General features: G+C 48.2%; 1 protein-coding gene and 1 long non-coding RNA gene across 3 annotated transcripts; both read right to left on the bottom strand.

Annotated features, from left to right (window-relative positions):
* Positions 1-163077: 163077 nt before the first annotated feature.
* Positions 163078-168980, bottom strand: LOC122710061. Its single transcript, XR_006345806.1, has 4 exons — positions 168867-168980; positions 168406-168499; positions 164214-164288; positions 163078-163119 (listed from the first exon to the last, which is right to left on the bottom strand). It is a non-coding gene; the product is annotated as an uncharacterized LOC122710061 (long non-coding RNA).
* Positions 168981-182484: 13504 nt separating this feature from the next.
* Positions 182485-285755, bottom strand: GFRA2 (GDNF family receptor alpha 2). 2 transcript variants are annotated; one of them, XM_043870518.1, is made up of 9 exons: positions 284996-285755; positions 279635-279949; positions 271940-272023; positions 247823-248177; positions 198200-198309; positions 197413-197553; positions 195319-195491; positions 184600-184653; positions 182485-183896 (listed from the first exon to the last, which is right to left on the bottom strand). In XM_043870518.1, the coding sequence occupies exons 1-9, from the start codon at positions 285030-285032 to the stop codon at positions 183774-183776; spliced, it is 1392 nt and encodes a 463-aa protein (XP_043726453.1). In that variant the 5' UTR covers positions 285033-285755; the 3' UTR covers positions 182485-183773. The 2 variants fall into 2 exon arrangements, with proteins under 2 accessions (XP_043726453.1, XP_043726454.1); XM_043870519.1 differs by having other exon boundaries at positions 279635-279908; positions 284996-285754.
* Positions 285756-288358: the final 2603 nt, after the last annotated feature.

Genomic DNA, 288358 nt, shown 5'->3' with positions numbered 1-288358 from the left:
GACTCTGAGTGCCTGACATCTTCTAACTGATGTAGCTGGACTCACTCCAGTAAAATCATGCTGGTGGCATTCCCAGCTTCAGATCTTCAAATAAAATCTTTTCAGATAAACAGCAAACACGTCCATTGTACAAATGTGTCCCCAGTATTGCATGGAATACATTTAAACTAAACGTGCATTTGAGTTTTATCTGAAACTCATATTTAACAGAGCATTGTGTGTCTTTATTTGCTAAACGTGGCAACGCTGCCTGCTGTGAATGTGGTGAGGGGCTCTGAGACCACCAGAAAGCCTGCAAGGATGTTTGAGCCGACATGACCCAGAGGCAGGACTTCATAAAAAAACTCAGCTCCATGGTTTCCCTAATGGAGGCTGAAGGGAAGTTCTGAAATTAGGAGCATCCCCGATTGAGGCTGTTCTGTGCTTGTGCCTGACAATTTAAAAATAAGTCAGAGGAACAAAATAAGCAGGAAGAGTGGGAACCTTTTATTTGAACTGCTTTCCCCTTTTTCCACAGTAGAAACTGTGTCCTTAGGCTACATTTCTTTGTTGTCACCCTAAAGTTAAAACCACTTCCTTTGCTCCCCATGAGGAATAATGAAGAAAAGGAGGGTGCCCTGGACAATGAAAAGGGCTTAAGGTTTACTGAGATAAAGCGTGTTAGTCACTCAGTCTTGTCCAATTCTTTGCAATCCCATGGACTGTAGTCTGCCAGGCTCCTCTGTCTGTGGAATTCTCCAGGCGAGAATATTGGAGTGAATTGCCATTCCCTTCTTCAGGAGATCTTCCCAATCCAGGAATCGAACCCAGGTTTCCAGCACTGCAGGCAGATTCTTTACCTTCTGAGCCACGAAGGTAACTTCTAGTTAAATCTGGAGAGGACTGTTCTTCCTCTCTTACGGTTAAGCCTGTGTGGATCTCAGATTCCCAGTGACAGCACGTATTTCTGTGGGCATGTCTTGCCTGAGGGGTCTTTGAAGAGTCCTCTTTCTTGAGGTTTTGGAGGGAATAATTTAACTCTGACATCAGTTGCAATCCTATTTTCTGGGCAGGGTGTGCTGGTATGAGGACACTGCCTGCTGGATTTGCATCCCTGCATTCCATATTCTGACCATGACTTGGACATGTAATTTAACCTCTCTGGGCATCACATTCTCTCTCTGCAAAACACAGCAGTCTCTCAGTTAGTCTTCCACCCCTTTTCATTCTTCCCAGTCATTACTCCTTCCAGACCCTCCCTTCCCCAACAGGAAGCACGTTTTCCCAACCCCGCTTGCCTGCTCCCCCACCGCTCGATCCTTTCTGAACCCTTTCTCTGTAGCTTCTCCACTCATGCCCTTCTCTCACTGCTACTGTCCACTGGTCAGGCTGAGAACATTCCAACTCTTCCTGCCCAGGGATATCAGCTCATTGCTGGATGCGGGGAGTGGCAGGTACCTGCAATTAGGAATGCCCGGAGGGTCTTGCAACACACCCAGTGCTGGATCCAGAGGAAAACCCAGAGAAAGAAAGGATGTATCTCGTGAAAACTTTTTACATGACATGAGTGAGTGAGCAGGACACTTCCAGCCACCATTAGAGTGCAATGGAGCAATTCCAAAGTTGATGTGTTTCAGCAGTTTTTATCTGCAAAACCACTCTTCCTGAGGGAAGCCATAATCTTGCCCTGCATATGTGTGTGTGTGACTGCACATGCGTGTGCAGGTATACATGTTTCAGAAACTCCAAGTGTCTTCAGAATCCTCATTCAGATCTAGTAATTCCAGAGTCCTGAGCTCCAAGTCATATCACAGAGTTCCCTGATCATTGCTTCCCAGAAAGTCGCAGAATATCCAATCTCTTTCCCAGGACGCTGCTCCCAGAATTAGCCCTCTGGTCAAGCTCTGGGAGGGATGTGTTGCACCCCCAATGTTCAAAGCATTCTGGTAAGAGCTGTACCATCCTGCTGGTGGTTTAGTCACTAAGTCATGTCCAACTCTTGCAACTCCATGAACTATAGCCTGCCAGGTTCCTCTGTCCATGGGATTTTCCAGGTAAGAATACTGGAATGGGTTGCCATGTCCTTCTCCAGGGGATCGTCCCAAACAAGGGATCGAACCTAAGTCTCCTGCACTGCAGGCAGACTCTTTACTGACTGAGCTATCCTGCTATTTTAAGTAGAAATGATCTCCCTTCCCACTACCACCCCATCATCATTTTGTAAAGAGGACAGCCCCAGAGAACACTTTCATTATCTAATCATCTTAACTTGCATAATTATTTCCCTAAAAGGACAATTAGCAGATACACCTCTGGGATTTAAAATATATAGATAGCACAGCCTAATACAAAAAGTGTATCACAGAAGGGAGAAGAAACTGAAACACATAAGAAAAGAGAAATGAAAAGATGAGGGAGAAGCCAGAGGAGGGAAAGTAAAAGGAGCATCGCAGGAGAAAGGGGAAATGAACAGAACGGAGAAGGGCAGAGAGAGGACCAGGAAGGGGTAAGGAGAGAGAGGGAGGTACCGGCAGGAAAAGTGGTAAAGCTGGTGAAAATGAGTGTCAGCACCCCTCCATCCCAGCAGCCTGCATGCTTCTCCTTCTGCCCATAAGCTTGCCAGAGAACCCATCAAAAGTCACTGCAGCCAGAATCCCCAACCCAGAGTATTTCTCTTGGTCCACTTCCAGTGTGGCTGCCCAGGTTCTGCCCCATTACCTAAACCCAGGGCCACCTCACTGTCTCATCCTCCAGGCTGACTATGTGTCTACTGACTAGCATGCTGCTTCCTAGGCATCACCCTTGGCTCCAGGGAGAGAACTTGTAGAGAAGTGACTCCCGGTCTGGTGCCCAGGCCACACTTCTGGATGAATGCTATGCCTCAGGCTGAGCCCTGCCCTGGGATGCTTCTTGTCTGGCAGGGAGCATCAGACATCAGACCCCTCTCATCCCCCTCTTCTGCCATTCCTAGAGAGTATGAGGGTGCCATCAGGAACAAACTTGGAGAACCAGAGATTCTGTGACAGCATTAAAGTTTCTCATCTCCTGCAGGTTTCACGCGGCAGGTATGATGAGGAACAAGCCCGGAGTCTGACAGGTGGGGCTGCAGAGTCCCAGCACCAAGTAGTTCCCAAACCCTCCAGACCTCAGATGTAAGCTAGGAGGTGGGAAAGAAGCAGGAATCCGAAATACAGAACAGGGAACTTTAAACAGATGCCGATAAGGCTGACAAACTTGATTCTGTCCCCCCTCAATTCCCCTGTACCTTCCTTGCTCTTCAAGATGGGTTAGAAACAACACCATTGCTTCTGGCCCCAAGTTCCTGTATATCCATTACACCTTGTCCATGCCTTTGTACCCAGTTCTTCTCTAAGGTAACCTTCTTTACATTATTCCCATCTGAGTGGGCCAGCTGTTTCCTCTTGGCCCAAATGATACAGTGTTAATAAGTGTTAAGAGGGGAGAGGAGTTCTGTGGCCAAATAAGGCTGGAGAAGTCTGGTTAAGTGTAACCAGGGAAAGAACAAGATGGTGGAGGAGTAGGTGGACGTGGAACACATCTTTCTCCATGGATACATCCGGAACACACCTTCAGACACAGACGTACATCCGGAACACACCTTCAGACACAGACGTGCACACAGAACACCAGCCAAGAGCAGACAGGAGTACCTGACCAGTGGGAGAAATATACAGACCCATGCAAAACTCAGCAGGATGAAGGAACGAGGGGGAAAAACAGGAGTGTTAGTACGACTGGGCCTGCCCTTGGCAGGTGAGGGAGCTGAAGCAGGGGTCTGATCCCCACATCGGGGCAATTGTCTGAGTCAGAGGAGAAACAGCTGAACTGTGGCAGCCTAAATGGAATGAGAATCAGACAGTCCTTGCTGCAGCTGTACACACCGCGGACAGGGTGCAGGTCTCCTGGAAAGCACAACAGCTGGAAGCTGGAGCAATCCCAGGGTGAGGGCTGCTGTTGACTGTGGAGAGATGGATCGAGGGGATGTGAGGGAGGAGACTGTGATGGGAAATGCCTGTGGAGGAAAGCCGGGCAGCCATGGAAGCAAGGCGATACTGCTGAGTCACACATAGGGGTGGAGCCAGCACCATAGCCTCTCTCTCCACACACACCAGCATCGTCAGCTGAACAATGGAGAGGCTGACCCATCAAACGCCTGACGCGCTAAACTACAGAGTAGGACCCCAGGCAAGGGAGCCCTCTAAGTGCCTGAATGGGCAGAGCTACAGAGAAAGACTGGCCAAAGAGACCTTCTGAGTGCCAGCCACAAGAGGCTTGAAAAAAGACTCTGATAGGGCTGTAACTCCTGCGGTGGAGGCAGTCCATGTCCCTGCACACTTGGCACCGCCAGGGTACCCGCAAGCCAAGCAGCTGTGCCACCTTCATGCCCAACTCTCACTGGGGCAGAGCTGCCACAGGCAAAAAAAGGTCTTGCATCTATGTACGCAGGGTCACTTCAGTCCTCTCCAACTCTGCGACCCTGTAGGCTATGGCCTGCCAGGCTTCTCTGTCAGAAAGGGGGTTCTCCAGGCAAGAATACTGGAGCATATTGGCCTACACTGGTTGCCATACCCTTCTAGAGCACTATATTTCCTGCTGCCCTACCCACCAACTCCCCTGAGTACCTGGTGCTGCCAGAACCCCTGTGACCCAGCAGCTGTACCACCTCCACACCTGGCCCTCACGGGGCAGACTCAAGTCCTCCAGGGAAGCCTCAGGAATAAACCCCAATGGACGACCCACATGCAGAGGTGGAAGTAAAACAATTGAAACCCAGGGGCAGTGTGACTAAGAAAGAAGACCAAAAACCTTCCCACCAGCTGCACAAGCTGCAGATTAAATCCACATCATCAATTAGGCAGACTCTGTGTCTATGGAATATATAAAAGGTCATTAAGAGCTCCCACAAAAGAATACTAGCTATCAGCTAGTTCTGAGAGCTATGGACATTGAAGGCAAGAACACACAGAAGCAGGGCAAGATTAAAATCTGAGCTGCCCCCACAGCAGGTCCAGAGATCAGCACAGTGTTGGAGGGCATCCTAGAGAGGTGAGGTGGACTGTGATGCCCAGTGAAGGAAAGAACTCTGACAGCAGTGATTCAAGAAAAACATTTATTATTCTTATGTTTTGCCTTGTTCTGTAGATTTTTTTTTATTTTTTATCCTTTTTTCCTTATTTTTCCTCCTCTGTTGTAGCTGTCAATTTTATTAGCACTATGAAATCCAATTAAGCTTTTGAGCTTTTTTTTTTTTCTTTTTCTTTTCAGTCATATTTTTATTGCTGTTATAAACCTCTACCTCTATGTTGGGCTTTTGCAGTTCTGTGAAGTTTTCCTTTTTTTCTCTCTCTTTTTTTAATTTTTTAAACCTATTATAATTTTTTCTACATTTATTCTTTTCTTTGCTTCTCCTATTGTTCTTTTGCCCTTGTAGTTAATTTTTAGCATGTATAAATCTTCTTTATCTACCTCTACTTAACATTGCATATCTATTTTTCTTTCCTTTCTTTCTTTCCTTTGCTCTCAACATACTTGCTAGCTTTATTTTCATTGCTTTATTCCCCAATTGACACCTTGCTTTAGCTTTGTTTTCCAGTTTGTGCTTTAGCTAGTTTTGTTCTGGTAGGTATAATTTTTGGTTTCCTTTGTTCACCGGGTCAATCTATTGTACCTTATTTTTGTTGGACTTTTTTTATTTTGCTTATGGGTGTATATGTATATGTGTCTATTCAGTCACACTTTATTGTTGTTATAAACCTCTGCCTCAACATTGGGCTTTTGCAGTTCTGTGGAGTTTTCCTTTTTTCTTTCTTCTTCCTTTTTTTTTTTTTTTTCCCTCTCTTTTTATAATATTAATTTTTTTAAACCTATTGCATTTTTTCTACATTTATTCCTTTGTTTGCCTTTCCTACTATTATTTTCCTTTTGTGGTTAATCTTTAATGTAAATAAATCTCCATCGTCTACCACTAGTTAACTTTGCATATCTATACTTTCTTTCCTTTCCTCTCAACATATTTGTCAGTTTTGTTTTCATTGCTTTATTCCTCACTTGGCACCTTGCTTTAGTTTTGTTTTCCAGTTTGTGCTTTAGTTAGCTTTGTTCTTAACTGGCAAATGTAATTTTTTATTTCCTTTGTTCACTGGGTCAATCTATTATACTTTATTTTTGTTGGACTGTTTTGACTTTGCTCATGGATGTATATGTATATATGTATATTCCATTATTTTAATTATTGTTTCCCTAATTTTGTAACTGCCATTTGTCTGGGGTTCATCTTTGATTTCTCGTTTTTGATATTTGTTTTAATCTCACTTAATGCCATAACAAACCACTTGTGGAATCTTTATTCCTGACCAGAGATCAAGGCCTGAGCCTTTGGAGTGTGAGCACTGACTCCAAGACCCTAGACTACCAGAGAATTAACCCTCAGTTCAGTTCAGTCGCTCAGTCGTGTCTGACTCTTTGCAACCCCAAGAATCGCAGCACGCCAGGCCTCCCTGTCCATCCCCAACTCCTGGTATTTACTCAAACTCATGTCCATTGAGTCGGTGATGCCATCCAGCCATCTCATCCTCTGTCGTCCCCTTCTCCTCCTGCCCCCAATCCCTCCCAGCATCGGGTACTTTTCCAATGAGTCAACTCTTTGCATGAGGTGGCCAAAGTATTGGAGTTTCAGCTTCAGCATCAGTCCTTCCAATGAACACCCAGGACTGATCTCCTTTAGGGTGGACTGGTTGGATCTTCTTGCAGTCCAAGTGACTCTCAAGAGTCTTCTCCAACAGTTCAAAAGCATCAATTCTTCGGCGCTTAGCTTTCTTCACAGTCCAACTTTCACATCCATACACGACCACTGGAAAAACCATAGCCTTGACTACATGGACCTCTGTTGGCAAAGTAAGGTCTCTGCTTTTTAATATGCTATCTAGATTGGTCATAATTTTCTGTCCAAGGAGTAAGCGTCTTTTAATTTCATGGCTGCAATCACCATCTGCAGTGATTTTGGAGCCCAAAAAAATAAAGTCTGACACTGTTTCCACTGTTTCCCCATTTATTTCCCATGAAGTGATGAGACCGGATGCCATGATCTTAGTTTTCTGAATGTTAAGCTTTAAGCCAACTTCTTCACTCTCCTCTTTCACTTTCATCAAGAGGCTTTTTAGTTCCTCTTCACTTTCTGCCATAAGGGTGGTGTCATCTGCATATCTGAGTTTATTGATACTTCTCCTGGCAATCTTGATTCCAGCCTGTGCTTCTTCCAGCCCAGCATTTCTCATGATGTACTCTGCATACAAGTTAAATAAGCAAGGTGACAATATACAGATCAATGCAAAGAAATAGAGGAAAACAACAGAATGGGAAAGACTAGAGATCTCTTCAAGAAAATTAGAGATACCAAGGGAACATTTCAGGCAAAGATGGGCTCAATGAATGACAGAAATGGTATGGACTTAACATAAGCAGAAGATATTAAGAAGAGGTGGCAAGAATGCACAGAAGAACTGTACAAAAAAGATCTTCATAACCCAGATAATCACGATGGTGTGATCGCTCACCTAGAGCCAGACATCCTGGAATGTGAAGTCAGGTGGGCCTTAGAAAGCATCACTGCAAACAAAGCTAGTGGAGGTGATGGAATTCCAGTTGAGCTATTTCAAATCCTGAAAGATGATGCTGTGAAAGTTCTGCACTCAATATGCCAGCAAATTTAGAAAACTCAGCAGTGGCCACAGGACTGGAAAAGGTCAATTTTCAATCCAATCCCAAAGAAAGGCAATCCCAAAGAATGCTCAAACTACTGCACAATTGCACTCATCTCACACGCTAGTAAAGTAATGCTCAAAATTCCCCAAGCCAGGCTTCAACAATACTTGAACCGTGTACTTCCAGCTGTTCAAGCTGGTTTTAGAAAAGGCAGAGGAACCAGAGATCAAATTGCCAACATCCGCTGGGTCATTGAAAAAGCAAGAGAGTTCCAGGAAAACATCTATTTCTGCTTTATTGACTATGCCAAAGCCTTTGACTGTGTGGATCACAATAAACTGTGGAAAATTCTGAAAGAGATAAGCATATGAGACCACCTGACCTACCTCTTGAGAAACCTACATGCAGGTCAGGAAGCAACAGTTAGAACTGGACATGGAACAACAGACTGGTTCCAAATAGGAAAAGAAGTACATCAAGGCTGTATATTGTCACCCTGCTTATTTAACTTATATGCAGAGTACATCATAAGAACTAACCCTAGGGAACATCAAATAATGAGAACTCACACAAAGGAGACCACTTGAATGCAAGACCAGGCATCACCCAACCACCAGTAGCACCCTGTGTAGGACGCCTCATCTAAACAACAAACAAAACAAAAATACAAACCCTATCATCAGCCGACAGGATTACCACCTCACTCAGCCTTGCCCATCAGAGGAAAAACAAACAACAGCTCAGCACAAATCTCACCCTATATGAAGCTTACACAAAGCGCTGGGCCAACCTTAGGAGGGCAGGAACTAAAAGGAAGAAAAAACTCAACCTTGAAACCTTGGAAAAGGAGACTTCAAAGAGAATAAGTTTTTAAAAACTTATGAAAAGGCAGAGAATTACTATGCAAATGAAGGAATAAACTAGAAACACAGAAGTCCAAATACATGAAGAGGCAATAGGCCAACTACCTGAAAAAGCATTCAAAATAATGATAGTGAAGATTATCAAAAACCTTGAAAACAAAATGGAGAAAATGCAAGAATCAATTAACAAAGACCTAGAAGAATTAAAGAATAAACATACAGAGACAAACAACACAATTACTGAAAGTAAAAATACTCCAGAACGAATCAATAGCAGAGTATCTGAAGCAGAAGAACAAACAAGTGAGCTGGAAAATAAGATGGTGGAAATAACCTCTGAATAGCAGAATAAAGTTAAAAGGATGAAAAGAACTGAGGGTAGTCTCAGAGACCTCTCAGACAATACAAAATGCACCAGCATTAGAATTATAGGCATCCCAGAAGAAGAAGAGAAAAAGAAAGGGTATGAAAAAATTTTTGAAGAGATTATAGTTGAAAATTTCCCCAACATGAAAAAGGAAATAGTCAATCAAGTCTAAGAGGCACAAAGAGTCCTACACAGGATAAACCCAAGGAGAAACACACCAAGACACATACTAATCAAACTAACAAAGACTAAACACAAAGAAAGAATATTAAAAGCAGCAAGGACAAAGCAACAAGTAACATAAAAGGGAAAACCCATATGTGTAACAGCTGATCTTTCAGCAGAAATTCTGCAGGCCAGAGGGAATGGCAGGATATATTTAAAATACTGAAAGGGAACAATCTACAACCAAGATTACTGTACCTGGAAAGGATCTCATTCAAAATTGATGGAGAAATCAAAAGCTTTTCAGACAAGCATAAGTTACCACCAAACCAGCTTTACAACAAATGTTAAAGGGACTTATACAGTCAAGAAATACAAGAGAAGAAAAAGGAGCTACAACATCAACTCCAAACAATTAAGAAAATGGCAATAGGAACATATATATCAATAATTACTTTAAATGTAAATGGATTAAAAGCTCCAACAAGAAGACACAGACTGGCTGAATGGATACAAAAATAAGATCCATATATATGCTATTTACAGGAAACCCATATAGACTGAAAGTGAGAGGATGGAAAAATATATTCCATGCAAATAGGAAGCAAAAGAAAGCTGGAGTAGCAATCATCATATAAGACAAAATAGACCCTAAAATAAAGATTACAAGAGATAAGGAAGAACACTACATAATGATCAAGGGATCAATCCAAGAGGAAGACATAGCAATTGTAAATATCTATGCACCCAACATAGGAGCACATCAATATATAAGACAAACACTAACAGACATAAAAGAAGAAACTGACAGTAACACAGTAATAGTAGGAGACTTTAACACCCCACTCACACCAATGGACAGCTCATCAAAACAGAAAATTAAAAAGGAAACACAAGTCTTAAGTGATACATTAGATGACATGAATCTCTTTGACATCTTCAGGACATTCCATCCAAATGCAGAAGAATACACCTTCTTCTCAAGTGCACATGGAACATTCTCCAGGATAGACCACATCTTGGGTTACAAATCAAACCTCAGTAAATTTAAGAAAATTGAAATCATTATCAAGCATCTTCTCTGACCACAATGCTGTGAGACTAGATATCAATTACAAGAAAAAACTGTAAGAAACACAAACACATGGAGATGAAACATGTTTCTAAATAACCAACAGGTTACTGAAGAAATCAAAAGGAAAATCAAAAAATTTCTAGAAACAAATGACAATGAAAACACAACTCAAAACCTATGGGATGCAGCAAAAGTCATTCTAAGAGGGAAATTTTTAGCAATACAATCCTACCTCAAGAAACAAGGAAAATATCAAACAGACAACCTAACTTTACACCTAAAATAACTGCAGAAAGAAGAACAAAAACAACCCAAAATTAGTAGAAGGAAACAAATCATAAAGATCTGAGAAGAAATAAATGAAAAAGAAATGAAAGAAACAATAGTAAAGATTAATAAAACTAAAAGCTGGTTCTTTGAGAAGATAAACAAAATTGACAAATCTTTAGCCAGCTCCTCAAGAAAAAAAGAGAGAAGAATCAAATCAACAAAATTAAAAATGAAAAAGGAGAGGTTACAACAGACAATGCAGAAATACAAAGGATTATAACAGACTAGTATGCAAAACTACATGGCAATAAAATGGATAACCTGGAAGAAATGGACAGATTCTTAGAAAAGTTCAATATTCCAAGACTGAAACAGGAAGAAATAGAAATTATGAACAACCCAATTACAAGCACTGAAATTGAAGCTGTGATCAAAAATCTCCCAAAAGAACAAAAGCCCAAGACTGATGGCTTCACAGGAGAATTCTGTCAAACATTTAGAGAAGAGCTAATGCCTGTCCTTCTAAAACTCTTTCAAAAATTGCAGAGAAAGGAACACTTCCAAACTCATTCTATGAGGCCATTATCACCCTGTTACCAAAACCAGACAAAGACAATACAAGAAAAGAAAACTACAAGCCAATATCACTGATGAACATAAAGGCAAAAATCCTCAACAAAATTTTAGCAAACAGAATTCAGCCATACATCAAAAAGCTCATATGCCATGATCAACTTGGGTTTATTCCAGGGATGCAAGGAGTCTTCAATATATGCAAATCAATCAATGTGATATGCCATATTAACAAACTGAAAGATAAAAGCCATATGATCATCTCAATAGATGCAGAAAAAGACTTTGACAAAATTCAGCACCCACTTATGATTAAAACTCTTCAAAAAATGGGCATAGAAGGAACCTACCTCAACACAGTAAAGGCCATATATGATAAGTCTACAGCAATTATTCTCAATGGTGAAAAACTGAAAGCTTTCCCCCTAAGATCAGGAACCAAGATAAGGGTGTCCACTTTCACCACTGTTATTCAACATAGTTCTGAAAGTCCTAGCTACAGCAATCAGAGAAGAAAAAGAAATAAAAGGAATCCAGATCAGAAAAGGAGAAGTAAAATTCTTACTGTTTTAAGATGGTATGATACTGTACATAGAAAATCCTAAAGATAGTATCAGAAAATTACTAAGAGCTAATCAGTGAATTTAGCAAAGTTTCAGGATACAAAATCAATACACAGAAATCACTTGCACTTCTATATACTAACAATGAAAACTCAGAAACAGAAATTAAGGAGTCAATCCCATTCACCACTGCAACAAAAAGAATTAAATATCTAGGAAAAAACTTACCTGAGGAGACAAAAGAACTGCACACAGAAAATTATGACACTGATGAAAGAAATCAAAGATGACATAAACAGATGGAGTGATAGTCCATGTTCCTGGGTAGGATGAATCAATATTGTGAAAATGACTATACTACCAAATGCAATCTACAGATTCAATGTGATTCCTATCAAATTACTAAGGGCACTTTTCACAGAACTGGAACAAAAAATTTCACAATTCACTTGGAAACACAAAAGACCCCAAATAGCCAAAGCAGTCTTGGGAAAGAAGAATGGAGCTGGAGGAATCAACCTTCCTGAGTTCAGATTATACTACAAAGCTAGAGTCATCAAGAGAATATGGTACTGACCCAAACACAGAATTATAGACCAATGGGAAAAGATAGAAATCCCAGAAATAAACCCAAGCACCTATGGGTACCTTATTTTTGACAAAGGAGAATATACAATGGGGCAAAGACAACCTCTTCAATAAATGGTGCTGGGAAAACTGGACAGCTACATGTAAAAGAATGAAATTAGAACACTTCCTAACACCATACACAAAGATAAACTCAAAATGGATTAAAGACCAGAAACTATAAAACTCTTAGAGGAAAACATAGGCAGAACACTCAGTGACATAAATCAAAGCAAGATCCTCTATGACCCAGAGTACAGTAATGGAAATAAAAACAAAAGTAACCAAGTGAGACCTGATTAAACTTAAAATCTTTTGAACAGCAGAAAAAACTATAAGCAAGGTGAAAAGACAACCCTTAGAATGGGAGAAAATAATAGCAAATGAAACAACTGACAAAGGATTAATTTCCAAAATATACAAGCAGCTGGTATAACTCAATACCAGAAAAGCAAACAACCCAATCAAAAGGTGGGAAAAAGACCTAAACAGACATTTCTCCAAAGAAGACATACTGATGGCTAACAAACATGAAAAGATGCTCAGCATCGCTCATTACTAGAGAAATGCAAATCAAAACCACAATGAGCTATCACCTAACACGGGTCAGAATGGCCCTCAGAAAAAAGTCTACAAACAATAAATGCTGGAGAGGGTGTGGAGAAAAGGGAACACTCTTGCACTGTTGGTGGGAATGTAAATTGACACAGCCACTATGGAAGACGGTATGGAGATTCCTTAAAAAACCTAGGAATAAAACCACCATATGACCCAGCAACCCCACTCCTAGGCATATACTCTGAGGAAACCAAAATTGAAAGAGACACATGTATCCCATTGTTCATTGCAGCACTATTTACAATAGCTAGAACATGGAAGCAACCTAGATGTCCATTGACAGAAGAATGGATGAGAAGTTGTGGTACATATACATAATGGACTATTACTCAGCCATAAAAAGGAACACATTTGAGCCAGTTCTGATGAGGTGGATGAACCTAGAACCTATTATACAGGGTGAAGTGAGAAAGAGAAAGATAAATATCATATTCTAACACACATATACTGAACCTAGAAAAGTGGTACTGAAGAATTTATTTACAGGGCAACAATGGAGAAACAGACATAGAGAATAGATTAATGGACATGAGGAGAGGGTGAGCTGTATGGAAAGAGTAACATGGAAACTTACATTACCATATGTAAAATAGATAACCAACGGGAATTTGCTGTCTGGCTCAGGAAACTCAAACAGGGACTCTGTATCAATCTAGAGGGGTGGGATGGGGAGGAGATGGGAGGGAGGTTCAGAAGGGAGGGGATAGATATACACCTATGGCTGATTTATGTTGAAGTTTGACAGAAAACAACAAAAGTCTGTAAAGTAATTATCCTTCAATAAAAGAATAAAAAGAAAGAAAAAATGTAACCCAAATTTCCAACTGCAAATGATAACCATATAATGTGCTAAGATATCAGTGTGATTTCCATTCTCATTACTGTCGGAGACTCAAAAGGATTAGAGTGCCTCCTTGCCCCCATGAAGATGGCTAACTTTATTCTGAGTCTGATCTCCAGTTCCTCACAGTGGGGTTAACAGCAGATTATATCTCAGAGCCAAAATAATAGACACTGAGACTGAGAGAGTCACTTCCTACGCAGGTTGATAAGAAGTCTGGGGGTCCCCAAAGAGAGAGAGGTTTGGAATTCTCAAGGAGGAGGAAAGGACAAACTTTTTTTCCCTCTACATTCCTTAGGATTATATAACAATAATGTATCCTGCTTGATGACAGTTTTTGGAAAAACCTTCCAGCTAATCCTGTTATCTTAAAATGTAAATTATGGGAGTGGGTCTAGTAAGGTCTTTACAACCTCCAGACATTTTTGATTCACTGTAATAAGTAATTAAAAAGTATATAACTCCATTGCTAACACTAGCGAGGGTGCACTATTCCTGCCCGCTTCTGATGTCTATGTCAGAAGCTTTCTCTATCTCTTTTATACTTTAATAAAACTTTATTACACAAAAGCTCTGAGCAACCAAGCCTCGTCTCTAGCCCCAGATTGAATTCTTCTCCTCCGGAGGCCAAGAATCCCAATGTCTTTCATGGTTCAGCAACAACCTTTCAATACCAAATACCTGGATCCCAACTGAGATGTAACTTAAGAAGTGGAGACCAATAAAAGGGGAAGGGTAGGGTTCCCAGGCCCACAGTGAAGAAAATAAAAAACAAAGATAAAAAATAAGAAATAAAGTTAGAAGATAATCCAAGTTCAATAATTATCTATACAGATATTTCAGACAAAAGATATTTTTGTCTGACAAAAAATATTTGTCTGACAAAAGATATTTCAGACAAACAGATATTTCAGGTTAAAAAAAAAACATAGAGAAGAAAATCATCAAATACATGATACAAAAATGTTTCCCATGAACTGAAATATATGAGTCCCCTGATTGAAATGGTTCTCTGATTGCCCAACAAAACAAATGAATAAAGACCTCACATCTAGGCTGCTTATCACGAGATTTTAGAACATCACAGGTAAAGATCATGCCTTAAATGCTTGCAAAGAAGAAAACTGTCACATCTAGAGACATGAAATATGAATGACAACTGACCCCTCAAAAACCACACGGGACACTAGAAGACAAAATTCTGAAGGAAATTTTATTTTCAGTCTAGAATCAATTGAGCTATATTTCAAGTATGAGGATAGAATAAAGATATTTTTAGACCTACAAGACACCTTCAGGCATTCCAGGAAACACTTAGCAGGTAGTAGAAGGTATAAGGAAGAAAGCCAAAAAGAGAAGAACATGGATCCCAGGAAACAGGGCTCCAGACAAGAGTAAATCCTAGGAAGACAGAGAAGGTGAGTCCCAGACAACAACTTTGTAACAGTCCCAGAGAGTAGCTGATCCAGATGGCGATAGAGTTCTAGCTTCAAGGCAGAATGGCATTTTTTAAAGAGTCATCAAGCTGTTGCAAACCTGATGTGAGCGTGCAAGAAAGAAAATGCAGTTATAGTACACTGCTCGGCTCAGCCAGCAGTGCACTGACTCAGGTCTGTAGCCATGTAAACACTGAGTATTGGCTCAAACGAAATTTGTGATCTGATTGCATTGTTAGGATAGCAGAAATGGTGTTTAGAGAACTGAAGTGTCATTCCCCACAAGAAGAATGTGCACTCCTAACCTCCAAGAGAGGAGCAAAGTAGGCATTTCCCCTCAAAATATGTCTAATTACTGAAAACTTTTGTAGTCAGGAATCCTGTGAGGCTGGCGTTCCATGGAATATCAGTGAAGGATTTTGTCCACCATCTCTGATTCCCCCAACTCAGGAGCTTGCAATGTGGTAAGGGGACCCAGAACTCTAGTGTCATAGTACTTGGACATGGCACAACTTAACTCTACCTCTGAAACCTCAACATTGTCCTCTCAGACCACACTTCCCATCTGGCCAAGTAATTCCATGATTTATATTGTTCACTTAACACTTGTTCCGATTGTTAAAGTTAAGCCTGTTTGTATCTTTTTAAAGTGTATAATGGTACTGTAACACTGCTATTGTAATCAGTGTCCATTGAACGTCCTTTTAAGATGATGTGGCAGTTTATTTTTAAGATAGATTTATAAATTTGTGGTTACAAAATGCAAATTATTATATCCTTTGCAACTGATAAACCAACGATGAAAAGTTACATGTCAATTTAAAAATACATGAAGGAGTATTTTTAAAAGCAACTTTCCTGCTCTCTGAATTCTATTATAACTGCTTTTCAAACTCAGTGATACCTGGTTCTTCAGAATTACATCTTCTCCCAGTATCTTCTCTTGTCTTTCCTACACTCAACTTAGGTCAAGAGTTTCAGCTCTCCTTCCAGCAGGCTCCTTGTTTTTTTTCTCACAGTCTCATCCTTCTCACAGTGTCATCACACCTGCCCTACACACTCTTTTCCCTGCACATCCGAGTGTCTGTGCTAGAAAAATGGTAAAACCAGAAGGGCTGGACACGTGGCGGTGTTTTCCAGGCTCAAGTGATCCAGAGCACACACAGGAGCCTTTCATCTGTCCGTGTCAGCATCCTTCCCCATTCACAGTCTTCCTGATCTCCATAAGCCTATAGCCTCTTCCTTCCTCTTTACTCCTCCTCCTACTTCATAGTGGAAAAGGCATCTGCCTTTAGGTTCACAGCCAATCCCTCCACCTGTGCCCTTGGTCCCATCTATTCCTACTTCAATCGATGGCACTCATTTATTTACGTCCTGAGCTGCTCCCCACCACTTGCCCCTTCACCTCAAGCCTTATAAATCTATGTCTCTTGTAATTATTACCTTTTCTTGCTCCCATTTTATTCTGAGCTTTTAAGGGAAAAAAGTCTGCCCTATGTCTCCACTTTGCTTTCTTGTGTTCACTTTTTAATGTAAAATGCTGCAACAGTTTTCTGCCTTCTTCATGCCAGGGAAGTTGTTCTTACTAAGGACACCTCCCAACTGCCAAGTGAAATGGATGCTTCTTAGCTCTTGAGTGCTAAGTCTGACTCTTTGTGACCCCATGGGCTGTAGCCCACCAGGCGCCTCTGTCCATGGGATTCTCCAGGCAAGATTACTGGAGTGGTTGCCATGCTTTTCTCCAGAGGATCTTCCAACCCAGGGATCAAACCCAGGTCTCCTGTGTCTCCTGAGTGGGCAGGAGAGTTCTTAACCACTAGCACCACCTGGGAAGCCTCTTAAATAACTCTATTCTTTGGTGTATTTGGTATTCTTGACCAAGAATTCCTTTTTTTTTCTACGGCCACTCCCTTCCCTGGTTTTTACTCCTTCCTCATTGACAACTCATTCACTCACCCAGAAAACATTTCTTGAGCACCTCTTCCATGCATGGCTGAACATAGGAGCTCATGATCTGGTGGACAAAGGCAGTCGGGAATACCAGAGTGCTTGGGAAAGTGCTACAGGGACAGGGACAGAAGTTTAGGTGTCAGAGAAGGCAAAAAATAAGGAACCGTCATGACACTTAGGAGGGAGGACTTCAGAGAGGAGCTGAAAGATGATCATTTGCCAAAAAGATAGGGGAGAGTGACATCCCAGCAGAGGAGCTGAAGGACAGACTGGAGGCCTGCAGTGGCCTGGATGCACCCCGCCCTCCCTTCCCCACCCCTGGTTACGTGGAGTGGTTGGGGCATGGGAACAGGGGCTGTGCATCACTAGGCCCTCTTCCTCTGCTTGCTCCCTAAAGTCTCCATCACCATGGTCACCCCCTCATCTTTGTCTTCTTTCCGTCTCAGAGCCTCTCCTTGAGTGGTCTCCAGTCCACCCCCACCTATATGCACAAAATAAAACCTCATCCTCCTCTTATATCCTGTTGTGGTTGATAGTGTACTCATTCCCCCGGGATCAAAGATGGAACCCTGGAGGTCATTCTTGACTCCCAGCTGTCCTTCCCTCCACCAGAAATACCAGGGTCCCATCGACACTACCCCTCTATCCCTCTGCCTTCTATTCCCCATAGCCACTGCCATGGCCAACCTCTCAGCTCCTCCAAAGAGCTATTCTGAAGCCCCCTCATTGGTCACCCTGCCTCAAATCTCATACTCCCTCTTCATGTGGGTCACTAGATGATCTTTCTAAAGCAGACAGGATGGTGACCCATCCCCCCACTTCCAGAGACACCCCCCCCCAACAATAGTAGATAAAACACACTCCCTCTTAGGGAGCTGGCCAGGATCCCAGTCCAAAGACTTGTTCCAATGCTCTAATGATACTTTAAGGGCTTTCCTGGTAGCTCAGCTGATAAAAAAAATCTACCTGCAATCCAGGACATCAGGGTTTGATTCCTGGGTCAGGAAGATACCTTGGAGAAAGGATAGGCTACCCACTCCAGTATTCTTGGACTTCCCTGGTGGCTCAGACAATAAAGAATTCACCTGCAATGTGGGACACCTAGGTTCAATCCCTGGGTCAGGAAGATTCCCTGGAGGAAGGCATGGCCATCCACTACAGTATTCTTGCCTGGAGAATTCCACAGACAGAGGAGTCTAGTGGGCTACGGTCCATGATGTCGCAAAGAGTCGGACACAATTGAGTGGCTAAGCACAGCACAATGATTCTTCAAATAACCTAGCTACTCAACTACTCAACTTCTTCCCCAAAGTGTTCAAGTAAAATCAGTGCCTCGGAAAGACTGCACTGTATTTATTTCCCTTGGGGCTTTAGTTACCCTTAACTGTGCTGCCTTGAGCCACCATCTATATCCCTTCCCTGACTAAGGAGCAGCAAAGCCAGCCCCCTAGCTTGGCATGTAAACCTGTCGTGGCCTGGCCCCTGCCTGGCTTTCCAGGATGAACTTTCACCTCTCCACAACTCACATTCTTTCCCAGCTGTACCCTCTGTGCATCCTCAAATACCACACAGGGCCTGTGTAGAAAACAATTTAGCTCATTGTACTCAGGTCCAAAAACTGTCTTCAACCAGATGGCTCCTCTTAGTCTTACTCCTACACTGCAGTGGACTTCTAGAAAACTCATCATGTTGTATTGTTATTTTAATCAAAAAATTAAATATAATATACACATGTATTATTTGGGGCTTCCAGGTGGTGCTAGTGATAAAGAACCCGCTTGCCAACACAGAAGGCTTAAAAGTTTGACCCCTGGGTTGAGAAGATCCCCAGGAGAAGGAAATAGCAACCCACTCCAGAATTCTTGTCTGGGAAATCCCACTGACAGAGGAGCCTAGCGGGGTACAGTCCATGGGGTCACAAAGAGTCAGACACAACTGAGTGATTAACACTTTATATAGTAAACATGTTCACTATTTTAAAAACAAGCAATAGATAACTAATAAGAACTCGTGTACAGCACAGAGAACTTTACTTCATATTCTATAATAATCTAGATGGATAATGAATGGATTTTATATATATATATAACATTCACTTTGTTGTAAACTAACCAACAATGTAAATCAAATACATGTCAATAAAAATTTTTTTTAAATATAAAGAATTCAACATTTATCAAACTCCCACCACTACCTAGAAATAGCCAATGTTAACATGTAAACCTCACTTCAGATATCTTTGTATGCATGGAACTTTGTGGTGGCTTATATGTGTCTCGGAGAAAGCAATGGCACCCCACTCCAGTACTCTTGCCTGGAATATCCCATGGATGGAGGAGCCTGGTGGGCTGCGGTCCGTGGGGTCGCTAAGAGTCGGACACGACTGAGCAACTTCACTTTCACTTTTCACTTTCACGCATTGGAGAAGGAAATGGCAACCCACTCCAGTGTTCTTGCCTGGAGAATCCCAGGGATGGGGGAGCCTGGTGGGCTGCCGTCTATGGGGTCACACAGAGTCGGACACGACTAAAGTGACTTAGCAGCAGCAGCAGCAGCATATGTGTCTCTCTGGCACACCATCAGAGTTTCTCCAGGGTCCCAGCACCTGTAAATGCCTGGCCGTGATGGGAAAGGAAGGAGCTCCGCAGCTCATGTCCTCTGGGAACAGGAGTCCACCCCTCCTGCATGAGCCTCCCCCTTCACTGACCAGTGGTTTTAGCTCCAAGCCCCAGGCTCACCCAGTCTCCCAGCCCCTCCCACCCCCATCACCCACCTTCACCCCCTGTTCTCCAACCTCTGCTCCGGAGGAGAGATTTGTCAGGTGAGCCTCTGGCGGCCCTTCTAATTACAGGGGAATTGACAGGATGGGTTGGAGAAATGTGTATTTTTAGCCGTGGTGAAGAGAAAGGAGATCAAGAGAGGAGATTTTCTGTGAGAACTTTCTCAGTTCTCTCTCCTGAACTCAGCGGGTTCCCTGGGTCTTGAATTTGCAAAATATCGGAATGAGAGAGAGCAAGAGAGAGCTATGGGAAGGGCTGATGCGAGAGGAGGAAAATGGTTAACACGGCTGTCAGAACATTGGTTTGGGAGAGGTTTACAAAACAGTGAAATGTGTTTACTGTTCAATGTTGGAAAGCTAACAAGAAATAGATACAGAAGCACTGTGACGCTAACAGCCTTTGACACTGGTGATGGCCCTTTGGTTGGAACAAATTCACCCAGTGCCGGAACAGATTATTTCACGTGTCCATTGTCTTGAGAGCCACACTTTGCAAATATTCTAATTCCCAAGTTGGCTCATCTGTCCACTTATTGATTTATTTGAAGACAGATTGGAGTGGAGAAGCAGCTGGCAGCAAGGATCCTGCAAGGATGGAGGGGCTGAAGGAAGGGAGGATGAAGTGGCTGGTGATGATCGTGCCCAGCTCCAGGCCCTCGGGCCGTCTGGGGGTGGAGACCCATTCTGACCTGCCCCTGCGACATCTTTTAATCTTCCCAGTGACACAGGGAGATTGAAAGAATTCCCCGCACTCTACAGAAACAGAGGCTGATGCAGCCGTTGAGTGACAGAGGTAGCATTTTGACTGAAAGCCCATGCACCCCTCACTGCCTGACTTTCTGAAGGAGTCTTTTGGGCCTAGAAAAGAGAACAATAGTCTCAAAGGCCTGTTGCTGAATCATCTAACTTCAGAGAAAACAAAACAGAACTGTAGTTCCACCCTGATGCTCCAGGCCGGTTGCATCTATCTGGGACTCATCAACCCCTGTCCAGAAACCTTCCACCCCCTACACCTGCCCAGAAGACTTACCGCCCCCTGTCCGGAAACTTTCCACCTCCTACACCTGCCCAGAAGACTTATCACCCCCTGCCCAACTACAAATGTCATCTCAACAAAAGAATACTCAAAATATCCCGCCTGATTAATGTTTCCTTTATCGCTTCCACAAACCTCCCTATAAGTATGAAGCCTCCCTGATCCCTCTCAGCGCTCAGCCTGGTCGTTAGGCCAACTGTCGCCCCTCCTTGCCTGAATAAAGTCGCCCCTACTTCTGTTGAGGTCGTCTTTCCTTTTCTGCCTCGTCTGAACTGTACCTTCCACTTTCACTGTGTTCAGCTCCTTGAGAAAGGAAATCAAAACCTCTACATGCTGGTGACCTGAGCCAACCTCTCACTACACGTGGGCCTGCAGAACTCCTCTGCAGACACATTTTGCCCTTGACCAGCTTTCTTACTAACCGAGCTACGGAGGAAGCCCCCATGGACAGAGGAGCCAGGCGGGTCAGAGTCCATGGGGTCACAAAGAGTCAGACACGATTGAGAAGCTAAGCACAGCACAGTTTTCTTACAGGTACAGAGTCCAAATTCAGGAATACAGGGATGAGACTGACTCTGCCTCTTGAAATCAGTGCTTATTTACCTTTTCTTAGCAACTAATATTTTAAAAATACATCGGTTTCAAATATATCTTTGAAAATAGGTAGCATTGCTATAGGGCCTTCCTGGGGGCTCAGTGAAGAACCTGCCTGTAATGCAGAAGACACAGGTTTGCACCCCGGATGTGGGAGACCCCCTAGAGAAGGGAATGGCTACCCACTGCCCTACTTTTGCCTGGAGAATTCTATGGACAGAGGAGCCTGGTGGGATACAGTCCATGGGGTCGCAGAGTCAGATACGACTGAGTGACTAACACTACTACTACTAGCATTAATATAGTTCAGGAATGCCAATTCCCATGGACTGGTTGCAGCTGCCTGAGTTAAACTCTGAGCTGAGATGGGTTCTCAGGTCAAGTACAGGTTCAGTGGGAAAGAGTCCAGAGGTCAATGCATAGAAACTACCATGCATACAACTGAGCCACATCTTAAGCACATTTAATTCATTCAAATGCAACCACTTAGGCTCTATACAAATGCAAAAGAGAAAGAAAGAGGAGCTTTAAAAGCAAGGGTGACTTAACCCATCTTTACACTGAGTGAACACACGCCCACCTGAGGGGGTGATTGGCTCTGAACCCCCTCCTGCATCTCCTGGTGTATCTCACAACACTCAGTGGGATTCTGGTGAAATGCCAAGTACTTGCGTATGGTAGACTCACAAATGCAAACCAAATTCACACCGTCCTGTTCAAACACGAGGAAATTCTTATAAGGCTTGCTGTTTCTAACACAGAATCTTTCTCAGGGATTTTCCAGGCTGGTTTTGTTCCTATGCAGTTTCAAAAGGAACCCCTTACTCACATGAGACATAAATGGATAGCCCTTGCCGTCCTGGTGGAGTGAAGGCGCGCTGGTCTGGGATTTACAGCTGCTGGGTGTACCACTTACTACTTTTCCAGTCACTTAACAGTGTCCCAAACTTCTCTGCAGGCCTCACTGGAGATAAAAATCAGTACCGTGAGGAATCCCCCAGAGCCAAGAGCTGAGAAAATGCCTCAGCTCTATTGTCCTTCCAAGCTCCTAAATGTATTTTTCCACTCCTCCTGCTAGCTGAGTCAACTTGGGCAAGTGAGCACCTTTGCACTGTTTCCTTATCTCTAAAGCAGGGCCAAAAATCCATTCAAGGTTGGTTTCAAAGAAAACCCAATAAAATGATATAAAGAAATATATTTTGAATTTTAAAAGGCACTCTAAGAAGGCATTTTTGCTTGGCTTGTTGGTGGGTTTCTGTCTGTGTTTCTAGGCTGCTGGTGTTATGTACCAGAATTGCACAAACCTGATTCTGTCACTAGTCTACTTAAAATCCTTCTGCTGGAGACTGCACATATGTGCCTCTACAGAATTCACATGAAGCCCTAAGTCCCAATGTGATGGTATTTGGAGGTGGTGACTTTTGGGAGTGGGGGTGGAAATCAGAGCTAAATGAAGTCATAAGGATGGGGTCCCCGTGATGGGATTAGTGTCTTTGTAGAAAAAAGAAGAGACTTGATCTCTCTCTCTCTCTCTCTCTCTTTCTTTTACTCTCTCTCTCTGCTCCCAGTGCACACACCAAAAAAAGGCCATGTGAGGCCAGAACCAGGAAGAGGGCCCTCACAGAGCCCAACTGTGCAGGCACCCTGAGCTTGGACTTCAGCCTCCACCACTGTTGGAAATAAATGTTTGTTGTTCAAGCCACCCAGTCCATGGGATTTGTCACAGCAGCGGGAGCTGATTAAGGTGTCTCCTCTGACTACCCGTGCCCGCGGGTTAGAGACCACACTCTGGCCTCGCATACAATGCCCTTCCTCAGCTGTTCTCCATGTGTCTTTCCAGGCTTACCACCAATCCCCACCCCCATTCCCACAAGCACACGCCTAGCTCCAGTTTCCTCAATAAGCCATATTCTAAATAACTCTTACCATTGTGCATCTGTTGGCAAATGATTTGGACTTCAAGAATCAATGCAAATATCATTTCTCTGTGAGGCTGAATCAATCACTCTGCTGTCTGTTCTTGTGCCCATTTCTACTGTAATGCTCATCACACCAAATTTTCTCTGGGTACTTAAATACCTTTGTCTCCCAGTTGACTGTGGGAGGCATGAAAAGCTATCACTCCTTTAATTCATGTCAATCCTTAGACAAGAGCTCAGTAAATTGATGGGTGGATAAATGAATGAGTAAAGTAAGGAAGGGTCCATTATTATGTGTTATGTGTACATTATTATTTTGTATTATTATCATTATTATGTATTATGAGTTTATGACTATCTTCAGGCAGGTTTGAAAGAGAGGAAAATATTGTTAATATCAATTTGACATGGAGATTCTACTATTTTCCACTGAGAGTAGATGGTTTAGATATGATAAAGGAATGAAAGGTCTCATTTTCTCCATCCACCCAACCTGTCTGCTGAGTCTCCTCCAAGTACGCAATGCAAAGAACAGGCTTGGAAAACCCCTCTGGAACTCCTTTGCAAAGAGAATTAAGGGTAAAAACAGAACTCACCATATTGATCAAGTTGAAGCAACAAATACTTCTGATTTTGTACCCTTTGAAAACCACCCGTTGAACTTACCACTAACATGGTACCCAACACAAGATCTTCCCATTTTAAAATACCTACAAAGATCCTGACAAAATGAAATCTATAACAAAGGAAACTAAGAGAACTTTACAGGAAAGTAAGTAGATGTATATTAGGGGGGAAAAAACCTAGCCAAGTTTTGCCCTATGAAATATCAAAGTTCTGTGTCATATGAAGCAAAGACTCTTTTTAAAAAATTTAGGATGACATTTCATGCTTTCCCCACTCTCTAACCTCTGACTCCAAAATTCAGAAACCCAGGTCTATGCCAAGCATAAGTATGAGGAACCATCCCTTGGTACTGATGAGTTTTATCTGGAGAACTGTTGCTCAATCTCTTGCTCCCCTCTACTGGCCCCCAATTTAATCTCTGCATCTTTTTACATCTCTTCAGTAACAACCCTTAGAAATCAGCTGTCAGAAGTAGAGGGCAGCTAGGAAATGTATTTCTTCAGGTATTCCATCCACTCAGCTTATCAGAGAACAAGACGGTAGAAGCAGAAGAAGATGCCTTCTAGGTAAATTATTACTGGAGTTTCACACTTAGACTAGAAGTTGCATGCACAAAACCAGTCAACAGCTTCAGGTTTGGGAAAGTCAGTATTAGAGATTTTGCCTCAAATGAACAAAGAACATGGAAAATGATATGCACAAATGTCCAACAAAAGAATACAGGTTTTAATTTTTGAATATGAATAAAATATTCAGTGCAAGAAAATCACTTAACAAGAGAAATTGGACATCATCTAAGACCCAGAGGAAGAACATACCTCTAAAGAGATGATCACCTCTAGGCACCAGAAAAAAAATTCTGTAAATTTGTATCCTCAATAGAATGCAACAAGTCATTGCTTCTTATGGAACAGAATGAAAAGAGCTGAGATTTAAAAGGTAATGGACTGGAAAGGGGAAATAGATAAAATATGGAAATAATTACAAATCTCCTAGCATCCTAATAAACTAGACCTGAATGGATTATAGAAGTCATCTTTTAAAGCATTTTTTAGTTTTCAAGAAAGGAAACCTACAAAAGAGAGATGGAGAAAGAGAAAATAGCTTGAGGCAAGGAACATAAAGCCAGGATTGTTGCATATCTAAATTCTTGCATCTGCATTAGAATCAAGAGACTAAACTTGTGAGCCTATGCTAGTTGAGAGAAATGAATGTGAACATCTTTTATTAAACTGAGGTCCTTCAAAGAGGCTGAAGTGGTCCTAGGTCAGTAATGTTGCTCGCTTCCCAATAGAAGTAAACACACATCCTCTCTGAATGAAAATAACCCCACCAGAGGTTCTCAGCATTCCCACATGTTAGGATCAACCAAAGATTAAGCTCATAATAAAAAGTGTTATCCAATTCCACAAGGAAATAAGCTACCATGATTAAAAATAAGTAGAAATAAAATACAACACATTGCAAAATCTACTTGAAGAAAACTAAAAAAAACTCTAATGAAATAAAAAAAAAAAGAACTAACCGAATAGAGAGATATTCCATGTTCATGGACAGGAAGACTTAATATTGTCAAGATGTCAATTCCTTCCAACTTGATGTATAGATTCAGAACAATTCCAATCAAGATTTCAGCAAGTAGTTTTGTAAATGTCAATGAATTAATTCTAAGGAGACTGATACCACTCGACTACAAAACAACATAAAACTACATCAAGAAAGTGTGTTATTGGTGAGAGAATAGACAAATAGACCTATGCAACAAAATAGAGAGTCCAAAAGCAGACACACACAAACATAGTCAACTGATCTTTAACAAAGGAGTAAAAGCAATACATTGCTAGAATAACTGGACATTCAAGAGAAAAGAAGAATCTAAACACAGACCTTATACCATTCACAGAAATTAACTTAAAATAGATCATAACCTTTCATGTAAAATGCAAAACTATAAAACTCCTAGAAGATAACATATGAGAAAATTTAGATGACTTTGGAAATAGAAACGCCTTTTTAGATGTATCACCAAAGGCAAGATCCATGAGAGTAAGAATCTATAAGCTTAACGTCATTAAGATGAAAAAATTCTGCTTTACAAAAAGCAAGAGAATGAGCAGACAAGTCACAGACTGGGAGACAATACTTGCAAAAGACACATTGATAAAAGACTGTTATCTAAACTATATAAACAATTCTTAAAACTCAACAAGAAGAAAACAAACAACTTGAATGAAAAAAATGCAAGTCACACTGTAAAATGCTATTTTATAAAGCCATTAAACACTATCTTTTTTTAAGATACATACTTCTGGTAAGGGCTTCCCTCATAGCTCAGTTGGTAAAGAATCCACCTGCAATGCAGGAGACCCCAGTTCTATTCCTGGGTCAGGAAGATCCGCTGGAGGAGGGATAGGCTACCCACTCCAGTATTCTTGGGCTTCCCTTGTGGCTCAGCTGGTAAAGAATCCACCTGCAATGTGGGAGACCTGGGTTTGATCCCTGGGTTGGGAAGATCCCCTGGAGAAGGGAAAGGCTACCCACTCCAGTACACTGGCCTGGAGAATTCCATGGACTCTACAGTCCATGGGGTCCCAAAGAGTCAGACACGACTGAGCGACTTTCACTTCTGATAAACTATTTCTTAAAAATGAAGAAATAACAAATACAAGTTAAATATGGGGTTTATCAGTGGGGTTGAAGCAAGCAGAGGAATACCTTTAATGCTATGGTTAATATTCCAGTTCTAAACTGGATGATAGAGTCAGTTGTGAGTTATCATATTAATATCATAATTCATGACTTACAGAATTTACATGTTAGTTTTTACATATACATTATAATGTATATGCTACATAAAATTCTAAAATGAAAAAGAAATTGCAAGAAATTTTCAAATACAACATCAGAGTTAAACAAAGACAGAAAGCAATAAAGAGCAGTCCTGACTATGCTAAAACAAAATCAATGCTATGAAATATACATTTCAGAAGCCTTTTCTAATAAATGGAAAAGCCCAAAGAAAAAAATACAAAGAAAGAACACAATATGGATATGGAAGATAGTGAATAGAAATAAACATAACTGGAGTTGCTGACGGAAAAACAAATAAACAAAAAATAAGCAAATGAAAAAGTAGTAACACAGAGACAAAATTAAAGAAAACTTTCCTGAAATGAAAACAACTGGATTTGCCAGACCAAAAGGAGTCACTTACAATGAAGTAAAAAGAGAGGGAGAGAAATGCTTCAGTGAAAATGTTTAATAAAATAAAACAAAGCCTCATAAAAACTTAGTCAAGGAAAATAAAAAAGCTTTCTTAAAAAAGATAGCAAATTAACCTCAGAATATGCCTCCTAAATTTAAATGCCAAAGAAAATGAAATCATAGTGACAGAGTTTTGAGAGAAAAGAGTTAGTACCTGAAAATTCCATGCTAATTAAGTTGTTACTTACCTGTGATGGCAACAGAATACATTCTTAAATACACAACAAAACAAAGGAATCAACAATGAAGAAGGCATGCTTTAAATGAGTGGTAAATATTGAAATCATTAAGACACAGATTCAAAGGAAAACATCTGCTCCCAATGTAATTATAAAACAAAAGGAAATGTCAAAAATAATTATCAAAAGAAGATACATAATGTAAGATGATAGTAAATCACAATAATTAATCCAAACATTACAGAATAAATTGATGCATTTTCTTGGTAAGAGAATAATTGATGGAGAAAGCAAAATATGGTAGTTTCTTAGCATATTATCTCAGAAGATACTAGAAATATTTATAATGTTATATATTTAGATAATATTAGATAACTGTTACTTGACTGACATTGATGATTAGAGGAGACAAGTATTTATTCTTAGTCAAAATAATCATTAGAGAAGAAAATAAAAGAAGGGCTAAATCAATTATTAAAAATAAAGCAAAGAATATATATTTTTAAATACAAAAGTGGCCGATAAAAACAAAATGCAAAAGTAGAACCAAACTTATCTGTGAGAGTGATAAATAGCAATAGGATAAGCCCATCTGCTGAAAGCAAAAGACACCCAGATCTTATTTTTAAAAGAATCCAATTATAAATTATCTCCAGGATATACATTTACAATGACCCAAAAAGGTTAAAAATAAAAAGATGAACAGAGATGTACCTGGCTAAGGCAAATAAAAAGAAAGCAGAGGCCATAAGATTAATATTAAAATAGAACTCAAAGCAATATGCAATTAACAAGATAAAGGGGACAACATTTGATGATAAAAAACAAAATCCATGAGGCAGATGAAATAATATAAATGGCCATTTTGAATAACATAATATCAAAGTTTAAACTATTTAAATTACAAGAAGTTGGCAGAAATATATTAGTAGCATGATATTTCTTAATATTCACCTTGATAGATATTTCTGGGCCTTGATAGAACAAACATGAAACATAAGAATCTAAAGAATGTAATCGATAAAAACCCAATTTAAATTCTTCAGTAAACCTGGCACTTTATGGAGGATATACCTTCTTTCGTGGTGTCCATGAACGCTTACAAAAGCTGATGGTATCAGTTCAGTTCACTTCAGTGGCTCAGTCGTGTCTGACTCTTTGTAACCCCACGGACCGCAGCACACCAGGCTTCCCTGTCCATCACCAACTCCCGGAGTTTACTCAAACTCATGTCCATTAAGTCGGTGATGCCATCCAACCATCTCATCCTCTGTCACACCCTTCTCCCCCTGCCTTCAATCTTTCCCAGCATCAGTGTCTTTTCCAATGAATCAGTTCTTCACATCAGGTGGCCAAAATATTGGAGTTTCAACTTCAGCATCAGTCCTTCCAATGAATATTCAAGACTGATTTCCTTTAGGATGGACTGATTGGATCTCCTTGCAGTCCAAGGGACTCTCAAGAGTCTTCTCCAACACCACAGTTCAAAAGCATCATTCTTCGGCTCTCAGCTTTCTTTATAGTCCAACTCTCACATTCATATGTGACTCCTGGAAAAACCATAGGGTTAGCTAGATGGACTTTTGTTGGCAAAGTAATGTCTCTGCTTTTTAATATGCTGTGTAGGTTGGTCATAGGTTTTCTTCCAAGGAGCAAGCATCTTTTAATTTCATGGCTGCAGTCACCATCTGCAGTGATTTTGGAGCCCCCCAAAAATAAAGTCTGCCACTGTTTCCCCATCTGTTTGCCATGAAGTGATGGGACCAGATGCCATGATCTTAGTTTTCTGAATGTTGAGTTTTAAGCCAATGTTTTCACTCTCCTCTTTCACTTTCATCAAGAGGCTCTTCAGTTCTTCTTCACTTTCTGCCATAAGGGTGGTGTCATCTGCATATCTAAAGCTATTGATATTTCTCCCTGCAATCATGATTCCTGCTTGTGCTTCATCAAGCCTGGCATTTTGCATGACGTACTCTGCATAGAAGTTAAATAAGCAGGGTGACAATATACAGCCTTGATGCACTCCTTTCCCGATTTGGAACCAGTCTGTTGTTCCATGTCCAGTTCTAACTGTTGCTTCCTGACCTGCGCACAGATTTCTCAAGAGGCAGGTCAGCTGGTCTGATATTCCAATCTCTTTTAGAATTTTCCAGAGTTTGTTGTGGTCCACACAGTCAAAGGCTTTGGCATAGTTAATAAATCAGAAGTATTTTCTTTTATGCATTTTTTTATGTATACATGTTTTTTTAATATATTTATGTTTTTTAAGTATTTATGTTTTTCTGGAACTCTCTTGCTTTTTCCATGATCCAACGGATGTTAGCAATTTGATCTCTGGATCCTCTGCCTTTTCTAAATCCAGCTTGAACATCTGGAAGCTCACGGTTCACAGATTGTTGAAGCCTGGCTTGAAGAATTTTGAGCATTACTTTATTAGCATGTGAGATGAGCGCAGTTGTGTGGTAGTTTGAGCATTCTTTGGCATTGCCTTTCTTTGGGATTGGAATGAAGACTGATCTTTTCCAGTCCTGTGGCCACTGCTGAGTTTTCCAAATTTGCCAGTATATTGAGTGCAGCACTTTCACAGCATCATCTTTTAGGATTTGAAACAGCTCAACTGGAATTCCATCACCTCCACTAGCTTTGTTTGTAATGATGCTTCCTAAGGCCCACCTGACTTTGCATTACAGGATGTCTGGCTCTAGGTTGGTGATCACACCATCATGATTATCTGGGTGGTGAAGATATTTTTTGTATAGTTCTTCTGTGTATTCTTGCCACCTCTTCTTAATATTTTCTGCTTCTGTTAGGTCCATACCATTCTGCCGTTTACTGAGCCCATCTTTGCATGAAATGTTCCCTTGGTATCTCTAATTTTCTTGAAGAGATCTCTAGTCTTTCCCATTCTATTGTTTTCTTCTATTTCTTTGCATTGATCACTGAGGAAAACGTTCTTATCTCTCCTTGCTATTCTTTGGAACTCTGCATTCAAATGAGTATATCATTCCTTTTCTCCTTTGCCTTTCACTTCTCTTCTATTCAAAGCTATTTGTAAGGCCTCCTCAGACAACCATTTCGCTTTTTTTGCATTTCTTTTTCTTGGGGATAGTCTTGACCCCGGTCTCCTGTACAACGTCACAAACCTCTGTCCCTAGTTCTTCAGGCACTCTGTCTATCAGATCTAGTCCCTTAAATCTATTTCTCACTTCCATTGTATAGTCATAAGGGATTCATTGGAAATTGTAAAATGCTCTCCCAGATAGTTATGTAGCTAAGGATGATATCAAAGATACACTTGGAGAAAGCTTGGATAAAAGAAGAGACAGACTGTGTTCTTGTAAAAAAGGTTATACATGATAAAGAGCACAATTCTCCATAAAATTTAATTCATAAGTTCAATGTCTTGCCAACCAAAATTCCAGTGATTTTTTCTTTTTAATCTGGAGAAACAATCCTAGAAAGTATATAATGGATTAATTGAGAGCTTCATTTTTATAAGAAATAATTTTGAAAAATAAAATGGAAGGGAACCAGCTCTATAAATTATTAAAAATAAGTGATAAAACTAAAAACATTTAAAGAAGGTACTTATACAAGAGAAAATTTTATCTAAAGGCCTAAGAATATGTAAAATATATTTACATAACTCTTCAAATCAATGGGGAATGAGAAATATTATTAACAAATGGTGCTAGAAAAATTGATTAACAGGGACAGGAATAAGAAACTCACATCCCATTGTCAAAATATTATACCTTGGTGACAAAAGCATGCAAGTTGAAAAAATAAGGAACTATTTAATAATTAGGGCAACCTGCCTTGGGGACAATTTGATAATACATATCACAAGTTTTAAATATGCATCACCTTTTACTCGGAAATTCAACTTTAATTATTGAGAATTTGCACAACGGAAAATAACAGAGATATGAATAAAATTAAACTGATAAAAGATGTTAACTAGAATCTTAATAACATTATCAGAAAAAAATTTTTATTCATTTATTTAGCTGTGCCAAATCTTAGTTGCAGTATGTGGGATCTAGTTCCCTGACCAGGGATCGAACTCAGGGCACCTGCATTGGGAGTACGGAGTCTTAGCCCCTGAACCACCAGGGAAATTCCTATCAGAAAATTTTAAATTGTGCAATATAAAGGAACTATTTAATTGAGTACTATAGACACAGTCATTAAAAACATTATAAATATTTAATAACCTGAGAAAATATTTATAATCTGGAGAAAGCTATATTGCATTATTGCTTTTATGTAGACCCTATACAACTTTCTAGTAGCCAATTATACCCTCTGAGATAAGAATAGCATTTATAATCTGAATGTTTTTCTTTTTCTTACCTTATTGCACTTAGGCCCTCTGTACAAGGTTGAACAGAACTACTGAAAGGTAACATCATTGCCTTGTGCTCGACCTTAGGAGGAGAGCATCTAGTATTTCACCACTAGTATGAATTAGCTATAGAAATTTTGGAAATGACCTTTACCAGGTAGAATAAGGAATAAGTTCCTTTCTAATCCTAGCTTTTTTTTTTTAAGAAATAGTACTAGATTTTATCTAATTTTTTTTCTGCATGTATTGAGATAATCGGGTGATTTTGCCTTTCAATCTGTTAGTATTATGAATTACACTGATTATTTTTTAATGTGAAACCAACCTGTGTTCTTGGAATAAACCCTACTTCACCATAATGTACTATTCTCTCTCCAAGTAGTAAGCTGGGGAAATACTGGAAATTACATTGTTTTTCATCTCTTAGGCATCAGTGTCCTTTGTTGCCTGAAGTCCAAAGACTTGAAACTGTGGTTTCATACACACACACGTATGTATGGATGTGTATGTATATGTACATGTGTATGTGTGTGTGTGTATACATATATACACATGTGTGAGTGGATAGATAGATATACATACTGCATTTGTTTCACATAGGAGGATAAGTCAGAGCTTACCCTGTTTCTCTATCTTGCCAGGAGCAGAGAAACTGATTGATATCATTTATTTTATTCTTCAAGAGATATAAGCTCTTTAGAAGCCAGTTCTAAAGAATTTTTGCCAAATCAATTTTACGTCTGAGTCTCTGAGAAAGACACAGACAAGAGCTATTCTGAATGAAAAAGCAAGTTTTCTAGTATGTTAATTAGGACTACTTGAAACAAAAGAGGACAAATCAAATATAAAAATTAACAAAGTCTGTGTAGAAAAGACATTACCCAAAAAAGCTAATATTTGAGAGAAATAAGTTAGACAGAGAAAGACAAATACTGTATGATCTAACTTATATGGAAACCTTTAAAAAATGAACTCATAGATACAGAGAACAGACTACTGAATCCCAGAGTTGGGGTGAGGGGGTGAACGGGTGAAGGGGATCAAAAGGTACAAACTTCTGGCTATAATATAGAAAAGCTCGGGGGATGTAATGTACAACATGGTGACTATAGTTAACAATATTGTATTCATATTTGAGAGTTGACAAGACAATAGACCTTAAAAGTTCTCACCACAAGAGAAAAATCTGATAACAGTATGAGGTGACAGAGGTGACAGTAAGTTTACTAAACTTACTGTGGATCATTTTGCAGCATATACATATATCAAATCATTGTGTTGTACACCTTAGTCCAATACAATGCCATGTGCCAGTCATATCTTAATAAAACTGGGGGGAGGGACTTCCCTGGCAGTCCAGTGGTTAAGACTCTGAGATTCCAATGCAAGGGGTATGGGTTCAATTCCTGGTCAGGAAACGAAGATCCCACATTCTGTGCAGTGTAGTCAAAAAAAAAGAAAAAACAGAAGCACAAGATATGAAGTCCAAGAGTACTATACAAGAGCATAGAGAAAAGAGTGAGAACTTATCAAATATAATCTTAAAAAACGTGGGGAGAAATTACCTCCAGGAGAAAGACAAAGCTCTGCAATAGCAGTTTTGCTATCTTCAATTAAAGAGTTGTTTGCTGTTACAAAAAGAAAGAGAGAGAGAGAAAGAAAGAGAGGGAGGGAAGAACAAACAAATGAAGGCATGAAGAGACATAAAATGAAACATCGAAAGCTTAAAACAAAGGCTTGGAAAAAAGATACACTGAAAAAATAATAAATGAAGTTGATGAAGCTGTATTTTTAAGTATCAAACATTTAATGAGGCAAAGAGAGACATCATTTGATATTTTTTAAATGAGCAATTTCCAAGATGATCATAAACAAAATAGCCTGGAATACATAAAGGAAACAGAATTACAAGCATAAATTGACAAATTCATGATTACAGTCAGAGATTTTACATCTCTTCCTCTCAGAAATTGATAGGATAATCAATTATTAAGGTATAGATTCTTAAAACATGGAGAAAGAATCTTATACCCAACAGAGTAACTATTTTTTCAAGTATGTATAAAGATTTACAACAAAATGACCACATATTAAACCAGAAAAGATATCTGATCACTCCCAAGAAAAGTAAATAGCCAGATGTTAAAATGGGAGGAAGTATTTGCTGTCTATAGAACTGAAGAAATAATCTATAACTACGGTTTCGCTGTCCAATAATTAAGCAACAAATTAATTAAAATAAATTATGCCATATGACCCAGCAATCCCACTTCTGGGCATACACACTGAGGAAACCAGATCTGAAAGAGACACGTGCACCCCAATGTTCATCGCAGCACTGTTTATAATAGCCAGGACATGGAAGCAACCTAGATGCCCATCAGCAGATGAATGGATAAGGAAGCTGTGGTACATATACACCATGGAATATTACTCAGCCGTCAAAAAGAATTCATTTGAACCAGTCCTAATGAGATGGATGAAACTGGAGCCCCTTATACAGAGTGAAGTAAGCCAGAAAGATAAAGAACATTACAGCATACTAACACATATATATGGAATTTAGAAAGATGGTAACGATAACCCTATATGCAAAACAGAAAAAGAGACACAGAAATACAGAACAGACTTTTGAACTCTGTGGGAGAAGGTGAGGGTGGGATGTTTCAAAAGAACAGCATGTATACTATCTATGGTGAAACAGATCACCAGCCCAGGTGGGATGCATGAGACAAGTGCTCGGGCCTGGTACACTGGGAAGACCCTGAGGAATCGGGTGGAGAGGGAGGTGGGAGGGGGGATCGGGATGGGGAATAAGTGTAAATCTATGGCTGATTCATATCAATGTATGACAAAACCCACTGAAATGTTGTGAAGTAATTAGCCTCCAACTAATAAAAAAAGAAAAAAAAAAGAAAAAAAAATAATAAAAAAATAAAATAAAATAAATAATTTCACTGGGTTATTTTTATTCTTTTAATGTGGCTACTGGAAAGTTGTGTGGCTTGGCCTATATTTCAATTAAACAATGTTGACCCAGAATATACAAGGAACTCATGAAAATCAACAAGGAACAAATAGCAACAGTAACCTCAACAGACAAATGGGCAAGAGATACAAACAAGTTATTTACAGAGGAAAAATTCAAAATAATCCATATGAAGATCTGCTCAAAATAATTAAGATTGTTGTTAGGAGTGTTGCAATTGGAAGAGAACACAATAAGGTATTTTGAAGTTCTCAATATATTGTCCCATAATTTGATTATGGTATGTTTGTGAAGATTTATCAAGCAATAAATTTATGATTTGTACAAAGGTGTCCTTCGCATATTTTTAAACACCTACTCAACTACATGACAAAATGATTTTCAATGATGTTGTTGGAATACATACATACATATGTTTGCCAAACAATTTCCTAAGTGACTTGACTATGTTAAACATCTTTATTATAGCATATATATTATATGTTATACTAATATTATTAAGTATATAAATAATTATAAATATATATATAATTTAAAATAAATATTTTAAAAATAAATAAAATATATTAATATTAATTGATTATATAATTTACATTAATATATAGTAATTATATATACTATATTAATATATATTACTTGTATATAATTAATATTAATATATATTATATTAGTATTACATATTATAGCATATTTTTTATTTTAAACTTCTTATTTTCTATTAGGGTATAATCGATTAACAATATTGTGATTTCAGGTGAACAGTGAAGGGACTCAGCCATACATATACATGGATCATTCTCCCCCAAACTCCCCTCCCATCCAGGCTGCCACATAATTTGCACATGAGTTCCATGTGCTGTCCAGTAGGTCCTTGTTGATTAACCATTTTAAATACAGCAGCGTGTATGTCCATCCCAAACTCCCTAACTATCCCTTCCCCCGTCCTTCCCACTTGCAATCATAAATTCATATTTTAAGTCTGTTTTGTTAGTTCATCTGTATCATTCTTTTTAGATTTCACATATAAGGATGTCATCCAATATTTCTCCTTTCCTGTCTAAGTTACTTCACTCAGTATCACAATCTGTAGGTCCATCCATGTTGCTGCAAATGACATTATTTTATTCTTTTTAATGACTGAAAAACATTCCTTTGTGTACATATACCACATCTTCTTTATCCTTTCCTCTGTCAACAGATATTTAGGTTGCTTCCATGAAACATCTTTTTAATAAATGTATTTGATGCTTTATCATCCAGAAAAAATAGTAATTAAGAATAAGAGAAATCCAAATCAAAGCAGCATTGAAAAATACATATTGACAAAAATATAAAAATGAATAATGTCAAGAGTTGTTAAGGATTTGGAGCTACAGGAATAGTTGAGCTATTTCAAATCCTGAAAGATGATGCTGTGAAAGTGCTGCACTCAATATGCCAGCAAATTTGAAAATTCAACAGTGGCCACAGGACTGGAAACGGTCAGTTTTCATTCCAACCCCTAAGAAAAGCAATGCCAAAGAATGCTCAAACTACCACACAATTACACTCATCTCACACGCTAGTAAAGTAAGGCTCAAAATTCTCCAACCCAGGCTTCAGCAATACATGAACTGTGAAATTCCAGATGTTCAAGCTGGATTTAGAAAAGGCAGAGAAACCAGAGATCAAATTGCCAACATCCGTTGGGTCATTGAAAAAGCAGGAGAGTTCCAGAAAAACATCTACTTCTGCTTTATTGACTATGCCAAAGCCTTTGACTGTGTGGACCACAACAAACTGTGGAAAATTCTCCAAGAGATGGCAATACCAGACCACCTTACCTGCCTCTTAAGAAATCTGTGTGCAGTTCAGGAAGCAATGGTTAGAACTGGACATGGAACAACAGACTGGTTCCAAATCGGGAAAGGAGTACATCACGGCTGTATATTGTCACCCTGCTTGTTTAACTTCTATGCAGAGTACATCATGCAAAACGCCAGGCTTGATGAAGCACAAGCAGGAATCATGATTGCAGGGAGAAATATCAATAACTTTAGATATGCAGATAATACCACCCTTATAGCAGAAAGCAAAGAAGAACCAAAGAGCCTCTTGATGAAAGTGAAAGAGGAGAGTGAAAACGTAGGCTTAAAACTCAACATTCAGAAAACTAAGATCATGGCATCTGGTCCCATCACTTCATGGCAAACAGATGGGGAAACAGTGGCAGACTTTATTTTGGGGGGCTCCAAAATCACTGCAGATGGTGACTGCAGCCATGAAATTAAAAGATGCTTGCTCCTTGGAAGAAAACCTATGACCAACCTACACAGCATATTAAAAAGCAGAGACATTACTTTGCCAACAAAGGTCCATCTAGTCAAAGTTATGGTTTCTCCAGTAGTCATGTATGAATGTGAGAGTTGGACTATAAGGAAAACTGAGTGCTGAAGAATTGATGCTTTTGAACTGTGATGTTGGAGAAGACTCCTGAGAGTCGCTTGGACTGCAAGGAGATCCAACCAGTCCATCCTAAAGGGAATCAGTCTTGAATATTCATTGGAAGGACTGATGCTGAAGCTGAAACTCCAATACTTTGGCCACCTGATGCGAAGAACTGATTCATTGGAAAAGACACTGATGCTGGGAAAGATTGAAGGTGGAAGAAGGGGACGACACAGGATGAGATGGTTGGATGGCATCACCGACTCAATGGACATGAGTTTGAGTAAACTCCAGGAGTTGGTGATGGACAGGGAAGCTTGGCATGTTGCAGTCCATGGGGTTACAAAGAATCAGACACGACTGAGCAACTGTATTGAACTGATATGTATGATGCTATCTATATGATACACACACAAATACACATGCATATAAAACAATGCCCTCCTCCTTTTCTGGCCACACCACAGAATATGCAAGTTCTTAGTTCTCTGACCAATGATCAAACCCACGTCCCTGCAATGGAAACACAGAAGCTTAGCCAGTAGACTACCTGGAAAGTCCCAAAACAATACCGATTTTGTAGGAACATAGTCTAACATAGAGTTATACATTCAACCCATTAGAATAGAGTTGTCTCTGGGGTGGAGGGTATGGGAAGTGGATCATAAGAAGAGAATTAAGGGATAATGATAATAAATAAGTGAAAGTTTGCATACATACAGCAGAGAGCTTCTGTGATGATAAACCTTGAACCAGGGACATAAGGAACTCATTCTTCAACTTTGATGGGAAAAATGGTGCAAATTGTTGCATCTATCCCAGAACAAGTACTAAATTTGACCACCTAATATTTCAGAGTTTCCTGTCATCCAAGACAAGAAGGAAACACACAAAATTACAAATCTGGGTTATGTCAAGAGAAACACCACTATTTGAGAGATGAGACAAATTTTGTCCTAGCACTAAACTCCCAACATAAAATCTACCTTAGAATTAGCACTAAAGATTTTTACACTGTGCTCAATGAAGCCCTTTAACAAGAGATCATGCAGGGGAATGTAAGGGTAAGAAAAAGTCTACAGAAGGAAAAGCTGGGTGAGAGGGAAGACACGGCTCTACAGCCCTTCCACTTCAACCATGTTCATCTATTATAAGCATGAAGTTTCCACATAAGCTTGTCTTTGAAGAAAGGATTTTGTGATTAAAAAGAAAAAAGTCAGGGCCACTCTCCTAGAACTTTATATAAGATATTGAACAATACAGAAAGAGTATCCTCAACAGTGGTTATACAAAAGTTGCAGAGTAGTCTTTATATCACTGTTTCTTTTATCAACACTAGATGAAAACTGAAGGCATAATATTAGATCACCATTCTCTGAAAAGCCACTTCTATGGGAAGCTAAAGTAATGTATTATGAGTGTGTGTCTTCCTGGTAACAGAAATCACTAAAGCAAGAATGAGCTTAGAGAATCCAGAAGAATTGATGGTTACTGTCCTTTGGGCTAACTCTCCAAGGTCCCTGTCAGGCTGCTCTCAGGAGATTTAACAGGTTAAGTACTCCAAGTTAACAGATATGTTCAATTATTGAGTGAAAGGGAGCCATTGATTTTAAGAAAAATTGAAGTGTTATTAAACACAAAGAGCCCAATTTGTATTCTTCTCCAAATAGAATGTCCCCTAGCTCCTCTCCAATGTGTCAATGTGCATGGGCATATACAAAAGAACACACACACACACGTGCATGGAAGTGGGTTGCAAAATCACTTAGGCATGTGTGTTCAGTCGCTTTGGTTATGTTCAGCTCTTTGCAACACTATGGACGGCAGCCCACCAGGCTCTTCCATGGGATTCTCCAGGCAAGAATACTGGAGTCAGTTGCCATGCCCTCCTCCAGGGGATCTTCCTGACCCAGGGAGTTGAATCCACATCTTCCGCATTGCAGGCAGATTCTTTACCCACTGAACCACCCGGGAAACCCTAGAATCATTTATAGGTAGGGCCAGATTTCCACAGAGAACAGCTTGCCATCTGCATAAATACTTGAAGAGTGGCTCAATAGTCCTACACAGCCATTCCAGGAAAGGGAAAATTTGGTGGGGTTGCCTTCACAATTTTAAGATCAGTTATAACCATCTACTTGACTATTAAAGACCCTAAATATTGTTCTAATTCTTCTTGTAGACCATCAGAGGGCAAAACATCAGAACCTAACACGGGATCGGGGACCCTGGACTGGATTCAGGGGTAAACAAAATTGGCTTACAGGCTGCCAAGCACAGACTCAGGAAGTTTAGTGGCGTGGCTAATATTGAACATCCATGCCAATGACAATCATAAACTCTAGACAATATTAAAAATAACACACAACTATTTGAAAGGCTACAGAGTGGCCTATAGGGAGAATCTAGAGGGGTAAGACTTAATGAAGGGGAGGTCTTTCCTCTTACTAAGCCTTCTGTAACGAACTCAGTGGTTTAAACCACAGAAATTTATTGACTCACAATTCTGAAGGTTGGAAGTCTTAGTGTGGGGCAAGATTGGGGACCTCTAAGAGCTGTGAGAAAGAATCTATTTGATGCCCCTCTCCTAGCTTCTGAGGTTATTGGCCATCACTGACGTCCCACGGCATGTAGAACATCATCCCCATCTCCATCTTCATGCTCACGTGGCGCTCTCCCTACGTGTGTGGGCCTGTGTCCAAGTGTCCCATGGTTAGGACTCACCCTAATGACCCCATTTCAACTTGATTATCTCTGCAAAGACCTTATATCCAAATGAGGTCGCATTCTGAAGTCCTGGGGGTTAGGACTTCAACAGACGAATTTGACAGGACACAATTAAACCCATAGCAGTAAGAAAACTGGACGATAATGGCATTTACCTGACTTTTCATCTCCAGGTACACCTGGGTCCACATGGCACATGGGAAATAGATTTTGAGCAGAAAGCAGTCATCTTATTGGGCTGCAAAGTCAGAGATTGGAGAGTAGGGTTGTCATAGTGGCTAGAACTTGAGGAGGGAAATTCCAGAAGAGAATGGGCTACCAAAGAAGGGTGAGGCACAGAATATGCATAAAATCTGCCTCCAAAATCTTAGCTGAATGTTGAGTAAGGCTCTAATAAATCTAGTGAAAGCTATGACTTGTAGGGTAAAAGAGGTAAGAAGAGTCAGTTCAGGTTGCTATAAAAAAAAAAAGTACAATGGTGTAGGTGGCTTCAACAAGAGACATGTATTGCTCACAGTTCTGACAGCTGGGAAGTCTACGATGGAGGTGCTGGCAGATTAAGTTTCTGGCGAGAGCCTACTTCCTGGTTTGCAGATGGCTACCTTCTTGATGTCCTCCATGGAAGAGAGAGAAAGAGTTCTGGTTTCTTCCTCTTCTTATAAGGACACTAATCCCATTTGTGAGTACCTCACTGGCTCAGACGGTAAAGAATCTGCCTGCCAATGCAGGACATGCAAGAGATGCAGGTTCGATCCCCAGGTCAGGAAGATCCCCTGGAGAAGGAAATGGCAACCCACTCCAGTATTCTTGCCTGGAGAATACCATGGACAGAGGAGCCTGGCAGGCTACAGTCCATGGGACCACAAAGAGTTGGATACGACTGAACTATTAACACCCTCGTGATCTCATTTAAACCCAATTATCTCCCAAAGGTTCCACCTCCAAATACCATGACATCAAGCCTTAGGACTTCAACATATGATTTTGGAGGAGGTATAAGCATTCAGTCCACAGCAGAGATATTGCAATGGCTACCTCATGTTGAAGAGACAGGTCTAGTACAGACTTAGTATAGAGGTCTCTGGCAAACCCCAAAATCCTTGCTATGGCAAGCCACCTAATGCAAAGAGCCAACTCATTGGAAAATACTTTGATGCTGGAAAAGATTAAAGGCAAAAGGAGAAGAGGGCATCAGAGGTTGAGATAGTTAGATAGCATCACCAACCCAATGGACATGAATTTGAGCAAATTCCAGGAGATATTGAGCAATAGGGGAGCCTGTCATGCTGTAGTTTTGGGGTCACAAAGAGTTGGACACAACTTGGCAACTGAACAACAACAACAAGGGTGATACTTTCAAAGCAGAGACTGTATCTGAGCCCCAAACTCAGGGAAAAACTGAAACAGAGCCATCCTAGAAGAGCCTAAAATAAAGTCTCCACAAACTGAGGTGCTCTGTCAGTGATCAACTGCTTTATAGAACAAAACACTCTTCAGTGTAGGAAAACAGAAACCAGAATCTCTAGAGTATATCATCCATAATGTCCAAAAGATAATCAAATGTTGTTGGGCATGCAAAAAAGTAGAAAAATGTGACAAATAATCAATATATAAAGTAGCCGATAGAAACAGACCCCCAGACAACATAGATATTGGAAAGATCTCTTAAGTAACTAGGGGAAAAGGAAAGGTTTTTAAATGAGGCATTTGATTTGGATGTAAAATTTAGGGAACTTCCCCCAAAAGTTCAATTGTCAAAATAATATAATGCAGTATTTTAAAAAATCAAAATCAATGCAGATGTTAACAAACATCAAAAATTTAAATAAAGGTAGAATCAATAGCAATGCCAAACTAAGCTTCATTGAAACATGGCAAAAAAGGGAAAATCAAAAATATTGATCCTGTCTTTATTTTTAATTTTTTTGTCAGGAAAAAAATGATAAAATATCAGGCTAAGTTTTTCCAAATCTAGATAAAATGACACCAAAGAGCCATGAAGCCCAGACAAGTCCCCATAGGACAGATACAAAGAAAACGTCTCTGAGGGGTATCATCATCAAATTGCTGAAAAAGAAAGAAAGAAATCACAAAAGCAATCTGAAAAATACACATAGCAACAGGGCACCAACAACTAGAAATAGTGGCTGACTGATCAGAAAACAATGGAAAATGGAAAGTAACATAAGAGTATCTTTAAAGTGCTTAAAAAATAAAAATTTAAAAATAAAAATATGTTATATCCAGTGAAAACATGGATATGTTTTCATATCCATGAAAGTTTTGAAAGACTGAAGGCAAAATGAAGATATTTTAGATCATTGAAAGCATAGAGTATTCGTTACTAGCAGACCCATGCCACCAAAAAAACAAACAAAAATAATTGCTAAAGGAGGTTGTTCAGTCTGAAAGCAATGACCCCAAATGGAACTGTGGCTCTATAGGAAGGAAGAAGAGCACTGAAAATGGTAAATACATCAGTAAATTTCTCTATTTTTTTCTTAGAGTTTTTCAAAGAAAATTGACTACAGCAAGTAGTAATAATGTAATATAGGGCTTATAAAATATGTAGAATTATGCATATGAAACAATAGAACAAAAGATTTTAAGGATGCATGTAATTACATTTTCTGTAGATTCTTACATTAAACAAAGCATGGTAAAATATTAATTTCAGGTGTATGTGATTAAATTAAGGATCAATATTACAATCCCTAGGCAAAAGACTTTTTTAAAAAATGCACAGACGTATCAGCTATAAAGCAAATAAAGACAGATTAAAACAGTCGCATAAATCCTTGAGACTCTTCATTTTTTTCACTCTTTTCTCTCTGCTGTTCAGATCCGATAAGCGCGGTGTTTCTGCCTTCCGGTGACACTATTCTAGGAGGCGGGGAGGCACTGCCCTTTACGGACAGGTGGGCGTAGCCTGCTTGGACCCTCAGGGGGGAAGGGTCTTGTTACCGCTGGGCAGGGCTGGGAGTTCTGGGTCTCCACTAGGGCCCCGGTTAAACCACCTGGCAGGGAGGATGGGGGATTCTTCATACGTCGTCACAAGCGGCTCTTAATCCAGGCTTAGACCACTGGGCCGCACTCCCCAGTTTCACATGCAGTTCTTCGGAACACCGTGGACTGTAGCTGGTCAGGCTTGTCTGTCCATGGGAGTTCCCAGGCAGGAAAACTGGCGTGGGTAGCCATTCCCTTCTCCAGGTGATCTTCCCCACCAGGGACTAAACCTGGGTCTCCTACGTTACAGATGGATTCCTTACCATCTGAACCACCAGGGACGCCCTGGATGGGAGGCGAAGCCTCCTTGATGGTCTCTGGGTGATCTCTCCCGAGGGCCGACGGCTTGGTGCCTGCAGTCCTCTCGGTTCATTGGCCGGTACCTCCCACCCCGGCCATGGCACGCGCAACTCATTACCGCCTTGCAAGAGTCAGAATCTTGGATCCCCGCCGGCCGTAGCTGGTGGCACAGGGCTATAGTCTCTTCCCTGGAGGTTGTTTGGAGCACAGTCGTTAGAGTCTAAATGTTTTCTGTCTTGCTTGGCACCCTTTTCCTGGTCCTCCGGCTAGAGAGCAGGCTTGAGGCGGGGGTGGGTATTTTTTCTCTCTGCGTCTGTTAACATGCCTGGGTTGCCTGTTTCTTTAGCTCCAAATCTGGATATAAAAGATAAGAAGACCGAGAGAACTCACCACTGGATCTTTTCTCGGGTCCCAAAAGCCCTTATAGCGTGCCTTCTTTCCTCAACCTTTCCAAGTCTCCTTCTGCTTGTTTTACATATAAGGTCCAGGATCTTTTCATTGTACTTAGCAGGAGGAATAGGGAAAACTACACCTATTCCATCTTCCCAAGGTGGTAGTGCTGAATTGCTTTTCTCTTTTACACTGTTTTCTCTTCCAGTGGAATCCTTTGAGGACAAGATGAGAACTTCCTTCATTTTGGTTTCTTCAGCACCCGGCCATGATTGTGCTCAAGAATGAATGTCTGAATGAATGTAGTGCCTTCCGGCCCATAAAGAACCCTCTGCAGGAGCCAGCTTTTCCCACTCTGCTTTCCAGCATTTTCCATGCTGAGACTGTGGGTATTTCTTCCCTCTGAGCATGCGGCCGGGACCCAGAAATTCCACATTCTGTGTCTAGGGCTTACTCTCTGCTTTGACTGTGTGCTATCTTAACGGCCCACCGCAGGAAAACAGACCAGAGAGGGGAAAGAACAAAGGCCAGTTCTAAAGTTCTAAAGTGTCAGGAGACATGCCCTTCGGCAGAAAGCTCCCAGAGAAGAAAACACCAGAAAGCCTTGGGAGGGATCTTGCCCAGATGTTTCCATTTCATCTCTCCATGTTCTGCTGCTTCCGAAGCTGCTGGGTTAGAGTCAGCGAGAACAAAGCAGGGGAGCTTGGGGGATTTCTCAAATTGAAAGAAAATCACATCTCATTAAAATGTGCGCACACACTCACAAACCCATCGAGGACGCGAGTTCCGGGTTACATGAATTCCCACACCGCTGGGTAATTTATTCAGTTCCTATTCCCACGCTATTGAGACACACCGAAGTACAAACCAGCAAACATAAATAATGAACAGCCTTCGTGCCTTAATCAATCATAAACACCGTGTTAAGTCCCTCAGGAGAGACTTGTAATGAAATCCTCCATTCGTGGTTTGGGGTGCCCCTTTCTCATCCGGGAGCCTTGTGGGCCAGCATCTCCCCCTCTGTGATGTTCCTGGAAGGGATAAATCCCAGTCTGGGCCAGTCAGTCTCACACACTCCCATCCTTCAGAACAAGTATGATTAAATCAGCCCTATACAATAGAAACAAAATTTAAACCACATAGGAAATAAGAAATTTTCTAGTAGTCACATTACAAAAAGTAAAAAGAAATAGATGAAATTATTTTTCATAATACATATTATACTCATAATGAAAATACTATTATTTCAATATGCAAACAATATTTTAAAAAATTATTACTGAGATGTTTACAACTTTTAGGTTAAATCTTTGAGGTATAGTGTGTATTTTATATTTATGGGGCATCTCAGTTTGGACCAGCAAGGTTCAAGTGTCAACAACTAGAGGTGGCTGGTGGTGGTGGTGGTTTAGTCGCTAAGTCCTGTCCGACTCTTGCGACTTCATGGTGGTGGTTTAGTCGCTAAGTCCTGTCCGACTCTTGCGACTTCATGGACTGTAGCTTGCCAGGCTCCTCTGTCCGTGGGGTTCTCCAGGCAAGAATATTGGAGTGGGTTGCCATTTCCTTGACTACCATATTGGATGTATGCATGCATACATGCTAAGTTGCTTCAGTCATGTCTGACTCTTCGCAACCCTATGGACTGTAACCCAGCAGGCTCCTCTGTCCATGGGATTTCCCAGGCAAGAATCCTGGAATGGGTTGCCATGCCCTCTTCCAGGGGATCTTCCTGATCCAGGACTCAAACTTGCATCTCTTACATCTCTTGTGTTGTTTACCAGGCAGGCAGGTTCTTTACCACCTGGGATGGCCCACCATATTGGGTAGTACAGATCTAAACCATGAGTGAATAAATAAATGAGTGGCTGAGTGAAAGAATAAAGTTCGTGAATGAATGTAAGACTAATCACTGGTTGGCCCCTCGTGCCCATCACATATGCTGACTGGAAGACAGTGGGCAGGAACTCAACATCTCATCATCATCACCAGTGTGAATATTCCTGCCTTAAGCTTACACACCAGTTCACTCTTTCCAGACTTATTTCCCGTGCACACTTTGGCCCTCCCAACAGCCCTGGGAAGGTGGTAGGAATCTGTAGGAATGATAGGATCCCAGGCCTGATAGGCAGCCCCACTCCCATCCTGCCACCCTATCAGCTGCAGACAGACAGACAATGCCCCAGAACTACCACCATGAGAAATCCTGGGCTGAGGAAGCTCACTCTTCTCACATCTCCTTGGCAGGAGTCCCTTACCTCCCCTGACTGCCTTTATGCTGCTGCCATGTCTTGCTCCTCCCTTGGAGAGTGGTACCTGCCATGTTTTATCCAAAGGCAGCCAGACCCATGGGTGTTCTCTGGAGGAACTGCCCTCCTGGAGCCGGTAATAAAGCCCAGCCTTGTACTGTAGACTGTACTATACAGTTCACCAGGAACTCACACAATCCCTAATCTCTCTCTTTTCAGAACCAGCCCAGCCCAGCCATGCCTCAGCCTGGAAGGACAATTCCAGGATGAGGGTCTCAGAGCCCAGTGTGGACTCAGGCAGGATGTTTTACCCAGAGCACAGGCAAGGGCCACTGAGTGAGTGTACACACACAAAAGTCATGTTTGTAAAGAATCAGAAGGAGGCCAAGGTGGCCAGATTATTACAATCAGAGGGGAATGTGGAACCAGATGAGATTAGAGAGGGACACAGGACCCAGTCAGACATATTGGCCTAGAAAGTGAAATTAACCCTCAAATTTCTATAGAGACAGAAAAGAGATGAGTGGTTGGTTGTCTGAGGGCAGGGCTGGGAGAGGAAGAATGGGGAGTGATTGGTTAAAAGGTGTGAGGTTTTCTTTTTAAGTGATGAAAAAGTCTCAGAGCTAGCTCATGGTGACGGTCACACAATATTGTGAATGTACTAAGTACCACTGAATTGTACACTTCAACAATAAGAAAGAATTAGTGTTAGAACTCAAATTCAAAGCTTGTCATCAAGACGAGCTCTCCTTCCCCATTGACTAAGCCTACACAGCCCAGTAGACACTTTTTCTGTGGCTCAAGGACATCTTTCTGCTTGTGTGCTGAGTTGCTTCAGTAGTGTCTGACTCTTTGAGATCCTATAGACTGTAGCCCATCAGACTCCTCTGTCCATAGGATTCTCCAGGAAAGAATACTGGAGTGGGTTGTGATGTCCTGCTCCAGGAGATCTTCCCAACCCAGGGATGGAACCCACATCTCTTGAGTCTCCTGCATTGGCAAGTGGGCTCTTTACCACTAGTGCCACCTGGGGAGTCCAAGCACATCCTCAGAGAGAGGCAAAATCAGGCAAACCTTTAACACCCTGCCACACCCACAGATAGGCACACTCAATCAACAGCAGAGCAACCCAGCAGAGCAGACTGGGCATTACCCACTGTCAAGTCTGGAAGATTTGATGCCTTCTGTCTGACAGGAGAGCACAGAGCCCACTCAGGGGATGAATGTGATATAAAGGGTGGCATCCTAAAGTCCTAAACTCCATTCCTCAGCTCGTTAGGGAACTTCAATCTTTGAAATTTGTAAACCTTTCTTGAAGTTATTTATATGCTCAGCTAGTGCAGTACCTCTTGGGGATAAAGAGTTGCATAAATTTATACTACTCACTGGGCAAAGCCGAATTCCCTTTAGTTCTCCTAAAATTATCTCCTGTCAAGTTTTATGAGGATGGAGGAGAAGGAGGAATTTAGGTCTAAGATGTCAGGATTCCAACACATACTCTCTCTTTCATGATCAGCTTACCTTTCATCTCATCCTCTCTCAGACTTGATCTTTTCAGACTTAAAAACTCTAATTGCTCCCCCGTCTCTCTTGATCATTTTAGTTGCCTTTTCTATAGCTTTTACCTATTTGTCTTTCCTCTCTCTCTCTCTCTCTCAGAAGGGAGTGATGAGAATCTCCTGCACTATCAAGAGACACTGAAGCAGCAGCATCTACCATTACTGAATCTGCTAAATGCCTGGCCCATCAGATGCATCTGTGCATTTAAAAGTGAAGGAAGTCAGAAAGAGAAAAACAAATACTGTATATTAACCCACATAAGCGGAATCTGAAAAAACTGGCATAGACAATCTCATTTACAAAGCAGAAACAGAGACACAGACATAAAGAACAAATGTGTGCATACCAAAGGGGAAGGGGCTGGGATGAATTGGGAGATTGGGACTGACCTCCGTACACTGCTGTGCTGCGCTCAGTCGCTCAGCTGTGTCTGACCCTTTGTGGCCCCAGGGACCGTAGCCCGCCAGGCTCCTCTGTCCATGGGGATTCTCCAGGCAAGAATATTGGAGTGGGTTGCCATGCCCTCCTCCAAGGGATCGTCCCAACTCAGGGATCAAACTCAGGTCTCCTGCATTGGAGGTGGATTCTCTACTGACTGAACCACCAGGGAAGCCCAAGAATACTGCAGTGGGTAACCTACCCCTTCTCCAGGGGATCTTCCTGACCCAGGAATCAAACTGGGGTCTCCTGCATTGCAGGCTGACTCTTTACCAGCTGAGCTACCAGGGAAGCCCATATATACACTATTATGTATAAAATAAATAACTAATGAGCACCTACCACATAGCACCAGGAGCTCTACTCAGTGATCTGCGGTGACCTAAATGGGAAGGAAATTCAAAAAGGAGCGGATATATCACATACATATGGGGCTTCCCAGTGGTGCTAGTGGTAAAGAACCTGCCTGTCAATGCAAGAGACATAAGACATGAGGGTTCAATTCCTGGGTCGGGAAGATCCCCTGAAGGAGGGCATGGCAACCCCCACTCCAGTATTCTTGCCTGGAGAATCCCATGGACAGAGGAGCCTGGTGGACTACAGTCTATGGGGTCACAAGGAATAGGACCCAACTGAGCAACTTAGCACACACACATGCGTATGCACACATATAGCTGATTCACTCTGCTATACAACAGAATCTAACACAACATTGTAAAGCAACTATTCACCAATAATATTTTTAATTATAAAAAAATAAATAAAATTCACACCCTTCTCATAGGCTTACAGGTCTATGGGGCCCTGCTCAAGCCAGCCACTGCCTTCCTATCCAGCCTCATCTCATATCACTCTGCTTCTTGCACAGAAAGCTCCGGATACTCTGGCTTCTTTCAAATGCATCAAGGTTCTTTGAACCTCAGAGTTCTTATACCTGCTCCCCATTTAACAGAAGAGACACTCTGCCTACTATGGGGAAAGCACTCCATATGTATTTGTTGAGTGATGATGACTGAAAGTTTAAGAACTTTCTAGGCTCTGGAAATTCAGAGATGAACAAAATGCCATCTTATCTCAAGGGAATCTCAACCTCCTGGGAAAGACAGAAAAGTAAAGCAGTGAGTCACACCCGCAAACTGCAACTGCATCTGTGCTATGGCGGGGACACAGCAGAGTTAGGGAACACAGAGGGGTTCACATGATGGGTATCAAGAAAGGCTTCCTGGAGGAGGTGGCATTTAACATGAGCTTGGAAGGATGAGGAAGAACAGTCCAGTGGTGGAAGGGGAACCCTTTCCAGGCAGAACAAACCACATGAGTAGAGTCTTTGAGGAGAGGGCTCTGTGAGTAACCGGAAACAGGGTGATAGCAGATGACAATCTAGGAGACATGAAATGAAGGATCTCAAGTAGTCAAGTCTTTTCAGAACCTCCCCAGAGCCCGACACCAAAACATGTCCAAATAGGGACAGGGAACAGCCCTCTAAGAGCATGGAAACTCCAAATGGAGCTGCTGCCATCAATACTGCAGACTCAGGACTTCCCTGGTGGTCCAGTGGTTAAAGAATCTGACTGTCAATGCAGGAGACATGAGGTCGATCCCTAATCAGGAGATATCCCACATGCCCCGGGGCAACTAAGTCCTTCTGCCACAACAAGAGAAGCCCCTACACTGAGGAGCCTGAGCACTGCAAGAAAATAGTAGCCCCTGCTCACTGCAACTAGAGAGAAAGCCCTCGCACAGCAACGAAGACCCAGCACAGCCAAAAATAATTAATTTTAAATAAAAAAATTTTTTTAAATTCTACAGACTTACTCAGTTTCTTTCATCTCCTTCCTGTGGAGCAGATACTCCTTGGTGACTCAGATTCTAAAGGCTGTCGATATTCAACACCCATTCGCGGGAGACCCACGACATGCAGGCATGACACCGGGAGTGGAGAAGATGCAAAGGTTATCCCAGGCATTCAATTTTTATGCACACACTGATGTTCTCACCCTCATGCACACACACTCACACCAGGAGAGCCATCCCTCACCCTTTAGTCCAAGAGCAACTGGCAGCACCCTGCTAAGGACCGTCCCTCCTCTGAGTCTCCCACTCACGCCAGGACCTCCTTGAAGATGCCTAGGAGTCTACTGACCAGAGAAAAAGTTTCCATGATGACATGACAGGGGAGGTTCAAACAAACCCACATGGGAGATTTAGCATCTTGCCTAGAAGTCTCGGACAAGGTGATGCCCATGGGCAAGGGATCCCTTTTGCTTAAGTCTAGGTCCAGCTCTCCAACCAGCTGGAGCTCCTAGGAAGCAAAGCCTCTTTGTCCTGAATCCCACTTGGAGACATCCACCTGGGTGTTTTGGACTTTCAAGACTTTGTGTAGGTATGTCCCCTCTGCCTTTCTTGTGTATCTTCCTGGAAACCTCCTGCTGGCATCTTGAACATCTAACTCATGGTCACCATCACTGTGAAGCCTTCCTGGATCTCCCCAGCGGTGCCACAGCACACCTGGTCATCTGGAGGGGCTGATGCCACCCCCACTGGATGGTGACCTCCCCAAAGACAGGGACCATGTCATTCATCTCTCTCCCCACAATATTAAACTTCATGCAGGCACATGGTAAAAGCTTGGTTGAGATGAATAAATCAGAGAAACTGAGGGGGTTTGTTCTTTGTGTAAAATAGATATTAATAGCTAGTGGGAAGCTGCTATATAACACAGGGAGCTCAGTTCAGGGCTCTGTGATGACCTAGAGGGGTGGGATGGAGGGGTGGAGGGGGATACTCAAGAAGGAGGGGGATATATGTGTACACATAGCTGATTCAGGGATTCCCAGGGGGCTCAGTGGTAAAGAATCCGCCCGCCAATGCAGAAGACACAAGAAACACGAGGTTGATCCCTGTTTCAGGAAGATCCCCTGGATTAAGAAATGGCAACCCACTTCAGTATTTTTGCCTGGAAAATTCCATGGACAGAGGAACCCGGCTGGCTACAGTCCATGAGGTTGCAAAAAGTTGGACAGAACTGAGCACTCACACAAGCATATAGCTGAATCACACTGTCGTACAGCCGAAACTGACATTGTAGAACAATTAAAATTCCAGTAAAAAGAGGGGAGGCAAGTTCCTCTCTGGCTGATGAAAAAGTCGCTGGATTACAAGGCCAGCTTCCCAGCTGCCCTCATGCCTGAGGATACCAGTGAGCACTTGGGTTGATGGCTCTGCTAGAGGACATGACTCCTGAAGACTGTACTTGCTGGTGGGTTGCTTTGCTGACACAGTCAGCACAGTCCCACCTTCCTTCGGCAGCTGTGAGACCCTGAACTTAGCTATGTTGGCTCAGACCTGAAGCGTCCAGCTATCACCCTCTGCAGCAATAGCCTCAGGGGCTAGTGTAGACAAAGAAGCACGCAGAGCAATTCTGAGCATCCTTCCAGACCGCCTGGCCTCTGCAAGTGATGCCACCAAGAGCCCCAACTCCTGCTTCAGACTGCAGATCAGCTCCAAGCCAATGCCCCATCTGGCTGCACAGGACAGAGGCGGGTCCCAGACAGGATGCTGTAAGCCCCTTTCCCCTACTCCTCCCCTCAAGGTAAGACGCTCTAGAGGTGATTCAACAGACAATCATAGAACTACTCTCCAGGCTAAAAGAGGGTCAGAGATTGGGACCACGAGACTTGAAAAAGCACACAGCAGCAAGATCTCTAGGTTTTATTTGTCCATCTAATATGTGCCAGACTGGGCATGGAAGAGTCCACAGCCCAGAACCCCTAGGTACAGACAGAGAATTCAAGAGAAAGAAAAGGAAGCCTGCTCTCTCTGGCAAAGGAGCTGGAAAGGCAGAAGACTAGCAATGTCTTGGCAAGGAAATCCTTACCCAGTGGCACAGTCTGCCCACAGCAGCACCACCTTGGCAGGCCGACCCATTCCCACCTCATGAGGCAAACTGGAAAAGTGTCCTCTTGTCCCACCACATCCACCCTCTCATCTCATGAAGACGCTGGGGTCCATCCCCTGGCAGGCCCACCCTCCACCTCTGGGAGCTGCCTCTGGGAACCCCACACCTTGCACTCCTCTCAGATCAGAACCCAGGCTGTCTGCCCCCATCACACCTGCTCACCAGGCCCCCACCTGTCCCAGCTACCACGCTGAGCCCTTCAGGGCACCCACACTGTAGCTGCCATGCACCCTTCAACATTCTTTTATTTCCAGGTTACACTTTCTTGCAAGGATCCCTGAGCTGCAGAATTTAATGAAACATTCCAGAGTCTTCCTCGCCAGAATAAGTATATGCCCCCAGCAACAACAGGGCCAGAGGTTCTTGATAATAGCCCCTACACTCCCAAAGGACTTCCCTAGTGGCTCAGGCAGTAAAAAATCCGCTTGCAATGTAGGGGACCTGGGTTCGATCCCTGTGTCAGGAAGATCCCTTGGATAAGGGAATGGCTACCCACTCCAGTATTCTAGCCTGCAGAATTCCATGGACAGAGGAGCATGGCGGGCTACAAACCAGGGGGTCACAAAGAGTCAGACACAAGTGAGCGACTTTAACTTTCATTTTTTCACTTTTCACGTTCTCTAAACACTCAGGGGCCCCAAGCCTCAAATCTGCCTGAGTCCTTTTCCATGGTCCTAAAACCAGGTTCTTTCACGAGGCATCAGTTTACCCTGTTAATTTCTCCTCTTCCCAAAACCCATTTTCAATTTAGCAGACATGTCTCGGGCTTCACTTGTAGCTCAGCTGGTAAAGAATCCACCTGCAATGCAGGAGACCCCAATTCGATTCCTAGGTTGGGTAGTTCCCCTGGAGAAAGGATAGGCTATCCATTCCAGTATTCTTGCCTGGAGAATTCCATGGACAGAGGAGCCTGGCAGTCTACAGTCCTTAGGGTCACAGAGTCAGACACAACTGAAGCAACTTAGCCCAGAGAACAGGGTGGCACTGGCCCAGGCTAGCAGGCAGAGAGCTAGGGGGTGGGGAATGCCTTCCCCAAGAGCCATAGTGGAGATTTGCTCCAGTTCACAAGCCTAGAGTCATCAACTTCATTTTGAGTGATTTAATTATGGTTAATTAAGTGGATTAACTGCTTTGTACTATAGAGCAGAAATAAATACCTCTTTCCCTTAGGTCTTAACACTGTTGTTTCAACCCCAAGTTCACAAGTGTGCTAGACATGTGTGTTCTAACCAGCTCATCTCAGGTGGCTAAAACTAGATAGAGCAAGACCAAGAAATCTGGGGAGACTGCTGCTGTCCTTGAATGGTGGTGGGTGGACCACACTTTCAGGGACCTCACCACTGACCTCGCCATTGATGGATCCCTCTCAAAGGTTCTAGGCTACTTACACATATATTAATATCATCAGCTTATAGGTTTCATAAGTATCACTGAACCCTGTGTGACATATAAGCTCTTTTTTTGGTCCTACAGCTCTAAGGCAATGTCTCTCAAAGTATGATCCACAGACAGCCTGCAACAAAATCACCCCAGGTTGCCTGTTAAAAGGAAGATTTCTGGGTTCCACTGAGAACTTCTGATTCAGGGTCTTAGGAAGTGTGGCCAGGAAGACACATTTTAAATGAGCCCCTTGATATTTCTATTACTCCACATTTTTAGTAATTTTTAAATTTATGTTCTCCTTACCAGATCACGATGATAATAATGATAATGTTGACAATGATGGCGATGGTGGCGGTGATAACAATGGTAATGATGACGGTAGTGATGGTGATGATGGAAGACACAATAAGATTCCTTTACTTCTTTTTGGTGTGTTACTATCATAAAGCTCTTTCACTTTCATAGTTATTTCATGTAACTCTCACCAGGACTGGATTGCTGCAGTCTCATTTACAAATGATGAAGGAGCTTAGGTTTAGAGAGAAGTTAAAAGACTTCCCAAGCTCCTCAAAGTATCTGCTCTGAGCCATTTCCTTTTCCAGAGGAGACAGTCTTACATGAGTCAATTCTCTCTGAGCCTGTCCCCAGACACTACAACCTGGAAGTTGATTGAGCAGAACTGATCGGGTCTCAGCTTAAGACCAGACAATCACTCAACTCAGGAGCTAATCACAGGACCTTGAGTCATGTTCTGTGCAGCCAGAAAGACTCCAACTACCTGAGCCAACTACTCCTTATCTGGTTAAGCCCTACAAACCTCCTTACCTTTCACACCCATCAGAAATACCAGTCAGAAGACCTGGTATTAGATTGTTGTGACTGTACCTCTGCTAACTAAATGGGTATCCCTAGATCCTAAAAGAAATCTCATCCCCTATAGAATGACAAGTCATAATAAGATTAAATGAAAATTATGCTTGTGAAAGTGAAAGAAGAGTGAAAGTGTTAGTCATTTAGTTGTGTCTAACTTTTTGCAACCCCATGGACCATAGCCTGCCAGACTCCTCTGTCCATGGAATCCTCCATGCAAGAATACTGGAGTGGGTTGCCGTTTCCTTCTCCAGGAGATCTTCCCAACCTAGGGATCAAACTTGAGTCTCTTGCACTGCAGGCGGATTCTTTACCATCTGAGCCATGCATAGCAGATTATGCTTGTAAAGATGCTCTGTAATTGGAAAGTTTATAAGTATTATCTCATATGACTGTTAAAATCATTATCATCTTTTGGTCTCAAATTCAGACCTCCTTCCCTCTCCTCCCTGCCAACTCTCCTCACCCACCCCTGAACCAGCCACCAGCATGGCTACATAAGCCCCCAACATCCCAGCAAAGAGTGGTTAGCAGTAATTCAAGGGTTGCTTTTCCCTCCACAATTTGTAGCAGTTCAGAAAGGCAAGTCACAGCCACCAACTGTGTACAGAAAAGACGGCATGTCACCCAAGGGATCATTACCTCCTTGGAAGTCAAGCAACATAGATTAGAATGGAAATTATTTGGGATCTTCATCAGTTGGCTGAAATTGTTCAAAGCTCAGCAATTCACTGAGGTTTGCTACCAGATCATTAATTTTAGTGGTGAGTGTCTGTGTGTCTGTGTGTCTGTGTGTGTGTGTGAGCAAACTTGAGTGTATGAAGGCATGAGTGTGCATGTGTATGAGTGTCCATGTGTATACTCCATATTTGATTAAGGCTCAAACAGAAAAGAAAAACAGAGGCCACCTCAAGTTCTCAGAAAGCTGACATTGCACCAAAGATCTGGGTATGGGGGCTTCCAATTTCATTCAGTCTTGAAAAGTCCTCCCAGGGCCACAAAGCGATCCCTTCCAGACAGAAGGGTATGGAGGGAGAGGTTCTCAGTATGAGACTGCTGGGAAATTCTTCCCAGAATACAAAAAGCACTACAGCCAAGAACAGGGTAACTAGAAACCCAAGGACATCTTTAGAACCAGGCATCCTGAAGCCAATGTGCCCACCCCTGGTTCAAACTGTGCCTCATCTCCACCTGATCTGGGATCCAGGTTGCCCAGTCTCATCTGCTGGACTCCTGGGAACCAGGGCAAGAGTGTCAAATCAAGAGCAGGAATAAAAGCTGAGCTTTATCAAGCACTTACTATGTGCCAATGGAGAAGGAGATCGCAACTCACCCCAGTATTCTTGCCTGAGAAAAATCCCATGGGTACAGGAGCCTGGCAGGCTACAGTCCACAGGGTGGAAAAGAATCATGTCTGATTAAGCCCTGAGCACACTGCCGTGGGCCAGGCTCTATGTTAAGTGCCAACTGGAGATGTTGGCAGGAGATGCATGTTTCACGTCCATCACTTCATTTGACCCCACAAAACCCCCTCTGAACTGGGTTCTGTTATCATCCTCAGTTAATAGGTGAGCACACTGAAGCTCACCATGGGTAAGTGACTTATGCAAGGTCACAAAACCCACCACAGGGGCAGGCTGGATTCCATCCCCCATCTTACTGTAAAACCTGGCACATAATTGAATTTTGTCAGTGCAAACCATTACTCAGGGCCTGGCCCAAGGAGAGTGTAGATCTATAGTGCTGTTAGAAATCGAAAGCTCTGTGGCTAGATTATCCGATTCAACACCCAGCGCTGCTGCTCACCAGCTCTGCTTTAGCCTTTCTGTGGCTCAGTTTTCCTGTTTATAAAATGGGTACACTCCACTTCACAGAGCTTTAAGAGGTGTTTACATGAAGTCATGTAGGTAAAGTCATCTGAGGTCCTGGCACATGTAAATATTCAAAGGTATGTATTTGAAATAGAGGGATTTAAAGAGGCTGAGAAGCCAAAAAGGAATAATGGGACAATCCAGATATTAGCAACCACAAGAAGCCACTAGCCTTCTGGGCTGGTGGGACAAAGGCAGAGGGGCGTTAAAGAAATCAGACTAACGTATACATTGCAGGGGGTAAATAGCTAGCTAGTGGGAAGTTGCTATATAACCCAGAGAGCTCAGCCAGTTCTCAGTAACAACCTACAGGGGTGGGATGGGGTGGACTGGTGAGAGAGATGTTCAAGAGTGAGGGACATTGTATACCTGTGGCTGATTCACATTGTTATATGGCAGAAATCACATTATAAAGCAATTTTCCCCCAATTAGGACTTCCCAGGTGACTCAAGTGGTAAAGAATCTGCCTGCAACGCAGGAGACACATGTTCAATCTCTGGGTCAGGAAGACACCCTGGAGGAGGAAATGGCAACCCACTCCAGTAAGCTTGCCTGGGAAATCCCATGAACAGAGGAACCTGGTGGGCAATACTCCATGGAGTCACGAAGAGTCAGACACGACTTAGCAACTAACACTTTCACTTCACTTCAGGGGTCAGGATCATTTAGCTTTATAAGTTCCTGGGGTCAGGTTAAAGTTCTGTGGATTCCTAGAGGTGCAGACTAGAGCCCTCAGAGGCTTCCAGGGTCTCCTTTCCCAAGGAGATGGGAGGAAAGAGCAGGAAGAGAGAAAGGGGAGCAAGGGCGCAAGCTCAGAGGAGAGGAGGAGGGATGGGAGAGAAGAGAGTGCGCAGGTCCCGGAGGCTTGGGAGCTGCCGTAAGTAGGCCATAGGGTCTGGGCTGAGAATGTGTGATTAGTACCGCTATTCATTTCATCAGCTCAAAATAGGTTCTCTCCTCAGAGACCATCATCCCCAGGTCAGCCGAAGCCTCCGATTAGCCAAGGCCGCCACTGGGCTGCGACATGAGAGTAAACAACCCTCCAGAGGCTGGGAGGGCCCGACATGGACCCCAGGAATCTGTGCTCCTGGAGGTCATTCCCCAGCCTCCCAGCCCCCCAGGCACGGGGGCACACTGTACTCATTGTTACTACTCACCATGACAAGGTGAGTTCAAGCCCCTTCACAGACAGCGGAGCCCAGTCAGCGTGGCAGTAATTGGCAGGGCCTGGGGCCAGCCCCGGGGGAGACAGTGATCTGGGAGAATATCCTGTCTTCTGGATGTCATCCTCACTTATCCTCAGGGTGCTGGGCCCCCCAGTCTCTCAGGGAGCTGTAGCACACTCCCTCCCAAGACAGGACCTGTCATGATTAAAACCAAACAGCCCCTCCATCCAGACCCCTGTCGTCTCTCAGCCAGGCCCCCTCTGCTGCCGGACCAGACCACCACTTTCTGTCCTCCTGTGAAGACTCTCGTTCAACACAGGTATTGGGAAGCAGGGGCCGGTGAGCACACAGACCCAGAGTTACAGCAGCAGTTAATTGCCCGGTGGTGGCAGGCCGACGCAGGGACGTGTCTGCCTCACAGGCTGCCTGGGTTCTCTGCTGATCACTAGGAGGAGGCCAGCTTCAGCATCTTCATCCCACAGGGACACATGGAGGATGACAAGTCGGCCTGGGCTGAGCACGATGAAGCTTCGAATACAGCGGCGGCAGCTCAGTGGCCTGAGGGCACGCTCCTCCTCGCCCCTTGCAGCCCTCACCGGCTGGCACAGCTAATTGGCAGCTATGGGAAGCCAGTTGAGATGCCATTTCCCAGGACAGGTCCCGTTACCCAGCAGCCCCGATCGCCCTCTCGCCTCAGCCCTGTCCTGCCGGGTCTCCTGGGCCCACTTCCGGGTCTCCTGGGCCCACTTCCGGGTCCATCTCCCGCACAGAGCCTGCACAAGCCGGGTCGGGGGGTCACTTACAGATGGGAGAAGGGCTGTGCCCGAAACACAGGCAGCGAGGAGCCATTTCTGTGCTGGAGCTACAGCAGACGACGTCAGATGAGCTCCAGGCGAGGCCCGAGGGTCCCAACCGGCCGTGCCCCAAAGAGGGGATGAGTGCCAGCCCCAACCTTCTCTGGGGGATGAGGGGCTGGGTGGCGCCTTCAGTGGGCAGATGGAGAACAGGATATGAGACGTGCTGCAGGTCGGTGGTCCCAGAGGAGCTGTCCAGAGGCAGGTCACAAATTCCAGTGGGGCCAGGCCAAGCCCGCAGGGACTGAAGACAGTCGCTGCAAGAGGCAGTTTGGAGTGAGGCCCCAGACCAGGCCCAGAGAGCCAAAGAGCAGACTGAAGGGCTGCTTCCCCAGCTGGTTCTGTAGCCCCAAGGAAGGCGCACTCTGAACCTTTAAAGGACACTGGAGAGGACCCAGAGGAGCCCAGCATGGCAAACCAGAAAATGGCCAACCAGGCAGACTGGGCCTGGCTGTGGGCAAGATCCAGTGCTCTCCACCCGCATCCCCCAGCCCAGGGAGCACAGTCAGACAGCAGCCTGCCCACCTGGCCCGGGAGCCTCCATCAGCCTCTGCCCAGGGCTGGCGCAGCTGCTCCCTGGCCCAGCCCAGCACAGCCCAAGCCCAGGAATGTGCTGGCCACCCTCCAGGCGACACGCAAGCCCTTGTGCTTGGGATGCCCGTAGGCTGCCGGTCCCTCTGGGCAAGCCTCCTCCCCTCAGGGCTGAGAGTGGGGCCCAGGATTTTGTCTTGGCTGGGGTAACGTGATGTCCGCCCTTGGGAGCATTGTTGAGGAGGCTGGCCAGGTGGGGGTCAGCTGCCCACAACCAGCCGCTTTGGGCAGAGAGTGTGAGGCAACTCTGTAAACCCACCGCACACTGCACAGGCGGGGTGCCCGGAGATGCCCATAACCCCACGGGGTGACACAGCTCCCCAGTCTACCCCACAGCCACAGCACCCAACAGGCAACGCACATCCTGCTGATGCGTCTTAATTTCTAGCTATTCCATCTTGATCATGTTAGGGATTTGGGTTCACATAGGAACTCTAAGGGGGCTTCCCAGGTGGCTCAGTGGTAAAGAATCCACATGCTAATGTAGGAGATACAGGAGATGCAGGAGACTCAGATTTGATCCCTGGGTCAGAAAGATCCCCTGGAAGAGAAAATGGCACTCACACCAGTATCCTTGCCTAGAGAATCCCATGGACAGAGGAGCCTGGTGGGCTACAGTCCATAGGGCCACGAAGAGTCAAACAGGACTGAGCATAGACTCTTATATTGATCTTCCAAGCGTTTCAAGCAGCAAGGTGGCAGTAGCATGGAGGAAGGAGTTATTTTCATTAAATTTTATTTTTTAAATTATGCAATAGTGAATACTTGTGAGAGACTTTATGTAAAAATCCTAAGAACCAGAACATCATCAGGACCACAGTAATAGACCCCTCTGCTCCTCCACTCCCCACTGCCTCCCCATCCAGGTAGAGTTTCATGAGCTGGGATAGGCTGGAACACATTGAGGGCCTATGAGGAAGGAAATAATAAAGTGGGGAGGGCCTCAGGGGATTGCATGTTGGGAAAAGTGGACCGGGAAGGCTACAAGCACAGGAGAGGTGAGTGGACAGCATCATCATTCCTTGCCCTGAGCCCGGAGGAGAGGAGGTGAGAGCTGATGTCAACTTAAACAAGTTGAAAGTTGTTGAGGGCGGTTTTGTCCCATAACCCTCATCTTCTCTTCAACAGAATAATAATAACAATGAGGCCAGTAATGAGGTGAGGAAGGACCTTGAGGAGAGTGAACTGATCAGAGCACATAAAAGCTATTGCCAAGCAGGACAGAAGGCCTGCGCAGTGGATCTGTAGTGGCTACATCCTCTTCCTAATTATGTAATTCACTCCAAGAGCTCTCAGCCAGCCAGGTGAGGAAGGTTGGATTCATCCAAGGTTCCAAAGTCATCCAACATTCAGGCTGTTGATCAGAATTGGTGCTGATTAGAACTGGGTTACACAGATACACCCCTAGGATCTTGGCCACCCAGAGGAGAATATGACACAAGAAAGGGGATGGGAGGTAGCCTGGGGGCAGGGGGAAGGATCAAGGGACTGTACCTCGGGTCGGATGACACAGTCAATACCTTCGGTAGGTGTCAAAGGAGCCCCGGAAAGTGCTCACAGGGTTTGCATCTGACTTTGACACCTATCGGCTGTGTGGCCTTAGGCAGATTTTTTAACATCTCGAAAGCCCCGAGAACTTATTCATAATGATTCCTCTCTCTGGGGTGCAGGGAGGGTGTCACAAGGCTCAAAGGAAAGAACAGAGCAAGTTCATCGTATGATTGTAAGCTTGTGCAGATGTCAGCCTTGATAAATCAGGCAGAGAGGTCACGGAAGTCTTCCGGTTTCAGGCAGGATGGGGGCTCAGCAAGTCTTTCCTCCCCATCATCCGTGTGGCTGCTTTTTCCTCACTTTGCCCTTGTCCTCCCAGAAACTCATTTGGCTGGTTCCTGACCATTCTCTAAGACCCACTGGAGTCAATTTGAATTCTAATCGGATCCTCCAAGGTGCCCCTCCAGCCTCAGCTGGGTGTCATCTATGAAATTAATGAGCGTGCTCTCTGCTTCATCATGTAGTTCATTGCTGGAAACATTAAATAGCCAAGGGCTCCAGATTTCAAATCGCTCCAAATGGCCTCTCACACTCTCCGAGGTTTTGCGTGTGTGTGTGTATGTGTGTGTGTGTGTGTGCATGCGTATATGTGTTTCAAGACAGACAGTGGGAAGGCAGACTCTCTTCCTCCTAGAATTTAACCATCACTCCCACTCCAACCTCCATTCTCATCCAGAGAGGTGAGAATCAAGGCACAAAAAGGACACCAGACATTTTGCAATAAAACTTAAGTACCCCTGCACTTTCCTGGGGAGCCCTGCACCTCTATGCCCTAAGACTTTCTTTAGGGGACCCTGGAACCACAGCCTTGACCCTAACTCCTATCCAGTGCTCTTCTTCTAGGGACCTCTGAGTCATGATTCTCTCCATTCATAATATTTAGCACAGAAACAATAATCTACTGCTGATAGAGGATTCTTCAGGCACTAGCCGGAAATATCTTGAAATGCAACCATTATCTTACAAGTCAGTCCTGAGATACAGGCCCTGGAAAGTGAAAGGGTTAAGTCTCTCAGTCGTGTCCTACTCTTTGCGACCCCACAGACTGTAGCCTGCCAAGCTCCTCTGGCCATGGAATTCTCCAGGCAAGAATACTAGAGTGGGTAGCCATTTCCTTCTCTAAGGGATCTTCCCAAACCAGGGATCGAACCAGGCTCCCCTGCAAAGCAGGCCAATTCTTTACTGTCTAAGCCACCAAGGAAGCCTCCAGACCCTGGAGGCTGGAGGCTGCATGCTTCTTCCACCTGCTGCCATGCCTCTTCCCTTCATGTCTGCCTGGTTCTCAGAGACAGCACCCAGCATTCATTCAGTTGTATTCACTACCAATGCAGTGCCAGCCTCAGGCACTGGCACACAGCCATGAATGAAACAAACACTTCTTGTGTTAGGTATGCTTCAGTCCAAGCTCTCTTCTATTCCCTATCTCCCTCTGATCTCCCAAAAGAGCTGGTCTCCACATACCACCCAGATCTTAGCTGGCAAATCCTCTGCTGACTTCTTGCCCTACATTATTAGGAAAATCCCCTTTCACTGCTCATCTTCTGCTTCAGTTCCAGCTCCCCAAGGTCTTCTACATCATCTTTGTCACCTCCCTTGCCCTTTTCTATTTTTCACCATCTCTGTATCTTGTGTCTAAGTAGGCATTGTTTCTCTCTGTTATAGCTCCCATCCTGTTTTCACCTGAGCCATGACCAGCCCTCCTTCTCTCTTTCGCTTTATGTCTCTCTCTTGCCTTTGTTGTTGCCGTTCAGTCACTGAGTCATGTCCAATTCTTTGCAACCCCATGGACTGCAGCATTCCAGGCTTCCCTGTCCTTCACCATCTCCCGGAGCTCTCTCAAACTCATGTCCATCGAGTTGGTGATGCCATCTAACCATCTCATCCTCGATCACCCCCTTCTCCTCCTGCCCTCAATCTTTCCCAGCATCAGGGTCTTTTCCAATGAGTCAACTCATTGCATCAGGTGGCCAAAGTATTAGAGCTTCAGCATCAATCCTTCCAATGAATATTCAGGGTTGATTTCCTTTAAGATTGACTGGCTTGACCTCCTTGCTGTCCAAGGAACTCTCAAGAGTCTTTTCCAGCATCACAGTTTGAAAGCATCAATTCTTTGACTCTCAGCCTTCTTTATGGTCCAACACTCTCATCCATACGTGACTACTGAAAAAACCATAGCTTTGACTATACTTCCAGCTAATGAGTCAGCCAACAAGAATTTACATCTACAAAGCAACTCCTTTGTAACTCTACTCTCTGGCCCCCAAAGGGGTCTGGCTTTGGAGCTTCTATAATGGGGACAGCTCTACATCAAATGCTGGCACCTAAGTGTCTCATATCTCAGGGTTTTCCTGGGGGACGTTGGGAAAGATTCCTTTGTCAGGGATCAGACCCAGTGCCCGTGAGGCCCACTGGCACATCAGTCCTTCAACAATGATGACGGCGGCCATACCTGACTCGGTACTATTCACCAGAAATCCAGAAATGATTAAGATGCACCACAGTGCGTGAAACTGACATGGAAGCAGGGAGAATGGGAACAAAGGCCGCAGGCAAAGCACAGAGGAAAAGAAATGTTTCTCTTTTCCTGAGGAGATCAGGAATATTTCATAGAGGTGACATGCCGGGTCAAGAAAAAAGCAAGTCAAGAAAGTATACGCAATGACATTGTCTTTAACTTGGAAATCCGTCAGCTCTGCAGAGAACTATTTCCTGCCTACCCTAGTGAGCACACAGAAGAGCTGAAACTCATGTGTGTCCACATGCATCCAACCACTCATAGTTACACGTGTGCCAGTGTCGTCAGACCTGGAAGGAGGGGGCGGTGATATGTTTCCTTGTTTCCTAGACTTTTTGAAATTAATTTTTATTGGAGTAGAGTTGTTTCACAATGTTATGTTAGTTTCAGGCATACAGCAAAGTGAACTGGCAATTGTGTGCACGTATATTCCCTCTTTTCTTTATTTCCTTCCTTTTTAGGCGCTATCGAACATTAAGCAGAGCCCCTGTGCTTATAGAGGAAGGAGCTCAAAGGGCAAGTGAAGGTCGCCCAGTCGTGTCCAACTCACTATACAGTCCATGGAATTCTCCAGGCCAGAATACTGGAGTGGGTAGCCTTCCCCCTCTCCAGGGGGTCTTCCCAACCCAGGGGCTGAAGCCAGGTCTCCCGCATTGCGGGAGGATTCTTCACCAGCTGAGCCACAAGGGAAACCCAAGAATACTGGAGTGGGTAGCCTATCCCTTGTCCAGCAGATGTTCCCGACCCAGGAATTGAACCAGATCTCCTGCATTGCAGGTGGATTCTTTACCAACTGAGCTATCTGGGAAGCCCTCAAAGGGCAAAGGTCAACCTCAAAGCCCCCTGGTGGCCCCACCTTCACAGTTCTTCTGTAGTTGATCCCATCTACCCAGTCATAATGGGGACCTTGTCAACCCTACGTTCCAAGCACCTCTTGCATCTGTGTATTTCCCCCACTCCACGGCCACTTCCTAAATCAGACCCTCCTTGTCTCTCACCCCAGTTACTGCAGCAGCCTCCTAACTTGTCTCCCTGTCTCCATTCTGACCATCTTCCACACTCCTCCCTTTGAAGCCATGAGGTCCTTTCTGACACACCGATCGTGTCCCTTCTCCTCAGAGGCTGCCCCTTGCCCTCTGCCTAAGAAGGCGTCTCATGCCCCCCGTATGGCCGCTGCTGATTTCTCCAGCTTGAGGTTCGATGCCCCAGCCAGGCTGCATGGTTCTCTCCTACTTCCATCTCTCACATGCCCTTACAACTTCCTGAAATGCCTTTGTCCTTCCCACCCGCCATCTCCTCTTTGCATGGCTGATCCATAGCATAGTCAACCTTGAGGTCTCAGCCTAAGCTTCCGGTCCCCTTTCCTGGCCCCAGTCTGGGGTAGGTACCCACCCTCATTATCACACGGTAACGTGACTATCCATCTGTGCACCTGATTCCCATGGGACTCTCAGCTCAGAGAAGGCAGAAACGGTGTTGTGTTGTAGCCCGTTGTATCTGTGGCTCTATATCAGTTCTTGTTGAGTTAGAGGTGTTCAATATTTATTGAACAGCTGAATATGCCAGGACTCCTTAGTAAGGCTCCACCTCCAGCACTGACTTTCCAACTGAAATGAAGCATTTCAGTGGTTTCTCCTAAAAAATAATAGAGTCCCAAACTAGCAGAGGTGGAGAGGGCCTTGGAAGTCAGTAAGTTCAAATCTCAGGGGTCACCTGAAGGAATTGAGACCCAGAGAGCAAGGGGTCCCTTGAGGCTAAAAGGAGAATTACCATAATGGTTACTCTATATTGTATGTGGTCATTAGTGGTGCCAGCCCACATCCCACACAAAGTAGCCCCTCAAAGAGCCCTGTTACCAATAACAAAGCATTTGCTTACCCTCACCACATTTCTTGTTGACTCCTACAAAACATTGGTTGGGCAGGTGACCCCAGTGCCCCCATTTTATTGATTAAGATATGAGGCTCTAAGAGTCCAAGCTGCAAGTCCCAGGGATGGAGGAAGGTTCCTCTGTATCCAGACTCCATCACCTCTCATCACACAGCATCTGGCCCTTTGCCTTTTCCCCACAATAGGGTTGGATGCCAGCAAGGATTGGGATGAGGCAATCGACTCCCTGTTGCCCACAGACCCCCAGGAGGCAAGACCCCAGATGAATCCATGCTGTGTCCAGAACTGCCAGAGTAAATGGGCAGGTAGCAAGCAGCTCTCAAACTTGCCAGGTGCTTGATTTTATTTAAGAAAATTATTTTTCATTCAGTCTCATGGGCAATGGACTATGCCCTGCCTTTTTTTTTTTTTTTTTATGCCCTGCCTTTTTAAAATGCGATGGGCTAGGTGGAGCTGACCTGACACATCCCTCCCGTTTCCCCATGCACACTTAAACATTCTGCCAAAACTAATATCTTTATTCCTAAAACCTTCCATTCACGCAGGGCAGGCACTGCCTGCCTGTGCTGTACAGAGCGCGCACTTCAGCCTTTATATTACCCAGAGGAATGAGCTGCTATTATGAAATCATTAAATTAATAACTTGGTAATATAGGCAGATATATAAAACAATCTGTTCATAGAACAAAAGAAATTACTACGTTCCAAACATTCATAATTTAATTTAACAGCAAATTAAAGTAGCATACATAATTTTAGCCTCAAAATGTCAATAGAATTATGTAAATACAGCACCGAGTTCCACTGCTGTGTGTGTGTGTGTGTGCATGTGTGTACTTGTGGGTAAAAAAGGAGGGCGGGGTGCAGAGCTGACATTTGCCTCCAGTAGGCCTCTCTTCTTCACAACAGAGAAGCAATTGACAGAAATAGATGAAGTGCCCAGCTTTTAATTAAGAATTTATTAAACATGCAAAGAGCTGTAGAGGCAAAAAGCTAGCAAGGCGCTCTGCTGGCTGCCAGGACTGGGTGCTGAGCAAACAGTAAGAGCCGAAGGGTCCAGAGGGGCTGTGCCAGGGCTCTCTGGGGAAAGGATAGCATCAGAGGCCAGCAGGCATCTTCAAGAGAAGATGGATCTTATGAAAACAGAGATGAAACAGTGGAATAAGGAGATGCTGACCTATGTGGAATTCTTTGGGAAATCCTGGGGGCTCAGTGGTAAAGAATCTGCCTGCCAATGCAGGAAACGTGGGTTCAATCCCTGGGTCAGGAAGATCCCCTGCAGGAGGAAGTGACAACCCACTCCAGTATTCTTGCCTGGAGAATCCCATGGACAGAAGAGCCTGGCAGGCTTCAGTCCATGGGGTCACAAAGAGTCAGACACAACTTAGTGATTGAGCAAGGACATTTGGCAGGAGCTGCCTCCCACCTGGGGCAGCTTTGAGAGAGGTAAGAGCAGAGTAAGCTGAATGAGTCCAGGCTCGTTCTGGTCAGTTCCACAAAACACCTGCCTTGCATGAACCAAAGGAACGTGAGCCAATAGAATGCAATGTCAGAGATGGTGAAACCCTCCACTGCAGAATTCTTGACTTCCCAGGAGCCCTGGAGCGACTCCTATTAGAGCTGAGTGAGGTGAATGAAGTCACGTCTGAATTTTGTGAACCCATGGACTGTCCCCCACCAGGCTCTTCTTTCCATGGAATTCTTCAGGCAAAAATCCTGGAATGGGTTGCCATTCCCTTCTCCAGGGAATCTTGCAACCCAGGGATCAAACCCAGGTCTCCTGCATTGCAGGCAGATTCTTTACCATCTGAGCCACCAGGGAAGCTGTTAGAACTGGAAGAGCACAAAAAGCTTCCTCTGTGAGCTGAGTTTGCCTTCATCCCAAGCCCTTCTTACCTCTGGGGTATTATGTCTTTTCCTGCTCTCATGAATTGTTTTCAGGGGATAATGGCTATCTAGTCTGATGGATTTTCAACACAGGAAGGGACTAGTGAGTCTATAGAGCCCAGCTGCTCCTCAAGAAAAAAAAAAAAAAATATATATATATATATATACACACACACACACACACACACCCAGAATTTGGCACACAAGTTCAGGAGCCTCATATATCCCGCAGATGAATCCAATGTTAAGAATCTGGTCTAGCTGAAGACCTGAAGCATGGAACTTTATTTACAAAGAGCAACATACATCTAGAGCCGATATTTCACAGTACAGATTTTCAGTTAAAAATGAAAGAGTTTCAGAGAGGGATGGTGGCCAAGATTGCACACCAGTGTGAATGTATTTAATGCCACTAAACTGTGTTTTAAAATGATTAAAATAGTAAATTTGTTATGTATATGATACCATAATAAAAAAAATAATGTGGGTAAGTTCATCTTCCTAAAAATGCAGACTCTGTTAAAACATGATCAGCTTACAAGAGATACTCTCTAAAGCCCTCTCAGTCCCACTTCTGCCTCCCCTGTGAGTACATCACCACTATTCACCCTGAAACCAGCTTCTCCTGGGTGCCTCACCTCAGTCCACATGCACATATATGCCCCCAGACCAGCTTAGAAACCTGCTGTCTTCCCCTTCCCTTCCCTCCCATAAACCTCCAGATCCAACAGGCAAATGTCTCAAATTCACCTTCCCCTTGGGCTTCCCTAGTGGCTCAGATGGTAAAGAATCTGCCTGCAAACTGACAAAGAATTAATCTCCAAAATATTCAAGCAGCTCATGCTGCTCAATACCAGAAAAACAAACAATCCAATCAAAAAGTGGGCAAAAGAACTAAACAGACAGTTCTCCAAAGAAGACATGAAAGTGAAAGAAAGTGAAAGTGAAGTCGCTTAGTCACGTCAGACTCTTTGTGACCCCATGGACTGTAGCCTACCAGGATCCTCAGTCCATGGAATTTTCCAGGCAAAAGTACTGGAGTGGGTTGCCATTTCCTTCTCCAGGGGATCTTCCCTGCCCAGGGATTGAACCTGGGTCTCCCGCGTTGCGGTCAGACGCTTTACTGTCTGAGCCACCAGGGAAGCCCCAAAGAAGACATACAGATGGCTAATAAACACATGAAAAGATGCTCAACATCACTCATTATTAGAGAAACGCAAATCAAAACCGCAATGAGGCATCATCTCACACCAGTCAGAATGACCGTCATCAAAAAGTCTACAAACTGGAGAGGGTGTAGAGAAAAGGAAATGCTCTCACGTTGTTGGTGGGAATGCAAACTGGTAGGGTCATTATGGACAGCAGTAGAGCAGTATGGAGATTCCTTAAAACCTGGGAATAGAACTGCCATACAACCCAGCAATCCCACTGCTGGACATACACCTTGAGGAAACAGGTACACGCTGGACATTTACCTTGAGGAAACCAGAACTGAAAGACTCATGTACCTCAATGTTCATTGAAGCACTATTTACAATAGCTATGACATGGAAGCAACTGAGATGTCCATCAGCAGGCGAACGGATATGGAAGTTGTGGTACATATACACAAGGGAATATGACTCAGCTATAAAAAGGAATGCATTTGAGTCAGTTCTAACGAGGTGGATGAACCTAGAACCTATTATACAGAGTGAAATAAGTCAGAGAAACACCAATACAGTATATTAATGCATATATATGGAATTTAGAAAGACAGTAACAACAATCCTATATGCAAGGCAGCAAAAGAGACTCAGATGTGAAAAACAGACTTTCGGACTCTGGGGGAGAAGTCAAGAGTGGGATGATTTGAGAGAATAGCAATGAAACATGTATATTACCATATGTAAAATAGATGACCAGTGCAAGTTTGATGCATGAGGCAGGGCACCCAAAGCTGGTGCTCTGGGACAACCCAGAGGAATGGGGTGGGGAGGGTGCTTGGAGGGGGGTTCAGGAAGCGGGGCACATGTGCACCCATGGCTGATTCATGTCAATGCATGTCAAAAGCCATCACAATAGTGTAAAGTAATTATTCTAAAGTTAAAATAAATTAATTAATTTTTTAAAGAAAGAATCTGCCTGCAATGGGGGAGACCTAAGACACCTAGGTTGGATCCCTGGGTTAAGAAGATTCCCTGGAAGAGGGTATGGCAACCCACTCCAGTATGCTTGCCTGGAGAATCCCATGGACAGAGGAGCCTGGCAGGCTACAGTCTATAGGGTCTCAAAGAGTCGGACACGACTGAGCGACTAATACTAAATAACACTAACCTTTCTCTCCATTGTCCCAGACACTGCTTTATTTCCACTTCACAAAAGGGTAGCCCACTGTCTCTCATATTGACAATTTCATCAGCCTCTAAGCAAGTTCTGCACCATTCAGGTCTCATGCAACCTTCCTCTCATCAAAGTGGTCTTCCTTACCCAGGTCCAATTGGACTTGTTCACAGGTAGGTAGGCACTGGCAAACTGCAAGCATTATCTCATGGATGCCTCATCCTTGACAGATGCACTTCCATTGCCCCATTTACAAAAGAGGAAAGTGAGGACTGGAGAGCTTCAACCATTATGTCAAGGTTATGCAGTCAATACGTGTCAAAGCCAGGAGTCCTACATGGGCAATCAAACACCAGTTAATAATAAGAGCCAGCACCAACTCAGGGCTAACTATGGTTCAGAATGGTTCTAAATGCTTTGTACCTAAAAGTTCATATAAACCTCATAATTCCATGAAAAAAAAATCTGATTATCATCTCCATTTTATAGGTGACAATTCAAGGTAGAAAGAGTTAAGTGACTTACCCAGATTAACCCAGCTAGCAAAGAATGGGACAGACATTCAAGTCCTCTGCAGTCTGGTTCCTCAAAGTACCTACCACAGGCAGTTCCTCCAGGGTTAGACCATGCCCCTCCTCCAAAGCGCGCAGAATAAACTCACCCACTGTAACATGAGAACCAACGCCCAGCCCCCACTGACCACAGTCTAGGATCCAGACACCCTGCTTGCGATCAGTACACTCTGTGGCAGCCAAATCAAACTAGTCATGCCCCCCAAACACTTCATGCTGCTGCTGCTGCTGCTGCCAAGTCGCTTCAGTCGTGCCCGACTCTGTGGGACCCCATAGACGGCAGCCCACCAGGCTCCCCCATCCCTGGAATTCTCCAGGCAAGAACACTGGAGTGGGTTGCCATTTCCTTCTCCAAGGCATGCATGCATGCTAAGTTGCTTCAGTCATGTCCGACTCTATGCGACCCCATGGACAGCAGCGCACCAGGCTCCCTTGTCCACGGGACTCTGCAGGCAAGAATACTGGAGTGCGTTGCCATTTCCTTCTCCACAAACACTTCATATTAACCCTTAATCCTACGGTGTACTTCAGAACCTCTCTATCCATAAATACCAGGTTAATCTTTACAAAATTCAGCTGACCGTCATAAACTCTGGACCATGAAATCCAGGACCTATTTATAATTCATTCATTCAATCAAGTGGATCAAACACTTTGGCCAATCTCTGTGCCAGGTGTTGGGGATACCTTGATACATGGAACAGACTCGGGTTCCATTGTTAAAACAGTGGCAAACACGTATCATCGTTTGATCCTCTTCAACAGATCCTTGGATTATCACGAGCAATTCATCTGTTTGTCTCTGTTGCTACATGGTGGGCTCTCAGAAGTCAAAATGACACCTTATCAAACTCTGTGCCCCTTCCATGTACCTTGATCATGGTAAATAAACTCAGAAAATGTATTTGATGAATCAATGTTTGGATGACTCAATCGGCCCCACTGAAACTACAAGTCTAATGATGTAGAATGTATCCTCCCATAATGAGTCATGAGCTGGCGGAGCTGAGTGTCTTCATCTGTAGGACTGGCCTCTGGATGATCTGCTTGACTGACTCTCTTACTGTTACTGCTATTCATGGGCACAGCAGTAAGCATTTTGCAAAATATTTTCATATCCATTTTCTTACTTGATTCTCCATGGCAGGGAAAGATAATCTCTTGCATTGGCTTGAAATTAATTTTCTATATGTTCATAAGCATATTTTGATTGCTCCTAATGAAGTTGTCAAACTAAAGAAGACTCTAGAATTAAATGTAATGTCCCTAGAGTAAATATCTGAAGGGAGAATGCCTGGGCTTATAGAGACTTGGGAATGAACCCTTATCTTTTCAATAGAGGCATCAACAAAGGGGGCCATGGTCAGGTTTAAGGGAAATAAGGTTACAAAAGACACAGAACTTAGTACAGAGAAAAGTCTCCACAAATATGATAAAGGCAAAGTGTTCTTTGCTAATAAGAGTAGCAAAATAAGAATTAGTCAGGTGGCTCAGCAGTAAAGAGTCCGCCGGCCAATGCAGGAGACCCCAGAGACATGAGTCTGATACCTGGGCCGGGAGGATCATCTGGAGGAGGAAATGACAACCCACTCCAATGTTCTTGCTGGGAAAATCCCATGGAAAGAGGAACCTGGCAGGCAACAGTCCATAGGGTGACAGAGTCAGACACGACTGAGCACGTACAGGCTTAGTTGCTCCAAGACATGTGGGATCTTCCTGGATCAGGGATGGAACCTGTCTCCTGCATTGGCAGGCAGATTCTTTACCCCTGAGCCACCAGGGAAGCCCCCCAAATTAAGCTCATTTCTAAGCCCTTAGTCTTTCCTGAAAGCATAGTTCCTTTTGGAATTTTGCCTAGTCCTCCCTCAGTTCCTAATTCAAGCCCTAGAGAAAATGTTCCACACTTAAAAACCTTCCCCTTTCTGGCTCTGAGTGGTTCATTCAAAAGTTCCAGTTCAACATTCATATTTGAAAGACATGATGTTTTCCATTGGTTTGGAATTAATTTGCTGTAATTCACACCAGTGTATTTTGATTGCTTTTGATTAAGTTTAACAAACTAAAGAAGTGTGATGAAATTAAACATCAAAGTAAACAATCCCTTTTCTAAGGCTCCTTGTGCATAATTATCAGCCTTGTCATTCTTGCTAAATATATCCATTATGTGACAGTCCTTATGCCTGGGTACTTGTAATTAATACAGAATCCCAAAACCGATTCTAGAGAAATACTCTAAAAAAATCCAGGGAAGCTCATTTGCATAACTTCTAAAATATTTGAATGAATTGTTTTGAAACTGGAATGAAAAGAAGGGGGCTTTTACAGGTCAGGGTTTCTTTGTAAAAATAAATAAATAAAAGAGGCTGCACATTTAATATTGGGTTTGTTGTAAAGAAAAATAGGTCTTTGGTGAAAAGTATGAATAAACAGGTAAATGACTCTTTGGAGCTGTCACTTTGCAGAAAGCCTCGCCAAAATTAATGGCTAATAATTAACCACCCAAGCAACTAATGTGTTTAAAAAAGTTCACTGGCAGCTTTGTAATGTTGCTGAAAATGATGAAAATTAGAGTTAATATCATTTTATTAAAATGTGGGAAAATAACTTAAATATGTGTATAAGGAGGGGAAGAAAGACCTCTCAATGGCTTCATGTACTTCCTTTCATCCAGGGTAAAAAATTCCAGCCCTGGAACAGAGCTGCACTCTGCAAAACTCTCTCTGCTGCTTTGAAGCACAGTGAATCTGGATACAGGATACATCCTCCTGAAGCCTCAGTGTCCTCATGGAAAAATAGGGCCCACCAGCTTTGCAGCCAGAGCACTTAAAGGAGGGGACCTGAGTGCTCAGCTAGCCTCTCTTCTCTGTGGGTCTCAATTCCTCTGACTGCAACTCTTCTCCATACACATCAATTATTAATGGTAATAATAACCAGAAGAAGAATATTTGTCAAGAATTTATCAGACGCTATGCTAAGCATTTTTCTTGCATTAGCACTTCTAATCATAACAATGACCCTATGAGAAGGTTATCTCAGGAGACAGTATCATCTTTTTCTAAAAGTTTAAACAACTTTTCTAATGAGGAAACTAAATCTTGGGGGGAGCAGTCAACTATGACGCAAAGTTGGTTTCTGAACTCAGGGGCCTGTGTCTTTAACTGTTGCATTATATGGTGGCCCCTGGGATGGGATTTCCAAGCTGGAGGTGCATGGGCAAGCTTCGGGAGGAAATATAATCTCTGAAAATATTCCAGAAATAGTTGTATATGTGAACGCATTTCATGAAAGTTTCCCAAACTTTCACTTAGTTCTCAGAGGAGGCCCTTACCTGCAAAAGACTAATGTTAAGCATTTTACACTGAGCCAAACTCAATAGCCTAGACTGTTTTGCTATCTGAAGTGTGGTCCGGGGACAAGTAGCATCAGCATCACCTGGTAGCTTGCAAGAAAATGCAAATTGTGGGCCCTGTTCCAGACATACTAAATCAGAATCTGGCTCTTAGCAAGATCCCCAGGAGATTTCTGTGTCCCCCAAAACAGCCTGCAAGAGCAAGGAAGGTCTTCCTGTATGAGGCAATGCATGAAATAAGCCCCACATAAGGTCCTCCCTAGTGGCTCAGTGGTAAAGAACCCACATGCCCGTGCGAGAGACTTGGATTCAGTCCCTACTCTGGGAAAATCCCACATGCCATAGAGCAACTAAGCCCATGTAACACCACTACTGAGCCTACTCCACAGCCCAGGAACTGCAGCTACTGAAGCCCTCATGCCCTAGAGCCCTTGGCTCCGCAATCAGAGAAGCTTGTGAACCACAACTAGAGAGTAGCTACCGCTCATTATAACTAGAGAAAAGTCCAAGCAGCAATGAAAACCCAGCAATAAAAGGATTTATTTCAAGTTCCATTAAGGAAAAAAAGCTCCAGATGATGACTAATCATCAGCCAAGGGACAATGGAGGTGGATAAAGACATTTCAAACAGAAGGATATGTCCAAATGAACATATGAAGGATGAGGGCTGCAAGCTCAGAGGATGGGCCAGGGAGCCACAGCAGGTTAAATGGCTGGTGAATATGGTATGAGGCCTGGGGTTCCAGAAGAACAAGGTAGATAGGAAGGTTGGTGCAAGCTGCAAGCTCAGTCACTTAAGTCATGTCTAACTCCTGGTCTGTAGCCGGCCAAGCTCCTCTGTCCATGGGGATTCTCCAGGCAAGAAGACTGGAATGGGTTTCCATGCCCTCCTCCAGGGGATCTTCCTGACCCAGGGATCAAACCCACATTTCTTATGTCTCCTGCACTAGCAGCCAGGTTTGTTACCACTAGCACCACCTTGGGAAGCCCATGTTGTTTGGAACATACACAGAGGAGAGGGGAGTGGCCGCTTATGAAGGAGCGTTAGGCAGTCAGATGCGTATTTTAAAAAATCACCCAGGTGACAGAATGGGGACTGAACACAGCCCACCCTCAAGGTGCTAGGAGCAATTGCCCCTCCCACCCTCTCATTGCTCCTCCAGCACTGGTTCGCTCTCCTCTCACACCGAACCTAGCCACACCATGCCCTGCTACTGCTCCCAAACATCTGTGGCTTGAGTCCCTCTGAACTGGGACCGAACAGGTGACAAAGAACATCACTGACAATACAGTTAGATGCCAGCTCCCCGAGAATAGGCCTGCGACTGTCTCCTTGACCACCAGTCCCCAGTTCTAGAAGAGGACCTGGCCCTGAGTCAGTGCTCAGTGAGGATTTGTTGAAGGAAAGCGTAATAATGAGATTAAGCTGGGTTTTTACCCCAGGAGCACTTAATCTTCCACAGACCTAGGGGATATTAAAAGTGCATGGTGAAAGGGACCTTGTCCAGCTCCTGAATGTAGGAGTGCCTAGAAAATGCAACAGAAGCTTGTGGCAATGCATTTGGCCAGTTAACAGTGTCTGTGAACTTGAGACTGAAGGAGAATTGGGATCTGGTGTCGCCCTTGGGCCCTCAGAGGCTGCAGCTGGGGGCCACAAGGGTCCATAGGCCATTTTCCTTTTATTCCACAGCTTGTTCCCTGAGTCCCCTCACATTTGTACACCACAAGAGAAGCATTTATTAAGCACCTGCCATCCACTAGAAAATATAGAGCGACGGGAAGTATAAAAGGAAGGAAGTGGGAGGCCCACGCCTGGTGGTATAGACGTGGAGAAAGAGAGGCATGTGGCGCCCATCCCCAGAAGATTCTCAGCATGAACATCTTTGTCTAACAGTTCACCTTAGCCTCCTTTGGGGCTGGCTTCACAGAGATCAACTCAGCCTTGGGGACCGGGGGGATGGGGGGATGGGGGGATGGTGAACATGAGGTTGGTTGTCCTCAGCCTTCATTCTAAGGCTCAGATATGCCCTGGGAGTGGGTCCCAGCCAAGCTCTGGTGTCCCCAGCACAGTACCCTGTATGTAGGGGCGCCCTTCTCCAACTCGCAGAAAGGTGTCATGCAGGCTAATGGCGCACCTTTCACATCCAAGCCAGGGCTTCCTTAAATACCAGCTCTGGGCTCAGCCTGGGGAGTGAAATGAAAAAGCAGAAATTTCACTGTGTGAGGGCCTAGAAGTGCCCGCGCACCGTGCTTCAAGTTACACAGGCATAAATTATCCAGTTTCACTCTCCCAACCTGGTGTACTCAGATCTGTTGACAGATGAAAACTGGGGCTCCGAGCAAGAGGTAGATTTGATCCCCGAGTATTGAGTGGGTGACAGGTGCAATTGGACTCACTTGTCTCTGTCTGGCTCAAAGCCCAGCCGCCTCCTCCCCCACCCAGCCCACTGAGCCCTGGATGCCCAGCCCTCCCCTCACGCTGCCATTTCCTATTTCCTCTTTTATAGTAAACACTAAACGAGAAAGTAAAATCAATGAGAAATAATAAGCATTAAAAAAACGACTCCATAAAAAGACGAAAACAGTAAAAACAAAAAGACTTAAGAACAGTAAAAACAAAAGTATGGCTTTAAAAAAATAGTGGGTGAAATCAGCACAGGGGACCAACCAAGGAGCTTAATCCCAATGTTATCATCTCAAACAAAACTGTTTGAGGCAAACCAGAGGCAAACCAAAGGCCCAGTGCAGGGAACACAAGTTTTAAAAGATGGGGGAGGATTTGGAGGTTGGACTCCAGTCCCTACACTCCTCTCATCTTGGTTGGCAAAGTCAGCATTCATTGCAGTGGTGTAGAAAGTCTTCCTGGAGAAGGTGGCATTTAGCTGACCTTTGATATTGGGCTACCATTTGAGAGGGCACTCCTTCCAGGAGAGGAGAACTTTCAAAACAAAGTCATAAGAGCAGATGCTAACTATTGTATATAAAATGGATAAACAACAAGGCCCTACTGTACAGTCCAGGGAATTATATTCAGTCTCCTGTGATAAACTATCATGGAGTTTCTCAGTTGGCTCAATGGTAAAGAATCCACCTGCCAATGGAGGAGAAGCAGTTTCAATCCCTGGGTCAGGACGATCTTCTGGAGAAGGAAATGGCCACCCACTCCAGTATTCTTGCCTGGAAAATCCCACGGACAAAGGAGCCTGGTGAGATACAGTACAGGGGGTCAGAAAAAAGTCAGACATGACTAAGTGACTAAATAACAACAATAAACTATAATGGAAAAGAATATTTTAAAAAGAATGTTTGTATGTGTATGAAAGAGATGGGAATACCAGACCACCTGACCTGCCTTTTGAGAAACCTGTATGCAGGTCAGGACACAACAGTTAGAACTGGACATGGAACAACAGACTGGTTCCAAATAGGAAAAGGAGTACATCAAGGCTGGATATTGTCACCCTGCTTATTTAACTTATATGCAGAGTGTATCATGAGGAACGCTGGGCTGGAAGAAGCACAAGCTGGAATCAAGATTGCTGGGAGAAATATCAATAACCTCAGATATGCAGAGGACACCACCCTTATGGCAGTAAGTGAAGAAGAACTAAAGAGCCTCTTGATGAAAGTGAAAGAGGAGAGTGAAAAAGTTGGCTTAAAGCTCAACATTCAGAAAATGAAGATCATGGCATCTGGTCCCATCACCTCATGGCAAATAGATGGGGAGACAGTGGAAACAGTGGCTGACTTTATTTTGGGGGGCTCCAACATCACTGCAGATGGTGACTTCAGCCATAAAATTAAAAGATGTTTACTCCTTGGAAGGAACGTTATGACCAACCTTGACAGCATATTAAAAAGCAGAGACATTACTTTGCCAACAAAGGTCCATCTAGTCAAGGCTGTGGTTTTTCCAGTGGTCATGTATGGATGTGAGAGTTGGACTATAAAGAAAGCTGAGCACTGAAGAATTGATGCTTTTGAACTGTGGTGTTGGAGAAGACTCCTGAGAGTCCCTTGGACTGCAAGGAGATCCAACCAGTCCATCCTAAGGGAAATCAGTCCTGGGTGCTCATTGGAAGGACTGATGCTGAAGCTGAAACTCCAATACTTTGGCCACCTGATGTGAAGAGCTGACTCACTTGAAAAGACCCTGATGCTGACAAAGATTGAAGGCGGGAGGGGAAGAGGACAACAGAGGATGAGATGGTTGGATGGCATCACCAACTCAACGGGTATGAGTCTGAGTAAACTCCAGGAGTTGGTGATGGACCGGGAGGCCCGGCGTGCTGCAGGCCATGGAGTCGCAGAGAGTCAGACATGACTGAGCGACTGAACTGAACTGAACTGAACTGTGTGTGTAACTGAGTCACTCTGCTGCACAGCAGACTGTCACAACATTGTAAAACAACTATACTTCAATTAAAAAAATGAAATTAACTTTTTTACAAAAATCATAGAGACAATAGGGTGCAGAAGTATGGAGGAATGGGGTGGCAGTCTGGCTGACTGGTGCAAGCTCTTGCCCTAAGGGAGAGGTAGTGCAAAGGAGCCAAAAGTTGGTTTGGGGCCAGCCAGGGAGAACCTGAAGCCTCAGTCCAGTAGTGTGGACCAAGATCAAGTGACTCTGCCCCCTGAAACAAGGAGAGAGGACCAAAAGGTCCCTGCAGGAAGATTCAAGGTCACCTGTGGCTCTGTCCCAGCTGGGGTGGGAGAGCTGAAGGGCAGCATCACTGACTCAAGGTCGCAAACCACGTGAGAGACTCGGGCAGGGCCAGGCCCCGAGGGAGCTGAGTCCTTTGCTGAATAAGGACTTGGCCCAGTTTCGCTTCCCGAAGTGACTGTGTGTCAGGAGGATGTAAAGGTTCCTTTACACAACAGCAATTCCTCTTGGCAGGATGTGAGAAGCCTGGCGGGGCTGCTGACCGACCAGGGGGTGGGCAGTTAGAGTCGGGGAGAAGAGGGGAGGAATGCAGAGGAGGGGCAGGACAGAAGGGAGAAACGTCCCCCATAACTGAGCGGGCTGTTAGCAAGTCAAGGTTCTGGGATAAAGTGCAAAGTCCAGCTCCTGCCACCATGCCCCTTCCCCTTCCTCCCATCACGCTCACATACCTCGCCCCTCCCGCATCACCAACACATACCTGCAAACACACTCGTTCGTGCACTCACAAACTCACACCCTCACACTCACGAAGACAGTCACACACTCCCCTCCTCTCACACGGACTCATACTCAGGTTACATGCTCACACGCAGGCATAATGAGCTAAACGTCAGGTCAGATTACTGAAGTTTTCATCCACCTCAGCAAAATTAGTTTAAAAAGGGCAGTGCAGAGAATTTTTTCCCAATGCCATATTTATTCAATTTAAAGGACTACATATCATTCTGAGATTATGTCCCTTCTCTCTTCTTTGCCGCAGCAGATGTTAAAATATCCTCTCTTTTAGGAAAGGGTTGTAATGACAGATGGCAAGGTGTTTTCCTTCATGTCATTTCTTGCATGTGTGTGTGTGTGTGCGCTTAGTCATATCTGACTCTTGCAACCTCCTGGACTGTAGCCCACCAGGCTCCTCTGTCCATGGGGTTTTCCAGACAAGAATACTGGAGTGGGTTGCCACTGCCTTCTCCAGGGGATCTTCCAGATCTAGGAATCAAACCCACATCTCCTGCATTTACAGGCAGATTCTTTACTACTGAGATACCTGGGAAGCTCCTTTAAAGAGATGTGCCATGTGTGTGGTTAGTCGCTCAGTCATGGCCGACTCTTTGCGACCCCATGGACTGCAGCATACCAGGCTCCTCTATCCATGGGGATTCTCCAGGCAAGAGTACTGGAGTGGGTTGCCATGCCCTTCTCCAGGGAGCTTCCCAATCCAGGGATCGAACCCAGCAATCGAACCCAGGTCTCCTGCTTTACAGGCAGATTATTTACCATTTGAGTGACCAGGGAAGCCCCCCCAAAAATACAGAACTCTTCACAAATTTGTGTGTCAGTATTTAAAGAGATACTTAAGTTAAAATGAGGTCAGTAAGGTGGACCCTCATCCCGTATGGCTGGTGGCCTGCTAAGTAAAAGAGATTAGGACACAAACATACCCAGAGGAAGATGACATGAAGACAGTGGAAGAAGAAACGTCTGTCCACAAGCTGAGGACAGAGGTCTGAAAAGAAACTAATCCTGCTGACTTCTTGATCTTGGACTACCAGCCTCCGGGACTATGTTTAACCCCCGAGTCTGGGGTGCTTTGTCATGACAGCCGAACTAACCCACCATGCCTCATAGTGCTTTACCTCCTTTTCCCTCATTCGAGCCTCATTAGAGCTCCGTGATGGGCAGGACAAGGATAGTTGTTCCCATCTGAAAGTTGAGAAAGTGGAGGCTCAAAGCAGGTAAGTGCCTGGGAGGACGCTGGACCCTCCACAGTCTGGATCCAGGGCCCCTCTGGCTTCACCACGCTTCTGTCTGCTCACCTGCGCAATACAACGGCTCAGGCTGCCTCTCTAGCCTTAGCCGGGCCTTGGGAGGTGGCTTCGGACTGTCTCACTCCCTCTATGCTCCACCCTCCCCCACCCTCCAGCATCCCCGCAGGCCTCCTGCCCCCATCCTGCCCCATGACTCTGGGCTGCCTGTCCCAGGCAGCATTCAGATGCCATCATTTCACAGGACGTCCAGGTCCACCTCTCCCTGCAGGATCAGTCTGCACACGGCTTGGTTGGCAGCTGAACTGAGGTTAATCACAGGCTGAGTGTGCATCCCACTGAGGTGCGGGGTGTTGATGGCTTGGTGAGGGGATGAGGGCGGTAGAAAAGCTCAGTTAGTGAAATGAATACCTGGAACCAGCCCTGGGGGTTGGAAAAGGAGAGCGGGAAGAGGGAGAAGCAGGTGGAGAGAGGGAGCGGGGGAGAAATTCAAATCTAAAAGGAAAGAAAAGAGGAGATGGAAGGAGAGGAGAGGAAGGTGTGAAGGAGAACAGAAGAGGCTGAGTAGTCCCTCCTGTGGACCATGGACCCAGCCAGAGCAAGCAAAATCCTTGGCTTCTTTATTCAGTTTTGTGGCTATCATTTCAGTCTGTGCATGCAAAACCCCTTTCTGGACTCACGGGAAGTCGCAAACCACCAGAGAGGGGACCACTCTGTCAGCCCTCACCTTCGCTTCTCTTAGTATCCCTTCCCTTCCATCTGTATCCTTTCTGCACCTCACTCGTTTTCATGCTCCCCTTCCCCAACACTCCTTACAGCCCCCACGCTTCTCCTCAGCAGAACAAACTCACATTTTCTCCTATCGATTTGCTCTCTCTCAGTATAAAGTGTACAGAACAAGCAAGGCACACAGTGTTCTTTCTGTTGGGCAGCCATGGGGCTTGATGAATGGGCAAAGTGGATGCTGGAGGCTGTAGAAGAGTTCAGAGCAGCACACGCATATCTTCACTATAATGCAAACGGTTGCACTCAATCGTGCATTTACACAGGCTGGGGCAATTTATAGACATGTGTGTCCACAGACTGTAACTCACAGCAGCCTTGGCCCTTCAGCCTGCCATCTGTGGGGACCTCACAGAAATGGTACAAACAGTTCTCCAAACAATTCTGAAAGTTTTCTCTGTTCTTCTGGGCAGAAAACACTCAGAGGCATGCTATAACCAGCTACCATTTATTGAGCATCTATTATGTGCTGGAGATTCATGTACATTATCTCTGATCTTTCTGACAAAGCTCTGAATAGCCATTTGTATCCCTATTTCACAAATAAGGAAACTGAAGTTCAGCAAGGGGAACTTCTAGAAGAAGTATCCACCAGTTCTACAGAAGGTCAAGGGTGGGTCTGAAGTCAAGGCCGGCTCTCTTTCTGATACACCACAGAAGAGAATTCATATCACCTTCAGTGTACCTCCCAGCAACAGCCAGCTTGGTCTGTTCACTGCCATGAAATTCAACCCACTCCAGTACACTTGCCTGGAGAGTCACATGGACGGAGGAGCCTGGTAGGCTACAGTCTATGGGGTCGCGAAGAGTCGGACATGACTGAGCAACTTCACTTTCACTTTTCACGTTCATGCATTGGAGAAGGAAATGGCAACCCACTCCAGTATTCTTGCCTGGAGAATCCCAGGGACGGGGGAGCCTGGTGGGCTGTCATCTATGGGGTCGCACAGAGTCAGACACGACTGAAGCGACTTAGCAGCAGCAGCAGCAGCCTCCATACAGGCCTCCCAGGTAGCTCAGATAAAGAGTTAGACATGACTGAGCGACTTTCACTTTCTTTTCACTTTTCAGGCTCCATACATCTTTCTATTCTCAAAACCCAACACATTTTTCAGGCACAAAAGGAATTCAATAAATGGTTTTGGATAATGAGGAAGCCACAGAGGCAAACAAAATCCGGACTAACCAGAATCCTGCCAAAGGGAATGCTTGCAGAACTGAAACATAATTTGGGGTCTTTGATTTCATGTGAAATAGGCAAATTACAGCAAAATAGACCTCCTTGTCTCTGTAGCTTTATGAAGAGCCCTCCTCATTTTAGGTCAGAGGACTGGACAGCCAGCGGAGTGGGTTGAAGTATAATATAAATGCAAGCTCGCAGTGGGCTCGGTAGTGTCTTGGCTCCACACTCTGTAAGTCCATCAGCTATCTTGCTCAGAGAGAACCGATAAACACAAGATTGACCCCAAGGCCCAAGAAAACTCCTAACATTTGATGGAATCAAGAGACATGATGCGGTCTTTCTTTAAGAGTACTGCATTAGGTATTGAATGAAATCTATAATTATACTAAGAGTCCCAACACATACATCACAGTGTATGAACCAAGGCAGGAAAACAGAGACTACAAAAAAACTGTCCATAGTCAGGGTGGAAAAGTACAGTCTGTTGAGTTAACTCTCAGTTAACTTGACAATTCAATTACTCAGGCTAACCAGTCTCAGTTAATCAAGGTTACAACACAATTGGGATTGACTCTGCAGATTACTTATACTCTGATGACTGAAATGTTCCATAAATATGTCCTTCCTAGATGTAAAATAGATGTGTAGCTTTCAGTCCTCATCAACTTCACGCCACCAGCTCCTTGTATTAGCAACTCCTCTCATTGCCCAGTACACCTCTTTCTGAGTGTATTTCTGAGCATGAGGAGTTGGGGGCAGTGAGAAGAAAGAAGGTTAGAGAGTCAGCCAGGCCTGACTGAGCTCAACCTTGGCCATCTGCTTACTACCAGCTGTACAACACTGGGAAAGTTGATTTGCTCTTAGGGCCTCAGTTTCCTCATCTTTAAAGGGGATAAAACAACATCTATGCCCTGGAGTTTGTTATTTATTCATATATATCCTCACTTTCCCATCTCTTTCAGAATTTTCCACAGTTTACTGTGATCCACACAGTCAAAGGCTTTGGCATAGTCAATAAAGCAGAAATAGATGTTTTTCTGGAACTCTCTTGCTTTTTCAGTCATCCAGCAGATGTTGGCAATTTGATCTCTGGTTCCTCTGCCATTTCTAAAACCAGCTTGAACAGCTGGAAGTTCATGGTTCACGGACTGTTGAAACCTGGCTTGGAGAATTTTGAGCATTACTTTACTAGCGTGTGAGATGAGTACAATTGTACAGTACTTTGAGCATTCTTTGGCATTGCCTTTCTTTGGGATTGGAATGAAAACTGACGTTTTCCAGTCCCGTGGCCACTACTGAGTTTTCCAAATTTGCTGGCATATTGAGTGCAGCACTTTCACATCATTTTTAGGACTTGAAATAGCTCAACTGGAATTCCATCACCTCCACTAGCTTTGTTCATAGTGATGCTTCCTAAGACCCGCTTGACTTCACATTCCAGGATGTCTGGCTCTAGGTAAGTGATCACACCATGGTGATCATCTGGATCATGAAGATTTTTTTTGTACAGTTCTTCTGTGTATTCTTGCCACCTCTTCTTAATATCTTCTGCTTCTGTTAGGGTCATATCATTTCTGTTGTTCATTGAGCCCATCTTTGCATGAAATGTTCCCTTGGTATCTCTAATTTTCTTGAAGAGATTTCTAATCTTTCCCATTCTATTGTTTCCCTCTATTTCTTTGCACTGATCACTGAGGAAGGCTTTCTTATCTCTCCTGGCTATTCTTTGGAACTCTGCATTCCAATGAGTACATCTTTCCCCTTCTCCTTTGCTTTTTGCTTCTCTTCTTTTCACAGCTATTTGTAAGGCCTCCTCAGACAGCCATTTTGCTTTTTGCATTTCTTTTTCTTGGGGATGGTCTTGATCCTGGTCTCCTGTACAATGTCAGGAACCTCTGTCCATAGTTCATCAGGCACTCTATCAGATCTAGTCCCTTGAATCTATTTCTCACTTCCACTGTATAATCATTAGGGATTTGATTTAGGTCATACCTGAATGGTCTAGTGGTTTTCCCTACTTTATTCAACTTCAGTCTGAATTTGGCAATAAAGAGTTCATGATCTGAGCCACAGTCAACTCCCAGTCTTGTTTTTGCTGACTGTATAGAGCTTCTCCATCTTTGGCTGCAAAGAATATAATCAATCTGACTTCAGTGTTGACCATCTGGTGATGTCCATGGGTAGAGTCTTCCCTTGTGTTGTTGGAAGAGGGTGTTTGCTATGACCAGTGCATTCTCTTGGCAAAACTCTATTAGCCTTTGCCCTGCTTCATTCCGTACTCCAAGGCCAAATTTGCCTGTTTCTCCAGGTGTTTCTTGACTTCCTACTTTTGCATTCCAGTCCCCTATAATGAAAAGGACATCTTTTGGGGATGTTAGTTCTAGAAGGTCTTGTAGGTCTTCATAGAACTGTTCAACTTCAGCTTCTTCAGCATTACTGGTTGGGGCATAGACTTGGATTACCATGATATTGAATGGTTTGCCTTGGAAACGAATAGAGATCATTCTGTCATTTTTGAGATTGCATCCCAGTACTGCATTTCAGACTCTCTTGTTGACCATGATGGCTACTCCATTTCTTCTAAGGGATTCTTGCCCATAGTAGTAGATATAATTGTCATCTGAGTTAAATTCACCCATTCCAGTCCATTTTAGTTTGCTGATTCCTAAAATGTCAATGTTCACTCTTGCCATCTCCTGTTTGACCACTTCCAATTTGCCTTAATTCATGGACCTAACTTTCCAGGTTCCTATTCAATATTGCTCTTTACAGCATTGGACCTTGCTTCAATCACCAGTCACATCCACAATTGGGTGTTGTTTTTGCTTTAGCTTTATCTCTTCATTCTTTCTGGATTTATTTCTCCACTGATCTCCAGTAGCATATTAGGCACCTATGGACCTGGGGAGTTCATCTTTCAGTGTCCTATCTTTTTGCCTTTTCACACTGTTCATGGGGTTCTCAAGGCAAGAATACTGAAGTGGTTTGCCATTCCCTTCTCTAGTGGACCGCATTTTGTCAGAACTCTCCACTATGACCCGTCCATCTTGGGTGGCCCTACACGGTATGGCTCATAGTTTCATTGAGTTAGACAAGGATGTGATCCATGTGATTAGGTCCACTTGACCTGCCTCCTGAGAAATCTGTATGCAAGTCAGGACACAACAGTTAGAACTGGACATGGAACAACAGACTGGCTCCAAATAGGAAAAGGAGTATACGTCAAGGCTGGATATTGTCACCCTGCTTATTTAACTTATATGCAGAGTACATCATGAGAAACGCTGGGCTGAAAGAAGCACAAGATGGAATCAAGATTGCCGGGAGCAATATCAATAACCTCAGATATGCAGAAGACACCACCCTTATGGCAGAAAGTGAAGAAAAACTAAAGAGCCTCTTGATGAAAGTGAAAGAGGAGAGTGAAAAAGTTGGCTTAAAGCTCAACATTCAGAAAACAAAGATCATGGCATCCAGTCCCATCACTTCATGGCAAATAGATGGGGAAACAGTGTCAGACTTTATTTTGGGGGGCTCCAAAATCACTGCAGATGGTGACTGCAGCCACAAAATTAAAAGACACTTACTCCTTGGAAGGTAAGTTATGACCATCCTAGACAGCTTACTGAAAAGCAGAGACATTACTTTGCCAACAAAGGTCCGTCTAGTCAAGGCTATGGTTTATCCAGTGGTCATGTATGGATGTGAGAGTTGGACTATAAGGAAAGCTGAGCACCAAAGAATCGATGCTTTTGAACTATGGTGTTGGAGAAGACTCTTGAGAGTCCCTTGGACTGAAGGGAGATCCAATTAGTCCATCCTAAAGGAAATCAGTCCTGAATATTCATTGGAAGGCCTGATGCTAAAGCTGAAACTCCAATACTTTGGCCACCTGATGAGAAGAGCTGACTCATTGGAAAATTCCCGGATGCCGGGAAAGCATGGAAGCAGGAGGAGAAGGGGACGACAGAGGATGAGATGGTTGGTGGCATCACTGACTCAATGGGTATGAGTTTGTGTAAATTCTGGGAGTTGGTGATGGACAGGGAGGCCTGGCATGCTGCAATCCATGGGGCTGCAGAGAGTCAGACACGACTGAGCAACTGAACTGAACTGATCCTCACTTTGCTCCAGGTAAGTTTGAAGAGGGCTTATGAGATCACATTAAGACAAAAAGATAAAGGTTGAAACTCAGGCAAAAAAGGAAAGGAATTAAGGTAGAAATAAAGCAGAAGCCATAAATGAGGCTGGAAAAATGAAGACGGTAAAGATCTAAGAGCTGGCCACACATATAACCTCAGGTGTTATAGAAGCTAATGTGGAAAGGGAAGGTTGGTCATTTATGTGGTTCAGAGTGTTTCTAAGAGAAACACCAGGAGACCAGAGTTATAGTCATACTTGGGGCTTCCCAGGTGGCGCCAGAGGTAAAGGGCCCACCTGACAATGTGGGAGACATAAGAGACGTGGATTTGATCCCTGGGTTGGAAGGTGCCCTGAAGGAGGAAATGGAAACCCACTCCAGTATTTTTACCTGGAGAATCTCATGGACACAGGAGCCTCATGAGCTACAGTCCACAGGGTCTGACATGACTAAAGAGACTTAACATGCTTGCATGCATGCATAGCCGTACTTGAACTAGCACAGGGAAGGTGGTATCTGTGGAAGCCTCTAAAGGAGGACCCTACAAGATGCAATGAGCAATGCCTTTATAGTAAACACCACTGAGATTTTCTAACCACCCCCAATATGGATTAGGAGCAGAGCACTCCTCAAAGGCCCATCTAGTGAAAACAATAGGATTCAGGGGAGAGAATATAGGAAAAACAGAATAATGAGATCTCATTCCCAGACTCTAGTGATAGGACTTGACCTAGGATAGATGTCAGACCCTTTAGACTTTAGACTCCAGACCAGGTTTTCACTTGAACAATCTCCTTACATGTTGTTTTTCTTAGCAGAAATTTTTTAAGTCAATATTGAGAGACAATGAACTCAGGACTGTCCACCCTGAAAAGCACCCAGAGTGTGGCTAGTCCCAGCTACCATTTCAAACCCATGCACCTTAATCAACAACAGAGCCAAAAGTGGGGCTGAAGAGCCCCTCAAGAAGAATGACTGAGGAGAAGCCATTCTTTCTCCAACTGGAGGAGCCAACAGACAGGCAAAACTGAGATCCTTCTTGATAAAGAGTCTTGGGCCAGTCCCAACACACAGATGAATGAGTGGGCAAGTCCACACCATGGAGAATAGACATAAGAATTTTAGCCTGGAATTTTTTTTTTTTAATATCAATAATTACTTTATTTTTTTCCCTTTTTTTTTTTTATTAGTTGGAGGTTAATTACTTCACAACATTTCAGTGGGTTTTGTCATACATTGGTATGAATCAGCCATAGAGTTACACGTATTCCCCATCCCAATCCCCCCTCCCACCTCCCTCTCCACCCGATTCCTCTGGGTCTTCCCAGTGCACCATAGCCTGGAATTTTTTATGTTGATCTGCACAGGAGCACCACGTATGGGCTTTCATAGCAAATCCTTACCCATGCTAGGCTACTCTGGGAACTGTATAGGTATAGGGAAAAGGCCCTACTGCTAGTTGCAGATGTACAAAGTAGGCACAGGACCACATACTGCAGCTTTAGCTTCAGCACCAGTCCTTCCAATGAATATTCAGGGTTGATTTCCTTTAGGATTGGCTGGTTTGATCTCCTTGCTGTCCAAGGGACTCTCAAGAGTCTTCTCCAGCACCACAGTTCTAAAGTATAAGAAACAACTAGAAACGATGGGCTTCAAAACACTTTCTGATTTTACTGCTCCATCGACTAACCCTGACTGCTATTATGAAATTGCAATACTGAGTCCATGCATGCATGCTAAGTCAATTCAGTCATGTCTGACTCTTTGTGACTTTATGGACTGTAGCCCACCAGGCTTCTCTGTCCATGGGATTCTCCAGACAAGAATACCCGAATGGGTTACCATGCCCTCTTCCAAAGGATTTTCCTGACCCAGGGATCGAAACCACATCCTTTATGTCTCCCTATGTTGGCAGATGGGTTCTTGACCACTAGAACCACCTGGGAAGCCCACTGAGTACATATAGGCATCAGTAACTGTGGGTCTTTGATGAGCTTGTGTATTAGTTCATAATCAATATAAAGGCTAGAAAAGAGTCAACCAAAACCACACATGATTTAATACTGTTCCTAGTGGACTTTACCGCCGGATGGTAACTGGTTAAAGACATTGTCTATGGTTGAAAAGTCTTATCCAAAAGTCTATTTGTTTCTCACATAAAGCATTGATCTGAAAAACCCAGGCTTCGGTGAGTTCATCAAAGAGACAGTTTCTATGGAATGTTCCTAAACCTGTAAGTGTGTGTTCAGGAGAAGCAGAGAGAGATCTCCTTTTTTAAGATAGGATAAACTTGTCACCTTTGTCCAGCCAGTCAGTCACTGATCATAGACTCAATAAAGCTGAGCAAGTTATTAGGGCAGAGAACCCACTATTCAGAGTCATTAATAGCTCTTAGCACAAAGGATCTTTCTCTGGCATGGTATTCAACTACAGTTTTTAATACAATGAGCTACTATCCTACACAATGTGAGGGGCTTCACCAAGAGTAACTTGGGATCTGTTAACATTGAGGTGGATGGCTTTTAGAGCTGGGAGAACAAGCCTCCAAGACAGTTGGAATCTGAGCCCCACAGTCTTAATCCCCATGGTGCGCCTCATGTAATCATCCTAAAGTCTGCTTTCATTACCAGATCTATCAATCATATTCAGGTCATCTCACTAAGTTTTATTCCACCTAAGTATTTTCCAGGTAATGTAAAATTTAAAACAGACTTTAAAGTCCCAGTTGGACACTTGATATTTTGTTTGCACCAGTCTTCACTGATCCAGTTAATTTTGTGTGTGTTCGCTTTTTGGTTCTGGGAGGGGGTTTGCTTTGTCTTGGTCTTGATCATTAAGTTGTTCTTATCAAACTAGGAGCCAGGAGGGTAAGGCCCAATTTTGCTGGAACACTTAGCAACTAAACTCAATTTTAAGTTTTCTACACTCTGCCAATAAATGAAATCTCTACCTTAAAAAACCTGGAGAGAAAATATGTTGAGATCCCCGAAAGTTCTTTTGCCCACCCACTTCAGCCCCCTAACTTTTCCAGGACAAATTTGTTGACCCATGGATTGGGACAGTCATGCCTACTATTTAAACAGGAGGAAAATAAATAAACAAACAAGAGGGATATATTCCCTTTCTACCCAATCTAGATTATCCATCCTTTGGTTAATTTTTGTTAACCCAAGCTGGGCTGACTTCACAAAGAGTCAGTATTGCCAGAGGTGGCCCAGTAGAGAAGAGATGCCACTAAAACTTCACCCAGATGTATTCCACAAGCTACCGTTCCACACCATGGGTTCTACTCATTAATGAGTTTGTAGAGAAGGACAACTGTTTGTAAATTGGTCACATGGAGATGTAATCTGCCCATCCCCCAGTGGCTCCCAGTGGAGCCCAGGCAAAGCTGCTGCCAATTCAGTTACTCAAGACTCCTCTTCTACCAACAACCAGCTCTAGCAGGAGCGCAAACAAATAGAGTTCAAAACACCGTTTTTACAAAGCCATATGTCCAAACATACCTGACAAGGGAATCTGAGTGTTAAGACAAATCACATCCAGCTTGCCAGGGAACAAGATCAACTCTAGAAGAAAAATGTCCCTGTCATTTAGCTGGGAGATCTGACAGCCAATCCCCTGAGCTTGACAGAGATAAGAGTGGCCAGTCCACTTTACTTCTGCCAAAGTTATTTTTTGCCCTGATGGCTGGAGAGATAAAAGACCTAAAGCCATAAACATGAATAGGTGAATTTGTAAAACCGAGTTTCTCTTGAAATAGAAAACATTATTACAAAAAAAAAAACAAAAAACAAAAACACTTCAAAACAGGAAAAACCTCCAAGCTGTTATCTTTGGTGCCCCACATGGCCATGTTCCTAGAATGGAACTGAAGTCACTATAGAGCTCTCCCCAGGATGGGTTCTGGGTCTAAAAAGTGCTGGCATGGATTTTTCTGATGGGCTGGGAACCTTCCAAGGTATCTTCTTTCTATGTAATAACAAGCTTCCTATTTGCAGGCAAAGACCAATCCCAGCTGAAGGAGAGAGGGGCTTCTGAGGGGCTGAGATCCCCCTAGCAGCATTAACTGGGTAAATGAGCAGAGGCTGATGCTCATAAGTTGCTACCAGGAGAAGAACCAAGTATTTTTCCAGGAGAGCTGAGGAGTGGTAGTGAGACCATCCCTCAATCACAGATGAGCTAAGGAAGGGTTACCTAATAGTGTTTGATATCTTCCTTGGAGGCTCAATTGGTAAAGAATCCACCTGCAACTCAAAAGAATGCCTGCAATGCAGGAGACCCACATTTGATCCCTGGGTCGGGAAGATCCCCTGGAGAAGGAAATGGGAATTCACTCCAGTATTCTTGCCTGGGAAATCCCATGGACAGAGGAGCCTGGTGGGCTGCAGTCCATGGGGTCATAACAGTCAGACATGACTTAGCAACTAAACCATATAGAGAAGGGTTACATAATAGTATCTGAGGGCAGCAGAGGGAAGATGATCCCACCAGTTGAGGTAAGGATACAAACCACAGGAGGAGAGAGGCGCCCCAGTAGGGAACCTCATGGAGGCCTGATGGGGATTTGGAGCATGATCAATGTGAATTAGAAGCTCACGGTAGATGGAGCTACTTTCTAGTGACTGTCATATACTGTTGAGTGGGACCAAAGAGTCCTATAGTTCACCCTCGGAGCTAACCTCAGGCTTCAAGGGCACGGAGCGTTGTGCCTATGATCTAACAGAGGAAGAATACATCCTCCGAAGGGCTGCATGGAGCCGCAAAACTAGGGGGCCTCTAACTCCTTTTTAGAGCCACAATCAGGGTGACTTTGGACCCAGTGACATGGCAAGAGCGTCAGGAAGAATCACACAACAGGATGGCCTTCTCACTGCCTGCCAAAAAAGGAAACAGAAAAACTGGGCAATGTATTGGAGTGGGTCTCAGGGGTATCTACTGGAAACATCAACATCATGTGATTCTTCATCAAGGCCAGGCAAGGAAAGCAGCAGGCCTGTGACTCCTGAGACACGACTTCTCGCCAATCCTCCTGAGACGCAACACACTGATGGGTGTGTGTCTTGGTCGGCTTGGGCTGCCGAAACAATCGTACACAGAGGAGGTTAAATGAGAGAGATTTATTTTCTCATAGTCCTGAAGGCTGAAAACCGGAGATCAGGGTGCCAGCATGGTTGAGTCCCTGAGAGAGCCCTCTTTCTGGCTTGCAGGTGGTGTTGATCTTGCCACATGCTCATATTGAGGAAAGAGAAACAGAACTCTGTTATCTCTTCTTAAAAGGATACTAATTCCATCATGAGGGCCCCACTTTTATGACCTCATATAACTCTAATTATCTCCCAAAGGTCCAGGCTCCAAATACCATCACACTACCAGGGAACACATTTCAGTCCAGAGTAATATATTTTGCCATAAACCCAATCATTCTCTTTTATGAATCCACATTAGCAAGCAATACTGTTTGAACATGTCAGCCTTGATATTAGCATAGTGAGGGTATGGTTTGGTGGAAGCTATTGAAAGATATAATAGACAAAATGATTGGATAGAATAAATGCTTATGAAATATTAGTCCCTCACTCCAACTCCTTTTCCCTTTTCTTCCAGAAAAGAATTTCTAAACCCTCTCCTCTGATTGTAAAGTTCAAATGTCTTCCATTTCCTCTGCTCTAAACCAATTAAAACAGTCTGGTTTCTGGAAACTTCAAAGAGGACAGGTCACTAGCTCATGAAATATTTTTCTGGCACCATGGAAAGAATGGAAACTGAGAAAGAACAAGAGATATTCTCCATCCACAAGATATGCAGAGACCCCAGTCATTACCAACACGTATTTCTTTTAATTTTTTTTCATTAAACTTTTTATTTTGTATTGGAGTGTGGCTGATTAACAATGCTGTGATACTTTCAGATAAACAGCAAAGGGGCTTGGCCATATATTGATACAGGTATCCACTCTCTCCCAAACTCCCCTTCCATCCAGGTTGCCACGTAACACTAAGCAGAGTTCCATGTTCTGTACAGCAGAACCCTGTAGGTTATCCATTTTAAATATAGCAGTCCAGTATATATTTCTTGAAAACAACACCGTGCTAGATGCGGAAGAATAGAATGAGGAAGGTCCTCAAAGAGTTCACATTACCTTAATAGGGAACACTAAAATTATAACTCATGTGGTTCTGATTGTAAGTGCTAAAATGGCTTGGAGGAGGGAGAGATCTGGGTTAGCCAGAATAATCAGAGAAGAATTTATGGCGAAGGTCATATGGGAGTTGGAGCTTGAAAGACAAGTAAATATTTCAGAAAGGAGAGAGAAGAGTTCTGTCAGACAGAAACCAGCACCCAGAAGCACATAGGCACAGACCTGACAGGATAGGGAACATGATCTCTGTGGCTGGAATGGTGGCTAGGTGCTAAGATGTATTCATTCATTGACTCATCCTTTCTTTCATTAATAAACATTGATTGATCATCTGTTATACATAGTCACTTCAGTCATGTCCAACTCTTTGTGACCCTATGGGCTATAGCCCACCAGGCTCCTCTATTCATGAGCTTTCCCTGGGCAAGAATACTGGAGTGGGTTGCCATTTCCTTCTCCAGTGGATCTTACCAACCCTGGAATCAAAACCAGCTTCTCTTATGTCTCCTGCATTGGCAGGTGGGGTTCTTTACCACTAGCACCACCTGGGAAGCCCAATCACCTGTTATGTCATAGGAAATATTCTTGTTAAAGAGAACTAGATAATGAACAACAACAAAATTTCCTTCACTCATGTGGCTTTTATAGGAAAGAAAAACAAATAAATATATATTCCAGGTGGTGATAAAAACTATGGAAAAATAAAGGAAGATTAAGTAAAAGGAATTTCCAGTCAAGTAAAAGGAATCATTAACATTCTGCCTAAAACATTCAAAATATTAACAAAATATACAATGTGATTTTTTTCCACTTTTAGATTTGTAATTGGAAGCTAATTGCTTTACAATGTTGTATTGGTTTCTGCTGTACACCAACATGAATCAACCTCATGTATACACATGTCCCTCTCTCTTGAGCCTCCCTCCTACACACCCCCTCCACCTTTCTAGGTCATCGCAGAGCGCCAGGCTGAGCTCCCTGTGTTATATAGCAACTTCCCAAAGAGGTGTCTATTCTACTTGTGGTAATGTGTATGTTTCAATGCTACCCTCTCAATTCTTCCCACCCTCTCTTTCCCCTGCTGTGTCCACAAGGTCCATTTTCTATGTCTGCATCTCTATTCCTGCCCTGCAAATAGGCTCATCAGTACCGTTTTTCTAGATTCCATATATGTGTACTATGCAATGATTTTTATTTTTGCAATTATCTTTAAGACACTGAACCTCAGACAACAATTGACTGTGATTCTTGAGAGGCAAGAAGTAAATAAAGTGAACTCTACAATATTCCCAGGTAGGTAATTCTACTAATAAGCATACAAAATGTAAATGGTCTAAATACTCCAAATAGAAGACATGAATTGTCAGATAGGGAAGAAAGCAAAACGCAACTGTATGCTACCAACCTATAAGAAGCACAAATATGATAAAAGCAAAAGATGGGAAAAGATATACCTTGCAAACACTAACCAAAAGAATGCTGGAGTGGTTATAGTAACAGCAGACAGAGTAGACTACAGAGTAAAGAGTATAAGCAGAGGTTAAGAAAGACACCTCGCGATGACAAAATCACCAGTTCACCAACAGGACAAAACAATCATCAAAAGCTGTGTGTCCTGTGTGTGCTGTATCACTCAGTCATGTCCAGCTCTATGACCCCATGGACTGTAGCCCACCAGGCTCTTCTGTCCATGGGGATTTCCCAGGCAAGAATATGGAGTGGGTTGCCATGCCCTCCTCCAGGGGGTCTTCCCAACTCAGGGATCGAACCCAGGTCTCCCACATTGCAGGTGGATTCCTTACCATCTAACTGGATTCCTTACCATCTAAGCCCAAGTGAGAGTGTTAGTAGCTCAGTCATTTCCGACTCTTTGCAACCCCAAGGACTGTAGCCCGCCAGGCTCCTCTGTCCATAGAAGTCTCCAGGCAAGAATACTGGACTGGAGTGGGTTGCCATTCCCTTCTCCAGGGGATCTTCCTGACCCAGGAATCAAACCCGGGTCTCCTGCACTGCAGGCAGATTCTTCACCGTCTGAGCCACCAGGACATCCAATAATAAAGTCTTCAAAATACTTGAAGCAAAAACTGATAAAACTATAAGGAGACAACTTTAGTCAAGAATTTCAATACTTCTCTCTCAATAATTAATAGAACAAGTAGATAAGAAAGCAATAAGGACATAGAAAATTTAAGCAACAGTATCAATGAACTTGACCCAATTAATATTTATAGAAAATGCCACACAGCAAATATAGAATACATGTTCCCTTCCAGTGTGCACAGAATATTTCCTAAAATAGACCATATTCTAGACCACAAATTTAAAGTTTTAATAAATTTAAAAAGATTCAAGTAATACAAAGCATATTTTCTGACTACAATGGAATTAAATTAGAAATCAACAACAAAGATCGCTGGCAAGTCCTGAGACAAGTGCTAACACACTTCTAAACAACTCACACTCCAAGGAATAAATCAAAGTGGAAAACAGAAAGCATTTTGAACTGAATGAAAATGAAAACACAACATAGTAAAATTTGTAGTATGGAATTAAAACAATACTATAGGGAAATGTGTAGCACTAAACACAATTTCGGCAGGAAAAAAAAGGTCTATCAACCTCAGTTTCCACAGTAAGAAACTAGAACAAGATAAACAAACTAAACCCAAAATAAGTAGAAGGAAATAATTGATAAAGATCAGACCAAAAATCAATGAAATAAAAAACAGTAAAGCAATATATTAAAAAAATCAATGAAACCATGAGAGGGCTCCTTGACAAGATTAGTAAAATTGATGATTTTCCAGCAGGCTAATGAGGAAGACAAAAAGAAGAGATAAATTACTGATATCAGGAATAAGAAAGCTAACATCAACACAGATTTTACAGATATTAAGATGGTGATAAGAAAATACTATTTTAAAAACTTTATGTCAGTAAATTAAACAGCTTAAATGAAATGGGTATATTTCTTGAACTATAGAAACTATTAATCCCAAAACTCAATCACAAAGAAATTGAAAACTTGAATAACCCTGTATCTATTTAAAAAGTTCTTTCCACAAAGAAAATTCCAAACCCAGATGGTTTCACTGACAAATTCGATCCAAATTTTAAGGAAAAAATAATATCAATTTTGCATGAACTCTTAGAAAACTGAAGAAGAGACATACTTCCCAACTCATTCTCTGCAGTCTTTATTACCCTGATACCAAACCATTACAATACCAATACATTACAATAAAACTATAGACCAATATCCAAAACAGCGGATGTCCATATGCAAAAATAATAACAAAAAATTCCAACCTACATGTTATTGAATAAGATAATAAATGAATGTTCTTTTAAGTCACTAAGTTTGTGATAGTTTATTATGCAGAACCAGAAAACTTATACAATGAAGAAAAGTTTTGAACAGACACTTGGCCAGCTAAGACATATGGGTGGCAAACAAGCACATGAAAAAAATGTTAGACATAATTAGTAATTCAGTTCAGTTCAGTCGCTCAGTCGTGTCTGACTCTTTGGGACCCCATGAACCGCAGCACTCCAGGCCTCCCTGTCCATCACCAACTCCCGGAGTTTATCCAAACTCATGTCCATCGAATCAGTAATGCCATCCAGCCATCTCATCCTGTCATCCCCTTCTCCTCCTGCCCCCAATCCTTCCCAGCATCAGGGTCTTTTCCAATGAGTCAACTCTTCACATGAGGTGGCCAAAGTAAGAAATTAAAATTAAAACCTCAATGAGCTACCACAACACAGCTTTTAGATTTACTGAGTATTGGCAAGGATGAAGAGGAACTGGAATTCATATATAATACTGGTTTATCTGTAAAGTGGTACAGATATTTCAGATAATAATTTGACAGTTTCTTAAAAATTAAACATATGCCTACCATATAACTTAATCATTAAGTTTTAAGGTATTTACCCAAAAGAAAGGAAAAAATGTGTTCACCCAAGCCTTTTACATGAATGTCCACCATATCTTTTAAAGAATCCACTGGCCAAGCAGGAGACGTGGGTTTGATCTCTTGTTGGGAAAGATCCCCTGGAGAAGGAAATGGCAATCAACTCCAGTATTCTTGCCTGGGAAATCCCATGGACAGAGGATTCTGACAGGCTACAGTCCATGGGGTTGCAAAGTCAGACACGACATAGTGACTAAACAGCAGCAGCCACCATATCTTTATTTGTAATAACCAACAATTAGAAATATTCCATGTAGCAATAGGTGAATGGATCAACACACAATGAAATAATACTCAGCAATAAAAAGAAATGATACTCAGTATGATATGGATGAATCTCAAAATAAATGTGTTGAGTGAAAGAAGCCAGATTACAAAAGAATACATACCATATGACTCCATTTATATGAATTCTAGAAAATGCAAGCTAATCTGTAGCAACAGAAGGCAGATCAGCAATTGCTTATGTGTGAGGAGAGGCAGGAAGAGATTACAAAGCAACAAAAGTAGACATTTGGGAGTAATGGATGGTTCATTATCTTGATTGTGTTGATGGTTTCCCTGATGGATATGTCAAAACTTATAAAAATGATGTACTTTAAATATGCATGTGTGCCAATTATACCTCAATAAAGCTGTTAAAGTTTAAAAATAAAAAGTAGAATTAGTGGATAGAGAATGACAAAGGTGTGTGTTAGGTAGGATGTTCACAGAAGGCTCTCTGAGGAAGTGTCATTTGTGTAGAGGCTTGAATGAAGTAAGGAAGTGAACAGAATGACAGTGGGCAGAAGAGCATCCCAGGCAGACAGAATAGCAGGTGCAAAGGCCCTGGGGTGAGATCATCTCAGCACATCAGAGAATAATGTGGCTAGGACCAAGTGCGCAAAGGACAGCAGTGAGATCAGAGAGTAGAAAAGTTCCAGATCATGTAGCACTTATCTGAGTAAAATTAGAATGTACTGGATTGTTTTGCACTGATGTGTAACATGATCTAACAATGTTTTTAAATTATCATTCTACACAGAGAACAGGCTGTGGTTGCCAAGAAGGAGGGGAATAGAGGAGGGGTTTGGGGGAGTTTGGGACTTGCAGATGCAAACTACTATACATAGAATGAATAAACAACAAGGTCTTATGGTATAGCACAAGGAATTATATTCAATATCTAGTGATAAGCCATAATGGAAAAGAATATAGAAAAAGATTTTATACATATAGACATATACGGATGACTCACTTTGCTGTACAGTAGAAATTAACACAACACTGTAAATCAACTATACTCCAAAAAATTAAAAATAAAGTAAAGCTATCATTCTAAACCATAATTATCCTAAGATAGAGGATGAGATGGTTGGATGGCATCCCCAACTCAAAGGACATGAGTTTGAGCAAATTTTAGGAAACAGTGAAGGACAGAAAAGCCTGGCATGCTGCAGTCCAAGAGGTCGCAAAGAGTCAGACATGAACTAGCTACTGAACCATAACAAACTATAAGAAGAACAGAAGCAAAGAGATGAGTTAGTGGACTCTTCCAAGAGTTAGGAAGAGGTCATGGTTACTTGCTCCAGGATGGCTGTGGGGGAGGAAGGAAGAAGGAATTGGGGTGGGATTATTTCAAACACAGGGAGAACTTCCTTGTTCTACTGATGGATTAGATAGAGAGAATGAGAGGAGGAGAGACATCAAAGATGAGTCTAAGGTGTTTGGTCTGAAAATCTGGTTAAGGTCACTCTCACATTACTGAAATGAGGATGTGATTACCAGTTTCGAAGATGTGTTCAGCTTAGGATATGTTAAATTCAGGAAGCCTATGAGACAACCAAGCAGCAGTATTGAGCAAGTTGAATATATCTGTCTGTAATCAGGGGAATGACGTTGGAGCTGGGATTGGAGATATAAATATTAGTAGAAACATAGAGAAGAACTAAGTTCTGGGGAACTTCAATAGTAAAAGGTTAGGAAGAGGAAAATCCAGCACAGATGACTGGTAAAGAAAACAGTGAGTGTGAGCCAAGAGGAAAAAGTGTTGCAAGAAATACAGTGATCAGCTGTGACAAATGCTGCTGACAGGTCAACATGAGGACTCTGCATTGACCATTGAATTTAGCAATAAGCAACGTTGGCAAGAGCTTCCCTGGTGGCTCAGAAGATAAAGAATCTGCCTGCAATGCAGGAGACCCAGGTTTGGGAAGAACCCTGGGTTGGAAAGATTCCCTGGAGAAGGGAATGGCTGCCCCCTCCAATACTCTTGCTTGGAGAATTCTGTGGATAGAAGCTACAGTCCATGGGGTCACAAAGAGTAAGACACAACTGAGCAACTAACACTTTCACTCATTTTCAACCTTGGCAAAAGCTATTTCAGCTAGGTGGTAGAAATGAAGACTTGATTGGAATGGGCTTATGGGAGAATGAGTGGTGAGAAAGTGGAAAAAAAGCAAGTTACTGAGAAGTTTCACTGTCAAAGCCAGCAGAGAAGTTGAACAGCAGCTGAAGAGGGATGTGGGGGTCAAAGGAGACTTTTTTAAAAATTGAAGATATTATAACATGTTTGTATTCTGATGAGAACACTCCAGTACAGGGCAGAGAGGTAAAAATTAATGATGCGGGAGAAAGAGAGGACAATTGCAGGAAAAAGTCCTTGAGCTGTGGGAACAGTACAAGATAAAGATGAGGAGATGAGAAGAAATGAGCTTTGCCAGGTTTGTGCCAAAATCTACCATTCCAGATCCAAGACCAGGACCTAAAATCGATGAGTGCCTGTATCTTAGGCATTCCTGGTTATTCTTCTCAGCCATCCTAGGAGGCAGTTATGTTTAGCCTCATTATGGTCATGGCAATTGAGGCTCAGAGAGATGTGATAACCCTTTGCATCACCCACAGCCAATCACGGTTACAGGGAGCCTGCAGCAGAATGAGCACAAGAAGGCTGCTCCCTCCCCCTCCACACTTCCAAACCTGCTCATCATGACAACATCCACTGAGCCTGGGTCTGAGGCCAAGACTGTGCAAAGCACACTTTTACTCTCCCCAAACTGAGCTGCACTTCGGCTACACAGGGTAACGTGGACCTTTGTCTTTTTTATCTCTCTTTTTCCCCAGAGGTACAAAATGTGAATACTAAAGCCAAAATAGATTTCAGAAAACACCCAGCCCACTCCATCCCATTTTTTAGAAACTGAGGCACCAGGTCACAGAGCCCATGGTCAAAGACAAACAGAGCAAATTGTCAACTTATTGCTCATGAGCCATCAAACATTATTCCTCCCTTGTCCCCAGAGAGGTGAGTGCACACGCCCATGTATACAAAATCGATTTGAAGATGCAAATTGGCTACATTCAATTTCATCCAACTGTCTTCAAAATTTAAGAGCTCTGCTGACATGCACAGAGCAAAGAGTAAATTGTCCTCCTGAGAGAAATAGTCTTGGAAACATCCTCCTGTGTCCCTGTCCAAGGTGCTGGGCCAGCAGAGGCCATGAGGAAGGAGAATGTGTCTGCCAAGTCCAAATGTAGCTGGGGTTTGGAGCAGAGGCAGATAAAAAGACCATGTGAAATCCTTCTGACTTGGAAATGAATTGACACCTTCACCTGGGGCTCCCAGTGAAGCAGTATCCCAAGATAAACCCATGTTATGTGGGAGATGCCTTAACTTCCCCACTTCCTCTGGTTTTAGAGAGAAGATGGAAGAAGTACAATTTGTTTTTTTTTTTTTTTTTGGGTTTTGTCATACATTGATATGAATCAGCCATAGATTTACACTTATTCCCCATCCCGATCCCCCCTCCCACCTCCCTCTCCACCCGATTACAATTTGTAAACGGCACTGTGACCCAGGGACATTCCCTGAGTGTCAAGGCCTCCAGCACAGGAAACCAGTTGCCCCAAGACCTGACCCTCTGACTTGGCAAATGGATTCACACAAAGGTAGATCAATCAGAGCGTCACAGATTGATTAGATCAGTGGTTTTCCAGCACTCTTTTAGAAGAAGAAATACTGTTTCAAACACAAGCTGACCCAGAAGACAGCAAACAAAATTGACCGTACTTGAGATGTGAGTGGAGGCGTAACAGCCCACCCTTTGGTGGATTCCAGAGCCTGGAGGCACCTCTATCACATGTAGGGTTTTCAGAGAAAGAGTTAAAAATCACTGGATTAAGTGAACTCCCTAAATGTCTGAAGAGTTCTGCTCCACCTCACTCTTCAGCAGATTAACAGCCCTGCCCAGTCTTGGTCCTTAATGAATCACAAAACATATGCCCCACCCAACCCCAAGGGTTGGTCCACCCCCGCCCCTTGATAGCAAGCCCTCTGCCCCAGTTGCAAAAATCTTTGGTCACTGACAGACCTGGACTGTGCCAAGTTTTCTGATCACAGTGTGCTCTTTCTTGCAGCCCACTTGCTGCTTCTTAATGACCAATATGGGTTGGCTGTCATCTCAAGTCCCCAGCCTGCCTGGTATACACTGAGGAATGACCTCAAGCCACTGCCTCTCTTAATGGACTTTTTGGACTTTGAAGATACCTCTCAGTAAAAGATGCTGTCAATGACCTCCCCAGATCCCCATTTTGGTGACATCCTGCTGCCAGCATATATCTCTCTCTGCATGAGAGCTTTCCTTCATCCTGCAAATCCACAGGACAGTCCGGAAGTTCTGAGTCAATATGCCCAGGAGAAGCCATCAGCCAACGATCCTTGGGCAAGAGAACTCAGAGGAATGCCCTCATCTGTTTCCAGGTTTCCTAGTAGAATTGAGCCCAGGTCCCCACAGTAGTGGGAATAAAGCTAGTGGCGCAGATGGTAAAGAATCTGCCTGCAATGCAGGAGACCAGGGTTCCATCCCTGGGTCAGGAAGATCCCCTGGAGAAGGAAATGGCAACCCCCTCCAGCATTCTTGCCTGGAGAATTCCATGGACAGAGGAGCCTGGCGGGCTACAGTCCACGGGGTCACAAAGAGTTGGACATGACTTAGCAACTAAACAACAACAACAAAGTAGAGTCATTAGGATCTCCAAGCGAAGCCTTTGCTACACATGTGCGGGCATGCACGCACACACGGGCGCGCGCACACACACACACACACACACGCACGTGCACACACACACACACACACGTGCACACACACACACACACACACACACACACACAGTGCCAAGAGAGTAAAACTGCAGTGATATCCACACCTTAGATGAAACGACAGACTAGCATCACCCTCAAAGACTTAAATGGTACAAGGCAGTGGTTCCCCATCATAGCCCCTTATATTCATCAGCAAAATCTGATCATGCAAGATCATGAATATGACAATGGACCATCATAAAAATAAGAGTGGTAGCCTTGATTGCAATTTTTTTGCCAGATACCTTTGGCAGAACAGGTCCACACAGCTGTCAATCCTTGTATGTGATTCTCGATCAGGTGAATGTATTCTTTTCAATCCCCTTCTAAAAGAATCAGAACAAGTTTGCATTCACTTGGAATGCAGAGCTTATGTTTTAGTGGTCTTGCCCCAGATCCACTTAGCTCTTCTGCTCTCTGTCACCATCTAATTCAGAGGAAGTTTGGCTTTCTAAACATGCCACAAAACATCAAACTGACCCATTATACTGATAGAGCATCATAACAGGTCTGGTGAGCAGGAAGCAGCAAATACTCAGAAGCCCTGCTAAGATGTGTGTACTGGGGATGGGATACGAGCCCTACAAAGACCCAGAGACCTGCCACATCCATGAAGTTTTTAAAGGTCCAGTAATCTGGGATATACTGAGGTAGTTCCTCCTAAGAAAAGGAGTGCCTTCCCAGGTGGCACAGGTGATAAAGAACCCACCTGCCAATGGAGGAGACATAAGAGAAGCCGATTAGATTCCTGGGTTGGGAAGAGCCCCTGAAGAAGGAAATGGCAACCCACTCCAATATTCTTGCATGGAGAATCCCGTGGGCAGAGGAGCCTGGTGGGCTACAGTCCATGGAGTTGCAAAGAGTCAGACACGACTGAAGCACAAAACAGCACAAAAAAAGGAGAAACCGAAGGAGGAAACAGACAGAACAGGCTCCACCTTAAAAGCAGGACTCCATCCTGGGCCGGACTGTGGACTTTGAGCTATTTGCCCAGTATCTATGGAAACGACACACCAACTGAAAAACCAGGCCCCTGGAAGGAAGAGCCCCAAGGCTCTCCATTGCCTAAAAGAATAGCCTAATTATCTGTGTAACCGAACAGAATCCTATGTTCTATTATGCTTATTGGGGTATGACCACAAGCCTATTGATAATTGTCCACTGTTAACTACCTAGGCTTAAGGCAAATGAATCATGGGTTAACTTTGGTTGTATCTTTCTTTTTCCTTTGTTCAGACTAGTTTCAGGAAACCTTATACACTTAGAGTATATAAGGTTTTCACAAAAACTGGTTGGGGTCCTCAGCTAAGAGGAGACTCTGCCTTGGGCCCTCCAGTGTAATAAACTGCACTCCACTATCTGCACTGTCCTTCTGAGTGAGTTTGTTTCCCGGAACGCATGGCTACAACAAAATCAATGGATCTTGACCGTCCCACTTTTAAGAGAATCTTACGAAAAGACCTGGCAGTTTCCACGAGACAGTATCTAGGATAGATAATGTTGTTTGGAGTCTCTGGCAAGATTAAACAAGGAAGTCACAGGACAGAAATCTAGGATTCAAGCAAGGATGTGCTGTGTGCGGCAAAATGCTCTTCTCATCATCCAAAATGCAGCTTTGTAACCGAGCAGGACCCTAAGGGGTCCACCCGGGAGGACCTTCCCCCATATTCTCTGCTTTAGCTCCTCTCCAGGAAGTACATACATAATAGTATTTGATGCAAATTTCCTGAGTTGTTTCAGATATCTGAACCACCCCACCCCACCCCCCACGCCAAATGGAGGAACTGCTTGCTGACTAGCACATAGCCCCAGGCCAGGGCTCCTGGAGCCTAAGGAAGGGTAATGTTAACCCACCCTGCTGCCTCACCATCAACCAACCAGAGAACTGGGCACAAGCTGATCAGAGAACTGGGCACTAGTCAGCAGTGACTCCCCTCCCTCACCTGCCCTTTAAAACTGCTTTGCTGAAATGTTTGGGGAACAGGAGGCTTCTCAGGGCTTAAGCCACTGGTCTCCTCACATTGCCTTGCAATAAACTTTTCTCTGCTCCAAACTCTGATGTTTCAGTTTATTTGGCCTCACTGTACGTTAGGCCTACAAACTTGTGTTAACAGTTTTGAGCATACCATTGGGCTCTGAGATTGAAAACCTGACCATGGGACTGAGGTAGGAGGTAGACAGGCTCCAGGTTTGTTCAGTCACTCAGTCGTGTCCGACTCTTTGAGGGCCCATGGACTGCAGCACACCAGGCTTCCCTGTCCATCACCAACTCCCAGAGCTTGCTCAAACTCATGTCCATCAAGTCGGTGATGCCATCCAACCATCTCATCCTCTGTCGTCCCCTTCTCCCACCTTCAATCTTTCCCAGCATCAGGGTCTTTTCCGATGAGTCAGTTCTTTGCATCAGATGGCCAAAGTATTGGAGTTTCAGCTTCAGCATCAGTCCTTCCAATGAATATTCAGGACTGATTTCCTTTAGGATGGACTGGTTGGATCTCCTTGCAGCCCAAGGGATTCTCAAGAGTCTTCTCCAACACCACAGTTCAAAAAGCACTAATTCTTCGGTGTTCAGCTTTCTTTATAGTCCAACTCTCACATCCATACATGACTACTGGCTTCAGGTTGGACCTTTTCAATCAGCCAGCCTCCTCTTTGCACTTCCTGAGGCAAGAGATAGGTGAGCTCCAGTTGAGAAATTTATAACCAGTCCACTGTTTGCTCTAGGAAATGGAAGTAACAACAGAAACAGGGTAAATAGCCAGTCTTTGTCTCCTGTAAATGTCTCAAGGGAATAATCATGGCAAGGACAACAAAAAGACTTGTCTGAGTAAAGAATAAGGCAGACACCACACATGCACTATGACGATAGCTTACAAACAGCTATGAAAAGAAGAGAAGTGAAAGGCAAAGGAGAAAAGGAAAGATATTCCCATTTGAATGCAGAATTCCAAAGAATAGCAAGGAGAGATAAGAAAGCCTTCCTCAGTGATCAATGCAAACAAATAGAGGAAAGCAATAGAATGGGAAAGACTAGAGATCTCTTCAAGAAAATTAGAGATACCAAGGGAACATTTCAGGCAAAGATGGGCTCAATGAACGACAGAAATGGTATGGACCTAATAGAAGAAGAAGATATAAGAAGGTGGCAAGAGTACACAGAAGAACTATACAAAAAAGATCTTCACGACCCAGGTAATGACGATGGTGTGATCGCTCACCTAGAGCCAGACATCCTGGAATGTGAAGTCAAGTGGGCCCTAAGAAGCATCACTACAAACAAAGCTAGCGGAGGTGATGGAATTCCAGTTGGGCTATTTCAAATCCTAAAAGATGATGCTGTGAAAGTGCTGCACTTAATATCCCAGCAAATTTGAAAACTCAGCAGTGGCCACAGGACTGGAAAAGGTCCATTTTCATTCCAATCCCTAAGAAAAGCAATGCCAAAGAATGCTCAAACTACTGCACAATTGCATTCATCTCACATGCTAGTAAAGTAAGGCTCAAAATTCTCCAAGCCAAGCTTCAGCAATATGTGAACCATGAAATTCCAGATGTTCAAGCTGGATTTAGAAAAGGCAGAGAAACCAGAGATCAAATTGCCAACATCCGTTGTATCATTGAAAAAGCAGGAGAGTTCCAGAAAAACATCTACTTCTGCTTTATTGACTATACCAAAGCCTTTGATTGTGTGGACCACAACAAACTGGAAAATTCTTCAAGAGATGGCAATACCAGACCACCTTACCTGCCTCTTGAGAAATCTGTGTGCAGGTCAAGAAGCAACAGTTAGAACTGGACATAGAACAACAGACTGGTTCCAAATCGGGAAAGGAGTATGTCAAGGCTAGATATTGTTACCCTGCCTATTTAACTTATATGCAGAGTACATCATGAGAAATGCTGGGCTGGAGGAAGCACAACCTGGAATCAAGATTGCTGGGAGAAATATTAATAACCTCAGATATGCAGAAGACACCACCCTTATGGCAGAAGGTGAAGAAGAACTAAAGAGCCTCTTGATGAAAGTGAAAGAGGAGAGTGAAAAAGTTGGCTTAAAACTCAACATTCAGAAAACTAAGATCATGGCATCTGGTCCCATCACTTCGTGGCAAATAAATGGAAAAACAGCGGAAACAGTGGCTGACTTTATTTTTCTGGGCTCCAAAATCACTGCAGATGGTGATTGCAGCCATGAAATTAAAAGATGCTTGCTCCTTGGAAGAAAACCTATGACCAAACTAGGTAGCTTATTAAAAAACAGAGACATTACTTTGCCAACAAAGGTCCATCTAGTCAAAGCTGTGGTTTTTCCATTAGTCATGTATGGATGTGAGAGTTGGACTATAAAGAAAGCTGAGCACTGAAGAATTGATGCTTTTGAACTGTGGTGTTGGAGAAGACTCTTGAGAGTCCTTTGGACTGCAAGGAGATCCAACCAGTCCATCCTAAAGGAAATCAGTCCTGAATATTCATTGGAAGGACTGATGCTGAAGCTGAAACTCCAATACTTTAACCACCTGATGCAAGGAACTGACTCATCAGAAAAGACCCTGATGCTGGGAAAGATTGAAGGCAGAAGGAGAAGGGGATGACAGAGGGTGAGATGGTTGAATGACATCACAGATTCAACGGACATGAGTTTGAGTAAGTTCCAGGAGTTGGTGATGGACAGGGAAGCCTGGTGTGTTGCAGTCCACGGGGTAGCAAAGTGTCGGACACCAGTGAGTGACTGAACTGAACTGAACTGTACACAGGCTCCTTGGAGTCAAAAGTTAAGGGATAACTCCAGGTTGTAGTGAGTCTTGCTCCTGCCAGAAGCCTTCACTGTGACATCCATCTTAGCTGAGCAGTGTGTGCACACCTCAGGGGAAGGTTCCAGGGTAGGTCAGGTGTGGAAAAAGAAACCAGATAATTGGTGCGAAGACAAGGACCCGGAAGAACTGACCTACATTAATGACTTAACCACCTCTTTACTGTGCTCCTTCTCTCTAGGGGGGATGCCCACACGCTTTCTCTGGGGTTCCTTATGCCGGTGAACCAGCAGGCAAAGAAAGAAGTTAAGGAAGTGGAAGGGGAAATTGATGCTGATTATCATGAGGAGTTAACGTTTCTGCTACACAGAAAGGCAGAAAGGGCGATGTGTGGAACTCAGCCAACACACTGGGGGTGTGCACCTTGATAACCATTAGTGGGCAATTGTGGCCACCAATGGCCTGACAAAGTCCCAGTGCCCCGGGGGCCCAGTTTCTCAGGGATGATGGCTTGGTCCCAGAACAGCAAAAAACGCTGATGAGCACAAGAATTTAGAACTGGTGGTAGAAATAGCAATACGAAGAAAATCAAGTACAACCTCAGAACCAACTGCGGCAGTAAAACTTCAGTTTGTTTCACTAACCCTCAAGCTGTCTTTTTCTCTCTTTTCTTTTCTTCTTTTTTTTAAGAACGCATGATCGGTCACCATTTGGAAGCAGCAGTGAAGACACAGTAAACTTCACTGGGGCAGCAGTGGGTCTGGGCTTCCCTGGTGGCTCAGTGGTAAAGAATCCATCTGCAATTCAGGAGACATGGGTTCAATCCCTGGGTCAGGAAGATTGCCTGGAGAAGGAAATGGCAACCCACTCCAGTATTCTTGCCTGGGGAAATCCCATGGACGGAGGAGCCTGGTAGACTACAGCCCATGGGGTTGCAAAGGGTCAGACATGCCTGAGCGACAACTATAAACAAGCCATGGACCAGAGAAGATGCTATCCATTCCCTGCCTGAATCCCCTAAGCACTACTGTTCCAGTCCAAGCCGACAGCATCTCACTGCACTGACAGCTCTCCTCTCAAACCCCTCAGAAGTCCTGGGCGATCAACGCAACCAGAAGCAGCATCTGCCAGTACCGCAGGGCTGGAAGTGTTGAAGGCCTCATTCTCTGTTTCTCTACCCCTCTGGTGGGATAACTCTGTGTTTTATACTGTCTTCCAGAGTTCCCCAGGGGCTGAGTGGCAGTTTCCAAAGGATGTCACCTACTTAACAGCATATCTTTATTGGCTTTCTTCCCTCCCATTCCCTCATCTGTTTCCAGGACCAAACTCCTAAATAAACTACTTACATGCAACTTCTAGGCTTAGAGCTTGCTTTTGAAGAAACCCAACCTAAGACATTTCCCCAAGCGGCTCTAATTTCAGTTTCTCCCCTGGATTCATCTTCTTGGGACTCTGCATGTTTAGCTCAAGTTCCAGGCTCCCTCAGAGATGACAACTTCTGCCCCTGATAGAGGCAACTCCTGGGGTCCTCTCCTTTTAGGTCACTTCCCAGACCCCATTACAGTCAAGTCCTCCTGCTTCTTGGCAAGAAAGCCTCCTGCATCACTGCCGTGTCCGGCCAACATCACCCAGGAGGCACAGGAAGCCTGGGGTAGCCAACATCTTATATCCAGACTTAGAAGTTGCTTGAGTTTCAAGTCTGGGAATTCTCTGATGCATTTTAGGGAAAATGGTGCAATCTGCCAAAGAGGTAGACTTTCCCTGGAAAAGGACATGCATGGTGGAGTGTGTGACTTCAGAAATTCCTCTCATCCGTGGCCATGCTCATTTTTCCAGGAGTAGGGTGCTGTCCTGCTGCCCCCCTCAAACCAACAGCACCCATGAGATCAGTCACTAATTCCTCGCAAACTCCTCCTGACAGTTTAATCCCCTCAAAAGCACTCACTGTTCCCTTGGGGAAGGGACCAGAGTTACAAATTTTCAATGGGGACATTTCAGGCTTTGCAACACTGGCCAGGTTGATATTCCGGGCTCTCGGGGCTTCTCAGTGTCCCTGAAATCACAGCACAGAGACAGTCACTCAGTCCCCTAAAGCCCTCAAGAGAGAGAGCTTCTGAGAACTCTTGCCTCGTGAGTTTCAGCAATGGGTGACGATAATTCTACCCTAAACCCCAACAGCCAGGGAAGGGGATGGAGGGAAACCCTGAAGGAAATGGAGGACAAAAGAAGGCATCAAAGAGGATCAGATGAAATAGCAGGCATCAAGGTAGGGGCTCAGGAGAAGAGGAGGATGGGGGAAAAAAACTACACTCCCTCAGACACACAAAACACAGATACTCACAGTCAAAGAGGAAACAGCACCAAAGACCACGAATGAAATTTAAAGTTGTTATGGCAACTGGAACAAGTGGGTGGGCACTTGTGCCTACTGAATTTACAAAATTAAAGGAAGCATTGCATTTGCTAACTAATTAAATAATGCCTTCTAAACATTTCTAATCTCCCCACAATCAGACACAGAGGAGGAACGGGAACAGAGAGAGGTGGAGTTCTTAATAATTTACCTGAGGGTCTGAGAACGGCCTCATGAGGTGGCTCTGGCTGAGGAAGCGGAGGGATGTGGGGAGTGGATTTGGGAGAGGTACCCGCAGAATGAGGACCCTGTTTCCTAACTCCAGGCCAAAGCTAGTACCAGGGAGAGTAAGCCAACGCATGAATGAAGCTATCACTTGGAGCGCCACAGAAGGAAGATGAGAAAAAGCAGGACAAGTCATTCTGCAGTCCCTTCCCCCAACCCCTGTCCAGGATGACAGCAGAAGGAGGCTGGGTGACTTGGGATCCCAGAGAATCTGCAGGGACCAGAGTCCTAGCCCTCTGCCAAGGCACTGTGAAACTCAAAGACACCAGTCACTAGACGGAGGAGACATTTTTCCTCTGGGGGTAAGGGGTGGATTGGTTTATTTTTTTAAAAAAAGGAAAAGAAATCTCTGCAGGAATCAGATGTGCCATCTTAGCAGCTGTTCCCTGGGGAAATAAATTACACATAGCACTGTACACAAACACAGCTCCGAACGCAGACCCAGCTGGCAGCGCGGTGCCACTGCTCTCCCTGGGGAAATAAATCCCAATGTCTGTATATCTCTATCTATAGACACATACACAGAAAAGGTCACACCATGTCTCCTTTGGTGCTCCTTTCACTTGAAATTAAACAATAATTGTTTTGGTGTTTAGTCTCCAGCAAGGGAACGGAGCGGATGAATTGGAAATCAACCATGAAGCAGCTAACTTAGACACACAGGAGGGGCAGGCCTTCTTGTTCTGCCCTTGGGCAACCTAAGAGAGGGCGTGGGACACCAGGATGCAGGGATGTGTGTGACGTGAGCATCCGAGGAGGCCCTGCCTGATGCGGAGAACCCAGCCAGGACCTGGGGATGTGTGGGTTGTCGCTCAGTCATCTGGGGCTGCACTGATGCTTTCCTGTGTCAGTGATGGCGGCCGTGATGCTGGTGCATATGCCCAGGAGAGGACCCTCCACAGCTGTGACCAGCCCAGCTTACAGCTAAGTGTAAGTTCCGATGACTTTGAAAGATTTGGAGGCAGAAGTATCAGGGAGCAGGACCCTATGAGGCATTCCCAGAACAGATCCCACCCCGTGTCCTCTGCCTGCATCTTGTCTGTACAGCTTTAGCCAAAGAATTCATTTAATCAGAAAAGTGACAAAATGCAGACGTAAAGGAACCCAGTCAAAGAACGCAATAATAGTTTAGCCACTAAACAAAGTTAAGAACTTTTAATTCCTCCTCACAGACTACAGATAATATTCTGAGCCATATTCTTTGAGTTGTCTTGCAGATACTGAAACCCCCATCAGATGAAAAAAGTTAACTACATGATGACCAGATTATAACCATAACACAAACTGCTCCATTGTACACAATTCCGAGAACTGGCCTCAAGGAAATGAGGCCACCCTGGAACTGGAGATAAGCTGCGCTTAAAACAGTCAAGATGACGCTGATCAGACCACGGCATGACCGATTTCAAGGTGAGTGTCAGAGTTGACTGTTCTATTCTGTGCATAGACCCTGCCCTCCCACCCCAGGCACCCCTGAAATTCTCCTTTAAAAACTCTTCTGTTGCTGGGAGTGCAAACTAGCACAGCCACTATGGAGAACAGTGTGGAGATTCCTGAAAAAACTGGAAATAGAACTGCCATATGACCCAGCAATCCCACTGCTGGGCATACACACTGAGGAAACCAGATCTGTAAGAGACACATGTACCCCAATGTTCATCACAGCACTGTTTATAATAGCCAGGACATGGAAGCAACCTAGATGCCCATCAGCAGACGAATGGATAAGAAAGCTGTGGTCCATATACACAATGGAATATTACTCAGCCATTAAAAAGAATGCATTTGAATCAGTTCTAATGAGGTGGATGAACCTGGAGTCCATTATACAGAGCAGAAAGAAAAACACCAATCCAGTATACTAACGCATATATATGGAATTTAGAAAGATGGTAACGATAACCCTATATGTAAGACAGAAAAAGAGACACAGATGTATAGAACAGTCTTTTGGACTCTGTGGGAGAAGGCGAGGGTGGGATGATCTGAGAGAATAGCATTGAAACATGTATATTATCAATTGTGAAACAGATCGCCAGTCCAGGTTTGATCCATGAGACAAGTGCTCATGGCGCACTAGGATGACCCAGAGGGATGGGATGGGGAGGGAGGTGGGAGAGGAGTTCAGGATGGGGAACACATGTAAATCCATGGCTGATTCATATCAATGTATGGCAAAAACCACTATAATATTGTAAAGTAATTAGCCTCCAACTAATATAAATAAATGGAAAAAAAAAACAAAAAAAACTCTTGCTCCCTCATCAACAAGGTGGAGTTGGCCATTTGAGACATGAGTCCACCTTCTCCCTGGGATTGCTGGCTTCCTCTATAAAGCTCTTTCTTTTCACCCAACACTTGTCTCTCAGTATTGGATTGTTGAGTGATGAGCATCTGAACCTGAGTTTGGTAACAGAAGTAGTGTCATTTTACAGAGAAAAAGCCAAAAGCAGGAGCTGGTAACAAAGGTAAATGCAAGCTCCATGAGGGCAGTGGTTTTGCCTGAGTTCACTGTTGTGAACAATGCTTGGAAAGGAGGAAAGGGGGGAGGGAGGGAACCACTAGGTGCCGTGTTCCTCTGTCCCCTCGTCTCTCAGCTGCCCATCTGCCTTCAAGGGCGTGGGCGCCAGGGCGTGGCAGCACTAACGGGTCAAGTTCAGAGTGGGGCTGGAAGGGTGGTGCTGGTGGCATCCGAACCACATGGCCTGATTCCATCTAGTCAGAGGCTCTTTGCTCTCCTGCTCACAGAACTGCATCCTTCCAGACCCCTCTGCATGCCCTTCTCCCAGCACCCCAACCCATGCGGACCCCTCCCCTCTCTGACTCCTCCCAAATTCATCTGCCTGCCCTGTCAGGCGAGGTGACAAGGTGCATGTCACCTCAGCCTATCCCATACAAGTCACACCCTGTGCTTGTTCACTACTTGTGGGTGTGCGTACACAGCCATCCACCCTGTCTCTCCAGCAAGAGGGTGGGCTATGTGCATGGGTCACTGATGAATTCTTGACAGGTTGATGGATGGACCTATAGGTGAACTAACAGAGGCAATGGGATTTCCTGGAAGACAGGAGTCAGACCCCAGGACAAGCTGGTGGGGACACCGATTCTGGGATTCTGTTCCTGCAATGGATGCAGGCTCCAACTGATGCTTTAAACAACCTTTGGCCCATCCAGAGGAGTAGTATGGTTTTAAAGACCCAATACTCATTTCTGCTTCAGCTCAGAGGTCCCCTGTATATATCTGCCCTCTACGACACCTCTCTTTCCGGCCGTATCTCCCAGTACCTCTTCTCACAAAGCCCTCTGGCTTAAGAGGGTAAGCCTCGCTTAGACCTGGGAATCTCCTGGGATGAGGCCTCCTGTGGATGTTTCCATGGCTCCAGATACTGACATTGAGGCAAGAGCATCAATGTACCCTTATCCTGGAATCTGGATTCAGGTAGGCTGGGACCACAGAGCCCCCATCTGCCGTGGTCTCAGGGGCAGAAAGAATACCACCAGGACAGAGATTCCTCAGAATCAGGCAACTGGAGACACAGCCAAACCTTCAGAGCCCAGATCCAAACTGAGAGGCCCCTGCAGGCCCTGAAGGCCTGTTGGCCTTGGCCTTCTTTGTCAGAACGGGGCTGAGCGGCACAGCATCTTAGGAAGGAGGGGGTGCGTATGCCCTTTCGCTGGCAGTTTGTTCCGGTAAAACTAGGCCCTGTCCTTCGCAATCAGCTTCTGGACCGTGAGTCCCCAAGGAGAGAGGAGGGAGCAGTCAAGGCACAAGAGAAGATGTCAGTTCCCATCGAGGTCTGGCATGTGAGTGGGGAGGGGCGCCTGGTACACACTCTGAGCTCCAGCATCCTCGCCTCCCTTCCCTTCGAGCCTCGTCTGAGGCGGCAGACAGGGGACTGCACGCAGCGGCAGGGGACAGTGGCCAGTCAGCTGCACACTGGTGGCGAGGCAGGGGTCGTGCCCAAGGCTGCACCTCACAACAGAACCAGAAGAGACGCTGCACCAGGCTCCGGTCAGTGGAGAACAAGAGGGACCCAGGCCCTGCCCCTAGGGAGCCCAGCCCTCAGGCCCCGCCCTCAAGGGGTTCATGCTCTAGAAACAGGCACTGGTGATTCTCCGCGATGAGTGCTTTGCTGTAGAAGGACGACGGGGTGCTGAGAGCCGTGGGGAGAGGGGAGAGGAAAAGCTCCTAGGACAGGGATGCTCCCAGATGGAGGGGGCAGTGAGGCACACAGCAATGTGGTATGGGTGCCACAGGTGTGAGCTTGGGAGTGGGACACGCCTGGATCCAAACTGGCTCTACATTTGCTGGCTGTGTGACCTCAGGTGAGTAACTTGACTTCTCTGTGTCTCAGTTTCCTTCCATAAAATGGAGATGGGAAAGATCAAAGTTCCTGTCTCCCAGGGCTGTTGTGAGAATCAAATGAGAAAATGAATACAGGGAAGCCTTCGGCAGAGTCAGCTGTTGATGATGTCAGCTTTCACCTTTGCTCTTATTGACATACAGTTGCTATTACAGTTGGTAATAATAATATCGACAAAAACGGCGGCTATTGCTCTTGTTGCTGCTACTGTTGGCATCTGCAAGGTCTCCCAGCAGCCACCTGGCTGCTGCCGGCCGGAGCAGCCTGGGCAGGTAGGAGGAGGTAGGTGAGAGCATAAGTGAGCGGCCCTGCTGCAGAGCTCTTGGAGCACCAGAGAAGTTCCCTGGATGGGACACTGTGAAGTCAGACACAACGGTTGATCAGTGTCATCTTGACTAAGTAGAGTTAATCTCCAGTCCCAGGGTGGCCTCATCCCCTTGGGGCCAGTTCTCGGAATTGTGCAAGATGGAGCAGCTATGTCACGGCTATAGTCAGGGCAACATGTAGTTAACTTTTGTCACCTGGTTCCCACCAGGTTTCATTATCTACACGACACCTCCAAGGATACGGCTCAGATGGAGGGATATAGAAGGATATCTATAGCCTATGAGGAGGAACCAAAAGTCCTTGACTTTTTTTAGTGGCTAAACTATTATTATTTTGTCTTCTTTGACTGCATTCCTCTGCTTCTGCATTTTCTCCAGATCAGAGTCCCATCAGCCCCAGGATGGTGGTCCAGAATGAATTAAATCACCCCCACCCCCTGATCAGGATCAGTCTAGCAAACACTGCCCTCCAAGGGGTCCAGAGACCTAACCGTGGGAGAAGGAAGGGCACAGAGACAGGGCCCGTGAGGAACAGGAGTCCAGCAGGACTGACCTGGATGGTGATGAACAGGAGTCCAAGAGGACTGGCCTGGACAGAGGCAGTGGGAGCTTCTAGACACTAGTTCTGCACCACTGTATCGGCAGGGACCATCCATTGTAATGCTCTTAATCTGGTCCCTGTTTGGAGCAATTCCAAAATCTGATGAATGCCCTGGATCTCCTCTCCTAGGAGAATGCACATGTGCTTCTATAGGAAAGTTCAGGGATTGAAGGACTCCCATGAGGTCATGAACACTAGAATAAGAATTGCTCCAGATATAGTCCAGAGGGGGCCAGGGGATACCCACAGAAATGCCCACCTGTGTTGTCAGTAATGAGAATGTAAGTGCCTCGCTAGATCCCCACTTTGCATTATCCCCTGCTGTTTTTTCAAGAGGGACACCTAGACAGCAGACATTGTCCGGAGTTCCCTGAGATACAGATGGCTCCCTAGAGTTTGATGGCACCCACATGGCCCAAAGCCCAAGTTCATTTGGTGTCCCACTACCATTTCCTGTGATGTCAGGCCAGGGAAAGGCACCGCAGGGGATACAGGATCAGACTAATCCTCAGGGAGCTCGTAGCCCTGGGGAGGAGGTCAGCATGAACACAGCTAACCCCAAGTCTGGGCACGGAATAGCAGGGACTGTGGAGGGACCAGCAGAGTCCCTGGGAGAAGGGAATCATTGCCTCTGAGGCCCCCAGGGGTGGGGAGAGAAGACTTCAGGGAAGAGGCAGAGAGAAAAGGTATTGTTGAAGATACAGCAGAATGGCTAGAATTCCTATAACATTTTGCAAAGAGATGGGGGATAATAACCACATTTTATAATTTCTCAGTTGAATGTTTTTGACATCATGTAATCTTGCTGACACTGGAGGGACTGTCCCTCCCTTCTAGCCAATTCCTGGGGATAGGAAACCACCCAGTCCAGGGCTCACACCCCCAAACTCCTCCTTATATTAAGTTCTTAAACAGCTAGGATCCCAATCCGCCTGCCCTAATCACCCCAGAGACAGATAGATACCAGATTACCAGAAAACATGGGAGAGTCCCTATGCTCCAGAGCCTGCTGACATTACTCAATTATCCAATCTTAAACCTGATTACCTGGCTCTGCCTATTACTTCCTGCATGTGTGCATGCTCAGTCGCTTCTGTCATGACTGACTCTTCGATTCCATGGGCTTTAGCTCACCAGGCTCCTCTGTCTATGGGATTCTCCAGGCAAGAATACTGGAGTGGGTTGCCACGCCCTCCTCCAGGGGATCTTCCCAACCCACGGTTGAACCTACTTCTCTTATATCTCCTGCATTGGCAGGCGGGTTCTTTACCACTAGCACCACCTGGGAAGCCTTAATGCAGAAACCACTTGAAGACTCTTGCCCTGTTATTCCATCCTCCCCCGCCTCCCTCTGCCTCCTGATCAACCCTGGTCTTCCCCGTGTGTTTTCCCAGCATGGCCTGTCTCCTGTTTCCAGCAATCTGTGAGTATGAAAACACATTTCCTCACTGCAGCCCTTGCTATATATGTGTCTTACCTCACCTGCCTCAAACAAATCCTGGGCATCCTTAATACACAAGGTTGCTTCCCCTAGAGGGAGGGCAGGCTGGCTGAGCTTGACCCCCAGGAATCAGTAAATAATGGAGTGATGCAGAGAATTTTCTCATGAGACCAACTGAGTGAAGAAGAGGACACTATAAGAAGAATAAGCCTGGACCTGCCTACCTTTCATGTCAGAGCTGATCAGTGCCCCAAAGAGCTACCGAAAACCTCTGGAAGCTGTGTGACTTCACTGAGTTTAGGAACCTTCATCTCAGAAAAAGCCCTAAACAACAAGCCCTCTGGGTGTATTTAAAGACAGCCGAGAAGGACTAAAAGATTCTACTTGGGAATCTTCCTAGGAGGACACCCATAGCTCCCTCCACGCGTAAACGGGTCCCTCGATGCCTATGACGGCATCTGTTGCTAACGGAGCGTGTGAGGGTGAATCCCAGAGAACTGAGTTGGGGGGTGGGGGGTGGTTGGCCACCAGAGAATAAAAGAGCACACCAAGCCAGTCCCCAGGGCCTGGGAAGGAGAGGGTTTTACCACTTTCCCTGGCAGGAGGCCAGGGTGTGTTTTTCCTGAAATCTCTGCAGGGCCCTAAGAGGCTGTGGGGGTGATGAGCAGAAGAAGAGGGCTCTGGGTACATGCAGGGAGGCAGCCAGGGCGAGGTGGAGGGTGGGGGCAGGATTCAGCACCTACCAGAGCCAGACTCCACCAGCCAGGGCCGCAGGCAGGGAAGAAAGGCCCCGTCTCTCTGGCCGTGCACCGCAGCCAAGACAGGCTCAAAGGACAATCCCATGAGGTCAGTAGATAGAACCAAGAGAGCCGCAGGGCAAAGGGGGAACACTGGGCCAGTCATGTCTCTCCGGGGTCAAAGCCACAGTGCCGTTCCCTCCCCCCCAAGCCCCACAGCCAGGAAGAATGGGCCCCTTTGAGCCCCACTGAAGGTCACAGGGGCACCTCTTCCAAGGCGCTCTTCATATGTGGGGCTTGGACCAAAGACTTCCTGCTGCCCAGAACCCCCTGGCTAACAGGGCCCATTGTTGGAGTGGGGGTGAGCAGGGCTGGAGGCTGGGGGGTGGAGGGTGGCTCTCAAGAGCCCGGCAGTTTGATGGCGTGCACCCTGCATCCAGCGACCACAGCCTACCTTGGGCAGTGTTCTCGGACTCCTTCATGGGGCTCCAAGCAGCAGGTTTCCTCTATCATCAGCCGGAGGACACCCACAGGAGTGCTCACCTGTGGTCGGCAAGAAGTCCAGCGCTGCCTTGCTGGGTCCCTGACTCCATGTCTCCTGCCAAGTCCTCATTTCAGGTCCTCCATAACCCCAGGAGGTACATGTGCAGAGCTGCGGGGCTGTCCCACCCCAGGCGCTCCCACGCTTTGCATCTTGCGTCTCTCTGAGTGAGGACACCCAGGTGGCATAGTTGGTAAAGAATTCACCTGCCAGAGCCAGAGACGCAAGAGATACAGTTTTCATCCTTTGGCCGGGAAGATCCCCTGGAAGAAGAAATGGCGACCCACTCCGATATTGTTGCCTGAGAATCCCATGGACAGAGGGGCTGCAGGGCTACAGACCATGGGGTCACAGAGTCAGACACAACTGAGCACACATTTACACACTTCTGTCTGCGGCACTGCTGTCCCAGAATTCCGTCCTGCTCTGACCCCTAACTCCCCCGACCTTCCGCCCTCAGCCATCCATCATCCAGTTCAAAGCTGATCCCCAGCTGCCGGCCTCCCAAGCCAGGCTGGGCTTTGTCTCATGCGTGCCTTTTGGCCTCTTCCCAGTAGAGTGCCATCCATCGTATTCACATAGAGTAACTTTCTCTCCATCTTTTGTCCCAATTTTAATATTAATAGCATCCCCTTTCACCCTTAGAAGTGCTCCATTTTAGAAGATAAATGATACAGCCAGCCTCCCTCTCAGGCATCCTTCAGCTGCTCCCACTACCCGCCCCCCCCACCGCCCCCACCCAGAGCAATCCTGAAACCTCAGGCCTAGATGACACCTCTCCTGATCACATGTGTGGCACTCCCGTCCCACCTGCCGCATCATCAGGATGGGAGCCAGCTGACCGGCGTTATCCCATTGTGTGAATGAGGACAATGAGATGGGAGAGAGAGAGTGAGCTACCCAAATCACTGGATGGTTAGCAGCAGATCTCAGGCTACATGAGGGCTCCAGGCCAGGTTTCCCACTAAATAGCAAAAGCCATCTTCGTGACCACAGCTCCTGCTGCCGCTGCGGCTGCTGCTGCTAAGTCACATCAGTCGTGTCTGACTCTGTGCGACCGCATAGACGGCAGCCCACCAGGCTCCCCCCCCTCTGGGATTCTCCAGGCAAGAATACTGGAGTGGGTTGCCATTTCCTTCTCCAATGCATGAAAGTGAAAAGTCAAAGTGAAGTTGCTCAGTCGTGTCTGACTCTGTGCGACCCCATGGACAGCAGCCCATCAGGCTCCCCCGTCCCTGGGATTCTCCAGGCAAGAACACTGGAGTGGGTTGCCATTCCTTCTCCACAGCCTCTGCCACATCTCAGTTGCAGTCTGGGCTACCCACTCGGGATTTTGCCTTTGCTGTCGGGCATTGTTCTGAAGTTGCTTCATGGATGATGGGCTGTCTTGTGCCAGACTGTAAGTCACAGAGCCCAGGAACTGTGTCTTTTCCTTTTCTTGGTCTGGGTACAGAGGACACACTCAAGAATCAGCTCAAATGTTGCTGAGTCCTGCAGCTTTCAGGCGTCCCTCTGGTGATTGGGCAGCCTTGTTCAAACAGGTGACTCAGTGGTGCCTACTTGGGGGAACACTGTCTCTAAACGGCCTTGCAGTTCTTTTGTCAGATCCTGTCTAGGCTGCCCAGGGCCAAGGCCATGGGTGGAGAGGACCCCTCACTGCTCTACAGAACTGACAGCCCACCACAGAGATGCTCCTCCAGGGAGATGGACATCCCTGGCCAGGGCACGCAGCTGCCTCAGCGAAAGGTGCTAGGCCTCCATTCTGGGTATGTGTGTGCATGCTTAGGCACTCAGTCAAGTCCAACTCTTTGTGATGCTATAGACTGTAGCCCACCAGGCTTCTCTGTCCATGGGATTCACCAGGCAAAAATATTGCAGTGGGTTGCCATTTCCTCCTCCAGGGTATCTTCCTGACCCAGGGAACAAATCTGCGTCTTCTGAATTGACAGGCGGATTCTTTCCCACTAGCACCGCTGGGGAAGCCCGCATTCCATGGTCCCAAACCCAGGCCACAACTGGACCACTGCTTTCAACTTGCAAAGTCAGGTCATTCACCATCCTGTAACCCTCCCAGCTCTCTCTGTTTGATCCCCATTGGGTATGTGGCCTCAGAAACTCTCTTCCCGTCTCTGAGCCTCTGTTTCCTCATCTATAAAATAAGAGGGGTGGCCCAAGCCAGTGCTGCCCAATAGAAATATAATGTGAGAGGCATATTTAATTTTAAAATTTCTAGTAGCTACATTGAAATATTAAAAAGAAATGTATGAAATTAATTCTAAGAAGTTATATCATTAAATGCAATTTAGATGTGTAGTAAATATAACAATTTTTAATGAGAACATTTTGCTTTTTTTTTTACAAAGTTTAAAACCTGGAATGTATTTTATGCCCACGGCACGTGTCAGCCACACTCACATGCTCAGTGCATGTGGAATGTGGAATGGGTCGGGGACCCAACCTCTGATTCTGCATCTCTATGTACATATGTGTCAAGTGGCCACCATATTGGACAACACAGGATGAGAAGATCCTAACATCCCTTATCATTCAGGTGACTTCTAACCTCATGATAACTCCTCTGTGTGTACCTGCCACTAGACCCTCCATCACCAGCTCTGGCTACCTGTTCACCAGGAGAAGCAATGCCACTTCCTGCCCTGCCAAGCTCCCCAGACAGTGCTTCATCACCCAGGGCTGACCTTGGTGCTCCCTGGATATGACATTTGGCTTGCCCGCACTTCCAAACCACAGAGGATCTTGGTCCAGTGCCTACTTCTGTCCAATGTGTGAGTTTTGATTTCCAAACCCAGGAATTTTTGAGGCAGCCACTAGGCTCACAAACCTACGGAAAAGACTGAAGAGAATTGGAAGCCCCCCATACACGGCAGTCTCTCCCGAGCATCTGTGAGCATTTGCATCATGCCCAGCATGAGGCCAGCACTGTGCCAAGTCTGGGGACACCAAAAAAGCTAGATGATAGTCAAGTCTTCCCTTTAGACCCTGACCCTAACGTGCATGCGGTAAACAGCTGAAGGATGACATAAAACGATATATACTAAAGTGTTAAACTGGATCCGTACCATCAGAAGTCATATTAGTTGGGGGTCTCAGCAGGAAACAGATGGCACACTCAAGCTGGATAGTTGAGGAGAGTTTAATGAGAGTACTGTTTTAAAATATGTGGGAAGAAATTAGGAAAAACCACAAGGGATAACATATATCACTTCCCTAGACCTGAAGAAGTTAGGGAAGGAGACCCTGAGAAAGCAGAGAGGACCACTGTGTGAGCAGGTCCTCTTAACAAAATCTGCAGCAACTGGAGGCAGCCCTGTAGGGAATCATACTCCTAGCTCACCCGCTCCCACTCCTGCATCTTCTGTTGGTTCATCCCATTGTCTAAACCCAACCTGAAGCCAAAGGGAAGGGGATCCAGGTAGGTCACCCTCCCAGCACAGAGCAGGGTAGGGTAGAGACGGAAAGACCAGTAAAGGGTTTCCAGCCAGGGGACCAGGATGCAAGCATCACAGATGGTAAGTGTAAGTCGTAGGGCTAGGGGCCAGTTCTGAGGGAGACGGGGATAAGCCTGGGTCCTAGCAGAAGAGTGGGCTTTGGGAAGCCAAGGGAGGAGAACCTCTGGCTTAGACGGCAGAATCAAGGGCAGATGCACTGAGCAAACTCAAACAGCTGGAAGGGAGTTGTCCCCCAGGGTCAGGATAAATTTCTACAGGGACCTAAAAGTACTCCTTCCCTCACCAGCTCCAAGATCACAAAATCCCAGGCTTCCTACCTGGAAGGGCAAACTTGAACAAGGCCCCACACAGAGGGCAAGGCCTTAGTAGGGTGGAGAAAACGGATAACAGCTGATGTTTGATACTCCCGTGGAGAGGTCTGAGGTAAAGCAGGCGATGCGCTTCATGGTCTAACACCGAAGGGTAATGGTTCTAGTCTCTAGATGAAACCTGAGACAGTAACGGTCTAACAGGAATGGGAGTAACAACTAGAATAGTCCTGAGTATGGTACCTGAGTATGCATGAGGTCTTCACGTAGATTGTCTTAACAGTGATAAGAGGGAACCGAAGGAAGTTGGAGAGACAAGTAACAAGCACAATGAATACCAAATACATGCTAGACATTGTATACGTGGCATCATACACTATGTGTGATCACTGTTCCATTCTTCCCACTATACACAGAAGGATACTAAGGATCAAAGGGGTCAAGCAACTTGTCCAAGACTGGAAAGTCATGAAGTGGAATGGGACCGAGACCCAAACTCTGATTCCACATCTCTGTGTACTTACCACACTCATAAAATAAAGAGAGGGCCATGCAAGTCAGCATCAGATAGGCTCTGGACACTCATTGCTTTGCAAGAGGTCAGAGCACTGAGCGATTAGGACACCACTGTTACAAGTGTCAGGACAGAATCTGGGCTACAGACAGTGAGCGCTGGAACTCAGAGAGTGGTAGCCTGAAAGAGCAGGTGAGAGGATAGCGCAGGGTGGGTGCAGGACGTGAGCTGGGATCTCTGTGCACCCAACTCAGGTCTCCATGGAGACCAAACTCCCTCCTCTGGGAGCTGTGACCCACCCTCTTCCTAGTGCTCACAATCCAAATTTCCATACCATGCAGTCAGACAGCCCAAAAGCAAAATTTCAAGTGTACTAGGAGACGAATTGGGTTTAAATTTAAAGCTTGTGTGCCCTGACGGTCAACCGAGTGAAATGATGAGTCAGCTCCAAGTTACTACCCCAGCCACCAAGTGTGGAGCGAGGCCGGGACATACATGTTTTACCAAAGTTCATGACAACATTTTTACCTTAGTTATAAAAGAGAATGCTTTTTAGGTTGAACTTTCCTATTTGTAACCTCTTTGGTTTGAAAATGCAGGTCATCATTTCCTATCTGGGCTTCATCTACGAGAGAAAAGAACCAGATGGGAAAGAGCGAGCTGGTGTTCCTGGTGGATTCGTGACTGAATTACCAAATATGGTTGGTCTGAGCCCATCTGATTTGGTATTTAAGTAGGTTTGGGGATTGGTGATGGCAGCAAGGGAAAAGAGAATAAATGGGTCAAAGGACAGCTTCTATAAGGCACTAAGAAGGTGCAGTCAACTCGTGGCTTTGGATGGGCTGGGAAAGACATCTTCCTTGCCTCTGAATCACCTGGAGAGCCCTGAAATAGTACCAGTGCCTGGACCCTATCCACAGAGATTCCAGCTTTGTGATCTGAGATGGGGCTAGAAATTAATAGGGTTTTTTCCTCCTTTTTTAAAAAAAATCAAAGTATAGTTGATGCACAGTATTATATAAGTTATGGTTGTAAAATACAGTGATTCACAATTTTTAAAGGTTATACTCCAATTACAGTTATTATAAAACATTGGCTATATTCCCTGTGCTATATAATATATTCTTGTAGTTTATTTTATACCTAATAGTCTGTACCTCTTAATCCTTTAACCTTATACTGCCCCTCCCTACTTCCCTCTCCCCATAGGTAACTGCTAGCCTGTTCTCTATATCTGTGAGTCTGTTTCTTTTTTGTTATAATCACTAGCTTGTTGTATTTTATAGATTCCACATATAAGTTATATCATACAATATTTGTCTTCCTCTGACTTATTTCACTTTAGCATAATACCCTCCAAATCCATCCATGTTGTTCCAAATAGCACAATTTCATTTTTATGGTGAGTGGCATTCCAAAGTGTGTGTATATATATATATCACAGTTTCTTATATAGAAATATATATATAATACATATATGTATACCACAGTTGCTTTATCCATTCGTCTGTTGATGGACACTTAGGTTGCTTCCATATCTTGGCAATTGTAAATAATGCTGCTATGAATATTGGAGTGCATGCATCTTTTTGAATTAGTGTTTTGGGGTCTTTGCAGTATGTTCCCAGCAGTGGAACTGCTGTGTCATAAAGCGGTTCTAGTTTTAGTTTTCTGGGAAGCCTCCATGCTGTTCCCACCATGGCTGCACTGATTTACATGCCCACCAACAGTGTATCTGCTCAGTCACTCAATCGTGTCTGACTCTGTGTGACCCCACGGACTGTAGCCCACCAGGAGCCTCTGTCCATGGGATTCTCCAGGTAAGAATACTGGAGTGGGTTGCCACTTCCTTCTCTAGGGAACAGTGTATGAGGGCTCCCTTTTCTCCACATCCTCACCAGCTTTTGTTATTTGTGTTCTTTTTGATAATAACCATTTTGACAGGTGGGAGATGATATCTCACATGGTTTTGATTTGCATTTCCTGATGGTTAGTGATGTTGAACATCTTTTTCTGTGCCTGGAAATTAATGCTTCTTAAAGTCACTTCAAGTGCAGCCAGAGTTGAAAAACACTGATATAAATCTAACTCCATCCTCTCTGAAGCCCCGCCTCCTTTTTCCTTACTCCCCAGTTTCTGGGGCATCAGCAGGAGGCAGTCTGTGATAAAGCAACCCTCAGGATCGCTGCTGTCTGAGCGGTAGGGTGACCAGCTGTCCCAGTTTTAAAACTGAACGTTCAGCATCCTAGGAAACCCCTCAGTGCCAGCAAACTTGGAGGCTGGTCACCCTACTTCCAGGGTTGCTAGTCTCCCTGACCCTAACATCTCCCAACTCACCTACCCAGAGTAGGAAACTGCCTTCCTCCTTGATCTTCCTGCTCATCTAAGGCCTCACAGACCGTCTTGAGGACCCTAGGGCCCACCAGTCCCCATTTGGCCTCCACGTCTAGTCCTGGATCCCCGGAGCTGCCCAGTTCTCCTGCTACCCCAGCCTCAGGTGTCCCACACGTTTGAGAAGGGACCAGGATATGCTGAGGCCATCTGTTTGGCGGTCCCTGGGTTGATTTGCCCCACATCTGAAACTGCACCACCGGTGCTAATATGTTCCTGCCTGCAATCCTGGGGTTCTAAATCCAGGAGCCATTTACTAAGCAATGTTCATATTTATTTGTGAAATTATATGGAGTTTTATAGCACACTTACAAAGATGAATAAATCCCTGCTCGTGTGGCCCAATTTGTTGTTCTAACCTGACACTTTCGTGTCATAATCACCTTTCTTTCAGCTGGTTATGGCCAAGGCTGTTAGGGATTTATTAGAAGCATTTTATAATGTGCTTTACAAGATGTTGTTGGAGGCTGTGGCTTTGTTTATGGGAGAGAGAGGGAGGGATGGAGGAAAGCGGGGTGGAGAGAGGAGCCCAGATAACTTGGTGCCTCTGGAAGCACCATCCAGGGATGAATTTAATGGGAACTTTCCTTCCGCCCCAATTCCTAGTCCCAGATGCTGCTCACCCACCATTTGAAAAACTTTGATCTCTCACTTCTTCAATATTATTGATTTTCAGAGATGGGAAAAAAAGAAAACACAGAAGACACAGACATCAAGGAGATTTTAATATCAGACTGGGGATGACGGGACCCTCCTTTATAGCCTCTGAAATATCAGAGAGCTTTACTAGAAGTGACCTTTCCACCTTCCAGCTTTCTCTACCGAAGAAGGGAAAGGAGAAGCAGGCTGGAAATCACCTTTGCCATCGCTTTCCAAGCCCTATCTGAGGGCTGCAAATGGCTCTCCTGCCGAACTGCTCATCCTTTTCTAGGGAGGCTTATGCTGAAGATGGTGAGGGGACTTCAAACGGCCATCCCAGATCCACTTGATAAATTATCTACCAAGAGCCTTTAACTGAGGAGCTGAGATGTGCAAGTCGCGGTAGGCAGCTTCCGGGAGCTCACCTGAAGAGCAAGAAAGGGGTGTTTGCAAGCTATATACAGCTCCACATGTCCGTGCTTTCATGCAGACATTTGAAAAAGTCTCCAGGAGTGGGCCTTCCCTGGTGGTCCAGTGGTTACGGCTCAGTGCTTCCACTGCAGGGGGCATGGGTTCAATCCCTGGTTGGGGAAATAAGATCCCCTCCTTTGGCCCAGAGTAGGGCCAAAGTAAATAAATAAAAACTAGGACCTATCACAAAATAAATAAAAGCTAGGACCTATCACAGGATAAATAAAAACTATGACCAAACTGTGCTCTATAATGATCTATATGGGAAAAGAATTAAAAAAAAAAAAAAAAAGAGACCAGATATGTGTGTGACTGATTCACGTATCTATACAGCAGAAAGTAACACGACATTGTAAATCAAGTATACGCCAGTAGAATTTAAAAAAAGAAGAAGAAGCTCCAACCAGCTAAAGTGGGAATGACAGTTTCGTGGGTCATAAGAAATCAGAAGGGTTTCATACACCTTTGAGCTAGAAAAATAAAACTCTCTACGGATGGACAGGCTTTCCATCAAAGAATGCCTCATGCAGATGACTGTACAAAGGCTTAGAGGTCATCACTCTCTCCCCACCCTGCTGTTCAGCTCTGCCAAGTACCAGAGGCTCTACTAAGGCTGGAAGACCATGGCAAGCAAGGCAGGTAACAGCAAGAGTCCAGGGGCATTTCCCTGGGACCTGGAGTCCACCAGGCAAAGACCAGAGAAGATTACAGTGAGTCTAAAGTCCATCTGATGAGCAGAATTGGGCTCATCACAGCAGCACGGTGGCTCAAAACAAGACCGAAGAGGTGACCAAGAGCCAGGTAACTTTGGTAAAGTGTGCATACTTTATTCCAAGTAAAAAGGGAGGTGTCTCATTTTGCATTTTTCAAAGATCCTTGACCCAGTGTCAGTGAGCACCCAGAGCACCCAGACCTTTCTTTCTGATACAATTCTCCAATCAAAGCACTCCAGGACTCCTGGAGAAATTGCTGGTTCTTGTGCAGGGTCAAGGAGCGTACAGAGGAGCCGATAGCATCTTGTAGATACAGGAAGTAAAAACTGCTCAAAAAACAAAGAGATGAGAGCATGTCAAATGGGCAAAGGAGTCGACCTGAAGGAGCTCCCAAAGTCCAAAGCTAGAACAACATGAGACCCAAGTGAACAACATCGTGTTGGATGATAATGCAAAGTGTGAAGTAAGCTCCCATAACTCCATACTGACATATATAAATGATGGATTAATAAGGGAATGAATGAATGAATGAGAAAAGACAAGTCTCTCATACAAAACCCCACATAATTATGTAGATTATCTCACCCCCAAGAGAGGCAATTCAATTCCCTCCTCCCCTGCCCCTTGAATGTGAGCTGTTCTTAGTGACTCCCTTCCAGGGAGTAGAATTCAGAAAGTGAGGAGAAAAAAGCAAGAGTCCAGTAGACAAACCTGGCAAACACTGCCTCAGGTGACCAGGGTCCTTGTCAATAGTGACGCATTGCATTGCTAACATGTACCTTTGATGTGGGGTGATGGGAAGGGCACTTCACCCCTGTGGTCTTACTCCCTAAAACTATGACTCCAGCCTATATTGTTGTTATTTAGTAGCTCAGTCATGCCCAACTCTTTGTGACCCCACGGACTGTAGCCTGCCAGGCTCCTCTGTCCATGGGATTTCCCAGGCAAAGTGTAAGTGGAATTTCCCACCAGTTGGGTCTGGGTTATCTGGGGCTATAGGGCAGCCAGAGCTGTGGGGTCATTTTGAGTGGGTTGCTCCAAGCTGTGCTCCCTCACTCTTGGGGAGAGAGCCTTATAGGATGATGAAGATTAAATGCAATGACCCTGGTCATCAGAGTACAGTGCCTCGTACACGGATAAGCATCCATCATGTGCAGTGTTATCCAGGAAGCTGTTAGATAGCCACTCATCGCAGAGCACAGGAAAGGGACGCAACTAGAGACAGCGGACTTGGGAAAGCACGAGGTGCTCTCCATGGGGACCAGGAGGGTCATCAGAGTGGGCAGAGCCAGGGCCATCAGGAACCTTCCAGAGGACTCAGCTCCGGGGTCACCACTTCCAGGAAGCCAGGTATATATATAAATGCCCCTTCTTGGTGTCTGCACTGCCAGGAGACATGAGCCTTCAGGGCAATTCCAAAGCGCTGAACTGTCTGCTGATCTGATTTCCCCAGAACCTGTGAGAGGGGTGGGAATTTGCAGCAGCCTTGGGGTTTCATAAGATAGTGAGATCCTTCCAAGCAGGTAGATGAAGCTTCGTGTTTTTTCTGCAGGTCAGTGGTTTTTTAATAATTCTCTACAGACCTGAAACACCCAAGAAAACTCTTCAAGGGCAAACACGGGGCCTCATTCATCTCTGTGTGCCAAGAACCTGAGGCTGGGTTGTGTTATTAGTTCAAAGGAAGGTAGGGAGAGAGAGAGAGAGGCAGGGAGAGAAGGGGAGAGGCAGGGAAGAGAGAAGTGGGGAGGGGGAGGGAGAAAGGAGGGAAGGAGATGGGAAGAGAATGAATGAATGAGGGGAAAGAGTGTCTGGGTTTTTCAATCCTGAAGGAAGTATTTCATGTCCCCCCAACTGTTAAAAATAAACTGCTGAGTGCCTGGTCCCTCCAGTTATTTTCATCAGAGGGGGAACCAAGATTTAAGTCCCCCGCCAGGCTACCAGGCCAGCCTTGTACCTATTCCAACCTCCAGACTCTCAGAGACCAGGACCCCCACAGAAGCCAAAGGAAATTCCTCTCCGCTTCCCCACCTACAGCAGCACCATCCCCCAAGGTCAGCCAGCAGCCATGGCCCTTCCCTCTGGGCCCTGGAAGGAGCCTGGAGCTTCTACGATCCACCACGGTTTATTCTCTTTGTGTATTTATATTGGGCTTATCGTTATTATCATTACGGCAATTTTTAATTTCCTCATCCTCTCTTTGGAAATGATGCCACGGGAAAATAGTTTGATTTTAATCAGATGGCTGGGTCTGTGGAGAACCAGAACAAGTCCCTGAACCCTGCAAAGACAGATCATCCCTCAGCCTGACTGAAGATTCTGCCTCCTCCCGTATCCCTGAAGCTGTTCCTGTGTGTGCTAAGTCGTGTCCAACTCTCTGCGACCCCATAGACTGCAGCCCGCCAGGCTCCACTGTCCATGGGATTTCCCAGGCAAGAATACTGGAGTGGGTTGCCATGCCCTCCTCCAGAGGACCTTCCCCACCCAGGAGATCGAACCCACATCTCCTGCATTGCAGGCAGACTTTTTACCACTGAGCCAGGGGGGAGGCTGTCCCTGGCTTTCCCCAGGCGTCCTATCACAAGATAGCTGGTCATGAGCAGGGCTACATTTCAGGCTTTTCTAAAGAGCCCCCACATCCATTTTCAGAGCCCTCCTTGCTCAAATCTCATGATAGAAAGGAAGCCAATGCTCTGAGCCCCATTTAACAGATGAGCAAACTGAGGCATCAGAGAGGACTCTGCTTCCCAGGTTCATGCTTGAGAAACACTCTGTCTCTCCTCCTGCACTTTCACTCACTCTGACTTCTCCCCCTTTCTTGTCTCCCCACCCAAAGAGGCTCCCAGGAACCTCCATTCCAACCCTGGCAGGTCCTAATCTGGTGACCCCAAACCTGTTGAAAAATATGCACAGAACCGGGTGTGTAAAAAGGACTCTCCAAAGAGACTCAAAAGGGCTAAGAACCATCCTTCCATTCCCTACTTAGAAGTTGTGACATCAGCCCAAAGGGACAGTCCCCAAAGAGGGACCAGCACCACCAAGACCCCAGGCAGGGCTCCTTTGGGGGTTGCAAAGCAGGACCTGCCCCAGTGGTAGCTGTATTAAAATGTACCTGTGGGATTTTTTAAATTTTTTTATTTATTTTTATTTTTGGCTAAGCTAGGTCTTCATTGCTTGCATGCAGGCTTTCTCGAGTTGCAGCAAGCAGGTGCTACTCTTTACTTGCGTCACACAGGCTTCTCACTGCAGTGGCCTCTTGTTGCGAAGCACAGGCTTTAGTTGCCGGGGCTAAGTAGTTGTGGTGAACAGGCTTAGTTGCTCCGAGGCATGTGAAATTTTCCCGGACCAGGTATGGAGCCCATGTCCCCTGCATTGATAGGCAGATTCTGAACCGCTGGACCACCAGGGGATTTTAACTTCTCGAGGAGACTGGGTGATGCACAGAGAGCTTAATTCTGTGGAAAGATTTCGCTGTTGCTCACAGTTTCCCCAGAAATGAGAGGCATGGCACGCGTGCAAGACCACTCAGGGAAGCACCAGAGTTGTTCAGGAGGGAAAGCCCAGGACACTGTCCCCACTGTGTATTTCATGGAGGCGGCCAGGCGGGCCAGGAGTGACTGCTGACGACTGGCTAGCTTGCACAATGCCAGCATGTGCTGAGTTATAGTGTGGTCTCTTGTTGTCTGGTACCCGGCCCTGGACTGAGGACAGGGGCATATTGGCTCAGTGGGTGAAAGCTAGATAAAAAAGGTGGTTGTGGTATGAACTTGGGCTTGGTTGGTTTGTGCATGAAAGGTGCATTCAGAGGCACATTGTTCTATTATCTCTAGGAATCAGCCGGCCCTGGGAGGGGCGGTCTCCCCCCAGCATCATAAAATACAGAAAATTAAAAACATGATTCATAAAGTAGTAGAGGGAGGATGGGATACAGGAAAGAACGTCCTGACACTCATATGCCCACAACCTCCACAAATAGGCAAAATAAACCACCACACGGGGCTCCAGCTGTCAGGCCAGGGGAGCTCCACCTTTGCCCTCTCCCCAAGCAGGGAGCCACCCTTTCCATGTCATTTTCGCTTCCCTTGTACGTTAAGTCGCTCAGTCGTGTCCAACTCTGTGCGACCCCGTGGACTATCTCCAGCCAAGCTCCTCTGGCCATGGGATTTCCCAGGCAAGAATACTGGAGTGGGTTGCCATTGCTTCCTCCAGGGGATCTTCCCCACCCAGGAATCAAACCCAGGTCTGCAGCATTGCAGGCAGATTCTTTACCGACTGAGCCACCAGGGAAGCTGTTGTTACCATTTTACCTTGATTTTACCCAGATTCGTGTGGAAGAGGCAAGGGGGACATGCAGAGCAAGATATGGGGAGATGCATGCAATGGGTCCTGCCTTTTCCATGAACCTTTCAAAAGCCGAAAGTCCCCAGTAACAGGTCACCCCCACCCCACCCACTCCGAGACACCACGTGTGCGGGAGGACACACAGTCTGCGTGGTGGGGCCAGAGCCCGCCACCGTCTCCCCCACAGAAGCCCCATGACGTCTAGGAGACGCAACGGTGAACCAGCTCCTGGGTCTGCCTCACTCCATCCGGCACCTCCCGCTCAGCCGCCTGGGCGGGCAGGGTGGGGACAGCCACGCACATGCCAGGAGACAGCCAACCCGCCTTCCCTGAGGGCTGCAGCCACTCACACTGTCTGTGGCTCCAGGGGTCCCAGAGTGCCTGTGTGATTTCGTCTCCCCACTCCCAGGCTCCTAATGCACACAGTCCTCCCTTAACTCTTTCCTTTAGCCTCAGGTCTTGTTCAAACGCCCGCCTCACTGTATTCCTGATAAAACGAGGTTCCTTTCTTCATGCTGAGAAGGTGTAATGCGTGTGTGCGTACTAAGTTACTCAGTCGTGTCTGACTTTTTGCGACTCCGTGGACGGTAGCCCGCCAGGCTCCTCTGTCCATGGGATTTTTCAGGCAAGACTACTGGAGTGGGTTGCCATTTTCTCCTCCAGGAGATCTTCCCAATGCAGGGATGGAACCTGCATCTCTTACATCTCCTGATTTGGCAAGCCAGTTCTTTAAGACTAATACCACCTGGGAAGCCCATGAGAAAGTGTAAACTTCAAAGTAAAGCAAACTAGGGTGCAAATCTCATCTCCACAGTACCTTAGCAGGTTAGTACATGTCTCTGAGCCTCAACTTCCTCACCTGTAAAATGGGAATCCTAAGATCCTCCTTGTAGGATTGTGGGCAATCAAATGAGACAGCATGCAATAGCTGACCACAGAACAGATACCTCAGAAGAAGGTAACGGCATCCTTTATGTTTCTAAGCCAGTTGAAGCACAGGTGCTGAGGGCCTTCAGAGTTGGGGGAGAGTGTGGCCAGATTTCTATGGGAAGCAAGGGCTGCCCAGGGGCAAAAGGCCTGGATGGGAAGGTTGGGGGCCATATTCCCCTCCCCAGTTTGGCTGAAGATGTTCCCACTTCTGATCTCATCCAAGGAGACCTTCCCCCAGCGGGCTGGCCCACTCACATGCATGGGTTTGCCCTCCAACAACGCAGCTGGCCCAGACCCCAAAGGGAGCCCAAGACATTAGCTAGCCATGCTGGCATCCAGACCATAGGGGCAAAGTATATGTGTGCAACACAATCCAATGGGGTAATAATTAATCATCATCTTTGGCTGGCAGGTCGTACATCAGTAATGCAGAATGGATGATATAATTGCACGGTGTGCCTAATTATAGACTACAGAGAGGATAATAATAGGAGTAATTAACCTGGAAAACACTGAACACAAAGGGGATGTGCTGAGAGCCTGAAGGAGAGGGGCACTGCTGGCCTAAGTCACCGACAAGGAGCCTCCTGGCAGTGGGTTGCAGGGACTCTCATACACGGATAACACTCTGCTCTCAGTAGGTCCACGGAGCAGCTGTTCTGGCCTCCTGGCTGAAAACGCCAGCTGCTCGGGTGTCCCTGAGGTGGAGGCTGTCTTGTAAAGGATCCCGTTGGAAGTGGCAGCAGGACTGGAGACCTGCCGATGCATGAGCATCCCTTTGTGTCACCAGCATCTTTCTCGATGCCTCCACCAAGGTCAGGGCTTCCCAGGCGGTTCCAGTGGTAAAGAACCCACCTGCCAATGCAGAAGATGTGAGAGATACAGGTTCAATCCCTAGGTTCGGAAGATCCTCTGGAGGAGAGCATGACAACCCACTCCAGTGTTCTCTCCTGGAGAATCCCACAGATAGAAGAGCCTGGCGGGCTGCAATCCATAGGGTCACAAAGAGTCAGACATGACTGAAATGACTTAGCACACACGTACCACCAAGGCCAGAGACCTGGGACCATGCTCCATATTGTGGCGATGAAAGAGCCAGCTACCTGGTGAATACAGTTAAATCCCTGCACGGGCTCCAGAATGAAGCTCTCCCCTACCCCGCCATGGCAGGCGCTCTCCCTGGCCCCGGCTGGGTGGCACGCACTGTCATGGCACCTGCTGCCCTGGCTGGCCATACGGGACCCTTTCAAGTGCACACCTTCCAGTGTGGCCACCCGGGACCTCCACTCTCTTCCAGGGTCTTCATCACTCTAGCATCCCCAGCAACAGGCAGCAAAAGGAGCCCAACGTCCAGACGGGCCCCGTGATGAGGAGTCACCGGTTTCCTCTTCGTTGGGGACCCTCCTGCTAGTCCTCCTTAGCACCCTCTGCAGGAAGCGTCCCTCTGGCCAAAGGGCAGATTTCTCACAGCTGCCTCAGCACGCATCCCAGGCCACTTCCGGTCAGTCAGCCACATTTCCCTGTTAGAGGCCATGCCCTAAGTGTAGAGACATCTCCTGCATCTTCTGTTTCTCAAAGAGTTTGGGGCACAGCATAGGTTTTCATTAAAACTTTATCAAATGACTGAATGATTTACAAAATGCCCTTCCTGGATCCCCCACTACATACCGAACTTGGTCACTTTCCTTTAATCCTCGCAACAACTCTCCAAGGTATGTATTATTATGCCTCTTCAGGAATTTATTGTTAGGCCTTATCTAAGGAACCACAAAGCAGAGAAATTAATTTGTAGGAAACCTGGGTTCAATCCCTGAGTCACAAAGATCCGTGGAGAAAGAACTGGCAACCCACTCCGGTATCCTTCCCTGGGAAGTCCCATGGACAGAGGATCCTGGCAGGATACCGTCCATGGTTCACAAAGAGTGGGACACAACTGAGTGACTAACACACACACACACACAAGGAACCGTGAAGCAGAGGAACTAATTTGTTTAAGGTAATATAGCTGGAAAATAGCGAGACTGGAATTTGAGCTGGGCTCTTCCCATTCCCCCAGCATCTTTTTCCACTGCGCCCTGTTGTGGCAAAGATAGTTGAACTGGCCATTTCAGCTTCCATAGACAAGGGATGTGGTGTCTGATGACAGCCACATCAGCAACAGATACTACTATACCCCAAACGTGCGAGCCCTGGAGAACATTTAAAAAGTGTTTGCAGGTGGCCTCTTTTCAACAAGTTCAAACAGCACCCCAGTATGTGTTTGGGTTGAGACAGTGCTAGCTGCTATAACAGACATCTTAGGGGCTTCACTCTTTTTCTGTTAAAGTCCAGTTGGCACTGCCCAGTCATTTAGGGACTCAGGCTGACACAGGGGCCTCCATCTCCAATGAGGGGTCCTGATTGTTCAGGTAGCCAAAGAGAGAAAGGGAGAGATGGGGGGCGTCACATGGGAGGGTTTGGGGATCTGGGAGTGGAAAGACTTTGCCACAGAGCCCCTCTGCCAGTGGGGACCCGCAGCCTACTGACCACCAGTCAGTGAACACTGGGCTGCTCCTGGGGATACTTGGGGCCCCTCTCCCAGCATCTCTTGAATTAGAACCTACTGCCAATTGTACTTACTACTATTGACAGTGCAACTACATTAAAGATTAGGCCAAGTAATAAACTGTAGGTATAAAAAGGACATTGGTGACTCTAAGTGGAGCACATTGAACACTTTTGGGGGGACGTGATGAGACATAGCACTGCAAGTATTGTTAAATAAGATGCACTGAGACCCCTAACAGGGACTGGGGTTGGGGAACAGATTGGGAAGTGGTAGGAAGAATAATACCAAAAATCTAAAATTCTGCACTCATGTTGTTTTGCATGGGGCTTGGAGTTTTTTTAAAAACCCAAGTTAGACTTCTTAGGTGATGTATCATAGATGTGGTTAATGCAAGAAAGATGAGGGGGAACTCCAGTTAGCAGACCCATATTCAAAGACTGGCCTTTGACCCTTCATTGAAGGCAAATGAGTGCACATTTATATACTTCAAATTAAAATGCCTAAGAGACATACATATCATTTTATTTTCCTTTATCTTTTTCTTTCTTTTTTTTCTACACTGTTTCAGCAATCTTTTGGGGTCTTTTTAAGGGTGCTTTTTTAAAAACTTTTTATTTTGTATTGGAGTATAACTGATTATTGTCACCCTGCTTATTTAACTTATATGCAGAGTACATCATGAGAAACCCTGGTCTGGATGAAGCACAAGCTGGAATCAAGGTTGCCGGGAGAAATATCAATAACTTAGATATGCAGATGACACCACCCTTATGGCAGAAAGAAAAGAACTAAAGAGCCTCTTGATGAAAGTGAAAGAGGAGAGTGAAAAAGTTGGCTTAAAGCTCAACATTCAGAAAACAAAGATCATGGCATCCGGTCCCATCACTTCATGGCAAATAGATGGGGAGACAGTGGAAACAGTGTCAGACTTTATTTTTCTGGGCTCCAAAATCACTGAAGATGGTGATTGCAGCCATGAAATTAAAAGATGTTTACTCCTTGGAAGGAACGTTATGACCAACCTTGACAGCATATTAAAAAGCAGAGACATTACTTTGCCAACAAACGTCCGCTAGTCAAGGCTGTGGTTTTTCCAGTGGTTATGTATGGATGTGAGAGTTGGACTATAAAGAAAGCTGAGCACCGAAAAATTGATGCTTTTGAACTGTGGTGTTGGAGAAGACTCTTGAGAGTCCCTTGAACTGCAAGGAGATCCAACCAGTCCATCCTAAAGGAGATCAGTTCTGAATACTCATTGGAAGGACTGATGCTGAAGCTGAAACTCCAATACTTTGGCCACCTGATGCAAAGAGCTGACTCATTGGAAAAGACCCTGAGGCTGGGAAAGATTGAGGGCAGGAGGAGAAGGGGACAACAGAGGATGAGATGGTTGGATGGCATCACCGACTCAATGGATATGGGTTTGGGTGGACTCTGGGAGCTGGTGATGGACAGGGAGGCCTGGTGTGCTGCAGTTCATGAGGCTGCAAAGAGTCAGACACGACTGAGCGACTGAATTGAACTGATAATTGGTTAACAATGTTGTGATAGTTTCAGGTGGACTGAAAAGTGACTCAGCCATACATACACATGTATCCATTCTTCCCCAAACTCCTCTCCCATCCAGGCTGCCACATGACATTGAGCAGAGTTATCTATGCTACACAGTAGGTCCTTGTTGGTTATCCATTTTAAACATAGCAGTGTGTACATGTCCATCCCAAACTCTCTAATTATCCCTTCCCCATCCTTCCCCCCAACAATCATAAGCTTGCTCTCTAAGTCCCTGAGTCTGTTTCTGTTTCAGCAGTCTTTCTGGATTGACGTGCCAGTGCCTGTCACGTGAGCGCATGCTCTGTCCTTGGAAGAACAGGCTCCCATGGGAAAACATGGACCCAGAGAAGCCCATCCCACCATCCTATCTCCAACATCTGTAATGTCCAGCAGTCAGGGAGCCCAGTAACCACGCCCCGAGGCCCAGCCAATGGTGACAACTAAGGGTCCACCTTGGGGCCCTCTTGACACATTACTTTCCTGTAGGAGCCACAAGTTTTCAAAGCAAAGCCTCCTTCTCAAACAGTTTATACACTAATCCAAGGCCTTACCCCCCACTTAAGATCAGTGAATGCCCTTGGCATCCTGCCTGGTGCAGCCTCGGGGGCACACTCTGCTGCCTTCCACTCTGCCTGCTGGCTCCATGCCAGGCCCATGCACAGAAGCACACACACCTGCTCTTCCATTTACTCACTTGTTCCACAAGCTACTAGAATCAGGGCTTACCTGTGAAATGATGAAGACAGTCTCTGCCCACTGTCAAGTAGAGGAGTCAGAAGAAGGTTATAAATGCAATGTCATCAGGGCTGGAATAGATGATACGTGAACAGAGAGGAGAGAATAACTCAGGTATTGATTTGTTAATGCTAAGCTCATAGTTGTGATCAGTCATGTGTGTGCACTCAGTAACACAAACACACACACTGTTTCCCTGACCTGTAGCAGCTCTCAACAGCCTACAGTGTGCTCAAGAGCAGAGAACTCTAATATTCCAAAAGAAAGTGAACTTGGAATTACCTGGTGGTCCAGCAGTTAGGATTCTGCACTTTCACTGGTGAGGGCCTGGGTTCAATCCCTGGTGAGGGAACTAAGATCCCATAAACCACACAACATGGCCAAAAAAAAATTTTGTGAACATGAAAACTCTACAGCTGGGTTTGGAAATGCTTCCCTCTGGCACTGTCCGCAATTACTGGGAGGCAGGCAGAGCTGTGTCATCAAGGCCAAGAAGCAGTCCCTTCCCCCCTCTGGAGAGACTCGTCTGGAACATGTGCAGAGGACAGCAGGGAATCTCCAGGAGTTCCAGCCAACACCTCTGCACAGCCAGCTCCCCAACGAACCCCAGTCTGACCAGGGCCCTCCTCTGCCGGACACATGGCAGTGATTCTCTCGTCTGCAGGGCTGATGAAGTCTTCACCCCTTAGTTAGTGCAAACAGGGCTTCACGATTTGTCAGCTACTTCATCTAATCTCCCAGCATTTTGAACTCTAATTCCAATCCACTTTTACACACACAAATGCTTCCCTGGGGGCTCAGGCTTAGAGTTTGCCTGCAATAAAGAAGACCTGGATTTGATCCCTGGTTGAGAAGATCCCCTGGAGGAGGAAATGGCAACCCACTCTAGTATTCTTGCCTGAAGAATCCCATGGACAGAGGAGCCAGGCAGGCTACAGTTCATGGGGTCACAAAGGGGTCAGACACGACTGAGTACTGAGCACACGCACGCACAGTTTATTAACAATGCAGCTTCATTTCTGGTGTATAGCAAAGTGAATATTTTATATAAATATGTATATATGTGTGTGTCTTATATATATATATGTGTGTGTCTTATATATATATATGTGTGTGTGTCTTATATATATATGTGTGTGTGTGTCTTATATATATATGTGTGTGTGTGTCTTATATATATATGTGTGTGTGTGTGTCTTATATATATGTGTGTGTGTGTGTCTCATATATATATGTGTGTGTGTGTCTTATATATATATATATGTGTGTGTGTGTGTGTGTGTGTCTTATATATATGTATGTGTGTGTGTGTCTCATATATATGTGTGTGTGTGTGTCTTTTATATATATGTGTGTGTGTCTTATATATATATGTGTGTGTGTGTGTGTCTTATATATATATGTGTGTGTGTGTGTGTGTCTTATATATATATATATGTGTGTGTGTGTGTGTGTGTGTGTGTCTTATATATATGTATGTGTGTGTGTGTCTCATATATATGTGTGTGTGTGTGTCTTTTATATATATGTGTGTGTGTCTTATATATATGTGTGTGTGTGTGTGTCTTATATATATATGTGTGTGTGTGTGTGTCTTATATATATATATATGTGGTGTGTGTGTGTGTGTGTCTTATATATATGTATGTGTGTGTGTGTCTCATATATGTGTGTGTATGTGTGTCTTTTATATATGTGTGTGTGTGTCTTATATATATATGTGTGTGTGTGTGTCTTATATATATATATATGTGTGTGTGTGTGTCTTATATATATGTGTGTGTGTGTGTGTGTGTCTTTTATATATATATATATATATATATATATATTCTTTTTCAGATTCTTTTCCCACTGAAGTTGTTACGGAGTACTGAGCAGAGTTCCCTGTGCTATACAGTTGGTCCTTGTTGGTTATCCATTTTAAACATACCAGTGAGCACACGCCAATCCCAAACTCCCGTCTATTCCTCCAACTCTTCTGGCAGGGCTTCCTGAAGCCCCAGCCCCTCCACGTGCTCCAATCAGATCTCTGCCTATGCCCCCTTGTTACTCACCATATTATATGAACGTCTATTTATACACTCCTAGAGGACTTGGTCCCTCTGGACCCCCCAGCAACACATAGCCCACCCCCAGCTCATGATCAGGGCTTAATAAATATCTGTCATCTGAGGCAGACGGCTTAAGGTGACCTCCACGCCATGTCCTCCACGGCATGAAATCTGCTACACGGAAGGGCAGATTGTAATGAATACCACTGGGGAGCATCCCCTCTGGGTTGAGAGTGAAAGCAAGAGTTTGGGCACCCCCAGCAAATGCATCCTGACCTACTGACCTGACCACACCGGTTGCTCGGTAAGCAGGGCTCAGAGAAAAGGCTGGGGTCAGGTTAGCACAGCCTGATGGTGGACTCTCGCCATGGCCTCCGTCCTGTCGGCCTCTTTCCTCGTTACTCACTCTCAGTCTTGAATCGCTTCCCAAGCAGCGAGCAGCACATGTGCTGTCCAGCCCACAGCCACTCAGCCTCTGTGCAAGTGCGTCTCATTGTATATAATAAATCAGGAAGACTTCTGTGAGTTGAGCAAGTGGAAATCAATTTGCCCAGGCCTGATGCCCCCTGGAGAAAGGAAGACACAGAGCCTCCAACCTCAGAACAGAGGACCAGGGCTGCCCAGTTACCCACAAGGCAGGCTGCCCAGCACTGACCAGTTCCCACTTCTGTACTATTCCCATATCCCGTACCAACTCGGAATAATCTCAGAACTCCTGACTCAGAGTCAGCCGATGCATCAGTCAAAAAGAGGATCATTCATCATGAAGTGTTAAAAATAAAAGAGGGCCTAGGGATCGTTTAGCAAAACCTTGGCATTTCACCACAAAGAACTGTAAGGGGATGTCTGCAGTGAATCCCAATCTATCTGCGGAACGAGAAGAAGGTAAGAGAAGTCTGCCTATGGCCAACTCATATGGACATATGGCAAAAATCGTCACAATGTTGTAAAGTAATTATCCTCCAACTAAAATAAATAAATAAATTTTAAAAAGAAACTGAAAACAAAAAATATAAGAGAAGTCTATTCATCTGAGGAGCTTATAGAGGAGTGTGAAAGCTATGTGTTATCACAGAGCCAAATAAGCAGGGTTTCAAATTCCAGTTTTGTCACCTACTAGTTAGTTGTATGGCCTTGAGCAAATTAAAGAACATTCTCCAAGCATCTGTTTCTTTTTTGGAGGGGTGGGGGGAGGGGGTTTCTTGACTTAATGAATTTAACTTTGTGTTGTGATAAAATACACAACAGAAAAATACACATGTCGTGAGAGTACAGTTCACTGAATTTGGAGCATCTGTTTCTTTACCCATAAAATGAAAAGAATAATACCTATTTCCCAGAGCCATAGTTAATTGAGATATTGTATGTTAATTGAGATATCAATTAATAGTTATTTGAGGTATCACATGCCTCATATATATAGAAGGTGCTCAATAACAGTTTCTTTACATGAACCAAAGAATAGAACGAGGACGTAATTAAAGGCTAAACTGTGATGTGCCCTCTAAATACTGTTAAAGGTTCAAAACAGAGGAAACACCCATTTGGGGCTTTATCTAGAGCAAATAATGGATTTACAGAGTGGTTCACACTGGTCCCCTCTGGAGTTATTTCACACCCATTAAAAACATCCAAAGCTCCCCTGGGCCCTACAATCAAACAAACTGTCCCGCAGCTCACCCCCTCTCACCCTGTTATAGGTTGAATAGTATCCCCTCAAAATCCATATGCTGAAGTTCTAAACTCCCAGTATTTCAGAATGTGATCTTATTGGGGAATAAAGTCTTTCCGTATAGAATGAAGATGAGGTCATACTGGAGTAATCCAGTATTACCTACCAGTGTCCTTTAAAAAGGCAAAAAAATGGACAAAGACACTCACAGAGGCAAAACGCCCTGTGAAGGTCAGAGTTATGCTGCCACAGGCTGAGAAGTGGCCTGCAGCTGGGAGAGAATGGAAGCTTGGAATGGGTGCCTCCCCAGGGCCTTCAGAGGGAGCACGGCCCTACCAACACCTTGTTCTCAGACTCCCAGCCTCCAAAACTGTGAGGCTAATTTCTGTTGGGTTAAGCCAATCAGGTTTTAGTACTTGGTTATGACAGCGCTAAGAAATCGATGTTCAGGTCATGCCTACCATCACCATTGCGATCCTGCCACGAGGGGCACTAAACTCAAGCCAATGTGGAACCTGAGGGAACTTAAACTTACTCTCTCAGCTCAGGACGACAAACTGAGAAAGCTCCCAGCCCTCCAAGAGCTCTGGTCTTCTCTTCCCATCTGCCAGGAGGAGGGTTGGAAACAGCCTGCATTTCAGGTCCATGATTGCTGGAGACAGATGCAAAGGTAGCCATGGCAACAGGTAGCAGAATGGCTCAGGTGGACAACATCCTCAAGGTCTCCAGTTCTGTCTGGTTCTAAAACCCGCTACAGCCTCCCTTCCCATGGCTCTCGGGCCTCTGCTTAAGAACAGAGAAGTCTGGGAAGTATATAAGTTCAGGATTCCTTTAAAAAAAAAAAAAAAAAAACAGTTGCTCAGTGCAAAATCATTACTACAAATAAGCTAAATCCAACTCTTTCTTCCTATAACTTCCATCCTTTAGCCTAATATCTCTGTCCTCTGGGGTCATATGGAAAAGAAAAGGAAAAACCCAACCCCACATTGTCTTGGCAGCTCTTTTGGCACTTGAAGACTTTGACCAAGTGCCTCCCCATTCTCTCTTTTCTTCGTAAAACATCTCTGTCTGCTCACCATCTCCTTCCTATAAGACAGGTGCTGTGTGTTCACACATCGTGGGAGTCCATGTGTCCTGATCACTGTTTCTTTCAGTTTGGGGCTTTACAGTTGGGTTTGTCACGTCATGTGACCCTCCCCATCTATTTTTCCAGCCATGATGCTCCTCTGATGAGAGGCTACTACAAGCTGGGCCAGGGGATGGGTGTATCAAGAGGATTAAGACATGGTGTCATCCAGACTGCAAGCTCTTAGCAAGCAGGGTGACCCCGACTATCCACACAGAAAGAACACTTAACTCAAACCAGCAATAAGTGCAAGTTTAAGAGAGAAGAAAATAAAGTACCCTCCAATATTGATGTCAGACTCCCAGAAAGCTCAGTTAAGCATAAGATGATTGTCCCCAAAAGAGGAAGAAAGAGAAATCCGAACTGACCTGAAAACAACCCCTGACCTCATTTGAAGGCTCCTTTATTTTTAATCCAATACCCAGGAACCCTTCTCAGGGTGTAAATTCCCTGAAAAGCCAAATCTTTCCAGGACATGAAACTGTTGGCTGCCCTTTTGAGGGCTGAGAGCAAAGAGCTCCAAAATTTATGCACTACATTAAGCGAGATGCCTGGTATCCAACTAGGTTAAATTGCTTTCTATATTTAAATTGCCTGCTAGCTGGTTAGATGTGGGAGCCACAGCTGTGAAATGGATAGTTCCAGCCAGTAAATAGAAAGGAATAAATCCTAATGGATTAATCTGTTATAATTAGACAATTCTGTATGACTTTGACATGGACCTGACTCTTCTGAGAAAGAGGAGAGGGGGAGGGGTGAGCCTCAGGTGTGTGGGACAGGAGGCAAGAGAAGACCAGGAAGAGGGAAGGGGATGTCTGAGGAGCAGATGAAGATTGTCAACCATAGCCAGGAACACCTAAGAGCTGAGATGGGTGGACAGAAGTTATGAGTAAAGTATCTCTCTCCACGAAAGAAATTCACATCTAGCCCAGAGGGTTAAATTATAAGAAAGGAAATATAATTTATTCTTTCACAACACAGGTTTGAACTTCACAGGTCCACTTATACGCCAATTTTTTTTTCAATAAATATATTGTCCGTGCTAGGTTCTGCAGCTGCTAGCGCTTCCCTGTCCAAGGGTGCTTCCGCATCCGAGGGTTCAACCAACAGCAGATCACGTGTCACTGTGTTTACACTCCGAGGTTGGTTGAATCTGCAGATACTGGAGGGCAGACTATGGGACTTGAGTATCCATGGATTGTGGTATCCATGGAGCACCCCCCCTCCCCCACAGCCAATTCCCCCGGGGATACTGAGGGGCCATTGTACACAATAGTGAACTCCTTCCTCTCTCCTCCCTGTCCCTCCCTTTTACCTATAAAAGTTCTTTCCTTCTGCTTCTCAAAGGGACAAAGCCTTTGGGGAAGCTTCCTTTGGCGTCAGAAGAGTGATGAGATCTCTCGGGCGGTTGAGTCAGAGCACTTCTTTCAGTTCTTTTCCTCCTCCTCCAACTCTGTCTTCTTACCAAGACCAGGAATCCGTGAAGAGAGTAAAGGCCCAGCAGTGAGAGGCTCCCAGTCACCATCTCCAGGTGGCCTGGGGTGAGGGTGAGGAGCTGAGATCCAGGGTGAGGCAGACTGGAGGATGGAGCTGGTAGTGGGACAAGGTCACAGCTTTCAAGTCCTGGAAACCACTCTGAGCCCTAGAGCAGGATGGTGAGGCTGTCCAGGGCATAGCCCACCAGGCTCCTCTGTCCGCGGGATTCTCCAGGCAAGAATACTGGAATGGGTTGCCATTCCCTTCTCCAGGGAATCTTCCGACCTGGGGATCGAACCCACCTCTCCTGTGTTGCAGGCAGATTCTTTAGCATCTGAGCTACAGGAATGCACCGTCCATAGCATAACAGTTTGGTTATTCAAGTCTAATCTAAGTTCAAGTCTTATCAAGCTGGGGTTCCAGGACAGTTTTGAACACCTAGAGGCTCCCTGGGACCATCTCCAGTGTCAGAATGACTCTCTCATCCAACTCATTGTGCCTCCATTCCAATACAAGCCCTGGGCTCCAGCAAAATTGGCCTCTTTATTCAAAGAAAAAGAAAACAGTCAGGGAGCTAAAAGGTGTGGCTGATGAAGAACGGGGACCAAAGATAATGTAAGCTCAGAGCTTCTGGCTCACTGGACAGATTTTCTTAGCAACACACAGTAACACACACACGTGCTGAGAGGTGCAACTCTGGGTCTATCTGGAGGGTGAAAGGAAGAGAAACTAAGAAAATAGTCCAAAAGTTTAGATGACAAGCCGTGGTCTGGGTATAAGCTGGACTCTTGATTGAGTGACTTACTAGGGGTACCAAGAGCCAGGAAATCATACCTGGGCACTGTATTTGGCAACTGGATGCTGCATTTTGCCAGCTTCAAGGTAGGTAGCCTCAAATGTACAACACTGGCCTCCTGCATCAAAGCAAATCAAGTAACTTCTCATCACCCATCTGCCCAGAGCTATGCAAAACTATAAATCCAAAGTCAGATAAATAATAAGAAATTAAGACAGTGGGAGTAAGACATGAACAGCATGAAAAGATCTAGAAATGGAGGTGACCTGCTTCAAGTATCCCGTGTGAGCAACCCTGGGCCTCTGGGCAGTGTGCCTCAATAAAGGGGCCCCATGTGGGACCCCCAGCAGAGGGGATGGGATCAAAGGTGAGGGTGGATGGTGACAAGCTGCATCCAGAGTCTCTCTCCTCTCTTTCACCTCTGTGCCTTGATTCCATCTTCCCCTGGTGCCGGGAAGGCCACATTAATCCCATACAAACAAAGCAATACTCTGTTGGAATAAAAATTGAATAGGGATAGAAGATCAATGAATGGGAAAACTGAATATTGTAAAAGATATTCAGTTCTTCATGTGATAATTTATAAACTTAGCACGACTATAATTAAAATTGCAAGGGGATTTATTCCTTTAAATTTAACTAAGTGATTCGAGTGGTCATCTGGAAAAACAAACATGCAATATTTTCCCAAGAACATTAGAAAAAGAGGAACTCCCAGGGGCAAGTATTAAAAGAGGGATCAAATGGCATGGAACTGATATAAGGATCAACACATTGTTTACAGAAAGTTCAAGTGTAAGTAAATATACACACGTATATGAATTATTTTAAATATTAGACGTCATCACTAATCTGTCAGCAAAGGTTAGCATTAACATTTGGTTAATTATTTAATTTTTTTAATTTATCATCAAAATTAATTCCAGATGGATGGATTGTATAACTCATAAATCATAGTGAAATCATAAATAAATAGAGAACAGAAGTAAAAATTTAATTTATCTTAGAGTAGAAAAGACTGTCTAAGCATAAATAAGATTGAGAAAATATTCTATGCACAAAATTAGAGCTTGTGCATGTCAAAATCCCTGTTATAAACAAACAGGCAAATGATACATTGAAATAAAATAAGGATCTATTAATAATTAAGCAATCCTTTCTACATTATATATTTAAAAATAAAAATACATCAGTTAAAAATAGGCAAAGGATTTAGATTTCTCCATAAAAATACAAATGGCCATGAAATGTTTTTAATAGTAATATCTAGTGTCATAAATTGATCATACTCAATTAGTGCTGATAGGGAGTATAAATTGATTAAAACAGAAAATAAAGCAAAACACACACACACAAATGTTCTGGAAAAACTTGACAGTGTGTATTAATAGCAGGAATCTTACTTCTAGGAATGTGTCCTAAATAATCAGAGATATAGGCAAAGACTTATAAACAGTTTTTTTTTATGAACAGTGTTTTTTTATGGCAGTATTAATAAGAACCAAAAATTGAAAATAATCCTCAAGACCACCAGACACTGGTTTTTAAGAAAGCTATAGCTTGTATAGCGTGTGCACAAAGTAGATGATTACAATCATTCAAGATCAATGGCATTGGAAAAGTCTCAAAATACAATCTTAAATTTTTAAATATCAGAACACAGACCAGAAATATAATAAGTATGGAGTTCTGTTTTTTAAAAATGTATTTTTGCATAGAAAAAAAGACTGAAAGGAATTCTTTAACATGTTCTTTATGGTCATCTGAATGGTAGGATTGGGGTTATTTAATTTTTATCTTTATATCGTTCTGTATTTTTCAAATGTTCTATACTGAATGTATTTCCTCTTGATAATTAGAAATTTAAAGCAATCAAGCTTATTTAGAAAAGATTAGTTCTCCAGTGTTCCAGAAAGAGAAAAAGGCAAGAGGTCAGAAAATGCTTCTGAAATCACTCTGATGCTTCCTCCTGCGGCACTAAATGGAGTACCCAGGCTTTAACTGGGACTGACAGCAGGATTATTTATAAGAATGGCCAGCCTGCCACTCACTCACCTGAGAGGAGCCCCTGCTGATCCCCTCCTGCCCTAAATAAATCAGACCTGCACACCAAGCCTCACTGCCTGCGCTTATCCGTGTAGATTAGCTTGATTTGACGTTCACAATTGCTCTCCTCTGCTGCCACACGCGCGTGTGCATGCACACACAGAGGGACACACGCACACACCTGCCGCCTCCTCTCAAGTGGCCGGCACCCACCAAGCTGTCATCACGCCCGGCTTTCCCAGTTCAAGCCCTCGGCCAGGCCCCTCTCAGGCTCTCCCACACACTCCATCACGGCATTACCGAGGTACTGCCCACTCCCATGCCCATCTGCTGATCCACATACCACCTTGAATGCAAGTAAGTGCCTCTACAATTCCCAGCCAAAACCATGTGAGGACCTGCCCTGTGTCACCATTGTGCACCAGGGACAGAAAGAGAGAGGGTGGGAGTCACTGCCCATGAGGAGGCAGACATCTGGTGTAGCAGGCACACAGATAAGATCATCTGAAGCTAATGAGCAGAGCGCTATAAAGGAGAGAGATGCAGGATGTTAAGTGATCATGGAGGACTTCCTGGAAGTGGCGGCACCTGAGCTGAGTCTAAAGTGTTAGTCACTCAGTCACCCTTTGTGACCCCGTGGACTGTAGCCCACCAGGCTCCTCTGTCCATGGGATTGTCCAGGCAAGAATACTGGAGCGGGTTGCCATTTCCTTCTCCAGGGGAGCTTCCCGACTCATGAATCAAACCTGGTCTCCTGCATTGCAGGCAGATTCTTTACCCTCCAAGCCACCAGGGAAGCCCAGGCTGTGTAAAAATCAAGCAGAGATGGTGGGAGAGAGTCAAGGAGAGTAAATGAAAGGCCAGAAGTGCAAAGCCGTTAAAGCAATAGGAAACCCCAAGCTGGAAGTTCAGCATGCAAGGAACTGAAAGAGGGAGGAAATGAAGGAAGAAGAAAAATGAGATGGGAACATCACACAAAGACCAAGTCATGAGAAGCATCATATTCCTTGCCAAGAGCTGAGTATGGTCTAGGACCTCCCCACAGCTGTCTCCCTTTTGCCTGCCCCCACTAGTCTGCCCAAGAGCAGTTCTTGGACTTTAAGCAGCTAAGAATCAGGCATGCACCTCACCCAGCTGGCTCAAGGAAAATAACTCTGGGGTCTGGCCGGATCCCCTGGTTCCCCCCTCTGTCTGCAGTCCTGACTTATGGCTCCCAGGGACCTCACTTGCTTCTGGGTTATTGATGCCTGGCCTGGGTTCCCCAGCAGGGAACCTCTAGGGGCTGCCAGTGGTGGCTCTCTGCTTGATCCAGGCCATTCCTCTTCTGAACCCTCACCAAACACACTTTCGTTCCCACCCTCTTCCAAAACTGTTCTCGTCAGTGTCACCAACGAGCTCCACATTGCTAAACCCAAGGCTCACTCTCTATCCACATCAAACTTAGCCCGCCATGCCCTTCTCCCCCGCCCACTTCTTCATTAGCCCTCCAGGACACCACCCTCCTAGCTTCCCTTCCACCATTGCTGATCCTCTCACCTAATCTGTTTTTCTGGCTCTTCCTCATGCAGAACTCAATACGGCTGTTTCCCTCAGATGAATAATACTCATCTCAAACTTAATACATCCAAAGGTGCTCACATCTCTCCCCACCCACCCTCAGAAACCCATTATCCCAACTTTCCACAACTCAACTGCTAGCAAATCCATTTTTCCCATCAGAGTGGAGTGTCAGTCGCTCAGTCATGTACGACCATTTGCAACTCCATGTAGCCCACGAGGATGCTCTGTCCTTGGGATTCTCTAGGCAAGAATACTGGAGTGGGTTGCCATTTCCTTCTCCAGGGGATCGTCCCAACCCAGGGATCAAATCTGGGTCTCCTACCATCTGAGCCACCAGGGGATGTAGCTGGATCAAAAACATTCTAGCAGAAATTATAGTAGAGTTTCAAGTGTGAATTAGGCAAAGATTTCCTAAGCGGTTTACAAAATGTACAAACCATAAAGGAAATACTGATTACATTACAAATAAGGACTTCTCAAAGAAAAAATTATTAAGAAAGTGAAAGGCAGTCCAGAGTGGAAAACAATATTTGCATTTTATATAATCAACAAAGGAATTGTGCCAGGAATACATAAAGAATTCCCAAAGCCAAGAAGAGAAAGAAAGACAGGCCACCCATTTTATTTAATGGGCAAAAGACTTGAACAGGCATTTTACAAAAAATAAACACATCCAAATGGCGAATAAACACATAAAGCCCTGCTCAATCTTATTAGTCATCAGGGAAACGCAGATTAAAACCACAATGAGACATTACTGGACCCCAGGCAGAATGGCTAAAATGAAAAAAACAGACAATTTCAAATGTAAATAATGATGTGGAACTGGAGGAAATTGGTATGAACACTGTGTAAAACTGCTTAGCAGTGTCTATTAAAACGAAGTGTATTTGTGTATGCTATGACCTAAAAATTTCACACTTTACATCCATCGAGGAAGAGTGAATTGTCACTATGTGCAGCATCATGAATTTATGTCATCATTTTGAGAGAGGACATCAGGCAAAAAGACCACATCCCTTATGACTGCGTTACACAGAGTTTTAAAGCAGACAAAAACTAATCCTTAGTGTTCTAATACCACCTCATGGCGACTTTTGGGAAGCGGTGACTTCTGCGTACCTGCTCACATTGGTCAATTTCTGGATCTGGATGGTGGTTAATCGAAAGTATTCACTGTCTCAGACTTTGTTGTTGTTCAGTCTCTGAGTCATGTCCAACTCTGCGAGTGAACTGTAGCACGCCAGGCTTCCCTCTTTCACTGTCTCCTGGAGTTTGCTCAAACTCATGTCCATTGAGTCAGTGATGCCATCCAACCATCTCATCCTCTGTTGTCCCCTTCTCCTCATACCCTCAATCTTTCCCAGCATCAGGGCCTTTTCCAATAGTCAGCTCTTCACATCAGGTGGCCAAAGGATTGGAGCTTCCGCTTCAGCATCAGTCCTTGCAATAAATATTCAGGATTGAGTTCCTTTAGGATTGACTGGTTTGATCTCTTTGCTATCCAAGGGACTCTCATGAGTCTTATCCAGCACCTCAACTCAAAAGCATCAATTCTTTGGCGCTCAACTATCTTCATGGTCCAACTCTCACATTCATACATGACTACTGGAAAACCCATAGCTTTGACTAGATGGACCTTTGTCAGCAAAGTGATGTCTCTGGTTTTCAACATGCTGTCTAGGTTTGTCAGACTTTACTGTTCTTGTTCTCCTTGGAAGTAAAGCCTGAGACGGGCTTTCGATGGGGCTCCGGGCATCACCAAGAGCGTCCACCACATCCATCTCCCTCTGCACTCATGGTCTGTGCGCGTGCCATAGGGTATCTTTGGGTATCTTTCAGGGTAGGGTATCTTTCAGCCCCTGGTTTATAGTGGTGGGTGGGGAAAGCTTAGGAACCAACCCGAAATTCTCATTTGTTCACATCATGCATACAATCCACACTTTTGTGATTCAAGATAGATCAGGATCTGACCACTTCTCACCACCTCAGTGGCTACAGGAAGGGTCTCCCCACCCAGATTACTGCCTTTACCTCATTACAGAGCTCCCGGTTCCATTCTGGCCACCTACAGTAGGTCACAATAAGCCAGGTAGAAGGATGCCTTTAAAACATGGCTCAGATCACATCCCTCCTCTGCTCAAAGCTGTTCAGTAGCTCTGCATTTTACTCAGGGAAATAGGCAAGTCCCTACAAGACCCACAAGACCCTACAACGTGATCCAGCCCCAATACGTCTCCACCATTCTCTCCTTCTTCCCCTCACCCACCCTGTTCCTCTGCCTCCAGCCTCAGGGCCTCTCTGCTACTCCTGGAACCAAGCCTATGCCTGCCTCAGGGCCGGGGCCTGGCTGTTCCTTTTGCTTGCAAAGGCTTCTCCCCAGAGATTTGCAGAATGGAATCTCCCACTTCCTGCCTGAAATCTTGACTCAGCTCCCACATCTCAGGGAGCCCCACCCTGGCTACCCACTCCTGTTTACACCTCCAGTCCCTCTCACCTCACTGTATTTCTTTTTTCTACAGCACTTATCTTCTAATATACTACATAATTTACTTATTACATAGTTATTAATTAGGAGATCAGGATTAATATATACACAGTACTATAAATAATTCACAAGGACCTACTATATAGCTCAGGAAACTCTACTCACATTCTTAATAACCTATATGGGAAAAGAATCTGAAAAAGAATGGATACATATGTGTGTATATTGTTGTTGTTTAGTTGCTAAATCATGTCTGACTCTTCGACCCTACAGACTGTAGCCTGCCAAATTTCTCTGTCCGTGGGATTTCTCAGGCAAGAATACTGGAGTGGGTTGCCACCTCCTTCTCCAGAGAATCCACCTGACCCAGGGACTGAACCTGCGCCAAGTCTCCTGAATTGGCAGGTGGATCCTGGCGGCTCAGATGGCAAAGAATCTGCCTGCAATGTGGGAGAACTGGGTTCAATCCCTAGGTTGGGAAGATCCCCTGCAGAAGGGGATGGCTACCCCCTCCAGCATTCTTGCCTGAAAAACCCCATGTGTCACAGAGTCAGACTCAACTGAGAACACACACACACACACACATGTAAGTGATTCACTTCAGTGTACACCTGAAACCAACACAGCATTGCACATCAACTACTCTCCCACAAGATCTTTTTAAAAACATCTATTGATTACTGACATCTCTCACCCCAACACACACACATGCATGCAGCAGGCGTTGCTCTGCATCGCGCCCCTAGCACCTGGGTCCACGTGGAATTCCCCTGATGCCGTATTTGTGGAGTGAGTGCGCCTAACCTGTAGCCTGCTCTTGGGATGAAGTGCAGAGTCTGCCCTCCCACACTGCTGCTCTGGTGGGGACCCTCTCTGTCCTCACACCCCACCCTATGGGCCACATGGCCCATCAGACGTCCCGTATATCAGCCATTCAGTCTGACTTCTTCCTTGGTTCTGGAAAGTGCTTTCTTTCCCCACATTACTTTATAGACCATCCTTACATTCAAGAATGAGCTTCCCCATTGGTTCAGATGGTAAAGAATCTGCCCCTGCAATGCGGGAAACCCGGGTTTGATCCCTGGGTTTGGAATATCCCCTGGAAGAGGAAATGGCAACCCACTCCAGTGTTCTTTCCTGGGAAATCTCATGTACAGAGGAGCCTGGCAGGTTACAATCCATGGGGTTGCAAAGAAACATGGCTGAGTGACTAACACTTTACATTCAAGGCTCCAGTTCAGCGTGGAGCATGTTTTAGGCAGCTTTCATACTCCCCACAGGCCCAAACGGTGCCGGCCATGAAGTAGGTGCCCAATAAGTATTTCAAGAAGAAAGAACAAATGTAATTTAAAGTGAATTTAGAAAGCAGCTCCTGCAATAACTTTAACAGGGCTAATGAAAGTATATCGTGTTCACCCCCAAAGAGAACCCAGGGGACTTCGACAAAAATTTCCCCTTCAACTAGCAAGCAGGTGATAGGTGGAAAGTAATGGTAATAAACTGCCTGAAGTTCATTCTGGTTTTAAAAGTCCATCTGGTACTCACACCATGCTGGCCTGAGATAATCAATGGCTTGGAGCTGGGGTGAGAGGTCAGTCCCGGCTCTCAGGGCATATGGAGACAGCATCCCCCTTTGACGTGATGGATGGCAGCAACCTTCAGCTCCTAATTGTTCCCAAAGAATTCAGGTATGAGTCAAGCCCCAAATCACACACATGGGGGAGAGGAAGGACAGAAGCCAAGGCGAGAGGTTCAGTCAGCAAAATTGGAATCACTTGAGAAATGGAGGCGATAGAAGCCCCCATCTGAGCCTGCCCTATAAAAGCCCAAGTGATGTATTTTCTTCCGCCAGTTGACTTTTTTTAAGTGTCTCTCTCATAAGTCATTAATAACTAATTTCACAATCGCTGCATCATGTGACAGTCATAAAATATTGCCTGCACTTTTCCCAGCAAATTTTAGTATTGAGCCAATAATTGAATCCAAATTATCTATTAAGTTAATTCTTTAGTAGACAATATTTTACACTTGAAGTCATTTTTCACAAGTACTCCGGAATGAAGTAATTGTGAAATTAGCAATGACTTTCTCCCCTCCTGAACAAGTAAAAATAAAATCGCTGGGTTCAGCCCAGAGGGTGTCAGCTGTTCTTTCCTTTCATGTGCTGCCTCTTCCTAGTTAGAACAAGCCCTGTGCCCTCAACACTCAGCAAGAAGGCAACAGGACGCGGCTTCCAGGCTGCGAGTTTCTTAGGTGCGGCTATCCTGAGACCGCCTCACGTGTGCCACCACATGACACCCTCTCCAGCCAGACTCTGGCTTTTAGGAAACTCTGTTCTTTCTGTCTTTGAAGACTGGTACAGAGCGAACCTGGGGAATCTGGCCAACTGACTCCTCCCCCTTCTGAGGGCCAAGTTCCCACCCACACAGATGGGCACCCAGAGCCAAGTTTGTGCCAGCGATCCCGCCCCGAGCCTTCTCGATGCCTCGTTGCTGACCACACGGATTATAGCAGAGTGGACACCTGACCCTGGCGGAGGCCATCAGAGTCCTTCTTACGGGAATTTGAACTTGAGTGAAAGAGGCACCAGTGAGTCTCTGTCGGCCCTTTAAATTAAGGATATGAATTTTTAATGGACTTTTCACAGGATTGCTATTTCACAACTCCCAGATGGTCATGGATCTGGTGGGGTTGGAGGAAAAAAGAGCAAGAGGGAGAAAGAGAGTGAAGAGAACACTCAGCGTGAGGCCTGGAGGGGAAGGGGGACAGGAAGTGGACACCCCCACCACTCACCAGGGTACCCCACCCCCACCACCATGCCCTTCCCACCCCCATCCTCCCACACACACAGCCCCACCTCACCCCAAACCTGATCAAGTTCTGGGCCCTCTGAGAACCAAGCCATACATTCTGCCCCTGGGTTTCATGAAAATACCCAAAGACCCAAAGGTTAAAAACAGCTCTTGACCAGAGCACTTCCTGAGGATTTAAGGGAAAGGGGTGCTGCACCCAAGAGGACCAGCAAAAATTTCTACGGGTGCTTTCAATGATTTCTCAGGGTGTCCCATCAAGACTCCCGCTCAGGCATCTCCACACCTTTCTCTTCTGCCCTCCACCAAATGATTCCAGATTTGTGGCGCCTACTGATGCCACGCCACTTCTCCCCCCAACCAAACACTCATGTGCAAATAAAGTGACTCTTCCGTTAATCCATCATACAGAGTGAATGCCACTTGGAGCCATTGGCAGGACATCAGGGTCCTGCTTATAGACAAGACATGTTATGAGCTAAAAAGATTTGCTACTTAATGCTTTGTTCCTGTCAAATCTATGTATAGTCCCCACTTCTTGCAGTTTTTGTTATAATCAACCAAAAGGACTTTGCTCCAGAGAAAATTCCTAAAGCCTGCCTATGCCTCTGCCTTTGTTAGACATGCAGGAAACAGCATGAGATTTGAGGCCAGACAGACCTGGGTGCACACGTCAGCTTCTTTAAAAATAAAACAATGAATATCAGGTTTCTCCATTCAGTTTCTGTAGGTGTTGCTGTAAGTTTGGGGTAAGCAGTCTTTCCAGAGTCAGAGTTGTCATTCAGTCACTCAGTGATGTCCAACTCTTTGCAACCCCATGAACTGTAGCCCACCAGGCTTCCCTGTCTTTCAGTATCCCCCAGAGTTTGCTCAAATTCATGTCCATTGAGTCGGTGATGTCATCCAACCACCTCATCCTCTGTTGTTCCCTTCTTCTCCTGCCCTCAGTCTTCCCCAGCATCAGGGTCTTTTCCAATGAGTTGGCTCTTCGGATCAAGTGGCCAAGTGTTGGAGCTTCAGCTTCAGCATCAGTCCTTGAAATGAGTATTCAGGATTGATTTCCTTTAGAATTAACTGGTTTGATCTCTTGCTGTCCAAGGGACTCTCAGGAGTCAGAGAAGTCCCTTCGATTCCTTATTTCTTGTGAAATTTATTATACTGATGATTATTGTTATAAATATGTGCTGAACTTTATATTTTTATTGGTATTATCCTTACAAAAAAAGGTATTAAACTTATCAAATGTTTCTTGTGTCTCTTGAGCTAATCATATGATTTTTTTTTTCTCCTTTGGTCCATTAAGGTGGTGAATTGCTAGACCTTCAGCTGTTAAAACACCCCTGCATTTTTCACATAAACCCGACATGACTGCGGTGATTGTTTTTAATACACTACTGGATTCTGTTAGCTAATGTTTTATTTAGTATTGTTTTCATCTATTTTTACAAGTGATATGTGTCTATATTTTTTTCTCTTGCCCTTCTTTAGTTTAAGAATAACAGTTAAACTACCTTCATTAAATGAATCAGATAGCTTTTTTTTTTTTCCCCTTTTTCTACTTTCTGGAACAGCTTCTGCAAAAGGCGGGTTCTTAACTCTATAAATACTTTGTGGTGCTCAACTGTAAAGCAATATGGGCACAGAGCTTTGGAGGGAGAGGGGAGAAGTTAGCAGTAATTTTAATTTCTTTACTCATGACTGGTCTGTTCGACTTTTCTTTTTATTCTTTGTCAATTTTGGTATTTCTCATTTTCCCAGAAAGCTATCCAATTCACCCAATATTTCAGATTTATTAGTGTTTTATAAAACTTGTTCACAATGCTATTTAATTATTTTTTAAGTCTGCTGTGTCTGTCACTTTATTCTCACTTTCAGTTTTATTACATCTCTTTTTTTTCTTCTCAGTCTTGTCAGAGGTTCGCCTATTTTATTAATCTATCCAAAAGATCTACAATCAGGGGACTTCATGGCAGTCCAGTGGTTAAGACTCCACGCTTCCACTGCAAGGGGTGCAGTTTCGATTCCTGGTAGGGGAATAAGATCCCACATGCCTCGTGGTGCTGCCAAAAAAAAAGACCTACAATCAGCTTTCCTAAGCTTCTGTGATTTTTAATTGTAATTTGCTATTTATTTATTTCTGCCTCTCAATCTACTATTTCCTTTTTTTCTGAAGGTTTACTCTGTCATTACTTTTTCAGCCTCTTGAGATAAGAGCTTAGCTCATTTGTTGCCTGCCTTCTCTGTCTTCTAATAAATAGGTTTAAACTCTGTGTTTGGTCCTAAGTGCTGCTTTATCTGTGTCCTACAAATTTTGCCATGTGGGTTCTTAATTCATTTAGTTCTAAGTATTTTGCTTTGCCTGTATTATTCCCTTCCATAATCCGGAGAGTTTTTACTACTGCCGTTCTTTCAGTTTCCAGGCATACGTGTTTTTTGTTGTTGATTTTGTTGTTGTTTTTTACTGATTCAAGTTCCACTGTGTTACAGTCAGAGAACATTATCTGAGTGATGTCAGTCCTTTGGAATTTATTGAGGCTTCCTTTGTTCCCTGATTTATGGTCCTTTTTATGAATGCTCTACACATAATCAAAAGAGTGTACATTTTCTGTTAGGTTTTAAGTTATATATGTGTATGTAACTATACACAGAAATTTAAGCATGCTAAACAAGTCATTCAAATCTTCTTTATACTTCATAAATCTTGTCTGTTTGTTCTATCAAGTTATAAAAGAAGCACGTTTAAAATATTCAAGTGAAATGGTTGAGATATCTATTTTTCCCTATGTAGCTATCCCTATTTGTTATATGTGTGCTTATGTATAAGTACACACGTATATATTTGATGGTGTATTGTTAGATGTGTGCATATATTTTTCATGATTATAGTTTTATGATCTTTAATTCTCTTACTGGAATGTTCCTCGCCTTTTTTTCCTTATAAATTTTCTTTTGCTCCTATTTGCTTGTTCTATCTTCTTATACTGCTTTATTTCCATTCTCTTGTGTCTCTTGTGAAAAGCATATTCCTAAATCTTGTGTTTTTAATCTACTTCAAGAGTCTCTATATTTTGAATTATGAGTTTAATCCACTTATATCATTGTAAGTTGCTGTTATATTAAAAATTATGTTTGTTATTTTATTTCACATTTTCCTTACTCCTTCTTCCTTCTTTCCTTCTTCCCACTGGATAGATAAAATTTCCTCTCCTGGTTTGAAAGCTCTATACTCTATTTTCATGGTTCTGATGCTAATTTTCTCTAGTTATTCAGGCCAAAAATATTGATGTCATCCTTGAGTCCCCTCTTTCCTTCACCAACCCATCAGAATATCTTTTTAGTCCTACCTTCAAAATGCATTCAGAATCCTAACGCTTCTTTCTCACCACCTCCACCCTGACATCACCCTACTCCATGCCACCAGTATCTCTCATCTGAACCAAAGCCATCTCTTCCAGCGGTTCTGCAGTTTTCTACCTTAGCTTCTAGACTCTATTCTCAATACAGAGCCAGACTGATCATTTTCAAATTTAAGAGAATTGGGACTTCCCAAGTGGTCCAGTTGATAAGACTCCACACTTTCACTGAAAGAAGTGCAGGTTCGATCCCTGATTGGGGAACTAAGATCTCACAGGCCATATGTCACAACCAAAATAAAATAAAATAGGCTAAGGGGAAAAAAATAGGACAATGTTGGAATTTTTAAAAAGTAAAATGAAATGCAACACATGTAGCTTCTCTCCTCAAACCCTCCATAGTCTTCTCTGTCACTCAAAGTAAAAGCTAAGTCTTTGCAAGTCCCTACAGGCCCACCCCTCTCAGGCACTCTCTTCTACCAATCTCTCTTTGGCTCTCTTCTGTCCAGACATACCAGTTATCTTGCTGTTCTTCATGTACACCAGGAATGCTCCTACCCCAGGGCCTTTGCACTGACTGTTCCCTGCTTATAAAACACCATTCTCCACCTATCCACATGGCTGACTCCCTCACCTCCTTCAGGGTTTGGCCTGGGTAACTTCTTCCCAAGGAGACCTGCTCTGCCCATCTTATTTAAATTGTAACCGTCCCCACCCCAAAGGTACTTCCAGTCTCCTTTGTGCATGCATGCTAAGTCACTTCAGTTGTGTCCCACACTGTTGGACCCCATGGGCTGCAGCCTGCCAGGCTCCTCTGTCTGTGGGATTCTCCAGGCAAGAATACTGGAGTGGGTTGTCATGCCCTCCTCCAAGGGCTCTTCCTGACCCAGGGATCAAACCCATGTCTCTTATGTCTACCTACATTGGCAAGTGGGTTCTTTACCACTAACACCATCTGGGAAGTCCCCAATCTCTTTACACTGACCCATTTTTTGCATAGTACTTATAAGCTTCTAACAGACCATTTTATTTGTTTGTTTACCACATGTATTGAATATTGTCTGTCTTTCCTTGCTCCATGAGAATAAGAATGTCTGTTGTGGCCACAAAATCCACTGTTCAGAGCTCTGCTGCCGGAAGTGTAACTGACTCACAGTCTCAGCTCCGCCCCATGGAATCCACCACCACATCGGTACTGAGGCCATGCTTCCCAGAGCTTGGCCGGCTAGCAGCCAAGCATAGCAGGTACTAGGGCAACTCTAACCCCTGAAAGGCAGGACTCCCCTGCAGCCGAACTGGGTTCAGGGACTCCCCACCAGCCAGGCCAAACCACTCCTGAAGCTGTGCTTCCATCCTTAGCTCTTCCTCCCCCACGCCTCCGTCCTTCCTCATCTCCGTCTTCAGGGGTCAGCTCTGCATCCCAGTATGAAGGTCCCCCTTGCCCTTCCTTGCTGCTTCCCCAGTAAACCTAACCCCACTGTGGCATCTTCTCAGTGGACCTAGACTCATGTGTCTGCTTGTCTCCTCATGGGTCCCAGTGCAGGAGACACGGGTTCAATCCCTGGTGAGGGAACTAAGATTCTACACGCCGCCAGGGCACCCAAGCCCAGGAGCCACAACTGCTGAGCCTGGTCACCTCAACAAGAGAGAGATGGAGTTTTACACTACAACTGAGACCCAGTGCAGCCAAAAATATATAAATAAATAATTTTTTTAAGAAATTAATTTAAAAAGTAATTTAAAAAAGAAAAAGTAATTTTTTCAAACAGCAGACAAAGAAGGAATGCAGGCTTCCAATCAAGCATGGGAATATAAGACTGGACACTGGAAAGAGACTTCTGGAATCAAAATTTCTCCACAAACCCTCCTCCCCTCACCCTCAAGTGAGTGGAAGTGAGCTCTCTTCCAATCCCATAAACCCAGGAGTGCCTTTCACGCCTACCATTGTTGCTGTGTTCAGTCGCTCAGTTACGTCCAACTCTTTGCGACCCCATGGGCTACAGCACACCAGGCTTCCCTGCTCCTCACCATCTCCCAAAGCTTGCTCAAACTCATGTCCATTGAGTCAATGATGCCACCCAACCATCTCATCCTCTGTCGTCCCCTTCTCCTGCCCTCTATCTTCCCCAGCATCAGGGTCTTTTCCAATGAGTTGGCTCTTCGAATTCCATACCAAGGGCTTTTTATACTCAGAGAAATGGAGCAACAAATGCTTAGCCAATTATGTGTGCTCTACAGCTGGGGACGGGGCAGGGGAGGAAGGAGGGAGGGGAAGCATGATGAGGTCCCCCTGAAGCTTCAGTGCCCCAAAAAGTGACCATCCGGGCATTTAATCGCTGAACTGCTCCAGGAAGGAGCTGTGATCATGATCAGAAGTGGAACAAATGTCTGTGTCACTAACTGAACAAGGCACTACTCTCCTTGGAGGGCTGGGGTAGAACCTAAAAGCCCTTCCTCTTGTTCATCCAGGCCAAGACCCCCGTTCCCTCAGGCTCACATGTGTTTCCAGCCAGCTCCACGGTCCCAGGGTGCATCGTGGCCTCCAGCACTTGCCAACCAGCCTGCTGCAGCGTGGCAAGCGGGTTACAGCGGAGGGTGGAGCCTGGCCTCTGGCCGCAAGTAGCCTCCCTCATTTACTTTAGTGTGTTCTCACTTCCAGAAGAGAGTGGGAGAGAGGAGCGTGCCAGAGAATGCTTCCTAGGGCGAGGCTCAGGAGCCGACCAGCTCCTTTGCAGGCAAGCACAGCCTGGCTGGATTTGTACTGGTGTTCTAGGCACACGTTTCCCCCACCCCCACAGCATTCCTCACCGCAGACCCCTTCCCACTCCCACCAAGCCTCATTCATCCTAGCTGAGCCCTGTGTCTTGGCAGCCCCAATGCAGCCTGCTTTGTCTACCAGCAACAGCCACACCTTACCAACAGCCTGCCACTCAGCCGGCAGTTCCCCGAACTCGCCACCCACCTCTTCCCGTGATGAGGGTCAGAGCCTTGTTTTCTAGATCTGCCCTCTGCTCCTCCCGTCACCACGACTGCCCCTCACCACCCCAGCCCTAATTTCACCCCGAGGTTATCAGGCAACCTGTGATCCTATCTGATCCTGCCGGGGAGCCCAGCCAACCCCCTCCCCGCCGCCCCTCCCCCCAGAGCTGTCCCTGCCTCTCTCTATGGACCTTATTGTGTAGCTCTAACTACCTAACAACTGCAGTGTAATTACATCCCCCCTTCCAAGCTGCCAGCCCAGCAGCTACCGGGAATTATGTGCTACTTAAGGGGAAAGCGTCGCTAATAGAAAACAGTAGATGAACAAGGGCTGTTGCAGGCACCTCGCTTCCTTTTCTTAATTTACAACAAACCTCTCTTTATTGAGCTGGTAACATATTTGAACACTGACTCATAAGAGGCCCTTCTCACAGACACCGTATATCTGGCAAATAATTCCCCTTCCACTGAGGTGTGTGCAGAATTCAGCCCAGGCAATTTACGGGGTTAGGCAGAAAGGGGCGTGCAGGGGCCACTTAAGCTGTGGGCCAGACAGCATGGCAGCTGGGGTGCCCTGCAGGGTGGGGGATCCACCCAGGAGCAGGGACTCCACCCAGGAGCAGGGACTGGTGGCCTGGGGAATGGGAGCAGAGGGCTTATCTGCAGTGCCCATGGGGCTGTCTTCCAGCTCATGTTTCTGGGCCTGTTCTCTCCTTCTTTCCTCCACCAACTCCATGAAGAAGGCCAAGCAGGTGTGATCATGCCCGTTTTACAGATAGAGAAACAGAGGGCCAGAAAAGAAAAAGCGATAGTGGCTCAAGGTCTATAGCTTTCCACTTATCATCTGTCCCGTGCCCCCAGGAGAACCGTCATACCTCCTTTCTCCTGATCAAGGAGGGAGAAATGAAGGGGCCAGTGGGCCTCCTCCAGTCCCTCCAGCTGGCAGGAGATGCAGCCGGGAGGCTGTGGCCAAGAGAGAGAAAGAGAGAGAGAGACCTGGCCATTAACAGTGAAGATGGGAAGACGAAAGGCATGTGATTGGTGTTTTGAGTGAGTTATGACAGATAAGATTAGAAATCAGCTTCTTTCCACAGCTTTTGGCCTTCAAAGCCCTTGAAGAACAGCTGCTAATTAAACCTCATTATGAAGGTAAAAGGACACCCTCCTCCCCAGCCCCAACCCCACTACACACACACACAAACACACACACACACACCTCTTCAGAGGAGAAACTAAAGGCTCCCAAGGCTGTGCCATATTCAGGGATGTGACTATGGGTCGTGGGTTAGCCCAAGGAGATTCTTTGTTCATGGGTGCTCTCCAAAGCCAACCCCAGGCACCCCAAACCCCAGCATACCAGGGAGGTAACAGAAAGAAGCAGAGAGAGTATGGGGCCAGAGTTCAAAGTCTCTGAATACTGAGGGTCATGCTTGGACATCCTGATATGCTTAACACCCACCTCCAGCCATCCAGCAGGTTGGAACCAAGAAGGGGCTGGGGCTCTGTCTGCCCACATCCTCTCAGATCTCCCTCTGTGAGTCTGTTCCCGGCTCTAACTATCTCCAGCTGACTTCATTAGCTGGGTGAGTTGGCTAAACCCTCTGAGCTTCAGTTTCCTCAACGACAGAATGAAATGTCTAACAATCACATAGACTTGAGGATTAGGCAAAAAATATGAGCCATTTGGCCCAGTGCCTGGCATACAGTAGGTGCCTAATAACTGTTCAACTGCTTCTCCTGCTTCTTCACTCTTCCCTCCTTTGCTAAAACGTGTGTGTGCTCAGTCGCTCAGTCGGGTCCAACTCTGCGACCCCGTGGACTGCAGCCCGCCAGGCTCCTCTGTCCATGGGGTTCTCCAGGCAAGAACAATGGAGTGGGTAGCCATCTCCTTCTCCAGGGGGTCTTCCCGACCCGGGGTTGAACCTGTGTCCCCTGCATCTCCTGCACTGGCAGGTGGGTTCTTTATCCCCGAGCCACCTGAGGCGCCATTGCTAAAACATAGTAGCTCATTATCTCCAGAAGGTTTCCCCCACCCCACCCTGAGGTCCAGCTCTCCAGAAACGGACCCTGATGTTCGGAAGCAAGATTCACATGGGGTGACTTCCTGAGAAGAAGGAGCAAGCACCAGCGGGGCTCCACACCAAATCTCAGGAAGGTAACCTCAGCGGATACTTCCAGGCTCAGTGGCACACCCGAATTGCCTTGATGGGAAGACCGGACCTGCAACTTACACTCCTTTATCCCTGGTTACAGACAGAAACAGGGGCGGCAGCAGTTCTGGGGCAGCTTCCGGACCCGAGGGTGTCCTCCTCACAGACCAGTGTTGGAAGCAAATCTCACTGGAGCCAGGAACAGACTTACAGAGGGAGATATGAGAGGATGTGGGCAGAGATAGCCCCAGCCCATTCTTGGTTCCAATCTGCCAGATGGCTGGAGACGTGTGTTGCAGAGCATATCAGGATGTCCAAGCATGACCCCCGCTATTCTCTGAATAGTGTCAAACGTCAGTACAACACCCACACAGACGCTCTAATCCTCTCCCAGCAGCGTTTCCGAGTAGACAGGGCACATAGTATTGTCTTCTCTTACAAAGAAACCGAGGTCCAGAGATGCGTGATGATTCAACCCAGGTCACAAAGCTAATTAATAGCGATCTAAATCCAGGCTTCTGCACTCCCAGCGACGGCCTCCTTCCAAAAATAGTATTCAAGAGCATGCACGCACACACACCATATGTTGATCGTCTGTGTGAGATTTTTGTCTGTTTTGCAGAAGTAAGGTGCAGATTGATAATTTGGAGAAGAAAAACAAACTGGAGCAGTTGGGGGCCACAAGGAAGGGTCCTTCCCCCCAGGACACACAATTCTCTGGTTAGGTTCACAAGTTCGTTTGTGTAGAGTGGAAGTAATCCTGGAGAGAACGAATCCATTGGTTTGTTCTCTTCTCAACATCAGGACACCATGGGAAGATGAGCTTGGTGGTAAAGGAGAGTATGTGTAGCCTTTGCTGTAGGCCATTGGGCTTCCCTGGGGGCTCAGATGGTAAAGAATTTGCCTGCAATGCGGAGACCTGGGATCGATTCCTGGGTCGGGAAGATGCCCTGCAGAAGAGAATGGCTACCCACTCCAGTATTCTTGCCTGGATAATTCCATGGACAGAGGAGCCTGGTGAACTGCAGTCCATGGGATCTCAAAGAGTTGGACGTGGCTGAGTGACTAACACACATACACACACACACACACATGTAGACTGCATACAGAGCCTGTGGCATTCATCGCGTTATTAAAGATCTTTTTATTGGAGTATAGTTTGTTTACAGTGTTGTGTTCGTTTCTGGTATACAGCAAAGTGATTCATATAAATAGATGATAGACAGAGAGAGAGAGAAATAGAAGGTATGTATTCGTCTTCAAATTTCTTCCACTCTCAGTCATTACAGGATGTTGACTATAGTTCCTGTGCTACACAGCAGGTCCTTGGTGGTTATCTATTTTATATACAGTAGTGTGTGTCTGTTAATCCCAAACTCCCCACTTTCCCCTTTGGTAACCATAGTTTGCTTTCTATGTCTGTGGTTCTGTTCCTGTTTTGTACATAAGTTCATTTGCATCATTCTTTCAGATCCCACATGTAAGTGATATGACACTATATTTGTCTTTCTCTGTCTGATCTAGTTCACTTAGGATACTCTCCAGGTTCACCCATGCTGCTGTGAATGGCATTATTGTATTCTTTTATTATGGTAATAATCTCTTTCTCCACTTGACCATCAGATCCTCAAAAGTAGGGCCACCTGCACCTTCCCAGCCATGCCCCCTGGCACACAGAAGCGCTCAGTCAACATACTTGGAGGGAATAAATGAGCCCATGACATTTGAGAGGAGGGCTCTGGGGTGGGGGGGTGCAGTACTCAGGAAAACGGGGCTTGTGTTAACAGGTATGAGAGGTCAAGAGAGGGTCAAAGAGAGAAAGGAGACCCTGAGAGCTTGGGAGAGGGACTCCAGGGAAAGCAGGAACATTCCAGAAGCATCCCTCTTTGGCTGCCAAAGATCCCCCCGTGAGCCATTCCCTGCAAATAGCTCTCACATGTGCCAGTCCATTTGCGTTCTCAGAGGCCTGTGAGCCCCAGGAAACAGAACTTTCCAAACAGCCCCCATCTCTGTGGAGGCTCTCCAGACCGCCCTCCCCGCTCCCCAGGAGTTGGGGAAGCTGAGGGAAGGGAAGGGAAAAGAGATGGACGTGGTGAACCCTCTCCACTGTGGGCCCCTGGAGAGCCTCTGCCGGGCTCATCAGCCTGGATCCCTCTTCCAGTGCTTTGGCTCCAGGTCTGGGAGAGCAGGCCAAGAGAGAGTGAAGGGATGTCAGGAAATGGGGCCTGAACTCCTGCCCTAATTTAAAGAAAAATAGGGGAGGAAAGAAGTCTGTTTCCAGATGGGGTTGTTTATCCTCCATCTGACCTGAGGGCACACAGCCTCAGTGAGGAGGGACTTTCAGCAGGAGCGGGGGCAGGGGCAGGTCTCCCCGCACGATGGAGCTTCCGCTTAGCCTACCTGGTGCCCGTCTCTGCACTGGGATGTGGACTAAACCTCCTGGCACCTTCAAGTCCTGCAAAGGCTGCTCTCTCCTCCAGGGCAAGGGGCCAAGAAGTGCTGCCTCTCGAAAGGGGCTTCCCTTCACCCCAAATTCCCTGCAAAGAGGTGTCAGCTCAGGACAGGTGCCGGGTGGGAATCTGAGTCCCAACTGGGAAGCGCTCTGTGGATGACCTGGGGCAGCCCCTGTCACCCCACCTCATTTCAGGCTCACAGAGAAGGCCCTCCTTCTCACAGTCACTTTCCCTCCTGCATAAAAGAGACTTGCAGCCAAGCGGGTAAGAGTCACAGGCAGATCCAGGCAGAGCGTGGTGTTGGGGAGACAGGGAGGGGGACCACTGCTCCTGCCAGCACCTCCCACCTGGTACCTACCGCGAGCCCAGTCTAATCTCTGGCACACAATTCCTTGCTGTCAGCAGCGTATCAAAAACCTCACATTTTTCCAAGACACACTTTCATTAGTCTTTGGGGACTCCAGGGAGAAACAGGGAGGAAACAGATTTTTTCCTTCTGATGCCAAAAATCCAAGCTGGAAAACAGTGGCCAGAAGAGGGTGGGATAAAGGGCCAGGCTTCGGAGGACCGTGACTATCCTTGTGAACAACCGGCCAGTGTGGCTCAGAGCCCGGCTCTCATCATCTTGCCCTTTTGGCTGTGGGACCTCAGAGAGCCGAGCAGAAAGGCTACTCAACCAGAGCCCTCCTAGGGCCTCCCGGCAGCATCGTCAGCAGGCCAGGGGACTTAAGGGGCCCACACTGGGCACAGGTTCTCCACACACACCTCTCCAACTTCCAGAGAGCATCTCAAACCTCAAAACTGTCACCTGAGGACCAAGACCATGGTCCCATTTCCCCAAGCTTCCTACCTCCTGCATAGTCCTTATTGGGGCCCCTCCTTTCTGCTCCCCCATGAAGATTAGCAGTCAGCCTCCATAAAGAAAAGGGCCTGTGTGCTTAGATCCAGAGTCAGCAAGGAGGTGAGGCAACCAAGATGACCCGCATATGGGACACACAGCCCATGGGGCGGGAGAAGAGCCCAGAAGGAGAGAGGAAGGGGAGTCGGCCTGGAGCCGAGAAATCTCCCCAGGGTCACCCCCAGGAGGAGGGGCCCCTCTGCGTTGTCTCCTCCACAGAAGTGGAGCGAGTGGTTCCTGGAGGGAGAGAAAGGACCAGAGGGGTTTTTTTTAAAGCATTTCCATCCATTTATCTTGAATAAGGTTTAGTGGGTATGGGAGGGACCTCTCTGGATGGGTGGATCAGAGAATCCAATGGAGCTCTGAGAATTCCATGGGGCACTGGGCAGAGGGGGGTGTATTTTGAAAATGTATATCCCAGGTATACATGAGTGTGCACGGGTGTGTGTCTGTGCTCAGCTGCTAATTCGTGTCTGACTCTTTGCAACCCCATGGACTGTAGCCCGCCAGGCTCCTCTGTCCATGGGATTTCCCAGGCAAGAATACTGGAGTGAGTTGCCATTTCCTCTTCCAGCTGATTTTCCTGATCCAGGGATGAAACCCATGCCTCCTGCATTGGCAGGAGGATTTTTTACCACTGCACCACCTGGGAAGCCTAGAGCATAATAATTTCAGATTTTAAATTCTTTTTTTAATTTTTATTTTTTTGGTCACTCCAGTACAGCACATGGCATCTTGGTTCCCCAACCAGGGATCAAACACGCTGCCTTTCATTGGAAGCATGGAGTCTTAATCATTGGACAGTCAGGGAAGTCCCCAATCTTCCTATTTTAAAAACAGTAAGAAATGTCTGTCATTTTCATAGTGTAAACTGTGGAAAAGAAAATCCAACAACATGCTTTTGATTGCTGGACCTGGGCATCCAAGTGTCCCATGATCCTCTGTAGCATGCAAGGACCAGCCTTGTGGGGAACAGAGCAGGATCCCCAGGGGAAGGAGGGAGATTTTCCCACTCATCAGATTTGGACTTCGGTTTTCAAGTTTGAGAACTATGGCGCCACAGTCAGGACCTTCATGGGGACAGTTTCATCTGATTGGCTGCTTGTGGCCAAGGATGAGACTCAGCATTTTCCCAAACGTCCCCTCGAAGGATAATGCAAGGTTGATGGGGAACCACATGTTCCCAGGCCCCACCATAGACAGGGGCTAGGATCTGGATTAATTTTAACAAGTAATCTAGATGGTTCTTATGATCATGCAGGATCAGGACACTCAGGCTTCCAGGACAAGTCAGGTAAATATATTTGTATTCATCAAAGTGAAAGTGAAATTCACTCACTCATGCCCAAATCTTTGCAACCCTATGGACTATACAGTCCCTGAAATTTTCCAGGCCAGAATACTGGAGTGGGTAGCCTTTCCCTTCTCCAGGGGATCTTCCCAATCCAGGGATCGAACCCAGGTCTCCCACATTGCAGGGGGACTCGTTACCAGCTGAGCCACCAGGGAAGCCCGTAGTCATCAAAAACCCAGGCTAAATAAAGAAAAGCCTGGCTCCGTACCTCCCCTATTTTCCACCACAGAGAACCGTTTGATCCCTTTCTTGTTTGTCTTTCCAATGTTTTTTATGCAAAGAAAAAGCACAAATGAATACATGTTTTTTCTTCTTTCCTCCCATTCTTTCACACAAGACATAATACTATTTACATGGTCAGTACCTAGTTTTGGTCAGTTAACATAACATGTCCTGGAGATCTCTACATGCCCACACATGGAGATTTTCCTCTTTCTTTTTAACCACTGCACCACTTTCCACTAGGTGGATGTACCACGTTATATTCATCCAGTCCCTTGTGCAAAAGACTACTCTCATAGACAAATGCTGTAGTGAGTGATTTTGTACATAGGTGATTCCATACTTGCGCAGGTGTATCTGTAGGAGAGATTTCCAGGAGTGGGATCTCTGTGATGTTGATAGACATTCCCAGTGTTCCCTGCACAGAAATATTTCAGGTTATACTCTGCTGGCAAAGGCAGTGATCAAGCACATCCCTCATAACTTTGCCAACAGTGTGTTTTGTCAAGATTTCGAATTTTTTGGTAATGATGAACCTACTTGCAGGGCAGAAGTAGAGATGCAGTCGTAGAGAACAGTCTTGTGGACACAGCAGGGGAAGATGAGGGTGGATGAACAGAGGGAGTAGCATTTACATGTATACACCTCCATGTGTAAACAAACAGCTAGCGGGAAGCCGCTGTATAGAGCAGGGGCTCGGCTTGGTGCTCCGTGACGACCTACATGGGTGGTATGGGGGCAGGGTGGGAGGTCCAAGAGGGAGGGGATGTATGTGTGCATATAGCTGATTTATTTCATCCAACAGCAGAAACTAGCACATTTTAAAGCAATTATCATCCCATTAAATATAATAAATAAAGTAAGATTTTGGATTTTTGCCAAATCTGAGAGATGAGAAATGGTATCTCTCAGAGTAGTTTTAATTTTCACCTCTCTCCCTATGAACAGGTTGTCCATCATTTCAAAGGTTAAGGGACTATTTGCATTTCTTTTTTGTGAACTCAATGTGTGAGCCTTTGCACATTTTCTATTGGCTTGTGGATCTTCCTGATTTCTCATTGTATTTATCTTGGAGAGGTTAGCTCTTTGTGATATGTGTTGCAAACACTTTTCTCTCAGTTTGTCTTTTGCCTTTTGACTCTGCTTCTGGTGTTTGGGGCATGCATACACTTTTTATTTTTATATAGTTAAATATAGCCATTTTTTCTTTGGCTTTGAGACTTTGAATCATAGTTAGAAAAAGCCATCCTCTCCGAGGTGATCCCATGTTTCCTGAAAGCATTTTTATGTCTGCGTTTAACATTTAAATCTGCTCCACTTGGAGATTTTCCCAATGCATGGTGTGAAGTACAGAGCCAAATCTGTCTTTTCCCCAAAATGGCTAGTCTGTTGTCCCAGTATCCTTTATTTAAAATTCATCTCTATCATCTTGACTTGAGATGCCACCTGTATCATTTACTAATGTCTTATGTGCGTCCTGGGCTACCTTGGGACTGTTCTGTTCATTGGTCCACTTACCCCTTCCGATGCTACACAGATTTCATTACTGAAGCTGAAAGTAATTTCAGATTGTCTGATAGCACTGGTCTCCTCTAAATGCTCTTTTTTTGTTTGTTTTTAAAGTTACTTCTTGAGTGTTTTGCTTATTTATTTTTCCATATAAACGTAATACCTTGTTTAGTTCCAGGGGGAAACAAAATTTGTTGGCATATTATTGGGATTGTATTAAGTGTATAAATGAATCTAGAAACTATTAATCTTTTCATATCAAATCTCCCTCTCCAAGAACATGGAGGGGAGCTGGGATGGGGAGAGAGAATGAGTTCTAGCTGTGGGTCGTGTGATGGGCAATAAGTGTGCTGAGGGTTAAGTCTGATTTTATCACGTTCCCCCAGGAGTCCCTGGGGTGATAGTGTTTGGAGCCAGAGTTCACCCCCATCGCTCCTGTGTGCGTGCTTCGTCGCTTCAGTGATGTCTGACTCTTTGTTACCCTCTGGACTCTAGCCCACAAGGCTCCTTTGTACATGGGATTCCCCAGACAGGAATACTGGAGTGGATTGCCATGTCCTCCTCCAGGGGAACTTCCCAAACCAGGGATCGAACTGACGTCTCATGTCTCTTGCATTGGCAGCAAATTCTTTACCACTAGCGCCACCTAGGAAGCTCCCATTGTTGCTAGTTCACTCCTGTTACTTGAGATTTTATGAGACATTGAAGAATTCTAGCAGGACACACCAAACATGTGATCTAATTTCAATCATTTCCTGCATGTAGAATTAAGAGTTATGATTGTCCAGTGTCAGGGACATCCCTGGAGGTCTACCAGTTAAGACACCACCCTTCTAGTGCAAAGGGTATGGGTTGGAGTCCTCGTTAGGGAAATAGGATCCCGCACGCTATGCAGGGTAGCCCAAAAAATTTTTTTACTTACTTAAAAAAAAAAAGAATTGCTGAGTGTCACTGTGGGGAGTAAAAACACAGGAAGAAAAGCTTTAAGTGTAGTGGGTGCTTCCTACCTACTGAGACTGGGGAGGGGGCTTCTAAGGAGGGACAGACCCCTAGATGCCCTGGAGCATGTGGCTGGGTTCAGCAGTTTGCAACTGTATAACGTGAGGACTGGGATCCTAGGACACTGACACCAAAGGGGGTGTGCAAAATGGGTTTTAAGTTTTCAAATTTAGAGAGAAGGGTTTTGACGGATAGTAGAGATGGGCCTCAGCAGCACATTGAGATCCATGAAATTTCCCTTCATGTCTTTCATGTATGCCCATCCCTCCATCCATCTGATCCCCTTGCAGACATATGAAGCGCCTGCTGGATTGGGCAGGTCATATTCCAGTTCCCAAACAGCTCAGGATGCTCAGAGGCAGCAATGACTCTCCTCTCTGTGCCTTGGCACACGCTGTTTTTCTCTCCTGGGTTACCCCTTTCCCCTTGGCTACCTGTCTTCCCTTGTCCATTCTTTCAGACTGATTCACACACGCCACTGCCTCCATGAAGCCACCCTGACCCTGTGCTGTACACCAACAGTCACTGATGTTCAGCCACCCTCCTGGGAGTGCATGTCCACCTGCTACATCCTTTACTTGCTATGCCCAATATGCTTCCAAGATGTCCTCCCCACTAGGCCCTGAGTTTCTCCAGGGCAAGGACTTCCTTTGCATTTCAGTGCGGATGCTGGTGGTAGTTTAGTCACCCAGTCGTGTCTGACTTTTTGTGATCCCATGGACCGTAGCCCGCCAGACTCTCCTGTCCATGGGATCTCCCAGGCAAGCACACTGGGGGAAATGGGTTGCCATTTCCTTCTTCGTAGTATCTTCCTAACCCAGGGATCGAACCCAGGTCTCCTGCAATGCAGGCAGACTCTTTACCAACTGAGCCACCAGGGAAGTCCCCATTTCATTGCTGGACACATAGAAAACATACAACGTATGTCTGGGAAACAATGGAAACAGTGATGGATTTTCTTTTGGGGGGCTCCAAAATCACTGCAGATGGTGACTGCAGCCATGAAATTAAAAGACACTTACTCCTTGGAAGAAAAGTTGTGACCAATCTAGATAGCATATTAAAAAGCAGTGACATTACTCCACTAATAAAGGTCCATCTAGTCAAAGCTATGGTTTTTCCAGTAGTCATGTATGTATGTGAGAGCTGGACTATAAAGAAAGGTGAGTGCTGAAGAATTGATGCTTTTGAACTGTGGTGTTGAAGAAGATTCTTAAGAGTCCCTTGGACTGCAAGAAGATCCAGCCAGTACATCCTAAAGGAAATCAGTCCTGAATATTCTTTGGAAGGACTGATGCTGAAGCTGAAACTCCAATACTTTGGCCACCTGATGTGAAGAACTGACTCATTGGAAAAGACCCTGATGCTGGGAAAGATTGAAGGCAGGAGGAAAAGGGCATGATAGAGGATGAGATGGTTGGATGGCATCACTGACTCAATGGACATGAGTTTGAATAGGCTCCAGGAGTTGTGATGGACAGGGAAGCCTAGCATGCTGCAGTCCATGGGGTCACAAAGTGTCGGACATGAATGAGCAACTGAACTGAACTGAACTGAACAAAGCAATTAGCAGGAGGCCTGGGATTCAAACCCCAGCCCTCCACTACCACCACTTAGCATACCTAAGTCCTTGCACAAGGTATTAAGCCTCTCTTAGGCTCAGTTTCCATGCCTGTAAAATGGAGCAAATAGTAACATCTCAGAGGAGCCTGAGGGGTTCAGTCCATGGGGTCACAAAGAGTTGGACATGACTGAGTGAATAACACACACACACGTCATAGGATTGCTGTTAGGATGAAGGAAGATGACCCACGTAAAATGCCTGAAAGGCACGTAACTAACACTAGCCACTATCACTGCCATTAATGAGATTTAAATTAATGAGGATAGAAGCTTGAATTTAATATTAAAAAGAGGGAGGATCCAGGGCTGGGCTCAGAGTTGCGTTTTCTGTAGCTCCTTCCACCCATTCCAGTCAATGTTCCTGCTCAAATAGCGGCACAGACATAGAGAACAAACAGACTTACGCACAGAACCGGGGAAGCAGAGGGCGGGACAGGTTGGTGGAGTCGCGCTGACATGCACACACGGCCGTGAGCGAGACGGACGGCTTGTGGGAACCTGTGAGTGAGATGGACGACTCGTGGGAACCTGCTGAGTGGCCAGGGAGCCCAGCTCGCTGCTCTGCGCCGACCTAGAGGGGAGGGGTGGGGGAGGCGGGAGGGAGGCTCGGGAAGGAAGAGATTTCTGTATACTTGCGGTTGATTCATGTTGTTGTAGAGCAGAAACCAATACAATATTGTAAAGCGATTATCCTCCAATTATAAATAAATTTTAAAAAATGTTCCTGCTCTAACTGAGGTGAGAGCTTAGTAAGCCGGGCCCCACCAACGCAGACAGACTCAGGGTTTCCCAGACTGAGTGTCGTTTGAAGCAGCTGCCGCAGTGACAGAGTAGCCACCGAGGGGACAGAGAAGTCCTGAACTACCTCAAGGTCTCCCAAGTCCCGGGTTAGCGTCCCGGTGACACGCAGGGCCCAGCAGGCGGAGGCACGATCGCGGCTCTGTGGGTTTTCCAAGCCTTGGTCAGAAATGCTTGCTGAGCAGCAAATCCCAACTTCACATACGGCCCCATTGGAAAAGTGCTGACAAAGGCCTGGTTATATAACTGAGATGGCAAATCATTAACACAAATGCTCCCCAACAGAAGCGAAAGAAACACCCCTTAAGGCCCAAGTCATTCTCCAGAAGGAGATCGCAAGGAGAGTTGCTTGCCTGGCCCAAGTGTGGAGAAAGGATTTTCCTCCCCAGAAAAAACTTCGTTGAAAACCTTCAGAGAACACCCCGCCAAACTCAAGGAGCCAGGCCAAGGCCTAGGGCTGGGACTGTCGAGTCTTTTCTCCTCCCTGGGAAGGTGCGGGGAGAGGCCAGGGGCCAGCAGGAGTTTACGAGCAGCAGGCAGTCCCACGTGGAAAGGGGACGCCGTGATACTGAAGGGCCCCTGGGGCACATTTTCAGGCAGCTCCTCCCTGGGCTCCCCATGGTCACCACACAGCCAACTCTGGATAAATGATGTTAAAAGAATACATTTTTCCTGCATCTCAAGCTCTGGGTCCTCAGAGATTTCCAGAGGACCAAGAGGAGATGTGGGTCACCAAGGCAGAGGAGAGGGTGGCAGGCAGATCACCTCCCCCTAAGCAGACCCACCTGCCTCCTTGACTGGGTCGATTCCTCTGCCTGAGTCCAGGAGACATGTTTCTTTCAGCTGAGAGTTAACACCCAGCTCCCAGACATATGGAGTTAGTTCCCGCATAGATTATAAATCGGTGAGGGCTTCATAAACAGCCACTGAATAAACAGGCTATGCTTTAAAGGCCCTTAAATGTGAATCTAATTTTATGCTGCTCTTTGAGTTGGGAAAGTTCCTAAATGCCAGTCCATGCGTGTGTCCAGGTGGCTGCCCTGAATGGAGGCTCGTGTAGACATGATACACCTTCAGGGCAAAACTCAGAGCCTTCATGCCACACACCATCCCCCGCCTCCACCCAGCCACACGATGCAGGCTGTCTGAGCTTTTGACTTTGAACCCAGCACCGGAGAAGAATCAAGGCCTTCAGAGTGACCCCAGGTCTCCGCCTGATGCCATCCTCCTATATAAGCCACAAGAAGGTGGCCTCACCAAAGGCCAGCCCCTGTCAGCTTCCTTTGGGACTCAGGTTCTGATCTGCTTCAGAGCAAACTTCAGACACCGGGCCAGCTGCTCAACACAGCCTCTGGCGCCTTCCCTCCGGGCACGGGGCAAAGGGTACTGAACCAGGCTGCCAGGCTACATACAGTGCCTCTCCCAGCCCCACTACTCACTGGCTGAGGGAGCCCCGCTCCATCACTTAACCCCTCTGGCCCTCAAGCTTCTCTCGGGGAATCCGGATGAAAACCACTGCCAGCCTGCTTCACACAGTCCTGCGAGGAGGAAATGAGATCAGGCTGTGAAATAGCACCTTAGAAACACAGAACTCCACGCCTGTACCTCGGGTAATCACTGTAGCTTCAGGAGGGTGCCCCGAAGCCACGTGCTTGGAGGGCCCACAACCCCGGGCCAGACTCAGTCTGTTCCCTGCAAGGGTCTCTGCCTACGGCCAAGTAGAACAACATAATGACTGGGAAGGTATCCCTGCCTGAGATGAGGAGGCTGGGGTTTCACCCAGCCTGGCCACCCAGCACCTGCCTAGACCCCACTTTCTTCCACTATAAAATGAGGGCCAGATTGCCTCGCCTCAAAGGCCTCCCCCAGTTCTCTCTGCTACAAGACATAGAGCAGTAGACTGATGTTTGCCTGGACACTTTTTCTAATGGTTGCTGTTGTCATTTCATCACAAAGTCGTGTCTTACTCTTTGCGACCCCGTGGACTGCAGCACACCAGGCTTCCCTGTCCTTCACTATCTCTCAGAGTTTCCAATGGTGTCAGTTTATTCCAGGATTTGCAGAGCCAATGAACCCAGCACTAGGTCAGGGAGTCAAGATGACCAAGAGGGGCTAAAAGTCAGGTTAGAACATAGGACACATGGGGCACTCCACTTATAAAAGTTTGCTGAGCACTTCCACGGGATCAAGAACTCCGTATACACTTTGCTTCCATGGTCTTTTTGCACATTCCAGGGCCTCACAAGGGAAATTCTATTACCTCCAATTATATGAAAAAGACAATGAAAGATTAGAGGCAAAGCTACTTGCCCAAGTTCACATAGCTATGAAAGGACAGAGCCAGAAAACCCATGTTCTGCTTCACTCAAAAATCTATACTTCTGAGCACAAAACCAGGTGCTTGCTGGCTCCAGTTGGCAAAGAAGGCTTTGTGGAAGAGAAATGAATAGTTATTCATATGTTCATTGATTTATGTTCCCCACCCCCACATAATGCCAAAAAGCTTTAAAGTTGTATTTATAATAAAAGGTGTGCAACAATTGTAAAAGATCAAAGCCCAGAGAGTAGAAAGGAAAGGTGATGATACCTGACATTTGAATTATAATGTTCTGTTTAATCATTTGTTCATTCATTCATTCATCTATCCATTCAATAAGCATTTATTGACTTTCTCGTAAGGTACAGATCCTGTGTGGGATGTATTGAGCTGAAAGAGACCCTCCCTGACCTCAAAAAACTGAAAACTCTGTGTGTGTGTGTGTGTGTGTGTGTGTGTGTGTAGAGAAAGGAAATGAGACAGTCAGCCTGACAGTGTTCTCTGGAAGGAAGGCATGAACACCAGAGCACAGGAGTCAGCTTCTCTCCCAGACTTGGGGAGTCAGAGGTTTCCTTGAAGAATGTGTTGGAGATGTTGGCAAGTCCAAGCATTTCAGACACCATAACTCCTAAGCACGCAAATTAATTGAGTTTTCTGGCAACCAAAGCAGAAAGGGGAACTATGATCTGTTCCACAGAAGTCTAACATCAAGGGAGGCTTCACTTCCCTGTACTCAAGTCTAAGGTCATCTATATCTATGTTCTAGGGACATGGTCTATAAACGGCAGGGTGTTCCAGAATGGGTGTGCAGACAGTGCAAATCTCCACCAAGTGGCTGTGACTTATAGTAACTCCCCAAGAGAGCCTAGGACACTGGAGCATCCACAGTGCATACACTGAAGCAGGGAATCAGACTAACGCAGTTGCCCTATGTGGCTTTCTGGTTCTCAAACTTGGTGCAGCAATTGAGCAAAAGAATGTAGGAGTGGGCAGTAAGGACAACAGGAAATGAGAAGCGAACATGTTTTTGGTTTTTTTGAGAGCCTGTTACGTACCAGGTCCTGCACTAGGTGCTTCATCCAACACTTCAAAGTGAGCTCTTCAAGCGAGTGTCACTTAATCCCATTTACAGGTGATGAGTTGAGTCACATAGAGGTTAGTGGCTTCCCAAGGTCACATTGTGGCTTTCCTGTTGGCTCAGATAGTAAAGAAGCTGCCTGCAATGCCAGAGATGTGGGTTCAATCCCTGGGTCAGGAAGATCCCCTGAAGAAGGGAATGGCTGCTGGAGAATTCTATAGGCAGAGGAGCCTGGCAGGCTATACAGTCCATGGCGTTGCAGAGTCGGACACGACTGAGTGACTAACAAGGTCACACTGCTGGAGTTCACTGCTGAAGGCCTACAAATTGAGCTGGCCCTGCTTAAGACAGCCCATTTTCTTGAGTTGATCACCCACAGCTCTCAGCCACTGTTCATTCTAGACTGCCTGATCACCTGGTCCAAACCACTCACCTGATAGAAGAAGAACCTGGGGCTGACATAGGCAAGTGACCCAGACCAGGAGGGGATCACAGCCTTGCTTGCCTGACTCCCCAGCAGATGACCTTCTTCCTGACACCTTTTCTGTCCCAGCCTCGCTCATCCTGGCGGAGCCGCCAGCCAAGAGCCCCCACTAAGCACTGCTTCTCAGTGCTAAGACGCTTCTTAGGACACTGCCGCCCTTTGCCTGCCCTCCATCTCAAAGACACAGCCACTTTTTGTAGCCCAGAGAGCCACACACAAAATCCCTCAAAGAAGACATCCAGGGGGTGTCCAAAAATCCCATCCAACTTTTATTAAGAGACAATCTTCACCGACCGCAGGGAAGCCAAGAGCAGTGAGAGGGGGAAACCCTTCCACCCACTTCCTCTGTGGACGTTTCTCTCTTCCTGTGCCCTCTGACTCCAATTTCTCTCCAAGTTCATGTGCAAACAGCTAATGGCATGTTAAACAGCCAAATGAGGGACCTAAGGAAATTCTTCACTAGTTGCAAATTATCACAGGAAGAATGCCTTCACAGGAGCCATGGAGGGACATGGGCCTGGGCAGGAGGGCAGGCAGACAGGCAGCAGACCCACAGCTGAATGGGCCTCCCTCCAGCAGCCGCCAGGACTGATCATGGTTCCTATGGTCACCTGAGGTCTCAAGAAGCTGCATGGATGCAGGGCCAGGCCGAAGAGGCCGTGTTCATATGGGTCCGTCATTTCTCCATCCACTTCTTCGATTAGCTAGTCAGTCAGCTTCCTATGAAGAAACTCAAGGTTTGGGTTAAGAGAACTGTGTAAGAGTAAACAATTAGACCCAACATCTGTGTTCTGTCACAAGTAACTTCTACCTGTGTGCATATAAGCTTCCCTAGTGACTCAGAAAATAAAGAATCTGCCTGCAGCGCAGGAGACCCAGATTCAATCCCTGAGTCAGAAAGATCCCCTGGAGAAAGGAATGGCTACCCACTCCAGTACACTTGCCTGGAAAATTCCATGGACAGAGAACCCCAGGCTACAGTTCACAGGGTCACAAAGAACTGGGCATGACTGAGAGACTAACACACATATATATACTCAGGTATGCATACCCTGCGGGTCCCTCACTGCAGAACAGGAGCATCAGAAAAAGAAAACCTATATGATCTCTTAGTCCTGAAACCAGCAGAGCTGATCCATGGAGCTCCACTAAGCATTCTTTTAAGTATAAAATAATTAGCAAATTTTAAAAGCTTAAAGCTGGCCATTCCTGGTCTGTCTCATTTGTCTTCAAAAGTCAGCATCTTTGTGACATGTGACCAGAAGGAGATGGAAGAACTTTGGCCTCTGACCCCTGACTCTGACCTTCAACCCATGCTCCTCACTCTCCATCACTGATGGCTGAGAGGACAATTATCCTATGAAGACCACTCACCCAAATGGAGTGAGCAAGTTATGTTTGCTTGAGTGAGCAAGTTACTTTGTGAAAAGCAACTATTCACCAAGTTGTGTTTGTCCACCAGAGCACTTTGGAATCTTCCCATTTCATCATCCTCCTGAGATTGTATCTATTTCCTCCCCATTACCAGAGGCAGCTGTTGATCTCAGTTCTAATGGTCTGGTGATTTTCGACAAGCTCCTTGTCCACCTGCTGATGGCCTTTCTCAATCACAAACCTGAACAAGCAAGACTGGGTTTTCCCCTTTTATTATCAGTTGCTCCCACTTAGTAAATAACCTCCCTGTTCCCCTCCTCTCCCTCTCTAACCAGGCTCCTCCTTAACCCTTCCATGCACAGGCAAGCATGTGCACTGGGTAGTTTTTGCTTACTAACTTCCCAGCTTATTTACCAAAACATCCGGCCACAGTGAAGAGCAAGCATGCACTCTTGGTGCAAATTCAGAAAGAGACTTCTGAAAGTCTGACTTTTTTGCACTGGAATTGTCATTTTTTTAAACTAGGAATGTGAACCTGGGTAAACCAGGACACTTGATTATTTAAAGAGAGAGGATGCAGAAATCCAGATGACAGTCAGCTTGATGATAAGATAAGCTTCCTGCAAAAGAACTCAGCTGAACTTGTTTAAACAGATATCCAAGTCTCCATCCACTACCAAGAAGCTCTCCCCACAGGGTTCCCTTCAACCCCATCATCATTTCCAACCAGCCTGAGATCCACGGGGCTTCGATGGCTAAGCCAAAAGTTCTCTGTTCGACCCACCAGAAGAGAGTTTCAGTTCAGTTCAGTCGCTCAGTCATGTCCAACTCTTTGCGACCCCATGAACCGCAGCATGCCAGGCCTCCCTGTCCATCACCACCTCCCAGAATCCACCCAAACCCATATCCATCGAGTCGGTGATGCCATCCAACCATCTCATCCTCTGTTGTCCCCCTTCTCCTCCTGCCCTCAATCTTTCCCAGCATCAGAGTCTTTTCAGGTGAGTAGGATCTTCACATCAGGTGGCCAAAGGATTGGAGCTTCAGCTTCAACATCAGTCCTTCCAATGAACACTCAAGACTGATCTCCTTCAGGATGGACTGGTTGGATCTCCTTGCAGTCCAAGGGACTCTCAAGAGTCTTCTCCAACACCACAGTTCAAAAGCATCAATTCTTTGGCACTCAGCTTTCTTTACCGTCCAACTCTCACATAAGCAAACTAACTCTTAAATGAGATCTCAGGGTATGTAACCACCTAAGAAATGCTTTCAAATTGTGGTGCTGGAGAAGACTCTTGAGAATACCTTGGACAGAAAGGAGATGAAGCCAGTCCATCCTAAAGAAAATCAACCTTAAATATTCATTGGAAGGACTGATGCTGAAGCTGAAGCTCCAATCCTTTGGCCACCTGATGTGAAGATCCTACTTTCCTGAAAAGACCCTGATGCTGGGAAAGATTGAGGGCAGGAGGAGAAGGGGATGACAGAGGATGAGATGGTTAGATAGCATCACCGACTCAATGGTCATGAATCTGAGCTAACTCCGGGAGACAGTGAAGGACAGGGAAGCCTGGCATGTTACTCTCGTGGAGTCACAAAGCATTGGACACGACTTAGCAGCTGAACAACAGCAGTATAGTCAGTCCGAAGGTGGTAAGTGCTTTGGAAAAGTTGGGAAGTCCTGAAGTAGGGGGCAGGCAAGGTACCCTGGACAGGGAGGCTCTCTTCAATTTGCTGACATCTGAGCAGAGACCTGAAGGAGGGAAGGCGGGGAGAGAGACAGAACAACCCCGAAAGGACCCTGAGGTGGGAGCCAGCCAGGTGTGGTCAAAGAACAGCAGGAGGCCAGGTGTCTGAGGCAGAGTGGGCAGGGGAGAGCAATTGGAGGGGAAGTGGAAAAGGCAGCCAGGACAGACCTCGTCAGCCTCCCAGGCCATTACAAGGGCCCTCACCTACTTTACACATTATACTACATTTGTTAAGCAGGACTCTATAGTTTAGATTTTTTTTTATTCATTTAGATGAGTCTCCCTTAATTCCCCAATTCAGACAGTGAAAAATCTGCCTGCAATGTAGGAGACCTCAAGTCCATCCCTGAATCAGGAACATCCCCTGGACAAGGGAATGGCTACCCACTCCAGTATTCTTGCCTAGAGAATACCATGGACAGACCATGGGGTTGCAAAGAGTCGGACGTGACTGAGCGACTAAGACTCTCACTATCTACCTAATTAATTCAAATGAGAAGAATTTGGTCCCAGATTGATGGAGAGATGCAAGAAAATGCATAATGAAATCTGAAGAGGCCAAAACTAGGGGGGAAATGGCAGTATCTGGACAAACCACAGGAGCGGAGGAGGCTGCTGAACATACTGACGTCAACCTAGTAGTTTCTGCTCTCAACTCCACTCCCCATGGAAGGGAGAGGACCCTAAGCAGGGACTGGACCAGACAGTGAAAAGAAAGTGAAGTTGTTCAGTCCAACTCTTTGTGACCCCATGGACTGTAGCTCACCAGGCTCCTCCATCCATGGGATTTTCCAGGCAAGAGTATTGGAGTGGTTTGCCATTTCCTTCTCCACAGGATCTTCCCAACCTGGGGATCAAACCCAGGTCTCCCGCATTGCAGGCAGACGCTTTACCATCTGAGCCATGCGGATGCAATGATCACAACAGGGCGGCCAGTTCAGGGACTTTGCATGGATATGGTCCCCTGAGATCCTGCTCAGTTGCATCCCGCCACTGAGAGGAAGAGCAGGCTGACCTGAAGCAAAGGATTCTGGGAGAGAAGGTATCACTTCTCCAGGGTCTGCAAATGCTGAACAAAAACACCCTCACCAGAAGGTGACACTGGAGAAAGCCAGCCCGGCAGACGGCTCAAAAGGAGGAGGACAAAAGCAGAGCTCCTGGGACAGAATGATTGTGATTCCAAGCATGTGCCCAGTGGAGTTCCTAACAGGACATGGCCACGGGGAATTAGCTAACCTCGGACACAGCCAGAGCCCAGAGCTCACATCGGTGGTCAAAACCCCTCACCGACCTATCAAAGGTGGAGGAGTTGCCTCAACAGTAAGGAAAGGAGTTTCAAGGCCACAGCCTCGGCCTGACAAAGAGGGTGGAGAGAGAAGGGGGGCAGATTTTCTAGGGAAGCAGCCCCCAGGGATGGAAGTTAGAGGTCCTCCAGATGATGAACAGAACCCAAGGGGATCCCCAGGAACACCCATCTCCCACTGGAAATCAGTCACATGATCAGTTACACTTATTCAGGAGGAGGGGACACTCCCAGTCCTCCCAGTGTTCTGAGATGTAGAGTCCTGAGTCCACATGGAGATGCCCAGGACAGGGCCAGACTGAGCTGTGCCCCCGATGCCTGGGGTAGAAGGCCCCGGCCTGCCCTCTGAGTGGGGACCCTTTCCCCAGGTCGACTCGGGGCAGATGACGGGGTGGAGGGGACAAAGTCCCACCAGCCAGCTGATGCCCAATGAGTGATGAGGCCCACAGCCCTAGCTCAGAACCACCCTCCCTGGCAGCAGAGAGGGACCCAGAAACTCTGTCTGCTCCCCCAGACTGCCCTTTTTCATAGATACCCTAGGGCTGGACAGAGATGCATGGGTGTGGGTGAGTTTGAGGGGCTTTTGGAAGGGTCATCACCATCCCCTGGGATGACAGCATCTGTGGACCATTTCCAATCATCAAGAAAGTCAGGTCTCTGCGCTTTGGGAGAAAAGGTGACTTCAGCAGCCCCCCAGGTAGAAATGCTATAAATACACTTTTGGGGGGGCAGGCCTTTTTGTCCTTCATGTCACTGTGGCCTTGAGCTCACCCAGCTTTCTAACACAGGGAGAATTAAGAGTGATTTCAGGTTTCTGGGGCCCCTGGAAAATAAAAGGCCTTTCATCTTTCACTGAGAATAAAAATGAAGGATGGACAGGGCCAGCGGTGTCATCCTACAAGGATTTGTTTGGCCAACAAGGCTGGACTCTGGTTTGAAATGAAGGAGAGTGAGAGCTACGGCCTTTATTGTAAATTGTCAACTTCCTGAGCATGGGTGGGCAGGGGAAGAGGGGAGAGAGGTCAGCCCACTGAGCAGGCTTGGAAAAAAATTAAGGGGGAGGTTTTCCTGAAAGCCTGTCTTCCGGCTGCAAGAGCTTCAGCACTTGAATCATGTCAGCCCTGCTGACTCCACAAACTCCTCCTACAGAGATATTGGATGAGGATTACTCACTTCCGCCCAGTGGGTGATCCCAGTGGAGGAGGTTCTGTCACCTCTGACTGCCCAGGAGGACCCAGGTCAAAGTGGTGACTCAAGAGCTCCCCAGGAAGGGAGGCCAGGGCCAGCTCCGTGGGTGCTCCCCCACGGGTGTGGACCGTCATCTGAAAAGAGGGAATGAGGCAAAGCGTGAGGGGCAACACCATCAGCCGTCCCTAGAACGAGCCCCAGGCAGCAGTCTGCAGTTCTGCATAAGATGCTTGGGGAAAACTGGAGCAACCAAGCAGAGTGGCGGTGTTTATTACAAGAGAGATGAATTCCACCTCCTCCCAAGTTACTCAGTGCCAGGCTGGCAAGTTCAGAAAGAGCTGGCAGTCATAGAATCACAGAATCCTACTGTGGACGGGAACCTCGGAGAGCAGTGCCTCTGGCCCTTCCCTCTGTGGACGAGAAAAGTGGGCCCAGCTGGGTTAAGGGGCTTGCCAATCGCCATGCAGGGGTTCTCGGGGCCCCGCTGCCCTGCTGGGCCTTCTCTGCATTCTCGAGTGACCTTCTCCCCTCCTATCCATGGAGCAGTAGCTTCCCTCGCTCTGGACCCCAGGTCCTGCTCCAGCTCAGATGCCTTCCTGCAAACCAGGGAGTGATGCCCCCTCCTCAGGGTCCAGGGGGATGCATGGATGCATGAGTTGAGAGCAGCTGAAATTCAACCCCATAGTCAGGGCACAACCTCAGAATAGTTGGTGCAGCCGCCACGCTCCGGACCACACCTGCGGGTGTATGACCCGCAGGCTACCTGGATGATTCCTCACGGCACCTGCCCGAGGTGGGGCCTCTCCTCTAAGCATCCTCTTCCGCAGCTCACCAGCCTCCACCTCCCCATCACAACGGCAACCTGACCTCTCTTCCATCCACCTGGGGGTGACTGAAGCCCCATCATCCATGTCACTCCCTGCCACCGAAGCCCTGTGGTCAGAGAGCCTGGGCTTGAGAGCTTGGGCTCAGAGATCATCTAGAACACGGTGGGCAAACGGCAACCCAGGGGTCACTTCCAGCCTGGACCTGTTTTGGTGAATCCAGTTTGACTGGAGCACAGTCAGCTCCATCACTTACATATTGCTACTGGCTGTTTTCAAGCTACAATACAATGGCTGAGTTGGTAGCTGCAACAGAAATGGCACAGCCCAAGAAGCCTATTACATTAATTACTTGGCCCTTGATAGACAAAGTTTGCTGATCCCCAATCTAGAGAAACCTTTCTGGGGCTCAGGGAAGCTTAATGACTTAGCTAGGTGAGCCAGAGTTAGAATCCAGGTCCCTGCATACCCTCTCCAGGAACACCCAGACTTCTGGAGGATAGAATATGGACTTGAATTTGTCCTCAGACTCCCACCACATTGACAGCCCTTTTTCCCTACAGGGAAATCACAGGGCAGATGGTTCTGCTCATAAAGCATCAAGGTGCTTTGACTCTTAACTCATTCCCAAAAGCTAGAGTTGAAGGCCTGGGGCTCCCACTCTGCAGTGAGTTCCCAAGAATCCCTTGGAGCAAAGCCTCTCTGGTCTGGCTTTGGGACCCACAGGGACCCCATGCCAGCCTGCCTCCCTCAGTTTCCAAGGCCAGTCACGGCATCCTGGCCTCAGTTTTGAGCTGGTGCACCCACAGCAGTGCCACATCTTCTGCCTTCCCGCGTGGAGAAGGGGCAGACACTCTGAGAGTGGACTCGGGAGAGCGCGGCATTCGGATGTTCTGTAGCCAGTGTCCCCGGCGACTCGCAGATCAAATCAACTCTGCACTACCAACAGGAGGAAGTTTCCTTTTTTCCTCTCCCCAAGCCTGCTTGTCCTCTTAACTCCACTTGGCAGCGCTTCCAAGAGCCCCGTGCAGGGGCTTAATGGTGGGCGTTTCTTGTTTCTGCCACAGGGAATCTGAGTTTCTCGGGACACAGAGGAGGAGCGAGAGAGAAGCGCCAAGGACGGACCCCAGAGCAGTTCCTCCGGCTGCCAAGAGGAGGCGCCCTGCCTGCCAGGCAGGGACTGAGAATCCAGGCGCAGGGTCAGGTAGCCACACAGAAGGGAGGGCGTGGCTGAAGGGAGGGGCGTGGCTGAATGCGAGGCTCCTGGCAGGGTATTCCATTCAACCCCAACCTCTTAGAAGGCAGGGCTGCTGGCCGCCTTACACAGATGAGAAACTGAGGCTTAGATTGAACGTGGCCACCCAGTTGGTGAGCAGCACATTTGGAATTCATTATAGGTCTGCCTCAACATATCCTCTTTCTGATCCTTGAGCTGCGTGGCCTCATGAAGGTCTGGTGGAGAGAGCCCGGCCCAGCTAGGGCCTGGGGATCGAGTCCTTGGAAGGCCTCGCAAGGTTGGGTTTCCTGGGAAACCAAAAAACCTGTTTGTTTTGTGCTCCAAACAGGGCCTGTGTGCAGAGAACTAAGATAACAGTTTTGTCTCTGATCTCTGAACAAGCAAGGGCCCAGCCATGAGGCTAACACACTAGGGCACCCAGGGCCAGGGCATGACCCCCTGGATGCCAAGTTCTCTGAGCCTCTGAACCAGCCTCCTTGGATTCCCCACCACCACTTTGGGTCCCTGCTGGGCCTTTAGCCTGGTTGAGTGGTCCTAGCTGCATTGAGAGGAGGGTAGCGGGAGCCAGGTCAGAAGCTGAGGTCTGGGTTCTTGGCAGATCCAAAACCATCCCAGGTTGGAAGCTTCCCCCAGGGGGAAGAAGCATCTTTATAGGGTTTCAGTCTGTACAACACACTAGACCCTAGAAAACAGAATAAGATACACTCCTAGACAGATGCATGCCCCAGATCAGGAATCCTCATGAGACTAGTGGCAAAAAAAAAAAAAATCCTTATAGACTTTGCTGACTCTGGAGTAAAGGCGCAGTGGGCCTATACGTCACGTGTTTGACTCCCCAGAAGAACCCGGGAGTAATTCTGACGTTCTGGTGGGGCCCCCACCAATCTTGTTTTGATATTTCCTGCTTCTTTCCCCATCTCTGCCCCCCAAGCCTAATCTCAATGTCTAGGCCCAAATGTCTTAGTGTTACTAAGATCCATTCAAATCATTAAACTAATTAGCATTAAGATAGTAAAACTTTATTCTTCACAGTTTTATTTACATATTTTTAGAGGGTCATGGAGAACAGGAATTGTCTCAGCCAAAGGAATGAATGTTTAATAGTAAAATTTTAGCTACGGGATACCTGAATGGGGAGATGTTTTAAGTCACAGTAAAGCTCTCCAGCCTCTATTCCTCCTTCATAAAGGCACCTCTGTTTCCTTTGGGGATATCATCTCTCCCCATGATGCATGCCAAGGGCTTATCTCCCATTAAGGATGCCATAGTGAAGAACAGGGAAGCCTGGGGTACTGCAGTCCATGGGGTTGCAAAGAGTTGGACCTGACTCAGCGACTGAACAACGTGACACCCTGGGGGGCAGGAAATAGGCACAGGGCCCCAGTCCAGCCAACTGGATGATGGTTGTTGTCATTCATCACAAAGGGGCAGCGCTCTGACATTGTAGATTCTGCTTTCTGTCCTTTCAAATGTCTTTTGGTTCCTGCCCAAACCTCCTTGGGTCCCCACCCCCCACCCACTCTGTGGGCCACCTTCCCCAAAGGCTTCTAACTGAACCAGTCTTTGCAGTTTGCAAAGAACATGGATTCCCAACTGAAAGGCCATTTCACTTTGCTCTACCCACAGTAAGGCTAGTGGTGGCTGGGGAAGAGGGCGGGCTGGCTCACCACCCCTCCATCAGAGGCTGGGACCCAGGGGGCCAGGTCCCTACCTTCACAACCACGTAAAAAAAAAAAAAAACAGGAGTCCCCACAGGAAGACCAACTGTGCCACCTCACAGGGCCGAGCAGGCATCCTTAAAACAAACACGTCCAGAGAAGTGACATCAGGCCGCCTCCCTTCCTCCATCCCCACTTCCGTTCTCTTCCAGTTTGAGGCCAGCAGGCACTGGCCTGTTTGCGATGGGAAGGAGGAGATGACCGGTGAATGAACCAGTAGGCTCAGCACAACCAGGAACTCAGGCCCAGGGAATGTAAAATCGTCTCACTGCAGAGCTCCAATACCTGCCCCGAGGACACACAACAGACAGACACACGTGTGTACACGTGGACACACACATTCTCCCAGGGCCCCCCAGGGAAGCAACGGAGACGTTGGCACCGGGCCAAGAACAAACCAGGGGAGGCGGCACACCCAGAGTGAAGCAGAAGGCAGACTGCTTCCTAGTACATTTATTGGAGCCTCGGCTACGCGTGATACCAATCAGAAACTCCCTTCCACGACCCCATCAGCCCGACTGGGGCAGAAACACAGGGAGCCCACCTCCTTTTCTTCTCCCGTTATAGACAACATTATTAAAAAAAATAAATTTTACAATAATACATTTTCGCTCATCTGTTAGGGTATTATTTCCATAGGTTCTTAAAAAAAGGAAAGGAGAGGGAACCACACGATATATGTATACGGATGTGTATATACATATATGTTGAGAAAGGAGCCGCGTTATGTACATACAGTGGGCAGTGGGCGTATGTCTCAGAAATGAGAAGAGAGAAGGTGGGCGAGTGAGGCAGGGAGGAGAGAGATGGAGGGAGTCGCAGAGACCAGAGCATGGTGCTGGGAGACGGCCCACGGTGGTCTCCTCTGTCTCTCTCAGCGCCTGGCCCCTCCCTCCAAAGAGAGACCGACCAAAGGGACCCACAAGAAACCAAGGGAGTGGACAAGGAATCATTTCTCTTTGATTTCAAAGGAGGTTATCTGCCACCAAGGAGGAAGAAGCCGCCTTGAAGTGGTTCCCAAGTTTTGCTCCCAACCCCCAGCAGGGTCTCCCAGGCAGGCTGGGCTCCCCAAGCCCCCCCGGAGCTGCCCAGCCCTCCCCCCTGTGCTACAGTGGGGATCAAGGGGAGAGCACCACAGCCGTCCACAGGTCAGATCCAGCCCTCAGAGAAGGGAGGCAAATTAACTCCCTCCTGGAAGCTGAGTGGAGGCGCTGACGGTGCCCAGCTGGACCCCCGGGGCCGGCCTCGCTGCCCTGCTGCCCGAGGCCCCCGCAGTCCCCCGCAGGTCCCCTTACTGGGGCACTTGAGAAGAACAACAGCCATCCCGGCCGCGCCCACGTCCCTGGGCAGTCCGGGTGTCGTCTGGTCTCCTGTCAGCAGGGCCCAGAGAGGAAAACCCCCAGAGAAAAGTGAAGAGTATCTCTAGGCCTGCAGTGTGCCCTCTTCGGCATGGGGTTTCCCCGGCCAGGGGGCCTCTGGGCCAGCTCTCAGGCTGCCCGCCTGCTTGTCTGTTTGGTTTAGAAAAGTTTCTCCAAAGAAGAAACCTGGGAGGAGACAGGTTCAGAGACAAAGTGGGAAAAAACATCTTTTTTTTTTTTTGCAAAGTGTGTTTGTGTGTGTGTGTCTGTGTGTGTTTCCATTTTGTCAGGCGGGTGTTCTCATCCGTGTAGCTTTCAGAAATCTCCTGATGGGATCCCCAGAGCCTACAAGGCCAGCTTCAGCATCAGGAAGGATGCAGCGGTCAAGGCAGCCGACGGTCTGGCTCTGCGGGGGCCTGAGTTAGGTTTGATCACCCTTTTACTCCCTGGGATGATATTGGTCGTGAGCTGCGGCCACGCAGAAGAGAGAGAGAAGCAGAGAAAAAGACAAATGAGTCAGTGGGGCTGGGCTTCCCTGGTGGCCCAGACAGTAAAGAATCTGTCTGCAATGAGGGAGACCCAGGTTCGATCCCTGGATGGGGAAGATCCACCCAGGAGAAGGGTTAGGGTTAGTGTTCCCACAGGAGACCCTGCATGTGAAGGAAATGGCAACCCACTCCAGCATTCCTGCATGGAAAATCCCATGGACACAGGAGCCAGGCAGGTTACAGTCCATGGGGTCGCCAAAAGTCGGACCCTGAAGCAACTTAGCACGCACACAGATATAGTCCTGAGCTGGGTCTCCCTCAAGGACGCGCCCAGGTCCTTTTCCATCTCTCCCCCTCTGTGGAGTGTCCCAGAACCCGCGCAGAGCAGGCTGCTGGGTGCACACGTCCGTCTATAGAGTCAGGAGGGCGTGCCAGGATCTCTCCTCAGAGCAGCCTAAGCATCGCCTCCAGGAGACAAGGAAAGGGCCTGGCTGTCACTTCCACTCCCACCCATCCTCGCCCGCCACAGAGCGAGCACCCACTCTGAATCAGGCGGCCCGGAAGCTGAGCTAGCCCAGCCTGTGTTATGGAATCTGGGGGCTCCAAACCCAAGGCTCGCCTAGTAGACAACCCCCCTCCCCGCACAGACCCCTGCACCCACCCCCACTCTGCCCCTCACTCACCTCTGTGAAGCACATGCTTAGCTCTTTGGAGTTATTGGCCTTCAGCCCCTGCTCCTGTGGGAGAGAAGGCACCAGTAAGGGTGGGTCACGTGGCTGGGTCTCTGGCCAGACTTTGTTCCCAGATTCAGACGGGATCCCACTTTCCGCAGCCATGCCATCCACTGCTGGCTCCGCAGGGCACACACAAAGAGTACTGGCCACACAAGGACCTGTGCCCTCCTCTGACACCTGCAGTGATTAAGTCCCGTCCCCTCTGGGCTCCTGAAGAAGAGAGTTCTAACTCAGCTCTCCAACTGAGCATCATAGAGTGATAAGGTGCTCCCAGATCTGACTATCACAATCAGAGCTCCACTTGATGAGGCAAGGACCATACTTTTTTCCCTTGCATGACAGCAGCTCAATAAACATTATACAATAAATACCCTACATATACAAACAAGTTCCATTCTGAGAACACGTTTTTAAGTCCAATTTGTTCATTAAGTCCAACAGTGTTTGCCTAGGTACCCAACTAACTTGGCCTAGGTACCCAACTAACTAACCCAACTAACCTAACTAACCCAACTAACTGGTTGTTGCTATTCTTCAGCTGTGAAGTTGCGTCTGGCTCTTTGCGACCCCGTGGACTGTAGCACACAAACTGCTTTGCCCTTCACTGTCTCCCAGAGTTTTCTCAGATTCATGTCCATTGAGTCAGTGATGCTTTCTAACCATCTCATCCTCTGACGTCCCCTTCTCCTTTTGCCTTCCATCTTTCCCAGCAATAGGGTCTTTTCCAATGAGTCAGCCATACAGTACTATAATAAGTTTATACTTTTCACACAAATAATACATAAAAACAAGCAAACACAAAAAATAAACATTTTTAATCTCACAGTTCAGCACCTTGAAAAGTACATAACATAGTACAAGGGCTGGCATACAGGGGCAGGCGCTGAGTGAACAGGCAAGAAGAGTTACTGCCCGCAGAAGGGTGAGGAGATGGGAGATGGTGGAAATGAAGAATCAGCAGCAACAGGAGATGGAGAGCAAGCTGCAAGTTCACTTACACCTTACATGACTGGACATGAACACACATTCACATTTTGAAAGTTCGATACCTGAAGGTCCGCATGTAGGGGGCTTACTGTACTCAGTTAACATTTGTTAACTGTCATTCATTAACAAGTCTGTGAATGAATGAATGAATGCTGCAGATCACAACTGACACCCGAGTGCCAGCTCCAGAAGGATCATGAGTCCTCACTGGGCTCATGGGGAAGACAGCTGTGATTGATTAGTGATGTCTGCCCTGGGGGCCGGTTAGGCAGACGTCTGGCCCTGGTGTCAGGTGTTAGCCATTCCTCTGAAACAGATGTGTGGCGCCTGGGAGCTCTGTGCTCCAGGTGAGGAACAAGAACCAGAGCATGTGCATGAAATCAGCCCTTTGTTGCCATTATCGTAATAGTGATCCATGGGAACCAGCTGGGGGATGTGATGATTCTATCCTGGCCATGGGCTCTGGCCACCAGAAGCAACTGGAAAGCCCAGGAAATTATGCCTAAATCACTGCTTCTGGCCGGAAGTATTAATAATACCTTAAGCATTACAGGCGATCTACCACCCGGGGCATCTGGTCAGCTAAACAGGGCCCCAGCTGTCGCACAAAGGCCCCAGCCAAGAGCAGAGTCACTACTGATGGTGGAGATGTGATCATGGTGACAATAAGCATAGCCGAGGCGGAGTCAGGGACAAGACCTAGGAAGGTTCTGTTTAAGACCACAGCGCCAGGAGCAGCAAGTGCCAAGATCTAGCCCGGCCAAGCCACCAGCCAGGGACTCTGCAGAAGGGTGTCTGCTCAAAGGCTCTACAGGATCCAGGGACTGGATTCCACTGCCCAGGACCAAGCGCAGCTCCAACCACAGTGAGTCCAAGGAGATGTGAGGGTCAGGCAAGGAAGAAGGGCGGGGAGGGAGCAGAGCGGGAGAGAGAGTAGAAGGGGGGAGAGGGAGCTGACGGCCGGGGGCAGGGAGGGGGGAGGTCGCAGAGGAGGAGGAGAGGGCGCAGCAGAGAGGGAGGAAAAAGAGGGGAAGGAATAGGAGAGGGCCCTTCACCCCTCCTCAGACCCATATTATTGTGAGACAGGGATGCCATCTCCCGGGGCCAGGGCCGAAGGACTCCAACCCAGACTGTGGTCTCCCGCCCAGTGTGTGGTCTCTGGTGGGGACACAGGGACTTGGTGGGGGAAGGACTGGCTCCATAAAGATCAGGACAGGACCCTCCTCAGGCTCTATCAGTGACCCACCTGCGATCCATCACCCACAGAACTTGCCCAAGCCCTTCTGAGCCAACGGCGTTTCTGCCAGGCAGGCTTGAGGGCTGACTTGGCCCACAGTGAACGTGTGCTGAGAGGCCCAGGGACACACTGGGCTTCCTCTGGCTGTCCTCAAGAACTGCCTTGAAGTGCTGCAAAATCCAGCTGATAGATGCTGTCCTCAGAGACCCATCCCAGCCTTTCCTTTTTAGACTGCAGGGTCCTAAACCTTGGTGTCCCTCCTATGGATGACCCCTGTTATCCAAGGAAGGAAGGGCCCCAGAGACCACAGCCCAAGGCTCCAATCAGTTCAGCCACTGACCCCAGGCGAATCCCTTCACCTACTGGCACCTCAGCTTCCTCGTCTATATGACAGTGATCCACAGTCAAGCAGACCTCACTGACCCACCGTGAAGATGCACGAGACCACGCATATGGCACAGCAAAGCCAAGTGTGGGAATGTGTGCTCAGTTACTCAGCCGTGTCCGACTCTGTGACCCCATGGACTGTACCCTGCCAGGCTCCTCTGTTCATAGGATTTTCCCAGCAAGAATACTGGAGTGGGCTGCCACTTCCTTCTGCATAGACAAGTTTAAAGGCCCCTTAACCCCCAAGCATGACTCAGAGCCAATGGAGCCTGCATCCAGCACACTGCCAGGACTGGGGCTGCAGGGTGAGACTGGGTTTAGCTGGTGGACTGTGGCTACCCCAGCTCTGGAAGCAAAGCCAGGGAGAAGCCCCAGCCCCATGGAGATCCCATCCTGCCACGTGACTTCCAGAAAACCCAGGGCAGATAGTGAAGGAGTGAAGGCTGCAGGAGCCTCCCCCAAGGGCAGGCCCAAGACGTCCCCCCATCCTCAGTCCTAGGCACACGGAACAGTGCAGATGTTTGCTGGTCAGCCAACCTTTGCTGACAGTGGCGGATGGAGGAGATGGAGAGCTAAAGAAGTTCTACTGCCCAATGGCCAAGGCTTGGGCTCAGATTCACCACCTCCCTCATCATTAACTCTCCCACTGCTCCCCACAGGAGGTTCCAAAGATGAATGAGTCACAGCCCTGTTCACACCCCGATGAGAGAAATAAACACCCACACAATCAACTCCATACCAGTTCAGCTAAGGCGGGGGGGAGGGGAGAAGCTGTGTCCTCCCCAAGCCCCCCCACCACGCTGCAGGCTGTCCTCTGAGGCCACACCCCACCAAGGCCACCTTTGATGTCCATCTCAGCCTATTATCTTGGCAACTGGGAGGGAGGAGGATGGCAGCAGAGATAAAGTGTATCCTTCTAGAAATTTCTCCCACAGAGGCCCTTTGCCCAGGAAGTTGGAAGGAAAGTATCGCCTTCCTCATCTTTCTGGCCACCTCTGTCCACACTCCCAAAGCCGAGCTGGCAGTGCCAGGGCCTTGTGGGTCCAGCCCAGGTGCCAGGGACCAAATATAGTGCTGTCCTGTGGAAAGGGCTTCCCTGGTGGCTCGGAGGGTAAAGAATCCACCTGCAATGCAGGAGGCCGGGGTTTGATCCCTGGGTCAGGAAGATCCCCCCGAGGAAGGCATGGCTACCCACTGCAGTACTCTTGCCTAGAGAATTCCACGGACAGAGGAGCCTGGCAGGCTACAGTCCGTGGGATCTGAGCAGTTAACACCACCACCACCACCTCTATGGGGAAACTTCTGGCTGGAACTGGCCGATCCTGTCTCCTGCTTCCGTTCCTGCCTCCACCCTCCCCACCCCATCCCTGCCTCCAATCTCAGTGCCCCTGGCGTCAGTGCCTCCCCCTACACATGCCCAGTAACTCCTCATCCCCCCTCCCCGCCACCTCCCGAGTACAAGCCCTCCTTCCTTACTGATGACTATCGACTATCACTGACTGTCGCAAAGACCTGCTAACAGGGCCCCGGTCTCCTTTGCTTGACAATCAATCTCCACCTGCTGTCAGATTATCTTCCCGAATCACACTTCGCATCACGACATCCCAGTTCAAAAGCTTTCAGCAGCCTTTCCACAGTCACCACTTCATCCTGCAAATCAGGTTTGACTCGCCACCCCCTCCTTCCCACATCAGAGCTCTGTGTTCTCACAAGCTCATGATCTGTGTTCCTTTAGGTCAGGGGACTTCCCTGACAGCTCAGTTGGTAAAGAATCCACCTGCAAGGCAGGAGACCCCGGTTAGATTCCTGGGTTGGGAAGATCCACTGGAAAAGGGATAGGCTCCCCACTCCAGTATTCTTGGGCTTCCCTTGTGGCTCAGCTGGTAAAGAATCCACCTGCAATGCAGCAGACCTGGGTTCAAACCCTGGATTGGGAAGATCCCCTGGAGAAGGGAAAGGCTACCCACTCCAGTATTCTGGCCTGGAGAATTCCATGGATCATATAGTCCATGGGGTCGCAAAGACTCGGACGTGACTGAGCAACTTTCACTTTCACTTTCAAAGGTCAGGGGGAGATGTTTCTACAAAGGGTCAGAGAATTACGATTTTAGGCTCTGCCGGCTACCACGTCCATCCCAACACAACTCTGCCTACAGCACATGGACCATATGTGACAACTGGGTGGGGCCATGTTCCGTTCTGATTTATCCAAACAGGCAGCGGGCCAGATTCGGCAGCAGAGCCCCTCCTCAGCTGCTCTGCGCTGTCCTGACCCCCTGCCCTGGCTCCCTCCTCTCCCACTCGTCCCCATTCCATGTATCTGCATCCCTACATCATCCACCAATTCTCCCTATTCCTCCTGGCCCAGGAGCAAGGTCCATCTGCTCCATGAGTCCTGTGCTTCCAAAGCAGCTTCCTCCTCTGGATCCCATAACACCTTATCTGTCCCTTGGTGCACCCATCACTTCCTGCCCCATAATTCTCTGAGCCAGCACGTACTCTGACCCTCCCGCCAGTAAGAGGACCAAGGTACAGGCCTCACATGCTGGTAAGCCTCGGTGTCTGCAACAGAGTGACATGCGGTAAGAATTTATGTCCAATAAATAAGTGAAGGCACTGATGGATGAATGAATGAATGACTACAAGAAAGAGATGAAAAGAAGAAATACGTTAGCCTCTCAAAGCTTTGAATTGGGCCGAGTCTGTAAATAAGAAATATATTATCTACAGCCATACCACCCTGAATGTGCCTGATCTTGTCTGATCTCAGAAGTTAAACAGGGTTGGGCCTGGTTAGTACTTGGATGGGAGAAATATATGCGTAATAGGCATACAGAAATATTGATGGGCCTCTGGGGCCCATGCTCTGACGGCCATAGGCCTGTGTGCCCAGTAAGAGACCCACCCAGAGAATCGGGAGGAGGAGGGGGAGATGGAGGTGGGACTCTTGGCAAACCCATCAAACTCATTTTTAATTCCCCCAAATGTGATGGGCAGTAGCAAGGATGAGAGCAGAAACTGGCTGACAGAGACAAGGAATGCAAAGGAGAAATTACGTTAGTAGGGTCCTGCAGCCCTGGGGAAGATGAGACTCCAGGTGACCTGATGGGGCCCCGCAAACTGGCCCAGAGCCACCCAGGGGGATGCCAAGGACACCAGAAACACACCAAGTCCAGGGAAAGCGGGAGCCTACTGCCAGTGTGCCCCGCCCACCCTGTGCCACCCTGGTCCAGGCTCCATCACATGCCAGGACAGCCTTCTACCCAATCCTCTGCATCCTTGACAGAAAGACCTCTTCACCTTCATACCTCATGGCACACAGAAGGCATCAATGAGAGGGAGGGAAGCTGAACAGAGTTGCGTGCAACAAAACAGACCATTTTCTAGAACAGAGAGCAGGAAGTCCCCACAAATCCAATGAGCAGGACCCTGGGCTACTTTTGTCAACCTGTGGGGGGCATCCACTTGATGCCAGGTGCTAGGCACTTGGCTGTAAGGGCTACAAGGGGGGCGATTTTTCCAGTAGTCATTTATGGATGTGAGAGTTGGATCATAAAGAAGGCTGAACATCGAAGAATTGATGCTTTCAAACTGATGTTGGAGAAGACTCTTGAGAATCCGTGGGACAGCAAGGAGATGAAACCAGTCAATCCTAAAGGAAATCAACCCTGAATATTCATTCAAAGGACTGGTGCAGAAGCTGAAGCTCCAATACTTTGGCCACCTGGTACGAAGAGCCGACTTACTGGAAATGACTCTGATGCTGGGAAAGATTGAGGGCAGGAGGAGAAGGAGGGTGACAGAGGATGAGATGGTTGGATGGCATCACCGACTCAATGGACATGAGTTTGAGCAAGCTCCGGGAGATGGTGAAGGACAGGGAAGCCTGGCATGCTGCGGTTCATGGGGTCGCAAAGAGCTGGACACGACTGAGTGACTCAGCAACAACAACAAAAAGGGCAATGCAGCTCCTGTCCTCCAGGGATGCTTGTCTGGTCGGGGGAGCAGAGCACATCCTGATGGGGCCAGAGCGTGTCAAACAGGAGCCCTAAGCAAAGAGAAGGCAGCTTGGCCAGAGCTGAGTCAGGAGACGACTCAAGGGACAACATCCGAGGAGGAGTCAGAGGCAGAGAGCCGAAGAGAGGGGAGGGAGACACCCTCCACTCAGAGGGACTGACAAGTTCAAGGGCCAGCGTCTTGCTCAGCCTGGACCTTGGGCCTACACCGGGGGTGCACTGTGGGCTTCAGAAACAAAGGGCCCTGGATGAGGGTACAAGATAGAACAACCTCTTATGGATTCTCCGCTCTAGGGACCATTGGGCAGAAGAGACGGAATTCACACTGGGGGTGTGTGTGTGAGAGAGAGCGAGCAGGGACAAAAGGAGATACCATTCTGCAGATCCTGCTGCAGTTTCTCCAAGCTCCAGAGAACACCAGGCTGGCAGGGCCACCCGGAGAGGGGACCACAGCCAGGAGTGGAAACATATGAGAGCCAGACCCTAGACAGCATCAAGGACCCCAGACAGAGGGCCAGCTCGGGGTCTGCCCGGCTGCCGGCTCCTCTCTGGTACCTAAAACTCCCCACCTTTCTGCTCAGCTGCCCTCCACGGGGACGAGAGTTCCTCTGTCCCCAGACCCCGCTCCCACCGTGGGAAAGTCCTCTGGGGGAGCAGATGTGGAGAAGGTGACAGCACAGGGCAGCCAGGAGAAAACTCCAGAAGGCAGAGGCTGGGACGAGTCACTGTCCCCACTGCGCTTCCACCCTCTGAGGCTTGGGAAGCAGCTCTGAGAGCCCTTCACTCCTAACATCCAATCACTCATGCCAGGTCACCAGCTGGCTGCCATCTCTGAGTCAGTGAAGAGGGTCCCTCAGGCTTCCCCCAGGGTCCACCTGTGGAGGAGGAGGAGGACAGAGTTAAATAACCTCGCCTCTCTCTCCAGGGGTGTCTGGGATGCACAGCTTTCCTCTCCCTCCCTCCCCGGCTCAGGTCCCCATCTCTGCCTTCACTCAGAGACTCCTTTATGTCGCCATGGGTTGCTGTCATTTCCAAGGGCCACCACAGAGCCCCTCCAAGCTAGCAGGGCTGAGGAAGGACAGACCACCCACACCAGCCTCCAGCCAGGCTGGGGACAGATGCAGCCTTATTCCCTCGGCACTTCCAGTAGTGACAGTAGTCTTTAAAAGACTAGAGCAGAATCACAGGGACCTCCCTGGAAGTCCAGTGGGTGTGAGCTCAGTCCTTGGTGGGGCAACTAAGATCCCGCATGCCAGAAAGTTAAAAAAAAAAAAAAAAGCAAAAGCACGTCCCTTTCAGTTTCTGAGAGAAGAAATAGGGGTGTAGGGATGGTGATGGATGGGTCCCTCTCCTGGGAAGGCCCCCCGTGCTGTCCTGCCCAGAGTGACTTAGTCAATAGACCTAAGTGGACGGTCGCGGGGGACAGGCCTGGAGGATCCCCCAGCAAGACAGCTCGCCCAACCCCGGGATTCAAAACACCTAACATATAGGTAAGGTTCCTCATACACATTGTCTTCCATAGAGATCATGCATTAACCCCCCTGTAATCAAACCAAGTATAAGATGAGACCCCAGACAGTGAGCCTGCAGCCCCAAGGTGGGGCTGAAAGTAACCAGGCAATGGTTCAGCAAGGCACTGGAGGGAAATGGGGAGAAAAGGGAGTCAGAGTCACCAGGCATTTAGAGGACTGCGGCAGACATGAGAGCCCAGCTTTGAACTTTTCCATGCCCACGGTGACTCTCTGAGAGTCTTAAGGAGGGTCCACGGCCCCCTGAGTGCGCATCTCCTGGGTTAGCCAGCCCCAAGGGGCTGGGGAGGAAGGCTGGCAGTGCCCAGAGGGACCTGGGGACCAGACCAGAGCCTGGTCACCTGACAGGTGGCACAGCCCCAGCAGCCGAGTTGCCCATTGCTCTAGCACGGAATTGAGCTGGTGACCATCTGTGGAGCAGCCCCTGAGCCCCGCCGGCAGCCGCTGAAGCATGCTCAGTGTAATTAGGAGCTGCCCAAGGGTGACGCGCACACCGCAGCCTCAATCAGGAGGGGTGGCCTAATGGAGGGGAGCGGGGCGTGGAGGGGCCACGCTGGGCGGGCCTGAGGGCACTTGGAGGTCAGGGTGTCCATGAGAAGGGAAGAGGGAGTGGGCTTCCCAACCAGGATGGGCACCAGCGAGGGATGCCCAAGGGGCCTGGACGTCTCTGCTCAGGTCTCGTCTCAGGACTCTGAAAGCCCGCTGCTCTTCATCTCTGGAAGTACTGAGGTTAATGGTAGTGTTCGTCACTCAGCCGTGCCCGACTCTTTGCAGCCCTATGGACTGCAGGCCACCAGGCTCCTCTGTCCATGCAGAATACTGCAGTGGGTTGCCATTTCCTCCTCCAGGGGATCCTCCCAACCCAGGGATCAAACCTGGGGCTCCTGCACTGCAGACAGATTCTTCACCACTGAGCCACCAGGGAAGCCCTACTGAGGTTATACAGACCATCACAGATTGCATATATTTGGAAATTCCCCGATGGTCCAGTGGTTAGGACTCTGTACTTCCACTGCAAGAGGCCCAGGCCCGATCCCTAGTCAGGGAATTAAGATCTCACAATGCTCAGGGCATATCCAAAAAATATTTAAGGTGCACAATCCAATACACTTAAGTACTGTGAAATATTCACCATGAGTCCATCAACACATCCATCACTTCACACCTCTACCATTACCTTTTTTTGTTTGTTTGTTTGATTTCTTTTTTGTGCTGAGAACACCTAAGGTCTACACATCTAAAGTCTTAGCAATTTTCCAGTACACAGTACAACATGTCGACTACAGTAACATGGCTATAGCCAGCTCTCCGGGACTTACTCATCTTGCAAGAATGAAACTTCATAGAGTGTGCCTACTGGTGATCCATCCCACCAGCCCACCCCACTCAGACTGTGTCTTCATTGCCCTACACAGCCAGGCTTGTTCTCACTGGCCCCACAGCCAAACCCACACTGAGCCCCACTGACTGGACTCCAGGCCCCACCCCTCCTTGGGAATTCCAGCCCCAACTCCTGCCTGAAGCACCCCTTATGCCCCAGCATCCGTGCCCGCGCCATTCCTTCCCTCCTCTGCTTCCCCTGATATTCTGCACCAGATCCTCTTTTAAAGTCTTTCTTCTAGGGTGTGAGTGTGTGCACAAGCATATATAAGTGTGTGTATATGAGTGTGAGTGTGTGGGGGAGGGGGGGTTCCGATCAGATCAACATCCTAAGCAAAGAATCTACTATAGCAGATGGTGTGATGGTAGGAGGGACGCTCAGCAGAGACAAAGGCTGAGTGGCGAGCCCTGGGATGTGTCTCCACAGCGCCATCCACGTGGTCCCCTCTTGCGGCACTGACCACACCCCATGTCTGGTGCTCGTTGAGCTGTCTGACCCTCAACACCACCACCAAGGACCACAGAACACAGGACTTTGTCAGCCTCATTCACCAGTGTCTCCTTAGCATCTCACATAAGATCTCGACCAAAATGTGTGCATCACACACGTTGGATGGATGGGCGGATGGATAAACAAATGAACATCATGGGCTGTAGGGTCAGAGGTAGGTTTGAAATTCCACCACTAACCAGCTGTGTGACCCTGACTGTGTGGCCTAACACGCCTGGGCTAGCTTCCTGTATGTAAAACAAGGATCCCAGCATCTCACTGTGTGAGAATTCAATGAAATAGGCAGAGTCTGCCGGCGAGTCTATAGTACCTGGTCATCAGTAGATGGCAAGTGAATGTTAACCATCTCATCTCTCAGGCACCCCTGTGGTATGTGGTACAATCCCGTGACAGAACAGGTGTCTGATACTTGCAAGGTGATGTCCAGTCAATGAATCATGGAAAATTAACTCCCACCAGCTCTTTCTGCCTCTAGGGTCCTGACCCAAAGGGAGGAGGTTGTGTGCCCCGTCCCTGGTCCCCGTCTGTAAACTCCCACTCTGTCCCTGACATTAGATTCTTCTCTCAGCCCTCCACCTGCCCCAGCTTCATATCCCCAGTGCCCGAGCTATAACCCCTCACCTGGACAGATGTGCAGGTGGTGATGACACTGGTCCCCAGGCTGGTGCTATCACTGAGGTCATCTGGCAATGAAGGCGTTTTCTCTACCCGAGGGGCCTGTGTGGCCTGGAATGGGGGGCTTTTAGGGGACAGGTTCACATCTGTACCATTGCCAAAGGCCTGTATGGCGTTCCCTGTGGGAAAGAGAGCAGGGAGACACAGAGAAATGAGGGGCCCCTCCGCCACTCTGCCCCTCAGCTGAAGGTATCCCAACAGCTACCTTCCCTGTGATGGCCCGGAGCTGGGGGCAGGGTGGAACTTGCCTGAACTAACTCGGCTGAAGCTCCCTTTCAGATACCTAGCAAGGTCTCATACCCAGAGAAGAAAACAGCAGGAGGGAAGCTGGAATAGAAGATGTACTGGATGAGGAATGAAGAGGAACATAGGAGAAGAAGTGGGAGCATGGGGAGCCAGGAGGGGAGGAGCAGGCCGTGCCTAGGGCATGAGCTGTCCTCTCTGCAGCATTTGGTGCTGCAGGCCATGCCCCCCACTGCATGCCAATGGCCCCCAGTGCAGCCCGCCTCCCCAGGTGGCCTCACCCACCCTCACTCAGTCAGCTACACTGACTGACTCAGGACTGACTAATGAGACCTCTTGGACAAAATCGTGTCCCCAGTACCCAACCATACGCACAAGACCTAGAGGAAGCTCCATCTCCAAGCCCCAGAGGCACCTCAGGTGCATCAGATCGCCACCTTAACTAGGCACCACCCCCTCCACTGCGACACTGCCCCCCCACATTTTCAGTACTGAAGGTCTGCCATCTCTTCTCCACTAAGTCACCCAAGGCTGAAATCTCGGTCACTCAGGACACTCCCCTAACCACCCTCTTGCTGGCCACGAGCTGACCCCTGAGAGGTCTCTCCACCCATGTCTCCTCCCCATCCCGCTGCCAACACTGCTCTGGATCAGTGGGCACCGTCCTCCACCCAGAGCACCCGCTACATCCTCTAGTGGACTCGGTTTTGGGTCACCTGTGAGAACCATATCCCTACCCTCACCCCCTCCACACAAGAAGCAAAGAGTGAGCCTTCCAAAACCAGATCTGACCACGGCACCACCTGCCAACACCCCTTCACCAACCCACATACCACCTCTGCCACCTGCAGGACCCTAAGATCCAAATGCCTTCAAGTCTCCCTGCCCGCCTCCATGAGGAGGACTCTCTCCACCTGTCCAAGTAACCCCAGGCATCCTCGCGCTCTGTGGCAAGGCTAAGCAGTCCACAGGTTCCCAAACCCCACTTCTGCCTAGAGCAGACCAGCGGGCCCTCACTGCCACTTCAGCTGACCAGTGCCCACCGACCCCCGCTGTGGGTCAGCTTCCGAGAAGCCTTCAGGGACCCTTACCTCCAGGATGTCTTGGGCATCCCCACCCTGTGCCCCGGCAGAACCCCCTGCAGACCTCCACCCTAGCACAGCGCCCTCTGTACTGTGATGGCCATGATGCTCTAATGGTGGCCCCCCTCCAGAGGGTGAGCTGCTCAATGACAAGACCTGTGACTTCCATCTCTAAACTCCCAGTGCTGTCAGAAGGGCAGGATGGACAGACGGACAGAAGGAAGAAAAGAGGAAGGGAAAGGGGGAGGAGATCTTCCAGTGGGTGGGTTGTCGAGGGTGTCAGACTAGAAAGACCAGGCAGATGGAGCTTGTGGCTGACTTCTCTCTCTGGCCTTCAGATTAGTAGGAGCTTGATGACTTGAGACTCCAATTCCCAGGGGAAATCAATCCTTAAAGGCAGAAGTGACAGAAGCTGAGACCCTCATAGCAGGGCAGTCCCCAAAGGAACCTGGTGAAACCATCAGGATAACAGACCAGAAACCTTCAGCCTTAATGTGGCAAAGGTTGAGGCCTCCAGGGGCCTCCGAACAGCTCCAGGAAGCATCTACAGGAGTGCAAAACCCACAGTCTGCGTAGTCAAACCCCCTCCTGGAGAAGCCCCATAGGGACCACCAGCCACCACAGGGGGAAGGAGGGCAGGCCCAGCACAGTTCCAGGGCCCCCGGGACAAGAGGGGCGGGACGGCTCCTGATGGGGCGGATGCAGGCGGACTCACGGAGGCATGGGTTCTCTGTGAAGTCCTTCAGAAACTTCTCGCACTCCTCCTCCATATTTCCACTCCCACGGCAGCTGCACCAGGGGGACACCACAATGCCCGTGGGGCTGGAGTCCACGTAGTTGGGTGTTATATCGAACCCTGGGCAGGGAGACAGGGAGGCCGAGGAGAGAGGAACAGTAAGGCTTCCCTCCTGGCCCCCAGACCCCAGGCACACCATAGACGAGGCTTGGGACCCGTCCCCCACCCCCACCACCTGACCCTAAACACATATACATCACAGCTCACAATCCAAACCACGAGGGTTGGCAGGGGGGTCACGGCATAGAGGACAGCAGAGGGGATACCCAGGAGCCCCCACCCAGAGCACAGGCCCTGGCTTTCTCCTACACCAACAGTCAGGGAGACTAAGGCTCTCTCCTGGGTTTATATCCCAGTGCCAGCATTGACCAGCGGGGTGAACATGTGCAAGTCACTGTTTCCCTAAGCCTCAGTTTTCCCATCTGTAAAATGGAGCCTTAACCCCCACCCAGAAAGCACTGTTTTGAGATTTACATAAGACAGTCCACGTAAACTGCTCAGTCCAGAGCCTAGAATGTCACACAATAAACATCACCCTTCTTATTTCGGAAGCTTCCTAAGATCCTTGGGGCTCCTCCCCTGTGATAAAATCCCAGCTCCCATCACACCTCTTATCTGAAACCAGGCAGAGGAGGAACAGGACTTCAGTCCCTAACTGGGCCAGGGGCAGCCTGGAGCCACTGAGACCCCGGGCTGGGTGGCTTACCGATCATGCCAGCGTAGGAGCCAAGACACGCCTGGTAATTGTCGGTGGGGCAGCTGGTGAGCGTCTGGTAGGAGGCACGGCAGTTGGCATGGAAGTCCGCCAGCCGGGACCTGGGGTCAGGAGAAGACCACGGAGAAAGCAGGTTAACCTGGCTGACCTCCTGTCTCCTCCAGGGCACAGCCGCTACTTCAGAGCCTCCCAGGGCAGGCAGAAACCAGGAAGGACAGAGAGGAGGAAGACGGGGGGCAAACAAGTTTTGGGGGGTTTCAGGCTAGGAGCTCCTTGAGGACAGGACTTCCTGGAAATCAAGGCATCCAGTTTTGTTGTTGTTCGGTCACTCAGCTGTGTCCAGCTCTTTGTGACCCCACGGACTGCAGCACGCGAGGCTTCCCAGGCCTTCCCCATCTCCCAGAATTTGCTCAAACTCATGTCCACGGAGTCAGTGATGCCGTCCAACCATCTCGTCCTGTCGCCCCCTTCTCCTCCTGCCAGTCACCCGGCTTAGGCAAAACCCATTCTGAACGGGTCTCTCACTTGGAGGAACACAGAGAGAACCCGGGTGGGTTTGCTGACAACGTCTGGGACTCAGACAGGAAGGCCGGGCTCTGCTTCCTGCTTGGTCACACTCCTGGTGACCTTTCCCAAGTCCTTCAACACATTGCTACTGCCACCCTACAATATCTGCCCAGGGACTTCCCTGGGGGGTCAGTGGTTAAGAGTCCACCTTGGAATGCAGAGGATGTGGGTTTGACCACTGGTCCAGGAACTAAGATCTTACAATGCCATGGAGCAACTACGCCCGAGAGCCACAAGCAGAAAGAGTTCATGTGCCACAACTCAGGACCTGCATGATGCAACAAAGATCCGAAGCAGACAAAAAAATAAGTAAATAACCCCTGCCCAGCCACCTCATAGGGCTTCCCTGGAGGCTCAGATAGTAAAGAATCTGCCTGTAATGCAGGAGATCCAGGTTTGATTCCTGGGTCGGGAAGAGCCCCTAGAGAAGGAAATGGCAACCCGCTCCAGTATTCATGCCTGGAGAATACCATGGACAGAGGAGCCTGGTGGGCTACAGTCCACAGGGTGTCTAAGAGTCAGACAGAACTGAGCAACTAACACCTTCAGCCACCTCACAGGGTCCTTCTAGGGGTTAGTGGGACCAACTCCCAGGGAGGTTAAAAAAAAAAAAGAGTCCCCCTAGGATGAGACATCCCTCGGGCATTCCTGACCCTTCTCTTCTACATCAAATCAAAGCAGAGCCTCCAGGGCCGTCCCTCCACTAGCTCCCCAACCCCGCAAGGCACAAGCAGCATTTCCTTCCCCTGGTGACGTAACCTGTCATCACCTGCTCCTCTCTGTCGGCACGGATAAAGCTGCTTTGTACCCGCCTGCACACAGCTGTGTTCCCGGCATGACCGTGAGCTGCCGGAGGGCAGCCGCTGTCTGAGCCCGTCTGCCCCCAGCCCCTGGCACCTGCGTGGAGCTCACAGGAGGCCTAGGGCACCCAAGCCCAACCTGCACAGGTATTTCTACTCCTTCTGCCTCCTGCCCTAGTGCCCCGGGCCCGGGGCTGCTGCCGTCAGCCTGAGCCGGGACCACTGCCGCCTCCTACCGCTCAGGCTGCAGTGCCTGAGAAATATGGGAGCCACAGGAGGGCCCACCTGCCACCCTGCCCATGCTGTCCACACCGCAGAATTTCTCACAAAGCCACCTCGAAGATCACCCCCACTTCAGCTCCCCTGCTTCTCCACCGGAACTCTGTCCACATCAGGAAGGAGCAGGGAGAGAGAAAAGTAAGAAGCTGAGAGAGACCAGGAACAGGACAGCCTAAAAGGAACACCCTCAATGGAGGCGTCCACTTAGGTCCTCCCACGGGACAAATCCTGATTTGCCAGGAGGCACCACAGTCCCAGGAAAACGGGTAGAGAAGGAAGTAGCAGCTCTCCAGAGCAATTTGACCCCAAAGACGCTTCACGTGTCCCTGGGCTCCTGCAGCCTGCAGAGACAGCAAGGAGCTGGAGATGGAAGATGAGCTCCAAGCTGAGAGCCAGGGGGCGGGGTCTCGCTTCAGCTCCGCCCCTAACTCGCTGCAAGACTTCAGATGTTGCGGACTCATCTTCCTTATTTATCCAATACATAGACACTGTTTTCACAGTCGGGGAAGATGACGAACTTCTGGAGATGGATGGCGGTGTGGTTGCACAACAGTGGGAGTGCACACAATGCCCTCAAATCTGGTGAAAATGGCCAGTTTTATGTTGTGTGTAACTGACCACAATCAAAACGTGACTTACGCAGAGGTCCATTCACATCCACTTTTTATGACCAACTCCTCACAAAAATTCTGAGATGTGCCAAGCAGTTGTTAGCACCCATCCCCCTTTACAGAGGAAGAGGCTGAGCCTCAGAGGAGCTCAGTAACCTGCCCAGGACCCCAGAGCTTCTGAGCAGTGGAGCCAGAATTCCAGCCCAGAACTCCAACGACAAGGGCAGCCCCTTCTGGCGGGCTCCCTGCCCCCATCCCACTCCTCTACAAAAGCATCCTGTTCTCCGCAGGAAAAGAGAAGGAAATTTGCATTGTCTCCACCCAAGCCAAGATGGCGGAGGAGTAGGACGGGGAGACCACTTTCTCTCCTACAAATTCATCAAAAGAATAACTGAATGCAGAGCAAACCTCACAAAACAACTTCTGATCGCTAGCTGAGGTCATCAGGCGCCCAGAAAAGCAGACCATTGTCTTCGAAAGGAGGTAGGACAAAATATAAAAGGTAAAAAGTGAGACAAAAGAGCTAAGGACGGAGACCCGTCCCGGGAAGGGAGTCTTAGGCGGCCTTGCTTGGGCTAGGGTCCGGGCCTGAGTGCCCTGAGGACAATCGGAGGGAGCTTCTGTGAGGTGCCAACTTGAACTGTGGGAGACCAAAAGAGAGAAAATTAACCGGCCGGAACACACTGCCGGCCGTTCGCAGAACAAAGGGACGGAGAAAGTCCTAAGAAGAGGTCGCAGGCTGCGGACCCGCCCAGCCCCGCCGGAGGCAGGAGGCAGGGGGTAGGGGAAGGTCGCGGCGAGACACAGGGCGCAGGCACCCGACAGGCGCGGGCAGGGACTGGGGCTGGGGACGCAGAGGGCGGAAGGCGCGCGCACCTGACTGGCGCCAGCGGAAACTGAGACTGGGTCCGCGGAAGGGAGTGAGTGCGCCACACCTGGGGATAGTGCGCCCATCAAGCCCCTCGCTGCCTGGACCGCTCTGACGGGGAAGGCACAGAGAGCAGGCGCAGCTTTTCCTTCCGCGCTTTTGTGTAACACCCGAGGGCTGGAACCTAGCGCAGCGCGGGGCGCGCTCCATATAGAACAGCCGGGAGCCTGAGCAGCGCAGACGGAGAAAGCAGCGTCAGCCCCTCCCGGCAGCGCCAGCCCGCCCCCGCAGGGCCAGCCCCTCCCCGCAGCGTCAGCCCCGCCCCCGCAGGGCCAGCCCCTCCCCGCAGCGTCAGCCCCGCCCCGCAGCGTCAGCCCCTCCCAGCAGCGCAAGGGAACTAGCTAACTGAATAAGAGTCCACCTCCGCCCGCCTGTGTCAGGGCGGAAATGAGGCTCTGAAGAGACCGGCAAACGGAAGCCAAATAAACAAAGGGACCCGCTTCAGAAGGGACTGGTGCAACAGATTAAAATCCCTGTAGAAAACACCGACTTCACCGGAAGGGCCCTGTAGATATCAAGAAGTGTAAGCTGGAACGAGGAGCTATCTGAAACTGAGCCGAACCCACACTGACCGCAACAGCTCCAGAGAAACTCCTAGATATATTTTTACTTTTTTTTTTCTAAGTAAGGAAAAAAAAAAAATTTTTTTTTCTTTTTATATTTTTTCTTTTTTATTTTTTCTCTTTTATTTTCCTTTAAAATTCCCTATTACTCCACCCTACCTCCTGCCCATAAATCACACCCTCTATCTGCTCACCCAGTCCCCCAAACAGGGACAAACAGCACTTCCAACCAAGCTCCCAGCCCCTGCAGAGTAAGACTTGGTCCTGAATGGTCAGATCAGCGTCTGTCCTGCGTGAGCTCAGCAAATGAAGGAAGGTCTATGAGAGGTGGTCTCTGCCCACACCCCAGACCTCCAGAGACCCACCAGGGAGCCAGGAAGGGACACGGACTTAGGCAAGGAGGATCTGGAGCAAACAAACCAAAATCTCTAAGCAGCTATCACAGGTTGAATTGTGTCAGCCAAGGAGCCGCGTGGCTTCCCTGTGGCTCAGATGGTAAAGAATCTGCCAGCAGTGTGGGAGACCTGAATTTGATCCCTGGGTCGGGAAGATTCCCTGGAGGAAGGCATGGCAACCCACTCTAGTATTCTTGCCTGGAGAATCCCCATGGACAGAGAAGCCTGGTGGGCTACAGTCCACGGGGTCACAACACGTCAGACACGACTGAGAGACTAACACACACAGGGAGCCAGATGCTCATCCTTGGTGCCTGTGAACCTGACCTTATTCAGACACAAGCTCTTTGCAGATATAGCAAGATGAGGTCACAGTGAAATAGGGTGAGACCTCAATCCAAAGTCTGGTGTCCTTATAAGCAGAAAAGAAGAGACACAGACACACGGTGAGAATGCATGTGAAGATCCAGGCAGCATTTGAACTGATGCACCTACAAGTCTGGGCTTCCCAGGTGGTGCTAGGGGTAAAGAATCTGGCTGTCAGTGCTGGAAATCCGGGTTTGATCCTTGGGTCAGGAAAATCCCCTGGCGGAGGAAAGGACAACCCACTCCAGTATTCTCACCTGGGAAAACCCATGGACAGAGGAGCTTGGCGGGCTACAGTCCACGGGGATGCAAAGAGCAACACCACTAAGCTACTAAACATTCACACACCTTTCCAAGTCCAGGGACGCCAAGGAGTGCCGGCAACACCAGAAACTAAAAGAAAGGCGTCAGACAGATTCTCCCTTCAAGCCTGCACGGTCCTGCCAACACCTGGATTTTGGACTTCTGGCCTCCAAAACTGTGAAAAATCAGTTTCTGGGCTTTTTTAATTGCATGATAATTGCTTTACAGTGTTGTGTGAGCTTCTGCTGTACAACGTGAATCAGTCACATGTACACACACATCCCCTCCCTCTTGGACCCTCCTCCCACCCAGCCCTCTAGCGTCACAGAGCGCCGAGCTGAGCTCCCTACGCGGCACGGCGGCTTCCCACTCGCTGTCTGCTCTGTACATGGCAGTGTGCACCCGGGCCAATTCCAACCTCCCAATTCACGCCACCCTCCCTCTCTCACCCCAGGTCCACATGTCCATTCTCTACGTCTGCATCTCTATTCTAACCTATACCAACAGGTTCCCCTGTACCATTTTTTCTAGATTCCACATGTATCTGTTAATACATGATGTTTGTTTCTCTGACTCACTTCACCCTGCATGACAGATCCATATCTTTTCAACGTCTGTTTTAAGCCACCCAGCCTGTGGCGCTCTGTTCAGGCAGCCACAGGCCACGAACACAGCACCTTCAAAGACCTCATTGCTTGCCAAGGCCGAAGGTCTCCCTCTAGAAGGAGCCAAGGACATGTGGTCAGGCCCCAGCAACAAGGAGCACTGCGGCTGAACTCCGGCAGGGCACGGGGCTGTGAGATTACAAGCAGAGGTGCTAGTTACCATCTCCTCCCCACCAAAGAGAAGCTAAAATAGGATCTCTTAACCAAAATACAGAAGTCCAGGCTAATGCCGTTTGATCACATGGACAGCCCAACCCCCTCCTACAAGGGCTCACTGTCAGTCCTGCCCCTGAAGTCCTTTCTGCCCCACCAGCCACATGGACTTCTCCCATCTCTACTCCAGCTACATATCCAGTCTGGACAAGCCAATTTCACACTTAATTGCATACAGACTTACTGATATGGCCCTGTTTGCTCCCCTCAACTGGAACATACATTCCCAGAGTGGAAGACTCTACTGACTTCTTCATCTATATCCTCCAAACGCCTTTGGACTAGCGGGAGATACCCATTCATCTTTTTTCCAAATACGTATTGAAGCCCCGCCATGTGACTGACAAACGAATGATGGGAATGGCTCGCATGTCAGTGAAATGTCAGAAAAGACATCCCAGCCGATGGGATCAGGGCTGAGTGCCCACCAGGCCCGGGGCCAGGCCTCCACAGAGGTCAGTGCCAGCCCAGTGTCCTGGAGGAGCATGATGCCTGCTGCAGCAGACCTGACAACCTAGCTCCAACCTCCCCATCCTACAGGCGGGCCTCACCTCCCTTCTGCAAGGGTGGGTCTCCAATCACTGACACGGGAACATTGAGGTTCTTGGCAGCCTCACGTCCACGATGCCCCTCAAAATATCACCAGACCCCAGGCTAGAGACAGCGGGAACATGTGAAAATGAGAAATTGACACCCAGAGTGACAGACAAGGTCATCCAGAGAGAGGGGGTGGGTGAAGGAAGGAAGCCAGGGCACAGAAGGGGAAAGAGTTCCGATGCTCAGTGAGAAAGGGACGACAGATCCAGCTGCTGGGAGAGGAGGGAACAGCTGTTACACGCCGCGCACAGTCCACTGCTTGCCCGATACGTGACCTTGGGCAGGCCTGCCGCATCTCTGCGCTCAGCATCCCCAGTTATTCAACAGGGTGGGCCATGCCAGCCTAGCTCCCTCGTCGGCTCTGTTCGAGAGCTGGGCACACAGAGGAGGCACCGTCCTTACCCTTTTTCTCTTGTCCAGACATCCTGTCCCCAGCACTGTGCCTGTCACTGGCAAACAGGAAATAGCTTTTCATGTGTTTGATGCAGAAGAAGTACCTGTTCACCTTGCCGCGGTAGGCCTGGGCCCCACACAAGGCGTGTGTATCAAGGAGAGAAGACAGCTCCCTCCGTCTCTGCATCCGGCTCCAGAGTACCCCCGCTGGACCAGGTGAGCAATGGCCTTGCGGCCCCACTCCGCTGCCCACGCCGCAGTGAGGACACAGAAGCAGCAGGAGGCCCTTTGCCAGGTCCAGGGTGGCCAGCGAAGGAGGGCCACCTTGCTCCTCCGAGGCTGTGGCCTGTTTCCTTCACAGCAGCCCCGCGGCTGCCTTCAGGGCACCGGGGGGTAGAGAGAAGGGCAGAGGGGAGCAGTGGAGGGAAGGCAGTGGCGAGGCCTTCCGTCACTGTTTCTCCAGCCCCAGCATCCTTGGCAAACCAGAGTGACCACTTAGGAGGATGCTGTGTCCAAGTCTCCAGGAGGCCTTTGACTCTTCAGCTTCCCTCTGTCCCCCAAGACACAGCCAAATCCATATAGCCCACTCCCTTGTCCAAGCGGCCGGCTCCATCCATCAGCATTAGCGACCAGCAGCGTCAATTTCCTCCAAGCCCGCGACACTCTCAGCTCCAACCACAAGTGAATCAGCCCGGTCCCGGTAGGTACAATCTCCAAGGCAAATGTTATCCTTTCATCACGCGCGGCAAGCCAGCTGGGGCTCTTGGGCCAGCTGCCACTCGTCCCTACGGACGGTGTGAGTTCCCCATTCTCCCTTCCAGGAACAGACTTTCCCTCGACCAGCCCCATTGCTTCCCAGATGTTTGCCTTGAAGAGGCCCCATAGGATAGACGGCGTAAGAGAAAGCACGAGAGAAAGAGAAGACAGACAGACAAAGGGGGGAACAGAGAGTCAGCAGGAGAACCATCAATGGACACGAGCCAAGTCCGCTCTCAGTGAGACGGAGCAAAGACTGCCGAATGCGTTCAGGGCAGCAGCCGGATCTAACACACAGACCTCTCTGGGCTGGTTTCATCAGCCGCTGTAGCCTATTCAATCACAGGAAAGCAGCAGGAGCGGCAGAGAGACACTTGGCCCCGGATTTCATTAAACAGTCGCCAGATTAAATATAGGACATCCAATGAATTTCAATTCCAGATCATCGATAATTTTTTTTTTTTAGTATAAGTACATTCCATGCAATATCTGGGATATACTCATGCCAGCTTCTTTTCTCTTTTTTTTTTCAGTTTACCCAGCATTCACGTTTAACTGGGTAGCCTGTATCTTTGTTAGATCTGGCAACCCTGTGTGACGGGCTGGTGCACTCCTGCAAAGGGAACAAGAGGCAAAGCTGGAAGTGCCACAGTCAACCCAGACAAGCCGAACTATCCAGACCTGGCCGGCGGGAGAGGGCGGACTTCCCAAAGTGCGGGCCCACAGCACCAAGTGTAAAAGTGGGAATTTGTTAGAAATGCACATTTTCCGGATCCCACCCCAGATATAATAGATATGAAATGCAAAGGCAGAGGCCAGCAATCAGCCCTCCAGGTGACTCTAATGCAGGAAAAGGTTAGGGATGCAACAAATGGTACAGGCTTCAGAGCTGGGCTTGCGGGGACCCTTCAGGCCCACTCCCTGGTCTCAGCTGTAAAAATGCACACGCTATGACCCAGTCAATGAAAAAAAGTAATGCTTCAGGCTGTAGCCCAAGAAGGTTCACAGTAAGATGGCTAGGAGTATGCACGCTTGTACACACACAAACACACACACACACCTATCCCCATACAGAACAGTCACACTTGGGTACACTTCCCAAGTGGTGCTAACGGTAAAGAACCTGCCTGCCAATGTAGGTAACGCAAAAGACATAGGTTCAATCCCTGGGTCAGGAAGGTCCCCTGGAGGTGAAAATGGCAACTAAGTCCAGTATTCTTGCCTGGAGAATCCCCATGGACAGAGCAGCCTGGAGGGCTATGGGGTCGCAAAAGAGTTGGACATGACTGAGTACACACACACATCTCAATTCTTTGCTTTGACCTTGTCAAGAAAGCACAGGTACCTGTTATGACGAATCTCTCCCTTGGTCCAGGCTGCAAACACTTTCTCTTGCACAAAGGCTTTCTCCAATCTGTCTGGCCTAGAATAATACTATGGTAAATTGCACCCCAGAACCCCAAGGCATTCCAATGCTGGCCAATACGTAGCTTTAGCATCTGAAAGTGTTATTCAGTCATGTCCGACTCTTTGCGACCCCATGGATCATAGCCCGCCAGGCTCTTCTGTCCATGGAATTCTCCAGGCAAGAATTCTGGAATGGATAGCCATTCTCTTCTCCAGGGGATCTTCCTGACCCAGGGATCAAACCCAGGTCTCCTGCATTGCAGTAGATTCTTAACTTCTCAGCCACCTAAAGATCTTGTTAACTTTGCCAAAGTCTCCTTTATCAGGTTAGACCTGTTACATTGCTGCCACAGAAACCAATGGGTTTCTACTAGTTTAGAATCACAGGCGGAGGACAGGAAGCTAATATTTACTGAGGGCCTCCACTCTGTGCCAGTCATGGGTATCGCATTTGACTTTCTGAACAATCCCACGAAGTAGACATAATTCACAGCAAAGACACAACAACGCCAAGAGGGAGTTCACGTGGTCACACACCCTATAGCCAGCACAGCAGGGCCAGGTGCCTGCCAATGAGAATGAGGTCTTTCTGCAGCTTTGCAGCCATGACCCACCACTGCTAACGATGCTTCTGGGGGCAGCCACCAGCGCTGCCGCGTGCTAACAAGCAGGGCACTTGAATATTTCATGGAGGGGAAAAAGGATTCCCAAGAAATGCAAATTACTCACGATGGGCTTCAGAGCTGATTTAGGGGAACGTAGAGGAAATGGCTTTAATAGACCCAAGTGCTTCTGGAATGGCTTTCCAAGGTTCCCTCCAGCGATGCAGGGCATGGTTAAGCAGGCTCAATGTTACGTGACACTGAGACAGACAGAAATGGATTTCCCCCATGGGCCTGCTTTCTGACACCTCGGGGGTTCACTGTGGACAGCCAGAGCCCCGTTCCTTCCTGCCTTCTCTCGGAGGCTGCTACCATTTGTCTCATGAAATTAAGAATCCACTTGGCTTCCTTCCCTCCTGCTTATTCTTTAAGTATACATGGATATTTACACTTTCTGCCTAGAATAGCCGCTCCCTTTAGGGAGAGCTATTCCTCCTCTGGCCAGGTAGTTCTTACAGGCTGTCAACCATGGTGCTCCACCTTCTGGGGCTACAGGTGGGCAGGTGACCCAGGCCATGCCCACTACACAGCTCTCTCTCCCTGGCCACACTGACCGTCTAGGATAAGGAAGCAACACAAGCCAGGCCAAGCAGAGCCCTGCCCCGAGGTTTTCCTATAGAGCAAAGAAGAACTTTCTTTTCTTCCTGGTGATTAAGGCACCAGGGATGTAAGCCCTAAAAATTAGGACCACAGATCTAGCCTCACGGTCACAATAAAGATAATATGCAGCTAGCCTGCCAAGAGAAGCAAACGCTAGAGACAAGGAGAAACAGAGGGAGACCTATTTGCACTTGAATCCTGGAATACACCCTTACCCTTTCTATATTTTATTGAAAGCCAATAGATTACTTTTCCATTTTTCTTAGGGTAGTTGGGTTTCTGTCACTTAAAACATAAAATTTTTTGACTACTACTTAGCTTCGCTCTCTGATTTTATCTGATCTTCTTTGCCCAAGTTCAAAGCAACCACAAAAGGCACACACTGAAAGGGACACATATCAAAAACCAAACCCACAAAGGGTCTATCTGACCCATGTGAGACAGCCAGGGTCACAAGAACACTTCAGTGTGAGTAACTTGAAAATGGATGATGGTACTACTCATGAAGGAAGACGGACCTGGCCTTGGATTCTTCACTCAGCTTAACTGGAGAGGAATGGTTCCAATGGGTAAGCCACAGAAAGCCACATCACTACTGACAATGACAAGGATGCCGTTGCTGTTCAGTCGGTAAGTCGTGTCCGACTCTGTGACCCGTGGACGGCAGCACACCAGGCCCCTCTGTCCTTCACTATCTCCCAGAGTTTGCTCAAACTCATGTCCACTGAGTTGGTGATGCTGTCTAACCATCTCAGCCTCTGCTGCCTGCTTTCTCTTTTTGCCTTCAATCTTTCCCAGCATCACAGTCTTTCCCAATGAGTCGGCTCTTTGCATCAGGTGGTCAAAGTACTGGAGCTTCAGCATCAGTCCTTCCAGTGGATATTCAGGGTTGATTTCCTTTAGGATTGACTGAAATCATGTTAAGGGATAAAAAGCAGGAGACGATATACTTACGCACCCTAGGCAGAGCAGGGGAAAATGGTGTGTGAACTGACACAATCCAGAAATAAATTTCAAAAGATGCTAATAGAATCCACTGTTCATTATGTGCTCTTTTAATAAAGTTGCTTTAAGATGGTCATTATTTCTTTACATTTAATTGAATGAGGCCTCAGGAATCCTGGGTTATTATAAACAATGATTTCTTGAAGTCTTTGGTTAGAGAAAATGTTACTGGTCCCAGAAGCACCAGAAACTGACCCTCGATTGCAAGAGAAAGAGGCTGAGAGAGCAAAGCTGCCATCTCAGAGTCCTGGCCCCTCACTCCAGGGCAGCCCTGAGCCCTAGGAGCTGGCAGGTGGAAGAAGAGCCTGCTGCCAGGCTAGGAAATGCAGATTGAACCCTTCCGGACGTGACTAAGACCTCAGGGCAGCCTGCTGCCAAAAGCACGATTTGCTCTCCTCCCCCGGGAAGTCCAGAATTCTACGAGAACCCCACCTATACACAGAAGCAGGCCCAGCCCTGAGGTCCAATTTATGGCATCATGTCATGCTGGCTGGGTCTGAACCCTGGCTCAGCTACTCGCTAGCTGTGTGGCCTTGACTCGGTCATTAAACCTCTTCTAGGCCTCCATTTCCTCATCTGCAGAAGGGAAGGGATCACAGTACTTACCTACAAGTTCGGGAAGATCCCTTGGAGGAGGGCATGGCAACCCAGTATTCTTGCCTGGAGAATTCCATGGATAGAGGAGCCTGGTCGGCTACAGTCCGTGGGGTTTCAAAGAGTTGGACATGACTGAGCAATTAACACTTTCACTTTTCATGCTTAGGATGGGCTTCCCAGGTGGCACTAGTGGTAAAGAACACATCTTCCAATGCAGGAGACACAAGAGACGCGGGGTCAATCCCTGGGTTGGGAATATCCCCTGGAGAAGAGAATGGCTACCCACCCCAGTATTCTTGTCTGGAGAATCCCACGGACAGAGGAGCCTGGAGGGCTACAGTCCATGGGGTTGCAAAAGAGTCAGATACGACTGAAGCGACTTAGCATGCACACACACACACCCATGATGCTTCTCCATCCTCTCCCTTCAGGCCAAAGCAACAAAATATCTCTGATCTATTAACAAGCATCTCCTTCATTTATACAGTCACACAAAGTGCTTCCACTAACATCACCAGGCTTTACCCTAAAGCTAGCATTATTACTGCTGCTTTACAGATAAGGAAATAGAGTCAGAGAGAGATTAATTAGCTCACTTAATATCACAGCAGCAAGGCAGAAGTTGCTGTTGTTGTTTAGTTGCTCGGTCGTGTCTGACTCTTTTGTGACCCCACAGACTGTAGCCCACCAGGCTCCTCTGTGCATGGGATTCTTCAGGCAAGAACACTGCAGTGGGTTACCACTTCCCCCTTCAGGGGATCTTCCTGACTCAGTGATGGAACCTGGGTCTCCTGCTTTGCAGGCACATTCTTTACCGCTGAGCCACTGGGGAAGCCCAAAACACTCAGCTTCAAATCTCAGCTCCAAAGCCAGCGGGTCTTCCCCTCCACCCCGCTGCCCCTGCCCTGATCTGGCCTTCTCTTTTCTCAACCCAGTGTTCCCTCCCCTCATCCAGAAGCTACAGAAAGAGGGAGGCTTATTTCTCTTCCGGTGTCATCTCAGGGAATCAGCCACCCCCCTTTCCCATGGAGTCTGAAACTCACCCAGGACCCTCCCTCTCCTCCAGGTGAGCCATGAGGGCATCAATAGCAAATGACCTAGAGGGACTTCCCTGTAGTGCAGTGGGTAAGAATCTGCCTGCCAATGCAGGGAACATGTTAGAAGATTCCACCAAGCAACCAAGCTTGTGTATCGTAACTTCTGAGCCCTCACGCCCAGAGCCCATGCTCTGCAACAAGAGAAGCCACCACAAGGAGAAGCCCACGTATTGTAACAAAGTGTAGCCCCTGCTTGTAACAACTAGAGAAAGTCCCTGGGAAAAGTAATGAAGACCCAGCAGCAGCCAAAAAGTAAATAATAATAAAAAGGAAAATAACCTGGAGGGCACTTCCCTTGTGGTCCAGTGGCTCAGACTCCATGCCCCCAGTGCAGGGGGCCCAGGTTCAAACTCTGGTCTGGGAACCTGATCCCATACACCGCAACTAAGGGTTCTCCTGCCACAGCTAAAGATCTTGCATGTCACACAGAGTATCAGAGATCCTGTGTGCCGCAACTTAGACCCAGCAGAGCCGAATAAATAAAATATAAAAAAAGAAAGAAAAGAAAATGACCTGGAGATATCTGTGGTTGGAGGCACTGGACCCCAAGTGATCAGAAGCGATCAGTTAGAACCAGGCCACCATCAAAAGACTGGCACACCAACCAGAGTGGCCAACAGAAGCCTGCTTTAGGAGAGGACAGAGAGAGTCTGGATGGGGCAGAAGCTAACCTAAGCCCACGTGACTCTCCCACCCGGGACCCAGAGATGGGAGCCAAGGCCACATCCTTCCTCTAGACACCATCATTGGATACAGTCCTTCCTGTTCTCTAAAAACACAGACAGACGGGCAGAGGTCCTTTTATCCAGTTTCTGTCCCCACAATCCCTTCACCTGTGTTCCAAACCTATTATTACCTGGTAAGAGGAGAAAAGAATTAAACATATGCATCATTTGATTTTAATCGAAGGACTGTTCTATTTCATTGAACTGCTAAGTAAGCTGAACAAGAGATTGTGTTTACATAAGCAAACCCCGAGTCACTATAGACTTGCTGTCACATTAAGTCAATACTTATGAAGGCTCTCTATTTAATTATTCAGTGAGGATTGACTTATTATTGTGTTAAGAGTGTGGTTAGCCTTGAGCTAGGTAGCCAGTCAGCTGAAAGATTCCTTTCGACTTTCTCTGAATGCTGATACGGTTCGTGCTGGTGGTAGGAGGTTGGCTTCTCCCCTCTCTCCCTCCCTGTGGCCACCCTCTCTCCTGCTCCAGAGCAGAAAGCTCCAGGTTCACCTCCCTTGAGTCCATTAAGTCGGGGGTGATCCTGCAGTGGCCAGTGGTCAGGCCCTCATGTGATATTCCTAACCCCAGGGATTACTCCTAAGACCCTGACACATTAGGGCTCATGAGCTAAGTTGGGGCTTCCCTGGTGGCTCAGTGGGTAAAGAATCTGCCAGCAATGCAGGAATCGCAGGAGATGCGGGTTTAATCCCTGGGTCAGGAAGATCCCCTGGAAGAAGGCATGGCAATCCACTCCAGTATGCTTGCCTGGAGAATCCCATGGACAGAGGAGCCTGGCAGGCAACAGTCCATAGGGTCGCAAAGAGTCGGACACGACTTAAGTAACTTATCACGCATGCATGAGCTAAGCTGAACAGTTTCAGCCTTCATCCTTCCCATTATAAGCTGAAGACCTCCCACTAAAAAGACCCAGGTCCCTCCCCAGCTTCATGAATTCCAGCATTTCCCCCTCCCTCCCACCTCCACAGAGTGTTTCTCAACCTTCGCCATCCATCCAAACCCTATGATTCCAGGGCATGTTTGTTATAGAGACTCAGATAGGTTCTGACATCAAATCATAGTTCCTGAAATGTAACACACAGACGAAAATCCAGCCTAAACTGCAGACCAGTGTGAGGGGCACAGTGATGGAAAGCAAAATGCCAGGCACCAAATGACCTGGGTTCAAGTCCCAGCTCTTCAAATCACAAAGGGTACAAGCTTGAGCGAGTTATCCCACAGTGAGCATCCTCATCCAGAAAAAAAGGTCTAGTCATTTCTGGGAAGAGTCACTGAGGTTCCCATGCAGCACCAAGAACTGTGCCCAGCCTGCTGGTCTCAGCTTTTTGTGGGACTTGCTCTGACTCTGGTGACTATGGCCCCACTCATGACCCCTGACAGGGGACTTCCTAGGATTCAAGAGCCCATCATTTGCCACCCTAACTTCCACCCATAATTGATGACCTTCCAATTCACCTCTCCTCCTCTTCCTCTCCCTTGCCCAAACCCTCGTAGAGAGAGCAAATGGCACATATTCCCCAACCATGATGGTTCACAGATCCTCATCCCATGGTCTCTTCCTGTTGGGAATGCCTTCCTCCAACCACAAGCTCCTTAACTCCTCTTCCAGTTCACCCTTCCAAACCCAGTTCAGGAGGTGTGGGCTCTTCCAGAGAACCTTCCATAAGGCTTTGCCCCAACTCTGAACCTGTTTCACAAACTCCAATTATTACACTCGCACCCCCAATCATACCATAATTTGTATTTTTTGTATCTGTTTCTCACATAAAACTATGAATTCTTTTAGAACAGCAAACACTTTATTCATGTTTGAATCCTCAGTGCCTGGAGTAATGCTTGACACTGAATAGAGACTCAATAGCTATTAGATGGAAGGGGGAAAAAAGAAAGAGAGGAAAGAATGGATGGATGATGGATGAATGGATGGATGGATGGATGGATGAGTGGGTGGGGGAGTGGGTGGGGGAGTGGATGGATGAATGAGAGGGTGCACGGGTGGGGGATGGATGGATGAATGAATGGGTGGATGGGTGGGTAGATGGATGGATGGATGGATGAGTGAATGGATGGATGAATGAGTGGGTGGCTGGGTGGGTGGATGGATGGACGGATGAGTGGGTGGGTGGATGGATGAGTGAGTGAATGGATGGAAGGATGGATGAATGGTTGGATGGATGAGGGAATGGATGAATGGATATTTGAGTGGATAAGTGGACGAGCAGATGAATGAATGGGGACCGTATCTGAAGGCACAGATTTTTGTCTAAGCATGAAAAGAGTCAAGAACTCTGAAAACACCTCCCCTTGAAAAATAAAATTACAAGCAGCTGGCAGCAGGGCAAATGCATCAGCTTCACATTAACTTTTGCACTAAGATAGGTCAGCCCCCCAGAATACCCTTGGGTGGGTCTGTCTCCCTCCACTCCTCAGATCCTGCCCACTGGTTGTCAGGAGCTTGGAAAAGTATCTTTGCCATCTCTGGTAACAGCCATTCACTAAAGGAGGCCCCTGTGGTCTGCAGGAATTAACACATATCCTTAAGCATCGCTCTTAACACGAACAAGTGCCTTGGGGACCCACAGAGGAAAATTCAATGAGTCCCTGTGGAGAAAGGCTGGGTAAACTGTCCATTCTCACATAAGCAGAAGAGCAAAGGAAATCAGTGTCAGGGAAGAGTATGTGGGTCAAAACGTCCAACTGCCTCCAAGCTATAAACCCTGGAAACACCACAGTATACCTGTTAGTGCCTCAACGGCTCCGAGACCTACACAGAAGCGTGTGGCAGTGAAATCACACATGCAAAAGTGAACAGTGAAATCATAAAAGCAAAAGTACTTCTGAAAGACAGAACTCACTCTGTACGAGTTTGTTCTTTTTCTCTTTGGGCATGATGAAGACAGAGTAAGAGCAGGGGCAGGAACAGGGACAGAGGCCGATGCAACAGAGGGAGGGTAGCCTGCACCCTGCAGCCCAGCCTGAGCAAGAGGCAGAAAGGACCGGGAGCTCGGGTCTGCTCTCCCACAGGACTGGGAGGACACACCATCCCCCTTGGGACACAGAGGCCGCAGGGGGCCATGGCCCTCAGCCACTCCCCACCACCACCGGCATCCTCTTTCCAAGCCTTCTAGAGCCCACTGCAGAGACAAGTATTTTTCCGATCAGGCAAATCTCTGGGCAGCTATGCCACCACTAGGAGTCTTTCTCATTATATAGACTAATGAGAACGCTGTGCTTCCCAGGAGGAATTCATCAAGGCAACATCTATTATAAACGACATTTTTCCTGAACTAACAATGTGAGGGTGTGAGGCTGGGAAAACTGGTTAAAAGGAAATGTTTAGCTGATTCCAGAAACCATTCAGAAATAAATGACCCAGCCCCTCCCTGGCCAGAGGTCCCCTCTGTGCTCCGCCTCCCACTTGGACCCCCAGCCCTGGCCACCCACCTCCTGCCACTGGAGCCAGCAGGTAGGGAAGGGGAGAGGTGCCTTGCTCCCAGGAATACACTGCCCGAGGAGGACAGCCAAATCCCAGGCAGCGGCATCATTGAAGCATGTAAGACCAGATTATTTGTGGTCCCAGCTTGCTGATGCAAGATGAAAAATACAGCAAACTCCGGCTGCTGAACTCAGCTTTATTTCCCCCTTCTCTTCTTTCTCCTTCGCTGAGGTTAGTGTTTTGCAAAAAAAAAAAAAAGGCCTTAAAAAATAAAATCTATAAACTGAGGGGTTCCAACCTGTCAGCTTGAGGTCAGGCGCACAAAATGAAGGCAGTATTCGGAGAGGAGAGAACTGAATTCGGGTCTTCTGTCTCACCTGCAAGCAGCATGCTCACTTACACGTGTCCTCACATGCACGCCCACATGAAGGCCCTGACAGACGCCGCGCACGCAAGGCCACAAACACCCCCAGGCAGAAAGTTCTCATTCCTCCAACTTGTAAGCCCTGAATCTTGAGCAGGTCCTTCCTGCAGATGTCAACTCCATGACTGACATCACAGGACCAGGAGCCATGACCCTCCCGCATGGGTGTTATGGGTACCAATGTCCATTACAGGGGGCTGCGGGCATCCTGTGAGGAGTGGGCTGGGTGGAAATCAGAGGGAACAGGACAAATGACTCAGGGAAGGCAGGTGGTCACGGAGGCCCACTGCATTAGCCACCAGCCCTCTGAATACTACTATAATCAATGAAATATTAGAATAATATAATATAAATCAATGAAACATTAGAAATCTGGAGCTCCTGAGATTTGAACCAGAGCCTCTACCTTCACCTGAGAAGACCAAGTGTGAAGGCAGTCCATCCCCACGTGTCTTCCTATGTGAAGACAACACCAGGCAAGGAGCAAGAAGACTCTTAGTGAGCTCATCAAGGGTTTGAATGCATTTAAGTTGGGAAAGATGGAAGGCAAGATGAGAAGGGGATGACAGAGGATGAGACAGTTGGATATCATCTCAATAGAAATGAGTTTGAGCAAACTCTGGGAGATGGTGAAGGACAAGGAAGCCTGGCATGTTGCAGTCCATGGGGTCACAAAGAGTCAGACACAACTTAGCGACTGAACAACAGCAATTTCAGAATAAGCAGATTCTAGGGGTCAGAAAAATTCCCCACTGCTTCAACTGAGTCTCTCACACATTCCCTGCAGACCTCTACCAAGGCCGAAGTTCAAGTCGGGAACAGGACACAGGAGTACAAGGCACAGAGGGAAGAAAAGACAGCAATGGAAGTTGAGACACGGGGTGGGGGCAGACCCAGGAAGAGGCAGAAGGTCACCATGGCAACTGCACAAAAGAAAGAGAAGCTGACCCAGCAGTGGAAAAATATGAATGAGTGGGTTCTTGAGGCAGAGACTCAAGTAACATCCCTGAGTCTGGATGCAAAGAACCCTGGGAAGATGCCTTTCCAGGGCAGGTGGGCAAACTTAGGCAAAAGGAAGTCCCTGAGGAGCCAGCCGCAGACTGAATGCTTGTGTTCCCACAAAATTTATATATTGAAACAATTCAGTATGATGGTTTTGGAGGTGGGGACTTTGGGAGGTGATTGGGTCATGAGGGTCATTCATGCTCATGAATAGCATACGTGTCTGCTTTTTTTTTTTTTTTAATTTAAAAAGATATTATTGAAGTAGAGTTGATTTACAGTGTTGTGTTAATTTCTTCCATACAATAGTAGTTGAATTTTTAACATGACAGTGCATCGGCAGTAGCATATAAGAATATTAATAGTATACACTGGTTAATGGGTTTACCCTGTTGGCTCAGCGGAAAAGAATCCACTTGCGCTGCAGCAGATGCAGGTTCAATCCCTGGGCCGAGAAGATCCCCTGGAGGAGGGCATGGCAACCCGCTCCAGTATTCTTGCCTGGGAAATCCCATGGACAGAGGAGCCTGGCGGGCTACAGTCCATGGGGTCGCAAAGGAGTTGGACACCAATTAGTGACTAAGCAGCAACACTGGTTAATGGCAACACAGGAAATTACCAGGTACAAAATAATTATTATACATGTTCTTATAAAAGAGATCCAGAGAGCTTGTCCCTTCCACCATGTGAGGACACAGTGAGAAGACAGCCAAATACGAACTAGCAAGTGGATCTAACCAGACACCAAATCTGCCTGTGCCTTGATCTTGGGCTTCCCAGCCTCTAGAACTGAATATCAATTTTTGTTGTTTATAAGCACTAACCCCCCACCTCCCGCCCCAGTATACGGTATTTCTGTTATAGCAGTTCAAATGAGCTAAGACAGGGTTCACCATCAAGCCTTCATCCTCTCCAGTGAGTTCAGGGGCAGGGCTCCCCAGGCCCACTTGGAAAGTTCTAAGCCCCCAGGGGAATTCTAAAGTGAAGGTAGTGTCCTCACCCCATCCACCCCAACTGCTCATTCTGTTCTCTTCCCAGGAGGCTAGAAAGTGGCTTGACCATAACGCCACTGGACACCCAGCACTCCCTGTAAAACAAACACCAGCTCCTGAAGGCTGCCCCTGTGGCAGGCTCTTGCCGGGACATACTGCCTTCCTGTGCAAGGAGCTGAAGGACTGCTCTCTGGGGCCCGGGCTCCAACATCATCCTCCCTGCTCCTGGGGTGGAAGGAGGAGGCAGCATCTCAGCGTGTCAGCGAAGGTGGACCCCCAGGGCAGCTGGCACACGGCAGGGCTGGCTGGACAGACATGGCCCCGGTGCAGGAGTCAAACAGGGCAGGAGAATCGGGTGCTGGGGGCACGGTGGGCAGGAAGCTGCAAGCCATGACCCAGACCCACCAGGACACAGAGGGGCCACGTGTCGTCAGGGTCTGCTCAAGGAGAGCCGCCAGAGGACACCCCAAGAGGCACAGCCTGAAGATATGAGCTCATCAGGGCGATGATGTCTGAGCCCCGGGCCCCAGGGAGCAGAGTCCTTCAGATTCCTGCACAGGCAGGAGAGCCTGACAGCCTCCTCCCATAGATGGTCTTCATGGGGCCTGGCATTTCATGGTGGCCCTTCTTGCTGCCCCTTGGCCTAGATGTCCTTACAGGTAACCTGAATTTCATCTGGGTATTGCTGGGAGTGATACTGGGGTTCAAAAGAAAAAGCAGAATCTACCACTGCACTGGAAATGGGGTACAGTGGGTTTTAATATATGTGAATGAATGTGGCAATGAGGGAGGTAGACCAGTTGTATAGCTGACAGGGGGGCTATCCCTTGACTACATAGCCTCATTCCTCTGCAGTAGGAGGTCTACAAATAGTAGGTGGACAGGTTGTTAGAAGGTCTTAGGCAGAACCCTCTCAAATCAGGAGGCAAACTGGGAATGGCAATTAGAGAGCAGGTGGCTGGTGATCTGTTGGCAAAGGATCGGTAAGGGGTAAAGGCTGCCATTTTAATGAAGGTGTCCAGGACTCCGAGACAATGGTAAGTCCATGTGCATAAAACTGAACAGAAATGAAATCAAAAATAATTATGTTCCAGGGAACATTCAGGAGTTGGCAGAGCATCCCCCGACCCACCTTCTAGGCTCGAATCCAGATAGCACATGTAATGGCATCACAAAGAGTGTCATTCTTGGTAGACGTCTCCGTGGGTCACACTCAGTGTGTTGACCAGGCTACCACAACCTGTTGCAATGGAGCCATGGCCCAGACACAATCTCTGGACACCTGCCTTCCAGGCTAGGACTTTCTGCCACTCTCCCTCATATAGGTTGACCTTCTGAACACCCATTGCTTTTGACCCCTCCTGCTCTAAAAGGAAGCCGAGGGTGGCAGCAATGACCACAAATGAGAACAAGATACCACCCAAGCTTCCAACTTCAGAGCAGAGCCTGCCAGCTGGGAGAAGTTGGGACGTCAATGATTAACATCATCTGTATTAATACCAGCTGAAGTAGTGTGTGCATGCTCAGTCACGTCTGACTCTTTGAGACCACATGGACTGTAGCCTGCCAGGCTCCTCTGTCCATGAGGTTTCCCAGGCAAGAATACTGGAGTGGGTTGCCATTTCCTCCTCCAGGGGATCTTGCTGACCCAGGGATCAAACCTGCATCTCCTACAATGGCAGGCAGATTCTTTACCACTGAGCCACCTGGGAAGCCCTTAATACTAGTTCAGTTCAGTTCAGTTCAGCCGCTCAGTCGTTTCCGACTCTTTGCAACCCCATGAATTGCAGCACACCAGGCCTCCCTGTCCATCACCAACTCCTGGAGTTTACCCAAACTCATGTCCATCGAGTCGGTGATGCCATCCAGCCATCTCATCCTCTGGCGTCCCCTTCTCCTCCTGCTCCCAATCCCTCCCAGTTAGTTCATCCCAAAGGAGGTTTCTGAGCCCCAAACTGAGGCATTAGGGCTGGGTTGTTTCAATCCAGCTCCCAACAAAGAGCAAGCCCTGCTCCCACCACAAGGAAACCAGCTATCACCCCCCTGCCCCCCTCCACAACTACACACTCGGGGCTGAGAGGCTCCGAGGCAGGCAGCCAGGTGGAAACCTTCACGGAATCCCGATGCCCAGCCTGGGGAGAGCCATAAGGAGCTGAGCCAGCCCAGACACTCGGAATCCGAAACCTGCACTATGGAAACCTGTGTTGTTGTTTTTTTTTTAATGCAGTTTATGTTTCCTATATTTTTATGCAGTTTATGTTTGGTATAATTATTTCCATCTCAGTCCTTACTGAGACCTACCGAACTAACAGTAAATAATAATAGCTAACAATTCCGAGCATCTGCTGTGTGTCCGCTAAGCACCTCTAAAAGTATTAACAGATTTAATCCTCATAAAATCCCCCACCAGACAGAGAAGGAAACCAAGCCCTGGAGAAACAACTGAGGCATGCCTGGGAAGTGCTGGGGGCTGGAACTTGAACCCTGGTCTGTCTGGGGTGCAAGCCCAAGGCCGCTGGTCCTCTCAGAGGGGCAGACAGGCCTGGACTGCTGCTCCTGCGTGGGAAGGACATCACCCACTGGGGTTGGGTATGATGGGCGCAGCAGAGGCCGAGAGAGGCCTCACGGTGGGGTCACAGCCATGAGGGCTGAGCCAGTAGCTGCCTGACCTTGAACCTATTCCTCCTGTTTCCCTTCCCCCTCAAGAGTCACTGGGCTTTGCTGTCATGAGGAAGATTGGTGCCTTACAGGCCTACAGCACATCTGTTTTTCTTGGTCTTTGCCTTCAAAATGGTGGTCTTTCCCCGGCTCCTCTCTCTGTCCAGAAAACCACAGCGACTCCTCACACACCGCAGAACAGACCCCAGCCCAACCTCTCCCAATCAAGGGCCCTGGAACCCACCCACCCACACCCTCTCCCTTCCTTAGAAATCCCCCCTTAGCATTCTCCACCCTTCCATGCAGCACCTGCTCATTGGAGGTCCCTCCTCTCTCTCATGGGAAATTGATGGTCATGAACTCTGCCAGGGCCCACCAGCCTTGGGGGTCACGGTCTTTCTCTGGCTGATGACTCCCCTGGGGAAGTGTGGGAGACCCTGCTCTAGTGTGTTCACGTTCCAGGGCTCTCATGGCAAGTCACCACAAACCGAGAGGCTCAGTGTAGTGAAAGTGTTAGTTGCTCAGTCGTTTCCAGCTCTTTGAGACCCCATGGACTGCAGCCCACCAGGCTCCTCTCTCCGTGGGATTTCCAAGGCAAGAATGGAGTGGGTAGTCATTCCCTTCTCAGGGGATCTTCCTGACCCAGGGATTGAACCCAGGTCTCCCGCATTGCAGGCAGATTCTTTACCATCTGAGCCACCAGGGAAAATAACAGGAATTAATTCTCTCTCCCTTCTGGAAACTAGAGGCCTGAGATCAAGGTAGCAGCAGGGAACGGGGCTTTCCCACCTCTCGCAGCAGCTGGCGGCTCCCAGAGATGCTCAGGGTTTCCTGGCCCGAAACTGCATCGTTCCCATCTCTCGGCCTCCGTGTTCCTCCCTGTGTGTCTGTGTTTTCCTCGTCCCTCTTTAGAGGACCAGTCAATTGGCATGCTGCAACGGGCATTTAGAGTCCACACTAACCCAGTGTGGCCTCATCCGTATTAATTACATCTGCCAAGACCCTATTCAAATAAAGCCACATTCTGGAGTTCCAGGTGAACCTTCTGGAGTTTGGGGAAGGGCTATTCAACACACTAGCATTCACGCATCTCCTTCTCCTTACAGCAAGCACTTGACCTCACCCACTCCCAACCCCAGTGTGATTCAGATGCAGGCTGAGACCCTCTGTGTCTGACTGAGCAGCCACTGCTCCAAGAACAGGCTTTTCCTCTCCAGAGTCTCAGTCTCTGCAAGGCGTGCCCCGCCAGTGCTGGCAGAGGATCTGGGCCCCTTCCGCACAGACCCCAGGACCTGCAGCCCGGATGCCCTGGGGGAGCGAGTCCCACTGTGCTCTCCCCCTGGGCACGGACAGCTGTGGGCCCTAAGCTTCACTTCCTCTGGTTCTGCGTCGCCCCAGGGCCAGGCGTGCCCCAGCGTGGGAGCGAGGGATGCTCAACTGACAGCAGACTGGCTGTGACGGGAGCCAGCTAGACCCACGCAGGAGTGCTGCCCAGTCTGGTCTGGCCACCAGTGGCAGACTCCACACTGCGCAGAACCCCGTCTTCAAGGCTCAGGTCCATCCGTGTGTTCTGTTCACACCACAGTGGTCTCTCTGCACTGGCATCGCATTTCCACCGACTGCGGATTCATGGCAAATATTTTGATTGCTTTCCAAAGGATAAACAGGCAGGGTTCATTTTAATAGTAAAAATGCCAGCTGTATATTAAAACAAAAGTTTTGGATGCTCCACACAAGCAAATGGCAAATAAATCTGGGCCACTCTCCAGCCCAGGCGGCCTCCTGCCACCATTGGAAGAATTCTAGAGAACATAGAGAAGGAGAAGACATCAGCAAATAAATTCCTACTCACGGGCCCACCTTTCTTGTTGTGGTTTAGTCGCTCAGTCATGTCCGACTCTTTGTGACCCCCATGGACTGCAGCAGGCCAGGCCTCTCTGTCCTTCACCATCTCCCAGAGTTTGCTCAAACTCACGTCCATTGAGTCAGTGATGCCATCCAACCATCTCGTCCTCTGTCGTCTCCTTCTCCTCCTGCCCCTAATCTTTCCCAGCATCAGGGCTTTTTCTAATGAGTCAGCTCTTTGCATCAGGTGCCCAAAGTATTGGAGCTTCAGCTTCAGCATCAGTTCTTTCAATGAATATTGAGGACTGATTTCCTTTAGGATGGACTGGTTTGATCTCCTTGCAGTCCAAGGGACTCTCAAGAGTCTTCTCCAGCACCACAATACAAAAGCATCAGTTCTTTGGCACTCAGCCTTCTTTACAGTCCAACTCTCACATCCATACATGACAACTGGAAAAACCACAGCTCTGACTATACGGATCTTTGTAGGCCAAGTGATGTCTGTGCTTTTTAATATGCTGTCTAGGTTTGTCATAACTTTTCTTTCAAGGAGCAAGCATCTTTTAATTTCATGGCTGCAGTGATTTTGGAGCCCAAAAAGAAAATAGTCTGTCACTGTTTCCATTTTTCCCCCATGTATTTGCCTACAAGGTGGATTTGTTTGTCACTGCACATCCAGAATCTTCTCTACTGGCTCCCTCACCCTGCCGATGCCGGGCAGAGGGCCCAGAGCAGATCCAGTGCCAGGGTTCCAGCAAGGGTTGGTTCTGAACTTTCACAGTGAAGATAATCACCCAGGGAGCCAGGGGGAGATTGGATTTCTGGTCCCTGAATCCAGGAATCTGTCTCAACAGGTTTTAGGAGGGACCTGGGAATCAACCTTTTAATAAGAGCTACAAATAAAGGAGATGGGGACCCATCTGGAGACCCTGCAGGGTAACTATGACAACAACTATGACAACTAAGCCAGCCAGCTTCAGACTTCTGCCCACCCTATGTCCTGTGTGGTCTTGGGCAAGTCACTTAAAAGTCTCTGGCCTGCAGTGCCCTTATCTGAGCATAGGAAAATGACAATAGCGTTGTAAGGAGCACTTGAGGGACCTCCCTGGTGGTCTAGTGGTTAAGACTTCACCTTCCAGATAGTTAGGGAGTTGGGATGGACATCTACATGCTGTTACATTTAAGATGGGTAACCAATAAGGACTTGCCATGTAACATTGGCCTGGATGTAAGGGGAGTTTCAGGGAGAATGGATACAGATATATGTATGACCGAGTCCTTTCACTGTTCACCTGAAACTATCACAACACTGTCTGTTAATCAGCTATACCCCAACACAAAATAAATAGTTTAAAAAAAAAAAAAAAGATTTCACCTTCCAATGCAGGGGAAGCTTCCCTGGTCAGAAAGCTGAGATCTCACATACCCCTTACAGCTAAAAAAACCAAAACATAAAACAGAAGCAGTGAAAGTGTTGGTTGCTCAGTCATGTCTGACTCTTTGCAACCCCGTGGTCTGTAGCCCACCAGGCTCCAGTGTCCATGGGATTCTCCAGGCAAGAATACTGGAGTAGGTAGCCATTCCCTTCTCCAGGGGATCTTCCCAACCCAGTGACTGAAGCCGGGTCTCCTGCATTGCAGGCAGATTCTTTACCATCTGAGCCACCAGGGAAGTCCAATTATCTATAGCAAATTCAATGTAAAGACTTTTAAAATGGTCCACATCAAAAAAAAAAAATCTTAAAAATAAAAATAAATAAATAAATAGCCCCTGAGGCTAACTGAGTATGACCGTCCCTCACAGTGACGGGCACCGAACATCCAATTCCATCAGTGCCACCTGCCTTGGAAGGCACACCCTCTGGGCAAGACTGGTCTCCCCAGGGAGCGGTATTCCTAGCAGCAGCGATAAGGGGAAGGGACTGGTCCTCTTGGGCAGCCAGGGCCCCTGGGGTCTGGCCAGCAGAGTCTAAGGCCTGTGCCCAGGGAAGCAGATGCCAAGTGGCGCCTACCACGTTGGGTAGCCCAAGACCAGAGTACGACGGAGATAAGGCAGAGAGACGCTTAGTCTCAGGAAAACAGATACACCCCAGGCTCAGGCTAACCTCTGTGTTCCCTTCCCTAAGTCTCTCTTTATTTAAGTGTCATTAACAACTAATCCTGGTTGTGCTGTGAGGTTTTAGAAAGTGGAGAGGCATCACCACTGGAACTTGAGTATTAAAGGCAAGCAGGGCTGCCCCCAACCCATCACAGAAAGGAAGCGTTGGTGGTCATCCTAGAGAGAGCCCCAATGGAAGGGGGTCCAGGAGGGGAGGGTGGAAGCCAGGAGACCTCCCTCTTTTACTGTGGAGAGCCTGGGTTTCATTGTCATTAAAGAGGATGGCAATTTCTTTACAGAAGTAGCATCTACAGTTAAGAGACACTGAGAGAGTGGGTTGATAAAATTCACAGACCTGCTCCCACAGAAGCTCCCTCTCCCATGAGGACACACACTTTCCTTCGTTCATGCACCCTCCTCTGAACACACACTCATCCCGCCAAGAATACACATGCTCGCACAACTAAGCCCATGCACCACAAGTACTGACCCAGCACCACAGAGCCCACATGCAGCAACCGCTGCAGCCCGCTCGGCCTAAAGCCCGAGCTCCACAATGAGAGAGGCCTCCAAAACGAGAAGGCCCGCTGGCCGCAACTCGAGAAAGCCTGCGTGTAGCAACAAAGACCCAGTGCAGCCAAAAATAAATAAACAAATAAATCCTGTTGTTCAGTCACATCGTGTCTGACTCTGCGACCCCATGGACTGCAGCACTCGAGGCTTCCCTGCCCTTTACTGTCTCCCGGAGTTTGCTCAAACTCATGTCCATTGAGGCAGTGATTCTATCCAACTATCAAAGACAACACATGTGCTTGTATCTCTCTTCCTCCCACCACCATCCCCAAAGGGCCCCTCCTGGGCAGAGTCACCGGAGAATGGCTCTTTCCTCCTGTTTGCTCCCACAGACCCAGGGCCCTGCTCTCAGAGATGGCAACCTAGAATGGGAGCTGCACCACCCAGGATGCTCTGGAAGGATGACCCGTCATCTAGACCCCAAGCAGGAAATCTAAAGAGGGGAGGGGCCGGTGGGCAGACCCCCCACATCCTCTCTTCCTGGCAAGAGGGGGAACTGTAAAGGGGTTTCTCTGGTTCTCAGTGTTTGGGGTCAGGAGGGACCTTGGAGACCAGTGAGCCCCACCCCTCCTCACTCCAGAAATGAGGAAGCTGCTCCACAGAAGCCCCTGTTTCTCTTCCTGTCCACACACCAGAGAGGTTGAGTCTGGCCTTGCACAGCCATCCAAGCAGAAAGCACTTCTCCCAGTGGCTCAGCTGATCCAGCGGCGCCTCACCCGGTATTTCTGTCCCTGAACCTCCCTCCTGAGGCCACACACCCTCCGCCCGCATCTTCCCATACAAACTTACAAATCATGAGACAAAGGCACTTTGGACCTCACTGGGTAACAGGAAGCTTACTGATGCCCTGAGCCCAGAGTTCTTCTCCATCACGTACTTCCCTCTCTCCTGCCCAAATCCTGGTAAGAGGGCAAGCCACAGTCAATGCAGCATGTAAGCTGGCATCATTTCCTTCATCCCCTTGGCTTTCAGATAAAGGAGCCGATGCTGGGAGGATACAGAGCACGCTGAGGTTTCCCAGAGAGAAGGGGCTGGTTTAGGAGCAGGGCCCAGGATTTCTGGTCCAGGGCTCATCCCGTCCGCCAAGCTACTAACAGCACGCCAGCTCACACGTCCGTCGTATGAATATAAATTGGTACAGTCACTATGGAAAATAGTAGGGAGGTTCCCTAAGAAACTAAAAATAGAGTCACCATATGATCCTGCAATCCCACTCCTGGGCAAACATCTGAAGAAAACCGTAATTCAAAAAGACACACACACCTTAATGCTCATGGCTACCCTGTTTACAACAGCCAAGACAAGGAAGCAACGCAAAAGCCCATTGACAGGTGAATGGATACAGAAGGTGTGGTGCGTACACACAGTGGAATGCTACTAGGCCATAGAAAAGAATGAACTAGCGCCACGTGCAGCAACGCGGCTGGGCCTAGAGTTTACATACGAAGTGAAGTAAGCCAGACAAAGGCGAATATCACACGGCATCACTTAAATGTTGAGTCCAAAATGTGACACAAATGAACTTACTTACAAAACAGAAACCGACTCACAGACACTGAAAACAAACTTACGAGAATCAAAGGAAAACAGGGGAGGGAAAAAATGGGAATCGGGGTGAACACACACGCTGCTGTGTGCAAAAAGGGCTTCCCAGACGGCAACCAGACAGCCCGGCTGCCAGCGCAGGAGACACAGAGACGTGGGTTCCATCCCTGGGTCAGGAAGATCTCCTGGAGAAGGAAATGGAAACACACTCCAGTATTCTTGCCTGGAAAATCCCATGGACATAAGAACCGGCCGGGCTACAATCCACAGGGTCGCAAAGGGTCGGACGTGACTAAAACGACTTAGCTCACATGCACACAGGTGCAAAATAGATAAACAACAAGGACCTACTGTATAGCAGAGGGAACTATAGCCAATATCCTGTGATAAATCATAATGGAAAAGAATATGAAAAAGAAAAGAATGTGTGCGTATGTGTGTGTGTGCGTGTGTGTGTGTGTGTGTGTATAGGTGTACATCAGAAACTAATACAACATTGTTAATCAACTATATTTCAATTAATTTTTTTTTACTTTCTGAAAAGAGGCCCTTGGCCATGCACCCTCTCTACCTGATCCTTAAGCACCCTGCTTGGGTCAAGCCTCACTGCCCCATCGCCAACTCAGGTGCTCGCTTGTCACACAATGCAGAAGCAACAGCCCTGGATGAGACGATATCCGCTGCTGGTGGGACAACTCTCACCCCTCCTAGGCCCAAACCCCCCTCATCCGAATCCCCAGGCTCACTGTCTGTGACAAAAGAGGTATAATTGTGCTGCTGCCCAAGGTCAACAGGGAAACCCACCAGTGATGAAGATTCGGCCATACCCTTTGCATAGAGAACAGAGTTCGCCTCTCCTCATCCAGCTGTCTGGCCAACTCTCATTCCAAAAGTCCTTAATACGCCCTCATGTCCCTTCTCTCGTGTCCCTTCATCTTAAAACATATTTTTTTTAATCTGAAAGGCTCTACCGTAACAGCACTTTTGTAGGTCACTTCTCAGGCAGCCCGCCAAGAATAAGGAAGCCGCCTGAGCGGAGAGTATAGTGTTCATACACTAAAACAGATATTTTACTCCTAAGAAAATCCTTTCTCACTTCGCTTCAGCTCTAATGGTGCCTAGTGCATAGATAATCTGAATACACAAGTGATCTGGTTTTTCTGTTCCAGAGAAAAGCAGGGAAAGAAAATGGGGGACAGAGGAAAACTCCCAGGGGTAGGGAGAGCCTTCAGCAAGGAGTGACAGCAGACACAGGGGCTAAGACAGAAATTCTAGAAAAGCAAAACACAGCAACTCAAGATTCACAGTGTCTGAGGCTAATTAGCGCAGGGGCCAACAGATTCCCGTAAGAAATACCTAAGGCATAGTGGGTGCCATCTGTGTGAATGAACTGGTCGTCAAGGAGAGCACTGTGTCATTAAGAAAAGGTTAAGTTACGTCCTGCAATCTCTGCTGCAGGCCACAGGGAGCATTTAAGGATTCAACAAGCATTTCTGGCACCCCGCAGCATGCCAGCCCTGGGCTAGGGGCAGGGGTCTGTGTACGGGCACGGTGTACAGGCCACATGCGGCTGCAGGCAGAAGAACTGGATGCAGGAGGCACGGAAGATGAAGTGAAGTGATGAAAGGTGCTCTCACCTTCCTCCCCCGACATCCACACGTTTCCCTGAGAAGGAGAGCGGGTATCTGAGGCCGGAAGCCTGAATGTCCCTGCCACCAAGAAGAGGAACTTGCTCTGTTTTACTCGGCTGCGCCGTCTCAGGCACAGCACGCAGGATCTTGCTCGCGTCCCCACAAAGCTCTCTTTGTTGGGACCCTCTGATTGTCTCGTCGCATCGTGCCCGCTTAGTTGCCGCAGGGCATGTGGGATCTTAGTTCCCAAACCAGGGATCGAACCCTGCACCCATGTGGGATCTTAGTTCCCCGACCAGGGATCGAGCCCTGCACTGCAAGTGGATTCTTAACCACTGGGCCCACCAGGGAAGTCCCAGAGGGGGCTTGTTTTCAGAAGCCTGGGGAAGGCAACCAAGAAGAGGAGTGCCCGGGCTGGGTGATGGAGAGGGAGGGCAGAGACACCCACTGGAGCTGGAGAGAGGCCACTCCCCGAGTTAGAGGAAACCCAGGCCCCTCGAGCCCTTGTGAGGCGCCCCCAGGAGATGCTCAACTGGGAGCCCCACGGCCTCGAGGGCAGTGCCCAGGGGAGGGTCTCTCTGGGCAAGTCTGGGGTGAGTGGAGATGACAACCGCGTGGGCTAGGGAGGCAGATGCTAAAGGGCCTGGGCCACACGGTAAGGCTGGTGGGCAGGGCAGTGCCACAGGGTGGACCATCAGCTCCTCACCCCTGCAGGCCTCCCACGCCTGCGCTTAGATCCTGGGGGCCCACAGACAGGGAAGCTACATTCACTGGGGCTGCACTTCCTGCCAGCCAGACTGGGGCGGGGAGAAGCTGGAGCGACTAAGAAAGATCAGGAAACGCGATCTGACCCAGGAGTGTTGTCCAGTGAAGTCCACATATGGTACAACTGCAGTGCATCCGAGGAAGGGCTCTGAAGGGAGTCGAGACGAGCGGGTGTTGGGAACAGAGAACACAGCCTCCAGGAAGACAAAGAAGCCTCAAAGAGCTGGTGACCTCAAAGGGTCTGCTAAGATCAACAGGCTCCTTCCATTTCATTAGCAGGCAGGCCCAGGCAGGGGAGCTGGTTCCCGCAGGACCCCAGAGGCAGGGACAGCAGACAAGTTACACATCCAGGGAGGCTGGGGTCCAGACGCCAGGCAGGAGGCCAGCAGAGAAGGCTGCAGGCAGGAGTCTGAGACGGGAGGTCTCAGATCCCAGATTCTTCTGATACCAGAGGCAGAAGGGTCCTGGGGTTGGAGCGCTTTGAAAAGTTCATTCGGAGGACTTATCTGATGGCTGCTCACTGCCAAACTGTTAGATTGCAAAATCCATTTCCAAATGGCCTGCTCGTCTGGGAGGAGCTGCAGAGAGTGTATATCAGGAGCAGCCATCCTCCCGACGGTCCACATCCGTCTCCCAGCTTCCACAGGCTGCAGCCGTTCCCTTTCCCCAGACCCAGCCGCGGCCCCGTGTGTGTGTGTGTGTGTGTCTGTGTGTCTGTGTGTCTGTGTGTGTGTACGCGCATGCACCCTCAGTCATGTCCGACTCTTTTGTGACCCCGTGGACAGTAGCACACAAGGCTCCTCTGTTCATGGGATTCTCCAGGCAAGAATACTGGAGTGGGTTGCCATTTCCTTCTCCAGGGAATCTTCCTGACCCAGGGATCATACCCGTATCTCCTACATGGGCAGGAGGCTTTTTTTTACTGCTGAGTCACCTCGGAAGCCCTCTGCAAGCCCTGACCCCCTATCAACTTACCAGGCACCTACTCTGGATACAGCCCCCCAGGTTGCCCACAGCCCAAGTTCAGGCAAAGATGGGTCATTTCTCATTAGAATGAGCAGATGACAACCCTGGCATTTATGCACAGCATCTGGTCAGAACCAAGGGAAGAAGCCCCCAGTCCTACCCCAGCCCTGCAGCCCTCACCCAGCACCCTATACCTGAGGATGTGTGTTTCAATCCTCCAGAAAGAAGACAAAGAGAGAGAAAGCCCTGGCCCCATCCCCATTTTAACCACCTGACAGGTTATCGTGGGCCCAGCAAGACCCACAGCTGAGCTGGGGGCCACTGGAAACCCTGCTCGAGTTAAAATACATCTATCTGCAGCATTCAGAAAATAGCTATCTACAGTGTTGCTTTCAGCTATAATGGAAAACTGATGGCTTTTATCTCCCCAACTTTATGACTATTGATGGGATAGAGGCTGAGGTTTGATGACCATTTAATAGCCGACCCTGTGCAGTTAGAGGAGCATCAGAAAGCAATGAAAGCGCCGAGATGATTGTCTGGCAGAGAATTCTCCACTGAGGTCCAGGAAGCAAAACAACCACCCTCCCCAGGCTCCGACAGAAGAAAATCAAAGTCATCATCATTTCTGTTTCTCCCCCTCCTTTCTGCCGTTGACCTCTGGGAGGTTGATCCAGAGGGGAGGGAGGGCGGTGGGGAACAGGAGCAATGCAGGTGTGAGCCCTTATGGAGAAAGGGAGAATGGGGAAGGGGCTCTGGACTGAGGACCCCCAGGATGGGCACCCCATGCCCCGCCCCTCCCAGACCAGCCTTCACTGTGCCACGGACAAACAGCTGGGATTCTGGCAGGACAAAGGGGACTCAGGACTGTCTGATGAGCTTCCTGCAAAGAGCTGGAAGGAAAAGGAAGGAAGCAGAGGTCTGGTCTAGCCCATGAACCAACTGGTCTTAGACCTTCTGTCCACAGCCAGAAGCCAAAAGCCATCTCCAGGGCTCTGCATGTATTCAACCATTGAGTCTTCCCTGACATTCTGCCGTTTCCCTCTGTGGGGGGACCTACCCATCTCTGCCCACTTTCCTCTCCAGGTTACAGGCTTTTAAACACGACTGGGAAGGGTGGGAGGCGGTCGGAGGGGTGGGGGGGGTAACAGATGGGGGGAGATTCTTTGCAGCATTCCAAGTACCTACCTGGATCTTCTCTCATTTCCTATTCTACAACAGCCCCATAAGGTAGACAAGACAGATTTGATTCTGTCTATTCTTTAAATGACAGACTCAATGGACATGAACTTCAGCAAACTGCAGGAGATGGTGAAGGACAGGGAAGCCTGGGGTGCTGCAGTCTATGGGGTGGCAAAGAGTCAGATACAACTGAGAGACTGAACAACAACAAATTATTTAAATGGACTTCCCTGGTGGCTCAGTGGTAAGGAACCCACATGCCAACGCAGGAGACACAGGTTCCATCCCTGGGTTGGGAACATCCCCTGGAGGAGGAAATGGCGACTCACTCCAGTATTCTTGCTTGGGAAATCCCGTGGGCAGAGGAGAGGAGCCTGGTGGGCTACAGTCCATAAGGTCACATAGAATGGGACACGACTGAGCGTGCACGCACAGTCCCTTTAAATAAGGAACCTCAGAGATGTTCCAGGTCCCAAGTCTGGTACCCCAGGTCTGACATCCCTGTCCAGTTAGCCCTCCACCATGCCAAGCCACCTCGCAGGACAGGGTGCTGCCCAGACCTGACCTTTTGCCTGAGTCCTGTCCCTTCCTAGCTGTGTGACTCCACCTCTCTGGCCCTCAGCTTCTTCATCTCTAAAATGAAATTTGGGGGAGGGGGGAAAGAGCTTCAAGCCTGCTGCCAGGTGGAATTATGGATCCCCCAGGCCCCACCTTCAGATACAAGGATATCATGCTCAATCCACAGATGCCACCTCCTCAGACAGTGCACCTTCCTCCCATCATGAGTCAGGACGAGGCTCACTGCAGACAAGGCAGCCTGGGCCCCACTCCAGCGAGCACCCCCGTCACACGGCCCCGCAACAGGGTCCCTGCAAGCCACACCTCCTTCAATCGGCAGAGGAGATGGGGTGCTCAGGCCAGTGGGTGGCAATCTCCAGGGTCCTCTCTCCTCATCTTGGGCCACTGCACGTGTTCTGGTGGCTCTGTCTGAGGCCCCCCTCTGCCAGTTCAACTTCCTTTAAGACACAGGCACTAATTAAAACAACTAGAACACAATGAGCCCGAAAAAGAAGGAGACAGAAGAGGTCGCCAAGAGGTGGCCAAAGTGGTTCCTCCACCATGGGCATCTGTGTGTGAGTTTCCAGCAGGGGGAAAGAGGAGGCAGGGGCCCCCAGACCTGTCTACCTGCCCAGCTTTCTTCCCGCCCTGCACATCTTCCAGAAGGTAAAAAAGCCCAGCTCTCCCGCTAGCAAGGTGCCACACCTCCTTCCAACGGCAGCAGAGAGAGCTGGCCACTTAATGACCTTGGCCGCTGCAGCCCCGCGTCTTCTGAGCTCACTGCTCACCACTTGGGAGCTACTATCTGTTGATTTCTTAGGGATTTCCAATCGTCTCTGCGGCAGAGATGGAAGGATTAGCAAGTCGCAGGCAATGATCCTTGCTCGGTTTACTTAAAACTCCCCCTGAGAAACAAACACTTAGAAAAGCAAATGGAGAAAAGAAGCCACTGCCCCAGACCTTCCTTGCTTCCAGGCTCGGCCCGCCGACACTCTCCAGCCCTCTCCACTGTGGCTGCAGCCCTGATCGCCACATTAGCAGCCAGCTGGTTTTTATAACAAGGCCAATACACACACTGACTCCTAAAACCTCCCGCTTCGGGCATCGCCTTCTGCCTCTGGCTGGAAGCTTCAGAGGCCTCTGCCTTTTCCATCCCCACACTGACAGCTTAGCGCAGTTCTTGTCCTGTGCACCGCCCCGAGAAGTTACAGCAAACCGACGACCGGCTCCTGAACGGCCTGTCAGCAGAGAGCAACCCAAACTCACAAACGGAAACTTCCCAGAAACACACCCACCCACCCACTGAGAAGACCCCGGCTCAGCCCAGTCACCTGTCCTCCCCTTCATCTCAAGGAAGGCCCGAGTCCACAAGACAATACTTCTCTGGTTGCCTAAGTGTCCCCTTCTGTCCCAGGGCCCAGAATGTCTGTCCCCTTCCACGTGCCAATCCAATTATGAGTTTCTTACCATGACAGAGCAAATGTACACATGTAACCATAGCAAGTTCTGCGTGTCACCCATGGAGAAAAGCAGACTGCCACCAAATCCAGTAAACCTGGACGTGCCAAGACATTAAGACTGAAACATTAATATAGCGGGAAAAAAGCACAAATAAAACAGCATACACCACACAACATCACTGCTGTCAAAATATGTGGATGCCTAGTTTTAAAGCCTGGAGGTACACATGCTCCTAAACGTACACTTATTTCAGGGTGATTTCAGGGTGCTGGGCTTGCAGATGATGTCTACTTTCTTGAGTCGGCCTTCCTGTCTTGGCGGAATTATGTTTCATGGCGAGCACATACAGCTTTTGTATTTAGCAAAAGCAGGAAAGTGAAGTTCATTTTGAAAATCAGGAGAAAAAGAAAGGGGAAGGAAGAGAGGGAAGGGGCGGGGCAGGGAGGAGAAGGAGGCAGAGGGGCCTCCTGGTCCATGCGATCCAATCCCTTCAACTGAACTTGAGAGACAAGAGAGTCACAATCACACCAGCTCAGAAGGGACAAAAGTCCCAAAGCTGACACTCATCTGAGGCCTGGCAAGGGGCCCCCAGCCTCCGCTCTGTACCTCTTAGGATGGGGCGTACGTGCTTAGTTGCTCAGTCATGTCCAACTCTGTGACCCTATGGACTATGGCCTGCCAGGCTCCTCTGTCCATGGACTTCCCAGGCAAGAATACTGGAGTGGGTTGCCATTCCCTTCTCCAGGGGAGCTTCCTGACTCAGGTATCGAGCCTGGCTCTCCTGCATTGCTGGCGGATTCTTTACCATCTGAGCCACCAGGGGAGCCCCTTAGAATGGGGAACTCCTACCTAACAAGGTAACTCACTCCAGTTTCCAACAAGATCACAGAGTTAGTTACAGGCCGAGGCAGTCGCAGAGCTGCGGTGATATCAGGATTTAGTGTGACTCCTAAACCAGGACTCCTCACCGGCCTCTGTTTCTTCCTCTTGTTGAGCAGCACGTTTGGGGTCTGCTGGAGTTAGGAACTGACAGGTGGGAGGGGATGCAGGAGTCTGTCTCCCCAGTGTCTCCCCAGAACATCTCAGAGCTCCAGTTATACACACACACACACACACACACACACACACAGACACACACACAGACACACAGACACACACAGACACACAGACACACAGACACACAGACACACAGACACACACACACACACACACCCTCCTCCCTCCACTGGCGCCTGTGCTCCGAGCAGGACCTCCCTCTCTCCTGGGACACCCATGTCCACTCTGGTTTCCCCTGCTGCCCCGTTCTGGAAGCTTCCTTCCCCCCCAGCGGCAGGATCCCCCTCCACATCACCTGTCATGGCTCCTCCGGCCACACGGCTCCCTTCCTCTGAACGCCCACAGCAAGCAGTTTAATCCTTACAACACTTAATTAAGCAGGGCCTCCTCTTCATATTAAATGTTTCCACAGTGTGAGCCTTGTCTCCCCAAATGAGCTTACAAGCTCTTTGAAGGAACTAATGTTTACTGTGTGCCTCTGTGCCCAGAGGCTCTTCCTCACAGCTCTTCCTGCTTTATTTCACTTAATCCCATAATCTCAATCTCAAGCCTCGACCTCTCCCCCAAACTCCCACGTATACATTTCCACTTGCCTGTTCCAAAGGCTTCCCAACAAACAAGTTCAAAACCCAAACACCTTCCTTCTATGCCCAGACTGGGGCTTAGACGATAAAGAATCTGTCTGCAACGCAGGGGACCCAGGTTCAGTCCCTGAGTCGGGAAGATTCCCTGGAGGAGGGCATGGCAAGCCACTCCAGTCTTCTTGCCTGGAGAACCCAGGGACAGAGGAGCCTGGTGGGCTACAGAGCCCATGGGGTCACAGAGAGTCAGACCCAACTGAAGAGACTAACATTAACTCTGTGCCCAGACCTCCTGCTCCCATCTCTCAGGTAGTAATGACTTGTCAGCCAGCCGGTCAACAGGCCAGAGACTGCGGTGTCCACCTGCCTCCTCCCACTCCCTCACCGTCCACATCCAGCTAGTGCTAGGAACCGGCCTCACCCCTCACACCCTCTGGCTCGGCACTCCTGGTCTCAGGCCCACAGTGGGCCCCTAGGACACCCCTGTCTCCAGCCCCTCTCTCCTCTGACCCACTGTGTGCACAGCGGCCAAAGGGATCCTCCGTTGCAAAGCACTAACCGCGCTGGGTCTCTCTCCTGCCTTAAACAGGTCATGGCTCCCTGTTGTCTTCTAAGAAAATCAGACTCCTTGGCAAAATGCACAAAGGTTTTATAAGCTGATTCTCCCTTGTCTGCCCCCTCCTTTTTGAGACACACATACCCCCTGAGAGAAGAAGAAGGGCCGCCTTCTAGAACAGGCCTGCTTGCTCCTCCTTCAAGCTCAGCTCACACACCTCCTCCAAGCTGCCTTCCCTGATGGCCCCCACCAGCCTTGGGGGCTGGCCCTCCACCTCACAGCCTGCACAGCCCAAGGTTTAACTCAGCATCCTGGGTGCTGAGGACCAATGGAGCACCCTGGAAGTCCTGGGGAATAAGAGACCAAGCTTTCTCGTAGGTGTAACTGTCCTGATTTTGACAAGAAGCACAGAGGTTGTGTGATGTTAAAAAACCCAGTCAAGCTCTCACAACTGCCGAGGTAAGGATCTGAAGCCAGGGCTGCAACTCCAGCCCGTCTGAAGAACACACCCGGGGATTCTTTTCTTGAGCACCCCAGCCTACCAAGGGCCAAGTGATGGAGAACTCTCATGCTCTGAAGGATCCTGCTGGACAAGTACAATGCATCCTGGGCCAGGTGCAAGCAGCTCTCCCCAAATTTCCCTCTCACTCCATATGAGTCAGACTTTATTTCTTGGGCTCCAAAATCACTGCAGACAGTGACTGCAGCCATGAAATTAAAGATGCTTGCTCCTTGGAAGAAAAGTTATGACCAACCTAGACAGCACATTAAAAAGCAGAGATGTCACTTTGCCGACAAAGATCCATACAGTCAAAGCTATGATTTTTCCACTAGTCGTGTACAGATATGAGAAATGGACCATAAAGACGGCTGAGTACCAAAGAATTGATGCTTTTGAACTGTGGTGTTGGAGAAGACTCTTGAGAGTCCCTTGGACAGCAAGGAGATCAAACCAGTTAATCCTAAAGGAAATCAACCCTGAATATTCATTGGAAGGACAGATGCTGAAGCTGAAGCTCCAATCCTTTGGCCACCTGATGCAAAGAACTGACTCATTAGAAAAGACCCTGATGCTTGAAAGACTGCCGACAGGAGGAGAAGGGGGCGACAGAGGATGAGGTGGTTGGATGGCATCATCCACTCAATGGACATGAGTTTGAGCCAACTCCAGGAGATAGTGAAGGACAGAGGAGCCTGGCGTGCTGCAGTCCATGGGGTCACAAAGAGTTGGACACAACTGAGTGACTGAACAAGAACAACCACTTGAGGATCTTACTGCCTTGGTGCTTAATTCAGCATCCTAGTTCTTCTCTAGGTGGGAGGGTGCTAATGGTGGTCTGCTATGCTTACCCACCTCAGACACCCTGGGATAACGGAGCCATTGGTAGGTCTCTGAGTCTTCTAAGATATCCCCTGAAAGGGCCCTGAGGAGGCCAGCTGGCCCCAGAATACCAGGCTAATGTTACTGAAGAAGGAGGGCAGGATTTCTCACCTCTGTGGATGCCACCCTGGGAGGGCAAAGACCACATCCTGGCTGGCCACAGGAGAAGTCACAGCCCCAACCAGCAGAGACAGGAGATCCATCACAGGCAGCCTGGGGCACCTCTCAGGCACTCCTCGGGCTGTTCTAAGAATCCCTCAATGAAGAAGGCTGAAGAAGCAAGGTTCCTCTTGGCAGCGCCAGAGTCATCTTCTCTGAGAAAGCGGGCCAGCTAGGTTGTTCAGAAGAGCCTGGCACTTAGAGAAAGGTCTCTTCCCACATTGTAAGGAATCTTTCGGCTCTGGTTGGAGAAACTGAGCCCACAGCCATGATTGTAATCAGGTTTCTTTCTTTCTTTCTTTTTTTGGCTATGCAGCTTGTGGGATTTTAGTTCCCAGGCCAGGGATCGAACCCAGGCCCTGGACAGTGAAAGCACAGAGTCCTGACCATTGGACTGCCAGGGAATTCCCTCCAATCAGGTTTCTGTCATCATCACTGCATTAAAATTGCTATTGAGGAGGTCACCAACGTCTGCCACTTTCCCAAATACAGTGGTCACCTGCCTCTCCTCACCAGATGCTATCAGCAGCATCTGGCACACCTGTCCATGTCTTCTTTTCCAAAAATCTCCTTGGACTCCTGGGGTGCCATAACAACACCTGCAAACCCTTACGATGCACTTCCAGGGGGGCAGGCACATTCTTAGGGCCTCCTCTCATGCTAGCCTCTCCCTAGGAAAACCTACACAGTCCCCTGGCCTTAAACGCCATAAATATGCTAATGACTCCCAGAATTTACAACTCCAGGCAAGCTCCAGATAGGAATGTCTCAGTGAAGTGAGTGAACTCGCTCAGTCGTGTCCAACTCTTTGCGACCCCGTGGACTGTAACCTACCAGTCTCCTCCATCCATGGGGTTCTCCAGGCAAGAATACTGGAGTGGGTTACCATTTCCTTCTCCAGGGGATCTTCAGGACCCAGGGATCGAACCCAGGTCTCCTGCATTGGAGGCAGACACTTTAACCTCTGAGCCACCAGGGAAGCCCAGGAATGTCTCAAAGGCATCTCAAAATTCACATGCCTAGAAAGGAACTCCTGATTTATCTCCCCCTCCAAGCCTTTGCCATCCCAGAAAATGGCATCATCACCCACCAGGTGGCTCAAGCCAGAAACCCGTGAGCACTCCTTGAGCACCTCTGTCTCCCTCACTCCCACATCAAGGTACATCATTTCCATCTCCAAAATAACTCAGATTTACCCACTTATCTCACTCCACACGGCCACCCTCCTGGCCTGGGCTACTGTCATCTCTGATCTGGTGATACTTAAATAACCTCCTCTCCGGTCTCTCTGAGGTCATTCTTGCCGCCTCCCTTAATTGTCCACCCAGTAGCCAGAGTCATCATCCATTATCACACTTTGGATAACATTACTGGTTGACTTCAGAAGCTTCCTTCTTTTTAATTATTTATTTTTAATATTTATTTATTCACTTGGCTGTGCCAGGTCTTGGTTCCGGCTCACGGGATCCTCTGTCTTCATTGTGGCATGCAGGATCTTTAGTTGCAGCATGCACCCTCTTAGTTGCAGCACATAGGATCTAGTTCTCTGACCAGGGATCAAACCCAGGCCCCCTGCAGTGGGAGCGTGGAATCTTAGCTACTGGACCACCAGGGAAGTTTTTAGATTTATTCTGAGTACACTTAGAAGAAAAAAAGCTTCTGGGGACCTCCCTGGGGGTCACTGGCTAAGACTTCATGCCCACAGTGCAGGTGCCCCAGGTTCAATCCCTGATCAGGGAACTAGATCCCACATGCTGCAACTAAGAGTTCACATGCCAAAACTGAAGATTCCATGTGCTGCAAGTAAGACCCACTGCATCCAAATAAACATTTTTTTAAAAAAGAATAAATCCAGACTCCTTGCCCCAGCCTGGGTGGCCCCGTGGGACCTAGCCCTGCCTGTAGGTCTCTCCCCGGTTCCCTCAGCTCCAGCCACACCAGCCTCCTCTCACGGCCCCAGAAATGCCAGGTTCCCCCTCAACCAGCTCCTGCACACGCTACTGCCTCTGTGTGAGATGTTCTTTCTCCCACCTGTCTTTCTTCTGGCTCCTCACTCTTCAGGTCTCAGCTTAAATGTCATCCCCTCAGATAAATGTTCCCTGAGCGCTCTGCCCAAGGAGGTCCCCCCTTCTTCCCCCATTACATTCTATTTCTACATCCTGCTCATTTCAAAGATGTTAATCATATACTTTGCTTGATTATCATATACTGTGTTGCTTGTTAATCATATACATTGTTTGCTTGATTATTGTCTATCTCCTCCATCAGACTATAAGCTCCAAGGGGGTGTGGACCATCTCTATTGTGCTCTCCAGTATCCATATCCAGTGTCTAGCACAGTGCCTGGCACATAACGAATATCTGTTAGATAAATAAATAAACTTTATATATGTATACATACACATACTCGAGCTTCCCAGGTGGCACTAGTGATAAAGAACCTGCCTTCCAATGCAGGAGATGTAAGAGACATGGGTTAGGCCCCTGAGTCAGAAGGATCCCCTGGAGAAGGGAATGGCAACCCACTCCAGTATTCTTGCCTGGGAAATCCCATGGACATTGGAGCCTGGCAGGCTACAGTCCATGGGGTCACAAAGAATTGGACACAACTGAAGTATACATGCATATACATATATTATATATAAGAATATTTTAAAAAGAGACCCAATTGGGAAGATAAAGTATCAGCAGAAAGCCACATGATCAGTGCCACATGAATGACACAGACAAGTTCTAGGAAGCATCAGTGACAACAAGGTCCTACTGCATAGTGGAGGGAACTATATTCACCATCCTATGATAACCCATGATGGAAAAGACTAAAAAAAAGAATGTGTATGTATGTATGACTGAATCTCTTTGCTGTACAGCAGAGATGAACACAACATCGTTAATCAACTAAACTTCAACAGAATTAAAACAAACAACGTCTACATAAAAAAACAGAACACATCAATGGAAGGAGAGGCTACAAGAGGGCTCAGAGAGATGAGAACCAAACAGACGCTGAATGAAGTATGTCTAGGGCTTTCCTGGTGGCTCAGAAGGTTAAAAAATATATATCTGTCTGCAGTACAGGAGACCCAGGTTCAATCCCCAGGTGGGGAAGATCCCCTGGAGAAGGGAATGGCTACCCACTCCAGTATTCTTGCCTGGAGAATCCCATGGACAGAGGAGCCTGGCAGGTTACAGACCATGGGGTTACAAAGAGTTGGACATGAATGAACAACTAACACACACACACACACACACACACACACATATTAGTTGCTACAAACTGAATGTTTGTGTCCCCCCAAGACTGATCTGTTAAACCCTAATGCCCCACGTGATGGTGTCTGGAGGTGGAGTCTTTGAAAAGCAATTAGACCATGAGAATAGAGCACCATGACGGGACTAGCAGCCTTATGAAAAGAGTAAGAAACACCCAATCCCTCTCGACGAGCACCAGCCAAGGAAGGGTACATGAGGACACCACTCTGAAGAGGACCCTCACAGAGACCCCAGCTATGCTGGCACCCTCACCTTGGATTTCAGCCTCCAGAACTGTGAGAAAGAAATATTTGTTGGGTAAACCCTCTGGTCCATAGTATTTTGTTATAGCTACCCCGGTGGATAGAGGCAGTAGCAAGGAACAAGCCCACATCACTGGGTGGAAGCAGAAATATCAAGGAGCCCAGCGAACGAAGCAGCATCTGGGTAGCTGAGAGCATGCCCTGCCCCATCCACAACAGCCAATCATAGGTGACGCCTCTAGTGTGAACAAACCTGACCAACTTGTACTCTGACTCTCTGACTCTCTCTGCATAAGCAGCATCCCCTCACAGTGGGTCATTCCTCTGCCAATCACCCAGGAATGAGGGGGTTCTCACTCAGAACTCCACCAGTGGCAGCGTCAGCTAGACAAGGGGTGCACCTCGTCTCTCTGGGTGTGAGCTTTAGGGAGCCCAGGTGTCCAGACAGCAGCCCGGACGGTAAAAGGCACAGGTGCTGTCTGTCCAGTCATTCTGACCTCCCTGTAGTGGCCAGAGCAAGAAGTCGTGGAAACCCTATCTTGCAAACTAAATACCTAGGCTGCAGCTCCTCTCTGTGTTTGTTTTCCCAGAGCCTTTAGCAATGTTCCACATTCCAGCCTTGTGTCAATTTGCCACAGGAAATTCCAAGAGGAATACTATGGGCACTCTTGGCCCAAAGATCAAGGGTGAGCAGGACCCCTATGAGGCCAGTATCAGAAGCCAGCACAGGATCCCCAAAGAGAGGATGGGCCTCACGGTCTCTGGCCGGACCAAGGATCCCAAGCACCCTGCCCACAGAGGCCCCCCACCCCAGCCACGGCAACCTTGTTGGGTTTAGTCTTCTTCAGGAGGATGGTGACCTCTTTAGCCCATGGCACTCCTGGGCACAGCTCTGCTCCAAGGCCAGACGGAACTCTGAACAAGGTTCATCCATCTGTGGCTCATCTACCCCAAGAAGCAGCTGCTCTCTGGGCCACCAGAGTGACCCCAGGACGGCGTGGTAGGGAGCAGAGCAGAACTGGGATTTCAAGAGCACCTGAGTGGAAATGCTACCATCCAGTTCACTGTGTGGCTCTATTCCCATTGCAGAGGCGATCAATCACCTGTGTCCTGCCACTGGACTGTCAGCGGCCTCTACCTACTTCATTAACTCTCCAATCCCAACGTGAAGCCTGGCCCAGAGTGGATGATCAACCAACAGTTGTCAAATGAATAAAGGAAGGACTTCCCTGCGGTCCAGTGGTTAGGAATCAAGCAGCCAATGCAGGGTACACGCGTTCCATCCCTGGTCAGGGAACTAAGGTCCCACATGCCGTGGGGCAACTGACTCCATGCGCCACAATGACTGAAGCCCATGCACCCACAGCCTGTGCTCCACAACAAGAGAAGCCGCCACAACGAGAAGCCTGCCCACCACAATGGAGAGTAGCCCGTTCACTGCAGTTAGAGCTAACGTGCAGCAAAGAAGACCCAGCTCAGCCAAAAATAAATAAGTAAATTTTAAAAAATCTCTTAGAAAATGAATAAAGGAATGACCCCAGGATCCCCATTCCTCCTGCTACTGGTGAACAAGTGGTCCCAGGAATGACTAGCTGGGTTCTAGCAGATCTGCCCCGTCCACGATTCTGCCCCTTCCATGTCGGTGGCAGGCATCAGTAATCAATCACAGCTCCCTTTGCTAGATTCATAATCCTCTAGGCAGCCAATCCAAGTTGGCCATCTGGAGATGGAAGAGGTTCTTAATTTGGGGAAGGTCAAGGAATCCTTTAAGAATCTAATGAAAGCAACAAGTTTCTCTCCAGAAAATATACATAAAACTTTACATATGATTTCAAGATATTCAAGATCCTCTCCTTTTACAGAAGGAAAGTCTCAGAAGCCCCCCAACCACCTATGAAAATAACCACTTTAAGCTAACCTGCTGAAAACATCAGCCACCAGATTCTGTAGAGTCCAAAAGAAGCTCAGGGACAGCCTCAGAGAGCCAAGAATCAAACCCAGACCTGTCCATCCACACTGCTTACAGATACCAGACACACCTCAAGGGGGCGAGGGTCTTGCTGAAGGGGCACCTCCCCACTCCCTGCAGACAGCTGAAACAGGGCCCCCCCACCCCGGCCTTCCCAGCAACCCTCTCGGACAAGGACAATGTCCACTGCACAAAGGAGCCCAGGCAGCTAGGGTAGCCCCAGGCTGAAAACTATTTATACACGTCCTCAGCACCCAGAGGTTAAATTACAGCCGGAGATGTGGCACAGGGCCAGCCCTGAGCTATTTATATCCGTATCCTCTTGGCAGACCAAGAAGAACAGGGCATTCTAGGGGCCTCTCCAAGCAAGACCTACCGGCACACAGTTTACAAGACAACACAATCACAATCATCCTTCCCACAGCCCCACAACCACACCCTACACACACACATACACAGAGTCTGGACCATGCTTGCAATGAGCGTAAACTGAGAAAGTAGAAACCAAAAGATTATGCTCTAAAAAGGAAGTAGGTCATGGCCCACTGAAGGGCTGGGGTGACAGAAATTAGCCAAATTCCGTGGAACCATTCCAGGAGATTCTCCAGGCTTTCCAGACTCCACATCAGAAGCCTTTGAAAGGAAAAGCCTCTCCTGGTCCTAAGTCCACAGCACTAAATGCCCATGAGACACGAACCAGATGAAGGCAGAAGGCAGGGTTCCCGGGGCGCAACTTCAAGATGAGTTGGACCGATGGCTCAAGCAGGAAGCTTCCACTCTCAGAGGCTCCCTCCCTCTGACCCCAAGCTGATCCTGGTCCAAAGAGCAGGAGGAGGATCCAGAAATGCTTCCAACACCCTGGGGCCCCAGCAGGAAAATATCCTTGTTTAACCAAAGCATTTTCAAACCCTTCTGTTTAGTTCTTAGTGACATTCATAAGACAGCACAGCAGAGTCTGTTAAATATCACACGGGATGTACGAGGCCTGCTGCTTGGGCAGCGCACAACACATCAGTGGACTTGCTTTAATGTCGTGCCAGGTGAAGGGAATCTTGTAGAGCTGCCCCCCATGGACGTCCTGGGCCAAGATTCACTCAGGGAAAAGCCCCCAAAGAAGTCCTGGGCCAAGATTCACTCAAAGAAAAGCCTGGGCAGAGCTGGGCCAAGTCCCAGAGCTAAAGGGTGAAGGGGGGCCGACAGGTCCAGTGAAGTGCAAGCTGGGCACTATAGCCCTAGAGTGTGGGGCGTGTTCTAGGAGATGCCCGCAACGGCCGCATTCCCAGAGTCAGCCCAGGGAGGCCCTCCCATGACCCCCATCAAGGCCAGTTCCATCCATTAAAGTATCCAGGAAAGGAAGACTTGAGGGTCCCCAGTTCCTGCTCCAAACACAATAGCACTGGGCTCTCCCTCTTTCACAGTCAAGATGTCCACCTGTGGTGCCCAACTGGTGGGCAGAAACCTGGAGGACAGGACACCAAGGCCAGGAGGAAAGGGAGGGCACAGGGGAGACCTGCCTGGTCTCCAGGGGCCCCTCCCCAGGCACTCCTCACTTCCTGGGCTCAGCATGGACCACAGAGGCAGGGTCCAGGCATCAGTAAGCCAGGCCTGCAAGAGCATGGAAAGAAGTCAGCTCCTCTCCTTCAAACCCGCCCTTCCACCCCGTCTACCTTAATGAGGCATCTCTGGTCATTTCCTCTTTTACCAAGAGCTCACCTTTTCAGAAACATGACCTCAAGTGGAAGCACAGGAGGAGAAGGCAGACAGGAAAGCCATGGGATGGACTGAGACCCAAAGACTAGGAAGTGTCCTGGGAGAACAACAAGTGTCCTTGTTGATCAGTGAAGAAGCCCAGGGCACAGGCAATGAAACAGCCATCCAGGACTTCTCAGGAGACCAGGGGTAGGGCAGGCACAGAAGGTAGGCTTCCCGGCTGCAGGGTCACCATGGCAACCTCGCCCACCCAGCTGTCACACTGAGTCACAGGCAGAGCTCCCCAAGGATACGTGGGCACACTGTAGCGGTCCCCAGGCCCTGCCGGCTCACCCTACACACAGCTCTGCCTTCACCCCTCGTCCTCCCGCTTGTGGGTGCGTGCTTAGTCACTCAGTCATGTCCAGCTCCTTGTGACCCCATGGACTGTAGCCCACCAGGCTCCTCTGTCCTTCACTATCTCCCAGAGTTTGCTCAAACTCATCTCCATTAGGTCAATGTTGTCGTCCAATCATCTCACCCTCTGCTGCCCTCTTCTCCTTCTGCCTTCAATCTTTCCCAACATCAGTCTTTTCCTCCCTTAAAACACCACTAATGAGAGGGGTTGCCAGTGTTCCCAAGTTTGCTCTGCTCAGGACCCCAGGGAGATGTCCACCTGAGGCTTGATGCCAGGCCCGCTGCCCACGGCCCTGGTGCACCTGGCCTTACTCCCAATGCCCCAGCTTTTGGTCACTGACCCTGGACTCAGGCTTGGCCTCTAGCCCCTCCAGTCCCTCATCCAGCCTGTCACCCCACATACACTGTGTGTCGTGCAGCCTGACAAGGTCAGTGTAGCATTTAGGACAAGGAGAATCATGTCTCCACTCAATAATCAGTAGGTTCCTCCCATCACATTTTGGGAGTGACGTCCCCATCAAGTCTTGACTTTTTCTCAGCTCTCAGTAAGCTGAGTCCCAGCCCAGCACCACACCCACCCTAGAGCACACATGTGCTGCCTTGGTGCCCAACTTCCCTTTCTGGGCCCGAGTTTTCTACTTCTAATCATCCTCTTGCTGTGTTCATAGTTTCATTTTGAAAGTGAAAGTCACTCAGTCATGTCTGACTCTTTATGACCCCACGGACTGTAGAGTCCATGGAATTCTCCAGGCCAGAATACTGGAGTGGGTACCTTTCCCTTCTCCAGGGGATCTTCCCAACCCAGGGATAAAACCCAGGTCTCCTGCATTGCAGGCGGATTCTTTACCAGCTGAGCCCCAAGGGAAGCCCAAGAATACTGGAGTGGGTAGCCTATCCCTTTGCCAGTGGATCTTCCCAACCTAGGAATCGAACCGGGGCCTCCTGCTATGCAGACAGATTCTCTGCCAACTGAGCTATCAGGGAAGCCCACCCCAATTGTTTTTGTAGGCAATAAAGTATGTTTCTTTAAGTAAGCAAAAGAGAAAAGCCCACCTTCTTCAGGCTTTTCCAGCCCCACAGGGATCAGTCCTTCTCCAAACTCCAGCTCATTTTCCAAACCAAGGCAGTACCTCCCCTTCAGCCACACAGGCCCGGAGCTCCCTGCCCTCTGCAGCCCTGTTCTCCCAGGTCCTCTAAACAACCCCAGTCCCACTCCTCCACCCCAGCTTCTTCACTGAGCTCCAGGACCATAGATTCAGATGCCCCCAAGACATCATGGGGATGGCAATGCTCCATCCTCTGAACCTCACACGCTGCACATTCAACACGCCCGTCGAATGGCTCCACGGCCCCATAGTTACCGAACGAGGAAACATGGCGGCCACCACTTACGGAGTCATCCAACTGACGCTCACAGCGCGCTCGCCATGAGCCAGGCTCCACGTGCAGGACCAAGTGTGGAGTAAAGTGAAAGTGGAAAGGAAAGCCATTCAGTCATGTCCAACTCTTTGAGACTCCATGGACTGTAGCCCACCAGGTTCTTCTGTCCATGGAATTCTCCAGGCCAGAATACTGGAGTGGGTAGCCTTTCCCTTCTCCAGGGGATCTTCCCAACCCAGGGATCGAACCCAGGTCTCCCGCATTGCAGGTGTATTCTTTACCATCCGAGCCACCCCTAGTGTGGAGTAAACAAAACAGAAATGGCACTGCCTCCAGGGAACTTTCCACCAGTCCCCAGACCCGTCAAGACTACTTATCACTCATACACTGATACACTTCTAATCCTGATGTACTTCTAATCCTGATGTATCTAATACTGATGTACCTGATACACTTCTAATACTGATGTATCACTTACACACTGATACTGATACAGGAATACTGAGCTGACATTCTTCTCTCCATGCCCGCAGCCCCCGTCTTAGGCCAGACCAGAGTGCTACTCTGGAGGAAAGCAATGGAGGTAGGATCCAGCTCCGAAACAAGGGAGCTGTGCAACCGTGGGCAAGTTACTTCCTCTATTTGATCATTTGGCAGATAAGGATAATAATAGCACCTACCTCATAGCCTTGTTGCAAGAACTAATGAGATAAACTGTGTAGAAGACTGCTGTCTGGGATGCAATAAGCAGGCTCTGCTTATGTGCAGTTGCTATCTCCCCAGCAGCCACACCTCTGACCTCCCCTCCCCAGGACCCAGCTCCACGTGCACCCACCACCTATAGGGACCCATAACCCCAGGCGTTCTCCTACCCTCCAGCCTTTACATATGCTTTTCCCACATACAAGTAACATAAGATATAATCTGAAAAAGATGTTTCATCCATACATCCCTTTAACAGCTGCCCTCCACAAGAAGTGGACTCATTGTGCGTTCCTTGTATCTGCATGCCGGACTCTCTCCCTGGCTTCCTCATTCTCATGTTCCAAGGTTCAGTTCAAGGTCCTGTCCTCTGTACCCCGAGGCTGAGACCGGGCTCTCCCCTACACACTTGCTCCAGGAGCCCACAGCTCTCAGCCCACTGCATCGGGATCCCTGCTCCCCTCCTCTGTCTCCCTTCTGGATTGGGTGCTACTCAAAGAGCACTGTGTTCACCTCTGCTTGCCCATGCTTTAGAACCACTCACGGGATGCCACAGAGTCTCAATAAATATGTTAATAACAAACAGGAAAAACAGGAGAATTATGGACACACATTTCAACTCACTTTAACAAAACAAACCTTCCAAATAATTAGATACTCATTAAGCAATTACTTTATGCCAAACTCTGTGCTAAGCTTTAACACATGTCATGTCATCTAATCTTCCCAATAATGCTGTGATGTGGGTGTTTTATTCCTATTTCATGGGTAAAGGAATAGAGACTGCTGCTGCTGCTAAGTCACGTCAGTCGTGTCCGACTCTTCGCTACCCCATGGACTTAGCCTACCAGGCTCCTCCATCCATGGGATTTTCCAGGCAAGAGTACTGGAGTGGGGTGCCATTGCCTTCTCCGAAAGGAATGGAGACTAGGGCATTTGAAAAACAGGCTCCAAGTTACACAGCTAGTGAGTGGAAAAGTCAGGACTCAGACCCAGGGCCATCAGATGCCCCAGACTCCATCCAACATTTGCTAAGCTCAGGGCCATCAGATGCCCCACAGTCCATCCAACATTTGCTGAGCTCAGCTCTCAGTGTGAAGGAGCTGCCTCTGGGATGTGCAAGAGCCCTTCCCCAATGGTCAGAGGACCTCACTGGGATAACGGGATAAGGGCTGGGGCTTCCTTAAAGGAGGAAAGGTGGACTTAAAGTCACTGAAGGTCCTCCCTTACTCCAGGTCCCAGGGTCTCTGATTTTAAGTTGGGAGCTCCTACAGTTGCCCATCGTGGTTACCCCCACAGTGCTTAGCCTGAAGCTGGGCACACAGCACAACAAATCTGTACTGAGTAAAGGAATGCACAGATGAATGGATGAATGAATGGATGGGTGGATGGGTGGGTGACAATGCATTTTGCACACACCCCAGTCGCCCTCTTTGCTCCGCTCACGACGGTAGCCCAGCAGACACCGGAGCACAGAGCCGGCGAGCGCCCCCTACCGGCTCCCCGCGGAGCTGCAGCGGCCCCTACCTGCACAGGTGGTCTGTCCGGCACAGGCTGCGGAGCTCCAGGCAGTTGGGCTTCTCCTTGTCCTCGTAGGAGCAGCTGGGCAGGATGGTCTGGCGGCGGCGCTCGGCGCACGCCTGGTCCTGGCAGGAGCAGAAGAGCATGCGGTAGGTGTACTCGCTGGGTACGCGGTCAAAGAACTGGCGCAGGGCCTTGTGGCACTTGCGGCGGTTGCAGCGCTCGCTGGGTGAGATCTCGCGGTTGCAGATGGAGATGTAGGAGGAGCGCAGCTTCTTGCAGTTGTCGTTCAGGTTGCAGGCCTTGGCGGCATCCAGGCAGTGGTTGCTCTTGGTGCTGACCGCCGGGTCTGCCCCTGTCCCTGGAGGGAAGGAAGGGGGCAGTCAGCCCACGTGGGGACAGCCCCCTGGGTCACTGTGCTCTCTGCCTTGGCTTCCTCATCTGTTAGGTGGAGGTTATTTAGCAGCCCTCCTGCCTAAGGCTGTGATTAAGATCAAATGAGTTAACATGTGGGTCCACAGAGCAAGCTGTACGTATGGTGTGCTTTTAGGATGACAACTGTTAATCCAAAGCCTTATTTAAAATTTATTTCAATAACAGTATGAAGTTTCCTTAAAAAAGCTAAAAATAGGGCCACCGTGTGATCCAGCAATCCCACTCCTTGGCATATAACTAGAAAATATTATATCTAATTCAAAAAGATATATGCACCCCAGTGTTCAAGGCAGCACTATTTACATTAACCAAGGCATGGAAACAGCCTAAGTGTCCACAGGCAGAATGAATGGATAAGTAAGATGTGATGTATACACACAATGGAATACTGCTCAGTCGTAAAAAAGAAAGAAATTATGCCATTTGCAGCAACATGATGAACCTAGAGATTATCATACTAAGTGATGTCAGACAGAGAAAGACAAATATTATATGATATCACTTACATGTGGAATCTAAAAAATAATACAAATGAATCTATATACAAGACAGAAATATACTCACAGAAGACAAATTTGTGGTTACCAGAGGGGAAAGGGGAGAGGGAGATAAATTAGGAATATAGGATTAACAGATACAAACTACTATACTTAAAACAGATAAGCAACAAGGATTTCCTGTATAGCACAGGGAACTATATTCAACACTTCGTAATAACCTATAGTGGAAAATAATTCGAAAAATATATATGTACATAACCGAATCACTTTGCTGTACGCCTGAAACTAACACAATATTGTGAATCAACTATACTTTGATTAAAAAAAAAATCTTATCACAAGGCGAAAAAGCAAGCAACTAGGTGTTCATGGCTCTGTCCATACAAGTGGGAAACGGGGAAACAAAGGGACTGGCTCAAGAGCACGTAACAGGGTAGCAGCTGATGCAAGACGGGTCCCCGGGTCCCTGGGCACCCAGCAGCCACACAGGTGAGCAGGGCTCCCGATCGGGGCACTGCCAGCCTGTAGGAAATTCCCACTGTGATCTTCCGTAGCCAGGGTACAAACAGAACTACCGCCACCATCCTCATCCCCAGCACGGCGACCACGGAAACTGTGCCCACACATTCCAAAAGGCCCCGCAGCGCGGGGTGCCACTGTGCCCAGCTTGTGCCCAGAGCACTGGAAGCACTGGACTGGGAGCTCGGCCGTGTGAGGAGAAGGCTGAAGCCAGCCTCGACTCCAGCGGGCTGAGCCCTCGTCAAGCAAAGCGCGGATGTGCTGAGGGCCGGGACCTCGGCGTTGGAGCCGTGGCTTTGAGCTTTGTGCCCGTCTGCAGAGCAAAACACCCCGGGCACAAAGCTGTAATCCCGGAAACTGTCAGGCTCCTTCTGGTGTCCACCACACCCCCAAGGCCCAGCTGCTCTCAGGGGAACACACAGCAGAGGGACCCACCACCACCACCAACAGAGAAGCAGTCTGCACGCGCCCCTCACCCCCCATGGCACGCTAGCGAGACTGAACGGAATCTTCACGCACACTCGCAGCAAACCTGAGCAGGAGCCCAGATCCAGCCAGCACCGCGGCACACCGCAGACAGCCCCGGCTTAGGATGGACCGCCACAGCTTTTCATTCATTCCTCAGCCACTCAACAAATGCTTTTCTGTATTTCTGTCTGCTCAATGCCCCACCCCCACAAGGACAGGAAGGACTACGGGGACGCCACGCCCACCCTCCCATTGCACTTCCAGCCCAGGTCCTTGATCATTAAAGATCTATCAAGTCCCACCTCTGCACAGCCCTCTCTCCCTGTGAGGTGTTGGGCTGGACATGGAAGTGTGAGATGAGGACCCTCCCAAAGACCTCACATATCTAGCTGGGAAACCAACAGAATAGTTAAGACTGGACATTCTAACACTGAGGCATCTGCATTGATCCCTGGTCCTGATACTCATCACTGGGTGGCCTTGAGCAAGTGACCAGGCCTTCCTCTACTCCATCTCCTCGTCTGGAAAACAGTACCTACCTCACCGCGCTGCTGTGAGTATGAATCAGCTCATTTCTCTCTCTCTCTCTCGTGATAATTTTGCCCTGTTACTACATCTTCTCCATCAGCTAATACACTGAACATCTTTAAGGGAAAAAAAGAACTTGTGACCACATACCCCCTACTAAAGGGGTTTCCCTGGTGGCTCAGTTGGTAAAGAATCTGCCTGCAATGCAGGAGATCCGGGTTTGATCCCCAGGTCGGGAAAATCCCCTGGAGAAGGGAATGGCAACCCACTCCAGTATTCTGGCCAGGAGAATTCCATGGACTATCCACAGGATCGCAAAGAGTTGAACACAACTTTCACTTCACTTCACCTATCTTTCTCCTCCTCTTTAAACAAAACCCCTCAAAACAAGTCACCTGTACCAGTGGTCGCCTTCTCCCCTCCCGTCGTCTCCTGGATCACTAGGCAGCGATCAGAGACCCCAGGCTCTCCTCCCGCTCTGCCCACCGGCCCACTGGACACAGCGGGTGTCCCCTCCAGCCCCTCTCTTCACCGCCTTCACGCTGCCTCCGTGAGCTCTCCCTCCAGGCCTGCTTCGCGGCTTCCACCTCCTCCACCAGGGCTCAAGCCCCTCTTCTCTATAGGCACCCACTCCCCTGGGCCTTCCACTCATGCTCAGCCCTACACACCATCAGTACATTGTCAACTCCCAAATTTATACCTCCAGCCAGGTCAGAGACCTCCACTCTGAGCCCCAGACTCAAGATGTCCAGCTGCCTGCCCATCAGCTGCACCTGGAAGGCTGACACCCACATCGCAAGCCACAGTCCACGTGCTCCCCCAGGGGTGCCCCCACCCCGTCTTCCTCAGCCCTCTAAAGAACAAGCCCAGGCTTCCACTAGCTCAGGCCAAAAATCTTTGCCCTTCCTAAACACCTCCCTCATCCATATCAGAAAGACCTGGTAGGTTACACCAGAATCCAGTCACCCTCACCACCACCACCTTGGTCCTAACCATTCCACTGCATACTGGTGAGGGCCTCCTTTCCAGGCTCCCTGCTCTGTCCCTTCACCCCCACCCCCTCCCACCCCCACAGGCCTTCTCTCATCACAGTTGGAGCAAACCTTCCACAACCCAACGCATAGATAATGCTCCCGGGCCCCAAAGCTCCCAGCGGCAGCCCCATCTCATTCACAGGCCTCTCCATCCACGCTGTCCAATATGGTGGGGGCTCCTGAACGTGGTCACAGAACAGGAAGTGAAGCCAGCCCGAAATGAGATGTGCACACCAGATTCTGAAATCATCAAGAGAAAAAATAATAAAGCATTTCATTTCAAATCCCATTTTCCTTGATTATATGTTGAAGCAATAATATTTGGGATATAGTGTGTTAAACAAAAATATCATTAATTTCACTTGCTTCTTTTTATGTTTTTAATGCAGCTGGGAGAAATTTCAGAATTGGTGGGGGAGGGATAAATTGGGAGACTGGGATTGCCTTATACACACTACTATATGTAACCGTATATAAAATATATAACTCATAAGGACTTACCGTGCAACACAGGGAACTCTACTCAGTACTCTGTTATGGTTTATATGGGAAACGAATCACTAAAAAGGAATGGATACATGTATGCATATAATTTATTCACTCTGCTGAACTCTTGAAACCAACAACCTTATAAGTTGTTAACTATACTATACTCCAATAAAACTTTTTTAAAGAAAGAAATCTGAATGGCCCATGTGACTCACACATAGTTCTGTTAGCCAGGGCTGCCATATATGACCTGACTTCACACTCACTTCCCCTGCACTTACTCCCTTCCAACGATACTCGCCTCCTTGCTCTTCCTGGGACATGCCACTCATGACCTGACCTCAGAGCCTTACACTTGCTGCTTTCTGCCTAGAATGCTCTCCCCACCCCGATGACCACACCGTTCCTTTCCTCACCCCTTTCAGGTCTCTGCTCAAAGGTTACCTTCTCTGTGAGTCCTCCCTGACCATCCTGTACATACTAACAAGTCCCTCCTTTCACACCCTACTCTGATCTCTTCTGCAAAGCACTCATCACCGTCTGCCACAGTATACACTTATTTAATTATCTGTATTTTTCTACAAAATGCAAGCTCCGTGAAAGCAAGGGATGTGTCAATTGCACTCACGATGTATCCATGGTTGCCAGTGTCTGATACATAGTGAAGGACGAATCCCTGGGTGGTGGGTGAAAGAATAAGTGTATTTAGAACAGTATCTACAGATCATAATGAGCTTCCCTCACTATGATAGCTCAGTTGGTAAAGAAGCTGCCTGCAATGCAGGAGACCCAGGTTTGATCCTTGGGTAGGAATATCCCCTAGAGAAGGGAATGGCAATTCACTCCAGTATTCTTGCCTGGAGAATCCCAAGGACAGAGGAGCCATGGGATCACACAGAGTCGGACATGACTGAGTGACTAACACTTTCTTTCCTTTCACTCGTTCATAATAAATGTTCAAAACACATTGGCTAATAATATTAAGGAAGCCAAAAATGATACAGGACCAGGCTATCAGTCAGTACAGGACCACATCCAAACATCCATGTAGGGGGGCTTCCCTGGAAGTCCAGTGGTCAAGACTTCACCTTCCAATGCAGAAGGTACAGGTTTGATCCCTGGTCAGGAAGCCAAGATCCCACATACCTCATGGCCAAACCTTGCCCCACGACTTTAAAATTGGTCCACATCAAAAAACCTTTTTTAAAAAAGCATCAATGTGGGGCCCAGCCCAGTAGTGCTCAGAAGTGAAAGCCAGGGGGAAATCTTCAAAGACAGACCTCACTCCCCAACACCCTGCCTAACCAACAGCAGCCTGATGAATGCAGGGGAGAAAAACGTGCCTCTCCTCTTCTTGTAAAAGTAAAAGGGGAATTGGGGCAGAGAGGGAATCAAGGTTCGTTTTCCTACCCATTCAATTAACAAATCTTTTTTTTAAATTTATTTATTTTTTAATTGAAGCGTAATTGCCTTACAGTATCGTGTTGGTTCCTGCCATACCTCAATATGAATCAGCCACAGATACACCTATGTCCTCTCCCTCTCGAACCTTCCTCCCACCTCCCACCCCACCCCACCCCTCTAGGCTGCAATTAACAATCTTCATTAAGGGTCCATCAAGTGCCAGACACCTCCCCAGACCCATGGCTGGGGTCAAGGTCAAGGTGATGCTCATGTGTCAGCGAGTTCATGGCGCTGCCGTAGGAGCAGAGAGAAAATCATCGTGTCCAGACCAGAAGGTCCCAGAAGCAGGGATTGCTCTGCTGCAACCTACAGGATGAGGCAGAGGAGGCAGAAAGAGTGGAAAGGGGGTGCCAGGCAGAGAGAACAAACAGCAAGATCAGAGGCTGGCAAGAATCCACAGCAACGCAGCATGCCTGGAGATGGAGGCTGGGAGAGGGCCCGCCAGATGATGCTGGGGAGCCGGGCAAGGGTTTTCAGCCATGGAGTTGGGGCGGCAGGGGCGGTGGAGGGGGACATGTGGCCTTCCAAGCAGTTCCCTCCGCAGCTGCCAAGCCACTCTGCCCGGGCCAGGCGAGGACCCAAGGATGCCGGTTTGCACAAAGCCTGTTCTGGGGGCACCGCCTCCACGGGAGGGCCCTCCCGGGCCAGCCAGGCGCTCTTTCTCCTCCAGTGCACCTGTCAGGATGCTGGCTGGTGGAAGCAAACAGCCACACAGCCCGGGGCCTGAGGTGAAGGAAGGGAGGGTGTGAGGGCCCCCAGAGGGAGCGGGACGACAGCCGCGAATGAACAGCAGCTAAACCAGGCCCTCGGCCACTCTCAGGTTCCCAGGTGCACCCTCCCGCTCCCCTCAGCAAGTTCCCGAGCAAATGCGATGTAATTATAGCCTCGCGGCCTCCACTTGGAGTGTGAAGAGTGAAAGCTTTTGCTAAGGGGGTGGGAAATGTGAACCCCGGGCCAAAACTTGGTAAATTTCCTAGAAACACACACACACACAAAGGTGGCAATGGTAACAACAACCGCCTGGTTACCAGGAAGATGCCCCTCTGATCCTCCTGGAGGGGAGACAGCGATAACGGGGCCCGCTCCACCCTGGACAGAGGTCCTGGGGCCGGGCAGCTCTGATTCACCCGGCAGGTGAGGAACAAACGGCCCAGGTGGACAGGCCTGGCACGGCCTCTCCCCAGCCCATGCACCGCCCCTGCGTCTGCACTAAGGCACCTCTCCCTAGGGTTCTCCTGAGGGCAGGAGAAGGGGACGACACAGGATGAGATGATTGGATGGCATCATCAACTCAATGGACATGAGTTTGCGCAAACTCCGGAAGATGGTGAAGGACAGGGAAGCCTGGCGTGCTGCAGTCCATAGGTCGCCAAGAGTCAGAGACTGAGCCACTGAACAACAAACCTCGGGAGTCCAAAAAGTTATGTTATCCTTTTCAACAGTCCCCACTGAGGGACTTCCCTGGTGATCCAGTGGTTAAGAATCTGCCTGCCCATGCAGGGAACCCGGGTTTGATCCCTGGTCCAGGAAGATTCCACAAGCCGTGGGGATAACTAAGCCCATGCGCCACAACTACGGAGCCCACACGCCACAAACCCTGAAGTCTGAGTGCTCTGGAGACCACAAGTTGGAACTACGGAGCCTGTGTGCTGTGCCTACTAAAGCTTACACGCCCTAGAGCCCACGCTCCTGGCAACAAGAGAAGTCCCCGCAATGAGAAGCCCACAGCATCAAAGACTCAGCACAGCCAAAAATAAATAAATATTTTAAAAATAAAAAAAATACCCAACTCTCCACTGGAGAAGAAGGATGAGCTGCTGGATTGCAAATACCAGCCTCGCCCAGCCCAGTGTGGGGCTGTGGCCCCTGAACCAAAGTATCCTAACAGCAGGGAGGGAGGCCCCTGCTCCCCCACCCCTACCCCGCCCCAGCCCTGCACAGACCCACACAGGACCTGCCAGGGATTCAGGAGCAGGAAATTCCTCCCAGGCCTGCGCCAGCCCAATGGGCCAAGGCGTAAATGGTAACAGCTGCTCCCGGGAAAGGGAAGTGGGATTTAACCACGCCTGGCACTTCCCAAAACACATTCTCCCAGCTCCAGCCCCTGGGGACACAATCTAGCTTCCCCCTGAGGGCAGGGCAAGGAGGGGCCCCACTGTGGAGGGGCAGCCTCACCCTAGCCAAGCCTCACCCACCTACCCCCTCCCTCCTGGGACTCCACCCTGAGCCAATGATGATCTGTCTTCAAACCTTCAAAACCATACCCTTGAGTATTTGCTTTACAGAACTAGGTTTACCAAACCACAGCTACCAGGTACCACCTATATGGTTTTGGCCATGTTACCAGTGGGCTTCCATGGTGGCTGAAATGGTAATAAGGAACTGGTCTGCCAATGTGGGAGACTTGGGTTCAATCCCTGCGTCAGAAAGATACCCTGGAGGAGGAAATGGCAACCCACTCCAGTATTCTTGCCTGGAGAATTCCATGGACAGAGGAGCCTGGTGGGCGACAGTCCATGGGGTCACGAAGACTTAACACATGAATGACATCACATGAATGACTTAACAAATGAATGACATCATCAGTACACTTGCACTGATATTTAATTAATTTTTTAATCTCTTAATTCTTAAGCAAAATGAAATATTCACTTTTTAAGTTTTTGAATACCTACCTAGATTTGTCCTGCATGATAACCTTTATGTTAATTCTGAATTTTTCCAAGACCTCTTACAATGCACAGCTATTGAAATTAAAATATTTATCCCTATGCCCATCTCCCAGTCCAGCAACAATGCGTCTGCCCGTGGAGGGAAGTAACTGACTCAAAGTTCTCACACTCTGGTGTATTTGTGACTCACTTAATCTGCCTGTTACTCACAGAGGCGCAGCCAGCCCCACACCAGACCCTTGCAGTGGAGAGGTCTGTGGCTGGCGCCCAGAGAGCTGGATTTCACAACTCTGCGTGATGCGGAGGCTGCCTGCCAAAGGTGGAGAACCAGAGAGTAACAGGAGAAGCAGAGCTGCCCCCGGCCTGGTCCCCACACAAGCACACCCCCCAGCCCACCCACAGTCACCAAACCCATCCCCAACAGAGGAAGCGATGGGCTTCTGTTGTTACCAGGGCATGTCCCCGGGGGCTTCGCTATCACCCCAGCCAAAAAGCCCATGAAGGTAAACCTTCCAATCACAAATAGGCCTTTCCCTGGGGAAGCAAAAGTAAGATGCTCCTCTTTCCACAAGGCTTCAAAGCAAAAGGACCCATGGTTTTCAGCTCTCCCTTCCGGCCTTCCAGGAAATGGCCACGCTGGTCCCTTGCCCCTTATCCTGCTTCCAGCTGCCACGTCCACCCTCCAGCCGACCCTGGGCCTGTGGGCCATGCTCTGAAGCTTGGCCCCTAAAGTGGGAGTCAAAATCCTGGGCCCTAATTCCATCTCTGCCCCTCCTAAGTGTGGGAAGCCCCCAGTGAAGCCTGACTCTCTCTGGGTTTCATTTCCTGACCTGGAAAATGACAGGTTGTGAACTATCTGGTTTTCTGTGTTTTGTGACTCTCCTGTCTGCTCCCACCCCCCACACACAGACCGTGCAGGACTCAGGTCTGGAGGGAATGAGGAAGCTCCCCCGTCCCACCCTGTTTCTACAAGCCAGCTGAGAGGAGCCCGGCTTGCCCTGTGCAAACACAACAGCATGTGTGCACACACAACACACACACACACGGTCTCACGGCTGCGCCTGCCTCCTCCACACACAGCACCAAATCCCAGTGGGTCAAGCAGCTGTCAGCCAGCAGCTGTTTTCATGGGCTGATGACACACCTGAGAAATCCAGCTGTGAGTTGAGAGACAGAGTCCACGCTCTCCAGGGGCTTTTATTCTAGGGAGAGGAAGATTCGTAGTAAACCCATGAACAAATAAATAAGGCAATTTAAAGTGCTATAAGTACTGTGAAGAAAATCAAATAAGTAGAATTCAGAACAGAATGAGGGAAGAGGGAAGGGCTGTCCTAGCTGGGCATCCAAGCTGAGAAAGAATGATGGGCAGGAATGAAACATGCAAAAAAATCCCAAGTCAGATAATCCCAAGCAAAAGGGAGAGCACGTGCAAAGGTCCTGAGGCAGACTGAGCTCAGTGTGTTTACAGGCAAAAGGAAGGGAAAGTGGCCAGAGTTTTGTAAATGAAACAAATGTAAGAGGGAGAAGCCAGAAGGGCAGTCAGCAGAGGGCACTCATGACTTATAGGGCAGCATAAGAGCTTCAGATTGTATTCTAAGATGCAAAGCACTTACAGTGTTTTAAGAATGGGAGTCATCCAACCTCAAGTACTTTGCCTGACACATGGAAGACAGAGTTCCCATGAAGGGGTAAGGGTTAAAGAGGAGGCCAGTTCCAGGCTGTTGTAGTAGCCAGTGAAAGACAGTGGCAGCTTAGAAAGAGTGATGACTGCAAAGATGTCCAAAAAATGAGCCCAATCTGCAAATAATTTAGAGATAAAGCCAACAGGATGGGTTGGGTGCGGAATGGGAAGAAGGAGAGAAATGAGGGAAAACTCTGAGGTTTCTGACCTGAGCCCAGGGGGTGGTGGAATCATTTTGTGAAACAGGAAAGACTTGGAGGAAAGAAAAAGGGGCAGAACAAGATGGTTTCAACTGATGTCTGAGATGCCTACGAGATGTCCATATGGTGATGTTGAAAGGCAGGAGGATCATGGAGGCTGGAGTTCAGGAGAGAGGTCTGAGCTAGCAATAAAGCTGAGCCTGACTGACACTGAAGGTTATTTAAAGCCATATAACTACACGAGGATGAAAATAAAGAAAAGGACAGGCGTGGTCGGGACAGAGCTCCGGGAGCCATCATTTAGTAGAGACTGGACCATGAGGACGAGCGGACCACGAGGTGATGGACAATCAGGAGATGCTGCTGTCATGGAAACCAAGACAAGAGTTTCAAAAAGGAGGACAGATAGTAAGGTGTGCAAGGGGGGGCAGAGAGGCACTCAACAATGAGATGCAGACTACACAAACTCTCGACAGGGCTGGATGGAGGGTAGGAAGGGTGAGGAGGAAGAGGAAGGGGTAAGGAGAAGAATTTCTATGTGAGGAACCCACCTTCCCTGCAGAAGGCAGTCACCCTGACCATCACCTCCATGCTTCTTGCCCTGGGGCCACCCTGCCCAGTTCTCCCTCGAGATTCATTAACTTTCACAACAGTCAAGTACTGAGCATCCACTGCATGCAGAACACTGCTGGAGAAGTAACTGGCAAAACTCCTCTTTTCCTAGAGCTTACATTCCAGCGTGAACAAGAGATTATAATCAAGTAACAAATGGAAATTTTCCCCTTGGCCTGAGGCTGACTCTGCGGGCTTCACAAACATCCCTGCCCATCCTGCTTGGGGCTGCACTGGTGATAAAGACCAGGGGCTCCCGGCGGTGTGTGGGGAGCTGGAGGATCCGGTGGGCCACTGAGCAGCAGAGCAAGTGTGCACGGGTAATACGACCTCTTTCCGCCTCTTTTCACTCATCTGCAAAATGAGGATACAACACCCGCCTTGTCTACACACAGAACCGCACTAAAGACTAAGGGGATAAAGAGAAAGTGAAGGGCTCAGTGGTGTCCGACTCTGCAACCCCATGGACTATAGCCCACCACACTTCTCTGTCCACGGGATTTTCCAGGCAAGAGTACTGGAGTGGGTAGCCGTTTCCTTCTCCAGAGGATCTTCCCAACCCAGGGATGGAACCCGGGTCTCCTGCATTGTAGGCAGATGCTTTACTATCTGAGCCACCAAGGGAAGTCTTCCCTGATAGCTCAGTTGGTAAAGAATCTGCCTGCAATGTAGGAGACCCTGGTTCGATCCCTGGGTTGGGAAGACTGGAGAAGGGAAAGGCTACCCACTCCAGTATTCTGGCCTAGAAAATTCCATGGACTGTGTAGTCCATGGGGTCGCAAAGAGTCAGACACAACTTTCACTCACAACATCCTAGGGAGCGATAACAATGGGATAAAGCAGACGCAAATACCAACAGCAGTTTCCAGCCCACAGCACATGTGCAATAAATGCTTGTTTAAGAATGTGGTCCCTGCTGTTGGCGGGAATGTAAATTGGTGCAGCCACTGTCAAAAACAGTATGGAGGTTTCTCAAAAACCTAAAAACAGAACTACCAAATGACCCAGCAACTCCACTCCTTGGTATATGTTTGAAAAGAGCAACAAAACTAATTCGAAGAGATACACGCGCCCCAGTGTTCACTGCAGCATTATTTACAGCTGCCAAGGTATGGAAGCAACCTACGTGGCCATAAAGATGACGTGGTATGTGTATATATACATGGGCCAGCGTGTGTTAGTCGCTCAGACGTGTCCCCCTCTGTGCGACCCCATGGACTGCAGCCCACCAGGCTCCTCTGTCCATGGGATTCTCCAGGCAAGAATGCTGGAGTGGGTAGCCATTCCTTTCTCCAGGGGATCTTCCCAACCCAGGGATCAAACCCAGGTTTGCACTGTATATATATATATATCTCTGTGTGTGTGTGTGTGTGTGTGTGTCTGTGTCTGTGTGTGTGTCTGTGTGTCTGTGTGTGTGTGTGTGTGTGTGATGGAATAGTACTCAGTCATAAAAAAGAATGAATTTTGCCATTTGCAGCAACATGGATGAGCTTGGAGGGCATTCTGTCAAGTGCAATAAATCAGACAAAGATAAATACTGTATGATGTCACATATGTGCAATGTAAAAAATACAAGTTAGTGAATATAACAAAAAAGCAGCAGACTCAGACACAGACAACAAACTCGTGGTCACCAGTGGTGGCATGGGGAGGGGGAGGTAAAAACTGCTGGGCAGAAGACAGGCTCAAGGATACATTGAACAACACGGGGAATATAGCCAATATTGTGCAATAACTATAAATGGAAAGTAAGCTTTAAAAACTGTAAAAAAAAATTTTTAAGATTTTTTTGTGGACTATTTTTAGTCTTTATTGAATTTTGTTATAATAATGTTTCTGCTCTATGTTTTTTAGCCCCAAGGCATGTGGGATCTTAGCTCCCCAGCCAGGGATTGAACTTTCACCACCCCCCACATTGAAAAGCAAAGTCTTAACCACTAGACTGCCAAGAAATTCCCCCCAAATTTTTTTTAAAGAATATTTTCCCTAGAAAGACCTTGCCTCCATCCCTGTGTTTTCACACAGCCCTGCTAAAAGGGGCCTGTCCTATGTGCCTCTCTCTCCAGCCTCACACATCACACACAAAAAGCCAAAAGGGCCCCAGTCTCCCTGTTCATGAGCAAGAGGATTTCAGAGCTCCCTCTGCTTATCTGAGAAGCTACGAGAGCAGGACCTCAGCGATCTTTCTCACCCCTGGCCCCCACACCACCGGAATTGGTGGCCTGGAGGCCCACATCACCCAGCACGAAGCAGCATGAAAAGACAACTCAACTCCCCAGGAGATGACCGGCCGATTCCAGCACGCGCCTGTCAGTGTGAGGCTGTCATTCAAGGCCCAGAGACCCGGGGGACCCCAGGCTCCATGCCCCACAGCTCTGGGGCCCACCCTCCTCACAGGCCCCAGCAGTCCTAGTCCACGCTCCCTAACACCCTCGACTTTCTCTTGAGACTTCACCCTCACCTTCAGCCCCTCATAGCACGCGGCCACCCCAGGACTCTCCCAGGCACCTGCATTTTTGGAAACAGGCCAATCCACCAAAAGTCAAGTTGATGAATGGCAAATTCACAGCAAATAAATTCGAAAAAAAATCAATTGCTTTTGAATATCATTTTATATTTTGACAAATTGTAACTGCTGTCAGAATCCTTTCTGTAAATGGCATACCAGTCTTGATTTTATGTTTCTAATAATTAAAAATTAAAACTTCATTACAGTATTTCACATTTGAAGGGACTTTTTAGCCACTTTTGAATGCTCTTTGTCCTTTTAAATATAGTCTTGGTGTGATTTTTTTTAATATTTAGGATTTTTACCATTCTCATACCTTTTCCCACAATGGCCTATCAGTTTTAATTCTGTTTGACAGTTAAAAGCCAAAATTGAGCCATTTCATATTGGTGTGGTTCACCTTAATTCTTTGTCAGTTTCTTTTATTTCTGGTGAATGAAAGTAGGATTAGAAGCACCAATCATAAGCTAAATTATTTTTTACTGATTATGAAATATACCTTTCTTGCTCTAAGAAGTCAACATCAACTCCCAATGCTTAGATTCCTGAAAAGCTGAATATATCTTAAAAAACAACAGTGAAGACCATTTGCAAAAAAAAAAATCTTCAGAAGCCATGAAAATCATTCAAATGTGCATTTCTAAAAGCTTTAAAAATAATGAAAAGAGTGACTTCCCTGGTGGTCCAGTGGTAAGACTCTCTGAGCTTCCAAAGCAAAGGGCACACATTCCCTGGTTGGGGAAGTAAGATCCCACATGCCAAATGGCATGGCCAAAAAATAAATTTAAGGGGGGAAAAAAGTAAAATAATAATAATAAAAAGAAACAGGTTTGGCAGATCCATAAATTGGTAAAATCAGTGATGCGGTCATTTGGCATATTGATTTTGGAAGCAGCGGCCATTGGGCAGCTTATAGACAGCGGACCACTGGGCCCAGAGGTGGTGGGGGTCCTGCTTTCTCCTCAGGGCCATGTTTGGGGCATCACTCCTCCTACGGGACTCCTGATGCCAGTCCCCCCTCAACTCCTTGGTCATTCCCTGCTGCCCCTCTCATGAGTGACCGCACACCCAGCTCACTGTCCTCCCTCTCTGCCCAGTCCCGCCACCCTGCCCAGCAGCTGCCCTCCACACTCAGCCTCCCCGCCTGACTCGGCTCCCCTTTCATCACTGGCCCTGGCTGCAGCCTCCTCTGCGCGGAGAGCCCGCCTCCCTCCCGGTCTAGTCTCCCTAAGTGACTTCATGGTCCCACGGCTGTTAGTACCATCTATATGCTAACGATTCGCAATCTGTATATCAACTCTGACCTCTCCCAGAACTCCAGGCTTACATCCAACAGCCTACTTGGCCATTTCCAGGTGGAGGTCTAACTAGCATCTCAGTGTCCATGTGACTAAAAGAGAACCCTGGATCTCTGCTCCCCGCCCCCACCTGCCCCTTTTGTCACCTTCTCCGTTCTGGTAAACAGTGGTACCAGTGTTGTTCAAGCCTAAATTATCAGATCCCAGTAGATCCCAGCTCCATGCATCTTTTTCTCTTTTGCTGTCATAGCACGTGAGCAACTGCAACAGCTCACAGGCTCTCCCTGCCCCCTGATCCACCCTCCCATGGCACAAGAAGAACCTTTTCAAAACCATAAATCATACTGTGCCATTCTGGTATTTGAAATCCTCAAAGGTTTCTCATTACTCTTAAAAGGAAATCTTAACTCCTTAACGTGCCTGCGGCATCTCAGGGATTGGCCCCTGCCCACCTCTGTGCCCACCCCCCAAATCATCACTGTCCCAGCCCACCTTCCCGAAGTCTCACCCTCCACCACACGGGTCCCCACCTGTGGCCTTCACCTGCTGTCCCTTCTGCCACTCCCAGAATTTCCCACAGCAGCATCCTTCCCGGGAGTCACACTTGGGCATTTCCAATCCAGAGTCGCCACAAGACACCTTTGCTCCTCATTCGGTTTTAATCCTTACTCAGCATTCATCACTGTCTCACTTATTTTTGAGAATTTGCTTGTTGGCTTGTTTGTTTTTTCTCGGTCTCAAGCTAATCGAATGTAAGCTCCACGAGAGCAACAGACGCCTCTGTCGTGTCCACTGGATCAGGGCATGGCATGCAAGGGCTGCTCCGTGAGAGATGGACTCAACACTCGCCTCTGCAGCATGGGTACCAAGAGTCCAGAGCCCAGCAACATAACCTCCTGACTGTAGGAAGCTGCGGAACTCACAGGAAGCTTCAGTCTGCTCATTTTTGTTGATGGGGAGAATGGCCTTCCATCCTCTAACATCCCTCAGTATTCACCCCTGACCCCCACTCCCAGGGCTTCCCTAAGAGGTCAGAAAGGGCCTGGGGGCAATGTCTGTTCCCCAAGGGAAGGACCACCATCGCCCACATTCCCACTCAAGTCTCTGCATCCCTGCCTCCCTCTCCTCCTCCCCTCTCCACGTGCAGAAGGGGGCCACTGCCAAAACTCATAGACACACATACACACCACCCACACACGTATATCACCCAATATACACACACACCACACACACACAGCTCTACATACACACCACCCCACACACACACACCCCACCCCACACACATACCACCCCACCAACACCACACACACACGCCTCACACAAACACAACTCCACACACATGTATCACTCTACATACACACATACCACCCCACACAGACACACACTACACACACACACACAAACCACACATACACACACCTCCCAGGCATTCACCGAACACACTTATACTCCCCACCTACACACTACACACATGGACACGTGTGACCCCAGTCAGACCTGTTCCTTTCTCTACACATTCATGGGGTTAAAAGAACATGCTGACAGACATAATTGGCAGGATCATTCCCAGAACAGTTAGCCAAATCCTGCCTTCTACCCAGATAAATAAGAGGAGCACAGTCCCTGGCTAAGCCAGGAGGAGCATGCGGGGCACCAGGGTGGGGTGAGGGGTGGACAGGGTGTTGCTGGGGGGAATGGACAGAGCCCTGCATGCCAAGAGTGCAGGGTGAGCCTGGGACCACCCTCACCCCCGCTGCTGGCAGAGCCTGTCTATCCACCCACGGGGAAGCAAGTAGGTGCCCCTAGAAGATGCTATTTGAAGGGAACCAGAAACACTTTGCCCAACCAAGACATCACCCCAACCATAGCACCTGAACCTCTACCCTTAAAAAACCTCTCGTTGGGTTAAATACTGTTCTCTCCTTTTTTCTTTCATGGACACAAAGAGAAGCAAACATGAAGCCACCGGCACTCCGCTCACACCTTCTGCAAGCAAATCCTCCTGGCTGGGGGAGCCCGGGGGAGAAGAGGAAATGAAACGGAAGGGAGGAAGCGCTTGGCACCCCGATGGGGAAGCTGGCCTCCTCCCTTCAGTCCCAACCACTGATCAGCATGGCCAGAGTCATGGGTCACCACCCCCCCACTTCCCCCTGTCCCCACAGCCCCTCCCATGCCACACCACCTCCTAGGCCACCAGACACATTGTCCCTGGAAGGGGCGGTGGGAAAGGTGGCAGAACTGCCGCTGAGGCCCAATTTTCGCTGATGCTCAGAGACTCTGACAGCTGTTAGAAAAAGAATGTGATTTTGAAATTTAAATAACACGCTTCTGCATTCGGCTCAGGCAGACAACCTGAGGATAAGCAGTTTATCGCCTGAGCCACCATGCAGGGGGGCAGGGAGATGGGCTGCAGTTCACCGTCCCCCACCCCCGGCCATCCCCTGCCCTGGGTCCCCAAAGCCTCCTCACAGGGGCTGCCTTGGGATCGAGTCCCCTCTGAGAGGCACCAGCTGATCTGCTGGGCCTTGCTTGCCATCTTCAGCTCAGCAACTTCAGGGGAGGAGGGGCAGGGGGGGGCCCTCGGCGGAGCCAGGGAAGGGAGGCGGCCTCCCAGGGCATCCAACAGAAATGAGCCAAGCCCAACTCTCCGGGTGCCCACTCATGCCACTCCGGTGACCTTCAGGGGGGACTGACTCTGGAGCCCAGGGCTAAGCCACTCCCTCACCCAAAGGCAGCTCAGCCGCACCCCACCAGGGACTCGACCCGAGTCAGTCACGCTGATTTCTGTCCCAGAGAACTCCTGAGCGAGAGTTCCAAGGGAGGAGACCCCGGGAGGCCAATCTTCCATCTGCCACAAGGGTCTCCAGTCGCTGTCCTCGGAGCCCACCAGACCTAGAAGTGGGGGTAGCCTCCAAGCCATGATGCTGCTGGGATTGTGACCCTCAGATCCCACTCTCCTCCCCCAAGACTCTGCTGAGTGCCCCAGGCGCCGCCTGCTGCTGCCTCCCGTGGACTCTCAGGGCCACACTAGCACCACAGATAAACCACCTCGTGGGTCTCAGCCGTGTCTACCTGCCCCAACGATCCAGTGAGGACACGGTCTGACTCCCTTCAAAGCAGCATCGTAGGTAGTGTTGGCATCACACCGAGATCCACCTCTTCCCTGAAGCCCTCAGAAGCCCCCAGTCCTCCTCTAAACCTCAGGGCTACTCGACAGGCAGCCCACGCGGGACACCTCAGACCCACCTGGACCTCTCAGCCAGCCTTCCTGGTGCAGCTCTAAGAGCTCACACTAAACCACTAGCTCCCACCAGCGCCTGGCAGCATCGCCTGTGGCCACCACCTAGGGTGCTCCTGGGCTCCACCACCTTCTGGGGAGGTCATCACCCATCCTGGCAGCACTACATTTTACAGATGAGGAAAATGAGATTCAGTCAAGTGATCCACCCTGTAGTCAGTCAGTAGGGTCCAGCCAGGATTCAAACTAGGCCCAGCAGGTCTCTAGTCCGCAACCATCCTCTAGTCCAGGATCCTCCGTGGATGGGTGTCAGTGCCAGCGCTAGGCACACAGGGGAGCAGAGATGCGCGGATGCAGTGACACAGAGACCAACAATCACAGTGCCATCATATTCGTGCCCCCAACACGCAAGAGCAAGCACTGTAATAAGAACGAAGCACAAGGGCGCAGAGGGGGAGGGTGGTGTCCCTCAGGGGCCATTTCCAAAGCTTCTTGGCAAGGGTAGGATTCCCTCCTCTCCTGAGGCCCCTGCAAAAGGACCAGTGGAGCCTTCAACTAGAACACCCCAGAGCTTTGGAGAAAAGGGAACCCTCCTGCATTGTTGGTGGGAATGCAAACTGATATAGCCACTATAGAGATCAGTATGGAGATTCCTTAAAAAACTAGAAATAAATCTACCATATAACCCAACAATCCTGCAACTGGGCATATACCCCAAGGAAACCAAAACTGAAAAAGATGCATGCACCCCAATGATCATCGCAGCACTGTTTACAATAGCTAGAACATTTAAGCAACCTAAATGTCCACTGACAGATGAATGGATAAAGAAGTTGTGGTACATATACTCAATGGGATATTACTCAGCCATTAAAAGGAATGCACTTGACTCAGTTCTAACAAGGTGGATGAACTGATAGCCTATTATGTGGAATAAAGCATCAAAAAGAGAACGACAAATATCGTATGTTAATGCGTTCATATGGAACCTAGAAGGGCGGGAGGGATGACCCTACCTGCAGGGCAGCAGTGGAGACGGAGACGCAGAGAACAGATTTGCAGACACAGGGAGGGGAGGAGAGGGGGTGACAAGCTGAGAGCAGGCGTGGAAACACGTACATTACCGTCTGCAAGATCAGACAGCCGGGGACATTCACTGTGTGACTCAGGAGCTCAAATACAGTCCTCTGCAACAATCTAGAGGTGGTGGGACGGGGTGGGAGGTGGGAAGGGACGTTCAGAAGGGAGAGGACACGTACACCTATGGCTGACTCATGCTGAGGTATGGCAGAAATCAACAAAGTATTGTAAAGCAATTATCCTCCAATTAAAATTTGATTAATTAATTTTTTCAAAAAAGAACATCCGAGGAGTGCAGTGTGGTGCTCCGTGATGACCTACATGGATGGGTAGGAAGGGAGGGGAGACTCAGAAGGGAGGGGATATATGGATACACACAGGTGACTCACTCTGTTATACAGCAGAAACTAACACGACATTATAAACCAACTATATGCAAATAAACAAAACAAAACAGAAATTTCCTAAAAAAAAAAAATCCTCAGGCCTCTCCTGACTCCATCCAAGCAAGACGGCCCACCCCAGAGGCTCACAGCCAACTGACACTGTCACACCCATCACTTCTTCCTCTAACCACGAACAGAAGGCCCGAGCCAGGCCCCTCACCAGCCCCCTGTGTTCCCACCACGAACAGAAGGCCCGAGCCAGGCCGCTCACCAGCCCCCATGTTCCCACCTGATCACAGTGAGCTAAGGCCACAGAGGCCCAGCAGGCGCCCCAGGGACCCACTGCCCCCTGAAAATCACCCAGCCACCTCCCATTGCAGCCCCCATGCAGCACGAACATGGGTGGAGGGAGCCTCATGTCACCAAAAGCCATGCAACCATCTCCCATAAACAGGCTCCAGGCCACCCTGCCTGAGCCACTGACGGCCGTGAAGAAGTCCCTGCACTGTCCGCTGTAAGAAGTGAAAGGTGCTCAGTCGTGTCCGGCTCTTTGCGACCCCATGGACTACACAGTCCATGGGATTCTCTGGGCCGGAAGCTACATGTCTGAGCCCAGCATCCAGGTGCTGGGCCAGGAACCCACACGCAATTTCTCAGTTCGTTGTTCTTTAGTCAGCAACTTGTGTTCAACTGTTTGCAATCCGACGGGCTGTAACCCGGCAGGCTCCTCTGTCCGTGGGATTTGCTAGGGAAGAATACTGGAGCAGTTTACCATTTCCTCCTTCAGGGGATCTTCCTGACCCAGGGATCGAACCCACATCTCTTATGTCTCCTGCATTGGCAGGTGGGTTCTTTATTGCTGAGGCACTGGGGAAGCCCAAATTTAATAGCTGATATTTGTATTTATTGTTGCTGTCTTCTGTCCACAGGATTTAAAACCTGAGCAGGTAGGCACTGCCATCAGTCCAGCATTGTGTAAGAAGAAACCAGGGCTTAGAGCTGAAACACCAGAGGAAGTCTGAGGAACATGATGGGCAGGGGGAAAAGCAGGGTTGAGTCCTGGTGTAGACGCCCCTTCACTTGGGGCCTCAGTTTCCCTTCTGCCAAATAAGGGGTGAGTTTAGATGATCTCTAAGTCCCCTTCCAACTATAGGAAAGACAAGTTTGCATAAATTTACGCTGCACCCACGTATCTGGCAACACCTGAATCAGGTTCCCCAGGCCCTGGAGGCCCCCGGCCTCACCAGGAGCACAGAGAGAGCCACTGACAGCCCAGGCAAGGCCCCTGCCTGCTGCTGCCCCCTGGCCTGGGGCATGGCCCAGCGGCCAACAGGGAAGCCACTGCCGGGCCCGCACGGGCCCTTCATCCTCACTTTTATGGCCTCACCCCATGTAGACGAAGCATTTCCTTTCCCTCACTGTTTGCATCCCCCCTCACAACCTCTGAGAAGCCCGCGCACCACAACTAGAAAGTAGCCCCACTTGCCGCAACCAGAGGGGGTCGAACAACGAGAGCATGCAGAGGAACAAGGACCCAGCACAGCCAAAAACAAACAAATAAGGGGACAGTAGCCACTCAGCCCCAGAGACACAAGAGCACCCTCCCCCAAGTCCCCGGGCTCCAAATGGGAGGATTACAGTCTGGAGAACTCCCAGTTCTGCCCCTCACCACAGCCTTTCCACATCAAGATGGTGGAGGGGGCCGCCTAAGGCCACATATAAACGTGTGGAAGGGTAGGGGGCAGTGCTCCAGACAATCGTATTGGGTGGCAGCCTTATCATCCTGAAGCATCAGCACAGGACCTGGGGTCTCCCAGGCCGGGCCTCCCCAGCCAGCGAGCCACAGGTGGGTCATACACCTGCCCAGGTATTGACCTCTCAGCCTCCTGGGCAGCCAGGCAATGGCCATGACCATCTGAGCTCCAATCTGCTCTACTCCATCCTATAGACGTCAAACAACACCACCGTCGTCTGTGCGCCTGGATGAGGTCAGGCCTGCTCTAAGCTCACACCTTCCTTCTTCAGAAAAGAGACGTGAGGTCTGGAGGAGGGAAGTGACCTCCCAAGCCCATCAGCTGAACTATGGCAGAGACTGCGCTGGAATCAGGCTCCTAGCTCCCCACTCAGCCTTCTTTCTGCTGCGTGCCCCCTGCCACAGTCTGCTTGGTTTCTTGGTGGTCGGGTTTCCCTCAGATAGAGCCACCCATGCACCAACTTGAGAGCTGCTCTGGGTGAAGCAGGGGCAGCGGGGGCAATGAGGGGGAGCCTTGCCCTCACTGTGGGGAGTGGTCCCCAGAGCCCAGGGACCCAGGGTCGTGCAGGGCCCAGTTATGTCTGAGCAGCAGGTAAAGGATGCTGATTGAGTGAGCTGCAGACCAGCAATCTCCTTATTTGTCTTGTCAACTTCCTTGTCCCGCAGAATGCCAAATCCATTACAGAAAGATTTTCTGCCAGGAAGATACTTAGTGTCAGTCCAGGAGACAGTGGCGGCCCCAGCTCTGGTGAGGACCTCTGACCTTCAACCTCCAGGGAGCAAGCCAAAGCCATTTCTTCCCTGGAGGTAAATCCAATGGCTCCCGCCCAGGCAGTGGCACCCCAGCTTGGCGTGGGGTGGGAAACGGGTAGGTGAGGCTGCTAGCATTTCCCCATCACAGCATCCACATGCCAACCACCTCCTCAATCTGCTGGAGGCCCCAAGCACTGCCTCCAAAAGAGTGGCCCAAGGTGGTTTTCTATCTGAAACTAATCAAGAGATGTGAGAAGCAAATGTCTGTGCCAGGAGGGGCCTCAGTCAGTCCATCAGCGAGTTCAGCCCCTTAGAGATGGGCAAGACTCATCACAGAGTCATCACAAAGCCATAAACAGAGACAAGATGGGTACCTCTGCCGTCATCCCATCGTGGGGTGTGAGAGTGAGAGCCCGGGGCAGGCTGCTCCATGCAGGGACCACCGGTGAAGTCACCATTCCATCCACCGCCATCCCTGCCATACCAGTGCCCCAGGGCACAGCCAAATGGTCAGTCTTTGGCCACTGCCTCCCTTTTCATGGGTCCCAGGATTTCTCCCACCAGGTACATGTGTATCCCCACCTCTTAATCCCTTAGAGCATGCCTTCTCGAGAGAAAAGGAGGGTATCAGCCCTAAAGGAGCAAAAACAGGCTCCTGGGTAAGCAAAAAAAAGGGGGGCGGGGGAGATATGACAGTGGCGTGTGGCCCTCCAGACCTCAAGCCTATCTGACAATTTTATTACTTGGCATTGGCTATGGACTGAATTGTGTCCCCACCCTAAATTAATGATGCTGAAGCCTTAAACCCCAGTGTGACTGTATTTGAAGACAGGGCTCTTAGGAGGTCATTAAGGTTAAATGAGGTCATAAGGGTGGGGCCATGATCCAATAGGATTAGTGTCCTCATAAGAAGAGGAAGAGGTCTGTCTTTCTTTCTCTCTCTCTCTCTCTCTCTGTCTCTCTCCCCCCTCTCCTCTTTTGTATCTCCCTGCTCCAATCCCCCACATCCTTTCCACCCATCCACACCCGCTACCCTGTGAGGACACAGTGAGAAGGCTGTTGTCTGCAAACCATGAAGCAAGCCCTCTCCAGAAACCAAACCTGCCAGAAACCTCGACCCTGGACTTCCAGCCTCCAGAACTGTGAGATAATAGACTTCCATCATTTAAGCCATCCAGTCTAGGATATTCTTTTATGGCAGCCCCAGCAGACTGAGACTATTTCTCTCTTTGGAATTAATTTTTCTCCTTAAAGGGGCAACAATGAAAAAAAGAAAAAGTTTTGGAAACACTGTCCTGGAGAATTCCTCATTGGAAAGGGCCGAGGGTCTCCCTAGAGTCTCATTTCGCAGTCTAGAGTCGTGCTTCTCAGCTGGCAGTGACTGTGCCCCTCAGGGGACAAGTGGCAGTGTCTGGAGACACACGGGGTGGTTGCAGTTTGGGGGGCTGCTCCTGGCATCCAGGGCGTAGAGGCCAGGGACGTAGCTAAATACCACACACGCACAGGACATCTTCTGCCACAGAGAGGATTACCCAGGTCAATGTCAACGGCACTGCTGTTGAGAAACCTCGGTTTAGCGCAAAAGAAACTTCAGAAGGTTTCACATACTGTCACAAAGTGCTTAGAAGCCTGAGATTTGGGGCCCTACACTCACAGGTCTTGGTGAGAAAGCCCACCCTGGTCCCCTCTAAGTATGACTGGTGACTCCAGGAAGCTCATCCCAGCCTGCAAGACCAGAAGGCCCTCCCCAGTGCCCAAGTAGGGGTAGGCTGCCCTAGGCCCACTGGTCACCCCAAAGCCAGAGGGAACAGGTCAAGAAGAAAGAACCAAAAAAGACTCACAGGGCTCCTACACACAGACCATGGCAAGCAAACTGGAGCTCAAATGAGCCTTCTCCCTTTCTAGGTAGCCCGAGGCAGGAGCAGCCAGGCAGCAGAGGCTCTCCTCAAAGGGATTTCAGAAGCAGAGACCCCAGAGGAGATGAGAGTTTCCCAACAGAATAGACGATGGTGACAGGAACACAGGCCACCTCAACTAACAGCTCCCACGAGCCCAGCAGCATGCTGAGCCCAGGTCAACCATTGGTTCATTCTGACCGTACAACCATCCAACAAGGTAGGTGCCCTCCCCTCTGCACCAAAGAGCAAACTGAGGCACAGAGAGGTTGAGCAAATCTACCAAAGCAGAACAGCTGGGAAGGACCCCGCCAGGCAAGATGAGTGACAAAATGGGAAAGCAATACCAGATGTCAGATTCAAGACCTCCAGCATGGCAGGTCATTCTAGGCCATTCCCATAAACACTTTAGGCCACACACAACCTTGGTGGTGGTGAGGAGAAGGGGGGAAGGTGTCATGGTGTTCTCTTTACAGATGAAGACTCCAGGCTTGGAGGTATTCAGGGGCTTACTGGCGAGCAGACATCTCAACCAAGCCCCGAGATTCGATCTGCCAGCCCCAGGGGACCTGAGCAGGACTGGCAAGGCCCCAGTGCAAGCCCACTCACCTGAGAATATTGAAGCAAGCCTGAAGATGTCCGAGAGGCGGGCGGTCACCGGCTCATAGGGTGAGGCTTCATAAAACTCCTCACCTGGAAGAGAGAACCGCGTCAGGCCAGGCTCACATCCTGCCCAAAGCGCTGCACACTTCATGTGGGTGAGGTATTTCTCTCCAACCAGAGCAGATCAGACTGCCCGATACAGCTCTCTCGTGACTCCCCACATGCCCCGGCCTCTTGTAAGGACTTCCGTATGCTTCTGGAAAGAAGACACGGGGGAGGTGGAACCCTGATAGCCCACGGAAGGCCAGGTATTATACAAATCCCAGGTCATTTAGTACAACTTCCTCATTTCACAGGAGAGTGCTCTGACGTGGCCCAGAGAGGTGAAGCAACCTGCCTGAGATCACACAGCTCCTCGAGGCAGACCTAGAGCTACCTGGCCCTGACACTAACATCCTCTCCCATCACACCAGGCTGGCTCTGCCCAGGCTTACTTGGGTGCATGCATCCTCAGTCATGTCTGACTCTTTTGCGACTCCATGTACTGTAACCCACCAGGTTCCTCTAACCATGGGGTTCTCCAGACAAGAATACTGGAGTGGGTTGCCATTTCCTTCTCCAGGGGAACTTCCCAACCCGGGGACTGAACCCACCTCTCCTGCATTGGTGGGCAGATTCTTTACTACTGAGCCACCTGGGAAGCCCATACCCCAGCTTAAGGGGACAGGATTTCCCCATTGCTTCCCACCATGTCACCAGGAGTGACTGGCTGAGGTCCACTGGACTGAGGCCTGACCCGTGACTTCTGTATGCCTCCCGACCTGTCTTCCCCCCGACCTGCTGCCTCTCCCCCAGACTCTGGGGTGCACCAGAGGCTCGAGGATGTGAATGAGTGACAGCAGATAAATGGCAGGTGACTGCCCTGGAGACCCACCACCACCTCAGCGAGACTGCTGCCCCCTCCGCCAGTGACTCAGCAGGAAAGGGAAGATCCTCGAGACGGACATGATGGTGAGGAGAAATCAATGGATAATCACTCAGACTGTGTGTGCACGCGGAGGGGGCAGGGGAGACAGGTGATGACCACAGCCTCACACATTGATTTCCTGTCCACCTGAGGCCCACGGCCACAGGCAAGCTCACCACCTAAAGAGAAGTCCATGGGGGTGGCAGCCCTGGGGGCCACCTGCAGGAAGGGGCCGGCCTCCAGGAGGGCAGTCTTGGAATCTGCTTATTCAGCCAGGCCCCAAAGTCACCCACAGGCTAGCCCCTGACCAGCTCTCTGCTGGTCCAGGGACAAGGCATCTCTCCCCTATACTAGGATGACCCTCCCAAAAAAGGGTACAGAGCCTCCCCCAGAGGGCATAAAGGAAGAGCATGCCCCCAGAGAAGTGGCCCCACCCTTCACTGTACCTCACAAGAGCACCCTTAGGCCCCAACTGAGCCAGCACACAGGGCACCTCACGCACAGGGGGTGCCCACTGGAACCTGCCTAATCCAAAGGTGACTCTTTTGTCCAGGCCTGTCTCCAATCCCACCTCTCCCCAGGGCCTGCAGGGCCATCACGGGCTTGCAAGGTCTCAGCAAGCTCTCCCGTTTGCCCACCAGCACTGGAGAAATTCCCTGGGGTTGGCATGACAGCCATGCTAGCCGGTGTGAACAAATAACGAGAGAACTTAGGAAGCGCTTTTGTAACAACGACGAGGTTATGCTGTGCTTTCTTCATTAGAAGTGCTTTAGATGTACTAACTCATTTAATCCTCTTAATTTCCCCAGGGGCTAGGCACTCTTATTCTCCCTATTTTTCTGATCAGGGCCTGGGGCATGGAGATGCCACAGCACTTGCCCAAGTCACACAGCTGGTGAATGGCAGAGCTAGCTTTCAAACCCAGGCTGTTGGCTCCAGAGTCCAAGTACTTAACCAGTATGAATACTGCCTCCAAAAATAAAAAGTGTTATCGAAACCAAATTCTTAAACAAGTACTACCAACCCTGAAGATTCATTGGAAGCACTGAGGCTGAAGATCCAAAACTCTGGCCACCTGATGCAAAGAGCCGACTCATTGGAGAAGACCCTGGTGCTGGGAAAGGCTGAAGGCAAAAGAAGGGGGCAGCAGAGGATGAGATGGTTGGATGGCATCACCAACTCAATGGACATGAGTTTGAGCAAACTCAGGGAAACAGTGACAGACAGGGAAGCCTGGCATGCTGCAGTCCATAGGATCGCAAAGACTCGGACACAACTGAGCGACTAAACAACTCTTGCTTAACTTTTCACAGAGCCATCTTCTCCTGGCTGGCCCACTTCCCTACAGCAGGGTCTGTCCTTCCCTACCGCATCTGACACAGCACTGTGCCTGGGTACAGATGGGCTAGTATGACTGATTGGCCCAGGGGATGGATCTCTGGGGAAAAAGAGCCTCTTCCATGACTGGTTGGGAGGGGCCCATCCTATTTAAATCAGTTCTCCTTGCCCGCTCCTGCAGCAGAATTCACCATCGGGAAACCTGAAGCCTGCCTGGCAGCAAGACTAAAGTCAAACCCGGGATGTCAGGCTCCAAGCCCATGAGCTGGGAGAGGACATGTAGGGAGAAGCCTGTGCACTTCACATTTGCAGAACCAGGATGACCTTTAACTTCAGCGTTGCCACCAGAGGAGGCAAAAAGCCTGGTCTCAAGTGCCCCGTGCAGCCAACAGTGACATCCCTCCCCCCACCCCCATGTAAATACTGGTGATTACGGGGGCATTTGTGGCAGAGGGGAAGACAAGCCCAAGGCCACAGCTCTCCCCCAGGGCAGCGGTCACTGTTTAGTAGCTCAGTTGCGTCCAGCTCTTTGTGACCCCATGGGCTGTAGCACACCAAGTTTCCTTGTCCTTTACTGTCTCCTGGAGTTTGCTTAAACTCATGTCCATTGAGCCAATAACGCCATCCAACCATCTCATCCTCTGTCACCCCCATCTCCTCCCCCCTCAATCTTTCCCAGCATCAGCATCTTTCACAATGAGTCGGCTCTTCGTGTCAGGTGGCCAAAGTACTGGAGCTTCAGCTTCAGCATCAGTCCTTCCAGTGAATTTTCAGGGTTGATTTCCTTTAGGATAGACTGGTTAGATCTCCATGCAGTCCAAGGGGCTCTCAAGAGTCTTCTCCAGCACCACAGTTTGAAAGCATCAACTCCTTGGCACCCAACCTTCCTTATGGTCCAACCCTCACATCCATACGTGACTACTGGAATAACCATAGCTTTGACTATATGGACCTTTGTTGGCCAACTGATGTCTCTGCTTTCCAGGACAGCAGAAAGGGGTCTACTTAGAGGAGTCAGGGGCCTGGTCCCACCAGCAGCTTGCTGTGTGCCCCGTGAGGCTTGCCACACCTCTCTGCATCTCAGCCTCCTGCTAGAAAGACCTCGAGGCCCTTGGCAGTTGGGACTGTCTGAGAGCTCGGCTCCCAGCTCTGCCCACACGCTGAGGTCCTCAGTCCATGCAATGAGCTCAGCCTCAGGTGGGGAGGTGACGGGTAGGGCCTCCCTCTCAGAGGCAAAAGGTGGGACCAAGTCTCCAGGAATTGCATCCACCAGTAGGGACCCTGGAGAAGCAAGAATCTAAGTGCAAACCCACGTGAGTCTCTCCACTCCTAGATCCCCTCACCCACCCAGGCCCAAGTCAGGTTATCAAGAATGTTAAGGATCCCTGGTTCAGGAAGACCCCCTGGAGGAGGACACGGCAACCATTCCTGTATTCCTTCCTGGAGAATCCCAAGGATGGCGGAGACTTGTGGGCTCAGTCCACAGGGTTGCAAAGAGTTGGACACAACTGAAGCACACACAAACAAGGAACAGGGAGGAAGTGCCTGCATCTTCCCGGGGGACCACTCTTCCCACTCCAGGAAGGGTCCCCTCTCTGGAAGACTCTGTCCCTCAGAGGAACGCCACCTGCTGTTATTAATAAAAGGCCTCTGGGTTCCCCAGTGAGCCCTGGACAGAAACCGCTGGCCCCAAGACCCAGGGGAGGGGACTGAGCAGCCTGCAAGGGGCAGGGAGCATGGTTCTGAGGAAGGAGAAAAGCAGGGGCCTGACTTTCTAGAGTGGACCCAAAGAAGGGCCTCCCAGACCGTAGGTACCCACACAGGACCCACGGCTTCCTCGGTTGCTCTCGCCCTCGGAAGCACACCATGGGTGTTTAACAGATGTTTGTTGAGTAAATGAACCAACAAACCATCTCAAGCATTGGGATCCAGAGACTCTACAGTCAGAGCCCTCCTGGGTTAAAAGGGTCTTGAAGACGTGGCAGAAGGCAGCATAAAATGCGTATTATGCTTATTGTTGTCATCAAAACACCTCAACGCCTGGCTCCAAGCAAGGTCCCCAGTGCACTGATGTGGTGATGCCGAGGGGGCCAGTCCAATGGGAAGGGTCTCCAGTGGCCCACTCAGCTCTCTAGCCCTAAACTCTTCTATCCCCTCCCTTCCCATTCTGCACCTACAGCAAGCCCACCCACCTTCTGCCCAGTCTCCCTTGGGTTGAAATTAAAGGCTGTGGAAAGAAAGCAAAAACCTAAACAAACCAGCTTGTTGAATCGGGGCCTTTACTGTTCTTTGCACAGGGAGAAGGAAATGGCAACCCACTCCAGTATTCTTGCCTGGGAGTCCCAGGGACAGAGGAACCTGAAGGGCTACAGTCCATGGGGTCACAAAGAGTCCAACATGACTGAGCAACTAAACAGCAACATGGATTTGTCAGTTTCTGTTATGTGAGTTCTGTAAGAAGTTAAACAATTAAGTCTTATTTGTGATAAATGTACATTCTGTGAACGGAGGAGGCCTGGGAGGGTCAGGGAAGCCAGCTCCTTGTCTCACAGAGAACAGAGCACCGCTCATGTTGGCGAGTTCCCTCTCTTTGCTAATTGCAAGCTCTAGGATTCCAGGTTGCCAGCAACAGGAAGTCACCACTCAGCTCATGAGGAATTACTATGTTACTAATGGTGCTAAGACTGTTAATCATTCCAAGCCCTGTTTACTCCTAATTTCAGGGCAAATTTGAAACCTCTGAGCCACTGGTCAGGAACCCAACACTATCCAGGCTCCACCCTGGGCCCAGCTTCCTCCTGCCCCTCCAGTAGCTGGGGCAGGGGAGGCGGGGGTGATGACCCTCAGAGTCCAGGCTGACACCTACCCTCCCCCAAGCGCACAGTTCCACATCACACCCCTCTCTCTTCTTCACCTCAGCCTCTCCATCGCTCCTGTCCTACTTTAGAATTTAAACTACTCAACTCTCTTTTTAAAAAAAGGCATCCTCTATTCTCCTCTATCTTCACATGCTTGCTAAGTGGCTCCAGTCGTGTCCTCTCTTTGTGACCGCATGGACTACAGCCCGCCAGGCTCCTCTGTCCACGGGGATTCTCCGGGGAAGAACACTGGAGTGGGTTCCCACGCCCTCCTCCGGGGGATCTTCCTCACCCAGGGATCGAACCCACATCTCTTTTGTCTCCGGCATTGGCAGGTGAGTTCTTTACCACTGAGCCACCTGGGAAGCCCTTTATATTCACACCAGAATTCAAGAAGTTGTCCACAGTCATCGTTTCCAGTTCCCCAGCTCCCAGGCACCCCCCTAAGCAGGCTCCTACTCCCAGGGGCCACCTAAGGTGCTCACCCCAAGGGCACCAGGGACACGCTCCATCCCTCTCCTGTTGGGCCTGAAGTCTTGGAGGCTGTTGATCCTCCTTCTTTCTGAGAGTGAGTCCTCCCAAGGGGCTCCCTCCCACCTCACCCCCAGAGCCTCCCCATCACCCCTGCAGCCCATCTTTCAGTGGCAGTGACCCCAGTAGCTCAGTTCCTAACCTCCTCCTAATGTGACTGTACCCAATCCCTTGGCCCCAGTTACCACCTGCAGGCTGCTGGTGACTTCTTTTTTATTTTTTATTGTAATTGATTTACCACATTTTTATTTATTTTTGGCCACACCCTGCAGCATGTGAGATCTCAGTTCCCCAACCAGGGATCGAACCCACACCCCCTGCATTGAAAGGCGGAGTCTTTATCACTTCCAGGGTAGTCCGTGCTCACGACTTCTCAATCCTCATGTCCACTTCCCCTTCCTCACCTGAGCCCCAGCCCTGCACGCCCAGCTGTCTATAGGGCAGGGCCGATGAGGGGCATGTACCCCAAAACAAATGCATATCTCCAGCCCTCCCCCGACTCAACACCTTTGCCATGACAGGCCCCCTTAGCCATTCAACCGCCCCACACAGAAGACTGACTCCTCCGGCCTTTCACCAAGACCTGCTGATCCCACCTCCGGGGCAGCTCTTAGATCCTTCTTTCCTACCACTGTCCTCGTTCAGCCTCCATATTCCTGGCCTGCACCACAGCAGTGGCCTCCAGTCTCTCCAGTCTGCTCTCCTATTGGAACCACATGAACTTTGTCCTGAAGCAGAGATCATCACATAAAACCTCCTAGGCATGCTGCTCACCAGATCCAAACCCCTTCCATCTCTCCTCCTCCATCCCCACTTCCATCTGCCTCTAGGTGGCAGTAATGGTAAAGAACACATCCGTCATGCAGGAGACATAACAGATGAGGGTTCAATCCCTGAGTCGGGAAGATCCCCTAGAGGTGGACATGGCAACCCACTCCAATATTTTCGCCTGGAGAATCCCATGGACAGAGGAGTCTGGTGGGCTAGAATCAGACACGACTAAAGCAGCCACTGAGTTACCTGCATGTCTGTAAGGAAGGCCGGCTAACCTGCATTATACGCCACCCTTTGCCCAAACTCTGTCCCACACCTCCCACACGCCTTCACGAGGTAACTGCGCCTCACTCTTTAGTCTCAGCCTGAAGGCTGCCTCTTTCAGGAAGGCTCTCTAGCTTTTGCAAAAAGGGGTTAGATGCCCTTCTTTGGCTCTTCCAGAGCACCGAGTGCTTTCCGACAGCACTCACTACATCACCAAACGAGTCCCTGACTTATCTGTGTCTCCCCCAGACTAGGAGCTCCACAAAGGCAAACGCTGCCCCAGCTGCTCTCAACTATTAATGCCTAGCAGCCAGGATCAGTAAACACCTGTTGAATTAATAAATGAATGTCCGACCCAGGAGGCCTGCAAATCCTCCACACCCTAGTCTGGAGGGGGAGGAGTTGGGGGAGGTGGTTGGTGGGTGAGAGGCTTACAGGTTCGGCCTTGGACCTTGGAGGAAGGCTTGCCTAGGGCTCTGGGACCTGCTGCCCACGTGCCCTCCAATCCCTGCTGATGGTGCCTAGGCCAGGCCAGGGGTCAGGAAGCCACCAGAAGGGCAGACCTCCTGGAAGCAGGTGGGCAGCGGGGGGCAGCAGAGAGTGGCAGGGGCTGGTTTGCTCACATGCAAACCTCACAGCTCCGCCCGCACGCAGCCAGGCCCTTCTCTCTCCTCTGTCCTCTTCTCCATCCACCTGGGCACTCTGGCCTCACCTGCCCATGTTACCATGACACACAGCAGGCCAGCCATCCTTGGTTCTCTCCCCATCCAGACCCCCATCCCCCCTCATTCCACCACCCTGACCCTTTCTCCTCCCTACCTCCTCCTTCCTCTGTCTCTCCAACAACATCTGCCCCCCTAGGTCAGATGGTTAGCTCCTGGTTGCCCAGGAGGTGGAAAGAGACACAGCTGGCCGGTCTGTCTCATTACCAGGCCCTCCCGCTGAGCCCGGGGCCCTGGCGGGGCTTACCCTCGGTCAGCCCCAGGTGGATGCTCCAGTAGATCTGCAAGCACTGCAGCTCCTTCTTCATGCCCCGCTTGCAGCGGCAGTCGTAGAGCGGGCTCTCCTGCAGCACCTCCAAGGCCGCCTGGCACTCCCTGTTGGCCAGCATAGTGTTGCGGTCCCGGCCGGCCAGGCACTGGCGCAGCGTGCGGTAGCGGGAGCTGCAGTTGGATTCGGCCGCGCACAGCTCATTGGCCCGGACACAGTCCACTGGGGGGCGCCAGCCGTGGAGCTCGGGGCCCTGCAGGGAGGAAGGGCTGGCCAAAGAGCGGAGGGTCTCGTCTGGGTGGTGGGGAGGGAAGACAAGCGTGAATGAGGGCCGCAGTCTCCGACCCCAGAGGCAGGCCTGGGGGCCCTTCTGGGAGAGCCACACCGGCTCTACTCGGCGCAGCGTGCCCGACTCAAGGCTGCCCGCCCCAGCAGGTCAGAGCGAGCGCTGCTAAAGGGGCCCAAGATACCACCATCTCTCCTCAAACCCCGAAGAAGAAAAGCTGTCTTCGGCCCTGGCCCTACACGACCCTTTCCTGGTTCCTTGCACGGCCTTGGGCCCAGGAGCACAGCCCAGAAGAGCCAGAGGCCCGAGCCAGACCACAGACAGTCTAAGATGCCAGGAGTCCCGAGAAGGATCCCACGGCCTCAGCAGAAAGCTGGCGGCTGCAGGGCCTCCTAGGGCAGGCCAAGGGGAGATCTCAGTTTCAGAGCAGCCAGGCCTCCTGCCAGCAACCTCGGGTCCAAACAGAGGTCTGGCCGAGGAACCAGGGAGGCTGACTGGTTAACTCTCACAGCCTGTTAGGCTCTCAAAGACCAGATCAGTCCCCGCATTCCACCCTCGGAAAACTGAGGCCCAAAGAAGGGACGTGACAACTCAAGGTCACACACAGGCTAAAACGGCCCCTCCGGCCCCCAGTCTATCCATTTGGAGTCCCCAGACTTCATAAGGAGACAGGGAGAGACAAGCCTGACCCCGTGGTCTGAGGAGAGCTCAGAGGGAAGCATTCCTCTGGGGGACCCGGCCCTCCATACCATCCTGCCCAACAGTGTGGCCAGAGACAAAATCCACCATGGAGACAAGTTCCACCCCAGCCCCCCAAAAAATGCTGGGGGCCAAGCAACTCCATCCCACCACTCCCTCAGACACCTCTCTGTGTGTCTGGTCTCTTTCTCTCTCATTTCTTTTCCTCTTTCCTCTCCTCTCCACCCTTCCTTGATACCCTCTCCCCTCTGTCTCTCCCCTCTTTCCAGAAGCCAACTAATAAGTCAGCTGCAAGCGGACCCCGGCCTCGCAAATGGACCCTCCCTCCCCAGCATGGCCTCCAGTGTCCAAACCCACCATCCTCCGAAGGGAAGGGGTCGGGGAAGGAGATACGGAGAGGAAAGGCACAGAAAGTGCCGCTTGGTCCTTCTGAAAGCAAGCTCCCCCAACAGACATCATCCAGTCCCCTGGTCCCCTCCAAGCCCCTCACCCAGATCCTGCCCCACAAAAAGGCCATGCCATGGCCCGGAGCCAAGACTGAATTTTCCAAGACCAGAAGAGTGATAGTGGGGGGGCTTCCTCCACTCCATTCTGGCCCGAAACATAATAAGATCCTAGGCAGAAGTCTCCCCCATCCCCTAATCCCAAAGAATCTCCTCCATTTCGACCCAGAACTCCCACTTCTCCTTTCTCCCAGGAGGCCCCGCTCAGGGAGCAGCTAGCACAGGGAGGCAGCGACACCTAGAGGCAAAGTGCTGCACTGCACCCCCGTCCCTACCCAGAGGGCCACGGAGGGGAAAGGCAACTATGAACGAACTCCTGGTGGGCCAGGCCTATCCCACCGAGGTGGGGCGGGGGCCGCCTGGGGTGGGGAAAACCTCAGGGTCCACAACAAAAGACTTTCTCCCTCCAGCCACCAGAACTCTACCTCAGGACGGGAGGAGCTGACAGTTATGGCCAGACTTGAGCAAGACCACTAAAGAAACCAGCATGGAAGGTGGGCATAGACAGTGAGGCATCTGCCCAGGGTAGGATGGAGAAGCGCCCTCCCGCCCAAGCCCAGGCGGGGGCTTTATTGCCAGGCTTCAACAAATTCCTGGGTCTCTAAGCAGGACTCAGGTGCAACAGGGCCCTCTAGGATCAGCTCTGTTGACCCGGCCTCACCTGTACCTGCTGTCCCACCTAGCCAACCAGGTAGCCAGGCTGCTGGAGCCTTAGGACTGGCCCAGCCCTGGGCCTTCCACTGACTCTCCTCACCCCAGCATCCCAGCGGGCGACTCCCCTCCCACCTTGGCGTTACCTGAGGCTGCACAGTGGGAGATGAAAGGAGAAAGCGGCCTCCTCCCCAGGCTTAAGCAGCAGCACAGGAGCCTAGGGAACTGGGGCAAAAATGACACTTCCTTCCTGCCCTACAGGTGGGCATACAGCCCTAAGGGACGATGCTTACAGAGTCCTGGGCTCCTGTGCCTATAGCAAGGGCTTCTCTCTTCCTTTCAGCTCCCGGCAGAGAGATGCTCCATAGGAGGGTCAGTGCATTTTCCAACCAAACTCCCTGACCACCACCTACCCCTGACTCTTCTCAGTGGTGCCATGACCCCCAGAACCAAGAAGTCCAGCCAGAGAAAGAAATCATGGCAACCTGGTGCCTCTGGCCAAGCATTCTAGGTGAGTAAAGGTTGGAACGTATTCTGGTGATGTTTCCAAGTTCTAGATCAGGAGAAAACTCGGATCTCTCAAGGAAAGCACAGACATGTGGAACAGCTTTTAGAGACACAGCGGGGGCTGCGAGACCACACAGACCTACAGCCGTCCAGGTCCATCAAGTGCCCCGATGAGCGCGAGGACGCCAGTGGGAGGCAGGCCCTCTGACCAACCCCGGTCCCCACCGCCATCACTTTCCCCATCTCACTTTCTCTCTGAGTTTGTCAACACTGGAGGTCAGGATGGCTGGGCCAGGAAGGCATGCCCACACCCAGACCCCACTCGGAACCTTGGCAGGAACACACCGAAGGCCCCTGCTCCTAGGAACGTGCTTCACTCTATCCCCGACTGAAAATGCCCACCCCACCTCTCAAGCTCCAGAAAAGCCTCTCCCCAAAGCCAACTTTCCAACCAACTCCCAACTGTGGGCTCCTTGCCAGGCAAGGGCCCTGGGGCTGAAATTTCCTTAACAACCAACATATCCCTCGTTGTCAGCGGCCTAACACAGACCACAACATCCTGTGGTCACTCAGGCAACACGCACCCCAGCTCTGAGAAGGGGCTTCTCAAGAGAAAGGAACTGAAAAGATGTCACCCCCGCCCCCCGGCCAACTTTTCCTCCTCTCATCCACACCCCCACCAGGGTCACAGACACCAGGGAGGCCATATCTGAACAGGACCCCAGGCACACCCCACAGGCTCAGGACAGTCTCTCCTCAGGCCCCTAGGCTGGGACCCCCCATCTCTGCAGCCTGGGGGGCTGGACCTGGAGATGACAGGGGCCATCATCCACACCTGGGAGCCCTGCTGGCCTGGGGTGTGTGTGCAGCTCAGAAGCAAGCAGTCTGGCTGCTTTTCCTGAAATACAATTTTCTTTTCTTCTTGGACCTGCTCATTCTTGGCCCCAGAAAGCTGGGTTTTCAAATCAGCCGTGGGAGAAAAGGTCAGCTTTTATAATGGCCCCTCCAGAGTGAGAGGGTTGCCAGGAAAGGCTTGCAGGAGCACAGTGGGGCCCAGAGCAACCATCCCAGCCTCCTCCCTCAGGCCCTCCCACCTGAGAACACCTCTGGCTCCCTGAGGCAGGACTGTGAAGGCCACACCCTAGAGCTGGGCCAAGCCTCACGGCCCCACGAATGCAGGAGGGGGAAGAGGAGGTGGGGCTGCAGAGGGCCCAGGGCCTGATCAACAGGGACTGGACTTGAATCCCTGGTCCTAGTCAAGACACTACTTAGGACACCCCTCATGGCTTTCTGTGGCCTGCACCTACCCCCCTCCTAGGCCTTCCCTCTCTCCTCCTCAAGGAGGGAAAGGGTGCTCTCGTGACCCATCTGGGCAGGCTGGCTCACCCTGGCCACACAGCAGGCCAAGGTGGTAGGAGCAGCATCCACAATGAAGCAAACGTGTGGTCCTTACACACACACACACACACACACACACACACACACACACACACACACACACACACACACACACACACACACACACACACACACACACACACACACACACCATTTGCCTGCCCTCTCTCTGGAGCTCTTACTGGGGCAGCAGCCGTGCCTGGGACTCCTGGTCGGCACCAGCCTTTCCAACACCCACTTTTACTCACCTCCACCCCCAAGAACGCTCCCTCTACACCCGCTTCCCAAGCAGCTGAGATTTCTTGCAGCATAAAAAAGGGGCCAGGGATTGGGAATTCTGGGTGGGAAAAAGACAGTCGGGGTTCAGGGGCACTCAGGCAGCCCTCCCTCCCTGCCCTTGGGGGAGAGGGCTTACAGAATGAGCAATGGTCTTTGTTCAGGCCAGGTTTTCCCCTCAGCCCCCCTCCTTCTTAACCCAAGGAAGCAAACTTTGGCTTCCCTCCCATCTCTTCCCACCAGCTACCGGGTCCCCCCGCCCCAAAGGTGGCCAAGACAAGGCGGTGAACTGCGGCTCAAACCCTTCACTTTCGCCCACCTAGATGGCTAGGGTCTGAGCGGGAGGGAGGATGCAGGGAGGGGAGAAACTTGAAAAGTCTTCCAGGGAGTGGAGCCGCGGGGAAGGGATTCGGAGAGTGGGAAGCGGGGTGTCTTTTCCAGGGGTTGATTGGCAGGTGGGGGGTGGCTGCCAGGACTGCCCCCACAGACGTCCATCCGGAGCTCCTGGAGAAGCCCGTGCCCTCCACCACGATCGGCTCGAGGAGCCGCCTGGAAAGGTAGGATGGCAGGATTTTCCTCTCCCCGACACTGAGCCTCTCCCCTCCCTTCTCTCTTCCAGATCAAGAGTTGGATTTTTTTTTTTTTCTTAAGTTGCCGCAATTTGAACCCTTTATGTTGAGAGAAATGGGCGCTATCACTGCATGTGAGTGAGCGACTATGTCTGCGTTCGTGCGCGCGGGGATGGTCTGGATGTTCTAAGTCTCCTTCCCAACCCTGCGCGTACTCAGCCAGCCGCAGCTCGCGTCCCTCCAACCCGCATCCTCGCCGCTGGCCCAGCTCGGTTCAGCTGCGCCCGGGCCCGGCTCGCCCCGCCGCGCGCTCTTCCCGCCGGTCGGTCCCCCGCCAGCGCCCCGCTCGCCCCCCAAGGTTCCAGGCTGCTCGCCGTCGCCTGAACGCGCGCGGCCGCGCAGCCCCCAGGCTCCCGCGGACACGCTGTCCTCGCCTCCCGCAGGTACTCACCTAAAAAGAAGAGGCAGAAGACGTTTGCCAAGATCATGTTAAATAAATCCCACAGTTTTTTCTGTCTTTCTCCCTTGGATAAAAAATAATAATAATAATAACAACAACAATAATAATAGCCAAGCAGTGATAATCAGCCCCAAATCCAATGCGGAGATCCCAGCTAGTCCGCCGGATGAAGATCCTGAGTCCTGCGATTCTCGCCTTCGGCTGGAGGGGGTGGGGGAATGGAGGGCGGTGGGCCGCGTCTCGACGCCCCCCTTGCCCACTAAAATCAAATACACACGTATCTGTGTGTGTGTGTGCTCTTCAAGCCGACAGCCGGTCCTCAGGTCTGCCCTTCCCTCGGCTCGTCCGGGAAGGCGCGAGTCCCCGCGGGTCCGATTCCCCTGCGCTTCCCGGGAGGGGACTGAGGAGGTGGGGGGAGAGGCGATCTGAGAGTGAAGGGCTGGAAGGAAGTGGCGAGGGTGGGGGTCAGAATAAAACGCAAATAAGAAAGAAATCCACCGACGGGTGTCAGCGCCTAGGAACGATCCGGTGGGAGCTTCGAGGACGCGAGACCCGAGTCGCTTCTTTCGCACAAGACGGAGGAAAGATTCAAAAAAAATCTTCTCCCGCTAACCCCTGCTCGTGTCACTTTTTTCTAATGGAATTCCGGTGACCGTGTGTCTCTGCGTGCGTGTGGCTCGCTCTCTCCTCTCCCTCCCTCTCCTCTCCCCGGCGCTCGCTCTTTGCTCCCGCTCCCCCCGGCTCTCCCTCGCTCTCCTCTCCCTCCCCCTTCTCCCTGCTCCTCCCTCCGCCCGCCCCCTTCCCCCTTCGCAGCTCCCTCGCCGCGGCTCTCGCGCCCGCGCCCCTCTCCTCCGCCCCGGGCTCGGCGCTCGGGCTCCCAAGCGCTGGCGGCGCGGGGCGCGGGCGCGCGGCGGAGCAGCGACACTCTGCAGCGGCGGTGGCGACAAGGCGGTGGCGGTGGCGCCGGGGAACGCGGGCCGAGGGGAGAGCTCCGCCGCCGGCTCCCTCTGCTCGGCCGCCCGCCCTTCCCCGGATTGACCTGCAGCCTTGGCCGGAAACTGACCAGCTACCCCGGCCAGGGCTCGGGCTTCAACCCAAACCCACCAAAGCCTCCGCACCTTTCTCTTCCCGCGGCTCCTGCCGCCGCGCGGCAGCCCCCACGCCCCTTCCTCTCCCCGCCCGGAGCGGGCTGCGCCCTCCCACCCCCACCGCCCCCGCCCCCGCGCCAGGGCAGCCCGCTCCGGGAGGCCCTGGGGAGGTTCAGCGGAGGCCCGAGGGTTTGGAGTCCGAGGCTCTCGAGCCAAACCAGGGGCGTAGGGGGAAGGGCGCTAGGGGGGAAAAAAAAACAAACCCGCTGGAGTCCGGGTCTGGGAGGGGGGCGCACCATCCGCTGGGCGTCCTTCGACCCAGGAGCCGAGGCAGAGCGTCTCCCCGAAGACGCAGGGGAGCTGAAGGACCCCCTCCGTCGCCAGCCGCCAGCGTCCCCGCACAGCCTCCTGCCCGGGTCGAGCCCCGCGCCCGCATACACGTGTGCTCTTCATGCGGGGCTCGAGAACTTTCCCCGCACACCCCCGGCGCCCTCGCCCCCACACGCCCCAGCGTCCTAGTCCTTCGAGACCCCCCCTTCCCCACTTGTCTCCCTCCCCCGGTGCGGGAAGAAAGCTGCCTAGCTAGGGCGTCCTGACCGCCCCATCCGAGGCCGGCGAACCTCCCACGAACTGCGCGGGAAGGATCGGGGATGCGGGCTCGCACCCCACCCTGGTGGGAGCGCCCCGGGACCGACGCAGGTCTCCGCGCCAAGCTCGGCGGCGAGCTGGGCTCCGGGGAGTTCTCCCGAGGCAGCCGGCAGCTCCCTGCTTCCGAGGCTCCAGGTGGGGCCCCCTCCCCCTTCCGGGAAGGGGGCGATTGATCCATCTGTCCACGGGCCGGGCTCACCGGCGTGTTTTAGTCACGGGATTTACAGTAAACGCTCAGAAGCACCAAAAAGGAGGGGCGTCTGGCTGGGAAAGGGCTGAAGCAGAAGTAAGGCTGATGGCACGTTCTGGCAAGTGGGCGAGAGGCAGTGGGCTTCGGACACGCGCGGGCAGACCCACGCACACCTGACACCCCAGTTTCACGCGCCCATCTGATACCCTCGGCTGCGCTAAAGCTGCCCCGCACCCCCCAGCGCCCTCGCGCACATTCCTGCACGCAGCTCCGCGCGCACCCCGTGTGCCGGGGTGGGGTACACGCAGTACCTTGTAAACTTTCCACGCTACCCAAAACCGGATCTGGGCTGGACCGAAGATGTAGGTGTTAGTGCATTTTAAGATGCGTTTTCAAATGAACAAGACTCTGGAGAGGCGTGAATGCTAGAAATGGACCTGGGCTCGAAGGGAGGGGTCACTTACAAAATCGGCGGGCTTCGCAAGGAGAAAAGCTAGAGGGAGCAACTTCCATCTTGCGGATTTAGGCGGGAACGCGGCTTCTCCAGCCTTGGCATCGCCGCGGTGAGGGTTTTCTCCGAACGCCTCACATTTGCCCCATCCTGGGCATCAGCCCTCAGTCCGTCCTGTCCCAGGGCCATTGAGTGGTGCCCGCTTAGGGGCGTGGCCCTCGCGGGTGAGCGAACCTGGGCCAGGAAGGCTTGGGGATTGGAGCCGGGGAAAGTACCCGGGGGCTGACCTTGCCAGTCTTTCGGGCCTCTCCAGTTCTAAGACAAGACTTCACACCTTCATTCCTAGAACTGGGGGGTATAAGGAACCGGCTTCATAAAAGTTTAGGTTACAGGATGCAAACCTGATGAGGATTACACTCTTTTTTTTTTTTTTTTTTTTTTTTTTTTAGAACTGTTAACAGGTATTTTTATTTTGTTACCAGGCCTTGTTCATTCAAACAAGTGACAATATGTAACCAAATGCAGACCAGTTCTATGCAGGATAATGATAAATTCCCTTCTAGCTCTATTGTAAATTGTTGTACAGATGTCATATTTCAACTAGCAAGTTTCAGCAGCTTATTCTTGTACAAATGTTTAAAAATATGGCTTTTCTAATTGGATATTGTATTTTTTTTAAGTCTTCTTGAAGGCACTTTAATTGCTGCTAAATGGTGTTTTGCTTCTTTGCTTTCTCATCCTCAGCCAACTTTCATGAAGGTAGAAGGTAGATTCTGCTTCCTCTCCCTGCAGTGGTACCAGCTGGTCTCAGAAGAAATCTGGAAAAACTTCTACATCTGTGAAGTGTGTATTCTAAAAGGACCACCTTGCAGTAAGTTCCACCAGCTAACATGGCATGACCTTTGACCGGTCAGATCAAATGCTGGCCATAGTGCAGAACTGAGAGGATCAAGAGTAATTGTAGGACACCCTTATGT

The sequence above is a fragment of the Cervus elaphus genome, chromosome 16 (assembly GCF_910594005.1).
Source record: "Cervus elaphus chromosome 16, mCerEla1.1, whole genome shotgun sequence".
NCBI classification, from domain to species: Eukaryota; Metazoa; Chordata; class Mammalia; order Artiodactyla; family Cervidae; genus Cervus; species Cervus elaphus.
This window is presented reverse-complemented; position numbering and strand designations above follow the sequence as displayed.

What these genes read in the sequence shown, in the direction of transcription:
- GFRA2 (XM_043870518.1), bottom strand. Translation starts at nt 285,032, where the DNA reads ATGATCTTGGCAAACGTCTTCTGCCTCTTCTTTTTAG. An exon ending in CGGACAGACCACCTGTGCAG is followed by an intron (nt 198,310 to 247,822) that starts GTAGGGGCCGCT and finishes TCCTGACCCCAG; the next exon opens with GTCCCGGCTGGCGGACTTCC. An exon ending in TAAGCATGTGCTTCACAGAG is followed by an intron (nt 183,897 to 184,599) that starts GTGAGTGAGGGG and finishes GCGTGGCCGCAG; the next exon opens with CTCACGACCAATATCATCCC.